Source organism: Odontesthes bonariensis, chromosome 3, assembly GCF_027942865.1.
Source record: "Odontesthes bonariensis isolate fOdoBon6 chromosome 3, fOdoBon6.hap1, whole genome shotgun sequence".
Classification (NCBI taxonomy): domain Eukaryota; kingdom Metazoa; phylum Chordata; class Actinopteri; order Atheriniformes; family Atherinopsidae; genus Odontesthes; species Odontesthes bonariensis.
Genome location: NC_134508.1, coordinates 21,870,726 through 22,131,215, shown reverse-complemented (window position 1 = coordinate 22,131,215; position 260,490 = coordinate 21,870,726). Strand labels below are relative to the sequence as shown.

General features: G+C 40.5%; 11 protein-coding genes and 1 long non-coding RNA gene across 21 annotated transcripts; 6 read left to right on the top strand and 6 right to left on the bottom strand.

Annotated features, from left to right (window-relative positions):
• Positions 1-4,098: 4,098 nt before the first annotated feature.
• Positions 4,099-10,107, bottom strand: irf6 (interferon regulatory factor 6). 5 transcript variants are annotated; one of them, XM_075460988.1, is made up of 9 exons: positions 9,809-10,081; positions 9,623-9,722; positions 9,319-9,497; positions 8,782-8,977; positions 8,605-8,697; positions 8,250-8,477; positions 7,556-7,948; positions 7,071-7,189; positions 4,099-5,220 (listed from the first exon to the last, which is right to left on the bottom strand). In XM_075460988.1, exons 3-9 carry the CDS (start codon positions 9,490-9,492, stop codon positions 4,990-4,992), a joined length of 1,434 nt encoding a protein of 477 aa, XP_075317103.1. In that variant the 5' UTR covers positions 9,493-9,497; positions 9,623-9,722; positions 9,809-10,081; the 3' UTR covers positions 4,099-4,989. The 5 variants fall into 5 exon arrangements, with proteins under 5 accessions (XP_075317103.1, XP_075317100.1, XP_075317102.1 ...); XM_075460985.1 differs by lacking the exon at positions 9,623-9,722 and having other exon boundaries at positions 9,319-9,493; positions 9,989-10,107; XM_075460987.1 differs by lacking the exon at positions 9,623-9,722.
• Positions 10,108-19,053: 8,946 nt separating this feature from the next.
• LOC142377158 (uncharacterized) lies at positions 19,054-29,340 on the top strand. Its single transcript, XM_075460984.1, has 5 exons — positions 19,054-19,319; positions 22,724-22,812; positions 24,931-25,021; positions 26,207-28,310; positions 28,412-29,340. Exons 1-5 carry the CDS (start codon positions 19,241-19,243, stop codon positions 28,506-28,508), a joined length of 2,460 nt encoding a protein of 819 aa, XP_075317099.1. The 5' UTR covers positions 19,054-19,240; the 3' UTR covers positions 28,509-29,340.
• Positions 29,341-31,821: 2,481 nt separating this feature from the next.
• Positions 31,822-37,907, bottom strand: wdr77 (WD repeat domain 77). Its single transcript, XM_075460982.1, has 10 exons — positions 37,509-37,907; positions 36,958-37,143; positions 36,737-36,878; positions 36,212-36,261; positions 35,887-35,957; positions 33,169-33,226; positions 32,740-32,811; positions 32,545-32,653; positions 32,394-32,462; positions 31,822-32,309 (listed from the first exon to the last, which is right to left on the bottom strand). The coding sequence occupies exons 1-10, from the start codon at positions 37,615-37,617 to the stop codon at positions 32,162-32,164; spliced, it is 1,014 nt and encodes a 337-aa protein (XP_075317097.1). The 5' UTR covers positions 37,618-37,907; the 3' UTR covers positions 31,822-32,161.
• A 2,175-nt stretch (positions 37,908-40,082) lies between these two features.
• LOC142377156 (protein polybromo-1-like) lies at positions 40,083-52,652 on the top strand. 2 transcript variants are annotated; one of them, XM_075460981.1, is made up of 30 exons: positions 40,083-40,167; positions 41,744-41,794; positions 42,036-42,133; positions 42,239-42,386; positions 42,481-42,630; positions 43,471-43,587; positions 43,668-43,736; positions 43,824-43,922; positions 44,019-44,104; positions 44,210-44,295; positions 44,426-44,642; positions 45,223-45,364; positions 45,458-45,552; positions 45,659-45,938; positions 46,162-46,267; positions 46,373-47,012; positions 47,099-47,310; positions 47,425-47,604; positions 47,759-47,916; positions 48,020-48,271; positions 48,352-48,497; positions 48,792-48,949; positions 49,098-49,281; positions 49,586-49,787; positions 49,877-50,078; positions 50,212-50,364; positions 50,841-51,002; positions 51,444-51,493; positions 51,786-51,999; positions 52,248-52,652. In XM_075460981.1, the coding sequence occupies exons 2-30, from the start codon at positions 41,753-41,755 to the stop codon at positions 52,409-52,411; spliced, it is 4,812 nt and encodes a 1,603-aa protein (XP_075317096.1). In that variant the 5' UTR covers positions 40,083-40,167; positions 41,744-41,752; the 3' UTR covers positions 52,412-52,652. The 2 variants fall into 2 exon arrangements, with proteins under 2 accessions (XP_075317096.1, XP_075317095.1); XM_075460980.1 differs by having other exon boundaries at positions 45,629-45,938.
• A 222-nt stretch (positions 52,653-52,874) lies between these two features.
• On the top strand, positions 52,875-62,340 carry cse1l (CSE1 chromosome segregation 1-like (yeast)). The gene is made up of 25 exons (XM_075460978.1): positions 52,875-52,973; positions 53,949-54,041; positions 54,173-54,315; positions 54,790-54,891; positions 54,989-55,134; positions 55,219-55,309; positions 55,409-55,516; positions 55,629-55,721; positions 55,841-56,008; positions 56,107-56,236; positions 56,369-56,434; positions 56,811-57,013; positions 57,154-57,238; positions 57,452-57,513; positions 57,602-57,738; positions 58,656-58,759; positions 58,862-58,959; positions 59,068-59,218; positions 59,313-59,521; positions 59,656-59,753; positions 59,864-59,949; positions 60,093-60,174; positions 60,700-60,846; positions 61,327-61,558; positions 61,722-62,340. The coding sequence occupies exons 2-25, from the start codon at positions 53,957-53,959 to the stop codon at positions 61,809-61,811; spliced, it is 2,916 nt and encodes a 971-aa protein (XP_075317093.1). The 5' UTR covers positions 52,875-52,973; positions 53,949-53,956; the 3' UTR covers positions 61,812-62,340.
• LOC142377155 (retinol dehydrogenase 10-B-like) lies at positions 62,081-65,561 on the bottom strand. The gene is made up of 5 exons (XM_075460979.1): positions 65,112-65,561; positions 63,310-63,408; positions 63,044-63,189; positions 62,817-62,948; positions 62,081-62,731 (listed from the first exon to the last, which is right to left on the bottom strand). Exons 1-5 carry the CDS (start codon positions 65,559-65,561, stop codon positions 62,611-62,613), a joined length of 948 nt encoding a protein of 315 aa, XP_075317094.1. The 3' UTR covers positions 62,081-62,610.
• Positions 65,562-70,423: 4,862 nt separating this feature from the next.
• On the bottom strand, positions 70,424-117,302 carry LOC142377153 (potassium voltage-gated channel subfamily B member 1-like). Its single transcript, XM_075460977.1, has 3 exons — positions 117,011-117,302; positions 115,518-116,183; positions 70,424-76,428 (listed from the first exon to the last, which is right to left on the bottom strand). The coding sequence occupies exons 2-3, from the start codon at positions 116,070-116,072 to the stop codon at positions 74,584-74,586; spliced, it is 2,400 nt and encodes a 799-aa protein (XP_075317092.1). The 5' UTR covers positions 116,073-116,183; positions 117,011-117,302; the 3' UTR covers positions 70,424-74,583.
• A 976-nt stretch (positions 117,303-118,278) lies between these two features.
• Positions 118,279-119,025, top strand: LOC142377813 (uncharacterized). Its single transcript, XR_012769553.1, has 3 exons — positions 118,279-118,332; positions 118,454-118,554; positions 118,865-119,025. It is a non-coding gene; the product is annotated as an uncharacterized LOC142377813 (long non-coding RNA).
• A 1,088-nt stretch (positions 119,026-120,113) lies between these two features.
• On the bottom strand, positions 120,114-128,736 carry LOC142377152 (prostacyclin synthase-like). Its single transcript, XM_075460976.1, has 10 exons — positions 128,123-128,736; positions 127,304-127,427; positions 126,412-126,587; positions 125,815-125,958; positions 125,200-125,327; positions 123,709-123,890; positions 121,673-121,826; positions 121,103-121,284; positions 120,533-120,684; positions 120,114-120,412 (listed from the first exon to the last, which is right to left on the bottom strand). Exons 1-10 carry the CDS (start codon positions 128,179-128,181, stop codon positions 120,262-120,264), a joined length of 1,452 nt encoding a protein of 483 aa, XP_075317091.1. The 5' UTR covers positions 128,182-128,736; the 3' UTR covers positions 120,114-120,261.
• Positions 128,737-129,537: 801 nt separating this feature from the next.
• On the bottom strand, positions 129,538-151,392 carry thumpd3 (THUMP domain containing 3). Of its 3 annotated transcripts, none has more exons than XM_075460974.1 (10): positions 151,347-151,392; positions 149,965-150,284; positions 149,713-149,790; positions 146,810-147,226; positions 142,461-142,591; positions 136,230-136,299; positions 135,373-135,488; positions 134,625-134,729; positions 132,947-133,070; positions 129,538-130,034 (listed from the first exon to the last, which is right to left on the bottom strand). In XM_075460974.1, exons 2-10 carry the CDS (start codon positions 150,208-150,210, stop codon positions 129,852-129,854), a joined length of 1,470 nt encoding a protein of 489 aa, XP_075317089.1. In that variant the 5' UTR covers positions 150,211-150,284; positions 151,347-151,392; the 3' UTR covers positions 129,538-129,851. The 3 variants fall into 3 exon arrangements, with proteins under 3 accessions (XP_075317089.1, XP_075317087.1, XP_075317088.1); XM_075460972.1 differs by lacking the exon at positions 151,347-151,392 and adding an exon at positions 150,619-150,694; XM_075460973.1 differs by lacking the exon at positions 151,347-151,392 and adding an exon at positions 150,592-150,668.
• A 4,313-nt stretch (positions 151,393-155,705) lies between these two features.
• srgap3 (SLIT-ROBO Rho GTPase activating protein 3) lies at positions 155,706-218,481 on the top strand. 2 transcript variants are annotated; one of them, XM_075460970.1, is made up of 22 exons: positions 155,706-156,318; positions 170,150-170,345; positions 181,560-181,722; positions 187,008-187,070; positions 195,467-195,652; positions 197,368-197,496; positions 200,655-200,876; positions 201,023-201,124; positions 201,783-201,980; positions 202,233-202,317; positions 204,743-204,770; positions 205,669-205,771; positions 206,508-206,568; positions 207,210-207,287; positions 207,412-207,546; positions 209,716-209,821; positions 210,573-210,800; positions 210,969-211,042; positions 212,425-212,605; positions 212,758-212,907; positions 213,029-213,344; positions 215,057-218,481. In XM_075460970.1, exons 1-22 carry the CDS (start codon positions 156,255-156,257, stop codon positions 215,501-215,503), a joined length of 3,315 nt encoding a protein of 1,104 aa, XP_075317085.1. In that variant the 5' UTR covers positions 155,706-156,254; the 3' UTR covers positions 215,504-218,481. The 2 variants fall into 2 exon arrangements, with proteins under 2 accessions (XP_075317085.1, XP_075317086.1); XM_075460971.1 differs by lacking the exon at positions 205,669-205,771 and adding an exon at positions 206,260-206,290 and having other exon boundaries at positions 155,707-156,318.
• Positions 218,482-229,375: 10,894 nt separating this feature from the next.
• rad18 (RAD18 E3 ubiquitin protein ligase) lies at positions 229,376-260,061 on the top strand. 2 transcript variants are annotated; one of them, XM_075462131.1, is made up of 13 exons: positions 229,376-229,503; positions 231,992-232,070; positions 234,402-234,463; positions 235,273-235,343; positions 239,731-240,143; positions 240,951-241,050; positions 242,748-242,926; positions 243,778-243,848; positions 244,167-244,227; positions 250,395-250,526; positions 250,711-250,837; positions 256,084-256,128; positions 259,505-260,061. In XM_075462131.1, exons 1-13 carry the CDS (start codon positions 229,453-229,455, stop codon positions 259,605-259,607), a joined length of 1,494 nt encoding a protein of 497 aa, XP_075318246.1. In that variant the 5' UTR covers positions 229,376-229,452; the 3' UTR covers positions 259,608-260,061. The 2 variants fall into 2 exon arrangements, with proteins under 2 accessions (XP_075318246.1, XP_075318247.1); XM_075462132.1 differs by lacking the exon at positions 256,084-256,128.
• Positions 260,062-260,490: the final 429 nt, after the last annotated feature.

The following is a 260,490-nucleotide window of genomic DNA, read 5'->3' as shown; positions in this document are numbered from 1 at the left end:
CAGAAAAACAAAGGAATATCCAGTATTGTGTCCCAAACACTCACCTCTGATGTTTAGAAGTTGAATATTGCTGTTACTTCCTCACGTATTATTAGCACTTTAGTAGAAATGATAGTTCAGTTCATGTTTTACTCCTGCACCTCGACAACAGGAACACAAGACTTCCTTATAAACGAGGAGAACAAAGTCCACTGCCAGTAGCAAAATGATCCGAGGGATAGCGAGTCGTCACAGATAAGGGTGTGAGATCTTTATTCTGGCATCCTGCTTGAGCAAAGGTTATGGAGATACAGAGGAAATCACCTCATCTCCTAGTTTCCAGGGCTTTAGATGAGAACCCGTGATATCAGGCTGCATTTTATGATTTTTCCATTTGTGAGTAATGAACCAGAATATCCTCGTTCTTTTTTCCTTTTACTCCACGTCATTATTCATCGTCAAACTGGTTCAGTCTTCCTTTAATTGTTCGGTCATTAACGTTAAGACTTAACATGCTAACTGAGGCCCGTTGAGTCTGAGATGTAGCTCTGGGTTTGTTTGTTTTTTTGTTGCCATTTCTCTGTCTCGAATGTTTTCCACTTGTAAATAATCTTTCTCACTTTAGAATGATGGACTGTGTGAAAATGGCTTTATCACCATTCTCAAACGGATGGGCATCAACCATCGATTTTCAAAGATCATCACTGAGGTCTTTCCTCCCTGACATTGGTTACCACACGCCTTCAGATTCAGAAAAACTTTATTTGTCCCAGAAGGGCAATTTGTGTGTAGCGTACCCAAACGTATGTTCTGACAAACTCAGGCACGTTCATAACATACTGTCATCACCACAGGACCACAGGGTCATATATAAAAAGAGAAAGACAACATAAGGATAAGGATCCTTACAAAGTAACTGGTAAACAAATAGCTAAAAGACGAGAAGTGCTAAACAGAAATGAGTGAGATTGATCCCGATCTGAGCTGAGTTACCTGATAGCTGAGGGAGCAAAAGATTTAGTAGTATTTGTTCTACTCAGGGGCAAAAGAAAACAGCGACCTGAGGGCAAAATCTTGAACTCCGATGCCAGGATGTGATTGTGATTGTTAATCATGTTTTTGGCCTTTTTAATTACCTGATCACCCCAGAGTGAACACAGGTGCCTGATCCCAGTGACTTTACAGCAGATGTTTACAATGCTGATGAGAGCATTCCTATCCTTAAGAGATAAATGCTGAACCAACAAATAAAAGAGAATGTTAAATGACTCTCAATAAATGAGCAATAAAAATGACATGAGATTTGTTTCCTCACGTTAAAAGAGTTCAGCCTCCTTAGCAAGTGTTCTCCGTATAGCAGTGCACTCAGTATTGGCATCAGATTTCAGCTGATGGTCGGATGTTCCAGACGAGCAAACTGCTAAAACTTCTGTCTTTGTAGAGGTGATGCTGATCAGTTCATCAAGTGCATTTGACCTGCAGCAACTGGCTGCTTCTTACTCATTATTTCCAATGGAGGCAGGAAGGGTGTTCCAAGTTTTTTCACACACTGCTTCTGGATTTTAGCTTTCTTTTTTATCTGATGACATGGTGTAATAATTGTTCATTAAGGATTGTATTTACCTAATTAAAGACCTGCTATGGATCAGATGATTTTTGATCATTTCCTGATACGTAAAACCGTAGAATGGAAAGAGCGTGAATTTTCTTTTTGACACAACTGTATTTGACGCCAATACCAACATTTACTTTTAACTTACTTCTCTGTCTATGTTTTCCCACTCGATTCTCAAACATGACTTATTTGGACTCTGTATCTATTCATTTGGCCCTCTGCTTCTATGTTCTCTGAGATGGTATCACACAGCAAATCATTAACCAGGATGAATTCTTCAGTCATGTAATCAGCACAAGGTACAGCATGACACTTTTAGCTCAGAGGATCTCACAAATCAGCCATGAGCTGGGTGAAAATCAACAGGGTTTACATCCAGAATATCAACAGAAACAGTGGGTACGGAACAAAGTGTAAAAGTCACAGCAGTAAATTACTGCTCCAGTGCTTTAAGTACTGCAACACTGTAAGCAAAGCAGTGCTGTAATAACAACCATGACATGGTGGTTGCACTTTGATTAGTGATTATTTCCACATTGCTACATTATTCCCCATTTACACTGCATTTCCTCATTATCTTACATATAGAAGTATTATCTTTAAATCTTACTGTAAAAAAAAGATTTAATAAAAGATGTAACTGACCGAGAGAAAACATGAAAAACAATTAACAAAAATTATTCTTTCATTGATGAACCAAAATTGCAATAACAATTATTTACTTCATCCATTTGTGTGGTTATGAATGAACAGAATTTTTTTAATGAACAGAATTTATCGGTCAAAGTATCAAATAATCGTAGTTCAGATATGGTCATTTAGTCAGTTAGTTTATATACTGTCTCGTGTTCTTTTTGGTAGATATGTTGCATGTATTTTGTGAGTTGGAATAGACACTTGACAACAGAACGGACTCACCGGACTGGAAGTGTTCCTTGTTAGATGACTGGAAACCCAATTAATGAAACCAACTGAACAACCTCACTTTGGAGATGCAGTTTGAAATCAGTCATACAAATAAAACAATAAATGAGCTCATTTAAAAATGTTGAAATTCTGAGAAGAAATATTCTTTTATATATGAATCTTTTAAGTATTTTCCTCATTTTTCTTTTTGCCCCATTACAAACCTTTTCTATTATATATAATATATATTCGTATGTATGTATGTATGTATATATATATATATATATATATATACATACATACATACATGATTTAAAGAGTACTTGAAATTAATACATTAAGAAATGTGCAAACAAATCTGGGTATTTATTTTCATTTCACTTCACATATCTACATTTTTTTATTTACAAAGATGGAGCACTGTGTAAAATATAAATGAAACAGACGGCAATGATTTGCAGCTCTCATAAATCAATATTTTACTCACAATAGAAAATATCAAGCATTGGATGTTGAAAGTGAGACATTTACTAATACATGATGAATATTAGCTCATCTTGAATCTGATGGCAGCAGCAGCACGTCCCAAAAAGGTTGTGACGTGACCGCAAAAGGCTGGAAACATAAGTGGTGCCAGTAAGAAACAGATGGAGAACATGTGGGAAATTATTAGGTTTATTTGGTAAATCAATAACATGATTGGGTATAAAAGAGCAACTCAGAGAGGCAGAGTCTCTCAGGAGTAAAGTTGAGCAGGGGTACAGCATTGTTCTGTGGTCAGACAGATTAAAATTTATTTTTGAAAATCATGGAGTCTTCATCCTCTGGACTAAATAGGAGAGGTACCATCCAGCATGTTATCAGCCATTCTAGGGAAGGCCTTGCTCATTTCACTAAGACAATGCATCTATTATATCAGCCTGGCTTCACAGCAGAAGAATCTGGATGCTGGGCATTTGGCACATTGTGAAACTTGAATCCTACATCAGCCAAAAAAGAAGTAAAAAAAAAGAGGACAACATTCCTCCTCCAAAGGTCAAGAGACTGGTGTCCTCAGTTCTCTGACATTTACGGACTGTTGTTAAAAGGGGTGGGGATGCAACACAGTGGTAAACATGACGCTTATCCCAACTTTTATGAGACATGTTGCGGCCATCAAATTCACACAGAGCAAAAATCTTTCATGAAATATTGAAATGTCTCTCTTTTAACACATGCTTTCTATGTTCTGTTGTGAATAAAATGTTAATTTATGATATTTGCAAATCACTGTATTTTTTTTATTATTATTTATCTTTTTGGAGCTGGGTTTGTATCTTCACACATCTTTGTTTAGTCGCATCTTTTTTTAAAATAGTACTCCCATGACTCAACAGTTCAGAGCCTGTCTTTGCCAACAAATTGAACTACAACAAATTAGATAATTTTGTACTGAAACCAGGCCTGCTGCTGTTCCAATAAACCACTCAAGGTCAACTGTGGTGTATTAGCATATCTGAAAGTCGTAACTTGCAGTCTACCTCCTGCAATGAATGTCTGTCAGCCGCAGAACACGGTTACGTAGTAAGCAAGAAAATATTTAGTACAAAAAACCCCAAAACTTTTCAGCATTTTTATTGATAAAATAGACATGCAGTAAATACATTCAACAAACCATAAAACATATTTCAGCACCCAAAGTGCAGTGGAATTCATTTAAAAGGAAACATGTAGCTGAATGTTGTTTCACTAAAAGGCTACAACTTGTGGCTTAAAAGAAAAAATATGAGAACTCAAATAACCTAAACTGTAAAAGGAAACATTAAATGGCTGAGGACAAACTGTTGGTCAAACTCTGAAAATGAAGAGAAAATCTGTCCATGTGTTAAAAAGTCAATACACTGAATGATATTGGATCACAGCTGGGACAGTGGACATTCCGATCATGTATGAAGTGTAGGGGGGAAAAGAAAAAAATCCATAGCCATTCATACTTCCAATTTACATATGCCAGCATGTTTTCCAATATACAAAACTCATGTTAGAAGTATTGTTTTATAGACAAAAGATAAAAAGGCATTAATGCCCGCTTCATGATCGATATCCCCTTGGACATTCAGGTAATCTCTGACTCACTGTGGATAGAAAAAAAAAAAAAAAAAAAAAAAAAAAAAAAAAAAAAAGGCACAGGTCAACATCTGTAACTCATTAACCATGATAAATGTTCCCTTGCAGCAAGCTGGACTTTGGCCCACGAAGCCACTGCAACCGACTATGGTTTATACATAGATACATAAAGGATTCAAGGCATAACTCAAATATACAGAGGCATAGTCAAAGCACAGTTTTACCTAAAAGAAGTTAAAAAAAAAAAAAAAGTATGAATCCTGGAGTATAGTGTGCACACTTCTAAATATGATTACACATAAGTACTTCTTTGCTAACAGTTGGTAACTCTCAGTAGCAGTGTGAAATACACAGATACACAACAGTTCACAGTGTGGGCAGCTTCACTGAGTCTGCAGAGCCTGGGCGATGTTCAGGCCTGAGCCAGGGGGCAAAGCCCAGCCATCCTGGCCCTGGTGGGTATGCAGTAGACAGTAAAGCTGTTTAAGGTGGGTTACTATGTTGTCTTTGATGTCTGGGACTGAAATCTGAAGGCGAACACTGCCACTGTCAAACGACCGTGTGCCGTCTCCAGAAAACATCTCATTTATCATCCGGGCCACCACAGGAATGACCTGCAAGGAGTAAGAGGGTCAGAACATGAGTCACAGTAACAACATCCTCTACAGTCTTGTGGTTCACACAGAATAAGAATCCTGTCCTTCAAATAATTGGCTGATGTTTAAATAAAAACAGAATTCAACTTGTTTTGTTCTCCTATGATGTAACATATGATTGTACAGCTCACTGGTCAAACACTAGGTCAAAAATGTATTTATTCATTTTAATTTCTTTGTATTTTTGTAATTGCACCAAATACTTTTCTAACATGAGAAACACAAATTCTCTTTACACCACCTAACCTAAAAGATTACACTCAGTTATAGGTCTTCACGCAATTAAAGGCACTATGAAAAAAAAAAAATAAATAAAAATAAAAAAAAAATAAATAAAAAAAAAGATTCAGTAAAAGCATCACCAACGACGGAAGATTTGAAAGAAGAAGAAAAAAAAAACATCATTGAAAAGAAGCTTATGAAAATTAAAAGTCATGTTGCAAAAAAAGTATTTTGAGTTACAGGCAACTTGACCACAGTCCAACAAGAAAACACCAAAATACAGTTAGGACCCTCAAACAATGTGGGCTGCGAATGTCTGTGCTGAAATACAAAGCAGAGAAAAGAGACCACAGCGAGAGCTCTGACTTCTGCCAGCATCTGCATTGTATGACAGAGGGAGTGACACGATGCTGCAGAGACTAGATCACTGAGGTAAAAATAAAATAACCAACAGATTTTTTCTCATTTTAAATTTGGCTGGTTTGAAAAACTTTAAGCTGCTTTGTGCTGCTATGCGTCGTCTGTCCATCTGCAGTCCAACTCTAACACTGTGATGTTACTGACATTCTTTTCTTCCCTTCGTCATCATTCATAATTTCTTTTCCCTGTGTGAGAAAAGCTTGTGTTGCGGCACCAAGGGAAAGGGGTCTGTTCTTAAGTCTCACACTCATTGTATGATGAGCTGATGATAGCTGGCTGCCATCTTAGTGTTCTCATGGAAGACCACGCTGCGTTTGATCAGATGTGTGCCGCACATGGTCGAGGGCAGAAAGCTTCATGCACACTCACTGATGAACACATTTCTGTTATGTGCCGAACCAGAGACTTACAGATTCGCAAAGTATAACCCTCCTGTAAGAGGTGGAAGCCCTGGATGAAGGCAGAAGAAAACTGTACCCGTGTGTTTCTTTGTGCTTTGGCACTAAGATGGAGAGAACAGGCACCAAATTAAAATTGACCGACTTCAGACAATCACAGTTTTATCAGTCAGTCAGTCAGTGACATCTACATATTAAAGACTTAGTGGTTCAAGCTAAGCAATGCCATCTTCTAAAACAAATTAACTTTCATCAACTTAAAAAAAAAAAAAAATCTCTCTCACACTGTAACTGACACAAATACTGAGGGACATGCCAGGTCTGCTTGAGGCAAGTAGAAAGAATGTCAATCATTCCACGATTGCAGCAACGATGAAACACAAATGACCCACTACAGGTTGACCCCAGCCAGGTTAGGCTTGTGTAAATACCCGTTTGTCCACCCGTTAAACAGATTTTAATCAAGCACTGCAAACTGCTCATACAAAAATAACCAAACACCAAAAACAAAGCTGTGACTGTAAGAACAGTGGTTGGTTTTCGCTGTAATCCCGCAACCCACGAGTGTTCTCAGCTTTCTTTATTTTTTACACCAAATATTAGCTATAAAGCAAATACAAATATTGTTTTCTTTGGACAAAATCATGTTGTGCAAAAAGAAACTCCGTTCTGAAATGCTAATGTTTAGGAAATGGTCCAAAATTATTGTTGTAGTGCGTTTTTTTAAATTTTCTTGGGTTTACTTTACAACGTGCCAATATTTCTTACCTGGACCATGATGAGTTTTCTCTCTCTGGGTCTTCCGTCGGGCCACTCCTCTCCGAAACACAGGCTGATTTCAAACTGAGGAGGGATTGGAGTTTGGCCACGCTGGTGAGCTATCACACCTGTACGTTGAGGAAAGAAATTTATATGAATTACTCACCACAAAAACATTTCATTCTCTAGAGAAAGATCTCCTAATCACAATTAAGCTCTAAAGCCAAGGTTACCCGTCCCAAAAGGCGGGAGCGGAGGTGTACAAATGTGCCCTTTCCTAATTTTTTGCAAGAACAGACAGAAACTATGAAGCCAAATTTTAGGAAACTTGGTAAAGTTTGCCTATTTGCTGTTTTATGTTTGTTTGAAGCATTACACAGAAAGTGATGGATATAATATAATTCTTATCTGGGTTTAGAACATCTTATTCAGCCTGGTATTTCTAAGTTAGTACTGATTTATTTTTAAATTAAACAGCAAAAAATATTACTTACCACTGAGAAAAGACTCCAGACAAAAGAGTTTGACCTTCCTCTGCCGCTCTATAAGATTTGGTGCAGCTGGGTTTGGAGCACAGGGGCCGGACCAGTACACCTTACACTGGCAGAGACGTATTGCGTAGATGTCGTGGCCACTGACCTCCAGGATTAGACCTCGGTCCATCACATCCAGCAGGCGGCTGGTGAAGATCCTCTGCTTGTCATTGGTTATGTGCTCTGTGGTTGGGAAGCGTAACTGCTCCAGGTCCACTGGCCCGAACAGCTCTTCCTGGTTAACCATGGGTCCGAGGTCTCCATAGAACAGCCTGCAGCCCTGTGGGTTGCTCACATTCACGGTGGGACACATCTCCTTCCCTCTGTACAGGAACTGCACCTCCAGGTCTGTCACTGGGTCCGAAACAGGGGGGGGGGGGGGGACACGTGTTGAAATCCCTGAACTTCTTAACTGAAGAAATGCCTTCATTTATACCAACAGTCCACCCAAAAACAGTGATTTACATTTTTCTTTGTTTATTAATACAAAATTAAACCATGACCCCCGACTTCACTGTGACAGTTTAGATACGAAAAACATATCACTGTACATTCTCTCTATACTGACTGTAGATATAATTTGAATCAGAAAATGACTTCTTAATTCATCATCTACACAAGATTTAACCTAGTTGCTTGATGTTGACACACTCACTTGGGAGAGAACTGATCCACATTTCTGGAGAGGCAAACAAGGTGTCGGGTAGAGAAGGGGGCTGCAGCAAAGCAGCAGCAGGCATGTCAACCAGAGGTGTAGGTTGCATCTCCACATCTGCAGGCTCCTCTTTAGGCCAGACCTCATTTGACGGAGGACAACTGGGGAGCGGCATGGATGACTCTGAGCCCATTGGAGACCACATTATAAGCGGCGGTGGACTGGTGCCTAAATGAGGAAAAAAAAAAAAGGGAAAATTATTAACTGATAACAGCAATCAATATGTGTATATTTGTCATGCTTGTTGTGTGGGTCATACTGACCCAGTGCTAATGCCTGAGTAAAATTCACTCACCATTGGAGGGGTATGGAGGAGGCGAATCTGGTGTGTGAGGAAAATCATCACCATCATCATCATCTGGAGTCCGAGAACCTGCGTCTGAGGAGGCTGTGGGGTAAAAAGGAGCATTTCAAGATGACAAATCCTAAAATCCATGAAACGGTGAGTCACGCACAAGCAGCTCTTGCTTGCCTTGATTACTGAAGGGCAGCGGGATGTCGCAGACGTCATAGATCTTCAAAGGATTCATGGGGACCTCTTTGGTGCCATCGTAGACGAGCTTGAATTCTCGGCTTTTGTTCAGGGCACATCGAAGCTGGGCCTTCCACTTTGCGGGATCAGGTTCATCAACTCCTTCCTGGAACTTCCCGGTCTCCACAGCCCACGCCTGAAGAAACAATTCCACACAATAGAGGGATCAATTACACAGTGAGTCTTGGGTCTTGTTTTTTTTTTTTTTTTAATGTGTCATCATGTCTCAGGAGTGCATCGTTTGAGAAATGTCCAGAAAGGTTTCTGGTTGCAGTGTACATCGCTTTCAGCATGCAGTCTCATAAAAGACTGAAACAATGCCACAATACAAACAGCAACACAAGTACAGACTAAATCCTGTACCAACAACCTCCATGGCTTAAGCCTAGATTTGTCATTGCTGTAAAACAAAACAAAACAAAAAAAACAATCGTCTTGCATGGACTTCTGAAATCACTGAAGCCAAAGAGACATTGCCTTAAATATGGTGTCCTCATCTTCATGCTGGGGTGTGTGTCGTGTGGCGTGTTTCCATGGGATCTTGAAGCGCATGGCCTCACGGTCAATCCACACCAGACCCGGGTATCTTCCGCTATCCACCTGCGCGACGAGCCACGGCTTGAGGCGGACACGTCGAGGAGTGACAGACATCCTGACTGGCAAAAAAGAAAAAAAAGAAAAGACAAACAGTCGGTTCAGACTGAACTGGTCTGGAAGCGTGCGTCATTTTCCAAACTGACAGTTAGTACAATAAAATAATGCTGCAGCATTGTCTGTTTACCAAAATCCTGCAAGTCCGGATTCTCCACAGATTTCAAAACGGCAAAACGTCACCATGAAACTAATATATCGCATTCATGCCTCTATTTGCAGGTCGAATCCTATAATGAAGTAATTGTCGTTTTTAAGAGAAATAAAACTAAACTGAGAGCAGCCAAACGCGACTATAACGAGGGGGCAAACATACCTGAGCCCAAGCAGGAAGTTGTTGCGCTCTGTCCTTAATAAGCTGTGAGCCAACAGCTGGGAACAAAACCGACAGTTTCCTGTCTGAGTCCAAACTCCCCGCAGATCTACCCTGAACAAAGTTAACCGACGACAACTTCGACGAGGCTGAGCGATTGAAAACACCGAGAGAAAGTATTACCTCCGTGAACTTTGAGGAACCGATGTTTTTACTGTCGGCTCCGTCCTTCCTCCCTTCTCGTCTTCCTCCTCACCGAAACTCAGGTACATGGGTGACGTCACGCCGGTGTCACACCTTTTCTGAGCAACTTTGAGTTTTGCCGTGAAGCATGCACGCGACGCTTCATTTTCCCCACGTACCTTCCTGCATTTCCACTCCGATCCGGACACGAACAGTTATTAAAACATTTATTGTGGTTTTGTTTACATCGAGTCTTCTCAATTTAAATAATTAAATACATTTTTCCCTCTGTTTATAGCTACGTGATTCATTGAGATTCATTGTGAGTCGACACGTCCAGCAGGTAGACTTGGGAGTCTCCATTTAGCAGAACAAAAGCCTGATGCTCTTTAAAGTGGCACAATGCAGGTGGACAGTTGTTGGTGATCCATTGACAGCCATGAGTCACAACAAACCACGCCCTGAAACTTTGCACCCATCACTCATTTTTAGCTAGTATCGGATTAATAAGCATAATGCGCCAGTGTCCGTGTGTGTAGTGCTAATGACTTGTTGTGTGTGTGTGTGTGTGTGTGTGTGTGTGTGTGTTTATTTTTAGGGATGAAGACTGATCGTTGCTTAGGCCTGTAGGTGATGGTTGTGTGGGATTGCCGTGGGTCAAGGCAAGTCATAAAGTCCCAGCTTCCTGCAGCAGCTCAAATGATATTCATGTTGCTTTTGGATTAACTGGGGGGTTCAAGATATCCCAACATACCACAAATCTGACTAAAAGGAGGGGCTACAAAGGGACCACCAGATGATAATGCTTTAATTACACTCATTCGGATTGATTTTTCTTCTCTAGCATCTGTGTTTTGCCTTCAGGCCAGTACATTTAGTCAAACATAGCTACCAAAAACCGCTAGACTTACCTCACTTGTCTATGTGGTATTTCTTCTGTCATTCTACCCTTATCAAATAGATTTGTCTTATTAATGCTTCACTAGGAGGAAAACTTAGTCATATTCAAATGGTCTACTAAGACCTATTACCACTATATCAACCTTAATATTTCCTCTAAGATGAAAGTGTTTTATCCAAGTTAAATAATAGACTTTAAAATACTCCCATTAAATTTATAGACCACCGAACGGCTTTGTACTTAGTATAGTAAAGATTTGTTATCATTCATTATATCAACCGTTCTGTTATTAGCTATATTTTTAAATGCCTCCCCTTAGAGGAAAGTTTATCCATGTTTTGTAGTTTTTGTTAGTTTACTCAAATGACCTGTTATAGTTATACCAATCCTACTATTAGCTAAATTTACTTTTGCTCTGTTATAGTTATACCAATCTTACCGTTAGCTAAATTTTTTTTGATGTTTTTATTTCTGTACTGTGTTGTAAAGCACTTTGGATCGCTTTGTTGCTGAAAAGTGCTATATAAATAAATTTCACTTCACTTCACTATGGTATTGACAAACACCTGTGAGGAGGGCTTCCTTGTATTTGCTGTTTGATTTTACAGGGCCACACAACAAAATGGGCTGCAGAGCTACCAGCTCTCAGACTCCCTCATTTTGCATCCAGCATTCAGCCTTTGTTTGGGAGGCAGACACCCTCCTCACCTTTAAGAAAACCTTCCTTTTTTTTTTTTTTTGATAAAACTTAGAGTTAGGACTGGCTTGGGTAACTCTGAGCCATCTGTTATGACTCCTATGGACTGCTAGGTGACCTCACATGATGAATACACGATACACCTTTCTTCACCTGATTGTCTTTACTCTTTACCCTTCTTGAATCATTTACCGTTGTCAACAACTTTGTGTTTTTCTTTGTCTGTCCCACAGCAGGTATTCCAGCCCAGGTGTTTTTGTGTATGGTTGTGTCTCTGTGGAGGCTTCTTCCTGTTAAAAAGGAGTTCATCCTGTCCACTGTCGCCTTCGACTCTATGCATGTTCAAAATGTGAGATTGAATCAGACAGGTGAACTGGCATTATAGCAATTGAATTGAATTTATTTGGACTTAAATTTAAGTAGAATGTTTTCTCTTTAAAGTGCCCTGAGATTACTTATTTTGAAGCACTTTACATACTTCACATGGTGAAAACTATTCAATCATATTCTCAGCCGGGATGGTTAGAAGAAGGGTTAGAAGATAGTCTAAACAATTGAATATTACACACAGACAAGTTATAATATCACATTCCAACAAGAATCCATAGATTAAAGCTGATGGAGGTCAACTGATGTTTGAAATATAAAACAGAGGTTGGAACTTTCCTGCATTGAATCAGAAGGTTCAATGTGTGCCAAAGATGCCATTCTGACTTAAAGTCGTGAAGGTCCTGAGTTGCTGATGTGATTTGGTAATTGCTATGACTCCCTCAATACCCGTGTGGGGATAAACGCTAAACGGCAAATGTTTTAAAGGTTAATTTTCTGTCGTTGAGTTTGGGCTGATAACAGCTGCCAGTGTTATTATTATTATTATTATTATTATTATTGTTATTATTTTTATGACATACTGTAAAATGATCAAATCGCCGGGTTCATGAACTAGGTAATAGTAATGATTTAGAGGGCATATTTATTAGTCCATGGTTTGTCAAAGAAGCGACAACTCAAGGGCATCTTTAGATTATGATTTTTTTTTCAGTACATAAAGACAACTGGGGACTATTACATACTGACACATAGGTGTATTTGGTATTTTTTTGTTTTGCACTCTACTTTTGTTCTGTTAGACATGCCTTGACTTGGTCCCTGTGGGGTTTCTGGGTTTATTTATTTGTTTTCTCATCATTATATATTTGTCTGTTCTTTTAAATTGACTGTTTAAATTTGATTTGATTACATTTCAATGGAAAAGGGGAAAGAAGAAACAGATGTTTGCTAATTTATTTGCTTAAAGTGATGGGTTGAATTCATGTAACACATCGTATGATGATGAATGAGTTAAACTCATTGGCCCTCATTTATCAAGCCGTCGTAGAAAGCATCGTTGATATGAGCGGAGAACTCGTCGTACGCAGAGGCTCAAGTGAGATTTACAGAACATGCGTACCACACCAATCCCATCGTAAAACCGAGCGGCTGTTGATTAATCCGGCGGCTGAAATCCATCGTAATGATCCTAACCACGCCTTCTACAAAAGGCTGCACCTCTAGAGTTTGCGACATGGATAGACGAAAGGCGGCAAAGAAACGCTGTCAACGCTGTTGACAGCTGGGACGGCTGTCAACAGTGTTGGCGATGTAAATCGCAGACCGGACGAGTTATGTATTTTCCCCTACTGTGATGGTCAATAAAATGTGATAAACTCCAGATTAAATGAAATCTAAAATTGAACGATGTTTTACTTTTTCTCCAATAAGATCAGGAAGAAGTGGTCCGATATGAAATTGGCCAAAAAAAGAAGGGGGGGGGGGGGGGGGGTCCGATCCAGGTTTGGATTTGAGTGCCTTGGAGGAGAGGGTGGCTGGCCTGATCGGAGCTACGTCCTCATCGGGCGTGCCAGGGAAACTTGACACTGATGCGCCCATGTCAGAGCTCGAGAATGGTAAGAATGACTGCACACCCACGACGTTTAAATAACACAGTTGCTTTAATATTCAACACAAATGAGGTTCCTAATCAAACTAATATTTTTCATTCACAGATGAAGCCGAAGTGGCATCCGGGCAACCTGACCCGCGCGACGAATACGCGGCCCCGTCAACATCCGAAGCCTCAGGCTACTGCCCCCCGGTCTGCAGCGTCACACCGGCCAGCCGTGTTGACCACAGGGGTCCTAGAAAGACAAACAGAGATCGTGAAGTGGATGATGGCTTTAACACACACCATGCAATCTATCGACAGTACATTGAAAGACATAAATGAAACACTGAAGTCACAGAATAAATGCTGAAAGAAATCGTTGTTCTCCTTTCTTTTTTCCTTGAATAACAGAATGCTTACCAAAAGTCAGAATCGCTGAATAAGTTCCTCTCTCCTGAGCGCTCTTGGCTGTGCAGGCTGGTGGTAGGGATCTCTGGGTACGGGGTCCTCTGGATGTACATCTGGAAATGGCACTCCATTTTTTTGGGCAATGTATGGAGATCCCCGCATGCAATAATAATATTGCATACCTTTTCGGGCGTATATAGAAGGGTTCCCCCCGCAGCCGAGAGACAGATCCAGCTTTAGGAGCCATACACCTCTCCACAGTGGCACGCGTGCGCGTATGCGCAGTGTTAAAGCGCCTCTCCTGTTCGGTGTGAGCGTGCGCGGTTGAATAATGAACCATCACTCTTCCAATTACGGAGTTGTACTTGTTTAATTTATTTAATTTGCGTTTATGTTTATATTTATGTTGAAGTCAAATAAAACATGGACCTTCTTTGAAGTGATAAGTCTGTAATTTTAACCTAGAGATTTGTTGCGACTCCTGAGGCACGCACTAGTGACGCTGCTGTGTTGCAGTCACCGCAAGTCAAAATGGAAAAGTGCGTACACCGGCCTCAGACCTGTCGTGGCGATTTCATCTTTACTGCGCTCACGTAGCCTGGCTGACGCGTCCACAATCTCGATGAGATGGTGGTCTGGGAACTAGGTGTGCATTTTCTCGTATTTGAGGCGTGGTTTACGAATGCCTAGAGCCGTTTATTGGGCGCTACGAATGTCTATCAAATGACGTCAGGTTCTTCCCATGCTGCTTTGCGCGCGATTCATAGCCAATTGTATCACTTATACCAGATGACGACAGAAATTCGACGAGGAAGAAGAAAAAAATGGAAAATAAAAGTAAACTTGCGCTCTAAGCTACTTAAATTGACAACAAAGTAGGCCTATATGCTATATTCTACATGAATTTTTATGTTGTAGAGTTGTGAATTTATTTTAATAATGGAGAAATTGAGCAGCCTTGCTTTGTTGTCTACAGTAGTAGATCAACCCTCATCTTACTTTGAAGCTCCCGGCTCCCAGAAGTGACGTTAACGAAGCTTTAGCAGCAGAAAAGCTATCAGGCTTGTGTTGATGATAATAATAAACTCCTGGACTATGTACAAACTTCCAAATGCATCGTTTGGTGAGTACAGACCATATTTGTACAACTGTAGAAGTTTGGTGTCATGACATGTGATTTTAGTGTGGTAATTTTGGAGATACGGACCAGGGTCCGTTAGCGCTTGTACTAAGCTATTCGGGATAACTCGGTAACTCAGCTGATGTTCAGCCAATATCGGAAAAACTTCGGGTGGGCTACTTGGCTGGATGTCACGGTTCAAATGACCCTAGGGTGAATCTACTCCGAAACACTTTCTAAGGCTGCATTGAACGGTAACGTTGTGTCCGCTGTCATGTTGGATTAACGCTCTACAAGCTTCGGTGTAGCGCATAGACGTCGTCATCGTCTTGCTGCCCCCCCCCCCCCGTTCTGTGATTGGTTCCCAAACTCTAGCAAAAATAAGGGCGGTGGTTTCCAGGCTGACTTTGCAGTGAGAATGAAATCGAGCGCAAAGCAGCATGGGAATTCCCAGGCTAGCGCTCACGATGGATTTGATAAATGCCAACCTTTGCGCAGAAAAGAACGTACACACGACCTACGCACGTTTTTCGTCTTACGCAAGTTTGATAAATGAGGGCCATTGTATGTCAATCAGCTGAAGAAAAGCAGAAGACTTGTGAAATGTACAGCTAATGAAATGAATGAGTCTGCTTCTGCTTCTAACCCACTTAAAGGTAAACATGTATACAGTTTTTCAGCAACATGTAGAGTTTCATTTCACTGCGTACAAAAAAAAAAAGAGACTGCAGTTGTAAAAATGACAAATATGGATTGACAGATATATTTCCTACCAGCAGATGTCAGTGCTGGGTTTGTGTACAGCACTTCTCTTAGGCTAAGGTGAGGCCTCTGTGTTAACTTTCAACAGGTTCTCAGGACTGCACTAGGGGGTTTTCTAAAGTCAAAAAGCTATATTTTGTCATGAAATGTAGGCTTAAGTACACCTAAATCATCACTAAAAAGCTAAATCAGAATCACTGCAACCACTACATCAATATGCCCAGCAGAGCTTCTGCTACACTTCTCCCAACATGTTTTCAACTACATGTGAAGCTGTGAAGGAAATTTGAAATCTTGACAATTACATGATTAATTTATGTGTACTAATAATAAAGAGCATAACTACTGAAATAAGCTCTTTTGTTTGAATCCCCAAGTGACAAAAAATGTAAACGATACAATCCAATGTAAAAAAATTACAATCCAATTCCTAGTAATCCAATAGAAGCCAAATCATTCCAGTCAATTTCGTCATATTCATTTAGTCAAAATCAAAAGAAAAGAAATAAGCTGCCTAGATACAGAAGCCAAAGTGGGATGATGTTAAGAATAGCTTTTTGTCTATACATTTGATGCAATATTACCGTTGAATCCCTTGCAATAACGCTGTAATTTTACACTTTAGTTGCATTTTCTCTCACGAATAATAGAGTGTCACAGCAAAACGCTACACATGCCAAAGGGTCAGAATGCCAACATTATAAAACAAGCTCTTACTTAGATTCTTAGCTGCACGTGTAGTTTTAGTTTGATTTGCCTTGTTTTGAGTTTACTGCTTCCATTGCGCAAGGAAGAAAAAAAAGGCTTTTTTTAAAAAAAAAAATCTTTATTTAGTAGTTTAACAGTGAGAATGCACATTAGTAAAACTTAATATGAAGTCACAAGAAGTTTGACTTATTTTCATCTTTGTCACTGGGCACATGTTATACTTATAAATAACTAAATATGATAAAATACAAACAACTACAAGACACCAATGTAAGCATTGTCAGGCACTAAATTAAAAATGTCAACACTGAGGTGGACAATGTGCAGAGCGAGCAGAGAATTCATAAACAAACATAAATCCCTGATGAAATTAAAATGACATGAAAACAGGTCCATCGGACGGGCAGCGTACGACAAGTGCAAGCACACAACAATGACAATCTGAAAACAGCATTTATCAGTAATACATCATTGAAAATCTGTCAGCAACTCTTTCCAGAAACAGTGTCCCTGTTTTTTAGTGGAACTACTTTTTACCCACGAAGATGAAGCTGTCTCCAATCTCATTCCTCCACAAAAGAAATTTGTTTCAGATTTCATCTACAGTTTCATTTCCTCTTCCAGCTGAACTTCATCATCATAATGGAATGCAAAACTATTTTCAGTCTTTTTACGTTGCCATCACATGCATGAAAGGAAATGTAATGCAAGCTTAAGATCAGATCTGATTTATTGGTCATGCATACATGCATACACACGAAATTTGTCCTCCGCTTTTAACCCATCCAGGTTGGCACCTGTTGACACACACATGCACAGGGACAGATGCCAACCTGGAGCGGTGGGCAGCCATGAAGCGCCCGGGGAGCATGGGGGGTATGGTGCCTTGCTCAAGGGCACCTCAGCCGTGACAAGGAGGTGGACTGACACCCCTCCAGCTATTAGTTCCATCAATCTTTTTTGAGTGGCGACAGTGGGAATCGCCAACCTTCCGGTTATTGGACGACCGACTCTAACCACTGAGCCACGGCTGTCTTCATACTCGTGTTATATTTAGTCGATGGGCAGCTTGGGATCCGTACGACTTGTTGTTACGTTATTTTAGGAACAAAGAGGAAGAAAGCAGAAGTTGCTGATTCATCAGGACGCTGTTATGTTTAAACAAAACATGATAAAAACTTTTATTAGCCATTTAAATGGCTTTACTAGATCGTGGGAAATTAAATTAAAAGAAAAGGTCCCCACTGAATAACTAAATGTGGAAATAAGTGAGCTCATTGCACGCACGACTATTGCTGCTTGTGTGTACAGTATGTTCAGGACAACAAACAGGTAAAACACTCAAGGATCTTGCTAGCACATTCTTTGCATTTCATTTAAAGCAGTGAGGTGAATTCTCACGACAGACGGAGGAACTGGATGGACCAGTGTGGTTTGTCTCCTGGACAACCAGGTGTAGGTGCAGCAGATACACTTAATAGAAATATTTTAGCCAAAGGGGGGCAAAAACTGCCTGGTTTACTGGACAGCATTAATACTTAAACAACCTTGTTATTAAGTCATTAAAAGCTTGGTATTTAAATAACTACTTGAAATATGTAAATTAAATCCCAAATTTGTAATACCCTCAGGAATAAATATGGCAGTCACTGATTCATTTTGTTGAGGCTTGTTTTAGACCATGAAGGGGGACAGAATAGAACTGTTAAAGTTTTGCTCATTTAAGTGGCATTGACGAAGGTAGTCCGGCTAGTTGGCTGGGGGTCCCGAAAATAAAGCGTTTTGCTTCTCAAAACAATATGCGTTCAAAAGAGTAATACATTTGCATCACAAAATCGTCCATCCAGAAAAAGTCAGACCTCACAATCACTTGGCGCTATTTTTTGTCCCTTCATATCAATGCGTTCAGCCACCTGCCGATAGCTGCACCTGTTACGGTGTTTACTGCTCAGAAGCAGGGGACTGCTCGGTCTGCACTTCGGTCTGCACGGTTCACGCAGCCGCAGTGATACGAAGGGAAAGAAAATAGAGCCAAGCAATTGTGAGGTCTGACTTTTTCTGGATGGACGATTTTGTGATGCGAATGTATTACTCTTTTGAACGCATATTGTTTTGAGAAGCAAAACGCTTTTTTTTCGGGACCCCAGCCAACTAGCGGACTACCGTCAATGCCAAAACTCAGCTGGAACTCGGCTCACAGGACGCAGCGGGGGGTAAGTCAATGTTCATAAATGATATTGCTAATATGGGATGTCATACAGCTTCATGTCAAAAGAGGCGAACTATCCCTTTAAGCAGATGTGTCATGTGTTTGAAGTGCAGATGACAATGACAGTCATTTCACGGCAATTAGAGCTGAGCCGTGAGAGTACGGCGCAGTGAGGCTTTAAAGCCGATCACTCAGACCACAGGTGAGGCTTGTGTTGGAATGTGGCTGAAAAGGAGAGCCGTGGCCTCACCTGCTGCTGCTCGCTGGGAGTGTATAGAAACAGGGAGGCGCAGTGAAAGGGGCAGAGGGCGGAGTTTGCTCCACTTTTCTCAGTGCGCCTTGAAAAGTTTGAACCAAATCACTGGAATCAGGTTTACTTGTGGTCCTGTGGTGCACCTGCCGTGAAAGTCAAGAGCAGCCCTCCCCTCCGCCTGCGCTTTACCTCGGATTTACCTGCCGACCACAATGAGCCAGTGATCCCCGCCCAAGCCAAGAGTATCCCGTGTACACACAAACAATAACAATGAAGAAAGGATCGCTGCATTTTTTGGGTCGAAAGAACAACTCTCTCTTCGACACCAACGTCAAAATGAAGGATATGGGTGAGTACACCGCCGGTTCAGGCAAATACCGCAGTCAGCAGGGGGAAACAGGTGTTTGCACGATCGACTTCCACGACCTTTGGACTTGGTGTTGACAAGAGCAACCGTGTCAAAGCCCATTTCTAGGAAACTCACACATGATTACGTTAAAACTGCTGACAAGCGTGCCTTAAATTCCTCTTTCATTATTCCTCTGCTGGTAGCCTACTTTAAAAAAGATTCCCGTTTAACAAAAAGCGGCAGGTGCCATCGAGGGAACGGCAAAAATAATTCTTAAATGTCAGTGTCCCTCCTCGGATAATCTGGGTGACTTTCCAAATCAGGCTCCACACTCACCCGCTCACTCTGATCTGAATTTCATTCATGGTGGCAAAAATGTTGTATTTTATGATACAGCCAAAACAACAGTTTCTTGAGTTATATGACATGGATGTGTTTTGATACAGTTTGGGTGTGGCTATTATGAGAGAGAGTAGCCTTATCAGATCTTGTGATTCTGGTGTATCCTTTAATGATAAAAGCGATATACTCTATGATGACATATTTACATGCTAAAGTTTCAAAAGGTCTAAATGTGAATGAACCGGGCGAGTAGAAAGCCTTACACTAAAGATGGACACATCTCTGAGATATTTTCAGTAGTATTATTCATTAGTATTTGTCATTTAATACAGTTTTATAACAACAAATGGGCACCCTAAGCAAAAGTTTGGGCAGTTTCCTAGCAACACGCCCTTTGGCAGTTAAACACAATATTTTTTCTTTCCAAACCAGCTCAGTCTTTCACTCTTGATTGGAGGGATTTTTGCCCTCTCTTTCTGCAACAGTCCTCTAGCTCTTAGATATTCTTAAAGTGTCTTGGATGCGCTCCTCTTTTGAGATTTATCCACAGATTAGTCAATGATGACTAGACTGTGAGAGTGTGAGGGTGATGACATAACCTTTAGTTTGCATCCCTTGAGGTCGTGCATTGTGGTCTGGGGCGTATGTTTAGGAACATAGTCGTGTGGTCAGAGGCATTCTCTTTTCATCTTCATCTTTTGTGGTGTTTTTCTTCCAAAATCTGTTGGATTGTTGTCTGTTGTCTGTGTTTAGTTAAACCCATTATTCCCAGTACAAATAAAATGTGCCCTGCGTCACTCTCCAAAGCACGATCCATGCACTCCCGTGCTTGACAGCTGCAGAAGTGTTCTTTTCGTGAAACTGCAGCCTTTTTCCTCCAAACACACCTTTTCCCATTACAGCTTTGCGTTTCAGTTCAATTCCATCAGTCCACAGGATTTGTGTCTAAAACTCAGCAGATTTGTTTGGATTTGCATTTTCAAGCTTCTGATTTTTGGGCACAAGAAGAAGGGTGGAGGATGAGTGGCTTCACATCAGAGCAGTTCACCACCACTTCAGAGTCTGCTGAATCCTCTTTTAGGTCTTTTGCTGTCAAACAAGCAATTTTCTCAGTGAGTTTTCCTGGCCTTTCAGACCTCAGCGCGACCACCAATGTTGCTAGTGACGGCAGTTTCTTTATCACATTACAGAGAAAACGCCTGACTGCCATCTTCTAGCTTGTAGCTGCTAATTGATGGGATGTGTTTCGAGTGTTGGAATTTTTAGGTCACCTGTTTTTAATGATGATTGTTAACTAGAAAAATTCTCTCACAAGCTGCATCGCTACGTTATGTCAGTACATTTCAGTAATCAGTTCTTAGAGAGAGAGAAACATGTAACTCTTTTAGGCCACTGCATACACATTTATTACTCATGACAATGCCATCTATTGAGGAGAAATCATGAAATGCAGTCAGAATGAACTTGCATCACTACAGTCATTGTTTCAGTGGGAGTTTAAATGATTTTAAATTGAACACAAAGATTGTGTCATTTAAAAGCAGACTCCAGGCACAACAACTAAAAAGCTCTTGTAAAATCACAACTAACAGTGGTAACTCAAACCCTGGACAATGTTCACAAATTGCTATCAGTTTACCGAAAGGTTGCACCAGCTCTATGTGACATTAGTTCCAATTCACTGGTGAGAACAGGAAACAAAAGAGTAATTGCTATGCAAAGCCGCAACATGAGAGAGAACATTTGTCTATTTAAATCAGGATCGGACACAATAGGGAAACGAATCATTTGGTTAGACTGGTTGGACACCAAAGCCTTTTCATTCTGCTGTCGTTCCCACATTTTTCTTGAGTGACACCATCCTATTTTTGCTTTAAAGCGCAAGCAAATCATAACGACATCGTGATGATTTTGTCCCGGGACTAAGTTAAATGTAAAGAGAAACGCTTTGCTTTCCTTGTTTGTTAAGTCTTCAGTCGGACTTTGTTTGCAGCCCTGATGACGAATGTTTCTTGAAAGCTGAAAGAACATACCGACTCGTGCCTCCCAGTGACAAATATCTCTCATCAGTCACAAACAGGCAGACACTGGAATGAACAGCGATGATGGTTTTCTTGTTTTTGTCTTTTTACCCACTCAACCCCAGTGACATCTGACAGCGTCAGTTCAAGGAAAGGTTTTCAGCTTCCCAAAACTGTCAGTGTTTGTGCCTCTGCATCTTAAGCTGAGCTGAGATTTTAGTTTCTGTTTCTTTGCCCCACTGCTCTTTGAAGTCACCATTGTCCCATGCATGTGGTTAGGGTTGCTCCTGAATTAAGTAGAGACAAATATTGTTTGACATGGGCGCCTATTGAAAATGGTCTTTTTTCATTCTTGGCTCAAATTTTGAGGATTTTTAGGGTCCAAAGCTTCCAGTATGAGCAGTGGATTTTTAACAATAACAATAATAATAAAAAAAAAAACGATGAAAACAATGTTTAGCTATCATATCATGCAAATACTTTTGATAAGTAACTGAACTTTCACTTTATCGCAGTGAAGACTGTAATTAAACACTGCAATAACTTGTTGAGCTGTGTGTTGCTATTTGGTTGTTAACAACAAATGACCACGCAGCAGATAATCAGGTTTACTAACGGCCACTAAAAAGCCACTTTGGCGCTCACAGTATTCCAGTACCTGCACGTTTAAAATGACTGAGACTTGGGCCCGGTCCAAGTTCCTCTCCCACTTGTAGAGATACGTTGGAGCCTTGTCTTTCTGGGATTAGAGAGTTATGTTGATCTATTGTCATCCAAATGGCCCCCAGATCAACTACTCCTTGATCCCTGAAAGAAATGGGGGACCTTATAGCTGCAAAATGGGGGGGGGTTGAGTCAAGAGTTAGGCAATAGGGATTTGGCCTTACTCCAAGGAATCTGTTTCCACTCTTGGGCCAGATTTTCCATGAGGTTTATGCATAAACAGACCTAGATCTAAAAAAAAAAAAAAAAAAAAAAAAGATCAAAACTTGCTGCACCATCTAGGGGATGATAAATGCTTTTGTTTTTTCCCCCCATCAGACAATGTGGAGTTGGTGCTGGGGTCACCTCCGATCCTTGAGTCAGGGACTGCCAGCGTACGGGCCAGACCCACAGTCAATCATCATGCTGTGAGTATCTCAGTAAAACTTCACCATCCTGTTTAATGTTTGAACATTCTGCTCGTGGTTTGGAGAGTTTGTTTAAGTTTAAAGCTTGTTCTGTTGACATACTTTCCTTATTGATACCTCACGTGGGAGAGATAAGGCTCACACTTATCTTTGAATGAAAAGCAATATTGTTATGAGAGGCATCGCTCCAGGAAAACGTGATATTGCCATAGAGGCAGGCGATAATATAAAAGCTAAATCAAAATCCGTCTTAGATTGGAAGTAAGAGATTGTTACAAGAAATGAGACATTCCACTGTCATGGCAGAAAGTTGAATAATAACAAATTAAGACCTAATGGAAATCTGTAATAAAGCCCTCTAGATATTATACTTGTTATTCCACCACACTCATGTGACAGAATTAATTTAGTACCTTTCTTTAAGTGGAACTCTTAATGCAGGACTTGTATCTGTAATGGAGCGTTTTATGCTGTGGCAAGGATACTTTTACGTACATGTCTTTGCAGGTGTAACTATCTCGTCATGCACTGCAGTGTGGTTGCACTGCTAAAACACAAGTTACGTTTTAGGTAGTTCTGAGAGCGACTCGTCTTAACTTAGCTCCACGTTAGCAGTCCGTATGACTGACAGATGCATGACACCCATTATCTCGTCATGGCGCAAATGAACAGCTCGTCTGCGCTCTGGTTCACACACCTCACCTTGATGTTTGGGAGTGTTCTGTGGCATGTGGACGTGGCACACCCAGCAGCACATGGGCAGGACGCCTCTGACTGCTGCGACAGCTGAAAGTGAGTCATAGTGCAGAGGCAGAGCAGATGAAATCAAACTGGATCATACACTGGATCTCTGTTGACACACCCTTGTATTGTGACGCAGCTACGTAAGCGGGATCATTAGCAAACAGTGTAGTTCAGGGTGTGTTATCAAGAGGATGTCCAACTTTTTCGAGGACTTGGTTTGTTGGCTGAATTTGCACTTACAGTGGATTAGACCAATTTTAATTTATGTGTCAGATCTGTTATCTGTCCAGCACCACTGTGTAATTTGTCAGTCTTTCCAGGTCGCAGTGATCTGATGTGTGTAAATACAAGGCAACTGGACTCCTTTTCTTGGCTGTTTCAGTTCTAACTGACTTGTGAGGAGTTTCAGGCTAACGAGCTGTGCTGGGACAGACACACCTGGTTAGAACTGAAGAAGCCTCCTTGAAGAACAAGTGAGCCAAGAAAAGAAGTCCGGTTGCTTTTTTATTTAAACACTTGTCGATTAGATTTGTAGCATTTAGATTTATTACTGCTAGCAAGCATTAATGTAGCTGAAACACAGCATTTCAAGCTCTCGTGTATTCGGATTTCTTACCAGCTCATTACTAAGACCATTTCACAAAACCATTGAACCTGTTGTGAGGACTGCAGCAGACATGCACCAAGGCGCACGGTGATTAAAAATATTTCAAGCGTTGCTGAAAGGATTTTGTGCCCTTCTGAAGGGCATTTGCTCTGTTAAGTCTCGAGGATCTCTGTTATGTCAACAGTCTGTGTTTATTTTGGTGGTGCTGGTTCTGTGAAGTGAACGGCGCCTCTCTGCCTGTCAGTCTCTCTTTTTTTTCCATCTTACTCACAGACAAACACACAGGTATCTATTTGTCAGCCTGCGATTTTCTGGGCCAGGCCACTGTAGCAACAACAGATGGTGCGACGAATGATAGGTGTATCCTCTGATTCACTAAATTTTCTTCATCACTGAAGAATGTGAAAGTGAGGTGTTCCACCTATAGTTTTATTGTGACAACGCTAAGGTCATGTATTTTTAGTACCGATTTGAGCAGAACACTGAGTATTGTCTTAGTAGTTGTAGTAGTGCATATTCCTCATAATGCTAAGAGCTGAAAATCCATGAAATCTTTTCTTCTGTTGACACTAATAATGCATCGTTTTCTTTTAAGGAGCACGAGTCCTGCACTAGTTGAAAACTGGTTTGTTCACCTCAAGAGTGAAATCTTGCAAGGAAAAATAGAAAAAAAAAATTTCTCTTGAAGAACAGAATGTACGCTTTGTAGTCTCATTGCGACTGCTCAGTAAGAAACCGTCTAATGGTGTTTGATATCTTTTTCGCAGTCTTCATATGACAGTTTTCAAGGGTTTGCCGTTCCAACTCCCACAGTCCCTCTCCTCCCCCCAGCCAATGGTCCAAAGCTCAACGGTTCAGGTGAGCATCTAACCAGTCTAGTCTCTTATTTACTTTTGGTTTAAAGGGGAACTCCGGGGCATTTCAAGCACATTTCCATTGCTAGAGGTTGTCAAATACTGACGGTAGGACACAGACCGGTGCAAATCGGCGCTCCCTGTGCCGCGTTTCCGCAGCCTGTCATGCTAACCAAATACGTGGTGGCTAAGGGGCAAGCGCTAACCCTTCCACGTAAAACAACAACTTGCACACTGCAGAAACGTCACACCACTTTATAAACCATCCGACAATAAAGTCTTAAGCCTTACCATCAAAACCATATGCATGGTTCTCACATTACTGGCATGGGGACGTTACAAAACAACTTTATAAACAGCATGTCACTTACCTCTTGTCGGTAGGCTCGCGCATGTGAAAGCCCAAAAGAGTCAATGGACGATACTCCCATATATGAAACAATTATCTTCTCTAGAAAAACTGCGTTCAAGTATTTAAAACATTACAACAATATTACTGGGCATCAATCGCCGCACAGGGAGCGCCGATTTGCACCTCTCTGTGTCCTACCGTCAGTATTTGACAACCTCTAGCAATGGAAATGCGCTTCAAATGCCCCGGAGTTCCCCTTTAACATGCCTTCAAGGCAAGAATAGTGTTATTTAAACTTTGTAGGGCCGAGGTCAATTTGTAGTGCCTTTACTCAGACTCAGTTGATGGATCACAGCAATCAAAATAGGAGAAATACAGGTCAGGTGAATGTTTGTCAAGGCAGTTGCTCAATAAGCTCTCGGAAAATGTCCAAACAACCGTACCAGATAGAGGGTAGATTTACCTAATGGGAGTGTTTGCATTCATATCATTTTAGTTTTGCGATGATGACTTTCACAAGATTAAGGTTTTCATCTCACTTGGTTTTCAGGCTTAAAAAATCCTTATTTGAGATGATCTCATTCTTTTGTGTCTTTTAGTTTCTTACTTTTAGGATATTCTGCTGAAACTGCTGAATTGATTTCCACACACTGTTGAATAGGGGTTTTCTCAATGTAAAATGGAAGCATGTGATAACATTCAGAATCATTGTGGCGATATCATTGTATCTGAATAGACCAAATCTTTCTCTCTTAATATGCTAAAAACATACTAAGTACTCCTGTTACAACAGTCCTTGACTTTTCACAATTATTCTCTCCTTTCTATCTTGTGTAGTTGCTGGAGATCAGTTTTCCAATGGATCTGTGATATCTCTGCCTGACCTTGCGGGGGGAGACTTGGTTGTTCCTCCTCCTCCTTCAATGGCCCCTCCACCCCTTCCACTGAGTTTTATCCCTCCTCCACCGGACTTCATGGGTGACCTAAACAGCCTAGACCTGGCAGCCCTTCAGCCTCCTTCTATGCCCGCACCAAAACCTGCTTTTCCACCACTGTCAATGGAGGAGGAAGATTTATCCCACCTAAAACCGCCACCAATGGCTCCACCAAAACCCCCGTCTACTTGCTCTTCTGGCTCTGCATCATCTATAGCCATTTCTAGTCCATCACCAACCAAAGTTCCTGAACGTCCAAAATTTGCCCCACCACAGCCCCCTTCTGAAAGGCAGCACAAGACTCATAAGACACCACCTCCAAAGCCCATAAGGTTATCCTCCGTCTCTAACTTTGACCCCCCCCCACACACTCCTGCACCTCCTCCGCCTGTGCACACACCCACATTGTCCACCTTCAATCCCCAAAACACAGCAAAGCTCTATAATGTTCCAAAGACCAAACTTCTCTGTGTAAATGAAGATCATGACGCAAGACCGAAGCAGATGTTACTCCTGGAAGACTCTGGGTCCGTTAACTCTCTTCCCGTGCTTGTCCAGGTGGATGGAGAAGCCCCTAAAGTGGCTACACCACCTAAACCAGCTCCCAAAGATGCACCAGAACTGAAGGAGAACTTAAAAATGATCCAACCCTCTAAATCACCTCTACCTGAGCTTCACAAGGAGGCTAAAACAGAGGCAGTTTCTCCACAGTCAGAAGTAAGCAAACCGCCACAGTCTCAGCAGCCTCAGAAAGTGACAAACACAATTTCTCCACAGTCAGAAATAAGCAAACCGCCACAGTCTCAGCAGCCTCAGAAAGTGACAAACACAGTTTCTCCACAGTCAGAAATAAGCAAACTGCCACAGTCTCAGCAGCCTCAGAAAGGGACTAACGTTCAGGTCAATTCAGAGACGAGCAAGAAACTCGAAGTATCTCCACGTCAAAGCCACAACTTTAGTCCAATGCTTGATCGTAAACTACGCAATCTGAGGGCTAATGAAATTCACGGGGCTCGAGATGGCCATGCAGCATCTCCACTGGCTCTCTTAATGGCAGCCAAGGAAAGAGAAAAACACAGAGCAACTCACTCTTTGTCACGGGAAGGCAGCACCAAGAAGAGTGAAGAGCCCAGAGCAAGCATTCCACCAAGTGACTCAAGTCCCAGTCCGTTAAATGTCATCTCGAGGTCTGGCTCATCTTCTCTAACTCCTACGGTACACAGATTACATGAGAGCACACCGTCTGTTAGGCAGGTAGAACACGCGCAGACAATTCAGTCTCCAGAAAAATCCAGCTGTCCTGATCAGATACAGTCTTCCAATCCAGCTCTTAGTAGAGTCAAAGCTGCTCCATCCCTGACTGTGAACAACCTGGCTGAGAAGAGACAAAGTGCAGAGCAAAGCCCCTCAGTTTCTCAGGCTGTACAGCATAATAATCAGAAAGGGGAGTTGAATATCCCATTGCTCCCTCCACCACCAGAGTTTGATGATTTCAATGAGATAAATGAGCCACCCCCGTCCATCCGTCCTCCTGATCCGCCTCTAAAAAAGGTACCAACACCACCTGTCTTTCAGTCTCCAGCTCCAGCTTCAGCTCCAGCTCCTGCTCCTCTTCCAAACCACACACCCCCTCCGCCTCCAAAACTCCCACCTTCTGACATTGACATCAAACCAAAGCCACAAGTCCAGACAAAGCCCAAGCCAGCCCCCGCTCAGCTACCACCCGCTCTTTCTCCCAGTCAGGCCACTCTTCTGGGCATCTTACAAAAGAAGATGTTGGAAATGGACCACAAAATGGCCCCAGCGACGGAGGCCGAGTCCACCTCTGATGAGTGGGCCACCACTTTGTCCGATGAGGACAATAAGATCCCTGTTGCACCAAAAGCCAAAGCACAGGCCAAAAATTCCCCCGTTGTCAACAAGTCAGCAACTCTGGACATGCGGGAGTTGGAGAGCAAAGTGGCCAGAAAATTTCATGAGAACTCGCAAGTAAAAGCTCCCACCAGGTAGGGCTCTGTCAGCCATCAAATGTTACACGTCCCTTTTCTAAGACAATGTGCCCAGTTTTTGATCACTGTATTTACTCAAAATGTGTGTCTTTTCACAGCAATGGACCCCATTCCAAGTACCAACATGGTAAGACTTTCACCATCCGGCCTGGAACCAAACAGCCCATTACTCTTGTTACCAAAGAGGATTCTTAAAGGTCTGTCCCAAGCAGATGCAGCTCCAATGTATGCAGCAGTGCATACTATACGCTATTGTATACTTTTATTTGCAGGAATTTGTACAACACAGAAAAAATGCCAGCGATATTGAGACACAAATGTGGTTAGATTGTGAATGCTCAGTTAATCATGGAGATCATGCTGTCACAGGGCTTTCTTTAGCCTTTTTGAATAAATATGTACTTTGTTAAAGCGACTGTCAGATGGACCAATTTCAGTTATTTTAAAGTGCTGTTTTGTTTTGTGCGCATTGCATATGTTGCCCATTTAACCACAACCTTAAATCAGTCTTAGTTCCACATGCGTAATTGTCACTTAATAAGTATTTTCTAGAGATAAATTAGATATTACATGTAAGTCTTCCAGGGATCTATCAGTAATCTTTATTGTATAGTACAATACACAACATAATTGTTTGTTGTAATTATGTGCCCTGTAAATGAAATGTTCTCCCATTGTTACATGTCCATTATATAAGCGTATTGGTGCAAAGTCAGCATTTAATTCGGTTCAGTTCCAGCATCTGTCTCTCATATTTATTGATCTAAGAAAATTTGTATCTATTAACGTGTTCTTCACAGGAAGATTTATAGTCATGTAGTTACATTATTGATGTACATAGCAGTTTAAGATTCAAATGGAGATGCAGTTCTGTATTGTACTGTTTTTTTTTTGTTTTTTTTTTAAATCTCCAAACTCAGTTCTTTGTAACATTCATCCCAACACTCATAACTCGAAATAAATTCAACCAGTAATATGTTTAGCTGTATTTGTGTGCTTGTGTAAAATACAAAACTTCTGTACATTACGTTGATGTCTCTTCACATTTTTATTTTTGGCATTTGCTCCAATAATATATCCTTTGCTGTTAGTCTCTGTATTAGAACAGTTATGGCATTAATCACATTCCCACAATGCACCCATTTTCAAACTGTCAGTCATTTCTGCAGTAGCCTCTGACATGAGTTCAGTTACTGTTCAGACTCTACAGGTGTGAATCGGGAGCCCATCGCATGTTAACTGAAGAACTCAAGTAACCGATGATTGATTTAATTCAAAGCAGCACTGCGAAGTGAGAACGCTTCAACGTAAAAAAAGAAGTATTCACAAATAAGCTGCAGATGATGTAGAAGTTTACCAAAACATGTTAAAGCACAAGTAATTCTGCAAACAAAGGGATGTTAAGCTGGACCAGTGCCATCATGTGAAAATAATTAACTTGCGTCTACAGTATTAGGCCGCAGATGAATAAGAACCTAACTGCTTCTCTTTGCATGCGATCTTCATTTCTGGGCAAATTGCCCACACTGATCACATATAAACACCTACAACTCTGTTGGCACATATGGAAGAAGAACATTAATGTGGTGAAAGGGAATATTTGCAGCAATCCTTCCCAAAAACAATACTGATTTCCCCCAATTTATCTATGAACAATTTAGAAAGGAGGAGAAAAAGACCAAGTCAAATAATTGCAAAAATATACATTTGACTGGTAGTACTGTACACCAAAGCACTTTGGTTACATAAGGAACACAAACCTTTATCTTCTGGGTGAAGGTCCTACTCCCTATAAAGCTATGAGGACCACCACCTATTTTAACTCAGTGAGTAGATGTGGTCTCCATTGGCCTCACTGTTATCACGATTATTTGCATGTCTGCCTTGTCCGTCTTAATTGCAAACACAATTCCAGGCATGCAAACTTGCCACCTTTCGGCGAAATTCGCCGTTTTGAAATCAAAATGGGTCATTCTTCTGAATCGCGTAGATCCGAGGAGAAAAAAAAATAGGGGGGGGGGGGGGTGAGCATGTCAACTAGCGAGTGGAACTGTGAACCTCAAAACTACACTAGACCTATGTGACAACAAATGACTGACAAGAGTGGCGTGTGAGAGAACCACTATCACCAATCAGAAGTGAGGAGGGCGAACCCCTATTCACACCCCCACCCCCCCCCCTCCCGGACCACCCCCCTGCTACAATTTGACTGATGTCCTGAAATAGTCTTCATAACGAATTGTGTCGTTAGATCAATTAATGTGCTTTTAATAGTGTCTTTGATACAAGTGTCAGCTAAATGTCTTGATAACAGACTTGAAATAGTCAACAATTCCTCGATATTTCACCGCCTCACAGAACGCTGTTTGTGTTAGTGCTACTCGAGGTAACTGTAGAGTGGCTAACTAGCGCCTTCCACACAAGTTCAGGGCTTTGCTAATACTTTTAGCCAACGTCAATGGAGACCTTAATTGTCGCCGGACTTGGCTTTTTAACGAGGTATGCCCCTTCATAATACCCTCCGATAATCACGGAAAGGGAACATTTTGCCCATTTGAGGAGGTCGTTTCATTCGTCGTGAGTTTATCAATGCAGAGTCCGGAGAGCTCTGCCACAGGTCGTATTTGAGAGTGCGACCCCCATCCCCTCGCTGTTCGCCCACACCCCCGTTGATACCCCCGTTGATGATGACAGCCTACAGGTGCACTCGTGTTCATCCAGTATGATGCACCATCAATCGAAGTTAAAAGGGGGCACAATGTAGGATTACGTAGTGCTCGTGGCATGCATGTCTCAAAACTTACACTGTCATGAAAAAATGCCGTTTAACTAAGCTTGCCGCGAGAATGTTTTTCTGTTAGAGTGCCAGCTGTCGATACAAATTTGTCTCTGGCGGTACGTCAAGTGAATTGCTGATATAAGTTTTTCCCGTGGAGCTCGTTTGGCTCGGCATGCCAAACGTTCACTTTCGTGGTTTAATGACAGCGGACCGTGAAAGTGGTCGGGAGAGTCATCGTTCAGGCTATTACTAAGCATAGGCTGTCTTGGGGCAGTAATTAATTAAACGTTTAATCCTACATACTTGTAGTATCCCTTTAAGGACCATGGGACTAAATTTTTCGTTAAATTTAATGTAATTAAATGTATGATACTACAGTTAAATGCTTTTGAAGACCTGTGATGTTATATATCAAACACATAATAGTACAGTAAATGCAATTGATAGGCCTACTGTACCTATAAATTCATCTTTTATGCTGCACAGCTGTTCTCTACTTAATGCAAATGGGACATACTGTATATTTTATAATATATATTTTGTATAATTTACAACTTAATGCGTCTCATGTTTCCGCTTTTCCGCGCGTGCCGTGTGTCCGTGTACCCTTCTCACCTTTTTCACCCCTGACCAGTTTGCATGCCTGCAATTCTTCCAATACTTTTAAACCATTTACAACAGTTGTTAAGAGTGTCAGTGTCCAGGGACCACAAAGGGAAGCCACATTGCTCTGAGAACATTAAGTTACCTTTAATGTAAAATCATGAAATACAATAAAGTTGCCTCAAATGGAATCACACGTGACAAAGTCATACAGTTTGGCATAAGGTTGATCGAGGCCGATTGTGGCAAAACAAAACAAAAAACCCCCAACACAATAAGACAGAGTGAGAGAGCAGAAATCCAAACGTGGTGCACATATTTCAAAGGTTGAAGTGAAAGACGTGACATTTAAATGCATTTCTCCTAATGACATATCACATTAAACTTTCTAGATACACATGGCCAAACTGCATCATGGGGAGCAAAGTAGTTATTCTAATCCCCCCCAAAGATGATCATATCAAAGCTAAGATGAGGGGCTGGGAGGTCCAGCAGCTGGATCCACTGTGTGGTGAAGCACAAGATGATCCCAGCCCACGGTTGTGAGGGTGGTGGAGCCACCTTGACGCCAACACACACCCTTCACAAAATCCTGGTGTCGCCGATCTCTGAGTCTATAGAAGAAGAATATTTCGTAAGTATCTTCTGTGCTACAGACGACAGAGTTCTTGTTTTAAGCGTTTAGTATAGAGACTCACATTTCTTTCAGTTCAGAGTTCATAACAGCAAGGGAGCAGTCATCACTAATGGAGGCTAGCAAGGAGACACTAGAATGGACAAACAGTGTCAAAATGATGTAGAGGAGCAATGAAAGATCAGTCTGAGCATTTTGACATACAGAATAATTACCTGTCTGTGGAGAAGGCAAGGCCGTTAACTCTGCGGCTGTGGACGCTCTCAATCCGGGCTGGTTCTGTTCCCAGGAAATCCTTCACCGTCACTCTGCCCAGCTCGTCTCCTGAAACACAATGAGCATGTAAGGAGCAATACACAGGGCCTGTGAATCAAAGTTCTGTCCATAGATAGTCTACTGGTGGGCCATACCAAACGCAATGGTGCTTCTGTGGTGGGGGTGCCAAGCTACAGTGGTGGGAGAGCAGCTGGGTGACTCAACATCTGAGACAAAAGACAAAGACAGCAGTGGATGATGCATCAGCCCAGCAATTACATACTGAAATGATATTATGCCAAGACAGACAACAGATTCTGGGCTCAAGAAGATCAACTCTTCTTAAAAATAACAGACAGGTGCGTGGCTAATTATGCACTGACAAAATATGCCATTAAAACCGATTTTTAACTGTTCCTGTTTAGCTAACTTTGGTCCATTAGGCCTGATTAAGCAATTCAATCCATCTGTGCCCATGTTCAAGTGTGCCCCTGAGTTCTGAATGAGTTTTTCCCATTACTGTTGAAACTACAGTACAAATGCCTTCACCTGGTTGTCCAAGCTGGTTAAAACAGGTTGCTTACCTATTCTTGAAGCTGGCTTATTTGGCTTCCTCCTGTCCCACATCAGCACACGGCCGTCCTGACAGATCAGAGACAACAGTGGAAACAGGTTGAGTTCATTTCAAGAATCCAGTTTTGCACTTCTCCCTCTTCTCCCATAAACAAATCAAAGTAAGAATTGCTTGATATACCCAATGTGTCACCTTTCAAATTTGTGTGACTACAAATTCACACTTTTGCCACACTGATGTGTCATGTTCAAACATTGTGGAGCTCAACAAATAGTTTAGTGTAAAGAAAGACACATAAACTCATTCAATGCCTTTGACGGTTGCTTACGTCATTTCGAATAGTGACGCCCCCCGTCTTCGACGGTTGCTTCCGTCAATTGCGTTTTTTAACGGAGCGGGCTGGGGAACAATCTAGCGGAGTTTGTCACTAAATCTTAGGCTTGTAAACACTAAACAGAGAATATACTGGCAAAATTACCCGCAAGGTGGCAGCAGTGCCACTTTGCACAAAAAAAAAGAAGAAGCTTGTTTTCTCAATTTTTTGGTCAAAAAGCTGTTTTTGGTGAAACCAACCTATGTTCTACTGTCTATTACTAAAGGACTGAAAATGGTAGAAACAAACTTTTTTTTCCTGATGAAAGAAGAGAGTCTACTCTTTCTTTTGGTAATTTTGGTGTGTACATAGTCATAAGACACACTTTTCTGTGGGTCTTGGAAAATCTGTCAAAATACTGTAAAACACTTGGCAGTATGGGTGGCTCTGAACTGAAAATGGCTGGCAGCCAATGAGTTAAGAAGCTTTTATTTAGGCTCTGTAGGTTTGGTTTGACCTTTGGAAATGCTGCAAGAACCATAGTACTGTCCCACTACTATACATACAGGTGCTGGTCAACGAATTAGAATAATTTGAAATAGTGCAATCAATAAATTCTTTGAATGCATTTTTCGTGCAGAAAGCAAATCAGGTGTTCACCGCACCTGTCCTACTCGTTAGACTAATCACAGAACTCGTTACCTGTAAAAAATTTGCTCAGCTGATCTTTCCAAAAGGCCCATTTAGGCCATTTAACTGTGACACTGTTGTTTTATTGAATTCGAATAATGGAGAAACCGTTTCATTGAATTAGAATAAATGCTCGAATGTTTGTTTTCTGTGAAGAGTGTTCACTGTGCAGTATAAAGTCAGGGTTGAGTAGAATTTCTAAGTTGTAAAATCAATCATGGGTAAGCAGCGCGACCTCTCAACCGGAATAGTGGCTCAAATTAAAGCCCTTCGCCAACAAGGCTTGACCCAAACTAAAATTGCTGAGCAGCTCGGCATCAGCCAGTCTTCCGTCTGCAAAGCTCTCAAGAAAAACTGCAGCAAGCGCACCAACTGTTCCGGCGTCCGAAAAACTTCTGCTCGCGACAACAAGCAGCTGAGAAAGATCGCAGTCAGCAACCGGTTCAAGTCCACTTCCGAGCTCACCGACTTGTGGAACAAGCAGACCGGCGCTGACGTCTCCAGATCAACCACTTACCGTCGTCTGCGCGAACTCGGCTTCAAATCTCGCGTTCCAGCAGTAAAACCGATGCTGAATAAGAAACAAATGGTGAAACGGCTGAAGTGGGCCAAAGAACACGGCGAGTGGACTGCTGAAGACTGGCAGAAAGTGGTCTTCAGTGACGAATCACGCTTCTGCATCTCCTTCGGTGACCAAGGTCCTCGTGTCTGGCGTCGTGGTGGCGAAACCTACAACCACGAGTGCGTGAAAAGATCCGTCAAGTTTCCCCAGAGCGTTATGGTCTGGGGATGCATGTCCGCTCGAGGTGTAGGGAAACTCTGCTTCCTCAAGAAGACTGTCAATGCTGCCGTATATCAAGATGTTCTGGAAACGTTCCTGATTCCGACTGTTGAGGAACAGTTCGGCGAAGAAGACTTCATATTTCAACAGCATCTTGCACCGGCTCATGCGGCAAAGTCAACCAAAGATTGGTTCACTAAAAAACAGCTTGAAGTTTTGGCATGGCCGGCCAACTCGCCTGACCTCAATGTCATTGAAAACCTTTGGGCCATCGTCAAGCGGAAAATTCGCGACAGAAAGCCTACTACGCTGGACCAACTGAAGCAGAACATCGCCACTGCCTGGGAAGCTGTGAGTGCGGAAACTTGCGACAAGCTGGCCAAATCGATGCCGCGGAGACTTCAGGCAGTCATACAAGCCAAGGGGGCAGCCACAAAATACTGAGAAAGTGATGATTCTAATTATAATAAAAATTATTCTAATTCAATGAAACGGTTTCTCCATTATTCTAATTCAATAAAACAACAGTGTCACAGTTAAATGGCCTAAATGGGCCTTTTGGAAAGATCAGCTGAGCAAATTTTTTACAGGTAACGAGTTCTGTGATTAGTCTAACAAGTAGGACAGGTGCGGTGAACACCTGATTTGCTTTCTGCACGAAAAATGCATTCAAAGAATTTATTGATTGCACTATTTCAAATTATTCTAATTCGTTGACCAGCACCTGTATACATCTAAACACAGCACATTGAAAGTGATCAAATTGGCCATAAACAAAGAGCCATTAGTCAGGCTAAAATAAAAATAAACACCCCGATTTAACCTTAACCTCTGCTGGGAAAAAAAAACAAACAAACAAAGAAAAACCTCCAGGAATTTGACACAATAATGTTGACAGACATGGTTGTAAGGCTGTGAAGAGAAGAATGCAATCAGTGTCATACTTGGCCACAAGAAATGAAGAGCGACTCTTCTGTAGGACTGCAGGCTACACAACTGACTGGCTGTGTGTGGACTGTAGAGAGAAAGAACCAGGAAGGAACAGTTAGTGGCATTTTTAGTCTAGTATGTACGGCTTCACTTAATAAACTGCTGTAATTAATTGCAAATATGTAAAACTTTTAACATGGATTTTTTTTTTAAAAGGCTTTCCACTTACAAAATCAAAACTTGATACATTTTGATTTATTGAGAAAAATGCCCAGTAAAATCATATTTGGCTACAATTGTTAAAAAAATAAAAAGAAGAGTTTCTAGATTTTTCCTTACCACTGTAGCTTGTAACAACTGTTTCCTGGCTGAGATCCCAGACTTTTATTCTGCATTAAAGAAAAGACTTTATATCATTAGACGGTGATCTCACAAACTAATGAAGCTTAAGTCTAAAATAGAAGCAATAAACACTTGTCTTTTCTACAGTGACAATTGCAGCTGTGTATGTGCAGACAAATGACAATTTCGAGGAATAAACCCTGAACCCTTAACCGCTTTGGTGAAAGAATTCAGTGGCTCTTCTATGTGTTTAGCTGGGATGGTTTGGGTTGAATTGTGCCATGACAGTGAAATTGTTCTCAATCATCAGTTTTTACGTAGGATGTTCTGATCTTGGAGGATGGCTGCGTCCCCCATACTAAGAATGAAGGGTCATTGAATGGATGAAGGCATGAAACGTATGACATTGCCTTCACAGACACCAGATCCCATCCTAGTTTAACCCTACAAGTATTTTAGGCAGGGCATGTTAGACATGACGTAAAAATTTTCAACCATTTTGCACGTGTGTAAGAGTCTGACCGGCAGTCCATGCTGCCAGTGACAGCACTGTTTGCTCCAGTAATGGGGCTCACTGTAGTGACGATATGGTCATGGTCATATTTGGTAAAGCGATTCACCAGCAGGTGCTCGTCTTCTGCCAACTCCCAGAGCTCCAAGGCACCTGCACAGTAGAACAAACACGGTTTCATTCAAGCCTCAAGTCTTGAATTTCATACAGCTTCTAAAGAATGATGTTTTACCTGAATCTGATGCTACAACAATTCCTTTATCAGACACCCATTTGACATCTGTGACACCAGCCTCAGTCTGCACACCAGCTTTGCAGAACCCCTCATTGGGGGCCTGTTCAGGGTCACTGTAGATCCACACAGATCCCTGCCAGTTCCTGCCACTGAGGCTGGAGGTGCCCAGCAGCAGGGTGCCATCTATGAAAAGAAACAATTGGAGAAAAAAAAAAAAAAACTATAAAAAAATTCACACTTTCTTCAGGCTTAAAGGCTAACCAAAATTCATAGCACGAGCACTACCCCGTTAGCCCAGAGTTGAACTCACAGGGCAGCACACATTTGTGAAAAAATACTTCTTGTTTCAAATATTTTCCACCAGACTGCTGGACCTCTGCACAGGTCCTGGAAAATTATTTTATTTTACACTTAAAGCACTTGTAGAAATGCCAAATTCAAAACGAAGCGCTTGCACACCAATGAAAACGTAAACAGTAAACAGTGATAACAGAGTAGCGTCACCACGTGTGTAACCCAGCATCCTCCAGCTAGCAGCTTTTTCCTACCTGCTCTGTACTGAGCTGCGCACAGATGTTTCTCCATGCACGCAGGAGCGTTGGGGGGTATGTTCCACCGGTTTTCCTTGATCATACTGGTATCGACTGAACTTTTCATCCAAACAGCACACGTTTAACTACTTAGTTGCTACAGCTGCGATTTTCACATCAACTTTAGCGCAGCTTCGACTTTGGCTAGCTAGCACCTGTGCAAAGACACCGCTGTTATCGTCTTTGTTTTATTTGGGAAACATTAGAAATGATTTTATCCTAAAAGCGAAACGATGTCTGTGTCCCATTAAACATTGGCTACTTATTATTGCCAATTTACGAATGAATGATAAGTGAACAGCAACACATGGAACCGGTGGACATACACTTCCTGCCTCAAGAATCTTCTTCGTTGGTGTTTCTTCTTCCAGGAGGATTTTTTTTTGTAGTAAACAGGTTGGGCGGGCGGTTTGCTGCCATCCGCCAAAAAAAGTTGTCTACTTTTAACTTTTAAAATGCCTCGAACCCTAAAAACTTTTTTTTTTTAAAAGCTCAATTCGGAGGAGGGGAAGCTCTTGTTTCATGGCATAAGTCGTTCACCATTCCAAATAAAGAGTTGTCTCACAGATTGATCTGTGTTAGTTTCCCCATATATAGCCTAAAGCTGTTCATGAAATAGTTTTGAACTTGCTCTAGCTGTCTGTGTGCTCTTGCACAATGATGCTTCATTCTTAAATATCAAATGATGTTTCATCTATATCATTGAGAGAAATCAAATTTTTTTTTTTTGCATTTAGCACTTTTATGTGCATTTTGTTGCCAATACTTGTAATGTAATTTACTAGCAGAACTTTGGCATGTAGTTGAGTATTTAACATCAAAGCACTCAAGAAATTGAGTAAAAACGTTTTCTTCCTCCAGCTCTGGTTTTTCTAAAAGTTTTTTTGTATTCAGTATGTGTAGATGGTCCAAAGTAACAATTTGGTTTGTAAATCAGTCATCAGTCATCAAATGTTGTGATGCAGATTGAATTCCGCTCACCTCTGTGAGGCACTGTGACATCCCAAAGAGCAATTGTACGGCTGTGAATATGTGCACAACAGCTCAGCAGCTCCGGCTGTGCAGAAAGACATTTCAGTTGGCCACATCAGAATGATGATAAAAAAGAGACATCAGAAGATTCAAATAATGACTGAAGCTGTAGAGATGTGCCATATCCTTCGAGACAGTATTAAGAGCACTGCTCCTGCAACTGTTTCATCTGTAAGTCAAAGAAATTAAGTCTATGTGTGTTAAGTGGAAGACAGTGTTTGAAAAGAAGTTCCATAAGTTGTGTTTGAGTAATTGATGCTATAACAAAGAACACAGAGCTGCACTCCATCAATATGCAATGTGGAAACCATTAAACCGAAAGGGACATCATTCTTTGGTCTGATAATGTCTAATAAGACATGGCTCTTTGTATCTAAACATAACAAAACATGGCTACAAAACAGCAGTTACCATCACTGTGATCTGTCCCAAGTAAAAGAAAATGTAGCAAAGAATTACACTGTCAAGCCATTAGCAAACTATAGCATACCTAAAAACTATTTCAGTTGACACGTCTGTAGCAGCGACATATTTTGCCCAAGCTTGTCTCGGTAATAAGAAACTGACATCTTGGGATTTTATTCATTATATATTAGGCTTTCACTGCAAGTTAAGTTTAACAAACGTAAGCCAGATTTGATAAATATTCTGCCAAATCAAACTGTGTTCCTAATGTCATTTTAAAATTTCAGAACTTTTTTTGTAAATTATATGCTTATTGTCTTCCAAAGAGTGTGTCTTTTGAAGAAATAAGCATTTTTTTAAACCTGTAATCCCATCTCATGTTCAATACTACAATATGTTATGGACAAAGGAGATTTTACTTAAATCCCCTTTGTTCAAAAGCTACACGTTAGACTGATGTGTTTGAACGAGCTCTCTGTGTGTTTGTTCCATGTGTGCACATTTTTGTTTGTTGCCACCCATGTCTGTCCTCCCTGCAGATCTTGATGAGGAGGTCATAGGGCTCTGATCTTACACCATCCCTACCTGGAGTTGCATGATGTCCTCCTAGATTTTTTTTTCTCCCACAATCTATGATTTTTACGATTTCTTGTGTCTGTCTTGCTAAGTTTGGTCTTTTCTGTACACCGAGGCCACAGGAATAGTGGGACAGTATAACAAAAAACATAAAACAGGACTCATGTCTGCATATTAAAGTGACCTGGTGTTGCTAGGGTTACATAGAGTTTCAACCCAAATGACAAAGTTAAATGACGACGATAACATAAGTAAAGAGGTATGCAACCCACAGGAAGTCTGTTACGCTCACTGCGCCACCGGCAACATCAAAATCAGCTGCATTTATATTTAAATTGTGACCCAGATAAGGGCTTTGGAAGATAAAACATATACAGCTTTACCTGTATCTTAAATAGATTCCACGCTTTAGGAGGAGGAGAGGGAAATCCTACAACGATAGCAACGTCAAAACTATAAATGCTTTTATTTTGGAAGAAAGTAAACGGAAGTGGTGGTTGAACCGTCGATAACTTCACACTTCTGTCCCTCTGTCCAAAATCGATAAGTGATTGGCTTTCTTGGTGGTTAGGAATTTGTGGGTCTAGTACCGTGCCCACTAAAGGTAAGCTCACAGCTGTGTCAAGTGGTTAAACTAAAATACATATATATATATTTTTTTTTTTTACCAACTGTCGTCGATGCCACCTAACGGTAGCTTTGTGACGTTAATCGTTGTTAGTGATGCCTTTGTCTCAACTATGTCAAATTAAAGGCCAACCGTTGACTGTAGCTAACGTTAGCTGTCCAACGGTCTGTACCTGTCCACGCTGAGTGACAGTCCGTGGACAGCGGCTGCTCTGTATGCTAGCTCGCTGCTGATGTGGGCGCACTGGACTGCGGCCAGCTGCTACGTGACATTTGGGAGAGCTGTTGGTGTCAGACCTCCAGGCATCATTGGCCGTCCGTTGATACTAATGTCATTCGAGGTGAAAGCGGGGAACCGTTGGGGCCCCCTGATTTTCAAAGGTGAAAATAAAGTAGTGTGCGACGATACCAGAGGTTTTTTTGTTAATATGCCTGCATTTGCCCGTTTCTGTTGCCATGTAATGAATGTCAATCGGCCCCGAGATATTTAATTAGTACTCCCAAGTTCAAATGAGGTGACACATGTCCTCTCCAGTGATGACATGTAAGAGGGTATCTTCCTTTAGGACCAGCTCCCCGTGTTCCCCCCCCCCCACACACAACAGCCATTTTAACAAATAAGTGGGGACTCACTCACTAAACACATTAAAACAGGCTTTATTTTTTTTATGATCCGTGCTTCTTTGGGTACAGAGCCTTAATAAAGACATTCAATGCACTCTTGGGAATTTGGATGAACTGCAGATTGTTATACAAAGAAATTGTTAAACATTCAATGTCTAAGCAGAAATATATTTTTTCATTAAATAATAATAAAAAAAAATCTTCCTCACTGTCCACATTGCCGCCACTACTCTGAAACCACTGGACCCTGTCTGTGGTCCTTCAGTTCAATACAAGCCAGCCATCACACTCACTTTGTCTGTCTGAACTGTCTGAAAAGGTTGGGATTAGCAAATGAACGTGCGACCTCTCTTGCATGTGTACCTCTCCTTTCGCCCTTGACTGTCTGACACACTTGTCATCTTACACCATACACATTTCCATTCGAAATTGTTTAAAGTTTCAGTTCTAATAAATCGCATGTTAAACCGGGGGAAAAAAAGCCCTTCTGTTTTCCTTCCTTTAAGGCTCATTGTAACCGATGGATCAGTGCAACAGCTAGGCTGTTTTCCCTCTTGTCCAGGCAGGGAATATTCATCTTCCCATTCACCTGCATCTGTTTTGTTTAAGAGAAAAATGTCAGGAAGAATATAAAACCATATCGTGGTGTCTGTTTAGCTTTGGGAAATCCACTGACCCTGTCAGACGTCACGGCACGACATCACATTTCACCTAATGACAACTATTATTTGGCATGAAGTGGAATCAGTGACAACCTACTTGCTGGAGGTCACTGACTCCAGAGTCCATTGAGCTTTGAAGAGATTGATTTTTCAGTTTTTATTGTATACACTTGACCGACAGTGCAACTTGGTGTGGCTCATTTCATTTCTCACTATTGCATGTGTATTTTCCTTGTAGTCTTACTTGATTAGAGTTTGTCTTCTCAGGGGTTCGTCATGGCCTTGAAAAGGAGACGGGCGACTTCCCCCTCTAGCAGTGTGAGTGGAGGAGATTTTGACGATAGCCAGACTTCAATAGTGTCTTCAATTGGGAGAAAGAGGAGAAGGACCTCAAACATTCCACCTGTGGATCTTGTAATTTTACAAATTTCAGTTACAGTTTGTTGTTTTTTGTAAAACTCCAGTGAACTGTTAAAATTATAGTACCACACAGAGTGATGAAGTGACTGACATGTGGAAGGATGTGGATATTTTTCAGTGTTGGATCCTTGCCTTGCAGATTGCTGTGTGTCATGAGCTGTATAACACAATCAGAGACTACAAGGATGACCAGGGCAGGATGTTGTGCGAGCTGTTCATCAGAGCCCCCAAGCGAAGGTGAGGAGAGCGATGAGTGATCACGAAAACGCGGTGCAAATCCTTTAATATGGATCATGTGAAAACATTAGTAGCAATAAATATAGAAGTCCCTTTTCGTTACAGGAATCAACCGGACTACTACCACGTGGTGTCTCAGCCGATTGACATGATGAAGATCCAGCAGAAATTAAAGATGGAGGAGTATGATGATGTCGATCAGCTGACCAATGACTTTCAGCTTTTATTCAACAATGCAAAAACTTATTATAAGGTAATAAGATGGCATAGACGAAGGAAGTGTGTGTAGATCTCGAGAAGGAAATACAAGTTCAACCATGAAATGAATTTGTCTTGCTTGCATGTAGTCAGACAGTCCTGAATACAAGGCAGCCTGTAAGCTGTGGGACCTCTACCTGCGAACTAAGAATGAGTTTGTACAACGAGGGGAATATGATGAAGATGATGAGGAAGGATATGATGCACAAGATAACCCCGGAGGTTCCACTGAAGATGAGGTGACCTCTCTGAATTAGCTTTTACTCTTATACTACACTATATACTGTTGATTATTGCATTTTTGACAATTCGCAGCTACTGATCAGTAGTGGAAATTTTAGAACTTGAATTCAGATTAAAATTTCTGTGTGTTGTGTGCTCACCTACAGTATCATAACTGTTAGTCATCATAACTGTTGAATGACGATTAGCTGCTTCTGTCATTCAGTATGTTTAATATACATTGTTTATTTGAAGGGGGACATTATACAATCTGATCTTCTCTTTATTTCCAGATAGTTTACACTCAGTAGACATTAGAAAAACATATTAAATCTTCACACCGTGGCATAGTGACTATACAGTATGTATAATCGACACTATGCCACTAAGGCTACGGCTACACGGAAACGAAACGAGTTTTTTTTTTTTAAAACGGGTACGAAAATTCTTGCAACCACACGGCAACGCTGCTGTAAAGACTCAGGTCCAGACGAAAACGGATGAAAACGATGAAACGATGCAGTACACACGCCACTGTGTCACGCCACGCTGTGAGACAATAGAGAAGTCTCACGGCGTCAACGTTTGACTGACGCAAAAACGTTTTCGCTGTAATAATGGAAACGAAACGACCTCGTTTTCAAACTTTCCCACTCTGGAACCCGTTCTCAAAAACTATCGTTTTGGGGTAGTGGGAACGCCGGCTCCGTGTGGCCGCGACAGCCAAACGATAAGAAAAAGTATCGTTTACAGTGAAAAACGTTTTCGTGTAGCCGCAGCCTAAAACTGTGTTGTATATGTTTATGTTTTCATGCTATATTCATTGGGTAATGGATGTTCCTGTTTGTAAATGTCAGAGTGCACCTACCTGTTTAAAAGAGGTTCTTGAGCAGCTCCTTGATGCTGTTGTGACTTATACTGAACCTACTGGCCGCCTGGTCAGCGAGCTGTTCCAGAAGCTTCCCTCCAAAATGGTATGAGCACCTTCGGTATGACTTGAGGAATTACCCATGAAATTAGTGACTCTGAGCTGTAGTTTATCTTTTTCATTCAGCAATATCCAGATTACTATGCCATCATCAAGGAGCCAATAGATCTGAAAATCATCGCTCAGAAGATCCAGGTACTCGACATGAAATTCTTATCTGGTGTTTTGAGATTGTTTTGCCAATGAAAACGCGAGAAGAAAGAAAAACCTTCTTTCTTTTAGCTGGGCCACTACAGAAGCGTCAATGCCATGGCTAAAGACGTAGACTTGCTTGTGAAGAATGCCAAAACCTACAATGAGCCAGGATCACAGGTCTTTAAGGTCAGTGTGTAAAGTGAGATGATGATGCGTGATGTAGCGCGTCGCCCCCAGCGTTTGGCAAACTTACCCACTGTTTGGCACGCTCGTGTGTTTCAGGATGCGAACACCATTAAAAAGGTTTTTGCTCAAAAAAGGTCTGAGATGGAACACGGAGAGCCAATTAAATCCAGCATTCGTATCAGGTACTGAAGTGTACCACTTAGTGTAACACTTGGATTATTGTTGGGTGAATGTATGTTAACGTTTGATTTGACTTCCTTCTGTTCTTCCTTTTCTGTTTCTGTAAGGAATAGAAAGTCCGCCCAGGGAGACCGTCTCTCAGCCATCACTATGGCTCTTCAGTACGAAAGCGACGAGGAGGGCATACTCTCTGGTACATCTTCAACTCCTTGTTGAACATGATTGTTTTGTACCGCGAGGAGGCTCCGTCTGGTATATTCACACCAGATGTTTTAATCGACTGGAGTGGTGCTGTCTGTTCGTTTTGTTCCCACATTTCTCAGCGTCTGTCCACTACGATGAAGGGGAATCTGAGGCGGAGAGTATGACGTCCAACATGGACATGAGCAACCCCATCTTCCAGCTGTACGAAGCTGTGCGAGGTGCCAGGAATAATCAGGGCCAGCTGATTTCCGAGCCTTTCCTGCAGCTGCCGCCCAGGAAAGACTACCCTGACTACTACCATCAGATCAATCAGCCCATCTGCCTTCATCAGATCAAGTATGGCAGAACTGATAGATTTAACTTTTTCTTTTTTCTTTTAATGGTCATAAACATTTTGAAATAATTCACTTTAAACACAGATTCAATACGTTTATGATATTTGATTTATTTCTTAACATAAAAGTCTCTTTTTTATTTGAATTTCTCCTCCTGGGGTGTGCTGCTGATTATTTTCTCATCAGTTACAGTGATGAGTACTGATGGATGCTTTAATTCATTGACGGATGTTAGGTTGACTAGAAAAGTCATGGATGGTTCTATCGGGGAATTAGTTTCGTTACGGATTAGCTGAATTTGTGTAATCATTTGCCTTTTATACAACTTTTCCAAGTCAAAATTCCAAAATGATTTTCAAACACCACATGAATACCCATCCAAACCCATCCTGCTTCTTTTTTTTTTCTTTTTCTTTTAAACTTCTCAATCTTTACAATGTTTTCTTTATTTTCTTTCACCAACATTTTGCCCTTTTTGTATCTTCTATGGGAAAATACGGCATCACACACACTCATTGTGCAGTGCAGTATTTATGTGCCCCCTCCCCTTTCCAAATGTGAGAGCCCGTAATTCCCCACAGGAACAAGATGAAGAGCAACGAGTATGAAAGTGTGGAGCATATTGACGCGGATCTGACGCGGATGTTCGAAAATGCCAAACGCTATAATGTCCCCCACTCCTCCATCTACAAGCGTGCGCTCAAACTTCAGCACATTCAGCAGGTCAGTTCTGAAGGATTTCTTGTTATTTTCATGCGACTTTGTTGGCTCTCTCATCTGCTGAGGAGCTTTATTTGTCACCTGCTACATATCTAGATGAAGAGAAAGGAGCTTTTGCAGAGAGACGATGACGATGGCGACAGCATGCTCTCCTCTGCCACATCTGATACCAGTAGCACAAAAAGAAAAAGGTGCGACTTCACAAACTCGCTCCACTGTCTGAAGTTGGCTGTTTTTGATTTTTGAAATGGGACTTTTCTTGTGAAGGTTATTAGTTGGTTTGCATCTGGTTTCCAGCCACAAGAAGAACACGAAGAAGAATCGGATGAAAGTTCTCTTAGCTTCTGTGACCGAGGCACGTGAAGCTGGCACTGGCCGTAGACTGTGTGACCTCTTCATGGTGAAGCCATCGAAAAAGGATTACCCCGATTACTACAAGGTTATCCTGGAACCAACGGACCTCAAGACCATTGAGTACAACATCCGATCAGACAAGTACATGACTGAAGATTCAATGGTGGAGGCTATGAAGCTGATGTTCCGCAATGCTCGACACTACAATGAAGAAGGTTCCCAGGTATGAATGAGTCTGGTGGTTGTGTCTGCCTTTGAACATTTTGTTCCGCAATGTTTCTCAAACAGCTAAAACACAGAAAAGGAGTTTTGTTTCCTTTTCTTAAAACTGAGTCCACCTGTCAGTCTTTAAGTGGACAGCTTGGCAAAATTCTCAATCTTAATGGCAGGAGGGCGAGAAGAAGAAACATTTTTTCCCTTCACAAATCACTGTGTTGCACCTGTAGGTCTACAATGACGCAGACATCCTTGAAAAGATCATGAACGACAGACGCAGGGATCTTGGGCCAGCAACTGATGATGATGACATGATGTCCCCGAAGTTAAAAATAAGTATGTCGCTTAGTCAGCCAGCCGAACTTCAATCGATATGATGGAATCTAAGCACGGGTGTCTGTCACGAGTCACACTCGAACTTTTTTTAAAATTTTGTTTCAGGAAAGAACAGCATTACTCTGAAGAAGTCTAAGTACCTAACACCCCTACAGCAGAAACTCAATGAGCTTTATGAAGCTGTGAAGAACTACACAGATAAGCGGGGCCGTCGCCTCAGCACCATCTTCCTGCGACTTCCGTCTCGTGCTGAGCTGCCTGATTATTACATCGCCATCAAGAAACCTGTCGACATGGAGAAGATCAAGAGCCACATGCTGGCTAATAAATACCAGGATGTAGATGCACTGGTGGAAGACTTGGTGCTGATGTTCAACAATGCCTGCACTTATAATGAGCCTGAGTCTCTGATTTACCGGGACGCTCTGTTGCTACACAGGGTTCTGTTAGAGACCAGGCGTGACCTGGAGGGAGGAGAGGACGCTCACGTGCCTGACGTGCCCCGCCTCATCCAGGAACTCATCCGCAGTCTCTTTGTTTCTGTGCTCGGTCACCAAGATGACGAGGGGCGTTGCTACAGTGATTCGCTGGCCGAGATCCCTGCTGTGGATCCGGCAAACCCCGAGAAGCCGCCGTTCAATTTTGAGATCATCAGGAAAAATGTGGATCGAGGGCGTTACAAGAGGTTGGACGTGTTTCAGGACCACATGTTTGAAGTTCTGGAAAAGGCCAGACGTTTAAATAGGTGAGGTAATTCTCCAAACCTTATCAGTGATTCTTGTCATTTAAAACAAAACAGAAACCAAGTGTTCCGCCATACATTCGTTACAGGACAGACTCGGAGATCTTTGAAGATGCTGTGGAGCTGCAGCAGTTCTTCATCCGGATCAGAGATGAGCTGTGTAAGAACGGAGAGATCCTGATGTCCCCTGCCCTGAGCTACACTTCCAAACACTTGCATAGCGACGTGGAAAAAGAGAAGAAAGAAAAGCTTCCCAAGGAGTTTGAGGAGGACAAGATCAAGAGAGAAGAGGAGAAAAGGGGTATCGTCTGAAACATTTAGCACCACCAACAGCACATAAACAGTGAAAGGCTGTGTTGCCATGCATTCTCTCAGCATATAGCCGCGTTTAATTGAAAATGTTTTGACTTCTCAGAAGCTGAGAGGAGGGAGGACCCTGTTGGAGGTTCGTGGCAGGTGAAGCGAACATACAGTCAGGACTGCAGCTTCAAGGATAGTATGTACCATGTGGGGGACTATGTCTATGTGGAGCCTGCAGAGCCTAACCTCCAGCCACATATAATCTACATTGAACGTCTCTGGCAAGATGACACTGGTCAGTCAGTCCTGTACTCAAATCGGTTATCAGGATATTTTTGACATGCTGTACATTAAATCATTGTCTGGAGTTATTTGAAACGTATGCATTATCATTTGTAAATGAGAGCAAATATAATCCTGTCAGTTTTTTCCACCTCTAATACTCACAGGGGAGAAATGGCTGTATGGCTGCTGGTTCTACAGGCCGAATGAAACATTTCATTTGGCCACAAGAAAATTTTTGGAGAAGGAAGTTTTTAAGAGCGACTATTACAACAAAGCTCCTGTCAGCAAGATTCTGGGCAAATGTGTGGTTATGTTTGTAAAGGTACAAGATTGCTGTTCCCAATTCTGTTTATTAACCTTTGATGCAGAGAATGACCTCTTTGATGGTGCTTTCGAGTGTTGACTAAATATATTTGGGATTTAAGGAGTACTTCAAGCTTTACCCAGAAGGATTCAGGGCAGACGATGTCTATGTCTGTGAGTCTCGCTACTCTGCCAAGTCTAAGTCCTTCAAGAAGATCAAGATGTGGGCCATGCCCCTGAGCTCGGTTCGGTTTGTTCCCAGAGAGGTACCCCTGCCTGTAGTCCGTGTGGCTTCCATCTTTGCCACCAAACAAGAAGAGAAGCCGCCAGAGAGTATAGATGAAAGCAAAATGACGGATGGCATTATAGACAAGGTAAATGGCCCAGTTGTTTCTGTGAAAAATTACAATGTTCGCATAAATAGCACTGCCAGGACACCAGTTTGTGTCTACAGGAGAGGGAGGATGTCCCATTTGAGATGACCAACGGGGAGCCAGGATGCCAGTACTACGACCAGCTCTGCTACAACAACCTGTGGCTGAAAGTGGGAGACTTTGTTTACATTGGTTCTCATGGACTGGTGCGCCACCGAGTGGGCAGGTAGCGTAAATGTTCATATATTGAATACATTGAATAAGAAAATGGTAGGGTAGCACTTTTACACCTGCATAATTCTTTTATCATTTTAAATTTTTGCTCAATTTTTCATATTTATGACTTGCTTCCTTTTAGTTATAATGACACAAATTCTGTCTGGTTGCTTTATTGGATGATATATTATACAGGGAGCGAGGAGCAATTGTGTAGTTGCGGGTCTCAAAGTATGATTAAAGACGTTTATCTATTTTTTTTTCAATGTTCATGTGGCAGCTTCTTTCATTTTGTATTGAACAGAATTGAGAAAATGTGGATGCGAGATGGAGCGGGCTATTTCTTTGGCCCCATCTTTATCCATCCCGAAGAGACAGAGCACGAACCCACCAAGATGTTCTACAAGAAGGAAGTGTTCCTTAGCAACCTGGAGGAGACTTGTCCCATGACCTGCATCATAGGTGCCAGTCTTAAAGTGTCATGTGTTCAACCTACTGCTCCTATTTGTTGACAGCGTGCAACAAAGTGTGGTGTGACACGGCTATGAGAAAAAAAAACCCACAATTTGTTTAATAGAATACATTCACTGACGTAGCTCTCGTGTCACAGGTAAATGCGTCGTGGCATCTTTCAAAGAATACTTGTCATGTCGGCCCACTGAAGTGCCTGAAGAGAATGTTCTTCTCTGTGAGAGTCGCTACATTGAGAGTGAAAAGCAGATGAAGAAGTTCAAGGGTCTAAAGCGTTTTTCACTCTCTGGGAAGGTGCTGGAGGATGAAATCTACTATTATAGGTGAATGACCTACACTTGAAACACATATGTCAATGTTTGTAGGTAATAAGGAATGATCAGACACTCTGTCTCCTGAAAGATCCTGTATACTCAAACAGTGACACTTTTAGGTCCCAACTGTTATACAGAGTGACCTAGTTTAGTCAGAGATGATCTTACCATGTTGGCAAGGTGTAACGCTTTGTTTATTTCCTCATACATTTAATACTTGTGGGTTTTTTCAGTTCATGGGAAGAGAGCTTATGGTCTGAAACTTCTAACTTCTTCCTAAATTAATTAAATTTTATTTTAATGTTTTATATAGGAAGCTCATTGTTCCCCAGAAAGAACCATCACCTCTGCTAGACAGGAAAATTGAGGAACTGGAGGCTAAGTTTGCTGACATGACAGATGAAGAATTAGAGGATCTTGGGGATGATGATGGTGACCTGGGGGACCAGTCTCTTCCTCAGTTGCAGTCTTCGATGTCCAGTGACATGGATATCATGCCTTACACCCCTCCACAGGTCAGGGTGACGGTATATAGTTATAAAGTAGGTAACTATTGACACTGCTGTCGCATTTTGATCTTTGGCTCTCTTGTGTTTGGATACAGACCACCCCTAAATCCATAAAGGGGCTCTCAAAGAAGGAGGGCTCAAAACGGAAGATCAACATGAGTGGTTACATCCTTTTCAGCAGCGAGATGCGAGCGGTCATCAAAGCCCAGCACCCAGACTTCTCCTTTGGGGAGTTGAGCCGTCTTGTTGGCACAGAGTGGAGGAACCTGGAGAGTTCCAGGAAAGCAGAGTACGAGGGTGTGTCTTCTTCTTTTGATATTAATAATGATTAAGACAAAGATTGATAGATGCAGGTATTGATCCACTTGCTAGTGTATCAGTAACTGTGAACCATAACGTTGATACCTTACACTTCTGTTTACTGTTGCAGAGCGAGCAGCTAAAGTAGCAGAGCAGCAGGAACGTGAGAGGGCCCAGCATCAGACGTCCCCTAGAGCAGGTACCCCTGTAGGGGCACTGATGGGGGTGGTGCCGCCCCCAACCCCCATGGGGATGCTAAATCCCAGCATGACGCCTGTGTCAGGTAACCCCTCATAGGTGCAGATGGATCCCCAGTGTACACTAGAAGGCTGGAATAAGAAGCTGAACTGCTAGATTTACTCACACTTCCAAGTGCCCTAATCCCCCCTCGCCTGTGTTTTTGTGTCGTGATTTAATTTTCCATCAACTCTAACATAAGCCCAAAGGATGAATTATGTCCCAAACCCTCACACCATGCTCGATCACAGTCGACCATGTGGAATGTCCTGCATGTAACTGCAGATCATGAAGGGGGTTGATGCTTCATTGTAGTGCACGTGTGCTAAAATTGAGCACAATTCCAATTCCATTGAGCAGCTTTTCTTTATGTGGGCTTTATTCAGTGTATCTGCATCATTCTGATTTAGTCATTAAATCACTGCATAAACTGCATATTAACATGTTAATGCATGTGTGGTAGAGAGTGCATGTATGACTGACGCATGTTGTTGTCTTGTGTTACTACTGTTCCTTCCTAAGAAGGTATGATGGGTGCATATAGGTCAGCTATGATGCCCCCGCTGGGCCATGTTGAACGCATGGTTAGTTTGACTGGCATACCACAGCGTCACATGGGGTTGCCTGTCTTTCCCCAACATCTCCTGCCTGTTATACCTGGGTTCCTTGGAATGCCACCCTTTGGTAAGAGTGCTGTCATAGCCACCCCACCTGCCACGCAGTTGCTTCCTGTGTACCAATCTGACTTGCTGGAGGGGCTACCTGTACCACTAGGCTAAGATCCTCATGTTGATGACTAGTCATTTGAGAACACATTGTCTCAACTTGGACTTGGGTTTTCATTCAGCTTGTTGCCACTCAGCTCAAAGAAAAATTTCTGCTTCCACTGAAGAAAAGAATTGAACCGTATTTTTATCCACAACCTTAACCGTGTTATAGATAAACTGACATGACAGCGTTTATTGCTCATCAATTGGCATCCTTGTGAGTTTTAACATACGTAAAGGGACAAAGATTTATGTCTATTTTTAAATTTTGAAAGTAGAATTTGAAATATAAACAAAGAGAAAATGGCCGGCTCTACTTTTTAATCATGTTGAATATTGATGTTGAATATTCTCACAGGTGTCAATAGCATTGGAGGTGCAACGTCAGGAAACATTCATGGATCCCAGGTAATCTGTTAGGCTATGTGAGTCATTGGAAATTGTATGAAAGATGAAACGTTAGCTATATGTTGCTGCCCTGATTTAGATATGAATTTCTTAGTGAATATGAGAGTCCTGGTAAACATTGTGAAATTGATGGCATAAAAGGGATATTTAGCAGTTATTGTTTGCAAACACTGCATTCAGACTTGCTTTTGTATTAGTCAATATGTTTTTCAAGGTATATTCTGCCTTTAGGTTTACACCAAATGGGTTCTGGCCAGAATCAGAGATAGATTTCTTTAAATGTTTTAATTAGATGGGTTTGATGGGCCAAGGGCAGCAAGCTCCGCCCCCGTACCCGGGTCAAGGTCAGATTGGACAACCTGCACTCCAACAGCCCTCCACGCCGGTATTTGTGTCCCCACCAGCCAAATCTCAGCGTCTTCTCCATTCTGAGGCATACCTCAGATACATCGAAGGCCTTACTGCAGAATCTTCCACCGTCAGCAAGTGGGATCAAGCTCTCACAGGTGAATATTTATTTTGACGAACAGTGAGTAGATCTACATAAAATGTTCGTGACAGAAGCAACCATACAGTGTCTTCACATGCTTACTTTACATATTTAGAGCTTTAACCTCTGACCCCTGACAGGACGCACAGATTTAATTGTATTTTTCTAATATATTTGACTTTTTTTAGGGGCCAAAACATATGCATTGAAATGCTTATCTTTCATGAGTAAAATAGTTCTCAATTTGTCATTTTTCCACTGCAGCAAAGAAACAAGATGTGCGTCTAACGAAAGAGCAAGAAAGTCGACTACCATCCCATTGGTTGAAAAGTAAAGGAGCCCACAAGACCATGGCAGATGCGCTTTGGCGGCTCCGTGACCTGATGTTGCGAGATACCCTAAACATCCGTCAGATGCACAACCTGTAGTGCACTCATACAGCGAGCCTCTGTTCCCCAAACCTGTGTGACAGAAGAGGTTTAAGCTCACTAAAAATCTTCAATTTGTGTTGTGTTTGAAAAAAAAAGAAAATATTTGTATTCATAACAGGTGCTTTCTGTTTTAAAACTGTTTTTGTTTTACAGTTCAGATATGCTGTTCTCAGTGCATTACTGTTTGTGTCTGTGATGAAGGCCTTCATGATTTCACTATTAAAAATGTGCAGAATTCTTTTTGTTTATATTAATTAACCGCCCTGTTTGTTGATTTTAGAGGGGAATCACTTTCAAGGTAATACAACAGCTACATACAAGAGGCTATGTAGTTTTCGTATACAATCAAAAACCGATGATTATTTATTATCAACAACTGACTTGCGTTGAGGCACCTGAGCGCATGAAAGGGGTGTGTTTCAGGGCCTGGTTTGGTCTGCGCATGCGCGGTGCACTGACCGCGCAGTTCCTTTTGCTCAGACGTTTGAAAACTGACACAGCGAGCACATATGTGCAAGTGTGTAGTGACTCCACATCCCATTCCAACTTAAAAATAACGGTAAGATATCACCTCACTTACAGTTAATATATTTATTTATACGGGATCCAGCGTCTCTGCAGTCGTATCAAAGCCGTTGAGTACGTACGTAATGGTCGGAAATTTGCTAACTTTATGGTTAGCAGCAAACACATTAGCAAGCTAGCGGTAGCATTAGCTGAATGACTTGGGCACCCGGCTGCTGGATCAGTCTATTCACTGGAACTGGAATATTCTTCTACACAACGCTTTTAATTCTAGTGTGTGTTTAATGGTTAGTTGGGATAGTGAAGCTAAAAGTACACACTGTTGTATATCACTTGAATGCGATACAACAACGCCACGTGCATATATTTAAACTTTAAGCCTTTAGCCTGCTAGCTTATATGTTAAACTCTATAAACTGACCTGGAGTCATCGGGGAAACTGAGGCATTACCAGACTGAGGCAATGTAGCCTGTCTGGCTTGGTTAGCTGTTAGCTTGTTTACTCAAGAGTCTGCCTTGTAAACTAAACGGAGTATTTAAACAACATTTCAAACCTTTGAAATGTATATATTTTTGAAAATAGTTGTAAATTAGCGATGCCACAAAAAACGATGGAACCGATTACAACTGATCAGATATCAGAAAAGAGCATCTCATCAGAGTGGCTGACCCCCACCCTTCACATTCCTAGCAGTACACCCCTGTTTTCTCTCCTTGGAGAGCAGAAGTGAAGTCAAGGTGATGGGCATTTAACAAAATCAGACCTCCCTAACTTTGGAACCACCATTTTAAACGGCTATTGATGAAATAGCCCACATCTGTCATGTCATGATTAATGTAGTATTAATTAATGCAGCAAAATTAAATGAACACACCTGAGCATTGTTCCTTAGATCATTGCATGACTTTAGGAACACCATTGTCATTGAACAATGTTTGTCACTTCTTCCATAAATCCACCTGAAAACTTTTCTTTCATCCATTTACTCCCTGTCTTTTTCTCCAATAGTTGCAAGCATGGAACTGAATGATGCCAATCTCCAAACCCTGACAGAGTTCCTAAGGAAAACGCTGGACCCAGACCCAACAGTCAGGCGTCCAGGTAAGTCTCCTGACTTGCGTATCATAATGATGTATATAGAACAATTATTTCCACTGACCTGTATGCGAGAGCTCTGTCATGTTTGTGTGAAAGCTCTGCATTGTAGCACTTTTCTTTTTTCCCCCTCACAGCTGAAAAGTTTCTTGAATCTGTGGAGGGAAACCAGAACTACCCCTTGTTACTCCTCACTTTGCTGGAGAAGTCCCAAGACAACGTGATTCGTGTCTGTGCTGCTGTTACGTTCAAGAACTACATCAAAAGAAACTGGCGAATTGTGAGTCTGACTACTTATCATAGACTCTGCCAGCACCCTGCTGCATCTTTCACAAATACTGCGTGAGGTTAAATTCAGTAGATTATAATTCACCTGAGTTGCCCGTTAATTTGATTTTGAAGTGACAGAAACTTTGCTGATTAGCTCTGCTGTGCATTCAGAAAACAATGTGGTGTCGTTTGATGTGTTTACCTCAGAGGTGTTTGGAATGGGCTCATCAGCTGCACAGTCCAGCGCGGGGTCTGTCAGTGTGGTTAGGAATACCCTCGTGTTCACAGTTACTATGCAGTGCTGTTTAACCACAGTGTGAAACAGTATTTTATTTATTTATTTATTCAAGTTTTTGGTGATTCTGTAAGCAGTAAAAACACTATTATAAAATATAATATTTTTACAGTCGGATGTGCATTTTAAAACACTTTTATTGTGTCATTGTTAATGTTCTAACTTACCGTTGTGGTTTGTTTCTCAAAGATTGAAGATGAGCCAAACAAAATCTCTGATACAGACCGGACGGCAATCAAAGCTAACATTGTAAATCTGATGCTGAGCAGCCCAGAGCAGATTCAAAAGCAGGTACATTGTTGTATGTTTTCATGGCTTAACGGGTCCACTTTGGAGTAGTGCAGCAGTACGCTTGACTACGGTGTCTATTTCTGGTGCATTTCCACAGCTGAGCGATGCCATCAGCATCATAGGCAGAGAAGACTTTCCCCAAAAATGGCCAGACCTTCTAACAGAAATGGTGACCCGCTTCAGAAGTGGAGACTTCCACATCATCAACGGAGTGCTTCGTACCGCACATTCCCTCTTTAAGAGGTAGAGCTCTCTCCCTTAATGATTCCTACTCCAGGCGTATGTTTATAAAGTCGTTTTGAAATATTCTCTGCGCTGCTTTTCAAGGTACCGCCATGAGTTCAAGTCAAATGAGCTTTGGACGGAGATAAAACTCGTGCTGGACACATTTGCCCTTCCTCTGACAGAGCTCTTCAAGGTCTGTACGCTCAATGTTGAGTTGCTACACATTTCAGTTAAAAAAACATTGATATAACTTTGTTGTAGAATCAAGTTGATTTTTCTCTCTTTGTTGCAGGCCACAATTGAGTTGTGTCAGACTCATGCTAATGACGTCAATGCCTTGAAGGTTCTCTTCTCCTCTCTCACGCTCATCTCAAAGCTTTTTTACAGTCTTAACTTTCAGGTCAGTTCATTTTCTTTGCACTGAATATATTCCTGTTTTGGATATTCTTGATGCATCTTTCCAGCTACAGGATTTATGTTTGTGTGTAACTGTACTCTGCTTTATTACACAGGACCTTCCGGAGTTTTTTGAAGACAACATGGAAACCTGGATGACCAACTTTCACGGCTTACTGACTTTGGATAATAAGCTTTTACAGACAGAAGTACGTTGTCTTTTTTTTTTTTTTTTCTTCCTCCTGTGCATGCAACAATTATTAAAACACGAGAGATGAAATTGTTTTTAACAATTGTGGTTTTTTTTTAAATCTCTTATACATCCCAGGACGAGGAGGAGGCCGGTCTTCTGGAGTTGCTGAAGTCTCAGATATGCGACAATGCTGCGCTTTACGCTCAGAAGTACGATGAGGAATTTCAGCCGTACCTGCCCCGCTTTGTTACTGCCATCTGGAACCTTTTAGTCTCCACTGGCCAGGAAGTCAAATATGACCTGGTGAGAGTACTCTGTTTTAATCACGTTTTGAACTGTTTTTAGTTATAGATTTTCGTTGTCCATCTACATACTGACACTGCGCTCTGTCCTTGTTGCAGCTTGTAAGCAATGCTATTCAGTTTTTGGCATCAGTCTGTGAAAGGCCACACTACAAGAATCTCTTTGAGGACCAGAATACGCTCACTAGCATTTGTGAGAAGGTCATTGTGCCCAACATGGAGTTCAGAAGTAAGTGATCAGTTTAAAATCTGTAAATGTTGTCTCTGGCTGGCTCGGATACTGATTTCTACACGTGTGGTTACAAATGTGTGCTTGTGTATTATGTCACACTGACCAGATTACCATCTCATGCCTGAACAGGTGCAGATGAGGAGGCCTTTGAAGATAACTCAGAGGAATACATCAGGAGAGATCTTGAAGGATCTGGTAAAGAATTCTGGCCCAGTCCACACTAGCGCAGATACTTTGCAAATCAAACCTTTTCTTCTGTGTTTGCACCTCTCATCCACATGCACATGGTGTTTTTTTTTGGTTTGTTTGTTTTTTTAAATAAGAACGCTTTCCAAAGTTTTGGCGTCTCGGCCTACTTTGTGTAATGCCCTTGTAATTGAAACCATAACAACAATGCACCTAGATGCTGTTTTCTGACATGTTCCTTGGCTTACATCATATTGTACTGTATCATCACATTGAGCGAGAACTCTACGTAGTCATCTGTCCACATAATCAAATCGCATTTGTTTTAAGTGTTTCTTGTTGTTTTTTATTTTTTTGTTTGTTTGTTCCTTAAATCTTTTATCAGACATCGACACTCGTCGGAGGGCAGCGTGCGACCTGGTGAGAGGCCTCTGTAAATTCTTTGAGGGGCCTGTCACGGCGATCTTCTCTGGCTATGTGAACTCAATGCTGGCAGAGTACGCCAAGAGCCCCAGAGAGAACTGGAAACACAAGGATGCCGCCATCTATCTGGTCACATCACTGGCGTCTAAAGCTCAGACACAGAAGGTGTGGGCGATATGCATTTTCAAATGTTGATGTAATGTAGTATGTAACAGCTAATTCAGTATGGTTAAAAACTACTGTGTTAGAAACAGTTTGTGCATTTTAATTAGTCTCTATTTTTCCTCTTCTGTATTCCCCAACAGCATGGAATAACACAAGCCAATGAGTTGGTGAATCTGACAGAATTCTTAACGAACCACATTCTTCCAGACTTAAAATCCTCTAATAGTAAGAGCGCTTTGGCCGTTTTTGATGTCTCGGATGTTTGAACAGCCATCTCGCGTTAAGAGAGGCTCCATCTTAATGTCTTAGTTCTTGGAGTTTTTTTTTGTTTGTTTGTTTCTGCTGAAATGTATTTTAACAGTATTATCCAATGGTGCGATTTTCCTGCTGCTTAAAAAAAACCTACAACTGTTATTTGTATTTTTTTTTTTGTCTTAGTTAACGAGTTCCCAGTGTTGAAGGCAGATGCCATCAAGTACGTTATGATCTTCAGAAGTCAGGTATGAACTCTCGCTTTCACCATGTTTTGTTACATCTAAAGTAAAAATGAACTCCTTACTGAGGGCTCCTTCTGTCTTTTCCCCTCAGCTCCCGAAAGAACAGCTGCTGCAGGCAGTTCCTCTTCTGATATCTCACCTGCAGGCAGAGAGCACCGTAGAGCACACTTATGCGGCCCATGCTCTGGAGAGGCTGTTCACAATGAGAAGCCCCAACAACGCCACACTGTGAGTATCAAGTAAACGAGTAACGTAAATTAATTTTGCACATCTTTCTGATTTCCAGTGTGTAACAATAAGGGTGAAATGCAATATCGGAATCGTAACTAGGGTTGTGTGTGCGTGTAGAATTGTGTTAGAATATGAACTGTAGTGTTTTCATCACATTAGAAGAAGCACTTAATATCCAGAGACCCTCCAGGTTATCTCCATGGCCACGGTGCGCTGCCATGTCGCCATAGTATCATCAGAAGGCACCAGCTCTACAGCACACCCTGTGTTTATCCTGCCATCGTAGCTCGGGGGCAGCTGGAAGTACTGAGTGGGTTGCACTTTGAGCCACTAGATGTTGCTACACGATACACTCCAGATGCTTCTAAAAACATAAAAAGCAAGATGTCATAAGTGTACGAAATAAGGGGAATTCTTTTCTTTTGGTACCCACGGAAACATTTGAAATGAACTGTAAAGTGGAATCAGATTAGACAAAAGGCTAATTATGAACATGTGTGACATCACACTGCACTTCAGCTCTTAAAAGCACTTGATTTTAGTTGTGTTCAGTACATTTAAAAAAATGAGTTTAAGTAGTTGCTGTTTACTGTGTTTTAACCCTCTCATTCGGTTCATCAGTAAAAAAAAATGAGAGGGATTTGAGCTTTGTTCGGGGTTGTTTTTGTGAGCAGGATGACTCAAAATTACACAAGTTTCACCAGAGTTGGGATGTGACCAAGTTCAGATCAGATGTTGGACCCGGGATTTATTTATTTTTTATTATTTTATTTTTATTTATTTTTTATTATTCGGCTTTACTGGTAATACGCGGTATTGGAGTGTGACAGATACGAGGGCAAAACTGCCAGATTGATGCTACTCGGACCTTTGTATCAATCTGTATAGCTTCTAACCTTTTTATATGTTGTCAGTATCACATCTGCAGAGATGGCTCCTTTTACTGAACAGCTGCTCAACAACCTGTTCAAAGCACTTGCTCTTCCTGGCTCTGCAGAAAATGAATACATCATGAAAGGTAAATCTGACTGCTCTGTTGTCTTAATGCTAATGTCATATCCGCAGTGATTTGGGTGTGCTCATTGTGCTTTTTGTCCCCCTCCTCTTCCGTCTCTTAAAGCCATCATGCGCAGCTTCTCCCTGCTGCAGGAGGTTATTGTTCCCTACATTCCCACTCTGATTGGGCAACTCACTCACAAGCTGCTCTTAGTCAGCAAGGTAACAAACAATTTCTTACCGACAATGGAATCTACAGGTAGATTTAGAAAGCAACTTGTTAGGAGAGTAAATGTGTTGAACGGTCTAAAATACTGTAAATGTTCTCAGAACCCCAGCAAGCCTCACTTTAACCACTACCTGTTCGAGTCCTTGTGCCTGTCTGTGAGGATCACCTGCAAGGCCAACCCCACTACTGTCAGCAGCTTTGAGGAAGCCCTCTTCCCCGTCTTCACGGAGATCCTTCAGAATGATGTCCAGGGTATGTCAGTGCCGTGAAATGAGACTTTCCCCTTCCTTGGATGACGTGTCGATGAGAGAACTCGGCTCATTCTTCGTTTGTGCTTCTTTTGCAGAGTTTCTTCCGTATGTGTTCCAGGTGATGTCCCTCCTCCTCGAGATCCACTCCAACTCTATTCCCGCTTCCTATATGGCTTTATTTCCCCACCTGCTGCAGCCTGTTCTGTGGGAACGGACAGGAAACATCCCCCCTCTTGTGCGCCTCCTTCAGGCTTATCTCGAGAAGGGAGGCGCTACGATTGCTGGTTCTGCTGCGGATAAAGTAGTAAGTAAAGGTCACGTGTAGTGAAGGGAAGACATAAACTATTACACCATTTGGTTGACAAATGGAGGATACCGGCATTTAATTCTTAACTAAGTGGATTATATATATCTTTCTTGCTCATCTTTCCCCCTCAGCCTGGCTTGCTTGGAGTTTTCCAAAAGCTTATTGCTTCCAAAGCCAACGACCACCAGGGTTTTTACCTTCTCAACAGCATTATAGAGCACATGCCAGCGTAAGTCTTATTACAATCATCAGATTAGTGGCTCCGTTGTAAAGTTATTGTACTTGGTGAAATTTTTCACTTCATAATTTATTTATTTTTTTCTTTACTTCATCCTTCAGAGAATCTGTCATCCAGTACAGGAAACAGATCTTCATTTTGCTCTTCCAGAGGCTACAAAGCTCTAAAACCACCAAGTTCATCAAGAGTTAGTAGTCTTTTTCTAACATTCATGTTCGTGTTGCTGAGCTTTTGATATAGTTAACGCATCTTCATTGATGAAGCATTTTAAACTTCATGGATAGCAGCGACGTGCTTAGTTTTTACTGGTGTATTTTCTGTTTCTCAAAGGTTTCTTGGTGTTTATCAACTTATATTGTGTCAAATATGGAGCTATTGCACTTCAGGAGATTTTTGACAGCATCCAGCCAAAGTAAGTATATGTTGTTGTTGTTGTTTTTGTTTTTTAAAGTAAAACCCACAACATTTTGACGAAAGTACAGCCTGTGGCCCCAAGTGGAAAATGGAGCCTGGAGTTGGCTTCAGTTATGTCTGAGAGCACAGAATCTCACTGGTAAAAATCACTTCAGTTGTGATATAGATGTTTCCATTCTGCATACCAAACAATACCTGATCCCACACCGCAGGGAAATGCAGCACAAGTTTTTAGAGTGAGGTCAAATGCTATTGTTGAAACCAAATGTATTTCATATATTTTACTGCTCACACAGAAGGACACGAGAACATACAAATGCAAGAAGAACCCATCTGGTCTTGTCACATTTGCCTTTCGAGCCGGAACTCGTGCGCTTTTGTTGTGTGTCGGGGATGAAAGTGCAGAGGGAGGCATGGAAGGTTGAAGTTGATCCTACTTCCTTTTGCAGGACTGTGTTTTAATGTAAAAGCAGAAGTTCGGTGGACAAATTTCCTTAAAATCTTTCGGCTTTTTGTGTTGCAGAATGTTTGGTATGGTGTTGGAGAAAATAGTTATTCCAGAGGTTCAGAAGGTGTCCGGACCAGTTGAGAAGAAGATCTGTGCTGTTGGCATTACAAAAGTCCTTACAGAGTGTCCTTCAATGATGGACACGGAGTACACGAAACTCTGGTAAGAAATCAGCCTGAAGGACCCCCAACTACCGTTTCTTGCTGTTTTTTATTATTTCTGATCTATTATTTATATCTTTACCAACTCAGTCGTGTTTCTGTTTGTTCAGTCTGGTTCGACCTCTGCTCAGAACTTTGTGACGAAAGAAGTCTGAATTTTTTTGGAGGGATACATAGATGTGGAATTGAGATCTTGCCTGGTGATCACCCATTAATACTAACAGAAACATAGTTTATGGAGGGAAAATATGACTTGTAGTCGGCTGTAACGACGGCTTTTAGTGATCATTTTTAATACATGCAGAGATCAGAAGCGTGTGAGACGGCTTTAATCAGCTGGGCTACATGAAGTTGAAGGGTGCAAGCTCACATTTAGGCCAGTCTGCCGCCTGACTGATTTTGTTACTCCGGTTCATTTGAGGATGGAAATGAACTTTATTACCCTGAGTACCCTAAACTAACTATTAATGTGTGTTGTCAGGACCCCACTGCTCCAGGCTCTCATTGGCCTGTTTGAATTGCCAGAAGATGACAGCATCCCAGATGATGAGCATTTCATTGACATCGAAGACACACCAGGCTATCAAACCGCATTCTCACAGCTGGCCTTTGCTGGGAAGAAGGAGCACGACCCAATCGGAGACGCTGTGGGTAATCCAAAAATCCTGCTGGCCCATTCGCTCCACAAGCTTTCCACAGCCTGTCCCGGAAGGGTACGTTGAGACATCTAGGAATTAGTCCGCATCTTCCTCCGAAAACAGCCTGCATTTTTAATTATTTACAAGATTGCAGTTTAAATGTGTTAGGATTTATTAAATGGAAAGACTAGAAAGAAGCACGATCAAGTAAGTGTTGTCCCTTTTGTCTCTGGTGCAGGTTCCTTCAATGCTGAGCACCAGTCTGAATGCAGAGGCCCTGAAGTTCCTGCAGGGGTACTTGCAGGCGGCCACCGTGCAGCTGGTTTAAAACCCATAAGGTGGCGAGGACTCTGTAGGAGACCACAGTGGCCCCCAGATCACATGACAGACCTGCTTCAGCTGAATTTGAGATTTGACAGTTGTATGATGGAAATAATAGTTTTGCCTGAATTAGGGGTGTGTTCTCTAATGGAAGATTTTTAAGGGTTTTTAAAGACATAACCAAAAGTAGGCATAACTGTATTACATCTCTGTTTGATCCTATTTTGTTTAGGCTTTCAAGGATTTGGATTATGAAGAAGGTATGTACTGGTGCAGTTGTCATTTTATTTCAGCAGCAGCAGAGGTAAAAATGAACTTTATTGTGGAATACAGAACATCTGAATCTAATGAAAGGAATTTCTTTGGTACATTTTTTTGTAGGTTTGAATTCCTTTGATGGTTATGGAGGGTGAAGTCTAGCTCAAACATAATGCTTCATACTTTTCTGTCGCATGTTTCCCTCAGATTTGTCGATGTGTTGTCCTTTTTCTGCACGGTTTGTTAATGTGAATAAAGAGGCACTTGTATAAATCTGTTATCGCTGCAGTCTTAATTTTTTTTTCTTTTTTACTTTGATCCTTCAGATACAGTCACGGCTCCTTTTCACTGTGAATTTCCAAACATTTATGCATGCGTGTTCTGGATAAAGTTGCATGAGGAAAAAATGTTGCAGGGATGTCGGAGGGGGGCAAACTGAGCTAGTGCAGATATTGGGCTCTCCCTTAAGATGTCACGTAATCTAAAATACACACAACGAGCTTTTGGTGTCTGCATCAGTCCTTTTGACAGCGTAAGACAGAACAGTCTTAGGAAGACTTGATAAGGCCGTTGGAGGTCTTCAACTCAGCGTTCTTGATGAAAGGTAGCATGCACTTGTCACCGCCCATAAAGCGATATGTCACAACATTTGCCTCCCAAGGCAACAATCTACAAATAGAAAAATCAAAGACATTAATTTATTGACTTTGTTATTACAAGTGATGATGTCTGATGAACCGTATTGATTACTTACGCTCTTGTAAGGAAGGGAATGTACATTATGCGAGGAATACAGATCATTTGCTGGTCTCCTAAAATGGCTTTCATGGATTGCTGGACGGTGTAAAGAGGCTCCAGTGGTGGAATTAGACTCCGTAATTCTTTTCTGGGAGGTGTCAAACAAAAGGTAGTGACTGAAGTGTTCCATATATCACTGCGACCAATCAAGTAACTTTTGAGTTTTAAATGATGGCATCTTACCTGATTTCACAGCCAGCAAACATCCCTGTGTCTACAATATAAGGGCACACCAAAGTTGTTTTGATGCCATTTTGGTTTTCTGCTTGCAGCTCGTGTGCCAGTGACTCGTGGAAACCAACAGCGCCAAATTTGCTGGCACAGTAATCCTGGAAGGGAGGGAAGATGAAAGCTGAATGAGGTTGAGTTAGGTCAGTTAACACAGTATGCTTTGATAATGGCAGTTCTAAGATGTTTCTGCTCCGTTTGGGGATCTCACCCCATCGTACCTCTACACAAGCTGTGGTGAACAGCCCAAGGGCGCTTGCTACTGTTACGATGTGACCATGGTTCCTTGCTTTCATCTGAGGCAGGAAGGCCTTTGTCATCTGTTGAAGTGAGTTTTAAAAAGGTCATTTTAGTACCAAGAACATGAAACAGAAACACATTTTGGGGAACATACACAGAGGCTGGGCCACCTCTGATCACATTTTCTATTACTGGGACAAATTAAGAGAGAGTAGAAGATCAATAAATCCCCAAATGGCACAGAGATACATCTCAAACATTGTTTTCAACATTCGAAAGAAATATCAAATTTGAATTAGTTTAAATTCACAAAAGCAAAAGTACATCATGTTAAATGAGCCAGCCTTGTTCACAGTCACTGTGAGAAAAAAACAAGACAGTTTAATGCAAATTTTAAAATTAAATATTGACTCTTCAAGTCTTTTCTCAATGATGGCAGCTGTCATGACCTCTGAAGATTAAAATAGTTGATGCCCACTAAGCAGGAAAAGGCTATAAAAAGATGGCAATGTGCTTTCAGGATGCCATTTCCTCAGTTAATGTAATTAAGAATCAACTGTTTACAGGAGCCGTTGGAAGACAAAGAAAACCTTTTGAGAAAAGACCTTCATGGATCACTGGTCTGCGGTAATGGTGCTGTCTTCCTGTGCAGCCACAAATAGGATTTTTATGAAAAAAAATCATCTGAAGAACTCATCTTCACTGAAAAATTCAGAGAAAAAAGGATGTGGTTTCATTTGGAGAGATGAAATATTAGCACATTTTGGAGGCTAACATCCCACTTTTATAAAAAAATAATACATTGAAAAAAACTGATGAAAAGAGGAAAACTTGAGCACATGGATGTCGAGGTTTCTTATTTTGAAACTGTACAGGTTGAGTGCAACTTAGCCTTGTGTTGTTAAAAAGTAAGTAAACAAAAAGAATGTGTCCTCTTTAGCTTTGTGAGTTTCAGAAATAGGTACTTTCTTTAATCCCTGAAACCGTGTGTGTGTGTGTGTGTGTGTGTGTGTGTGTGTGTGTGTGTGTGTGTGTGTGTGTGTGTGTGTGTGTGTGTTTTCAGGCCTTTATTGATTAAACTGAAAATGCTCTTATGAGCCATATTCATAAGAGCAGGGTCCCCCCTATTAATACCAGATGGAGATGCACAGTTAGACGCATCAATGAAATCTTAAAGGGGAACAGCTGCACGTCATATCCTGACTCATCCTGGCTCATCCGCCTTGGGGTGCTTATGAGCATCCAATACGCTTCCACAAAAACAGGGAAAACAACCGCCCTCTGTCTGACTTTTGCTGATAGCTTTTGGAGTGTTTGGTGCTAATAGGCTTGCCCTTTTCATTTGTGAGCCTAAGGCCAAGGCTTAAAGGGGGTAAAAAGAAGAATCACATGCTTTATTCACAAGTCACCTTACGCGCCGTCCTAATATTATTTTAATGAACGACTACCCCGCCCCCCCCCCTTTTTTTTTTTTTTTTTTTACATTTATATAAATTTGCAAATAAATTTGCTCCCTTCTGAACATATACACACAAGGATATCTGGTATGAACACTACTTCATGATTAACTGGACTTTTTAGAGTCGGGACATGCATTGGCTGTGGTACAGGCTGCTCTGATCCCTTCACACACGGGTGCACAAACACTGACCCGAGCCATCAGGGCGGACAGTGAATGGTTGTTACATAATCCATGTCAAGCGGGGTTAGATCAGCTCTGTCTCTACAAAAAAATGACTTCCTTGCTGCTCATAGGTGTGTGCGTAAAAGCGTTGAGTCTCACCCAAAACAGCGCATGGCAGTTCACCAGCAGGGTCCTCTCTAACAGCTCATCGGGACACTCCAACAACCTGCGCCCGGCTACTACGCCTGCGTTGTTGACCAGTATAGAGACATCCCCGACATCCGCTCTCACCCTCTCAGCCGTCTCATAAATGCTCCCGCGTTTAGAGAGGTCCACGGTGAACGTGTGGACCTTGACGCCCAGCTCCCGCGCAAGCTTGGCAGTTTGCTCGTTGGCTGCCGTGTTGCAGTCCCACAGCACCAGGTGCGCTCCCTCTTTGGCGAACTCCAGGGCGAACAGGCGACCCAACGCACCACCGGCTCCTGTGATCAGACAGAGTTCCCCATCGATGCTCTTCAGCCTCGGCCGGAGGACCGTCTGAATGACGGCGCATAGGATGGAGTAAGTTAGGTCGATGAGCATCAGCACCAGGTCAACTATGATAATCATGATGCTCCTGTGGTTCAGAAGGGTCCCTCAGCGCGAGGAGATGTTTACGAGTGCACAGGCAGACTGCCAAGCTTTGCGGAGTTTTCGTTGTTTCTCTGCGTGACGTGGGTTTGGATGCCCAATTTATATAACATGTGTGTGCCGGATTAGAGCGCTGACTGATGAAGGGCTTTTTGTCTGATGGCGGAGGAGCTGAATGGCCAACTCGAGCACGTTCATAACTCGCACATAAACAATGGCTGTAGGCAGGATTAAGATAGGCCAAACACTCAGCTCAGAGCCAAAACCACAGTGTGAGAATATCACACACTGAGCAAACAGGCTCAGTTAGTGAATACATAATGCCTTGAATTGTGTTTTGATTGAACTCAAATAGGCAAAAAGCCTATTGGTCCGTCTTCCATCCCTTTGTGCATTATTACAACTTTACTCGGAGCTATGTCCAACTCGTATTTAACATATATTGCTGTGAAATACAGAAGTTTATCTGTGAAAGGTCACCTATTACACAGACATTCTTTTCATCTTGTACAGAAAGTTATTCCTGATCCATGATGTGAGGCGGATTATCCAACTCTGAGTAAAATGTTAAGGTGATAAACTTCTTAGCACGTGGGTGCAAATCCCTTTGGAAAATCACTTGTTTACTTTTGTAGGTTACACTTAACATTTCACCTAATTGTTTTTTAACAACTGCACTATCCTTGCATTAGACTCTAGAGGTCCAGTGCAAGTCATTGCTGCAGAGCCTCTTGTGGGGGGAAGACTGTTTGTGTCTTGCATGGGAAAAGCCTAAAGTTGTGACTAGCATTGACTGTGATGTAATCCTCCCCAAAGCTCTGGGCTGATGATCACTATAATGTAATCCAGCATGAGAAATGAGAATTGTTGTCTTTAGGGGAGAGTTTAATGATGATTAAGGTGACTGATGAAAAGCTGCCTAGCAAAACTCCAAATAAATTGTGATGTTTAATTTATAAACAAGAATGAAAGGAAGAAAGAAGAGTTTACAAGTCAAACCTATGATGGAAACAGCTGACATAACACATTTTGTTATAATCTCAGTACGCAGTGTACTGAAAAACAGGGAAACTGAATGGTGCTAAAGTGAGTACTCAGTTTTATTAGATTTTTTATTTGCATAAAACTTATTATCAATCAACCATTTGGCTGTTCAATAACATTTTCTGGTCACTGTGGTAACATGTGATTTCTGCTTCTCTTCATTTTAATGTAAACTCACAATCTTGTTGGGCAAAGGGATGTTAGCTGATATCTACACCTTATGATAACTGGGTGTCAGCGTACAGAATATCAGCAAAATCCACAGTTGCTCACTCTTAGTTTAAGACTTGGAGGATCTCACATAAAAATAAATCTTGGTACGGATGATGTAGCTTCACATTGACATAAGCATCCATTGTAAACACGTTGGGTAGCTGTTCAAGGTAACACTTTGTTTCATCAAGGTTAAAAAATCATGCGCTTAAGTGATGCTCTTCAAATGCATGACCTGTGATGATCAAATGAATGCGAGTTGCATCATACAGTAAGCGTGCCTGTTGCACACCATTAACAAATACCAGAGTTGCCATGATTTCATATGATTATGTACTCAGTTCAGGAGTGTCAATTCACTATTTTTCTTTTTTTAAACTTTTGAACCTGGAACCTATCTGTGACCTGATATGAGTTATAAAATTCAATAAATTTGTAACTGTATTTGGTGGGATTTCTGCGCAGGCACACTCCCACTATATGTTGTAAGAATACCTTTATTATTTCTTTTATTATTTTTAGCTTTTTTTCCCCCAGCATAATTAGTTAGCCAACTGTTTGATGTAGAAACATGGTTTAAATGTCAAAATGTCCAGCTCAGTTGCGTGACCACTGCTATGGCTTCTCTTATTTGTACGTCACACTGTTTCAGAAATGATCAGTGGTTGATCTGAGAAAAATCCCCAAAGAAATGAATGGGTATAACATCCATAGCTAGAGTGTAACTGAAAGACAACGGAGTGGGGAAACCTAAAAGATTATAAATAAAAAAAACTTTAACCATCCACAGTTCTCACTCTAGAGACATTCATCAAACCAGAGGAAAATGTGTCTTCTCTCTCACAATGAAACTTTCTAAGCCAATTAATGTTCAGTTTTTCTGCTCCAGGCTAAAAAATGACAGAAAAACACCAATTTTCCCCATAGACGCCAATGCAAAATCAGTGTAAAATTTTAAGAGAAAACCAAAATTCAGCCTGTTTTCAACTCACCCATGCGTTCACATTCATTACATCTGAAAGCCAAATGTTACACTGATGTTTGGGGGAAAGCTCTTCAGTGAACAACGTGTCACACCAATTCAATTCACAACCCACATAGCAAAGGATGTTCGGCCCAAACAAAACCCACATCTGGAGTTTTCTTTGGCCCACATTTGGGATTGAATGATACCATTGACCCAGTGTTATCGAGTTTGCCTAAATTCAGATGAAATCGACCTGACATGGCCCATATCTTCGTATTGTTTGAGCCTTAGGCCCATGCCAGGCACTCACAACACTTGCCGTTACCCAAGTAAAACCCAGCTTTTAGGCCACATCTGATCAATAAAACACATGCTGTAACCCAAATACCATAGCAGACACGAATCCCAAAACTAGTCCAGATTAAAGTGAGATGCGTCTGCTATCTAGGAGCTTATTTAAGGATGAATTTGACTTAAATAAAGGTTTATTTTCTCACGGTTCGTCACAGTGGCAACTTGTGAGAACTGTGCTTTTCACTCCGCAGAAAGAAAATGTGGACCAGCCATATGTGACACAGCCACCAAACTCCTCCAAGCTCTTCCTACTACACGAGTTTACATCTCAAAGGCATTAATTAGTATTGGTAGCTCTGTGTAGTTGTGTGTCATCGCATATACAGAGAGGATGTTGACATCTCCTCATGGTAGAAAAAACAGCAGAACAGATATTACTACCGGACTGTGAGCACAGTAACACATCAAGTGGTCCACCAGTGACATCTGTGTACAAGTACTCTGCTCTGCCACGGTCATATTAGTGCACTCAATGCTGACAAAAACAGAACATGTGAGCACACTGAAATCAACTCACTAAAACTTTGAACTTTGAACTTTTTGTTACGGTGAAATTATTTTGTGATGTTGTTGTAGCGCCTTCTGAGGCCTTCTTGAAAGTGCCTCAGAATTCTGTTGGTATTTTTCTGTGTTTGTGTTGCAGCATCTGCATTTCAACCTATTGACGTTCAACAGGTAAAGAGGCTGTGCGTGGTTCCACTTCAGGTGGAGCATCCGTCCCTTCAGGGGGGTGGGTGGATGGATGGAGGCTTTTCCCCCTCACACACCTGTAGCAACTTCTTCTGTAAAGATGTTCTGGGTTCACTTGGCACGTGCACAGGAGGTCACATTACCAGCCAAAAGTGTGCGCGCAGTAGCCACACACAGTTGTCACTCATGACAATGGGCCTGTTTGTCACTTTTATCACTTACCTGAGGTGTATGAGGTAAGCCCCTCCTGAATGGATCCCGTGTCGTCCTCCGCTGGTGTAAAAACTCCAGCCCAGAAAGAATCATCTACTCAGATGAAAGCAGTTGTCATTAGTGATGGAAAACCTTGAGCATCATCCTCTCTCTACACATCCTCTTCATATTCAGTGCTCACTATGGGGACATCTGTTCAATCAAAAGTAGAATATTATATACTAGATATCTCGTGAAAAATGTCTTCAGTTTGACAGCTAGAGTCAGAATGCCAAAGCTTTGTATTAACTTCAGTTAAACCTCTGAATTCATGTGACAGAGGACAGAATGACTTAAACTGAGCATTGGATATTTAACTTTTAATATTCCTCCTTGATATGTTGTGTGTATCTGTTGTTCTGTATCAGAAAGATTGTACATGCATGTATTAAACTGATGAGACTTAAAGTAGCATGGTTTGTTTAGTTATAGCCTAGATGCCTTTATCTCACTGTTTGCCTACAGATGTCATCAGAATCACAGGAATTTCAGCTTTTCAAACAACTGCTCTGATGCCGCAGACATACAACATTTACACGGGTCTAGTCGTTTTTTATCTGCCATGTCAAGCAGAGAATGGACCGTTGATTATAGTCAGGTTTTCTGACATTCTTAGGTTCAATCATCCGTAGCATTTTTACAGCAGTTATTTTCCTTCACGTCGTCATCCCCTTCAAATGTTATTGTGCGTTTCGTTTACACGCTTACTTTGTCTCGATTGAGAAATTCCATCCTACGCTCAAGCCAATTTCTAATGTGCAACCCAAAAATTAAACTAATCAAATATGAAGTAATGAGTAACTTCTCTATAAACACTCAGGGTGACACACCACTTTATTTCAAGGGATACACAAAAGGTAACGTAATCAGTGTAGAAGTAACTGGTCAACAGTATCATCACAAACCCAGTTACTAACCTTTAAGCAATTAGTGATAAAGGAGTCAGTCCCGCCTCACAGGAAGAGGGTTCCTGGTTCACATCCTGGCTGGGGCCTTCCCTGTGGAGTTTGCATGTTCTCCCAGTGCATGTGTGGGGTCTCTCTGGATACTCTGGCTTCCTCACAGCATCCAGGAACATGCACGTTAAGTTAATTGATGATTATAAAATTACCCTAGTGTGAGCATGTGTGGTTGTTTGTTGAGAAGCCACACAGTTAAAATGTTAAAAGCACCAGAGGGCGCTGTTGTATAAACTACAATGTTCTTCCGGAAACCACAATCCCTGCCGTTTTGCAACTCCAGCAGCATGTGTTCGTGGACTACTTTCCTGCTCTTGTGTATTGACAGAACACTTTTGGTTTAAAATAAAGAGTCTACAGCCTTGGATTATTGTCTTTTATTAAGCATCAGTCGGTAAGAGAAGAAATTTGCTTCAAAACTGCTCATTATAGACATTGTCCTACAGCTTTTCTTTTAAATGGTATTTACAAGTTCTGTGTGTCAAAGTTTTATAGCGCTACATGCGTTGAAAAACAGGAAACCACACACATAATACTCTACAAATTCAACTGTTACAAAGTATGAAACTTTACAAAACAAACATTCCCCCAACACAGTAAGGACAGCGTACAGAGCCGTGTGAGTTAAACAGAGTGATTGTTTCCCTGAAGGAGGGGTATAATTCAGAAAATTTTAATTATAGTTCTGTATTTGGCTTGAACCTCTTGTGTGAAACATTGTACTGAAAAAAAAAATGATTACCTGTCAATGTTCAAAATTTGTGCTTTTGGAAATTGTACTTCAACCAATATGTGCCTTTCTATGTTGACGTTTGAACCGTCAACAAGACAGCAGAGGATTTCAGTCAGAAAAATCAATAAAGTGCAGTTTAGAAAAAAAAAATTAAAATATAAAAAGCAATAAAGACATTGTTAACATTCATCCAACACACAAATAAGGTGTATTTGTTAAAATAGACTATGGCTTGTTTGGAGGAAAGTCGACTTATGATTAGAGGCTCATTTTCAAAAAATGTGTCATTTACTGCATGTCTCAATGTTGTGTGATGAATTCTAATGAACCCTCAATATTCACCGTGTTCCACACCCTCCCTTTTCTATCTATCTAGTCTTTTTCTTCTGCCTCCAACACCTTCAACAGTGAAAGCCATATGACCATTTGTCAGTTTGACATTTTTATGCCATTACCATGCAGTGTTATCCCACGCACCAGTGACTGTAAGTTGCCAATAAGCCTCCTGACCAGACTATCCTCTTACGAAGTTCGTTTCTCAGAACTATGACTATCTTGCAGACATTATAGTAACTGAGCCTTTCCTGCAGGCCCGTACCCTTTGCATGCCCAGGCTGATATTTATAGAATCTGAAAATTGAACACCATCTCAGAAGAATGCCTCAACTCGTCTTTGCATTGTCATGAAGCAAGAAAAAAAAAAAGACTAAAGTACAAGTCATTCTTATGGGAAATTACAGCATAACTTGGCTGCACAACTTTGTCTCTTGATGAAAAAATGTAACGGAAATCATTTTGCCAGAACATTGTGTTTTCCCTCGCGGCCACAAAAGAACAAAAAAGAGCAGACACGTCTCAGTATTCTGGTTAGAATGATCATAGTGTTGTTGTTAAGAAGTTATTTGGGCAGAAGTTGGACATGAGGTTGTGGAGCAGAGCGCTGCAGCCGTCATTCGGGATGTCAGTTCGAATCAAGCAGGTAGCTCTGATGCACAGCTCTCTCTGTCACACAACATTTGTTCCCTTTCCATTCACATCTCGCACTCATTCCCTCCAGGAAGAGGTGTCTGAAGTCCTCGTACACATCACTGCGGTGGCGGCTCAGGTTCAGGTTCACGTGGTCGTGCTCTGCCTGTTCTTTCGTGGTTTTCTGAGTGTTTCTGTGAGAACGGCAGAGTGAAATGAGGCTATGATGGAGCAGTCTGATCGAGAGGCCCGCAATCCCGTTCTCTGTTGACATGTTTTCACCAGGTTAAACAACTCTGAAGACACAAGTGAGCAGGGAACAGCTGAGATGAATGAATGAATGAAGTCTCCAAGTTAGTACTCTACAAATCAGGCTCCTTGCAGGAATCACATGTGAGCCGTCCAGTCATCTCAACCATCACCATGGAAACAGTGGTCGTTCACTCTGCCGAGAGAGTGCCTGCACCTGTTTGTTTTTGCGGACCAGGCTTTTCTCATGTAAATGTTTGGTGCATTTTAAGTGCACAGGAAAGATGTTGGAGGAAAGAGCTGTGCTTTCAAATATATCAGCGCGACAGCATTAGGTCTTAGTTCTGAGTTTGCTTAATTCTCATTTGGACTCCATTCGAGCAGAATCAGTGTGCAGGGTAGGTGTTTGTTCAAAGCAAAGGCACAGAAATATCTAACTCATACCTAATGAATGCAAACAACCATCTACGGGAAATATACATTTTCTTTTTAAGCTTAAAGTTTTAGTGCTAAAAAAAAGATGCTTTGTAATATGCTTGCATGATATGTTAGGAGTTAAAAAGAGAACCTGAAAGCACCGGATGATCAGATTGGGTGTTTGAAATCAGGTGCAGAATATTTTAATATTTTTCTGAACTCAAGAGGCCTACATTGTACCTCCTTTCTGTTCCTGTGCCTGAGTGGCGAGCTGTACATAGCTGCAGGATGTCTTGTGGACTAATTAAGCACAATATTTTTGATTTCTGAAATTGAACCACTTGCCAAGAACCAAAGTGTGAAACAAATTGAATTAACTTTGGAAATGTTGGTAAAATAAAGTGCTGTGTTCCTGCATACTCCCTCTTCCGTTTTCTTCTTTTTTTTCTGTCTTTTTTTGGATCCTCCATCAAAAGCTGTCTTCTTTGGAGCCAAAAGTATTCTCAAGCTTGCATGTTTGTCCCAAATGAACAAGTGTTGTTCCCTGAAACATTTCAGATTCTGCTGTTTAGAAAGGGAATGATCAAAAATCTTGAAATATCACGTCAAAACACAATAGAATCTGTATAAGTTATCAGAAAGAACAGTTCTTTGGTTCTTCACATTACAAAAAAAAAGACAGGGGGACAGGCGTTTACAGGGAGAACAACATAAATATATCTATTACAGAATATCGTCATAAATTGAACTCCTTCAAAGAAACGCAGCACATACAGTGCAGTGAAATGCAAAACTATGAGTTTAGCACAATATATTTGTCCATATAGAGTCCATTATTTTATAAAATATCTTAAAAATATAAATTTATCTCAATTCTTATACAATACATGTGTGTTTTTTGTAGGAGATTCTACTTCTATAGTTAGACATGGTAACACTCCTACAAAACTGGAGATCAACAGAAAATCTGTACGATTTTCATTGCTGTCCTTCCAGCTACAGGGATGCTTTAAAGTCCTTTTATGCAGAGTTCAGTTTATCTGCTACAACAGGAATGACCACTCCTTTGAAAAAGTTTCGAAACAGCACAAGACTTTTTGTTTTGATTGAAAATGAAGTCTACTAACACCGATGTTAGGGACAGACACAGACATTTAAAGACTAAAAAAAAAATTTCAGTCTGTGTTCGTAACAAAAGAAATGATCACGCTGAGGTGCTTTCTCTTGCTAGCAGTCGGGCACAACTGGAACAAGAAGAAAAAAGATGGATGCTATCTTACTGCTGTATTTCTGTGTTGTCTACATGTATTCTGTGCAGTACAAATGTCGATACTAAACTCCTGTTGAACAGAAACAGAATGAAACTCTTGATTCGGCTAAAGGTCACACTGAAGACAAGTGACCACTAATGCTACATTACAATAAATACACCATATCGGAAAGATAAGTATTGCACACACACATATGTATGTACTATCTACCTGTCTGACTCAGGCTTTTTCACTTCCTCATTGAAACATGAAACATGGGAGACAACATGAACAAAGGCCAGTTTTGAAGGAGGGAGTTATAGGAAGCAAACTACACATATTCTCAACCCATCTTCTTTGTAATATACACTGTGTATAATTATGCACTTGCAAAGAGTGAAAAATGCATGTTCCCCTTCCATACTGCAATACAGCTATTTGAATATCTCTCCTGAATGTGCCTTGTTTCAATGCCCTTTGTGGTTTGCTACTGATCTGAGAGCCTTTGCTGCTGTGGCTTTAAAGTGGTATCCAGGGATTTCAGAAAAGTAGGTTTTTGCTTATAAAAATGATACTCAGTACTCCTCCAACTAGAGTGTGATAATTAGTTTGTGATCTAGGCTAAAAGAAATGTATGAATTGTAAAACTCCTCAGACTTTTGAGAGTTCACTGCTTGATAGATTTGATCAGGAGTCACTGCCAGGAAAACGTTTGTGAGCAGAACACAAAATTCTTTCCCATCATCCACAACTTTTGTATTTTCATGAGGAGAAGCATTTTGTATTATTTTCTTCAAATGTTCTCAGTGTTTGTCATATTCTTAGGAAGTCTACTGTGCTTCTGATTTGCTCTCTTTCTCCTCTTTTCATCTCTGTTCTCTCTGCGGTACATTTCTCTTTAGTGACTTTAAGAGTTGGAGTGACTCTTCTCTCCCTGAAGTGGCTGCAGCTCCTGAGCCACATGGTTCTCCTGGCCCTCTAATGGCAGTGTGCTGTTCCCCAGTTTCCACTGGAGGCCCTCCATGTGGTTAGGACCCTGCTGTAAACTGGAGTGATGGCTAAACCTGGGGCTGGCTTTTTCCAAGAGTCTTTGGGTTGTGTTGGTGCCTGAACCATCATGTAGGTGCTCCTCTTCATCTGTGTCAGCATCTATGAACTTATTGATGGTTGCGTCATGGAATGTGAAGTTGCTGGGCAGTAAATTCTCTGGGCCCTTGCTGGGTGTCCTGCTACTGGCAGTTGTGTAGATGGATGGCTCAGGGCTTTGGATTGATGAGCTGTCAGAGAGGACTCCCATCCCTGAGTCCTCACCACCTCTGATGCTGACCTTAAGTGTGTGACTCCTGAGTGGATTGTTAAAGCGCAGGCTTCTGGGGCTGTCAGAATACGGGCTGAGCTTGGCGTCTTCCCCTGCCAGGGATGGAGCTGTGCAATGTGATCCTTCATGCTCATTTTCCAGGGTGGGCTCCAGGCTGGGGTTGGTACTGACCCTCCCAGTCATGTTGCTGCCAGGGCTGTGGGAAAAACGAGAACTCTCAGGAAAGTCAGTGGCACAGCTGATGAAGCTGTCAATGCTGGACATGCTCTTCATGTCTGTCACTGCCTCCCCTGTGCTGGAGATGGCTTTGTGCGGAATGCTTCCCATTTCAAATTCAGCTCTCTGTCTGAAGGCTTTGGAATGGAGCCCCTTTTCCATGTTGATGTTGGCCTGTGACTGAGTCTTGGCAATCTTGTTGTACATCTCCTCCAGTTTTTGTACACTGAGATGCTGAGGGCTGCGAGAGGGCTTAGCCTGCTCTTGGTAGCTTGACTCAATGATCCTAGCGGGGCTGCTGGGATCAACTGGTGACCTGTGTCTGGGGGTCCCTCTTTGTGGAGACACATGATTATCATGCACCTTCTCTATCTTTTCATCAGTTTTTTCCACCATTACATCCACAAGCTCCACATTGCAGCCAAATGCATCTTTCATGTTCATAGAGACAATGCTACCATTTCTTTTAGCCCTCTCCAGAGCCTCTCGTCTTTTGACGGCTTTCTCCTGCCTCTTTTGCTCTTTGTAGAACTCAGAGAAGTTATTCACGATGATGGGGATAGGTAAGGCTATCACCAGTACTCCTGCAATGCAGCATAAACCTCCAACTATCTTTCCCAACAGAGTTTTTGGATAAATATCTCCATAACCTACTGTGGTCATAGTAATAGTTGCCCACCAGAAGGAGGCTGGGATGCTTTTAAATTTGGTGTCTTCTTCATCCTTCTCAGCAAAGAACACTAGACTGGAGAATATCATGATGCCCATGGCCAGGAAGAGGATAAGCAGGCCCAGTTCATTGTAGCTCCTCTTTAGGGTGAAGCCAAGAGACTGAAGACCAGTGGAATGACGAGCCAGCTTCAGAATACGCAAAATTCGCATGATCCGGAAAATCTGAACCACCCGGCGGACATTCTGAAATTGCAGCACACTCTTATTGGATTCTGTCAAAAAGATTGTGACATAGTAGGGCAAGATGGCCAACAGGTCAATGACATTTAAAGGACCCTTGAAGAACTTCCATTTGTCGGGGGAGGAGAGAAAGCGGAGCAGGTACTCCATGGTAAACCAGGCAATACACACAGCTTCAACATGGGCCAATTGTGGGTTGTCTGTGGATTGACCAAACTCATCTGTGTCCTGCAGCTCTGGGAGAGTGTTCAGAGACAAGGCAATGGTGGACAAAACGATAAAGAGGATGGAGACAATTGCCAGGATCTGCAAAACACAGAAAGAAAGAATTTTAAGAAGTTGAGTCGTGTGAAATTTATAGTGCTTTAATGCTATCGTGTGCTTCTTTGGCTTAGACTGAAACTTCTCATCAACTATCGGATGAACAACCAGAATATTTTGAGCAGATACTCATGCTTCCCACAAGATAACTTTTGTGATCTCCTGACTTTGCTTGTAGCAGTTCTGCAAATTTGACATTTTTAGTTTCAATTGGAATAACCCAACAAATAACTGATGGAATGCAATTAAATCTAATACAGAAATGAATGCTCCCTTCAGCAGTAATCACTTTGGTGATCCCCTAAATATCCATGTTTTTCCATTTTCAGTTCTAATTTCAATTTGTCCGTGTTATAACCAAGCTGCTTCAAATTGAAGAAGATACCATCAGCTTCCATTGTGCTTCAGTGCTAATTGGCAAATGTTAGCACACTCACAGATTAAACTAAGATTTAAAACACTGTCATCACTACCCGTTTTGAAAAAAAAAGGCCCCGGCAGAGAGAATATGTTAAAACATTAGTATGTTGACAACATCACTGAAAGCATCAGAGGTTAGCATTATGCTAATTGTGCATTTTGCTAAAAGCACTGTTGTGTAAGTAGGCTCCAGTCTAGCTCCTGAAATAGCTGTTAAAGTGTTCTATTTGTAAAATCTGTTCTTCTTGTTTACTTACTTAAAGGTTTGTCGCTGAGTTTGTCAGCTAACAAATCAAATTACTGCCAGGACATGCATGATAGAAAAATGTGGATGGCTTATTGCTTAATCCAGTCTTGTCTGGAAGAGATGAGAAACAAACTGATGCAAATGAGAAACGGTTGCTTCAATTAAAAAATCTGAAAGGCTTAAAGATTAGAAGAAAGCTCTGAATATGTTTTGTGTTTGTGTGAAGGTCTTTCTACCTTTGATGTAGCTGCCAGCACATTTCCCTCTAAATGTAATTCATCACATTTACACTCACAAGAAAAGTAGATCCAATCATTCATTTGACATTCTGCACCACAGACCACACTATATAATTAAAGGAGAGGTTTTGCTTCTGTTCAGTTTACCATGTTGGCAGAAAAGGCTGCCGCTGAACATGACAGACTATGACCAGTGGGGCTAAAGTTAGCATTGCCCCTGAACTATAGGCTGAAAGTCATAACGCCTCATGGAGGAAAATAGAGCTTTAACAGTGTCAGAGAAAGGTCAGTCCCACCAGAAACTTTGCTTCAAAGTGACAAGGTGACATTAAATTGCTTTTCAGACATGCTAAAATATCCCTTAGAGATAATATTTTTCCTGTTCCTTTAGTTGCCCACAGACCATTAAACCTTTTTCTGACGTTTATGTAAGCATTTCAACGGAAACAGGGTCAGAGAAAATGGGATCTCTGGGACAGATATTTTCTTTTCCTGTGAACGTCTTGCATTTCATTTTTTGAGCAAGTATGCAATTGTACAGTTCTTCACTGCAATCCTTTGATACCCAGATCAACAAGAAACCTACAATTGTTTTACAAAGCGCACCGTGCATGGCCAGTGAGCCCGACTGTAAGACCGATGTAGACCTCTAGAGAATTTAGGGACCTGCTAATGATATAATCTGCTGAGTACAAAAGGGTATGACCATAGTACTGTGGATTAAGAAGGCTGCTCACTGTTGTGGCTATATGGCTGTGCCACACCTATTATTCCTGTCCCATAGTCAGTGCAAAATCCAACACAAGGTCACTATGGAAGCTATGACCCAGGAGCCTAGTGAGTAGGATTATTCCCTGGTACCAGTCAGTCCCCATAAGCTTTAATTGATGTTGAAAGGTGACTGCTTCTAAAGTTACATTAGCCTTTAAAGAGAGGGGAACTAAAAATAAAGAAAAGGTGCAGTGGGGAAGGTAAGAGAAGACACAGGTGAGTAGATTACAGGTTTATCAACTTCGGCAGTGAAACAGTTCCCACGTAAGAGTGAATTTAAGGGCCAGAGAAAAAAATGTTAACTCTATTAGAGTCTTTCCAAAAATAGCCTGCCATGTGATCTGGATCCCAAGAGACACAAAATGATGGATGAAAACTTAAACAAAATCATTGGAGGTTGATTTCTTGCAATTCAATTACCACACTCAAGAGGATAAAAATAAAGTGTAACATTGACTTCACCCTTAACAGTAAATGTGTCACTATTTTCAGTATATTTTGAGCATATGGAGGTCTATAAGCTTATCTGAAAGGCAAAAGTGTGGAGTGGCAGGAGAATGAAATTGTGTGTGCATTGACTGAAAATAAACAGCATCAGAGCCTTACTTCTAAACTGCGTTGTACAGTGGAAAATATACACATCATATCAAGGCTTATCTCTCTTGACACGCTGTCATGGCTGGAGTGCAGTTGATGAATCACGCTAAATACAATAGACAGCACTGAGAATAAAAGGTGTGTGTTTTGTAAAGAAAAAAACGGAAGGATGACTGGCTCCAAACTGCATCAATTTCTCACCTTTTCCTCTCCTAACCTGAAAGTAATCCCACCAGAGTCAGCTAGGAAGTGATCTCACTAAAGACATACATCCAGGCAGAAAGAAAAGTCTACAGAGGAAACTGGGCACAGTGACAAGTCTGTGACAAAGCGAGAATGAAGCAACCCCAGTCATCCTTGCAGCAAAACATTGAAAGTGTATCTGGTTAGGGGCAGTTTTACCCCAATGAGAAAATATATACCAGTATTTTCATTTAGATCATAGAGTTTTGAGAATAACAGACAAAGCATTTATTGTCACTGTGCATCTAAAGGTGCCAAAGCTGGAATGCTGTGTAGTGTGCTGCAGAGGAATTAAGACATAGATCCACTGTTCAAGAGGGTTATGGCTAGTGTTGTGTTACCTCATTAGCTCTTAATGACAAACACTGGGGTCAAGAGAGCAGCCCGTCCCACTTCCTGTTGGCATAAACTAAAGATGAATCCGATCAGGACTACTGCTGCCTCTGCAAAACTTTAACACTTACTCATCTTTTAACAAACATAACCACATGCATCACACATACATTTCAATCCCACCTCAGTAATTAGCTCCAAGCATTCTTTCCCTACAAGCCCAGAGAAGAAGGAAGCTGAATATTTAATATCCTACCGAAGTGCAAGCGATCCTGTCCTGAAAAAGGTGGGCGTAAGAGGATCCTCAGTGGGGCATGAAAGACTGCAGAGCCAGTGTTAGCCTAGTTTTCACACAGCTTTCACCACACAAGGTTAACTGGGCTGCATATGTGACCAAGGTAGGGGTAGATATGAAGATTCATCAGAGAGGTAGTGTCCCATCGGGATTAGGAGTTCATAGTTTAATGGTGTGCAGCTCAGTCATGCTCATTTTCCACGAGTGAAAAACAAAGCATTATATGCGCGTTAGTGGGTTTTCCCCACTGTACATGCTCTCAGGCTCATCTTTTTTTGTAGTACCTCGGTTATTTATTCCACTCTCACTGAATGTAACAAAAGTTTTGTGTCTCTGATCTTCAAGAACATCACAGGCTGAAGAAATAAGATTGAGAGCAGTCAGGGCAAAGAGATGGGAGCCAGATAAAGACCAGACACACAAGACACGACACGATTTGGATCTGAGAAAAGATAACACGATGAACAAAGTGGCGTGGTAGTCACTAGAGAAATCCTCTTGTCTCGTACTTATGGGTTTTCCCTTACGTCATGCTGTGTGAAATGTTGATTCACCTCTTGTCCAATCTCGTTCTAACTGGATTTGCCCTTTTCATCACATGAGCTGAATCAATAGAGGGATTGTGTTACAATGACTCACTTATGTCATTTTCTGTGGGCATGAGTGCAACATGACATCTCTAATCCTCTTATAGTACTACTTCTGTGACTTGCCTTTAAATTTATCTTGGCCTGCGCCCTGACAGCAGACTCTTCTCCCACAGAGACTGTGGAGGCTCTGCAGACACTCCCTCTGCAGGATACTGGGCCATTGTTTTTGTTTTCATTAGAGGCCTCAGTGGAAAAGATAGATGAAATTAAACTCCTAGTAAACAGGAGGAGAATCCTTTCCTCAGCGGGGGAAATGCTAGAAGCCTGATGCAGCTGCAAACGCATTCTCCCAGGTTACAGCCTCCTCTTGGAAAGTTCCACCTGAGGACTGCGGTGCGGTAATCAATCCTCACCAGCCGCTCTCTAAAAATGATTCAACATTCAATTTACACTTCTCAACTTTTACCTTTTTAGTAGTAACTAAATCTATTTCTAAAGCTTCCCATCCTTCCTAACTTGCCTATGGGGCACCAAGACAGAAATCACGAATCTATAGGTTCCTTCAGAAAATTGCTCAGTAATTTCCTAAAACAGTTTGTCACGTTACGTTTTTGCAAGTAATACTTATTCGGAGTCAACTTCATCTGTGTTGGTGCCCTCTTTCAGCTGTAACTTTTGTGCACTGGTGAGCATACAGCTGCTAAGTGTTCATGTCAAAGAAAGACTTTGTCACAGAGTGCAACAAAGTGGCTCCCTAATGTGTTCTTCTTACACAACAGGACAACAGAGAAATAAGCTGGATCAGGCCTTAGCGATTATGACAATGCCGTCTAATAGGATCAATTCATTGCTGGTTTTGGTGTTTTATGGGATGTGTTTACTACAGGACAAATTTGGTAGATCATTAACAGTAGAATCTGTTAACAGTTTCCCACACTGACCGTATCACAAATTTTCTAGTTAAGAAGTGAGATTCACCTCATGCATCGCTTTGTTTTAGTCTCGCAAAGTTCATCATCTGTATCTTTTGTTTGGGATCCACACCTGTTCTTTGGTTTTAAACTAAGTGTGATTCTGCCACATGCTGTTGTTTATTCAAAGGATTAAGGAGGACTTTAACTCCCAGTCAGTTATGATTGACTCAATGCATGAGAGTTAAAAGAAAAGCTGGAGTTATGACTTTATATGGGGACAGAGCAGGTGTATGTAGACTACTAGAAGACCCATTTACTAAACTGTTTTTATTTCACTTTACTTGAAAGTTGTTTTTTTATCATGACTTTTGTAATTGAGAAAATCTTAGAGGGAAGTATTTAACTTTTTCTTTCACTTTCTGCTTTGGTTACTGTAATAAAAGTGCATAAATGGTGATGGCAGTGTTTTTCATTCCCAGTTGTTTTAACATGTTAACATGTATGCATTAAGATTTAAGTCTAAACATGCTTTATTTCATGCCTTATATGAACCAAACGCCACTGAAACTGAAGTATAAAAGTGAAAAGTAGGACAGAAAAAATTTGGCAACATTGGGTGGGACAGCACTCCACCTTGGTTCTCTTGTGTAACAGTTGGCAGTGAAATGTCACCTTTCACCATGACCTACATTCATATATGCGGTTTTGAACGTGTAATGGTTGAGCAATATTACATGCAAGCATGTTACAATTTTACAAAAGGAAAATGTAAGCATTTCAAGTTTTCAGAGCCCTATTTGAGTGATTTTACAGTTTTTGAGCATGTACGACAGTTTAATAAGCAGCAAAGTGTCAGCATATAATGATTTTGTAGCTGAGGAAGTGTAGAAATTTTACAACTTTTACTGTTCATTATGAATATACTTCATAATGTACTGTCGCCTCACAGCAAGAGGGTCCTTGGTTTGAATCCTGGCTGGGGATTTTCTGTGTGGAGTTAGGTTGTGTGGGTTATATAATATTATAAAATATAATATCATGTATTGATGGTCTGTTGTGAAAAAGTTCCAAATCTAATTACTTTACCAAATATAATTGAAAAGCAAACTACAGTGTCATGTTACATAAGTGCTCCAAATGAAGTCTATCTTTACCATCTGTTTCTGAACCACACAAACAATGAGTGCAATTAAGCTTCTCCAAAACTGACAAGACCCCCCCTGTGTCCTGCACAGATGTGCTCACCTCCTCATCTGCCTTGTTTCACCTTGCCTGGCAACCTTCCCTATCCTACCTCTAAGCTCATGGCATGAATCCCGTTCCTGTGGACTGAGGAGAAGACAGAGAGATGGATTACTGAGCTTGTGGCTACTCACAGGATGTGTCCTTTCCAAAGTACGAATATGGTGCTAAAATAATGATGCACATAGGCACAGTGCATTTAGTGAGTGTGCACTGATGTATAGTTTTCTGGCAGTCTATATACAGGTAAGCCCCTGAGTCCAACATGGATTATTCGAAAGCTTAGCCGGTTTACGTTAAAATTAATTTCAAATAATGTATGATTTCAATATTTGTCCAAAGAATTAGGAATTGGGAATAGATGTTTCAATGGAAATCTGTGTAAAGGACAATTCTGTGTGCAATGGTCTTTGTATGCAGCTTCACCTGTCTGTGCTCTCAGGGGACATGGATGTTTCTTCAGGCTTGACAGAGAAAAATTGAGAGGAAGAGAAAAGGCGCAGAGGTGACACTGTGAAAGACGAAGACATAAGTGAGAAAGGGAAATGTGTGTGCTCCTCCTGGATGATAAACAAACCAATACCAGTGCTGTCACCCTGGGAGTGTAAGTCCCCTCCATCAAACATCTGTGCTCTCATCTGGGACAGAAAGCCTTCACTCTGAAACACCTGCATCTGTATGCACTAAAGAACAGATGGTGCCAGATCATTTTATGGTGAGAAATTACTTGAAGAACAAACCTGTTGAGTATGTGTTACATTTGCCAAAATGCCATGTTATTTTGCGAAAGTGACAAATGAGTACCATTTTTCTTCTGCACTGTATCTTAGGCATCAAATTGATTTGGAATTGCTCAACAAGACTCTGAAATACTGTGGTAAACAAGTCATCGGAAATTGGAAAGGCGGCTGTAATATTAAATGTGTTAAAAAGCCTCGTAAACAATGCAAGATAGGCTGACCAGTTAGTAAGGGAGAGTGTTTGTTATCTGCAATATTTCTGATGCAAAATATTTAATAAAAAGCTTGAGCTTTTTTTCTGACTCAGTTTTATTATTTTGCTCATTTATTTCTTTGTTTTAGTTCTGCAACTTATACAATCTTTTCTGTTTCTCCTGTGTATTCTTGCAATTTGATTTAAGGGCAGCCATTTTGTTACCTCTATGATTATCAATTTCATTGTGGACATAAAAGTGGGAACATGGATCTTTGTGATTTGGACTTTAACTGCATAGAAAAACAGTTGAATATGAAATTTGGCCTGTATGAAACTGAAGTGTCTTGTAAAAAAATCCCGTTATTCTGTCTTTACATTTTCAATTTTTGATATTTCAGCAGGTGATGAATAAATGTTGAAGGACAAGTTTACGTGGAGTGTTTCACTCTTATTACTCACAAAAGTGTTTAAAAATGTGTGAAATGATGGGAAATAAGATGAACTATTAATTTGCTTTGTGCTGTCCGAACTCTGCTAAGGCAGAGAAGCAGGCAGATCTTCCAAACATTAGTATGAAACTGGTCTGGTAGCCCTCAGTAAGAAGGCTTTCCTCCAGGTTTGCAAAAAGTCACGCAGTCTGCATGTCTAAGCTCTACTAATGGAATAAGTATGGTTTCCCCTGAGATGTTCGCTCCTGATAGACACTGGATATTTTTGTGTGGGCCTGAAATGCAGCACGCTGGTGAGACTCATGGCTCACAGCACACACTCACATCTCCACTCAGCGAAGACACATCTCGCCCAGCTGAAAATGACACGTACTCAAAATCTGGCTTTGTTCTTGGTACTTTGTTCTGCATGCTGGAGCTCCAGCTGTCTCTTGTTGCTACGGTCTTCGCTCACTATGAAACTGGCGGCAGTGTTGGCAGGCAAATGAAAAGAAAATAATAAAATGAAAAACCCAATAAAAGAACAGAATTCATCACGCTGAATCACTGTCAACCCTGTGAAAACGAACCATTTGGCAGTGCTGCACACAACAAAACCAACGCTGTATATTTTCTTAATCTTTCACGAAGGTTGTCGTGAAGTTAATTACACGAGAGGACAAGTGTCAGTCGAGAAAGTTACCAGGGTGCGCTGTAATTAATATGTCTGTTAGGTAAAGTCAGGTTTAATTGTAATTAGAGAAGGTAATCAACATCTAGAGGAAAGAGAGATGCCCGGAAGAGAAGCAGAATGAGACGAGTCAAGATGTGGTTGGTGATTATTTAGTTGGTTGTGGGCTATAAGCACTGAGGGATTCTACCTTTATATAAACTAATTTGTTGATGTCATAAATTGGTGCAGGCTGTAGTAAACTTGCACTCCAGTGGTAAAATACAACGATATTAACACAAACACTGAAATGCAGGAAGAAAAATTCTCTAACAAAAGAAAAAACTTTTCTGCCAAGAGACACCTGGATGTGTGTCATATGAATGCTAAATATACATCCATTCACTTTGTTTCATTAACATAATGAAATGCTGTCTAAAATTAGTCTCTGCTGAAAAACTACTTCTGGGATAGCAGCAATTTGATTCTGTGATATTATACATAAAAGTGGCAAAGACAGGAGACTGTCCATTACATCGTACTATTCAAGAGACAAAAGTCCTCATCAGGTCCTGCTGTCACAGTCAGGACATTACTCATACAGTTATTTGATGCAACTTCTTCCTTAGGTTATTCAATGTAAAACAACTATGCACGTCATCATTTATGAATTATGCTTGCAAACAATTAGAGCAACCAACACAATGGCGTCCATAGTAGCCGTGATTTGACAGCCATCGTGTTGAAATAATGTATTTTAGCCAAAACCATCATTTTCATTTTTTCTTTTTAATTGCTAAACAAAGATATTGTTGTTGCCTGAAATCAACTGGGAGGTGAATTCAGGCAAGTGTTACTGATGTTGGTTTCAATCTCAGGTCACAAATAGGCTCAGGATTGAAATCACAGAGTCTTATTTCTCTTCTGCCGCTTGAAGGTGTGGTACTTTAGAGGATGTTGTTATGAACCTTTTTTGATCATTTCAGTTGGAGGAGTTATTGTTTTGAGGACAAATAGCTCTTTTCTGCTTTCAAACTCTTGTGTTTACTTACCAACTATCTCCATGGCTACAACATGTGAAGTACCATCACATGTAGGGACGTAAATTGTCGATTAATTCATTAATCATTAGTTGCTTTTTTTCCTGAGAATGTAAATTTCTCATGGTATCAATAGTGTCTTTAACATAAAAAGCAAGATATTGCTTATTTACTGAATACAAATGCATGTTATATTGCACAATTGATGTTTTATTGTACCAGTTAGGATACTGTGCAGACAATGGCATTTATGTAGTTTAACAAAATAAATTATGCACAGAAAATTAAAATACATAAAAAATAATTGTGCACTGGCTCACCTGTTGCATGTGAAACATTAAGCAAAATAAAATAAAATTTAAATAGAAATCTAAACGATATGGGTAGGCATATCCTACACAATATTAAGCCTACACATAATAATCTGGTAAACTACATATGTAAAACTTGAAACATTAGCAGCAGCATTTATAATCCCCTCAGGTCTGAGAAAGGTAACAGTAAGATTAATAGCCCTGGAAACTTCAAATATATTCTGAACACAACTTAAATCATCCCTGAGGAAGGTGACAGTAACATTACAGGGCGTCCCTTAGAACAGTCAAATGAAGATATGGGCTACCTCTCCTAAAACAAAAACATTCCTGTCTCAATGTGTTTTGAATAGGCTCCTGACCTAGACCCCTCTATTTTTGTTCAAGAAAATGAGCATATTAACGTGGTCAGGAGTAAGTCGTGTGTGCAGCCTGTTTACAGTGAGGCCAGCTGCTCAGAAAACACATTCAGATGGGACATTAAGATCTCAAAGTCAAAGTCAAAGTCAGGTTTATTGTCAATTTCTTTATATATACAAGACATACAGAGAGATCGAAATTGCATTCCTAACTATCCCACGGTGAAGACAGGACAAGACATTTACCAACAAGTAACACATAACAACAGTAAATGAGGACATGCTTATCCTCGTCATACTAAAATAAAATAAAATGAAAGTGACGGTGACAATAAAAGTGCAAATGACAAGACGAAAAAACAAAGTGCAAAGACAGACAGCCATAATAGAGGCCGGAGTTCAAAGTGTGAGTGTGTTTGTGTCTATGTGTGTGTGTGTGTGTGTGGGTGCTGGTTGTAGAGAGTTCAGCATTCTAACAGCCTGATGGAAAAAGCTGTTGGTGAGCCTGGTTATGCGGGAGCGGAGGCTCCTGAACCTTCTCCCAGAGGGCAGGAGGCTGAACAGGTTGTGTGCGGGGTGGCTGGCATCGCTCACAATTGTGTTCGCTTTGCGGGTGAGGCGGGTGTTGTAAATGTCTTGTAGGGAGGGGAGTATGGCACCCATGATCTTTCCGGCTGTGTTCACTATGCGCTGCAAGGCTTTCCTGTTGTAGTCAGTGCAGCTCCCGCCCCACCCAGTGATGCAGCTGGAGAAGATGCTTTCGATGGTGCCTCTGTAGAATGTGCACACGATGGGTGGTGGTGCACTCGCTCGCTTCTCAGAGTAAAAATAAAAAAACTACCTCCGATGATCTTTTTCTAAGCATTCTTTCTTGGTCACGAGGTTAAGGGATGGTGATAGGAGAAAACACTACGCTGTAAAACGGGTCTGCAAAAGTGAATCTACACCGATTCAGAAATATTCTACAGAAAGGGAATTAAGTTTAGTACGTTTAGCAGTAAGTTTATTGATCATATAAAATATTACTTCATTACCAGTGAAATTCAGAGAATGAAAAAGCCACAAAGTGAAAGATGTTGTCACAGCCAGCTCATGCTCACCCTTCTGTTCTCATCTATTTACGCCGTATGAAAGTAGTCAGGTGTTGATTTGAATGCTGCAGCCACAAGGAATTGTGGGATGTAACTATATCCCTTCTTTTAATAAAGGATGGTCCAGTGTTTTCCACGTTAAAGAGGATCGGAACGGAAACACTAAAGCGCCTTTCCTTAATATTTAGGGAATTCGTCCAGCTCTTCTCATGGCTGCAACTTAGATATCTCATAATAATTTAGCTTACAAAATAAGTAAGGAACCTTCTAAAAGAAAAAAAAAGGACCATTCAACTGGACCCTTAGACTTGAAGCTTGAAACAAGCAAATTCAAAGTAGTGGTGTCTGCTGACTGTTAATTAGCATTCACTAATTTTCCTGTGTCTGGTGACCTCTCTCTGTGGTGTAGCGATCTAGGTCAAAGTTAACCATGAAGACCAGATGTCAGTCGGTTCCTGTGACACGATTGGGTGTCAGCAGTGAGTGGAGGGAGTTATCTGGACTACTTACCTGAAACAGGAGATGCCTGTTCACATACCGTGCACCTATGTGATGCATCATCAGGTCTACTCTTCAGTTTCAGTGCTGGACATTCAATTACACTGAAGACAAGCAAGTCTGACATCCATCAACTGAAAAGGGGCTGTACAATAATTTAGAGGTACACTTACACTATTTTATGATGTACATCTGCTCCCTCTCCACCTCATTACTGTACATTAAATATATGAGGTTTTATTCTTGCCACAAATTATCTTTAAAAAGAATCCTCTGAAATCTCCATAGATATTTTTTTCATTATGACAAATTGAAATTTGGCCCTTGGAGTTCGAAAAATGTGAAAATAAGGTTTCATTAAATGACCTCATTTAAAAAATCCTTTGTGAGAAAATGAACAGAAGACCTTACAATTTCCTTGGTTGTTGGCTTTGTAATCATCTTTATTTGTATTTTAGCTCTGAAGGTGTATTTAGCAAATAAGCACATTTCTGTATAAAAAAATGTCTACAAATGTTTGAAGTGCATAGACTTTAAACATAATCTAAATTTGCTTTAGAAAACCAGTGAAGTCATCCTGTCTCTATAGACATAATTGTATGGGGGCTAAAAATGTTTTAAAACATTTTATTCTATTCTGATACATTGTCAGTTTTATGATACCCATAGTGGCAACATACTGAAGCTCAGCCATCGCTGACATAGATGCTCGTTCTGCGAGTGGTGAATGTGATGTCGGAAAGCAGACTGTGGATCACACCACTTTGAGGTATAGGAAACAGGATTCAAATTTGTTTTGTGTCCATTGGTAGCACAAACACTTTTCATACATACGATACCATTGAATCTCAGAGGCTTCTGTCCGAGGCTTCATATCTACTATACAGACAAGTGAGTGCTATCCTAACAGGAAAAAAGAAAGTACTTCCTAAGATGCCAGATCATTTATTTATTATAATAGTGGCTCATTACTGTCATTGTGCATTCGATTATTTGTCATTTGACAGCTGAAGCTGGATACCCTGATAAAAGCTGTGCTGCAGCATCAAACAATGTCTTGAACTTATCATGTCTTTTCTTGTAAAGCAGAGAAACAGTGGCGTCACCTTTCTGTATGTACCTGTGAAACTACTAATGCATCAGTTCTAAAATTATCTTAACTGGTCCCATTGTGCCAGGCCCACCTTTCAGTGTAGCCATGACAACAAATTCACCAGGCTGCAATCATATAAAGTGCTGCGCCACTGGATGCCTGTCAGGATCTATTTCCTTCTGTACCATTTCCTTTTCCATTTGATTGTTACTATATACATTTTTCAGGGTATGTGTGCCACGTCTTTCTGTGCACGGGTAAAAAGATATTTCTGTTCAAGCAGTGGATGACGAGCAAATGGCTGGCTGTAAAACCAGGTGGAAAATGCTATGCGCTCCATTCCACCGTCGGGTTTCATATGAAAATATTTGATGATAAAAACACTGCAGAAAAAGCCCAGAGATCCGTTGTGAAATTCAATCATTTCACGTAGCACTAAAAATCCAAATGGATGCAACTATGTAAATTATCCAAAGGTGACATATAAACAAAGAAAAATCCCATAGTACATAGAAAAAATGTGAAGTGCAATATAAAACCACCTATTTTTCACTGCGGACATGAAACAGCAGCTGTATACAAGCCAGTGTCTCCTCTTGAATGATTCAGTAGGAGTGGGTGTGCAGACCGGGGAAGCTCCTGTCTGACCACTGACAGCCACAGCTGCATGTGCCTATCTGTTTCAAAGTCCATTGTCAAAATGTTTCAAAATGTTCCCAGCCCTGCTTATTTCTGTCCAGCTGTCCTGCACTCTGGAGGATACTGCACTCCTGAGTCGCCCACTCATCCTCAGTGGAGGATGTGCAAAGTAAGGTGAGAAATCTTTCAGGAAATCTTTCCTGCCCACAGCCATCAGCATCTATAATAACTCTTTGATTTAATTGAGCTACATCAACATTTAATTTCCCTCTGGGATAAATAAAGTATTTTGAATTGAATTGAATTGAATTGAATTGAAATGCATAATGTAGAAAGAAACTGAGAGTAGAAAATGTTTGAAGTGCAGAGTATGGTGTATAATATATGCAGTTGTGACGTACAGACACGGAGGAACCCTGAGGCAACAGGCAGAGAAGAAACTTTGGAAGTGACCCATTTTTTCAAATATCTAACTGAAATGTTAAGAAGTTGTGTAAGAAAGAAAGAAAGAAAGAAAAGATGGTGAGCAGCATGAAGAGAGTTTGACATTTACAGTTGAGAGAGATCTAACCTTTAAAATGAACATTAATTTTAAAGGCCCAAGATACAAAAAAACTAAAACAATGTTACAACGTTGGCTACGGAGGCTTTCCGGCTAAAAGGGACAGAAAATGAATACATCATACTTACCTTTAGTAAACTTCATATCACATTGTGTGTTTGTAGTTCGTTATGAAAGGTGAGAACGGGAGATTTTCAGTACACGTCAGAGCCAAGTTGTTTTGACTATTAGTGGGTAGAGATTGTAATGGGACAAAGAAGCATGACCAGCTGTCTGTGGCAACATATGGAGAGAGCAAACAATCACAGGCAGCTGCCTGCGAACTGACTGACAGGACCAGGATTTGCACAGGTCTACAAAATGTGGAGGACAAAGAGAATAATGGTGTGTAAGAGGGGGAAGAAGGAACACAGGCTCACCCATGTGTCTCTCACACACATCTTCCTCTACTTTCCTTTTCATATATCATAACATGCACATGACAAACAGCAGCGCAGAGTGTCCACAGATCTCCTCAGGACGAAACTGCTGCATCTTGGCGCACAACTCAGCTGATAGTTTCCATGGAGACATGAGGCTTTTCAGAATTTTGCATAACAGATGCAGCGAGGCATTCACAAAAACAGGACGTACAAAACAAGGGCCAGGGCACACATGGTCATACGCTCTGGAGGATCTACGAATTTTCATCAACAATAGACAGATTGCTGTTAACACAGCAGTGTGCTCAGGGGACTATAAGAGGGTGGCACTCGTGATTCTATAAAGGAAGAAATGTACATGTGAGCAGGATCAGTAAGTTGTTAATTAACAGGCCGCTTGCTACGACATTTCCAAAGACCACATCCAATCCCGACAACATTACCTATTAGATTACACAGAAGTTATGGTGTTTTATTATGTTGTTAACTCCAACATATCTGCACAAATTCTGAGAAAGACTGGGCTGAAAATAATGGAAGATTGAGCAATCTATTTGGTTTGCTAAAGAAATTATTAGTATTTGGTGTAAATAAGTATTATGTTGAAAAGAAAAAATGATGTATGTGTAATTTCTTTTCAATGATTAAATAAATGTACCTGGAGCTCTAAACCACATACAGTTGTGTTTCCAGGAGTGAAACATTATACTGACAGACATCCATTTCCTGAGCAACTCAAACATTAACCATATGTACCTTTTGCCTGACCAACCCTAAGCCTATCCAGAGAGAAAAATGCGCTCACCTTAGATCTTAATTAGCTTAAGATGCTTTTTGCTCAATTCAAAGAACCGCCCCCCCGTCCCTCCACCCCTCCTTGAGGGCCCCAATTCTCTCCATGTTGAAAGAGATTGCGAAGGTGGTGTGTGTGTGTGTGTGTGTGTCACATTCTATTCATGACTTCATTTTTGTTGCCATAACAAAGACACGTTGCCATAATGTGACTGTTTAAAGAGATTGAGTTTCCCAGAACTCCCACATGTCCATCCTGTCTGCCTTTGTGGAGACTCTCCATTCAAACATTGATCTACAAAAATGTATTTCCTTTGTTTTTACCTATAAAAATCATACGTTTAAAAGCTCCTAGCCACTGAGAAAGCTCTTAGTTTTTGGTAATTGAATAAAGTAAAACAAACCCCCACACAGAGACAAATACACACACAAATATGTATTCATAAACCTAAGTACTTGAAGGAAATGATGACGTCAGCAAGAACAATCCTACTTACTACAGTTCTTCAGTGTATATAATCCCTCTTATTACCACTAGACATGGACAAGTGCTTGAAGTTTATTTATGTAGCTCTGAATAGGAGTTCAGTAGCAGTGTCACAGGGCTTCTCTGTGCCGTTATGTAAGCAACAAACGATGAGAACACACATCAAGCTCAGACTCTTAATCGCATTAAGAAAAAGCAAAACAAAAATCTACATGATTTAAATGCTCACGAGTCAAGCTTTTCAGACATACTCTATCTTTAACACAAATATGGAACCAATCCGTGGAAATTGATCAAAATCACAAAGAAATCGTATTGTCTTTAAAACAATTGTTAAGCATATTACCTATTGGTGAAAAATAAATAAACAAACATGAAGATTTTTTGTGGGAATCTTTTGTGTAATTGTTATCTCAATGCATCCAGAATAAAAACTTCCTTCATAGTATTTATCATGCGAATGAGAAATGCCAGTAAGCAGTTGGCACTGAGCCATTATTGACCATAGCAGACACCTGATTTCCACTGCAGCAGATCATGTTCAAACATGCAAGCTGTATAAAGTGGCAATGACACTGACAATGATTTGCAAATGGAACAAACTCTAACTTATGAAAGGATTTGTTTATTACTGTTGCCACCCTCGGGATCTTGTTGCTGAGATGTTAGACAGTAAAGGAGATACAAGTCCTTAAGACACGAGCAGCTATTGTTTAACCATGGCAGACAAAATCATTATAATACAAAAAAAGCAAATTAAAAAGCACACTATCCTCTCACAATTATGAGCCCTCACTTCGGTTTCCCAGACAGAACGCTCAAGACGAGAGCTACACTCACTGAATAAAAGGCTAAACACATGTCAGACTGGTGGATGATGCTCCACACACTGCCTAGATCCATCCAGCCTGCTGTAAACTGGCCGACAGTCAAGCATGCTGGCCCAGCCAATCACTGCCATACATGGAGATTCGGACCCCAGATTAGAACTATGGAGCAAGTCTTCTGCTGCCTGTCCTGGCCCTCACTGCGCACTCCTTAAGACAATATTTTATGTGGAAATAACATGTTTTACCTGCATTTACCTCCCACTGAATTCAGACCCCATGTTTATCTCATCTGACCTTATCTTCAGTTTCTGGCCACACACAGACCCTGTTACTGATCAAACCTTACTGCAGGCTGAGTAAACGGAACTGCATTGCCTGTCCAATGGGCAGACACAGTGCTTTACTTTATGAAAGAAATCAATCAGGGAGCTCTTTTAATTTGCAGCTGTTATCCTTCCCACTGCTAATCTGCTTCTTCTGCTGCTAGCGCAGCTGGTGTCCTGCCTAGCTGCTACTGTAATGTATTAAAGAGAGGCTGCAGGGTGTCCCAACAGTGACCATCCTGTCCCCTGCTTTCTTAGTCTAAAGCATTTTGACCTGCTTCCACCCTGTTGTCTGCAGTCGTGTTGTGACCTCACATTAATCTATATAGCTGAGGGGTACAAATGAAGAATTTGACAGGGTTTAATCTTGGGATACGGATTTGTAGTGAAATCAGATTTCCTCTTAGCTGACTGAATCAATCCAATCAACCAAACCCTATGATGAAAAGAAACAGTGAAAGACTGTGTCTCAGTTTGGATAGTTCCATCAGTACACGTGTTACACATGTAGGCCACACAGATGCATACTTCTCAACGGGACTGTGCTTCTCCCAAATTTTTACAACTCGTTAAGCCTTTGATGACGCATAATGCTACATTGAAGATGAAAAAGAAAAATCCCCAACACATGTAACATCAGGGCCCAATAAAAAATTGCATCCGTTAGCAGGCTAGCTAGCATAAGCATCACCATCAATGCTGATGACGTAACCTCTTTCTACTGACTATTGGTTTTTAGTCCCTTCCACAATATAGCCAAGATGTCAATTTCTAAGGATGTACCCTGTTCAAGGGACTATTTGAGTAATCATAGCATACTGCATGGTAATAGTACTTATCATATGACATCACTTGTACACTTAGAATAGCAAGAGTTGTAGCTGCCTTTCAGCGACATTGGAGAGACACTCCCAACACTTGCAAACAGCATATTTCTCTCTGACCTTTCAATCAGCCCCTTTCTCTGTTTCCTGTTGATGTTTTTAACCAAACATTAATTCATTCATTTTTTTCCATGGTAATGCAAAAGCCATTTTTTTCCCCCAGAAATCATTAAGATTACATTTACTTTTCTTTTCTTCAAAAGGTCATCCCCATGTGTAAAAAAAAAACTAAACAAAACACAGTGCACACACACCACACAGTCATCTTTCTTTATCAGTGTACCTGTACTTCAGATGTCTCACCTCAAAATGGATCAAGTCACCTGCACTATCAACTTTAAACTACTTTAACCTGTGCAGGGGTTTAAGCAAATTTATTTTGCTTAATCAGTGAGTCTTAGTTCTAAGATTGGTTTTCCTGATTTGTAGACCTTGATCCAGATTATATCCTATATAGAAATCTCTCAAACAGCTATTTTGATCTTTGTTCTACCATTGTATAATCTACACTGATCAGCCATAATATTAAAACCACTGACAGGCAAAGTGAGTAACACTTCTCATCTTGTTACAAAGTAATGCTTTCTCTGCGGAAACCTGTATCCTTGTATTCGCATAGATAATCCTTTGACACTTGCCATCTACCTAAACATTTTGGTAAACCAGTTACATCTCCATATGGCAACAGCAGTATTCTAAAGTAGCTGAATCCCCCAGCAGGATAGCAGTAGGCCCCACAAAAACTTTTTGGGAAGGGCTCAGAAAACACGACAGAGTCTGAGATGTTTAAAATTTCCACAGGCACTTTTTGACTCTGCAATCAGAAAGTGCGAGATATCAGTAAGATTAGAAAGCAAATCCTTAGAGATTTGGCATTCCAGTTGTTTGCATTACCCACCACAGCTAAGGATTTCCAGTTTATACTGATTTTGATCTGGGGAGAGGGACTGATTAAGAAGCTCTAATAAGCAACTCTCTCGTCTCATTTTCTCAGTCCTGTCTGGCTACGACTCCTCTGAAATAACCACATAAAAAAAAAAAAAAGTTACATAATGGCATAATAAGAAAAAAATGACTCGGACATGTATCACTACTCTGTTTTAAATTAAAACAACATCAGAGGATTAAATATATCATGGCCTAACATGTATCACAAGGTTGTTTTTAATAGAAGTAGACAAGTTGCAACCATCCAACAATCCTGGCAATCTTTGGATGTTTCCACATGCTGAAGCAGTGTGCATGGAGCTGGGTAAAACTCTGTATTAGAAGAATGTGGAGAGTAATGTGTTTTATTAGCGTTTGGAAAACCAAAAACACGAGAGCAATCACATGTGTGGCACTTCCCATAACTCATGACACTGATCAACCCTCAGTCCACACTTCAAATTATTCATGCCAACCAGTTTTATTTCCCTCAGGCTCTGTGATTTAATCAATGTTGTTTTATATTAGTGCTTCAAGAACTGTGTGGGAACTTTTAGCACACTACACCAAAAACTGCAATGGTTCCACGGCAAATGATAAACTAAGCGTTATTTGAGCAGTGATGTACCATTTAAACATTCACGCAAAGTAGATCTCGTGGCTCAGGGTTGATTGAAGGTTTTAATTGTCAATATGTTGCGTTAGCAATGTTATCTTTTGAACCAACACTCCAAATGAATAAAGTTGAAATGAAACACAGTGAACCTCTGTAGTATCAGAGAGACACTAAAGGTCACTGGTTTACAGTTGATTTCATTCCAGAAACAGAAGAATGTGTGCAGAGAAATATCATAAAACTGGAAAGACAGTTTCCCTCATCTACAGTCAAAAGAGGACCAAACAACCCTAAAACCGTGGACCTCAGAAAGTCTGATTTGATTAGACAAAAAACCTAGAAAGAGAAAACAGCAGAGTTCTAAAAGTCATGTGAACTAATGAGGCAAAAATCTGTCTTTGTCAACATGATTGAAGCAGAAAGGTTTGGATAAAAAAGGAGGCCCGCTCACGGCCCAATGCACCATCTCATTTGTCATTTATAATGACTTGGGCATTTATGGCTGCCAGTGGAAGAGGTACAGTGGCATTTATTGATGATAACTCTGCAAACAGAAGCAGCAGCATGAATGCAAAAGTACACAGGAGCATTTTGAGTTCTCAGTTTCAAACAAATGTTTGAAAAGTCATTCAACCCCATTCAATGCACCCCTTTCAGCAGAATCCTAAATATGCAGCCTAAGCACCCCAACGCTTTTCACGGTGAAGAGGAATATTCTTTAGTGAGCTAAACTGGAATGTTAGAGCGAGGTGCTCTACTTTTGCTTAACAACCTCATCACAAGAAAGACCAGAGAAGGCAAGCACTGGACCAAATTATTCTGAGGCATTGGAGGGGAGAACACATTTTTACAAAACTCAAACATCTTGAGTCATTCAGCAAAAAAAAAAATTAAAGTTCTTTCTAAAGATGTTAGACAAATTGAAATGATGTGTTTAAAGTGAAATATACAGAGGAAAAAGCATATTTTCTTTGAAACAAAAATTGGGGAGCCCAGAGGTCCCTGTCCAAACTCTGATTTCCATCTGCAATTTGAGTTAGGACATAGAGCCATCTAGAGCCTCAGCACATTTTATGAAACATGTTGCAGTCCGAAAAACACATCAAATACATAATTGTTGCTTTTAAATGAGACAGCTGGAAACATGATGTGATTAAAATCATGTCATTTGTCTCAAATTCATGGAAATAATGCTTGTTAGATGAGTTAGCTGATAAAATCCACTTGCATTTACCGTACTACTGCATCCGTCTCCAAATATACATTATTATACTGCCAGTGCACAGAGGGTTCAACTGGTATACCACTGAAGTCTTCAGTACTTGAGGGAGATTGGGCTAAAACTAATTAATCTATTCATCCATCCACCAGCAGGTCACTTCAACAGTTCTCAACGCTCGTCGAGTGAGCTAAATGGGACACTTCCACAGTGAGACAACCAAAACTCTACCAGCTGAGTCTGTGTTTCTGACCTCAGAGAGCTACATCAGGAACCACAAAAGGTCTTAATGTAACAACTCGAGAGTCAAATTCCCCACAGTTCACCAACCCTTTCAATCTAATTCACTCTCCTCAGTTTACACAAGACCCATCGTCTCTCAGCATCGGTTTTTCTTAGGGAGATCAAACTATCTGAGGTAGGTTAACAGTGCAATGTCATTCACAGAATGAGGTGGCCAGTCAGCAAATTTGACAACAATTAGGATTTTATTGATGCAAATTGTATGACTGTGACCATGATATGAAACAGAATACTGTATATAACAACAGATTAAAAGAGTAATGTGTGTACAGCACTATGAAATGATTGTTTATCTTTCATAATTCCCAAACCTTCAATATGTCAACCATATTTCTTTTCTCTTTTTCCTTTCCTTTCTCTATTCCTATTCCTGTTTCCTTCCCTTGGCCCACTTCGTGCTGCATGTATATCTCTGTGGCCTATATCTAACACCAGGCCTAGGAAAGGTGATGTACATGTGACTGGTGTCTGGTAGGTAGAGTTTGGAGTGACAGAAATAGAGCAGCCAGCATAGATTGAGGAAAACAGGGACTCTTGAGACTGGTGACTAGAGATTAGTGGGAAAGTAACTAAAAACTCACACAAGCGTCACAGGCTCTCTGTGAACATTTAAGTGCAAACTGATGCGTGGGATCTTTCTGGAATCATTTTAATGAGAAACACCATCATGTCAGTATTTCATTGTGCTGAGTGGCCATGGGATCTCATGTGGGCTACTTAAAGAGGTATAGAGCTTTCAGCCATTCCCAATGAATTCCCTCTGTTGTGTCATCACCCTGGCAATCTGTCATGTCCCACTAAGGTGATCTGAAGCTCGTATGACTTGTCTTCAATACTTTGCTCCCCACAGTGCTACTCTTGAATGTAATTACAACAAATGAACACCAGTTCCTCTTCAGTCAGCACATCACAGATGTCTCACATAATTACCATCAATATCATCATACTCATACCATAGGGATGTGGCCTTAATCCTCACACATCTCTGAAGTCTAAGTATTCTAAACAGACTTTTGCTCACTAATCAGGGTGGTTTGACTGTCAGACATGGCGGTGCATTTGTTGTCATATTTACCACACTGGATGGAAACTCTACTTTGAGACCTGAAGGGCACATGTGACATACAGGAAAGTCAGTCATTATATATTTTTTAAAGTAGAAGTAAAAGCAGACACATTTTATTCGGGAAATCAATGAGTCGTGGTTAGCCGTACAACTTCAGACGCCATTTGGAAATCCTAATCGCCGCTATGTCTCCTATGTCAAAATAAAAAGGGCCGCCTTATCCAAGCGAAACAAAGTATTCGGGCCAAGGAGAGGGATTAAGATTTGGCCCAAAAGTTGAATTCAAATAAAAAGCCTTATGCTACTTTAAATATTGTGCACACAGAATCATAGCAATAGCTTCAGCATATCACAAAGACAGAAGCCATGTCAAGAGTTTTTGATTTTTTCAAAGTCAAATAGAATCAAAGATAGATGTATATTTTTGTATTCGTTTTGCCTGCAAATACATTTGTGGAGCTTGAGTAGGCAGCAGCAGGGTCTCTATTGGTTTATCACCTCCTCCTACCAATTGCTTTTTGGTACTTTAAAGAGATTTCTTTAGAAAATTGCTCATGGGCTTCAGAGGCCTTGTTGTTTTGTGCCATCAAGTGCAAATGAAACAACCCAGAGGTACCAATTATAGCATCCATTAGGTAACAAGTTCAAACCCTTGTATGTCTGGATGCAGTCTACCATTAGCTAATCTTTATTTAAAGAAATAATTCAGTTTCTTTGAAAATATGCTTTTTCTTTTTCTTGAAAAGAGCCAGGTGAATAAGATAAATATTACTTTAACGTCTTTCTAGCCAGCCGGTGGAGAGAAGTTACTAACCACAGTTAAAAAGCAGTCCCCCATGTAACTGCTATAACTTCAACCTATAGCAGCTTTGTGGATTTTTGGTTGGATCGCACAGAGGTGCAACCATACATATTCACATGCTGCTGACTGAGAGAAAAACTTACTTGACTGGTCAGCCAGCCAAGTTCTGGATTTTCCATTAGCTGCTGCTAATGATGAGACAAGTTAATCTGCTGATAAGTTCTGGAGCAACTTCTCTCGTCTCTGCTCTCTGTCAGAACTGACGGTTTGTGACTGGTGAGACAAATAGGAAAATAAAGCCACAGTGAACAGAATGGAGCTGCACTTTGACTGCTTCCATACAAAATCTGGACAAGTGGCACCTTCTTACAGGATTGTGCAGGGCTTAGCAACAATCGGAAAATGAGGTTTTTGTTTCTCTGATTCACTGCTGTGTCGTTGTGATAACGGCCACTCTCTTCATTCTCTTTTTTTAGCTTGTTCAATCACCACAGCAGTTACTCAAAGACGTTATCAATTCTATTGAAATGGTTGAAGTTTTTTTTTACTTAGAAGTGTTGACAGTAATAGAACTGTTCCCTATACATTATAAAGATTCAACAAAACTGAATCAAACACAGCTGTCGTAATGCCCTCCCACTGTGTGATTTCAGCCTGTAGGCAAACGTACTCACAGAAAATCCTGCTGTCAGTGTCTGGGATTTCTCATAATAGAGAGCTTTGTAAGATATTGCCCACTCTTGCCAAGAGAAAATAAACAGTCCAGCCGTGTACATGGCTTTCATCTGATCTTGGTGTGGATGAAGTTTGGGAAGAGCCAGGTTTGCACTTCCCCCTTGCTTCCAGGTAAAGCAAAGACAACCAGTGTTTTGACATGAGAAAATGTATCACTTTTCTAATCCAATTGTTGATAAGAGTACAAATACATTAATTTTGAAATTATGTCTTTAAGTCTGAAAAAATTACACTGGAAAAAGAAGAACAGCAGATGTGTGTGTTTGTATTTCTTTCTTCAACTTCACCAATCTGTACAATCTAATGAGAGGGAGCTTCCACCTATATGGAGGAGAACCAAGAGTATTGTATTATCACCTCTTGACCACCTTCCAATCTCACTGAACTATCACACCAATCAGTTGAAAGGCAGTCAGTCTTACACCAAATCTGTCTTTCTCATTCACTCCCACACACTTCTTCTTTCCCACTCCCTCTGTATGAGAAATCACCTCTGCTGGACCTTCTGATGATTTAGAAACAAATCACACTTGTGAATCTGGCAGTTTGCAGATGAGAAATTAGAAGACTGTCATACAGCTGGATGTAGTCCAATGAAAAGGTTCCAGCCTGTCACAAACAATCAGCTAAATAACAACATCCATATATCCATTTAAATATATGTGTGTACAATTTGGAGTATGCATGTGTGTTTATGTGTGTGTGTACATACATATGATAGCGTATCCATCTATAAAAGTCCCTTTGGAGTTGGTTACCGTTACTGTGCTAAGGTAGAAAACCTGCAGGGGTGGCTTCATCACACAACACAGGCTGTACCTCATTAAGTTGAGCAGCACTCTGGATCATTTTAACAAAAGCATCTTTATGCCTTGTGAATACCACTGAAAAACAGCACAGATTCTTTAGTGAAAATACATTTCTGTTGAATTACTGCAGGTTTTTCATTCACAGGCAGGTTTTTCGGCCATTATTGACGGCCTGTGTTTGAATGAGTTCTTCTGTTCCAAAAGAGTGAAAGGGAGTGGGAGGACTCATTGATCCAGAAATCGAACTGAATTCTTCACGGCACTTTCTGCCTTAATGGAGCACCTTAGTTCTGGGAACACACACACTCAATCCTAATGCAGCAACTGCTCCTTTGAAGTCCACGCAGCTAAGCAGACAGTTGAGGAGATCAACAAACACACCGAAAAACAAGCAAAGCAAAGACTTACTCTACCCGTCATTAGAAGAGGAACCTCTGGGAAAGCCTCTCACCTCACTCCCACTATAATCCACCTGGTCTACAGTACTGAATTATTCCTACAAACTACACAAATACGTGTCTCAGAAAACGTCAGAGGCCCATCATGGGGGAGTGATGAGCTCGATCTCCTCATCTAGCAGAGGATCCATTGTGCATTATATTTTCAAATCACACAACTGGTTTTAAAGCTTTGGGCTTGATACCTAAGAGGACATGGCTCACTTTGAAAAGTAGCTGTACTACAGGTGCAATAGGTACTTGCACTTTGTTCTCATTGAATTTGTTAAAAATCAGAAACAACTGAGAGAGTCTGGAAAGTATTGAGTATAACATGTGCGGTGCAGTGTTTCTCTTTTCTGCATCTGTGTCATGGAGATAACACCCTGCAGATGAAGCTTTGTTTACTGTACTTTCATGTTTCAGTGTTTGATTAGCAGCTATCACAAGGCGACATCACCACCTCACATCTGTAACTTGACGCTTTAGAAGGGCATCACCTCTACCATGGCAGAGGTGACGCCCCACACTGAGAGCCTGGAGATGATCTTGTGTTAATTGAAGCCACTGTTAACTATTCGTCCCCGGAGCTTCCAGGTGTTGGGTTCTGTATCAAGTTCAGGTAATTACTGTTAGTCTGGAAGCAGTTTGCACCTGCCTTCAGATATGAGGGAACTTAAAGTAGTGCAAAGGCTGTAATGCTCATTAAAGCAGGAAAAAGTTGAGAAAATGTGTTTGTTCTTTTTAAATCTATACTTCTATTGTTTTTTTCCAGTATAGTCTTTACTGTAAAAATAACTACACGCATCGGACACAACAATATTACTCATTTTTTGTCACTTTCTTTTAAGACGACACATCTTGTAATTTATAGGGACACACAACAATAAGCTAATGGACCATTTAAGCATTTTATCTTTGCCGGGGATTTTAACATTCACATAGATAATATGACGGATAGTAATGCCAAAGAATTTTCTTCTGTGCTGGACATGTTTGGTTTGTGGCAACATGTAACAGAACCAACCCACCTTCGAGGTCACATTCTGGACCTGGTTATTTCTAAAGGTGTTGATATTTCTTCTGTTGTGGTTATTGATTTGGCCTTGTCTGACCATTTTTGTATTTTATTTGATTTATTGATCACTCAGAATGTTCAAACAACCAGTTTCTCAGTTAAGAAGAAGTACATTAATGAGAAAATAAGTGCTCAGTTTAGGGAGGCCATAGCTATGTTACCAACAATGAGCGCAGAGTCTGTTGAAGGACTGCTGGATCATTTCAACTTAAAAATTTTGAATGTAATAGAAGCTGTTGCACCGATAAGAATCAAGAGCACCTTGATCAAACAGAAAACCCCATGGAGAAACACCACTACAGTCAAAAACCTGAAAAGAGAATGCAGGAAAGCTGAATGTAAATGGAGGAAAACAAAGCTTCAGATTCACTATGAGCTGTACAAAGAAAGCCTGCGTAGTTATAACAATGAGCTGTGCAAGGCCAGACAGCTGCATTTATCTGAAATGATTAATTAGAATGTCAACAATTCTCGAACTCTGTTTGCTATGGTTGAAAAACTCACAAATCCTCCTAAACAGTAAACCCAGACCTCCTCTCCACTGAGAAATGCAACGAATTTACCAACTTTTTCAGCCAAAAAAATAAAAATCAATTAGAAAAAACATTCACGCAACACAGACAAACAAGAAAACTAATCTATGTCTAAAACCTAGAAATAACTGACGTTATGTCACAATTTAATATTGTTGATTTAAAAATCCTAGAGGAAACAGTTCGGCATCTGAAATCAACAACTCTGGACATAATACCATCCGACTTTTTAAAAACTGTTTTTACCTCAGTAGAAAGTGATCTCCTACGAATAGTTAACAGCTCACTGGCATCAGGCATTTTTCCCAAGTCACTAAAGACAGCTGCCATTAAGCCACTCCTAAAGAAGAGAACTCTAGACGCCTCTATGATGAACAACTACAGACCTGTCTCTAATCTCTCTTTTATATCTAAGATTATTGAGAAAGTTGTATTTAACCAGCTCAACGACTTTCTGAATGAAAGTGGAAGTCTTGATAACTTTCAATCAGGCTTCAGACGTCATTACAGCACTGAAACAGCTCTGGTCAAAGTGTTAAACGACATCAGGTTGAATATTGATTCTGGTAATGCAATTCTGGTAGGTGCAATCTTCAACTTTGACAACTGTTTTCTTTGCTGGACAAAACATCCCCCTTTCCAATACAGTCACAAATCTTGGAGTTAGATTGGATTCCCATCTTACACTTGAAAACCACATTAAGCATCTGTTTAAAATCTGTTTTTTTCATCTTCGCAACATCTCCAAAATTCGTCCGTTTCTTTCCTTTTCTGATGCTGAGACCCTCATCCATGCCTTTGTCTCCTCCAGGCTTGACTATTGCAACTCTCTGTTTGTTGGAATACATAAAAAATATCTCCAGAAGCTCCAATATATCCAAAACAGCGCAGCCAGGATCCTTCTGAGGGCCCGTAAATCAGCCCATATTACACCTATTCTGCATGATCTCCACTGGCTTCCTATCACCTTCAGAATTCAATACAAAATCGCTCTCATCACCCATCAGTGTTTATACGGAACCTCACCGGATTATCTGAAGGACCTTCTCACCCCACACTCACCCTCCAGATCCCTACGATCACATGAACGCAACCTACTCCACCTTCCTCGCTCCAGATTAAGGACCATGGGAGACCGGGCTTTTGCTGTGGCTGCCCCCCGTCTTTGGAACTCCCTCCCGGATTGCCTGAGAGCTCCACAATCACTGACTGATTTTAAAAGAGGCTTGAAGACTTTTTTATTTAAGCAAGCCTACTCTGCCTCCACATGATTTTATGTTTTTATGATGTTGATTTTATTTTTGATTTTAGTCCAACTGTGTAAGCACTTTGAGATTTTGCTATGAAAAGTGCGGTACAAATTAAATTGATTATTATTATTATTATTATTATTAATGTTTCAGTCCTGGTTCTGTTGGACCTCAGCGCTGCGTTTGATACTGTAGATCACAGAATCCTGTTGCACAGGCTGGAAAACTGGGTTGGACTTTCTGGAGCGGTCCTTAACTGGTTCAGGTCCTACTTAGAAGGCCGGAGTTATTTTGTTACAATTGGCAGCTATGAATCTGAGCGAGTGATCATGACTTGTGGAGTCCCCCAGGGGTCAATTCTTTGACCTCTTCTGTTTAACTTGTATATGCTCCCTTTGGGTCAAATATTACAGAACTTTAACATCAATTTTCACAGTTATGCAGACGATACACAACTTTATGTGTCTCTGTCACCGGACGACTGCAGCCCAGCAGACGCATTGTGTCAGAGTCTGGAGGAAGTAAACACCTGGATGAGAGAGAATTTTCTACAATTAAATGAAGACAAAACTGAGATCATTCTGTTTGGTAGCAAAGAGAAGAGGGTCAGCGTTGGTAAATATCTTGAGACTCGGGACCTTACAATCACTGACCAAGTTCGTAACCTCGGAGTGTTGATAGACTCAGATCTGACTTTCAGCAGCCACATCAAAGCTGTCACCAAGGCAGCTTTTTACCACCTCAGAAACATCAACAGAACGAAAGGTTTCCTCTCCCAAAAAGACCAGGAGAAACTCATCCATGCATTCATCTCCAGTAGACTCGATTACTGTAATGCTCTTTTAACTGGACTTCCCAAAAAGAGCATTAAACATCTGCAGCTCATCCAGAACGCTGCTGCTAGAGTTTTAACCCGGACTAAAAGATCTGAACACATCACAGCAGTTTTAAAATCTTTACTCTGGCTTCCAGTCAGTCACAGAATAGATTTTAAAAGCCTGCTGATGGTTTACAATCCCAGAACGGTTCAGGCCCAAAATACATCTGTGATATGTTCAGAGAATATAAACCCAGCAGAGCTCTTAGATCCAAGGACTCAGGTCAGCTGGTCCAGTCCAGAGTCCAGACTAAACATGGAGAAGCAGCATTTAGCTGTTATGCTGTAAACAAGTGGAACAAACTGCCAGTGGAGATTAAACTTTCACCAAATGTAGACATTTTTAAATCCAGGTTAAAAACATTTCTTTTCTCATGTGTCGATGCATGAAATCTGCACGATATCTTTTAATTTATCTGGACTGTTGCTTGTTTTTAAACTCATTTAAATTATTTTATTTGTTTCTCTTTATATTCCTTTATGTATTTTTAATGCTTCTTCCACTCCCTGCTGCAATGCTTTTATTTTATGTAAACCACTTTGAATTGTTTTGTACATGAAATGTGCTATACAAATAAATTTGATTTAATTTTGATTTTAAAGGGAAGAAGTTCATTGAATATTTACGCTGAACCATGTCTACCTTTGGTATCATGTGACCAGCCCCATTTCAAATTGGAGGAGACACGGAGACAACCATTACTGCACACTGCTCATCAGTGAACCATTACAGTGGTAAAAATTATTACAACATTTTTTGTGTTTATTGTCTTTCCTCTAGATTAAACCATGCTCAGTCACACGGAAGCAGCTTTTTGTTCAATCAACAGACAATTGAGAGATCAAATAATAGAGAGCTGCTCTGCTTTCACAAATTATGACACTGAAGTCCATCTCTCAGACTTAGCAACCTCTAAAAATAATTTCCCCCTCAACCATTTCAAATAAACAGAAGCTACCTGCTTATAGAAACAATGACTTTTGTAGGAGTTTAAAGTACAATGCCTTGCCAAACAGAGAGCTGAACTTCTCAGCTTATAATGTAGCATTTTTCCACTATGGGCCAAACTACTGAGTCACCAAGGTCGAGGTACACATGAACAAGATGACTATAGCTAAGAATACATGAGCAATCTTTTTGTTGTGTTGCCTGCTGATGACAAGTAGGCTAAAGTATGAGTAGCACTTAAAAGTCTAAAAAGTTTGAAGATGGACTCCATCCACAGAAAATATACCCGCTGTCAACTAAATTCAAATCCATCATTCGGTCATGCAGCTGAAAACTGGCCTTTTCAATCTCAGTCTGCTTAGTGAGCAGTGAAAACCTCGGCATGACTTGCAGCTTTACCTCAAGAGCATGCAGTGGTTTTGGTTTATTAAGTCTCACTCTCTGGAAAGTTCCGCTTTACTCTGTGGGTGACCACTAAGCCCCAGACCACTCTATATCCTCCTGAGTGATGTTCTCTCATTGACAAGCTCGTCTGAATGATAAATGAAGCTTTGCAGCAAAGTAGTCATGCCTCTGTCTTCTTGCTATTGACCTCTTACCTTCTAACTGTCTGTGTCACTGAAGACCTCTGATGAATGAGGAATGAGTGAGGAATATAGGCAAAGACGGATAAGAAAACTACAGCATGGATTTTGTAGGTCTGTCAAACAGAGATACCACGTAGTAGGAATGTGCAGTGTGCGTGTTGCCTCAGCTGGCTTGTATGATAAGCTAATGTAGCATATACATTACCTCTCAGAGGAAAACGAACAATGAAAGGTTTCAGGAGGAAACCTTATTCATCCATAAGGAATGTTCTACAGTTAACTCTAAACAGTATTCGGTAGTAGTCAACGTAATCTGGGACTTTTGAGAGAACATCATTATTTCCAGGAATGTACTCAAATCTTTACCGTCAACAGCTGAGCATCTTGGGGAAACTGAGAATTACTTTTGGCAAAAGTTTCATTTTCAGTTCCATTTTATTTTTGCTTATACAACACGTGGCAGGATTCTATTTGGAGCATGTTTGTTCTGTGTGGGTTCCCTGCAGTCACTCTGACTTCCTCCTGCAGTCCAAAGACATTCAAGTTTTGTTGGTTAACTGACTAAATGGAGATGTGAGTGTGAGTCTGTGCAATCTCTGTGAGACAGGTGACCTATCCAGAGTGTACTCTCCCTTTCACCCAATGTCAACTGATGAAGCCTATCAGCAGGATAAAGCAGTTACACCATAAGTAATGGATTAATAATTATTAGGTTCATCATTCTGGCAGTAGCTGATGTAGTACTAGCAGCATCAAAGGGATTTTAATCAATGATAATTACTAGATATAGATTATGAATCCAACTAAAGATCACTAAATTGAGATAAAAACATAAATTGCTGACAAAACTATGATCAGAAATCTACAGGAATGCAGTAATTAACTGTACATTTATATTTGGGAATATTCTGCAATTCTGATATCCTATAAAAAGCTGTGATAACTACAATATAATACAATTCCAGGTGAAATGAACATATGATAAATTAACAATGAGAAGTTTCACCATGTACACTGCCATGCAGGCCATGAGAGGAAACCATCTCCATTATTCAGCCATATGCAACATTTGTATATATCCATCGTACCATTACAATAATGTTTAAAGCAGTGCGCTGGGTGGCTCAATGGATTGAGTGGGCCCCCCAACGTACAAAGGCCATAAATGCACATCGCAGTAGGCCCAGGTTAGAGTCTCAGGTTCAAGTCCTGGGCCTGGGGCCCTTTGCTGCATGTCTTCCCCCTCTCTCTGCCCACTTTCCTGTCTTCTCTCCACTGTCAGTAAAGTTTAAATAATGTTTAAAGCAAAAACCTAAACTTTCATAACAGAATTCATTTTTAAATAAGGGGTGCTGGAGTGCTTCTTAAGTTTCCAAGGCAAACAGTTATGCAGACACCCATTAAAACAGAAAACAACATGCTTCTGTTGACCTAATGCATAGTTTTCTGGTAATTCTCCTTTTAGCTCTGCATTTGCTCTCCACCGACTCTTTAGGGAAATGCTTTGGCTTTTAGCAGCTAAATGCTCATCTGTGATTGTTTGTGTGTGTTTCTCAGTTGTTTAAAACAAATCTTCTACCATAAAAATAGCTTTTTAGAGCCTTTCCAAAGAAGACAGCAGGATGTGGCTTTGAACCCTGATGAGCAATAAGAGTGAAGCACTTATCAAACTCTCACACAAACATACTGATCTGACGCATTGTTAATACAGTGCAAGACACTGAGTGTATGACAGTGACGAAGGAGCTTTGAATTGAATGCAGAATCTTCTCACTTCTGTCACCCCAGAGCTCTAGTTCTCCCATGTCATTACTTCAAATGGAGAATGTCAATCTCTTACGCAGCTCTTAATCATGTATAACCCTCCCATAATTCATAATGGTTCAACTCAGGATGGTTAAACAGGCATGAAAATATTTTGTTATTTTCATTGTTTAACATTTGTATATGTCTGCTGGGAGCTAAATCTGTAAACCAATGCACCACCACACTGGGGAAATTAAATAATGTATAGCCAGTCTGTGCATTGGATCATTTGTGTAGACACATAATCAGTCAAACATGAACGAGATCGAGAGGTGGGAGAAAATTGCTGGCAGGCAAATTGAGCATGCTGTCCACATTAGTAACACTGCAAGTCCATCAATAGGAAAAGTTATTCAGAGACCACAAGAATTGAGTCATGCTCTTTCAAACCATCTTCATGGGTAATAGGAAAACACATGGACTTCTCATGAACAGCACATTTTTCCAAGTTCTTAACTCTGTCACAGCAGAAACCAGTAATAGTTTCCAGAGGGAAATAAACTTTAGCATTAATGCACTGTGGAAGTTGCAATATGAGTCTTTGAAGTCCATGAGAGATAATTTAGGCTTAGCAGATAAGAAGCATATGAAGCACCGTCTGACCACAACAAACAATTTAATCCTTATGTCTGCCGCACAGATTTTCTCTATAGATTAACAGCCACTCTGATGGGATGCCATTCTTTCTGCATGCTGATCAAAGGAGTGTTTCAAATCGATAATGCTAATTTTTCTCTTTGTTTAGAGCTCAGCTTCATTAGTGTCTGTCTGGTTGCCATTGCACAAAAGTGATTTCTTTCACGCAAGAAGAAGAAGAAGAAGAAGAAGAAGAAGAAGGAGGATGAGAGGCTTTAGTGTCCCAACTTTCCCCTGTGTGTCTAAAACTAGTATTGAAGTATTGAAAAAGTCATCAAAGGAATTTTCAATAAGCTTTCTGCAAGCATGAATTCAGCTATTACCTCAACGCATTTAGATTAATCAAACAAATGTATTTGTGTACTTCTTTCTTTCTTTAATTAGATTTTGTCCAACAATGTGCGCCTGCAGGCTGAGGACTGCTCGTCATGGACTGGAAAAATGAAAGGAAGGAGTAAAACAGAGGAGAGTAGAAAGAGGCAGAGGGGATGATGTGAGAGAAAGGATGGGAAAAGAAACAGGGAGACTCTAAATCTCTCTGTCATTGTACCAAACCCTACTTGTGACTCTGTGTTAGCCCACATGGTGATATATGGCACTGTAATCATTATGGCAGCTGGGAACTGTGTGCCATAAATTTATGGCTATTCAAAGCTCACCTAAGCAGAGAAAATGCTGTAACCTGGCAACAAATCTTGAAAACAACTGCTAAAATGATTCCAAGCACGTTGGTCCACACAGAGAAACAGTAACAGAGAGGTAGAGACAGAAAGAAACACACCAAGAAACTATCTGCTCCCTCGCACAGGGTCAATGCTGAAAATATCTATAAAATCATAGTAACTGTATAGTCACATCTCCTCTGATATCCCTGCACTCTTTGTGAGGCTCTACTGGAGGTCAACATGCCTGTTCACACCACCATCAGCATGCAGTAGTCCCCTGGAAGTCACACGTCCTTGACCCTCTCAAATGTCAGCCCACAAAACATCACCACATTTAACGTTTTTCCAATAGATTTTCTTCCTTTTTCACAAAAACACATCTGCCAAGACAGATGGGGAGAATGTGTGGCAGGTAACAGAACTCATTGGATCACTCCACTCTGACACCGCACCGAGGCATGGCTGGGCACACACAGTGACCTCAGAATTCACAAACAACAAAGCAAATTGTTTACGGGGAAGCCAGCTGGGCATAACTGATGTGTGGTAAGAAGTGCTGTTAAGGGCCTCCAGTCATGATCAGCGTACCATGGCTCACTGGGACGAGAAGTTTCCATGCAATTACTGGGTTTTTGTTGCCAAGTATGCACTTCTGGTCAAAAGTGTGAGGGTTAAGACAATATCGTAAGGCTTTTAAGCGACAGGAATTTATACTCCCAGAGTGGGTAAGTGTTAAAAAAAAATAATAATAAAAGTGTTAAGGGAAAACTCAGTCAGAATGACTGTTTTACATCTTAATAAAACCTCAGCACTCAGAACCAGCTCTTATTCTGTTTGCATATTAAATCAACATAAACTTATCTGTATTTTGTAGTTACCCTGGGAATCATACCTCAGTCCCTCTGAGACAGTACTGAAGCAGAGAAACAGAGGCGTGCTGGGACATGCCGTGTCATGTGATCTGGTTTCATTCAGTATCACTCACCCTTTCACAACCCTGGCCCATGCTAATGTAAAAATTTCACATTTGACATTCATTCAGTACAAACTGTTCTGCCTCAACTGCAGCATAACTTGTATTGATAAAACGATTACGGTACCTACAAGTCCCCCCCTTGTTCATGGTAATATGGAGATTCAAGAGAGTGTGAAACTATTCAGAAACACTCCCACACATGGGGCTCTTTGCTGCTGCTTTGTTATGAAAAATGACTTGTCTGGGAGAGAGTGCTGGAGCCTGTGTGTATTTTGGGAAGGAGGTTATAACCTCCACTGTTCCCTGTCTCATAAGAAAAAAACACCCGTTTCCCTCCACCCTTCTCTCACGTAGAAGTTTCTGAACCTCCTAAATGAACACACGGTGCACCATGTACAGCTCCTGTGTGCTCATCTGAGGATAAGAATGTGCATGCAAGTACTGCAAGAGCACAATAAGGAGAACACAAATATTTGTTTCCAGTTCTGTAAAAGTGTGTAAATAAATTCAAGCTGAGTGGCACAACCACAGCAGACGTGAGCCAATGTTCAAATTTAAAGTAACAAAATAGCTGAAAGTGACTAAATGAAAGGGAAATTATGCTTGCTATGATGTAAATTGCACAAATGTAAAAAAGAGCAAACTTGAAGTGTCAGTGAGCCTATTATGAATTTGCACCATAAATATAGTTATATAAGAATATTATTGATGTTTATTTATAATCCTAATCTCTCCTTTGTAGTTCCAAGTCATTTGAGCTTAATGAGCATCACTAGAGCTGAGCAAATATTCACATTCAAACACAAATATTTGCTCATGCAGTCACTGCAGTCATGTTGATTTTTAATAGTAGGGAACGGCAAATTAAGGTTGATGTTAAAATATGGATTACAGTGGTAGTAATTTAAAAATGGGAATAATCCCAAAGGATATAATATGGCATATAAAAAAACCAAACTATATGCAAAGCTGAGGTTCACCAGAGGCTGTAAACTGACGCAGCACCCACTAAATACTTTGACAAATAATTAAGCTGGTTTGTTCATTAGTTAGTTAAAATCAAACATTTGTCAAATTTTTTAATTAGCTCACTATATCACATTTCTATTTCAGGTACTTTGGCTCTTTATTAGTTTAAGTGAAATCAACTTAACCCATTTGAAATGTTTGGATAGAAAGAAAAGAAAAAGACGTGAACTAAAAACTGTTTTTGGTAATGACCAATAGGAGAGAAATCAGGAATATATCAATGTATATGTCAATGCTCAAAACATGCTTCTTTAAAGACAAGTTAACCTGAATGATCAAATCATTTCTATTTGAAGAGAGCTGATTCAGCACAATCAGCAACCAACCCATAGTTATCAATAAAACTCACCTGATACAAAACAATCTAATCTACTGAATATGGAGAGAACAGTGTTTTGAATTCTTCTCTTATCTTAAAAAGGGTGACAGTGATAACATGCCATTGGATAACTAAAGACATTACAAATGACATTATCCAAACTGGTAGTGTTCACAAAAATATTATTGTGTGGAGACTGTGATTATTCCAGGGCTCTGATACTCCCACACTCGGAGAATACCTCTAAATCACTAATCAAACAATATTTGGCACTCATCAAAAGCAATGCATTAGCTGAAGTTATTTCAGTCTTTTTACAAGATTTTATGTGTGCCCTAAAATACATGAAATCATACATGGAAGATAAAAGCAGTTTACAGATTGCCTGTAGAGGCTGCATTGCCATGTCTAGAAAATGTCAATGTCACAATGTCACAGAGTGTGCTTACATGCGTATTAGCGTCACAATTTATATCAGTATATATACCAGATGAACCCAATAGGTTGGTCAGACTACAAGCATGTCTTAAAGACATAAAGACCTGGATGACTCAGAACTGTCTGCTTCTAAATTCAGACAAAACTGAAGTCGTTATCTTTGGACCTGAGCGTTTCAGGGAGAAATTGTCTAGCTATATAGTTACTCTAGATGGTATTTCCTTGGCTTCTAGTTCTACAGTGAGGAACCTTGGAGTTATTTTTGACCAGAACTTATCATTTGACTCACATATAAAACAGGTTTCTAGGACTGCCTTCTTTCATCTTCGTAATATTGTTAAAATCAGGAACATCTTGTCTCAGAGTGATGCAGAAAAACTAGTCCATGCATTTGTTACTTCAAGATTGGACAACTGTAATTCTTTATTATTGGGCTGTCCCACATATTCTCTGAAAAGCCTTCAGTTGATCCAAAATGCTGCAGCCAGAGTTTTGATGAGAACTAACAGGGGAGATCATATTTCTCCAGTTTTAGCTTCTCTTCATTGGCTCCCTGTTAAATTCAGAATAGAATTTAAGATTCTTCTCCTAACATATAAAGCTCTTAATGACCGAGCTCCATCATATCTTAAAGATCTCATTATAAGATATTTTCCTAACAGAGCACTTCGTTCCCAAACTGCAGGTTTACTTGAGGTTCCCAGAGTTTCTAAAAGTAGAATGGGAGGCAGAGCCTTCAGTTATCAGGCCCCTCTATTGTGGAATAAGCTGCCAGTAAATGTCCGGGAAGCAGACACCCTTTCCACTTTTAAGACCAGGCTTAAAACTTTCCTTTTTTATAAAGCTTATAGTTAGGTCTGTTGAATCTGATAGTGTGTCTGCTAGTGTGTCTTGTTCTGCCTCCACCTCTGGCACCCTCTATACTTTCATTACCCCCTACCCGAACCAGGGTTTGCATCCCCACCCCGCTGTGACTGGTGTGCAGTTAGTGAGAGTGAGTTGTATGGCTTTGTTTTTGCTGGTATTTTTAGTGAATATAGGACTGTTTAGGTGAATTTGTCTGCTGTATCTGCTAGTGTGTCTTGTCCTGCCTCCACCTCTGGCACCCTCTATACTTTCATTACCCCCTACCCGAACCAGGGTTTGAATCCCATTCCCGCTTATCTTACCTCTTTTATTTCTCCCCCTACCCGAACCAGGGTTTGCATCCCCACCCCGCTGTGACTGGTGTGCAGTTGGTGAGAGGCTGAGGTAGCTTGTGGCTGTAAAAAGATGGTTGTTGTGGTGTGAGGAGCAGATCTATATAGGGAGTATAGGGAATTACTCACTGAGTCTGGTCCTTTATTTATTTATTTTTTTGTTAGCACAAGTTTCTTGTGTTTACCTTGAATAGGGATGGCTCAGGTGATCCTGAAACATCCCATAGTTAAGCTGCTATAGGCCCAGACTGCTGGGGGGTCTCATCTGTCACACCTTTCCTCACTTTACTCTCTTTATGTATATGTGACATTATTGTGGTCATTAACTCGTGTTTCCCTGTTCCAACAGGTATCCTTTGAATGGTGTTACAGGGTTTGTTGTCCCCCCTTTCTGTCTTCTCAAACCCCAGCTGGTCGAGGCGGATGGCCACCCTTCCTGAGTCTGGTTCTGCCAGAGGTTTCTTCCTGTTTAAAGGGAGTCGTTTCTCTCCACAGTCGCCTCAGGCCCGCTCAGGACGGGAGATTGGACCGAAAAACAAAAAGTTTTCAGTGTATTCTGTTGGTTTTCTTAGCTGGAAATTGTTTTTGAATTGGCTCTATATGAACGAATTGGATTATTTTATGAATTATGATTATTATTAATTAATTGAATTCCAATTGGCTTGAATTGGACTTACTATCTAAGTGCCTTGAGATGACATTTGTTGTATTTGGCGCTATATAAATAAAGATGAATTGAATTGAACATTTACAGTAATATTGAGCTTTTATATTCTTGGTATGGTGTTTACGTGGAACTTGAGAAAGGTGGTTTTAATGGTCATTAAAGTAACAAGGTTTGTGACTGTAAGTGTACAATTGAGTCCATCTTTAATAAAAAAAATAATAATAAAATAAAAAATAATAATAATCAAAATCTTGTATTTACCAGCAGAAAAGCACAACAACTTTGACGAGGCGTTTACATGCCGGAGTATGCTGGTTTCTACCAGAGCATAGCCAGGCCGCTCAAAAGCAAAATTAAAATTAAAAGGAATTAAACACATAATCACAACCAGTATGCATGTACACACAGTCATAATGAAAGAGTAAAAGTCAGTTTTTACTTTGCATGTTTATCGAATATTCTTGTTTCCTTGCTGGCAGGCATTGTGCCTTGACAGCACTAAAACGGAGTTCAAGGTATCTGCCGTAATGATGCATTTCTTAAAGCAAAGTTTGTGGATATTCAAGAAAAATAATTAAAAGCTTCAGTACCTCAGGGTCAGATATAGAGCAGGGTCTTTAAATAGATGGGTTTCATAAATTATGCAGGAACTCCTGTTCAAAGAGGTGTTTGAATTTTCTTTGAGTAATGATTTGACCATCACGACCTATGTTCCTGGAGCACTTAGCATGCTGTTCCACACTGGAGGTGTTTTCAGACTCCATCCTCATTACCGGGTTATGCAAAGCTAAAGTATATCACTGAAATGTAATAAGCTATAACTGTAAACAAAACAAACAAAAAAGTGACATTGTTTCATATTTCACACATCCCAATAGTTTTTAAACATTTTGAGTGAATATTGACCCAGTTCCATCTTTAATTAGTTAGCTCTCCTAAAAGTTAGTTTGACATGACAGCACTTATTGGTCCAGCAAAGCAAAGTTATCTTGTTCCTGGATTGCGAGCTATGAGCCTGTTAACGAGCTGGATGATTGAATACTTGATTGGTAATGAGGCAGAGGTGGCAAATGAAGCCAAGAGCCCTGCCTGAGGAGAGGGGCGGGGAGGGGGGGAGGGTGTTATGTGAAGGTCTAAAAATAAATAATTTGCACAGGAAGGTTTCCCACAATGTTGACAACTCAAACAGCAAGTGATCAGACTCATTCCACCCTCATTGTTTCAACAGAAAACAAAAGTTCATTAATTACTTCCACATCTTGGCAAGCTGACGGAAACTAATAAAGCAAAACAATAAGAGTTGTCATGTTTTTGACCTAAAAAAAGCTCCTGGAACAGAAGGTTTTAATTGACACAAGAAAAACAGCAGAGCTTTTTCTCTTCCCCTTTGGAAATTACACCAAGTTAATTTCATATGATCGATTAGAGAAGATGAGCCAAAGTAGTTTTGAATGTCATGCTGTTCATTGCTGACTGGCGAACAAGTCACACTTTTCAGACCGCTTTGCTCATCTCTGAGTACATCAGCAGCTTTCTCTCATGATTTTTCCCCCTCTCCAGCCGTTGGAAGTGTTAGATTAAAAGCACCTGTTCAGGTTAAAAGAGACAGCAGATCAAGCCAACCTCCAAGAGAGTTTTATGCTGGCCTCTGGGTGTTAAATTGGATTTATCATGCTCTCTCTGTAGGTTGTTGTTGCTTTTATTTCTCAAGCCATTTTCTAATTCTAAACACTCTTAGTCTGGATCCAAAAATGGAGAAGTCATTATTTAAAACTTCAGTTATAGAGGCCTCCTGGCTGCATGCCCATGTTGCCATTTATTAGATTACCCTCCACCTTCACTTGATCTGCCTTGGCAATGTGACACAAGTGAAAGGCCGATTAAGACATTACCTTAGCAGCAAATGATGAGCTTGGCTTCTCCAAGAGGTCCCAGAGTTTCTTCCTCTTTTCGGAGCAGCATGTGGTTGTAAACTCCTCTCCTTCCCTGTCCCTCATGTTCTCCGCCTCTCTTTTGAGCTCTTCGTTCATCTGCTCCTTCTTCTGGTGATACCTGGCCTGACAGCAAGACTCCAAATAGATCTCGTCAATGCCCCAGAAGTCCAGCTCTTGGCTGAACGAGAGGGCGCACATTTCCTCCATCATGTGCAACTTGCCTGTGCGGTAAAAGTTCAGAATGGAGGTGAAGGCGCCGGGGTGTCTGTCGAAAAAGTACTCGTTGTTATCCAAGCTGTAATCGTCGCATATCTCCAGTATAGAATCGTGGGTGTTGCAGTCCTTCAGTTTGCCCAGTCTTGTACGGGGCAGCCTGTCCAGCGTCCTCCAAAGGACCTCGTGGAGAAGCCCTCCAACGTTCAGTCTCACTCGGTGGGAATGGGCTTTGCACCGGATGATGTCTATGGTTTCCGGTGGCAGCGTGGTGGTCAAGGGAGGCCCAATTTTGATCATCTTCGCTCCAGTCAGTCAAACACTTGAAAAGACCTGAAGACGTAGTCCAGTAGATTAAGAAGACATGGTCCTGAAGATGACCGCATCAGGGCCCATCGTCGTTTCTTGTTTCTAAAACAAAATAAAGAAGAGGGAAATGATTCGGGGGCTGCTGAGCGGCACCGCCGATGTCCTACAGTAGCAATGTCAGGTGGTTTATCCACTCATCAGAGAACCAAATAAATATTTTAATCAGCTTTAAGAGGCACAGACGCTATTCTTGCTGACAAGGGTTGGGTGGGGGTGGGGTTGACAGCCGGGCCAATGATAAACTGGACTCTCCTTGTAAACGCTGTCCGGTGCTGAAACGCCCGATCTATCACTCCGCCGGCGTGTCGCTGTCCACGGTGCTGAAAGGAGTTAGTTCGGGTGGGACGGCGATCAATTTCTCCCCAAAGTTGTCGTGTTCTGGGCTGTTATGTGAATGCGTCGCTGAGCTGTTCTCTAGAGTGGTATTAAGCTGGACTAATACTGACACCGATTATAAACTTTGATTAACAGCCCTCTCCCCTGAGAGCAGTCTTAGGACATAACACAGCCCTAGACAGTCTTTATAAGTTAATTGTAATGTCACGCCCCATACCAACGCTTACATGATCTTTTTTTTTATCTTCAAAATAGTAATAAGTGTACGGAAAAGCTTTATGAAGTTTATTTTTGTTGCGTCTAACATGCGCATTTCTGAGTCACGCAACAGAAATTCATTGGGGGGGGGGGGGGGGTTGACATTGGAATTGATATGCGGTCTCATTTTCGTGGACGCCAGCTACGCCAAATACACACTAGACTCAACATCTCCAACTGAAAGCAAATGGGCTACAGAGCCATGGCGCTTACAATAATAAGACCTGAAGATGAAATATGCTTAAATACAGTACAAGAACAAACACAATACATACGTGTCTTCCTTATATTCCGATTCACCTCATGGGTCAACATCAGCAACATTTCAAGTAAGTGCGCTACAACTTGTTAAGCCTGTCAATGTTTCCGACGCTCTGCTGGGAGCTGATGGAGGCATCCTGAGCTACACAGAGACATGGTGAAATTGTCTGGGTGAGACATGTAGTAAAATGTCCAGTCTGCTCGCTCCATCCCTCCTGGTGAGAATCAACAAGTAAATTCCTGATTTTAAACGGGAATACTCTCGGTGTTTCGCCTCTACCTGCTCGCAGTGTCACTGCCGGCGCCTGTGACTGTGGCCGGGATTCATCCGGGGCTGATTTCACTCAGGCTCCTCCAGCGGCGCAGCCTGTGTGAAAGTTAACCCTTACAGAACCGGCGAGTCACATCTCACTGCGTCTAAACTGCATTCCTGCTTTTTTCAGCAGGATTCCCACTCATCTTGGTTATAGACAGGCCAGACATTGCCTCTGTTGTTGCAGATTAAATCAAACACACGTGTCCATTGAAATGATCCACTGATGACTATAATGTATTAATAGCAGACGTGTTTGTAAGCACTTTGGGAATCTTTTATAGTGATCCTAAAAATCCCTGAGAGCTCTCCACGTATTGAAATACATTATCCTAAAGGGAGTGAGCTCAAGGTAAACTTTATTCTTCTCAGTGTAGCCTGGCTGGCTTTGTTCCATAGTGGTCAGAAGTATAGAAAAAAAAGTAACAGTTAATAAACTGCCCAAAAGTACTGAACACCTATACATTGAGGTCAAACATGTAGAGGCCATTGAGGTATAATTTCTTGCATAAAAGCCCATTATATATCCTATTAAGTGACTGAAGTCAAAACATCTGCGTTGTTGTCCTTTGTCCGTGGTCTGTTATAGATGTTCTCTCCTGCAAGTAATAATTCAACTGCTTTCTTAACAACAAGTGAACACAAGCTTTCCGCTCCAACTCACTCTCCAAAGAGTGAGCATCCCAGATAGGAGTGGACTCCGGGGCGGATCAGCCCTCAAGCCGGGCAGGTCCGCCGTCCTGATCAACCGCTCACCCCGCCTCCACACAGCGTTATATCTTATCAGCGGACCCGTTGCGGACTCAAGGCGGATCCGCACATTGTACGCGCTCTTTTCAAACTCGGCTTCAGCTGCATTCGGAGTTGGGCAGTGACACGCCCCGCCTCCAATAGCAGGAGGCGGGCTTCCAAACAATGTACTCTGAAACAGCTGCACACTAGGCGGATCCGCACCATTCTTTGTTACAGCGTCATTCAAAGTTGGAAAGCAACAGCGAAACGTCTCCTTCGGCAGATCGCACTGTAAGTAAACTGTTAATATGTGCTTGTTTATGCAGATGGAAAGCTGTCTCTATGATTTAACTTTGTAATATAGCATAGCGATATAGCATACGAAATTATCCTCCGCTTTTAACCCATCCAGGTTGGCACCTGTTGACACAAATGTACATGCACAGGGTCACACACTCAGAGAGAGATGCCAACCTGGGGCGGTGGGCAGACATTCAGCAGGGGTGCATGGAGGTACAGTACTTGCTCAAGGGCACCTCGGCTGTGGAGGTGGACTAACACCCCTCCAGCTGTCAGTTCCACCAATCTTTTTTGAGTGGTCACTATATCATTCACTCATCACTCATTCATCTAAGTTGACTATACACAGGTTATTTTTGTTACTCTTAAACTGCATTCCTATATTTAGAAATTCTATATCTGAAGTATGTGACAGATTGTCCATTTTGGAGTGCATCACTATGTGTATCCTGTCACATTACAAATTGTGATTATGATGGTGGATGATGAGAACTTAATTGAAAATCTCCTTTTGTGATTACAGATTCTGTCAGAAAAAATCCTGTCGCTCGTGCTTCCACTGAACATGATGTCTGCAGGCATGCCATCCGGTGGTTCCATCTTAGCAGCAGATAGGTGAACCTCAAGGAGACGCAGTACACACGAGGTTCACCCTGCTGACCATGTCTAAGCACATCACATGTTATGTCAGTTCTTGCTCTTTTTTTATTGTTCATTTAAATGAGTGCATGACCATTCATAAATAAATGTAAGAATTTCCATCATGTGTGTCCATTATCTTATTAGCCACTTGTAGTGATGTGTTGGTCAATCTGGTGTTTGTGCCAGCTCTTTTAAGTGAACTCAATTCCACTTAATTGGTTGTATCCAACCAATCATATGATCACAAGGATCATACTCTAATGTCCCATATATCTCCAGGGAGGTTGGTGGAGGTTACTGTCCCGGTATAGAGGATGAGGGAGGCAGGGAGAGCAGTACAGCACAATGGATAGCAGATGAGATGAAGTACCCAGAGAGGACCCATGCATGTACAGGGAGAACATGCAAATCACATACAGAAAGACCCCTGGCTGGATTCTAACACCTGCAACAGTGCTACCTACTTTACTCATAATAATAACCCAATTTTAGGTCTTTTGCAGCTTAACAATAAATCATTTTCAGGTGTATAAGGCTAAACTGGTGGGATTTTTATGGAGTCACTTCTAATTGGTAAGCAAGTTTTTATCTGTATCTACTTTTGTTAATAAATTCATAATAAATAAAGGTTCTGGACCAAATGAGTCCACCTTAGTTATAAGTATCATAAACGGATCCGGGCCGGATGATGTGTTCTATGACCGGATCCAAAACGGATCCGGGCCAGATGTGGCACTTAATGAGTGGATCCGGGATCTGGATCTGTTCCGGATCCGTTCTGGTGTGCAAGTGGACTCTGATCCGGGTCCGTTTTGCGGATCCGTTCCTGAGCCTTCCCTAATACCGTAACGGATCCAGTCCGGAGTCCGTTTGCTATCTGGAATGTGTCAGCGTAACAGATGTGTGATTGGCTTTGTTTACGGTACAGGCAGTCCTCTTACACTCACCCGCCGTTTTTGACATAAAGAACCCTTAGCTTCTTACAGCTAAAATTGTGAGCACTAGCTCAATTCCTTTGTCTCATGTCAGTAATATCTACAAAATAATGTTGTTGAAGTTGAAATGAGTATGTTACGGAAGTACTTGATGAAATCATAACCACAAACAATGGAGAAGTGACAACACATGACTGTAAAACAACTTGATACTCACATTTATTGATAAATATTAAAAAGAATTCATATATATTTTATAAATAAAGAATACAAAAGTACAAAGAGCATATTGACAATATTTACAATGTTGAAATGTGCAAAAGCAAGTATAGTTTTTCATTTCCTAGAGTATATTTTCTGGTTTATATCGGACAAGCAAGTCTCCCTCAGGCTGCAGCATCCCAAATCCATAACGACTGGTATTTATCTCTGGCATCTGAGCTTTTGAGTCACAGAGCTCCAAATCGTAGTTGGTCAACAACGTATAAACGAACCTGAGGTGTAAACACAGATTAAACACAAAATTAACACAATCAAGTAGAAATGTAGTCACAAATATTTTCATGTCCTCAGCAATCTGAAAACTATCGTTGAAATATGTCAGGGACACTCACTGTCTGATGGTACTGATGGCAAATGGCTTTCCCACACAGCCATTGTTCCCTGCGCCCCATGGCATGGTGTAATACTTCAGCTGCTTCCCTCCTTTGTAGAAATCCTTCTTCGCTGATCCGTCCTCATTCAGGAAACGGTCATACTTGAATTTCTGCAGAGGAAGCATAATTTTGGACAGCAGATATTAAATGCAAGCAATCTCATAATCATGAAATTCACTGCTCATTTGGTTGTCCAATTACAAGGGACTCTGTCTCTTTTCTTTTTTCCAAAGCAGACTGTTGCTGTCCTTCCCACGCCCATTAGCTCTGTTTCTGTTCCTGTGCTCAAGAAATCCCTTAATGGCCCTCAGCTCCTAGTTTGACCTCTCACCACGTTGTACAGGGTCAGCTTTTTTTTCACAGGCGCTGATTCATCCCTTACATAAACAAATACTGATGCTAATTGCACTTAAGTCGGCCTCCAAAGAGTTTCTAAGACAATTACTACAATTCATGTTGGCAGCACAGAAGGGTTTTGAGAGGTTGGAAGCAAGAAAGCAGCTGCTCCAACAAGACAGAATGACAAACCTGTGGCTGATGGTAAATCTCAGGGTCCATTTGAGGGCTGATGAAGGGGAACAAACACACCCTGTCTCCTTTTCTTAGCAGGTATTCTTGGCCATCAGCCATGTAGAGGATCTTTTCTTGCACTACTTCTCTTGTGATGAAGGAGGCAGCGGTGAGCCTCAGTGTCTCTTCCAAGGCACTATCTGAGAAAGAGCAGACAGAAATGGTTACTATTTGTAAAAAAAACAAGAGCAACAGCATCATTTTTGTGGAAACAAATGTCTGCAGTATTTCACTATTTCTAATACATTTCTGTGACTAATCTGGAGGATTTTTGTTTTTTAATCAGTTTGTTAATTGTACAGCAAAATTTTGTATTAATCTGTCTTTGTGTGCATTACCCATGTACCTATTATTGATAAATAAAGAAACATTTAATTGATTTTCTTTTGTCTATTATTCCAGATTTCACTCTAGAAACTACAATGTCTTTGACAATATACAGTAAAAAGGACTTTAATTTGTAGTAATCTGACAAAAGAAAATCAATTAAATGTTTTTTGTTTACAAAAGTTGGGATAAAGCCCTCACCAAACACCGGTGTGTTCACGGATCTGTCCATGAGGGATGTCTGGGAGGTCTCCATCTGTGAGATCTGGCTAAACTCCCTCTTTACTGCCATCAGAGCTTCAGGATTTGTCAACAAGAAACCCAACAGCCAAAATGCAGCAGGACCAACATTACCCTGGAAACACACAAAGACACAAGAGGTTGGTGATAAGGTCTCTCACTCTGGTGTTGCATAGTGACAGCGCAGGTGGCTATTTGGTAACAGCAAATAAAGCAACACATGACATCCACAGTTCTTAAATCTACCTTCTGTTTAGAGTTGTAACAAAACACAGATTTCACTCAAACGTAAGCTACATTAATTCCAAAAGCCTAATGATTTTATAATGCAGGAAGAGTGGCTTCCTCTCATGTGTCTGGAATGAGACTATGCTCTGGAGTGTCTCACTGCTGGCAAAGCCCAGCGCAGTAATGGTTTACTTAAAAAGGAAAGCCGCTGGAAGCCTGAGGTCCCCTGCCATCTGCCTGCAACCAAGGGCAGCACATCGAAGCTATTCAGTTTTATGGAAAAGCAGGAAGAGTCCTCTTTGCTAAGAGTACAAACATAGAATACTTAGGAAAATGGGAGAAAAAGGGACTTGTCACAAAATAACTGGAAAATTATTAATCACTAACAAACATTCCTCATGAGATAATTTGTGTGTTGATCCAACGATGTTTCACTAATACATGAAATTAAATCAGCTTTTAGCACATTCAGTATATTAAAGATCTATAGGAAGGACAGTTTTCCTCAGACACGCACATATTTCACAGTTTAAACTTAATAGGTTATTGTCTGATAGCAGTACTGTTTTTCATCATGGTTTTACAGCCTGATAAATCTCCAGCACAGCATGCAAATATGCATCAATTCCTCCCACTGATGTTTTACGATCATTTGAAGATGTGACAGCTAAAGACGTGACTATAAAACTCCTGATTAAATTCAAATAAACCAAGAGGACAAGGGTGAGTATATAACCTGAAGGCTAGATGAAGAAAACATTTGATTAAAATCCCTCCAGCTGGATTGCAGGCAACACTGCACGAGTCAGAATCAAGTCCATTTACATGTGAGTAAGGCTTAACTAGATGGCTAAAGTTTAACAGCTAGAACCCCAAAACACTAAAACTATAAAAACAACTACTTCTTGATGCTGTGTAAATGACCATTAATTTGTTGGAGATGAAAAGAGACGCAGGTATGTATGTATGTATGTAGACTCTGCTCCATGATGTGACCTAAAACAAACGTGACAAAAACTGAAGTATTTTGACAGATTATTAAAATTATTCTTCGACATAGATACTTTAGAAGCACACTTTAAACTAAAGACTATTGTGACAGAACATTTTAAATAAAGTATCCATTAGTTTTATTTTGAGAGAAAATTGTAAGGGAGGATCTTGAAGCCCAACGCTACTAAAACAAATGTTCTAAACCCTGACTTAGATGCTCTCATGTATTCCTGAATCAGAAACCAACAGCGCCCCCATGTGCTAAATAAGAGAACCGCACGCCTGCATCTGCTCTTAGTTATTCATTCATTTTCCATGCTGGCTTTAGTATAGGGCCCTTCCCACCTACCATCAGTCAAGTGGGAGGTAGGCTACACCTTGGACAGATCTCCCACACAGAGACAATAACTAAGCACTCTCACCTGTATGAACAGTTTAGAATAATCAGTTAACCTGACATGCATCTTTTTGGACTGGGACAGGTACACGCAGAGTGCTCGAGGAGATCACGTAACACAGAAAGATCTCAGCTGAGATTTAAACTGCTCTTGCTGTGAGGCAACAGTACTACCCACCACCCCACCATGCTGCCCGCATTTCCCCATATCGAAGTCAAATCTCCTTGGAGACATGTGTGACAGAAACAACCCTTCAAAGACACAAAGTTATCAAGTTCATCTAAGTGAGTGAGCAGCTTATCTAACCTTTATACATGATCAACAAGAGTAGTCCTCTTTTGTGAATACAAAATGCCGCTCCTTCATGGTCTGACTCACCTGTGTGGCCCAGAGCTGCATGAGCACAGCCTTTCTCTGAGTCTCCTCATCGACCCCGTCCTCCTGCAGGAGCTGCCTGTAGGCGTGGAGCCAGGGGCTTGACCCCGAGTCCTCATTCAGACCCGCTGGAGCCAAAAGGTCCCAGAGTCTTTTACGAACGCTCTGTGCTGTTCTCTTCTCCTCTGTTGCACGCAGATAAACATCACAAAGTGAGTGAGTGAGTCACAGACACAAACATAAACATCTCAACTAAAAGTAGATAGTTGAATAGTTACCACTAGGGCTGGGCAACGATTCAAATTTTTAATCTAGTTAATCACATGATTTCCCTGATTACTCGCGATTAATCGCATTTGTACGCAGAATCCAAAAATTAATTCAAAAGTAGTGTATAGCTTTTAGCATTTAGTTTTATTTTAATTTTACTACCATATGAATGAAAGTGCCATAACATTTGTTGTGCAAACACACTTTTAACATCAGCATTTCTATGTAGTTTTTATGCAGAAGCTGTCTGTTTTGTTGAATGACTTGTTGGTATCAGTTGTGTGTTTTGCCTTTAAGTGATATTTTAGACTGGAACTACTACGGTGAGAAGACAATTCAACTTGGCTGTGTTTACAGATGACTTTGGTTCTGTCGACTCCGCCGTCTGGAAGAACTTTAAAATGAAAATGGCCGAGTAAAAGTTCCGTACCCTTCTCCATGTTTGGTGGATCCGCCGATTACTTTCTTTTACGGTTCCACAGCAGACAGCAACAGACTTTTACAAAATAAAAGCCTGTGAGCAACAGACTTTTACAATAATAATGTCTCTCTGAACTTTCCTATCCATTAAAGGCACAAAAGTCCCCCCCAAAAAATGTAATTTTTTTTTTTTTAAATAAAAAAAATAATTAAAAAATAAAATCTGCATTAATGCGCGATAAAAAATGTATCGGCGTTAAGTAATTGACGAGTTAACGCGATAATAACGAGTTAACTCGCCCAGCCCTAGTTACCACTGAGTTCAAGCAGTGGGGCAGAAATAATATTCCAGTTATGACACGCATAACAAGAGGAGGTACGTAATGACACTCTAATGACTGTATTCTTTATGGTATGCGCGGAACAGATGGAACTACGTACAATGAATCTGAGAAATAACATTGCATGATGTGACGACATGCAAGTTAGGTCACAGTCTGTGGAGGTGAATCTGTCAAGTCGTAAAAAAAACACTAACTCCCAGACACTCTGTAAGCAACTGAGTGAGTGCACTTTGCTATGGCAACCAGAAAAACAAATCAAAGAGAACTCATCGATGATGTAAACCTCCATTAACTGGTGACAAATGTAAACAGTTAAAAATATTTCAAATCACTTAACACATTACTCTCTTGAGTCATGACTTGCACTGCCTTTGCCTTTCTTATATGCCTTTCATGCTGGATCACGGAGGAGTTTAGGAAATAAGAGGGAATTCTGAAGAGTTGTGGTCAGTGTATCTACCTGTTTTTAGCGTGCCTCTTGCCAGATTGGTTAAAAAACCATCAAACTTCTTGTACTCCTCGTAGACGCTCGAGGGATCTGCTCCATTGTTGTTCTGTTCTCCTCCAAACAGCGTCATGTACCCCGCCCTGCAGAGAGAGAAGGGTGAGAAAGTGCAGCATTCCACGGTCAATGAATGCCGAAAGTTTTTCTTGTGATGGACAGATAACTAACCCACACAGATTTTTTTCTTCTTCTGTTTGAAAGCCCACCCACGAAATTTACATTTTTTCCCACTGGCACACCCAAAGTTAATGGAACATCTCCACATGCAAGACATCAACAAATCACGAAAAACTGTCAGAGACTGCTTAGGACTCTTATCTCGAAAAGAACCTTTTGAACTTTTTGACTCACATGCACTCCGCTAAAAACCTTTCGGCCGGAAAGGTGACCTTGGGCTCTTAAGCGACAGAGTGTCGCCACCATACATTTTTCTAACTGCGTTTACAAACAGGAGATTACAAGAGGGACTTGTGTGTAAACTGTTTAGCTGTGGGGATTTTTTTTCTAGCATGCCTCCTTTGACAGTTAAAGGGATTGGTGTGTGTGTGGGAGGATAGGACTTTTTCATACTTAAAGAGTAAGCCGTAACAGAGGTTAAACAGTCCTTCTTCTTTCCAGTCTCTCTGGTTCTGAGGCATCTCAGCTTTCAGCAATGCCTGCAGGTGCCTGCTCATGGAGCTTTTGAGCGCAGCCAAATTCATTCCCAAAAAGTGCCTGCAAACACAAATAATTACAGGAGGTGAGGGGAGAAAAAGTTACCTGCTTAAGCCTTGTAGGAAATGTGGTAAATGATGTGCCACTTATCGATGGTTTTGTTAAAATGCACAACTATTGTGTGGCTACTGAGTTAAAACCACCGAAGACTAGAGAGCTGGTAACAAGAAAGTGGAGAGAAACTACTTAACTCTGATCAGTTTTGGCAGAATGCATGAAACACATGTAGATAAAAATAAAAGACAAGCAATTACAAAACAAGAGCTACTGAATTAAAACGAGCAAAAATGGGAAGGGAGCATCCACAGTGACACTTTCCATGAGACGTGAGAGGACGGGTTCTAACAAACTGTTTCACTTCCACGTGAACTCAAAATGAAAATGAAAAAAAAAAAATTAAATTAATTAATTAAAATTAAAACAAAGCGTAACGTTTACACAGTATAGAATTACCTTTTCATCATGGCTTTGGCTTTTGCTGGCTGGTCAAGTGGGAGCTGCAGGTTGAAGATCCTCTCCATGAGCACCTGCGCGTAGCGTGTAAAGTCCAGTGAATCCGAGTCGCTGATGACCGCGTCGTACGAGTGTGGATCCATCAGTAGCGTCACGTAGCGACCGGCAACACGCACCTGTGCATCGGCAGTGGAGAAATGGAAATGAATGAGAAACATTTAGCGGGTGCAGAGCAAATCATCTTCATTTTTTTGTTTTCTGCTGTTTTGTAAAATGAATTGAACAGTGATATCATGTAAATACAATATATTACCCCGCAAAACTTTGTTGTAACCAATTCTCTTTCATCAATGTTTAAAAATCAAGATAAATTATGAATAAGCACACAGCGATTACCATCTACTTCTTTTGTTTCAGGATAAAAAGAAACCATCGCACATTATTACAAAATATATGTTGTGCGACTGCTCTCACTACATGCTGTTCTTAAATCTTCAACAGAATCGCTCAGAATGTACTTCATGAGCTGATGGAGAGTCCGTGGTGGTGTGAACCTCTTCATATTAGAAACAGAAACAGAAAGCAGCGTATTCCTCAGTAAGTGTGGTTCAAAATTCCCTTCTCTTTGCTTCACTGACAGGGAATCTCCTCTCTTGTGATGCGTTAAACCCTCCAATCTGAAAACTGAAAGCTTTCAGTGTCATCTTCTGCCAAAATGCACTGTGCCACAACTTTTAAGGAGGGAAAAAAAGGGTTCCTTGTATCCACATTACATTGGTAACAGGTTGTCAATCAACGTTAAGCTCAAGTGGGAGGCAAGGTGATTCAAAGTTCTGAAAACAAAGAAAAAAACAACGCAGATGTAGATCATCTGAGATTGTGTTCCACTCACAGTGAAAATGTTTCCATGTTTCAACTTCATTCGATTTATGAACTTGGAGGCATCTTTTCCAAATTCGAGGGCATGGCCCAACCATGGAATAACTCCTTTATCAAGAGGCGGTTCACTCTTGGATCTAAAAGAAAGAAAAAAGAACAATATAAATGGAAACTTTGTGGTTGTACACCATTATTCTGCAGACAGCCGATTCTTGTTCTTCTGGTTGTTACTTTAACCTCGTGACATGACAAGTTGGAACAATGAAGTGCTTTAACGTCAGGTTCACACAGTGATTGCGCGTGGTTTACCCTGACAGCTCAATAACTTTTGTTTGAAGTGTTTCCACTACTGTGTTGTCTGCACAGAGAAGTCAAAGTATAAGGCAATCTCTAGTCTTTTTTTTAATTAGAGGATGACCAGAGGACATTAATTAGTTTTAAGGGATGTTATATAATTTCAAACTTGCCACGCATTAATAAAAACAAAGCCCCGCTGGGTGTACAGCGTAAGCAACAGTTTAAATTTAACTGCGCGGTTAAACAGCATTCCTTTAACCCGAGCCAAGGATTAAAAGGATCGGGTGCGGGAATTAAAGGAAACGCGCGGGGTTTCCCTTTTATTGTCACCAGTTGTGATTAACTCATTAAAAGTAGAATCGCACACGCTTTCATGCTGAAATTCACATTGCAACACAGTTAACTTAGAACGATATCATCAGTGTAATAAAAACGTTTTTTTGTTTTTTTTTTTAATTCTGAGATTGTTACACTTAAGTGCTGCAGTCTCAAACTATTTACAGCTTTTAAAATATAATAGATGGGAACCACTTACCTCCGCCTGCTTGTGATGAGAAAATAAAGCAAGACGAGCAGAAGAACGGTACAGATCATCTCGTGTGTTCAAACTTCACCGCTCGGCATAGACCTCAGCGTCCTATCGGCTGTCACTTTGGCTTTTATACATCCTCTTCGCCTCGTTGCGTCACACCTCTCGTCATCAGTCATAATATTATAAAGCTTATTGTGTCTGTGAGACACTGAACTCACTGACGTAAACGGGACGTCCTGCTGACTAGCCTATGTCTAAGTCAATAATAGCAACTAAACGTCATTCCTTCGTAATTCCTGAAACAGCCCGTTTGATACATAATTCAGGATTTTATGGCAGACAATAGGAGTGAAAATCAACTGTTTATATATGCCTAAAATAGTCATTTGTAATTGTTAAAGAACCCGCAAATAATTCCGTCCAGCTCGGTTTAAATTTATACAATGGATCATCCAGAGTACATTTATGAGAAGGACCGCTCTTAAATACGATCATGACCTTAAGCCAACTTAGACTGACCGAAGCAGCGTTTGTGGCCACGGTGCTTTTATTTCCTGCTCATATCTTCTCATGAGAAAGTGATAACAAGAACTGGTAAATAAATCTTTTCCTGCTATTGAATAACTCTGGGATTGAATAACGCTGTTTTGGCAAGGCATTCCGTCATTGAGAGACTAAAGGGAGAATAGTGCTGCCTGACACGTGCACTGCAGTATCATCATCATCACCCACCCCAGGTTACTCACAACAAAACTCCCTTCTTTGGCTTCTCCGTTCCCTGTACGTTCAGGACAGCACGTCTGACACGCAGCGCTAAAGGAAAATGAAGCCTTCATTTATCAGGCGACATAGCTGAAAAACTATTGGCCGCCAAATGTAGTGACTGATTTAAGTTGCAGCTTACAAATCTTAAATATTAAACTCGATTTCCTCATATTTAGCACATTTTCCTCACATTTGATATGGAAATTCACCTAAAACAACACTTTAAACGTACTTGTAAACATGTATAGGGCTCAAATGTCTAAATCTATATCTAAACATTAAAATGAGGTTTAACATTAGATTTAACATTTATGCTTAGATATATTTAGATTCAGATATAATATTTAGATTTACATATATACATGTTTATAAGTATGTTTACAGTGTTATTTGAGGTTAATTTTCATCTCAAAAGTGAGAAAACTGTGCTAAATATGAGGAAATTTAGATAAATATGAAAACATTTCAAAGCCATAACACCATTACTTAATTTGTACATTTGTCGCCCCATAAAGAACCCCCCAAAAAACAGGGCTGCACACTGACAACTCTGCAACTTTTCTCTCCAACCCCTTGAATTTTCACACACATTTTGAGCGCAGCTTCCCATCTTGCTCAGCAAAATATGTGACAAGACGACTGGTGACACCAGCTGACAACTGAGATCGAGCCTTTATTTGTGAAACTAGGATCTCTGATTCCTGTACAACGAACACAGAAAATCTGAGGGTTGTCGTGAAGCAACTTCCAGTATTATGTAATGCAGCTAAATGAATCATTTACTTCATAAACAGTGTGAGAACCATTTAACTAGCTGAACATGAGGACTTCCGCCCAACGTGACAAATTAAAACCACTTGACCACAGAATCTCAGTCAAAGCGGGAAAAAAAGTAAAAGAAAATTGGTTAAGACAGTATAAATAAAGTAAATCAAACCCCAGGACTTAAACACATGCAGGATGTAAATTAAGAGAGTTCCTTGTCTTCCTTATGTATATCAACCATTCTTTGTGATTCATAGACATCCTCCGGAGTTTGCCCAAACACGGCGGCGGTCCGTTTGATGAGGTAGACTCCAGCGTGTAAACCCCCGACATTGACCCAAACAGTGTGCAGCTTCCTCCACAGACCTCCCATCCTTGATATAGCCTGGAAGCAACATAAATCTTGTGAAAGCAAACTAACAAGTGAGACATTTGTTTTATGTAAAACAAGTTCTCTGCTTAGACGAATACATCTGTTCAAACGTGGTTTTTCCTTTTTTCCATGATGAAGACACTGGGGTTCAACACGAATTACTCATACCATTTTGCGGTTTCTGAGACATTATTTCAGCACCAACTGATGAGTTTGTTTAAACCCAAAGGAGAGCAACACAAATAGATACGAGCTTTAGTTAAATAAAAACCGAAATCATTGAGTAATCGCACAGTAAAGACGTCTTATGAGTTTCAGCACTTTAGGAGATAAACTCCACCCACTTTGTCACCCATGACATCATTTTTAAACACGTTCATCTTTTTCTAAAATTAATGTGTGATACTTTTGTAAAGCACATGGATTTAGATGCAAATAAAAGCACACTGCAAACAACTTTATCACATCAACATTACTATCACAGCATCACGTAAATAAACTGTCAAATATCTTAAACATCAATATCATGCGACAAATGTCCAATGTATCAATCAATTTCTCTGGATCAGTGCTTATAGTTTATTAATGAGTTTTAAAAAGTATTTACATGTATCACCATCACTTTCTCATCTTCACAAATCTTTCACACATCATAACTCTCGTCAGGTCCCATCCATCTAGTGGATCGTAAGAGTCATTGTGGGTTGTTTACCCGCCCAGCCATTGATGTGAGACTTTAGGGTCGGGGTGTGAGAGGTTGTGAAACTGCCTGCGGAGGTTGTCAAAGTTGCTTTGTTTGCAGCCGACACGTGACAGACCCCTCCTCCGTCTAGAGTGGACTTTTTTTCCAGTTTAACTTCAACTCCCCTCTATGGTATGGTGTTGCCTTGAGGCAACATGGACTTTTTGACCTTGTAAGAAAAAAAGGAGGCATTTTTGGGGGTGGTCTATACCACTCCTAACCCTTGAGACACCAATGAAAATGCAGATTGGTGGTCACATGCTCTACAGGAAGAGATTTTGAATCCTTACAGCCCATGCGGCCACATTTCAGATCACCACATTTCCTCTCTCTGAAAGTGTGTTTTTCACCATTTTTCGTCATTCAAATCCCCTCCAAAAAATCTGAACTTCATTCACTGGTGAGTAGAGAAGTATTTTCAATCATTTCAGGAAAACTATAAACATACATTATTTAGTAAATAACAAAAAAGTGTATGTTGCCCTGAGGCAACACTGTACCGTTACGAAATCATTTTTGACCCTGGTGGCCATAATGGTTCAAGTAAAAAGTGCATGAAATCTGTAAGAAAGAATGAAAGATGATTTAAATTAATTATATTAAATAACCCATGTATATATTAATTCAAAATGCATTTGTGTAATATTTGATTCACTTAAAATAAATGTTTTAATACAGGGAATGAATATAAATGTCTTTTGTGGGAAGGAAAAGACATACAAGGCACGGGTTGCTATGCCACCAGATGACAGTGAGGATGAGGATGGTGAGATAAATAGTGATGCTGAGGAAGAGGTGGTGGTGGAATCCCTGCAGGGAGAGAGTGAGGATGAGAATGAGGATGAGGTTGAAGGTGAAGATGAGGAGACTTCAGGAGTAGACAGTCCTCAGGAAGGCCAGCACAGGGATGGAGGTAGCATAGTAGATTGGTTCAGAGTAGGATAAATATATATATTTGTACTAATCAGTTTTTAATGTGTAGCACATTGTACATGATACAATTAAAAGTTTTGTAATGTTAAACATGGCTTAACCAGTTAGTTTCTGCCAGTTTTGATCAACACATATCTTACTGTTCCGTAATGGTAGAATGTTGCCTGAGGGCAACGGCTCATATTTGTAAATGATTTCTAAGGAAGAATGAAATTCATTTTATGTCGGGCACCACAAAAATATCTTTGTTTAAGTGTTTTGTTGAATTGGAAATTGTTTTTAGGAGATTTGATGTATCTTATATGTTATTAGATGAAATATTGTTTTTTGTTCCACGATGGTACAGTGTTGCCTTGAGGCAACAAATTTATAAAACTTTAATAGAATTTTTTTTTTTTTTAAAAACTTTGTTGATTTTGTTATAATAGTCCATTTTAAGCTAGAAAAACCGTACAAACATTTTTTTTGCCATTGGGATCATAATGCGTACCATAGAGGGCTCTTTAGAGGCTGTTCGCATTTGGCGTCAACATCCACCTAGCATACCGAGGCCTTAAGGTGGATGTTGACACCGAATGCGAACAGGGTCGGGCTGTGAGAGGCAGCATGTAGAAATTACGACACAAGCTGATAGTATCAGATCAGACTCGTCGTTGTTTTGATAACAACAGCAGAGTGGCATGTATCTATGTGTATCCAAAACACCGATGAGAGAATGGAAAGCTTGGGAGTCGCATTGGGAGAAACTCAGACATAACCACACACATTCACCCACACACAAGCAGTAAATGCTCTGGTAAATTTCCTGACGAGTTTCCTGTCGTCTTCCCCCGCTGGTGTTCCAGAGATTTTACCCAAAGTGTTGGATGAAATATCTCCGAGAAAGGTCCGGATTGAATGACACGGACATTTGTGTTCTCAAATGTCATCATTCTGGAACGTCTGTAGACTATTTCAGGACTCTGGTACGCGTTTGAAAATGGCTCATTTGTTTGTGGATAAAACATTGAGCGTTACCTTTGGGCTTGGTGCTGATCTCCGTCTCATTTGTTTAGTAATGCGTTTGACTGTAAATCAGCTTGGATCGATATTAAAGAAACCATAGCAAGGATGACTTGTTTTCAAGAAAAACCGACAGTACAGAACTTGCACTGTGATTCACTTTTTAGAGTAATTAACTGACACCTCCTTGAGATTTTTGTTTCATGTTACATGGAAATACTCAAATATCTGCATGAGCAATAGATACCTTGGCAAAGCATTTCTTGTCTTGGGTCAAGATGACAGCCTTCCCTGAGCCTGGTCTGCACACACGAGCCATTTCTCTTAGACAAGAGGGGTACAGCTCCCAGTTTTTCTTCCTAGAGCCCATTCTTTGAAGAAACAGAAAAAGAAAGCAACAAAATAGTCATTGTTCTTCCGTGGTTCTCTTGGCTTTATAGTATGTCTGGTGTTTTTGATCAGAGGTTGGATAAATGCAACAATTTCCTCTTCATGGACATGAATTTTTGTTATATTGCAGCTTTAGCTCATTACTATTCAAACCTAATTTTAAAGGCCTACAGAAAGCTGACACTACACCCAATACATAATGATAATACATACACAGAGGAACAATAATGATCATTGGACTCTACACCAAAACATTTCATAAACGCATGAAATTTGCGATTTTGAATTTGCCGCTAGGAAACCTCCTAGAAAATCCGTGTGACGTCACAAGTGCACTGTTTTTCCTGCCTGCCGTGTTGCCAATTTAGCGACTTTGTCAGAAGACAGAAGCACTGCAGGACGGCGGCAACCCGGCATACCGTCATTTCCTGTCAAAACGGCAGTTTCAAGCTAGCTACAACGAGGGTAGGTTCACTTCCTGTTTTCCCTATGATAAAAGGCAACGGGTATTTTATTTTGTCAAAATAACCGGAAGTGCGTTGCTCACTGCGGCTAGCTTTAGCAGCGCTGAATTCGTCGGAACAAAATGGTAAACAGCCGGTATTTTGTCAGGTTTTCAACACGTTGGGGATCTAAACGACTACTTTCTCTCCTGAAAAGTTGCAAATGTTGCGGGGACAGAGGAAGCAGAGAGAACTGCGGTCGGAACTTGTGTCTGTGTCTCCCTGTCCGCCTGCCTCCTCTCTGGTGAAATCAGCCGGAGCCATCCCGCCGTGTTCAGCTCCCTGCGGTGTGGACACTCAGGGGGAATCCACCTGGCGGAGAGCGGACACACCGCGGGATGGTTCCCTGAAATCAGCCGGGAGAGCGATCATCAAGAGCCCCGACGATCGCTGATTTCAGGGCAACGTGTGTCCGCTCTCCGCCAGGGAGACACAGACACAAGACTGCAGGTCTCTCTGCTTCCTCTGTCCCCGGTGGTGTGAGCTGCTGAGGGCAACACACGCACTTCCTATATCTACTCGCAATAAAAACTGCACTGAACCCAACGTTTTATATTTCCAAGCGACGTCCCGCGGCACACATCGAAATTTGCCGTGAAGAAGCTGTCCAGGTCTGGCAAACTGCTGGCTTCGCTACTGGAACTACTGGTGATTGTTCCAGCATCTGGCACTCGTGATGTCACGCACCTGTCGTTCCAGTTTGCCAAATTCGAGTCAAATGTGGTGATAGTTTATTGGGCCTAATCAGGACTATCCAGGGGCCTAAAATTATTTTAAAATCATAAAACAATTCCATGCTATATAAGGAATCGATCTGCCATTTCAGTTTTGTGCAAAAAAAAAAAAATCACCTTTCTGTAGGCCTTTAAGCATTCAATAATAAATCCACCATATAGTTAGCTGCTGTTTCAAATTCGATCAAAGCAACTAATAAAACACTGGTTATATTACAGCCAGCTTGTACCTACATTTAAGATACAAGATGCTGTACACATTGTTAAATCAACCCTATAGTTACTGTTCTGGTGGTACCTCTTCCCAAAGGGCATGTCAGTGATGATGATGTCAACAGAGCTGGTCCTCATGGGTAACTTGCACAGATCCCACTGCACAGTGTCAATAGGCAATCCAGATGTGCTGTTTAAAGCCAAAGAATGTACGTCATTACAGCGAGCATTAATTAAATGTTAAAGTGCAAGTGATAACGCCCCAGTGCAATATCACCCAAATGTCAAATGATTACAAATTTCCCTTGGAAATAGCCTTATCTCCAATGTAATATTTCCCCACATTGATAAGAAGAGAAAAAAAATACGTATGGGAAGAAAAGGACAAAATGGCTGACACACAAGGATGAAGATCCATGATGATTAAAACATCTGTGATATCTATTTGGCCTAGTGGCAGGACATGGTCACAGCAGCCAGGTGAATGTTTGGATGTCATCGATGTCATCAGTGGAGCACAGAGATGGAGTTTGACAGAGCACCTTTGGGGTTCAGTGAGTAGAAAGGCAGAGCAGAGCAACCCCTGATGCTCTCCATGCTGAGGAGGATCAATTCTGTTATCAATTATCCACAACAGTCCCGGAACTCCTTTAAGAAATATGTGATTTCCTGTAATCTAAGGTTCAAACTTAAGGTAAAAATAGAAATACTATAAGTATTGTACGGCAATACGTTTACAGTTAACATGACAATTAAATGATATTGCACGGGAGTGTACTTGACTCATGTGCATTCCCACATGTTCCTAGTGAGATGTCCAGCTGTTCACTCACCTGCCCTTCTCTGCCCTCCTTTTCTGGATGTGACAAACGTTATTTACAGTGCGGTTGACCGCCATGTCATTGTTGTCGCCAGCGATGTAGAATGAACTGTTAAATTCTATGGCACCCTTTAGAAGATAAAAAAAAAAAAAAGACACTGTTAGTAGCCAGCCAGTCTCCTTGTAGGAAACAACTTATATTTCTTAATATCCACCAAGAGCTATTTTTGGCAGAGTGTGGAATCCATTATTTCGACATAATTTCTGCTGTATTCATTCCCGTTGCTTTCCTCAAATCACTCATCACGGGTGTTGTCCTCTCTGTATTCATTTTCCTTAAAGGACACAGCTTCCATTTAATTCACAGTTATATTACAGTTCATTTCCACCAAGAGCTACGGTTTAATAATGTCCACTGTTGATCGGTTCATCAGTAATAAATTCCAGGCTGCCGATTCAGAATGGTGGGACTCTCTTCTTTTTAGCTTTAGGTAGCACCATAAAACTGATGACAGATGTTTATTCTTTTGGTGCCATCTCAGCAGAGGTCCCAAGCAATCCAAGCCGACACTATGCAGTGGCATGAAGACCCTGAAGACTACCTCAAAAGGAAATCCCCTGTGGAGAACAATATCTCCACGACAGCCCATGCATACCAACGCACTTTACGAATTATCTATTCTCTCTGCTGATCGGACTTAAGCTGTTCAGTTGTTGTGATGATTCCCAAAAGATTTTCAAAAAACTTTGGTGCTTCACACTGTGCCATAACTGTTGCTGCCGCCCAAAATCTTCAGCGGAAAGCAAAACAAAGAAAAATTAAGCTGAGCCGCACCATGCAACGAGCAAAAGACAGAAGTTATGCCTCACCTCCAGCGGTATTGCTCCGGTCCCACACATAGGATCAAGTATTATATCAGAGGCCTGAGGTTCACACAGCCTGTAAACAGACAACAGAGAAAGAATATTACACTGGTGTAATGAGCTTTATCTATTTTAAGAATTTAATCTCATTCATTTCTGGCAGAATATGACATCCATCATTTTCGCTGGGGGGGCTTACTTTTGTGAGAGTCTGAACATTCTACCTGTGCTTGTGTGGGTGGTCTAAAGGCACTCCAGCTTCCACAGTCCAAAGACCAATAAATTTAGTAAAATGGGGATATGAAATTGGCAAGAGGTATCAGACAGGCACTGGGTGTATCAACCGAGAAAAACACGAGACGCTTACTGCTAATCTTTGGATTGTAGCTTTTCATTTTTTATTCTAACTTTGGAACCAGCAGAAATCGTTTTGGCTTCCTAGAACACCGAGCCTGACTGTAAACACAAAATGGTTTAGCTACTGATAAATAAAGCCAACAGCAATTCAGTTTACACACAGCGTCGTCTCTAACTGATTTACAGCATCACTTTATCTGAAGCATCTGTCACTTTAACTCGTTTCGGTTGTCACCGTCACTTTGATAAAAGCCAAATGAAACAACAAGTCGTCTTGCTGAATGCTAAATACCTGAATCCTATCCAAGACAGTGTTAAAGTTGGCACTGCCTTACATTTTTATTTGATGTTTGTTCACGCTGCTCTCCCACTTTCAGAATGTTTTTTTTTCATTACGTGTTATAACCAATTCGGCAAGTTTGGATCCCACACTCAGAAAAATCTAACCGCAGCAAACACAGAGAGAAGAGGTGTGTGTTGGAAAGGTTCAGCTCAATTGACGTTAGGCCTTAAAGGTGGGGTCTGTGATGTTTTCTGGAGCATTTTTTATCATATTGTCTGAAAACCTCCTCACGACCCCATTGCACCCACTAAAATAGAATGTTTGGAAAAAAAAAAAAAACCTTTTAGTCCATTGTAGAGGGTGTAGCAAGAGGAAATGTCTGACCAATAGAAGTAATGATGAGAGTTACTTCTATTGGATTCTGACATGCCAATCAACCGTCAGCCCCCCTCCCCCTCCCCCCTCCCCCCTGCGCGTTCACAGACTCGTGACTCGTTCATGTGTTTTGAAGGCATGGTTTTGAGGGGTGGGCTGAAGGGAGAAGCAAGTGTAGCAGTCACAGTGCCGTGTGGATTAAGAGGCTTTGATACCTCTGACGATACCAACATTCCTATCGGGGGATGTTTACGTATGTGGATAAAACCCAGATCTGCAATTCTTCTCCACCAAGGAAAAAGAGACAGAAACTGCCTAATTTACAACAACCTTCGGCCCTTTAAAAGCTTTTGGGAGTGGAAATAAGCAACAGACACTTGCCATAAAATTGGAATAAGCTCAAAAGAACAAATAATCTTTCTGTTGGAAAGTACTATCTTATCTTGACCATAAATCAAAGTTGACACTTTAACACCCTTTTCCACCAGAGAATCGACCAGATGGCTACACACGAACTGAAAAGACTGCACTAATACTTACTTTTAGTCAAATCTTAAAACTGTATTAACTGTGTTTGATAACCTTATACAAGTTCTTTCAGGTTTCCAGCTTGATCACAAGACGCATATAGAGACAATTTGTACGATTCTGGCTTAAATATTGACTGAGAAATAATCTTGTTGGGAAAAGACAAACTCGCCGACGGAACAACATTGCCCCCTAGTGGTCTGTAGTGTTGAACATTTAAATCCCCACAGACCCAGTCAACCGGACAAGATAGATGCAACAATTTAACTTTTAACGATGTCCCTTCAGTATCTATTTGGTATTTGTTTGGTATCCCCATTGTTAACACAGAAAATTAACATTGTGTGGTTCGCTATTCATTTGTCACGACTTTATAGATATCCATCTGAATTTTGAAACTCATAATCGTCTGTATTATGTTGTGTGTTATTTTGATGTCTTTATATTGCAAGTCTATGTTATATCTTTAATCTGCATATCTTAACAAGTTGTGGTGTTTTCAGAATCACCGAGACAAATGTTCTATGAGACGGAGTAATGGAGAAATAAGAGTCTCTTTGTTATCCAGAAATCCCCATATAAATGCTGATCGCCTTACACAGACACCCAGGCAGACGTTCACCACAGTTCAGGCATATCATTGGCTGAAAGAGTAGTGTAAGCTTACGTCAAGCCCCGCCTCCGAGAGTTCAAACCACGGACCCCGCGAATCCAAACGCAGAAGAGAGAAGAGAAGAGAAGAAGGAGTTTTCACAGATTTGACACAGAGAGCAGAGCAGAGAACGGGATCAGATCACAGTTGCTCAGAGAGATTTGGAGATGACTTGAGAAGAAAACAAGAGCTCACCAGAGTTTTGGGAGTTTCCCATAATCTCAGGAGAGAGCGGAAAGACGACAGGAGGGACGAAGAAGATGGCAGAAGGACCCAAGGAAAGACGAGAAAGAAAGACCCTAACAAGGAAACAGATTGAAATACTCTGAAGATGCACGTTTTACGTGTTTTTGTTCGTCCATCGTCATCCCCGTCCTTTTACGTCGCACGTCCTAACCTCCGCCGTTACACGCCACCATAACCTTTTCCTACCAAGAAGCCAACTCCAAGCAACCTTTTATTAATCTTCTGTGAACTTAAGTTCGCTTCATCAGAGAAAGCAGCAACGGACCAACTCTGACACTCGGAGGATTTGATCATCCCACGGTAAAGCCCTCGGCACCATCGTTCCCGTTTCCCGGTGAAAAGAAGCAACTGAGAAGTCCGCTAAAGTCAGCCACCACAACCAGGAAGGCCCAGAGAGCGGAAGAGAAATCCCCTCGGACCCCGCGTGGCCGCTGCCGTGTTCCGAGCTGACTAAGCAGAACTTCAGCACAGTAAGACCGACCCGTTTTCACCTTAAAGTGGGTTTGATGGATGTCTCGAGGCTTTCACAGAATGATAAATTAATCCAAAATGTCAGTGTTTAGCGTCAAATAGTCAGCCAACCTGAACTATTTGAATGAATCCAGTATCTCTCCATTCCCATATTTTATTTTCCATTCACTAAGTGTTTTATATAATCACCCATATTCAATGCATCTCCTGTTTGTTTAAGGTTCATGTCTTTGATCATATCATTTTAATAAATAGTTCATATATCTATATATATGTTATAATCACAGATTGTGTCGTATGCTTTCTTTACGTAATGTCTGTCCAACCAAACGAGAACTTTCACGAAAGTAGCGAGATATTAGACTGATTATTAATTGATTATTAATTTAACATACCGTGATCGCAAGATTTTAACAGTTGTCCTCCCTGGACTGTAACTTAAAAACAAGTTAAAATACAGGAAGGTGGTGCCCTTTATTCGAGGTTTAAGGTTTATTGAGACTGTGAGAACATCTTATATATCCTTATATTTAATACATATATAAATGCCCAATAACGCTACACAAGGTTGTGTATTTTCAAAAATATAGCTTGCAGGAACCGTTTTTCCAAGATCTCAGACCCCACCTCCCACCTTTAACCGTTGGACACGTAAGACTGCATTTATTTTCACTCAAACTAAATGTTCTAAAAAAAAAAAAAAAAAAAGACGTATAAGTACAACGTATAAGTATCCGAGCTAATTTCCTGAATTAGAGATGGATTTGGTTTCCCTGCCTTTCACTGCCCTCAAACTCAGTGACACTATCAACTGAAGTGTGGACTTGACTTGCATGTGCACCACCAGCCTCATTTCATTTGTGGTGCAACAACAACACTTTATCCACGCATTGGGCATGCACGGTCGCTAATATGCCTATGGTTCCCAAACAAAACAAATGAATTTATCCAAAAATACATCCAATTCAAGACATAAGCGAGGTACATTTTAATCTGCTGATATAAACACAGTCTGGTAGTCAAGCGACCCGTGTTCTGAATGAAGTGTGAAGGTCATAATCTTTGTTTGAAAGGATAGAACAGATGCACTGATACGTTGTCACAATCTTAAATTACGTACTAATCTTTATGGAAAATCTGAGTTTGCAGAGCTGTCACTTGCCTCTTTTGTTACGGTACCTAAAATAAATACAAAGGCATGACGCGCACGTGCATCACAACAGAGCAGCATTCTTCTTTAGTGCGATGTACTGGATATACCTGTATTCACTCTAAGAAATTTTGCCTATCTCACAGTCAACCTACTTCGCTATCTTTCATCTTATAACACGCGATTAGCGTCAATAACGTGTCAGCACAAAATGCCTCACGTTTCGAACCGGGAATCCTCACAGAAATACAATTCTTTATTCAATTTGACTTAAAAACTATAACTGCTGACCCCCAAAAGAATGAGGAGCTCAAGTATAACCTGATAGATTCCTTGTAGAGTTCAAAAGAGGAAAAAAAGAGGAAATTTGCGCACCATTCAAAAGACAACAAGTGCTTGCACATTCTTCGCTGCAGCTCTTCCTAATTTTCAAACGAGCTGAGAGCACAGAGCGTGCCGGGTTCCAAAAATCGAAAGGCGCACCACCGACCGGAAGGCTTACTGGCTCCTCTTTCAGTCTACTTCACCTGCTGTGCTCACTCTGCATTAACTGCAACTCACGTAAGTCTACAGATAGCTGCAGGGTCAGAGAGCAGCTAGCAGACAGCACAGTAATGGCAGAGAAAGAGCAGCAGCTTAAACCGGTCACATCAAGCACAGATAGCTGGCAAGAAAAGGAGGACTGTATCAGAAAAGGTGACAACTAAAGCGTTTTCTGCTGGACTAGCGCTGCTTTGGTTTGTTTTGATGGGAAGTTTTCATTAGCATACTGCTCGCACAGCTATCTACATACATCGTGTGTTAGCAAATGACTATTTTTACCACCACTTCTGACATTAGCCCAAGGCCATCTCTCTGCTCTTCCAGTGGACTGGGGTGGTGCGTCTGCACTAGGGATGTCAAAATTTAAAAAAAGTCTTGACCGACCACTGAGCCTCATTAGTCGATTAAAGTCGGTCACCAAAAATTCTATAAGTGCCATTTATGATATCTGTGTCCTGTCGCGCGTCTTTCTCTGCCTCGTGGAACAAGTTATGCCCCCATTTTAGACTGGTTAGGCTCCCATCACACAACCAATGTTAGTTCGTGCCCTTGGTATTATACATTTTCCCCAATCATTGACCACTGGTTCTAGCCGTACTTGTGGAGGAATAAGGGTTTTGGGTAGAAAAATAATTGCTGTGCCTGCGCAGACACGCACAGCCACACATTAAGCACAACGGCGCCCTTCCACTAACAAGCTGGCAGTGAAGGTTGTCACAATATTGCCGTCAGGATACAATTTGCATTAGCCTACATGTGCTACGTGAGCTCTGCTGCGGTTGTTCTTCCATCGTGGGATGGCTCATGCTCACATAACATTTCTAAAGATATAGTGAGGTTTTTTTTTTTTTAAACCGACGGCAGAAAAATTCTAATCGGACGACGTTGATTCGGTCAACCATCGGTCATACGGTCATCGGTTAACATCCCTAGTCTGCACACGTCGTAGTGTTGTGGCTATGGCGAGAGCTCCCAGGGAAGGAAGTGGAAGTTTATTGGCTGCGTTTTCAAAGTCCAGCAAAATTTGAGAAATATCGGTTCATAAAATCCTTTATTAATTGCTATTAATCCTTTTTATTCCATGTCATTTTCGGCATAATCTGTGTCTTGTTGCGCATCACTAGTTTCACAAGACTAGTCTCGAGACATTGAGCAACGTTTGTCCTCCACTTTCCGTGAATCACTTTTCACAGCGATTACTGACCAATAACTGTTCAGCATTCTTCAAACTGCTAAATAAATTTCTCATGTCTGGATCAATTTACTCAGGCTCAGTTGGAGGCTAAGCGGACAAGTAGCACGTCAGCTGGCAGATGTAAATGAGACGTAAATACTGACTCTCTGTCCCTTCTTTTTTTAAATCAAGGCACAATTGGTAGAGTGACTAAATGAATCATTAATAACTGGTGAATCAGAATTCAATTTACTGGGAAATTAGTGCAGTTAGTGCAATTAGTGCATTAGTGGTCATGTCCACATCATTAAAAAAAAAAGGTGGCTATGGTTGCCGTGGATCTTTGCAGACATGGACAGGTGAGAAAATTTAAGTGAGATCGATATTTGTGCCAGAAAAACAGCCCAAAATAATTGGGATCAAATGTTTTATCCAAGAAAAAACCTTAAAAGAGTTACCTGAGCATGCCGTAGCACAAGGTGGAACGCAGAGTAGTGGGTCCAAAGTGACTGATGTTTCTTCTATGAAGACTCTCTTCGGTGAGTGCAATACCAATGAAAACCTCTTCATTGTGTATGTTGAGTAAGACCTGCCATGGAGGATGCATTATGAGAAATCTACAATGAACGCGAGCACATTTTCATATTCTATCATGCTGGAATGAATAGGTGGGGTTTAAAATCATTTCAAACTGCTCTTTTGACTTGGATCAACCGTCTAGGCTGATTTCAACTTCTCGGTTTTTCTCGGCCGTCGATAAGGACCTGAAAATCTAAAATCTTTGGGGAGTGCCACTTGAACAAAACCAGCAGTTCAAGCAAATCACATTCAGCTAAGAAAAAATGTCCCATTTTTGTTACTTTGTTACGTTTACTTTGTTAATCAATCAGCTGGTTAACAAACAACAGTCAGTTGAGCTTGCGATATCTCTGTTTATTATTCATAGAAGAAGTCAATTTTAGAGTATATTAGGCACGGGTGGCATCTCGTACCACATACTTCTAACTAGGGCTGGGCGGTATGGCCTAAAATGTATACCCCGGTAAAATTTGAGCCACTGACGGTATACGGTATATATCGCGGTATGGTACTTTTGTATATAAATTACAACAGAACAGTTTCTCAGTGGTTACCATAGCACAGGGGTCAGCAACCTGCGGCTCTGGAGCCGCATGCGGCTCTTCAGCCTCCCTTTGGCCTTGACAAAAAAAACCGAACATAGTAAAGAGTATTTCTTAATTCATTTGTATTTACATATTATTATTAGTTTATTTTGTTGTGCAGTTATCTTGGAGTTTGAGTTGATACGATCCAATTTTTAAAAAGCTAGACCCATTTCTAATTCATAATTTGTCAACAAAATATAGGCTACGTCACATCAACATCCCGCGCCTTTACCTGCTGGCAGCTTTTAGAACGTGTGAACCTGTGTGCGAAGTTGTGAACCCTGAATAGCCATTAAAAAAAAACAAAAAAGGAAAGTTTCGGAAGAAAATAGAGAGTTAAATTCAGCGTGGACATATTTATTTGCATTCACCGCCAACGACGCTGGCTTACCTGTATGCTTGATATGTGGAGAGAAAATATCGAACAACAAAAAATGTAACATTGAAAGACATTTTCAAAACAAACACTTAGCATTCGGTGAAAAATACTCAACCGAAGATGAGCGAAAGAGAGCAATTTCGGAACTGCTACGAAAAGCTGAAGACCGCAAACTATCTTTCAAGAAGTGGATCAGTTCTCCACAGTCAACTAGCACTGCTAGCTTTGTGGCAGCTCTGGAGATCGCAAAGAGGGGGAAGCCGTTCACAGACGGAGAGTATATGAAAGAGTCGTTCATGAAAATATCAGAGCATCTATTCTCCGACTTTAAAAACAAACGGGAAATTATTCAGAAAATTAGAGAAATGCCTCTCTCCGCAAAGACCGTCAGAGACAGGACCATTAAAATGGCAGAAAACATCAGCAGTAGGCAAATTGATGACATCAATTCAGCTCAAGCATTTTCAATTGCCTGTGATGAGTCAAGTGATGTAAACGATGTTGAGCAGACAGCACTGTTATGCAGATATGTAAACTCTGATGGGCCGCAGGAAGAACTGATTGAACTCATGCCGCTAAAGGGCCAAACACGTGGACAGGACATTTGTGATGCTGTTTTGAGTTGTCTAGAAGCGAAAGGAATAAACACCAATCACCTGGTGTCAATGTCTACTGATGGGGCACCCAGCATGAGAGGAGCACATAAGAGCTTTGTGAATTTGCTTCAAAAGTCACTGGATCGAGAGCTCATGACGTTTCACTGCATCCTCCACCAAGAAGCGCTGTGCGCACAAACTTTCCCCCCTGACTGTGTGGAAGGGATGAACCTCGTTATCAAGATAGTGAACAAAATAATTGCGAACGGGTTAAGCCACCGACAGTTTTGTTCATTGTTAGAAGAAGTCGACAATGCATATTCGGATCTTCTGCTGCACAACAAAGTCCGGTGGCTGTCCAGGGGAGAGGTGCTAAAACGCTTCGCTACCTGTCTGGAGAATGTGAAAACCTTCTTGGAAAGCAAAGGCCTCAGCTATCCTGAACTGGAAGACCTCGATTGGCTGAGTAAGTTCTACTTCATGGTGGATATGACAAGTCACTTGAACACGCTGAATAAAAATCTCCAAGGAAAGGGAAGCACAGCCCTGCAGATGCTGGAAGATGTTTTGGCATTTGAGCGCAAGATGACAGTGTTCGCAAGAGATGCACAAAAAGGTACGCTCTCTCACTTTCCTTCCCTAAGAGAGCTCAAAGAAGCGAACAATCAAATAAATTGTGATTATTTCCACCGTACCATCATTACAATGCAAGCTGCATTTGGAGAAAGATTCAGTGATTTCAGAAAGGAGAAGCCTACCCTCTTTTCCCCTGTCACACCGCTGGACATCGACCCATCCCTGCTGAACACAGTTGCATTCACCGGAGCAAGTAAGCCTGATCTAGAAATTGAACTGGCCGACATAACGGATAAAGATTTATGGGTAAATAAGTTCAAATCACTGACGGCGGATATTGAAGAAGTCGCCCGTCAGAAGGCTACACTCGTTAAAGAGCACAAATGGAGTGATATGGAGAAATTCCCCCACCCCGACAAACTTGTTTTTGAAACATGGAGTGCCATTCCTGACATGTATATTAACATGAAAAAGTATGCATTTGGAGTCTTGTCCATCTTTGGCTCAACATACTTATGCGAGTAATTGTTCTCAAGCATGAACTTCATAAAGAACAAACATCGTTCCCGCCTTGTAGATGAGAGCCTACAGGCCTGTATGAAGATCAAAGTCACATCTTACAGCCGTGACATAGGGAAGATCTGCAGCGAAGTTCAGACACAGAAGTCACATTAAACAGGTAAGAATAATATAATTTAATAAGCTATTATTTTTCCTGGAGAAAAAAAAAATTCAGACTCCAAGCTGATGTAGATTTTTTTTGTATGTTCAGGTGCTTCAGTTTATTGCTGGCTGAGCAAAAAACCCAAAGAGGACGAGAGAACACTGACATGGACTTGTCAAAAACGGTCCTAATTTTATGTTTCTTTTTAAAGCTCAGCTAAATGTTTTATTTTAAAGTGGGCTACTTTTTGTTGTATTCAGTGGTTATAACAGCTAAAATAAAATAAAAACGAGAACTTTTAAAAGTTTACAAGCTCTGTTATTTTGTGCGGCTCCCTACACATTTTTTTCGGCAGAAGAGGGGGCAAAATGGCTCTTTTGATAATAAAAGTTGAAGACCCCTGCCATAGCACCAAATAAACACTTTCAATCAGGATGTTTGCAGCAATATTAAATTAAATGTATTGTGCAAAACAGAAAACACAGGAAATATAAAAAATATATACGTTATATTTATATTTAAAAAATAAGAAAAGGTAAATTTCCTCGAATAAACTCTGTGAGAGAAAAGCCGCTGCCTCTTGGATAACGTAACTTTCATAGGCGCCTTCCACTTATTCAACATGCTCCAATATGCGTCATGTTTCAGACACCCCATTTGTGCATGTTAAGCTAACTGCTTGTTAATACGATAAGTGTTTTATTACTTTGCATGTCTTCCAAAAGAGAAAATAATCAGGATTTTGAGGATGTTACCGTTACACACCAGCTGAGACGCAGGGTAGCAAAACATTATGGGCGTGAAAACGAAACTTAGAAAATCGGTTGGGCGCATGCGCAAAACCACAAAGTAGCAAATCTCGACAAGTAGGAGAAATCGACAGAACACCGGCTTTGACTCGTTTCATATTCCGGAGCATGGTTAGCCCGCAGGTGGTAAAACAAATTACTCGTGTTACCTTGTCTTGCGATTACTGTCGCCCGGCATATCCAAGCGGATGTTCAAAACTTTGCATTACTGCCATCTACAGGACAAGGTATGGCAAAATAATCTCTACCGTTGGTGAAAAATACCGCGTAAGGTATGATACCGTGCATACCGCCCGACCCTACTTCTAACCTCGGTCATCACAGAGTGAGAACCTTGTTTACATTCATTTAAGACAGATACACGTCATCTGTCCATTGGTGAATCTCCAACATTCACCAAGTCAAACTTCTCAACGCAGCTATGCTTTTCTTCTCATCAACAAATGGGACCAGCTTATCTAAACGGAAAATGTTACAAAAAAACCATTGTTCATTTGATACGCCCCAAACTAAATATTGCCTCATATGAAAAATGTTTATCTCTTCTAGCAGAGTTGCTTTTGGCTACCGCACTGGAATTCAATATGTATCCACCCTGCCTAAACAAGCATGCCTACCTCTATGTCAAACTTGGTCATGTCTGCTTTCCACTGGAAGAATTCTTGCACAGCCCCACCAAAGTCTCTGGCTGCCTCATTAGAGGAAAAGCTGTGTTTGTCACCGGCCCTGTTGCACGTCACACGAAACTTGATGAGTTTGGTCTTGGGCACAGCCTCCTCCGCGTCTCTCTGGCAGGTCTCTGAGTCAGGCGTGCTTTCGGCCTTCGTGTCGCCCTCAGCTGCAGACGACTCCTGAGTTTGCTCTGGCTGCTTCACATCAGCAACGGCCTCGCCGCAGGCTTTTTCTTTGGTGGCGTTTCCTCCTTTCCGGTAGCCTTTCTTCTTCTTCAAGGTTCGATTTAGTTTCCAGACCTCAAGGGCATTACTCCAGGGAAGTGTGGAGGCAAGCTGCTGCAAGTCCAACAATGTCTCCTCCTGTACACAGTTAGCACAGTTACATGTCGACCGTGTAGTTTCACAGGACAGCCATCCTAGTCCCAGTATACAAGCACAAGAGCAGAATTCAGTTATTGACTGAGGTATGTTTGATGCAATGACGCTGTGGGCAGTTTTGAGTGAAGGTTCAAGGCATTCTGCCGCTTCTGACTTTGTCTGTGGGAGATCATCGTAGATCATGTAAGCAGAGGTGGGTAGTAACGAGTTACATTTATTCGAGTAAGTTTTTGAAAAAATTGTACTTCTAGGAGTAGTTTTAAATCCCTATACTTTTTACTTTTACTTGAGTAGATTTGTGCAGAAGAAACTGTACTCTTACTCCGCTACATTAGGCTACAATGAGCTGGTTACTTTTCTTTTTACCTCTTTGGTATTCTTCGTGTCATTATTTTTATACCCCCGCATACGCCTCATTTTAATGTTTTATTTTGACAGAGAGAGAGACTTCGGCTAAAGGATCTGCCACGTGACCATACTCAATCTCAGCGGCGGGACGGGTTAGCTTTACAGTTTACAGTTGTAGCAAACAAAAAAAGAAATAGATGAAAAATGTCAGAATCAACGGTCGGAAATGAAGACACAGACGAGGCCTCATACTGAAAGCACCTTACAAAGAGTGCAAAACAGCAGATACATTATGTGTCTTCTGTGTTAACCAAAACAAACGGACATTTCAGCATTTAGAAACTCAACATCTAACTTGATCAAAGAGGTAGCGGTAAGTTTCCTAAATTCGTTTTTTTCCCCCGTGGATAGGTAAATGTTTGTTTGTTAAACATATGTTTACATATGTTTTAAACATTCCCTAAGTCTATTAGCCTATTTTTTTTTTATTGAAGTTCTTGAATTTACCTGGATAATTATAATTTAAGCTATTTTGTAATTAATTAATTTATTTTATCATTGGATGAACTCTAATTTGCCTAAAGATGATTATTTTGTATTTTTGTCTGTCTGATTGAATGCTTGTGTTAACAAATAAATCAGACGTTACTCAACATTTACTCAGTACTTGAGCACTTTTTTACTCTTACTCAAGTAATTATTCGGATGACTACTTTCACTTTTACTTGAGTCATATTATTCTGAAGTAACGATACTTTTACTTGAGTACAACTTTTGGCTACTCTACTGTAAGGATAATTATTATTGTGTGCTTATAAAACAAGCTTAATTACTCTGTTTATTTGCTGACTCTGCTCAAACTAGTTGAGCAGGAAATCAAGCATATTTACTCTGTGTGAATTTCTTCATTGGTTTCTGCTTTGCCTATTTACAATGTGCATTATTCCTTGTCTTAAATCAATGACTAACAATATGATGGCAGGGCTGTTTTCGAACTAAACAACATTTTATAGACAGACTTGTAGTGTGTGAACTTTGCTTAGTGTGATACAAAGTAATTCAAGGGAACTGTGGGAAACAGGGTGCTCTGGTCTTCCCATGCCCAGCAGTGTTTCCCGCAGGAAATTGCTTAGTCAAGGTGGTGAGTCGTCGGCCGGGACCAGGGGTCGCAATTCAATGTTATCAATGCTGTCTTTTAATGTCTGAGCCTGGCAAAGCATTATTACTTCGGTTTAAAAAAAAAAAATAAAATAAAATCTTTTTTTTTTTTTTTTTTTTGGGGAACGTTGGCAAGGCGGCAGTGCGAGTTTGCTAAGGCGGCCGCCTTAACTATAATGCGCTGCGGGAAACACTGCCCAGTGAAACATTTTGTTGCATCTTGTCGCATAACCGCTGAATAACTATGCAATAAAGAAGGCTAGAGCGGGGAGGGAAGGCAGAGAGAGTCCGTGAGTGGAGCTGACAACAGGGCACACTCTCTGCTTTCTCCCTTTTGCAAAAGCACATTAATACCAACTTCTGGTTTCTGTCTGTTTATTCTGGTGTTTTGCTATTATAGCTGTTGTGTGAATCTAACATCTACCCACCTCTGCATGTAAGTAGAGCTGAATTCACGGTACGGACTTTGACTTTAAGTTACTTGACTGGTGATTTTGTCCAGCGCTTTGGTAACGCTGCTGTAATAAATTCAGAATTGTTTTAAAAGCTAAGCGGCAGCCTGGAAGTTCTTTAACCGACCACATGTCATCCTAACAGGTTGATTTTCAATCCCAATTTCTGATACGAGTAGCCGCCTGATAAAAGTTAAAGGAAAAATCTGTGAATGACAGCAGCTCAAGAGGCAATTCAGTTATACCAATATACACTTTAATGTTTTCAAGAAAAAACGTAAAATGCTCGAATTTTGGAGCCTGTGCAGATTGCCTTGGCTCATTTGAATCAAGTTGAGCACATTTATACAAGACTGATTCCTTCTCCAACCGCATTATATGGGTGTGATGGTCCAGTTGAAAGAAGCTCGACTTTGCTGCGATTTCGGTCAGACTGACATGTTTGGATGCATTTCAAAAGTCCACTGGTTGGGCTTTTCATGTAAACATAATACAGCTGCTCAAACTTACCTTTGACTCTTTGAACTGGTAATGATCATATTCCTCAACAACAACAAACAGATTGTCAACAGATCGCAGAAGATGGACCTACAAGATGGACAAAAACATAGTAAGACACGTAACTTTAAAATGCATGCTTTCTGTTTACTGGCATGCTCTGGTCATTAAAGCCATCATCACTAGACTCCACAATAACAGCTAGTAGTGCAATGCAACATGATGGGACATTTTGGAAAGAGCATGGGCAAGACAGATTTATACCAGGAAAAGTTTGTCAGTGGTGATTGGAAAATATATGCGGCCACGATCTTTGCTGATCCGTGCATCAACTCCAATCTTCTCTTTGACCTCCTCTGCAGCAGTGAGCTCAAACCCTGTGGGCACAGTTGCTCCGATGGTGACAGTAATGACGGCACCACTAGTGGCATCAGTATCAAAGGAGGAGGAAGTGGATGGATCCCCAGTGTCGGGGGTCTGCTCTGCAGCCCCATCTTCATAAGAGGACATGCTGTGGAAGAATCCGTGTACTGCCCCTGACGACACGCAGGTATAACTAAATAATAACTGTGACCACAGCTCACCTGCAGAAAGATTGAAGACCATACCGTCAGTGTTGTCTATTTCATATTTAGACATGTTGAGAAAAATTTACAAGGGACCAACTTAACGCTATAAAAAGCTATTATGGAACAATCAACATCTGACATCTTAGAATAAACACTCGTGTTAGTGCTGAGGAAGTAACCCTGTCATTAACTTAGCAGGCTAGCGTTAGCTGTAAAGAACGTATAAGTTGGTGGAATATAAAACAAGCTAGGAAATGTTAGCCATAGATACGTCTTTCACATTAAACCTCTGCCACACGTTTATGCGGACTCTTGAACCCACTGTTTGAACTGTAAAGCTGATAACAACCTGTAAGCCTCAGAGGGACCGGGATTGCTAACAGAAGTCGGACCAACTGACACACACGAGGCAACGACACGCTGTTTCCGCCTGACGGCAATAAACGACATTTCCGGTGTAAAATCTTCAGAGTAAAAGCAGCATTTTCCAAACTATGTTGTGACGGTGAGGAGTTCAACAACTCACCCATTGCACACTGACCTGTATTTCTCAATAATACACAGAAATAACATACGTGACAAGTGTCCGCTTGACGCGCGACACTACAGGCAAAAAAAAATGTTTTCCTCTACTGGTCAAGTTTGAAATCTACTTGACTCCTTATGTTGAACTTTATTGGGCTTTTTTTTTTATTGGCAATTTTCAAAAACGTATACTACATTGAATGGTTATTTTTTTTCTGAATAATAAACTCAAAAAAATACTAAAAATAAAAATAAATAATTAAATTTTTTGACAACAGATAATTTAGAGAATTTTTTTTGTCTAAAATAACTTTTTCTAACTATTTCAGTTCACATCTTTACGGACAATTTCTCAAAAGTAATTTTTCCTCTAACTCACAATTTTGTACTTCAGCACATGTGACACAAATCAGACTTTACACGTTACCATTTTTTATTAAAATTTATAGCATGATTTAGAAATAACTTTCTGCAAACATGGCGAAAGTTGTATGTTGGTGTTATACAAATGATCTAATTTACAAAGATTAGTAAATGTTTATATCAGAATACCTGATTGTTGCTAACTCACTGCATCTTGGTCGAAAATAGTTTCCTCTTCGGTTCGTGCCTGATTGGTGGACAGGGTCTGTCGCACAGCTGATCACCCGTTTCCTAATCCTAGGCTGAAACTTCCGGGTACAGCTCTGGTAGGCCTAATCGATCGACAGAGGGCGTCATTGTATAATACTCTGAGATGAGAACAAGAACGACGAACGAAAACCTTCCAACAAGATAAATACAAAGAACATAAGCACAAAAAATAAACCGTGTTGGCTGTCAAACTTCAAACCTCATTCCTGTTTCTCTGAGCATCAATTCAGGAACCTAAGGAAAATTTAGAGTGTAAGAATGGAGAAATGACTGAGATATATTGACAGTGCCCTCCCTTCTTATTCCTCCCTTTCATGCCGATAATTCTAGATAATCATTCACATTTAACTGGGAGGGTTGTCAGAGTGGCATTTTTTGAAAAAAAACATTTGTATTAGAATATAACGATTAACTTCAAGCAGCAAGATAAATAAAACCAATACTTGGATCATTCTAAAAAAGAAAAAGAAAAACATCAAACCATTGACTCCATGTGCAGCCACGTTTTGGTTGTTAAAGTGGCCTACAGTTGCATAGCAAACACCCTGCCATTGATTTTTTTCTTCTTCATAGAAACACTGTGTCTCATGGGTAATGCAGGGACCTCAGACAAGACTTGTGCCATCACTTTAATCTCCTTTGCCTTTTCATCACGCATGATTAATGAAGTTTATGTAGACAGCGATGATAAGAGAAACTGTCTTTTCCTCTGTGTCACATTTCCTCCTGTAATTAATTGCACCTCTGGGCTGTGGAAAGTTAAAGATATCTCTACCTGTCAGCAAATATAAGTGGAAGAAAAATGGAGAGGAGTTCTGTTTATTTTCTCAGTATGTCAGTGAATTATAACTTGGAACTATATATGTAGCTTTTTATCTTTTTTGCTTCCAAACAGAAAAATATGTCTGTGTCATTGCTTGCTTCGTGCCTTGCAACATCAGACGCAGTGCTTGTTGAAATATATCTTGTTGTTTTCTAACTTTCCGTTGCAAGGCAACTGATTTCTAAGTGTGAAGCCTGGCAGACAAGTGGGTGTTTGTTCATGATGGTGAACGATGGATTCCGCACAACAGATGGCTAGTGTTGCACAGTGTACAGTGATACATGGCAGAAAACTTTTGACAACTTAAAAAGTCAGACTTTTCTGATCTTAGTAGCAAATCTTAAGGTTCGCTACTTTGACAAAACATCTAAGCGAAAAAAAAAACACTGTTGACCTGTGTGAAATTCAGGTGTTAGTCATACAATACAAGCAAACCTGTGGGTCTCATCCGGAGTTGTAGTAAAATACATCATTTCATGACAAATAATGCATAGATATCTAGCTAAACTAAGACAAAGATCATACACGGCATAATGAGTCTTTCTCATAGCATGAATGCTTGATAGCTGACCAATGATAGTGCAAATGTGCATTAAAGTATAAATATACCCTTCTGCAACAGAAGTTGTCAGTGGTTTGGAACTTGGTCTTGCACTGTTGTAAATATAATAAGTTTAAGTAAGTAAAACCAGGTCAGAAGACCACAGAGGCTTCAGAGCCTTTGTGGTCTGATGGGAGGGGAAACACACAGAGTCATACGCTGAAATCAACCTTAAAAAACAATCTATATTTGTCCAGAAATAAAATGTGTCAGATGTGAACAGAAGATAGACACGAGGCCATCTTATGATGCCGAGAACACATAGAGAACATCAGCCTATCAGCAGAGTACACCTTGACTGCTCAGCCACAAAAATTGCTCATTTATGGCATATCAGTTGTCATACATGTAGATACTAATGCAATCTAAACTTTTCTGCACAGAATAAATAAATAGTGCTGTAACTGACCCCTACATGCATCAAACGATGCTTGAAACATGCTTCTGAGTCAGTGTGCGTGTGTTTTAGATCATCATCTCAACTCTCAGTGATGGATTTGTGTGAGTGATTGTTCAGATTGGGTTCGACCGATGCAAGTGCAAATTACTTTTAAATCTCTGTAAAGATTATATTAAGAGGGCCCATACAGCAAGTTAAATTGTTTGGATTTTCATTCAATATCTGGTGACTATAACCTAAGTGATTTAAAAACATGGTATTAGTGTCTGAAATCTCTGTAACCATGACAACACCCATCAAGGTTAAAAAGGATGTAACTTTCTTTTCTGACACTGTAAAAGGGTGTAGAATTGAAAAAACAAAAAGATCTCTTTAATTTGCTGTGCAAGATATTAGGGGCAGACTTTTTAGCTGCTCTCATCGATTCTGTGAGGAACAAGAAGGGATTAAACGGATAAAAAGAACAGCAGAAAAATAACTTTGCAGGCCTCTCTGTGGTGGACACAAACAAAAGGAGAATGCAGCCACTCGGGCCTCTGTCACAGCTGGTGACTCACAACTGATGTGTCCTCACTCTCATGGCTTCTCTCCTCAGACGTGTAGGTGACAGGAAGTCGAACAAACAATTTAGACTCACCACCAGAATCACAAACACACACACACACAATGTAACAGGTTGCAGTGTGACACTCATACGCAAACACATAAACACAAAAGGATGCTCGCCCTTTCTCTGTCTCGTATCCAGTCTCACTGATAACACTCTCATGCACACTTCCAGAGGCCATTTAAAATTCCTCTGGAGCTTCTACGCCTGTGATGAGATTTGTGCACACTGTGTTCACCAGCCTGAAAAAGTATGTCAACATCACAAGACCAGGAAAAATTCAAACCTGATTTTTTTTAAGTTAGCACAAGTGACAAAGCAGCATGCAGGATGGAAATGTGTTAGACTCCATGGAAACGATTAGGGTGGACTGTTATTATCAAATTAGCTGCTTAAAGAGGGAGCTAATTGATCCTAATCATTTGTGCAGTGCAATGTCCTCTAATTTCATTGTCTTTTAAGTTAGTGTTGCTGGCTGCATGTTAATATGATGCTTTAGCTTACAAAGTGTGTAATGAAATGCAAATAATAGATATTTATTTGGGTTTTTTACGTACTAATAGGTAAATAAGCCCAGTTAGGATTGTAAATTAGACCAAATGTATTGTGCATATGTAAGCATTTTCTAATCTGTAAATCTAACTCTTTGTTTGTTTGTTTTCTTTCCTTCTTTCCAATATATCTTCTTCTGTAAGCTGCAGATTAATCTTCTACAAAGTGTCAGTATGCCGGTTTGCACCAGTGCATTGTGAAGTGACAACCTAGTCTCCTTTTGAGCTGAGAATAGCTGAGGTGACAGATAACAAACAGAGTACCCCAGATGACAGTATCTGCCATGAAACATACTCGGTGCCTGTCACTATGCTGCAAAGGTTTCCTTTGTTCATTATACAAATTACAATTCTCTCGATTTACTTTCATGTGGTCTGGCTACATCTCTGTCATTGCACAAGCATTTGTATTAAAATCATTTCAGCTTTCCTTTCCTGTAATATATCCCAACATTGGGATACATCATACATGTGTACTTGGGTCTGCTCAGCCAAAATGCTTCTCCTCTTTCTCACATACAAAATACTTTAAAGACCGTGCTGTGATTGATGCCACTCCACTTGTCAAAGTCCTCTTTAATTGCCAGCATCGGTTCTGTCAGCAAGAGGAGGCGCAGGAAGCAAAGACTGGCAACGCTGGGAAGACAATTCCCATGTTTGCAACAAAGTAGGGTGGTGAAAAGGACAAATTTCCTTTAAAAAGGTGATACCTTGTGTACAGAAGCAGGAAGCCAATCTAGCAGTAACAACACGATTAAAGCCTAAAGCATCTGTGGATGGTGGAGGTGCTGGTGTGTCATCAGAACTGAGACATTTAACCACCAGGCTTCTCACTTTTTCTGTGATAATCCCTCTGCTGAGATGTGCCACCCCTCTTTAACAGTAGCTATGGTGAAAATAATGCAGGGTAAAAGATGTGAGGTATCCATGGCAATGGAGCGTACAGAGGCGACATTGTGGGTTTAGACTGTTAGATCAATAAGCTTTGCAATAATTCATACGACTGTAATTGGAACAGGAGCATGGCAGTGGAAGGAGACATTTTATAATGCTCATACAAGGAAGATTGGTAATCATAATGTGATGAAATCGTACAAATCACATGTGCATGTTTGCTGTAGGGATATAATATTGCTGTCATGTTTAGGGTAAGGCTAGGGTAACGGCTCGGCAAGTGGTGCTCATGATCAGGGTAAGTCTCCATGAAATGAATGATAAGTCAGTGCACTGTGCTCTGAAGTGTTGGAAACAGGGACTGCGTGGGTGCGCGCGCGCCTGAGAGAGGGCAGGGAGGAGGGGAAGGAGTGATGGTTGACAGAACTGGAAGGCTCACGTGACGATCTTTTAAATTCCTGTCTCCCCGCAGCGCAGTTTGTCGGCGTGAATTGTGTGTGGCTGCCTCGCTGCTCGTACGCATGTCTGTCGGTTTTTGACACAGAGGGGCTTGTACTGTTCGAGACTTCCGAGCGTCGCTCTGCCCTCTTCATCATGTTGTTGTTGTAGTTCTGAGCTCGTTTTTTTTTTTTTTTTGTCTTGTGTTTTTTCCTGCCGAAGCCTTTGAGTGAAAGGTGGACTCCTGCAAGAGAAAGCAGCGCAAGGGGGGAAATGCAGCATTGGACCGATGCTCAAGCGTTTTATCTGCACTGACTTCGTACTGCCTCCCCGGGCTGCAGGAATACAATAGCATTAAACCATCGCTGCCGCCAAGAGGCCACTAGAAGAGAGGAGAAAAAGAAGAAGAAGAAGAAAAAAACGGAGGATCGCGCTACAACGCTGCAAATCGGGGACCGACAGCAAAGAGAGTCCTCGACTAACAGGATCTCACCCTAAAAAGCCCGAGGAGCCATGTCATCTACGAAATTCAAGAAGGATAAGGAGATCATAGCGGAGTATGAGACCCAAGTGAAAGGTGCGGTGTGAGTCTGATGTTTGTGTGCATTGTCTGTGCAGACCGAGCCTCTGGCTCAACAAGAGCCAGAGTCCGTCATGCATTTTTATAATAAGCCAAAGTGCATTCACCCATCAGCGGTACGCCTAATAAAAAGCACTGTCAGACTTCGTCGGTCAGGTGACAAGTAATACGTGACAGCCAATGCAACGAGAAGAGCATCAGGGTGTGAAGAGCCGATTTCATTTGCCCGTTTCCCTCTTTCAGCCGGTGGGATTTCTGAGTGTTGGATGTTAATATGTCTGAATGTGTGTAGGATCGTGGCTCTGTACCTTTGTTGCTCGGTGAAATGATCCCTGTGAGGAAATCATAGCAGGATGTGGGTCTGCCTGCAATCTTTAATGTTGTGGGTTTGTCCTGTTATGGTTAGTGTGGTTGGAGACGATGGACAGACATTTAGGAATACCTTTATTGCACAGGGTGTATATCAATTACACATGTGATTCTAATATTCTCTGTCTGAGGATTATGAACGACAAGGTGGGTTCACATTTATTCCACAGACCCAAAGGCTCTAATTTAATATTTGCTGTGATACATGCAGAGTTCTTGCAGTGTTGATCTCAGAATACCTTGATCCCTGGGATCAGGTGGAATAAAGCAGTCTCAAACAGGATCAGCTTGCTTTGTGCAGACATTTCCCAAAGTGGGGCTGGGGTCCAGTTTCAGGCCTTGGACCCATTATTGGCATTCTTACTCTCTGTGGTTTAACGTTTAATGTTACACCAGCAGATCATCTTGTGCCTCCTGAACCTCCTGATGCTCTGAGTGTGTGGAGTTGTCGGACTGATTTACAGGAAGACTCTCCTTTGTGTGGAAAGTGTACAGCTGATTTACGTTGGTTAGGTGCCAGGGTTCTCTGCCTCTTGTCTTGCTTTTGTCTCCTGGCTCTTACGAGTCATTGAGAAAAATGCATCTAAACATGTCAATGCCCATCTCTTTCTCATTTCTATCTTACTTCAGGTGATTTTGTCTGATTGAGACATACTTTTTTTTGGATTAAGATCCAACTATAAAATGGTTGAACTGCTCTTGTGTCATAGATCCAGGCCTGCTGCTCTTTGCATGAGACAGCACCCTTCAGCTGCGTGAGAAGGAGGGACGTTAATTCACGGAGAATGCTGCTTGTTTCTCATTCACAGCTGGTGTGTTTCGTAGCCTACGGACACAGAGGACTCTCCTCTTGACAGCCACCACCTCACAACAATGGCTATGTTATGAGCTGGAGCAGGCAGTGAGCAAACGATAATGATATTCAGATTGGAAATTACACCTGTCCCATTCTGAGTTATTGCTTTGTAGTTAATGTGTCATCTACATGGCAGAAGGGACCATGTCATCAGCCTGTCGTTGATTGGGTCATAGCACGATGACAGATTTGCTTTATTATGTGTGGAGTAAATAAATGAGTGACAAAAAAAATGGCTGGTTTCATCAACACAACAAAAGAGAAACCCTCTTACTGCTTTTGTCATGGCTCAGTTAAGGGTTTTTATTAGAATGCAGTGACTGCAGATGAGGCAGCAGACAGCATCAGTCATAATCCCGCTTTTACACTGACAAAAGCTACCTTTCTAAAACTCTATTGATGAATTCCAGATGACCCCGGTGGCTGTCTGCCAAAAAGGGGGTCTCTGAAGCACCCTGAGAGATGGTGTTCACTTTATTCAAGCTCTTCAGCTGGCCAATCTCGCATTAGCATGTCAATAGAGACAGGCGCTGAACAGAGAGAGAGACTCGCTGGAGAGCCTGCACTCCGTTTTTTGCAGCGAACCGCCGTGTGGTTGCTGGACTGCAGCTCTGCCTCCTCCTGTCTGCCAGTTTTACAGGCAGCTTGTGAAGTGGGCTCAACCATCAGCAGCTGCTTGACATTTACAATAGAAGCTTTGGGGATAAGCCTATACTTCCTCATTATTTTTATACGCATGTGAGCTTTAAAAGCCTCACAATCACAAGAGCGGGTGACGGCTCTTAATAGAGGTGATGGTGATATATCACAAAGCTTCCAAACTCAAACTTGAACAATCAAACACCTGAACATTGCCATCAGCACACATCATCTTTTTTTTTTTAACTGAACTGGTCTTGTGTTCACATATTTTTGCTGTACTTTACTTGACTTAAGTGACTGCAGGTTCTGTTGGCTGTGTTCCCTGAACTCTGCGATAATTCACCGATTCCAATCACTGCATGGAGTGCAGTACGGCTCTGCCTCACTGCCTTTACTGGGCTTACATGGCCCATGGTTATGGCTGTTTGAGGTATTTTTCAGACAGAAATCCGCATGATTAATTTTTTTAACCTCATGTTTTAGGTTGAAAGCTTAAGTCCAAAGACACATGATGGTACTTTTGTTTTATTTAAGTAATTTTATTTAAGTCACTTGCATTTACATAAAACACATGGTAGTCATTTTTGATGATGCTGGTCAGACCTGACCACCCTAAGCACTAAACCAATGCACCCTCACACAAAAGTGATGTTTAAACTCACACTTTTATATGTATTTAAGTGTTGATTAGAAGAACAGTGTTGGTAGGATACAAATGACTAAATAATTGAAGTGGTTTCATGTGAGTCTCCTTGTTTTTTCTAATCTGCTGCTCTGATTGGGTAAATGAATGAAGGAAACAGCCCATGGAAAATTGTCAGTGTCCTCCAGATGTACACGTTGATAACCACACACACACAACACCAACCGCACAGACACTTGAGGTGATGCTGAAGGAGGAAGTCGTTTTAACACCTCTGTCTTCAGCTTTGTGTTCGTATTTTGCCACATGTCTCTGCTGGTTACTTTCTGGCTGAATGCAAATAAGGGGAAATTTGCAAGCAGAGCTTTGTAAAGAAATTAAAAATGTATGTCACGGGAGTTCACGAGGTACTAATTCAAAGTTCTGCAGACCTCAAAACTTTTAATCACATCTCATAGTTGCGTACAAATAAAACATCCATATGTCATGGGTATTAATGACTCTTCAAAGACAAAGTGTGTGTCTCTATGGTGCTTCCATGTGCCACAGACAACTTCTGTGCTCAGAAAGAGGTCCACTCTCGTGTTGTTTGTCATAAAAAAAGTAATGATTGCTGATTTTGCTCTCTAAATGCCTCAGACTTGTGAAGTGCACCAAGGTGACATTTCTTGAAACATTTGTACATTGTGTTACTGTTAGCAATAATTTTCCTCAGTTGATGCTAGAGATGTGGCTTTGTTGACATGAGGGTGGGGATTTGGTTTGCTGGCTGTGCAGAACCTCACATGTAGGGAGCTGAAGGAGAGATGGTCACACCGAGTCCCTCGCTGAGGATCCTCCAGCGGCCCGTTTATTTGGCAAACCTGCTGCACACTGAGCGAACATTGCCAAAGGGAAACCATCCATTTGCTGTTAAGGCAATAATCTTGAGTGGGACAGTTTGTTTATTGTTTGGTCCAATAAATTTTGGACCTCATTCAGGTTTGATTCATTTGTGGAGTGGCAGCGACTAATCAAACGAGTCAAAGCTCAGCTTTCTCTGATTCGATTCATTTAATTTTTATTTATTGAATTTTTCAAGGAGAAGTTAAACATTTCAGTAAATACACGTACTTGCCATTTTTGGTGAACATTAGTTACGATGCTAGTTTAGGTTAGCATTAAGCCTGGAAACAACTGGCTTGTCTTTGTGCAAAGGTAATGAACTATGCCTACTAACACCTCTCACTAATTAGCATATTATATTCAAGACTATTTGTGAGATGTCTTAAACCGTTTAACACATGTGCTGCAGCCTGAAATTTTTCTGACAGTTTCTGGATGGACTGCATATTAGAATGCAAATGTCTCTGTGCAACTGTTCAAACTTTTTGTTGAGTTAATGCAGCCAGCTCCTTTTTTTTAAGCCCAGAAACTGTCAAAGGGAACCCATGTGTGAATGAAGCACGAAAGTCTAACACAAATGTGCATGCTAATGATAATTGCTGCTTCACACTTTTCTTTTTCTGCTTGCCTATACAGTATAATGCTTGCAACTTATTTGTGGATATGTGTGCATGTAGTTTAGAGATGCACAAAAATAGCAATCATGTCAGACACGTAGGAAGCCTCAAACACCATCCCAGATGTGATCCCAAAACACTGAATCATGTCTCCTGTGTGCTCTACATAGCGTAGCTGCCACTCCAGAGTAATTTCAGTAGCAGCTCACACAGAGCCTAGTGCATGTGCGAGTGGGCAAATTCTGGACCTAATGCTCTGCATGTACTCCAGTGTTTATGACTTAAAACGTCTTGAATTAGCCAGCTGCTCATGGTAGCTCAGCACTTGAAGTACAGTTTTATTGTTGAAGTGTTCCCTCAACTCATTGCTTTTAGACCATCGAAACCGTTGAAGGAGCCTGTTTTACAGAATGTGTACATCTCATGGAAATGAGATAGTGAATTTGTGTACTACAACACATATCTCAATGTCTACTCTTTAGCTACATTTAATTAGTGAGAAAAAAAGCAAGTGTAAAGCAATGGAAAAGTTGCGTGTTACGCAATAAATTTCTGTCATCCTGAAGTATCACCCTGCACTCTGTCACCATAGAGTTTGGCTTGAGCGTTTTGTGCAACTTTCTTGATTCCTTTCTGGTCTCTCCAAACTCTGTGATGAATGCAGCTGCCACTTGATTAAGAGAGACATTGTTCTGTCCGATTCACAAGTATTTGAGATATAATCAGCCTTTCATGAGGCTGCAGATCTGCCAGGCGTGGATTATCATTTAACACAGCCTCTGAATAGTTCTTCAGTTCATGTGTTGGTATTAATCAAGTAAACAAAGGTCCATTTAAGCATGAAAATAGTTTAATTTCCATGGTTATTTAGTGCCAGTCAGTGGATGTGGTCATTTCTCATTTGTCTCATTTCTTTATGTTGAAAGAATTTTAATCGGCAGCATTTTCTGTCGAAGTGTAGGCTTCAACACCATGACTGCTGTTTACTAGGAGAATTAAACCAACTACAAGCAGTTGCACATCAGTCCTATTCAAAAGTGAGTTTGATCTGCAATAGCAATTATATACAAGCACCAAAAATTCTGATTTCCAGAAATACTTCTTTCTGAGAGGCGGTAACCTCAGAAAAAGAGGAAACAGGGCAGTTGTGCAGTAATAACTTCACATGAAGAGTTTGAAAAAAGAACCAATTAGTCAAGTTCGTGTGTTAGTGAAGCACGTGTCCCGCAGAAGACTTTAGATAATTAAACAGGGTACCTATTTAGAGCTTACAGATCCCCCCTGTCCACCACGGATCGCAGATATAGAACCATAAGTGGCACAATTTAACTTTTGGCCTTTTGCTGTTCAGGCGCTAAAGAATCGTTTTTGCTGTTGGGCTTTAACTTCTTTATTGATTGTTCTGACATTTGTTTCTCAACTAACTGCATTTAGAAATTTGTTTAACCAGCAGCTCCAAACCCAAACAGACTTGTCACTCCAGACTAAGAAAAGCAACAAATCCTCACCAAAGTAAAACTGTTACAAAAAACAGTGTTGCTTTTTCCACAGTTTTCCGTGTCTCTACAATGTGTTCCAGAATAGGGGACTCATTTGGATGTGACTCATCAGAGGGCTTCACTAAGGGCCAAATAGAGGCAACGGGTCTCTTTTCTGGTCAGTGAAGCCCCACACATTCTAGTTGAAAAGAAGCGTTGTTGGAAAAATTGAATCTTGTAACACGTTTAATTTATCTAATTATTATATGCAAAAAGAAGTATTTTATTTGAATTCGATACCATCAGTGCTCGCAGCACAATGGGGAAATTAATTTAACTGCTTTGATCAGATGCTGCTGCTCTGTGATTAACCTAAATCGGCTTCATTTTTAGATTCGCTCCATCTGTCAGTGTGTACAACCAGCACATGCCTCCTCACTCAATGTGTCACCTATCCACATCCATCAGATTTCACTCCTTCTTCCAATAAGCTTTTCCCCTGGGACTGGTTCACGCCCATGTTGCCATGGAGACACCTCTCAGCCTGGTCCTGCAAAGCTTGATCTTGGATGCAGCAAATGACAGACGACAGGGTGTGTTTCTGAAGCGTGCGCCTGGGTAACCTGATAATATTTTTTGTTACTGTGAGGCAGAACCTCTTTCAACTCATTTGTGTGTAGAGGAGTTATTACAGTTTTGGAGCAGTAAATGAGCTGTCAGCTTGTTATTATCAAGTTTATTATCTGTTGTTATTGTTTCAGGCAATAACAGTGGCCTAGATAGCATTCAGTATTATTTAGAAGGGAGTTAAATCTACACTTGAAGCTGATCTGAGGATTTTTTTTTTTCAGTCTGGATTGATTTTTAGTTTAGCAGACAGAACATCCGCTGGAAAATCCAATAAACCAGCTGATAATTAGGAGGAGTGACACAGGAACTGACAGCTGACATCTTGCTGTAAGATGCTCCATCAGTTCATCTCTTTCCAGTCATTGATTGGTCTCAACTAATGTTGTCTTATCTCCTGGTGCATGTGCTACAGCAGCCTAGGCAAAAGAGCGACCAGATGAGGCGGAGACAGAGTAGAACCTGCAGTGACATCGGGAGCATGCCCTCATGAATCCAAAATTGTGTTAATCATTAGAGGATTAAAAGAGAACAGAGAAGTGCAGGATTAGTTCAGCAACAGGGCTTGTATTATAAGACTGAGTATGAGGGACGGAGAGAATGAACTGAGGTCTGGATAAGGGTTGCATTCGTCTGTGCATCTTTTTTCACATTAATTTGGCTCTGCAGTGTAGAGCAGAGATACTGCAGAGCTGGAGTTGGGGATTAGGTTGGAGGCATTTGGCTCAGAGTGTCTTTTGTCTGGTGAATGTGTGCATCTTACTGCCTGGTGATATGAACCTGAAAGAACATGACTTTTCTGGAGGTATTTATTGATTTACAAGGCATGTTATGATTTAAAATTCATCCCAGTTAAATTTAGGAGACTCGTAGTTTTTTGCAGCAGCCCTAGTACCAGTATCTAGTGTCACCATCTTCTTGAGTCATTCAGACACTTTTTTCTAGTAGAACATGTTTCCCATCAAGCTCCACTTTAATAAAGATCTTTTTTTTTTTTTTTTAACTCTTGATCAGACAGCAAAATGATCCTTGTCTTCTGATCCTCCTCAGTCAGCCTGCTGCCCTGTGCAGCCCGGCTTTCCCTGCTGCCCTCAGGATGCTCTGCAGAAAATCCCTCTCATTCACCGCACTCCAATTCTATCTCTACCTCATTGCGACAAGGTGTCACATGACCCTCCCACACAGCAGACTTGCAGCAAAATGCTGCACCAGTGCATCACCCCTGGTGTCCTGACTTTGGGAAAGAAGTGCATCTTTTATTTTTCACAAGATGATAAGTTAAGACTTCACAGCTGAGTTTCAGCTCACAAATCTGCCCTTGTTGATCAATTTAGAGTTATAGCTCATGAGCTGAAGAAATGTCAGAAGTCCAATTTAACATGGGTCAGTTTAACCTTTTTTTCTGTTGTTTTGAATTTTTGAAAATTGTTTTGGGCTTAACTGTATTTTACCTTGGCAGAAAAGTAATACAAGAACTTCTTTCTCTATTCAAAAAGGGCAGCTGTAGATTGGGAAGAGGCTGCGTCTTTAAATCAGACAATGACTCGATCCTCAACTCCCCAGTCTACATATTGAATGTGTCCTTGGGCTGAAACACCCATGTCCTCAAATGTTTTCCTCACTTGCAAGTTGCTCTGGATAAAAGCGTCTTTCAAGATTTTGAGTAGAAACTCGAAGGTAAATGAGGTGAAGTAAAGTAAAGTTGAAAGGCAGGGACCAAGAATAACACTTAACACAAAAACAAACTTATTCACAACCTGGGACGGAAACTGTTGAACTCCCTTATTGCTCATGACAACTGTAGGGACTTAAAGTTATGCATTACTGAACTTGGGGCCTCTTTGAGTGATGGGTGAGTGCTGTGGCTGCTACACAATGGATGTGCATGGTGCCCACTGGTTCTCATGCAGACCCATTCGTTGCATGCCACCACAAGCGACAAAAACCAAAGATGGTAAAGGTCACCATATAGGATGACAAATGTGACTTGTTTACAATGAGTGTGTTATGGAATTTTTGTCTTAACTCCCTATTAAGTTTTTGCTTACCTTCCTATTACATCTGATGAGAAGTGAAATATAGACTTTCAATGTTTGTGCCGGCCGGCCACGTGTTTATTTTCTTCTGCAAAAGAGGTCAATCCTCACCAGTCAGCGTTGTGGTGAGAAGAGACCTAGAACAAAGGAAATCAGAAGCATTTATACAGAAAGAGGAGGGTTTGGACTTTCAGGTGACACCTGAAAGAACACACCGTGTGTATTCTCCAACTGTCTCCTTGCCACACCCCCTGGGGGAAAGTCTCGCACTTTGGGGAGATGCAGAATCCGGAGACAATGGTCATTTGAATGATTATTGTCAATGTGTTAATCAACAGACACATGGTCTGCAGACATTGGGTCTACAACAAGGTGTCTTTTAAGAGACAAAAGGTTAGCAGACATCGAATTTACCATAACAGTGTGAAAGTATTTTTTGCCGATAACTTCCTCTTCTTGCCATTTTGAGCTTAAACTGTGGTTGCTTGTTCCTTTTCAATTTGCCATCGAGATGAATCTGACCTCTTTTCTTTGACTCTTCATCTCCTAAGCAGTTACACTTTAAACTTGGTTGCCTTTTCTTGAAAATACTTAATAATACACATAATGTTTAACAGACCTAGAACTTGGATGTTTGCGAAAAGGCTGTTGTCAGCATTAGGCCGATTTCAGACCAGAGCGTGGCGTGGCGGCAGCGAAACGACGGCAGTCTTACGCCGGTTATCAGGCGGTGTGTTCAACTTGGCTTTTCACACCGGACAGTCCGCGGCCGCGGTAGTTCCGCTCCAGCCCTGTCTGCATTCCCCATTCATTTCAACCCAGGCATTGAATACTAATGGTAGCTGGAAACTAAGATTTTAATAGCATCACAAACTTCCTGAAAGCCAGTCTATGATGCCCCAGCAGGGTTAAGTGCCATGATCAAGGGCCCAGAAATGGCAGCTCAATGATGCTGGGACTTGAGTCCCTGACCCTCAGTAACTCAGAACCTTAACCGCCACTGCTGTCAAAGCTGGTCCAGTAAAACTTGAAGTATTGAGGCACTGCATCTGTAAATAATTTTCTTGCCATTCTCCTGGTGGGGAGCCAACAGGAAGTCAGGCGGATCAGCCAGAGGAAGTCTCTAATGCAGATGCTCTCAACCAGAGGACTCTGCTATTCTGTGAGGGAATAAAATGTCCAATGCACATTTGAAAGCCTAAAAACAAACATTTTGGAGACGTGTTCAATTAATACAATCACAATGCAAGCCAGTGCACACATCTGCTAACAAGCTTGACAGAGGCTGGCACTGAGAATTGTAGCTGCAATAAGATACACATTTCATGCTATGTGAACATAACTTTTTGCCTACACTTCACAGGAAGTTAGATCAGCCTAAATCTCTTTCCACAGAATTTACTAGAAATATCATGAAAGTGTGTAGCACCACAGCTGCCAGAGCAGGATTCTGTCTGCGAGGGTCAAAGTTCAGAGATCTCTAACATCCTACTATTGTATTTAGAGGTTTTCCTCTTCCTGTCCTATGAGGATACAAGTGTCCAGGGTGCTTTCAATTCCTGCCCATAAACGCTGCAGGAAAAATCCCATTCTGGAGCAGGTGTACATTTTGAAGGAGCAGGGCTCTTATAATGAAGATGAAAAGACTCGGGTGACGAATATAAAGTGTCTGCCATATATATGTCTCAATAAAGCTGCCAGTACAGAACATTAGCAAATGACTGTTGAGTGGTGAAGATAATTGGACATCTAAATCTTAAGTTCTTTTTGGTCACACTGTACATACACCATGCATGAATATACACTTACAAAACACTTTATTAGAAAGACCAGTGAGCTTTATTTCAGTGCAATACACCACCTCTATCCTAGATTCTTCTTTTAATTCAATTTCTTTGCATAGAAGTTTTTTATGTTTTACCTTCTCCCGCATGTAGGTTAATAGCACAAAATATTAATATCGCCTTTTAAATATAATGCATCTTCACAGGCTATGACCTCAATAACAAACCTAAAGTAAAATGATCAAATTATTCATAATGTGATTTAAAAAAAAAGAAAAAGAAAAGAGAAACAAAAGTAAACAAGGAGTAGAATTTATATCTGAGCAGACATCTGTATTGAATTGTATTTGATTTTGTTGGTGCGCCTAATAAAATGACCAGTGAACGTTTACACATAGACACATATATCTGTTCCAAAATACCTAATAGTATAGTATTACCCGTAAAATAACAGATTCCTGCATTGTTTCTTTAGTGTAACATTATTGGAGTAATGTAGCTTATTGGAGTTTTTCTTTTGTTATTTTTTCAAAAACATTATTTGGAGGTTTAAAAGGAAATGTAGAGGGCTTCATTTTAATATTTGAAAGATCTAACAGATCAGAGAATTTATTTAAGGAGCATTACGTGCAAATTTACGAGTCAATTGTCTGACTGTAAAAATGAAGTTATATTGGCCTTAACTGATCTAACATTAAGTCAAACAAGGTTTTTGTCTTCCTCCTGGATGCACTGGAGTGCCTGTATTAACTATATAAATGTAGATTTTATGGTATGTGAAACTGTGCTCTTCTTTTTTTATGTGGGTTTTTATTGTTGTTCTTATTTTGTTTATAAGAACCTTTGTGTCTGAAATGAAGGTCGATGGATTTTTTTGTAATGGGAAACGACAAGAAAACAGGTACATGCACAATGAGGAATGGTTATTATTGTCATCATTACTTTTTTTTCTATAGTATAGTACCAGACTATTGTGAAAAGCTCCAAATTAGGTTTGTCTACACAAGAAAAAAATTGATTTTCAGATCATGCTGCCCATTAGACTGTTCAGCCGGTATAGAAAATGGGTGGCTGAATAACGCTTAAAAGGACAAATTTGTACCTTAAACAAAGAACCATAGCCACTATTTCTGTGATACTAGAGTCTGACCATATTTCTGCTGTTCCATTTATCACCCACATCCCCCAGCTGTTTTTTTTTTTTTGTCTTTATGGAGATGTAGGCTGCATCTCCACATGTAGAAAACACACTCAAGACCAACAAAGCATAAACATTTAAAGGTTTAAATTTGAATCAGAAGAAATGTGTTATTTATTAGATGTCTGATAATTTCATCTGAAGTCTTGGCTATGTGTTTACTCTGCCTGTCACTTGCCAGCCACAGTTATCACGAACACTGTTTGAAATGCTAATCTTCCCTTCACGTGACACGAACAGCTTAGCCTGTCCTTTAACAGTTTGAATGATTTGAATAGCGGGTAATCCTAACAGTGAGATGCTTAACTGGCTGGCAGAAGTCCCTTTTCATGCCACAAATCATCAGTGTTTATTCATTTCAAGAACATGGCGTGTGTCATTTTATTTAGAGACCCATGCTATACAGATAAAGTTTTATAAAAACAGTGTTAGACAAAAATCACAGCTGTAGGCACATTAGATCTTTTAAAAGTCGTGTTTTATGAGTGTCCTTTCTGCAATTAAGATTATGATCCTGTTTTTTCTTCACTTGGTATCAAATCATGCAGAGACAATTATGGAAATCAGAAATGTCTTTATGTTAGTAGGCAATAATGATGCACAGAATGTGTTTTGGCAGTGTTCAGAGAGATAAACAGTCATAATCAGTGTTTCTGCTGGCATATATTCACAACATGTACTCCTCCTCAGAGATTAAAAAGAACCATTGAGGGGTCCCTCTCTTTGAATAAACCACAGCGAATGAAGCTTCTAACAGAGCTGCGAATATTTGGAGAATAATTCTCCAATTGCTCACGGTTTCTCAGAGGGAAGGGCACACTTCTGGTGTGTGTGTGACCTATTTTTCCAATCGCATTCGTCAAAAGTGTGACTGCAGCTGGGGGTTCAGAGTTCCCTTTTTGTAAAAGAATGTTTTCAAAAGTCTGCCCTGTCACTCATGCACATCGGTGTCACATTTTCCTCAGGCATTTTTCTTGGCTCACCTCCTTTAACATTCCCTAAGAAGGGGGGGGGGGGGACACTTTGCAAATAGGGGACCTAACTGCATGTCTGGCAGCACAAGACATTCCTGACAGGACTGAAGCAGTAAAGGGGTGTCTGCTTCAGAGCTTTTAGCTTTTACTTAAAACCGAGCTTAACGCTGGTAGAGAGAATGGGAGGCCCCTGGATAAAGAGGAGGGCTGGGACAATGGTTAACCACAGAGTGAAGCATGCCGTTTAGGGCTGAGAACAGGCGGCACGACGACATCACAAAGGCTCCCCTGCACAACAGTACTGCTTCCCCGGCAGTCAGAGCCAGCATATATCCATGATGAGGGCTTGGCTGACCAAATTACACCCTTGAAGGCATGAAAATACAGTCTGTGTGGTTTTACCATTCAGTTAGCAGTTCATCTGCCTGTAGCGTGTCAATGCCAAAATTCATCCTGTTCTTGTTTTTGGAGGTTATTACTAGCAGTGACTCATATGGTAACAGAGGGATGTTGCAACATGCTGCGACTTTCGTTCGGAAGTTCATGTTTATGTTTCAGTCTGCTTCCATGCAGACCTTTTGAAGTCTGAAATAGACAGAAAAGTACAAGAAAGTTGTATTTTGTGTAGAGAGCATAATTGCCAAGTCTATTCAGTGCACAGCAAACATTAGGCTATGACATGTAAAGTGCATGCATGTTCCTGTTTAGATTTGTTGTCAAAAATGAACACCAAACGCTCTTATTTGTCTTGGCATCACCCAGGTTAATTTGAAGAATAATCTTTTATTCTTGATATTTGATTCTGCTTCAGCAGTTGAATCAGGAGCTGCACTGAGGGATGTCTGCAATCCGAGCTCATCGGGAAACATTTTAGCTTTTCATAAAGAATCCAGATTAATTCTGGGGGTTTTCTGCCTCTTGTGAAGTGACACTACTCATCCTGTTCATAATAGCTCCTTCCGTAATGTTCTGTTTTTGCTCGGCAGGATAGGCCTTTCTCTGTTCAGAGTTGAGGCATCGGTGGTGCTGATGACAGCACTGCAAAGAGGAATCAAGTTTCGCTTGGGGCTCCCACAGCCATGAAGGATCTGTAGTCTGACTGGTAGTGTCAGGTTCCTCTTAAGGAGAAATTTTACTCTGCTTTGTTCAAGTGGGGGAGTGCATTACCTTCCCATTAAACCAGTTTGATCTCACTGTAAATCAACCGTGTAGACATTTATGAGAGGTCCCACGGACAGGTCATCTTACTGGCTTGGCATAGAGCCTCAGTGTTTGTCTTCATCCTCAGTAACTCTCTTTTTGTTTTTAAGTAACTCCTGGTCTGATGTTGCACAGGGAAATTTATTGTAGACTAAAATTGTGTTGTGAATTGAAAAGGTAACATGCTGAGGGATTAAGTCTTTTTATATAATCAAGTAATCACCAGACACAGTTTACATGTACAGCTCCAGGGGGGTCATAGAAAAAGCAGAAATTGATGTTACTGTGTTGACATTTAATTTATTTGTTTGAGGTAAAGCAGATACAAGTACTTACCAGCTTTCTATTTTACTTTTCTCTCTACAAATGTTTCTGTCTTCATAAACCGTTGCCTACATGCACATATCCAATCATTAACACTATACAGCCTGTGAAACTTTGTAGGAAATGCTTTAAGATAAAAATTTTGTGTGTAAATGGTTTGCTCATGCCATTTTTGTTTGGTGTTTTGATGGACAGAGATCCGTAACCAGCTGGTGGAGCAGTTCAAATGTTTGGAGCAGCAGTCTGAGTCTCGCATCCAGCTGCTGCAGGACCTGCAGGAATTCTTCCGCCGCAAAGCCGAGATTGAACTGGAATACTCCCGCAGCTTGGAGAAACTGGCTGAGAGGTTCTCCTCCAAGATCCGCAGCTCCAGAGAACACCAACAGTTTAAGTAAGTTTCCCGGCATGCTGACACTGTTTCGTGTACATGTGTTTGTGCATTTGATAGAATGCAGCAGCATTGTCACGTTTGCTTTCCTTAATGTTTGTTTACTTAAACAGCTTCTTGTCAGTGCTCACTCTAAATCTATTTTTAGAGTCTAATGACCCTTTTCCTTTCAGTGAGAAACCAAACTCGCATGGAAGCTTTGCACATTGACTTAAAGGGATAGTTCGCCTCTTTTGACATGAAGCTGTATGACATCCCATATTAGCAATATCGTTTATGAACATTTTCTTACCCCCGCTGCGTCCTGTGAGCTGAGTTCCAGCCTCGTTTTGGCATTAACGAAGGTAGTCCGGCTAGTTGGCTGGGGTTACAAAAATAAAGCATTTTGCTACTCAAAACAATATGTGCTCAAAAGTGATACATTTGCATCATTTGCATGTGCAGGAAAAAGTCAGACCTCACAATCACTTGGCGCTTTTTTCTCTCCCTTCGTATCACTGCGCGCTGCCGCCTGCCGACAGCCGCGCCTGTATCAAGGTGTAGACCGTGCAGACCGAAGTGCAGGCCGAGCAGTAAACACCGTGTAATAGGCGCGGCTGTCGGCAGGCGGCAGCGACGCAGTGATATGAAGGACGTATCACAATATGAGGATATTGTTTTGAGAAGCAAAACGCTTTATTTTTGTAACCTCAGCCAACTAGCCGGACTACCTTCGTCAACACCAAAACGAGTCGGGAACTCGGCTCAGAGGACGCAGCAGGGGGTTAGGGTACCCTTTCGGTAAACACTTATGTGTTTATATCCTGACTGTTAGATCCATCTTTTCTGATTCTTACTATTATTTTTTTCAAAGTACAGAGAGGAAGTAATTCTAATTACAGACATCATCTTTAAGACATCATACTTGAATTCAGTTTAGTCTTAGTCTTATCTTATAATTTAAGGTTTTAGGATAGGAACCTTCGAAATACTATACATTTAATTTGCATAAATAAAAAAACTGTATTTATCATATTTATACAATATAAAAACTAGAAACTAATGTAATTTTTTTTTCTTCTTTTACATCACAGGATGTTCTAATGTTATTAACCTTTTTAATATGGCCACAAGACCGCAAGATGTATTTTTATGCGTTAAAAGACTAATGATGAGCAAAATCAGCCATCAGTGCAATGGCAGAGGATTTCTGTTTTGAATCAGCGGAGCACAACTGAAAGGCACGGTTATGATACTTTCACATACATACAATCTTATGATTCCTTCTGTTTGAAATAGCTCTCAGGTTCAAAGATTTCTTTCTTATTCTTTGCTTTCCTGAGCTTTATTGAACGTACAGTGATAACGCAGTCGATATATAAATGTGTACCCGAATTACACCAATATTAGAATTGGTCATTGCTTAGCTAAGAAATGGAAGGTCTGTGCTGGCGGGTGGAGATGTAGGTGGGACCACATTAGCACATTCACAGATCCCAATTTACTGAATGAGGAAAAATGTTAAGGGAATGGATTTTTTTTGTCTGGCAAAAAAAAAAGCATGTACAATTTGAAGACAGGTTTTACTGGTGGGACTTTTAAGATTTTACATCTACTGTTTTGTCTTTAGAAAATGATGAGAATAAGTAGTTTCAGTTGGCAAATACAAATACCAAGGCAAAGATGATAAACTGTTCAAAAGAGTGAAGTAACCTGTGGCTTAAGTGTAATGTAATGTAATGTAATGTAATGTAATGTAATATAATGTAATGTAATGTAAGATCTGCTGCAGTATGAGGAGTGCCACGGGCAGCCGTGGCCTAGTGGTTAGGGAGGCGGACTTAAGATCAGAGGGTTGCAAGTTCAAGTCCCGCCATTACCTCTCCCTATACCTCTATTCATGGCTGAAGTGCCCTTGAGCAAGGCACCTAACCCCACATTGCTCCAGGGCCTGTAACCAATACCCTGTATCTAAATAGATGTAAGTCGCTTTGGATAAAAAGCGTCAGCTAAGTGTAATGTAATGTAATGTAATGCTTAGGAAGGCCATTGAACATGAAACATCAAACATCAAATTGAAATGAGATCACCCATAGCCTTCACCCATTTAGATTTGCATCACTGAAAATTCTGAAATGTATGCTACTGAAGAAATGTGGCATCTTCTGCTCAGAAATCACCAGTAACACATTGGTACATGGCTCACGCAGGGCATGAAATTGAGCTCTGTTGCTAAATAAAGTACCTACGGCGAACAGGAAAGCTTAGTTCAGACTGGTAATGGGAGCACCAATCCAACTGTGATCTGGCAGCATATCTCAAGCAGGAATCTGCGCCGACAGACGTGTTTGATTCAGGAAAATTGCATTTCTTTTTTTTTTTTCCTTTCTTTTTAATCATGATTATGGGTTGAAAATTGTAAAATGAAAAAGCCACCTTCTTTTTCAAATGCATACTAATCTGGTGGAAAGCAATTACTCCTTTTTCTAAATCAATTATACTAAATATTATGTGTGTAAAATAAGAACAAAACACAGATTTACTGCTCAGGTTTGAGATGTGATTTTTCTTACTGTTGCAAATATGCAAAAACAAGTAGCTATTCTTCCAACGCCTGTATGATAAATATTCCTCCAGCTGCAAAATAGGACACGCAAAACAATTTACATTTATCATCAAAGCAAAGTTCAGCTGATATTCTTCTGAGTGTGGCATTAAAAAAGACAATACAATTTAGGAAAAACAGATACAAATGTGTTTTCAAACTAACCATTCGAGAAGTAAACACATAATATAAATACTACAATAAGATTAAAAAATCGCAAAACAGAAAATCATAGAAAAGTATAAAGCAGAAAATTTCCTAAAGTATAATAAGTTGACATGTGTTATTGGAACAGTTTCCGTAGTTAAAGCATTCTTTGCAAATACAGAACAATTTTTGTTGTTTTTCATTGTATTAACTTCTAATGCATTAGAGTATAGCATAGCTGCCCTTAGTACCTTAGTAACTTAGGAACTAGATAAGTTTGAATCCATAGTTAACAGAAAACCACAAAATGTTTTACAACTACAAGTTATTTCATTATTCTTTGCACTGCAAGGACAAATTGCATGCAGAAGAGCACTGTCTGTGTGAAGTGCACATAGATTTAATTTAATCCAGCTGTGTTTGAAGACTCAAGGCTTGGCTGATAGTAGACAGAACTGTGCTGCAGCTGCTGCAGCTCTGTGGGTTAACCTTTGAATTGTTCAGTTGATCTTATTGACTAAGCAACGGACACTCGTCAGAAAAGTGCACCTATGATCCAGAGACACACGTTCTAACAATACTTTCCACTGCCAAGATCATTGCAATGAGGGGAATTACAAAAAAGGTGAGATTATGGCTGCCTGAACTTATAACGCTAACCACTTTGTACTGTACCTTTTTTGCTCTTTACATAAAGGAAGTGTGGGAGGATCCAATTACCCATGACACTATACAGAAGATAACGTAAATTTCAGCTAGACTCAGAATCTTTGTTGCCTGACGTTCATATGACACACCTTTCTACATGTTACAGTGAAATCAGCTGTAATTTTCCCTCTGTAGATATGAAATATATCCAACAAGTTAATTTCAAACTAACCAATACGTTTTCAGATTGACTTTATGGACTTTTAAGAAATTATTGCACCTTGTGTCATGAACTCCTGGCCTACAGGCATGCAACCACAAATCCTGATAATCAGCTCCGACGCAGCCTTTGCTGTGCCTTTCCTACCCATGGGGTGTAGTGAAGTTAATGGCGAGCCACCAAAACACTGAAAGTGCCTGAGCAAGAAAAACACTTGCTTGTCCAATAAAAACACTTTTTTGGCATAAAACCCAACCATGCAGTATGCACCGTCGACAACGCAGGGATGAGAAAAGCAAGTACTGCTTTTAATACTGACAGAGTTCTGATTTTAGCGTAGTGAATGAATTTATTTTGAATTTTACTTCATGTTTGATGTACCATGCATGAGTAAAAAAATACAATCCTTTTCTCTACAGCCTTCCATGTACGCAAACTTTCATTGAAGTCCTTGCAGCTTAATCATTTTTGTTGAGGACAATGTTCTCTGTAACATCTGTATAATCATACTGTTGTTTTTTTTAAAATATTAATTTATTCATCATTTTTGAGAAACATCAAAACACAACAGCATATTCAGACCAGAATGGACTTGCGTATGTCCTGGATGCCAGCTGACAGAATGCTGGCTGAACCTTTGCACTGCTGATTCATTAGCAAGCTGAAGGCGTCTGTGATATACAGCTACTGCAGCTACAGCCGCACCGTAGCGATCCAAGGATCATTTTTGCACTTCCTATTGACCTCATTTGCAACAGTGAAAAGGAATACTAAAGGGTAACTTAGCCATACTTCAGTTGCATTCACAGCCTTCTCTGTATGTCTCAAGGTTCTGTACTGACTTCACCAGACTTAAAGGCCTACAGAAAGGTGATTTTTTGCACAAAACTGAAATAGCAGATCGATTCCTTATATACCATGGAATTTTTTTATGATTTTAAAATAATTTTAGGCCCCTGGATAGTCCTGATTAGGCCCAATAAACTATCACCACATTTGACTCGAATTTGGCAAACTGGAACGACAGGTGCGTGACGTCACGAGTGCCAGATGCTGGAACAATCACCAGTAGTTCTAGTAGCGAAGCCAGCAGTTTGCCAGACCTGGACAGCTTCTTCACGGCAAATTTTGATGTGTGCCGCGGGACGTCGCTTGGAAATATAAAACGTTGGGTTCAGTGCAGTTTTTATTGCGAGTAGATGTACGAAGTGCGTGTGTTGTCCTCAGCAGCAGCAGCTCACACCACCGGGGGCAGAGGAAGCAGAGAGACCCGCGGTCGGACAGGAATCCACCTGGCGGAGAGCGAACACACTCTCCGCCAGGTGGAGAGTGGAAATCAGCCGGCAGAGCGATCATGTCCACGTCGGGGCTCTTGATGATCGCTCTGCCGGCTGATTTCAGGGCAACCATCCCGCGGTGTGTCCGCTCTCCGCCAGGTGGATTCCCCCTGAGTGTCCGCACCGCAGGGAGCTGAACACGGCGGGATGGCTCCGGCTGATTTCACCAGAGAGGAGGCAGGCGGACAGGGAGGCACAGACACAAGTTCCGACCGCAGGTCTCTCTGCTTCCTCTGTCCCCGCAACATTTGAAACTTTTCAGGTGAGAAAGTAGTCGTTTAGATCCCCAACGTGTTGAAAACCTGACAAAATACCGGCTGTTTACCATTTTGTTCCGACGAATTCGGCGCTGCTAAAGCTAGCCGCAGTGAGCAACGCACTTCCGGTTATTTTGACAAAATAAAATACCCGTTGCCTTTTATCATAGGGAAAGCCATTACGTGCTGTTGTTTTGAAAACAGGAAGTGAGCCTACCCTCGTTGTAGCTAGCTTGAAACTGCGGTTTTGACAGGAAATGCCGGGTTGCCACCGTCCTGCAGTGCTTCTGTCTCGGCTTGTATGGTGTCGTGGGGCAACTGATTTGTCACTCACAAAACAAGTTGAATTGTTGCTAGATTCAGCCAGATTGAGCCCGAAAGTCGCTAGATTATTTTTTTTTGTCGCCAGAGATGGCCAAAAGTCGCTAAATCTAGCTAAATTGGCAACACTGAGGCAGCCAGGAAAAACCATGGCACTTGTGACGTCACACGGAAGCCCCGCCCCCAGTCTGGAATTCCAGGAAGGTTTCCTAGCGGCAAATTCAAAATCGCAAATTTCATGCGTTTATGAAATGTTTAGGTGTAGAGTCCAATGATCATTATTGTTCTTCTGTGTATGTATTATCATTATGTATTGGGTGTAGTGTCAGCTTTCTGTAGGCCTTTAATTTTAAATATGTAACTGGCATTTCATGGTACATCTTGTTAGGTTTGCATCACACGCTATGGCAATTTAAAATGGACTGGTATTGTCCATCTGTCAACTATACTTATCACCATTTCAAAGGCAAGTTGTGTGATATTAGCATGAAGGATAATAACATGTCTGACAGGTCAGACAAGCGCTGTTGAATTTTTGTGGAGCAGAAGGAGATTCACTGTTTAGTTGTAACATTCTGACCAAATATTGAGTAGGTCAATAGTTTTGATTACTTAGTCTATCTGTAAAAATTCTTAGGAAGGTGGCACTGTTTTTTTTCCCAGTAGAACATTATGCTATGAAAAGAGAAGCAGTGCTACTCGCTTTACTTGTCAATGGGTTTGATGTTGTGGCTGCTTGCTAGTGTCAGCTCTGTTGTTATGTGCGCGTTATCTTTATTCTCAGTCATCTCTGCATCACTTCTCTGCTGAAGTGATGCCACTATGCACCTCAGGATCAGCAGGACACAAATAAGAAAAGTCAGGCATATTCCAGCATTACATTTTTGGATGCAGCCTGTTTCTACAGCATAGTTTGCTTTAAAGAGCCTCTAAATCCCCATTTCTACCCCCTCCCCTCTTCTTTCCTCTATTCCCTAGCCCCATCTCCTTTTTGTAAAGCGACCTTGGGTTACTTGAAAGGCGCTATATAAAACCAAGTCATTATTATTATTATTATTAAAGATTTACTATGCACTTTACTTGAGATAATGTGTGCCCCTGTATGATAGTACAAAATGATTTAATGGTGCTTTAAACATAGGCAAGATGTCTCATTCATTGTAACTATGATGTTGAAGTATGGCTCCTCTCTTCTGCTTTGAGGGGCAAAGGGTAAAAGGTTGAACTCTATCTCACTAGGCTTGGTTTGTTTGAACAGAGCAGTCAGTACTGTGCTCTTGTCAGGTTGACAAGCCCAGCTGGTACAAGTCAGGTCACAACCATGAACAGAAAAGCTGTTTCACAGTTTAGTTGTGTTTTTTTTAGATCTTTTTAAGCCATTTCTCCACTTCACTGATGCTGCGCCATACTCTGCCTTTCTTTGGTCTGTTTGTCTGTGCAGCTGTGCATTATCGAATGTTGGCATTCTGTCTCTTCACAAGAAGGGGAGGAGAGCTAAATGATGTGCAAATCAGCAATGCAGCATATTGAAGCCCTGCATAAAAATGGGGGCAAAGCGAATTTAAATGGCAAAGCTAGCGGCAAGAACCCACGTGCCCCATGTCTTTTGAAACTGTTTGTCTCGTCCTCCTTTTTCCTTGGCTGTTTCATTGATAAGTGGCAGGCAGGCGGTGTGAAGGGGATTAAAGGCCCTCACAGAACCGAGTCCTGGTTTGATAAATACAGACTTCCTTCTGGAAATCCTGGCTCAGACGCATCAGCAGCTCTGGGTGATTAGATGGTGGCATTCAGTGCCACCATAACTAAAGCACCCACACTGTTCCATACAATGCCGACTTGTTCAGGGTATGTGCATTATGGAACTGGCTCGCTATCTGTTTATCCATGAATCAAGGGATTATTGTAGTATTCTCCAACCATGCCCTCCTTCTTTGTTTCCCCATTCACATCCACTGTCTCCATGTCGCATCTTCATCATGGTCCTCCAAGTACTCACAGATTATACCGTATGACTGTATTCTCACAGGGTTATTACGGGAGAGGCAAAACTGTAAAACAAAAATAAAACATGTAAACAGCTAGTCATTGCTTTGCTGGATGAGATGGATGTAAAAGGATGCTCTCTCTTCTCCCCCTCCTCTTGTACGTGTATAAAAACTGAAGGCATGGTGCCATCCAACTCTTTCTGAAGCTCTGGAGATCGATTGATCTGCTCGTTCTCAATTGATGGCAAGGAGAACTGGAAACAAAGCAGAAATGGTGAAATTAATCTCGCAGTGTGTCTGTCTTTTGAGATAAATAGTCCTCCAGATAGAGAAAAGGTAGCGTCTCAGTGCTGTAAAACAAGCTTAAGAGCTACATTTAGTACAATGTTAACAGACTTGGCTCTTGGATGCTGCTGGTACAGTGCTCAAGCCTAATTAACGACCTTCTGCTCCTAATTCCTGTGAAATGAGGGCAGCAGTGAAAGAACAAGAGATCCTGTGTCCTTTGTCCTCTTTCTCTTTCTTCTCTCCAAGGATTTTGTCCTGAAAATCCTGAAGAATCTGTACCCCTCCATTTTCAAACCCTCCCATTCCTTGATTTGAGTCTCCTCTCTAATTGGACATCACTTGCTGTTAGAGTGAGTGATGCCTCTGAAGTCATCTGTTGTTAAGATACCAGCAGTTAAAACAATGCTGAAATATCTAAAAGACTAAAAGGTATTAGACTAGTTCTTTGGTTAAGGACTGTATACATACAAACCTATGAACAGTCACAGCAAGTGCGCTAACAAATTAATGGTAACCAAATAAAAAAAAAAAACTTTATACTTGCTAAACGCTTATTATGGTGGAATTGTTACTGTATTGGCATATTTGACATTATAAAGAACAGTTAATGATTTCTGGGTGTACAGATGAAATATTCCGAAGGCATATAAAGCAAATCTAAAAATCTCAAATGACTTTCTAATAATTTCAGTGTGGCATGAATCTTGAATTCTACTCAAGTTAAACACTCATTAATCTGCAGGAAAAAGTGGCTTGAGTGTTAAAAGTTGGGACCACAGGTCCGCAAACACTTTAAATCTTCTGCGGAGGGCCAAGGATTTATGTTTGTGGGAAGTGCACAGTGCCTGATTGGAAAGCTGTGGAGGATAAAAAAAAGAAGACGGGTTGTGGTTGTGCTTAGGGATGAGATGAGGGATTTCTGACCACTCATTGGGATTAGATGCGAGTAGAGGTGCTTGTTCTGTAAAACCCTCAACCATGAACAGTAATTATGTGCTAAAGAGTTGTATTTCTTACAGATAGATTGGTTAATCAAGCAGAACTGGTGCAAAGTTATGGATGGTTAGACTGTGGAAATAGGCCATCCCAGACGAGTGCGGGATGTGTGTCTACAGTCCTTCTTGTACATCAGTTGTGCGTTATCAGCAAGAAAAGATGCTTGTGTTAACCCACCACTCTTTTATCACATGACACTGCTATGCAACAATGATCAGTACCAGCTTTAAAGTCTTATGTTCGGCCTAAAACGCAAGACCTGCTTTGCAGTTTGAGTTCCTAAGACTTTATATTGTTAGGATACAGCATATTATTGTCCATCCTAATTACATTCTTTATAATTACATTCTTGATTATAATATTGAAGTGTATCTTTAGTTATTTTCACACAAGTCTATGTCATTCAGTTGAATCCGTGACACTGGCATGCTGTTTAATACCACAGAGCTAAGGTGCTAGACCGCCTCTGTATTGTATGAATGACCAAAGGGGAGCAGGGACGGCTTGATGATGGCATCTTTTGTGTGGCTATGATTGATTGCTGGCTTATCCCCACTATTTCAAATTACAATTAAATGAGTCACCGCTATGGCGAATTGTATCTCAGGTCACCATACGTCAAAGAAGTAAATGAACGTAGTTTATTTTTATCCTATTTTTAATCCTATCTCACATTGATCTTAGGATGGTGTGCTGGTGTTTGTATCCTCTTAGCCTGATATAAGTGCGTTTAGGGGCAGCATTAAATAAGAAATAATGGTGAAAGCACTCTGGAGTCGCTGCATATCAGCTTCATTAGATGTAATTAACATTATGGAAGCTCTCTGAAGGGGATGTCTTTGATGTTGATGCTGCTTATCCCTTCTTCTTCTTCTTCACTGTGAAACTCAATCCCCGGCCCTGCTCTGGCTCTCTTCCTTCCTTGCTCTCATATCCCCCTCGCCCTCTTTGTCTCCCCCCCCCCAGGTTGGTTGATTGATTAATACTTAGATAGGATCCAGACAAGGTTGTGTATGTGTGTGGTTCAATGTCTATGTGCTTTGGTCCTACCATTTGAAAGCACCCAAGGCAGAAAGAATCTAAACTGATTATGCTGCAGTCATAGCTCAGGACCTTTTGGATCATTATGGTCAACAGCATTATGAATATATTCCCTCGTAGCCATAGCATTGTTTGGAGTGAAATGGAGGGAAGAAAGGAACTAATTGATTAGGGGGGAAGACACACACTGGGGAGAAAGAGACATTGTCTCTGGTATTTTATGTTAAAACAATTTGTCTCCTTTTAGCTGTTCTGTGCAATTTATAGTAACTTGTGTAGCTATCAAAGACCTTATTGTGTCATCTTTAGTTGAAAACTAATATTAATTCCTCTAAACACTACTGTGCAGCATTTGGCTCACATTCTCATCAGCCTATAGCTGGATTCCATGTTCACTGCTAATTAGAAGATGTTTGCAGATAAGCGTCTTAAACTAAGATGACAGACATGATAGAAAGGGTACTTGCTATATTGTCATTCTGAGCATGTTACCATGTTGATGAAAGCATGCACCACTGTCTAAGTTCATTCCCATGTGATTTTGGGGAAGGGGGTGATTTGTCAGAATTAGTTTTTTCTTCAAGAATATATATTTTTTAACCACTGTCCTGCATATTTTCACAGTTATATCAAAGGCAGATGTTCAAGTGTGGAAAATGTAAATGTAGTTTGTCTCATCGTAGGCTAAATCTTATTATTTTTGTGGAATTCTGTGGAAGCTCACATTGTTTAGTATGCATATTATTGTTACATTAAATTAGTCTTTTTCTATTTTTTTGCACATTTGCACAGTTAATGTCTATTTTCATATGCAAAGACATTTAGTCCTGTTTAAACGGTGATTATATCACACAAAGCAAAAAAATTAAAGGACCCATATCATAGAAGGTGAGACTTTAAAATCTTTTTTATATTATAAAGCCTATCTAGATGCTATATAAATTCATAGAAAGAATAAAATGTTTATTTAACAGAGAAGTGCAGACAACCGGTTTTCAGAAGATTCGCCTTAAAATGAGGCACCGGGATAATAAAGTTGAGACGTCACCAATGTACAGTCACTGCCCTCAGCCATGCCTGAAATATGTGCAACGTGCCTCTTTATCTTTCTTCATATTGGCCAGGGTATCCATGGTGACAGCAGGAAAGGCATAGCGGTCCTCCTGTGAAGGGCACGAGCATCAGCCAGTCAATTAATGTTAAGACACTGAAACAGCTGGTTAGGAAAAGGGGATGTACAGAGAATGTACTGCGGTGTATTATGAGCAGAAACTCGAAAGGCACATGTAACACTTACATTAACTTATTCAAAATGGGTATCATATGGAATCTTTATTACCTGCACCAGTTTTAATTATAGGAGATGTCATAACAGTTTGTCTTATTATTCCAGGAAAGACCAGCACCTGCTGTCCTCTGTAAACTGCTGGTATCTGGTGCTGAATCAGACGAGACGTGAGAGTCGAGACCATGCCACCCTCGGTGAAATCTACACCAACAATGTTATTGTGCGTTTGGCCCAGATCAGCGAGGATGTTATCCGTCTCTTCAAGAAGGTTAGTGTAACAGTCATCCCTCCCTGTTCGCCGCTGCTTTTCTTATCACTGGTGCACTAAATGTTGGAATCCGGAGACTACCCACACAATATGCAATAGGCCTCGTTATCAAGCTGTGGTTTTTGGCTTAAAAGTGTATCTCAACAGTAGCAAAAAGCCTGACAATTGTTATAGTTTTTCCACTGGCTTTTTTAAAAATGGTCTGGCATGACCTCTCCGAGCATGCATTTGAAGAGTAACTATCTCTGGAGCCCCGTTTCTACCTCGTTGACCAGATGAATAGTGGTCTTTGGTTACTTATAAACCAAATATCTCCCACCAGGTTGTACTGTCATATCAGCATGTTTATTTGTGCTTCAACAGCTGTGGATCAGTAAAAAATAATTGCTTATTTCTCTAATTATTGGATCTTGCTTTACAATCAGGGTCTCTCTCTCATTCAGGCTTTAGCTAATACGATCATTTTTAAACTTTTACTTTTACCTGAAATTTAATTCTGAAATTCAGTATCAGAGCAGTCTGAGCCTGGATTTTGTGATTTAGGAGCTGAAGCTGAATGCTTTTTCACCTATAGCCTAAGGTTGTGTTCAAATTGTGCACCGGCTCTGGTTTTGGTTGAGAGCCTATTGTAATTAACATCTGTCTTCACCACACTGACATAAAACTTTATCACTCAAATATATGTGCAGTTGTATTTCATATGTATTATTCTGTATCTCCCTACACATGCATTGACTGTAACTGTACCTACATAATAATCTCCAACATACTTATAAATGTATTATCATTGCAAAGAAAAGGCAATGTCAAAAAATAACAACTGTTGGTAAACAACTACTGTAGAACAATGGTGCACTCATCATTGTGACTTACATGGAAATATTAAAAAAAAAAAGTGAGATCCTTACAACAAATCTGAAAAAACAAAACCAAAGATGCTGCAAAAGTAGGGAGTCCAAAAATAGACGATCCTAAACAAACCCGAAGCATGGGAAAGTCCTAAACAAAAATCCTAAGACACTCTGAAAATATTGAGCAACAAAAGGATCTGGAAGAGGGATGGTAACACTGATAAGGATCTTGCCATGAGGAACCGAAATGACCGAAATCACGGGGAATAAATACTGAGGGAGGTTGCAGGCGTGTGGCAATCCGTAAACTAAGAACAGATGAGTAACAAAGACAGAAGTTAAAATTAAACCGAGTCATAAGGGAACAAGCTCTTTCAAAATAAAACAGGTAGTAGATTCAATACACAGAAGCAGGAGCTTTACTAAATCAAGTGAGACAACAAAATCAAGACGAACCGAACAAGATCTTAACAAAAGCTAACTAAGGAGCAACCTCTCACATGGAGTTAGTAAACCTTTCTGACTCTAGCAAGATCTACAGATCATTAAAAAATAGCTTGGGGAGAAACAACCAGAGGCTTTCCTCTTGGCCAAAGGCTCTACAGCCCCTTCTGGTGTGAGCAACATCTGGCTCACAGTCAGCACATAGCAGGGATAACTGAGGCCTTATCCAAACATTAGAGCCCTGTTTTCACCTTGCAGGCTTTCCTGTAGGTGAACTCTGCTTGCTAGACTTCATTCAAATTCTGTGTTTGTATGTGTCTACGTGCACTTGTCTGGATGCCTTTGCCAGAGCTGAATAGGGAGAAACTCTTGAGCTAGGTGCCCTCAGGTAGTTGGTTTCATATTTGAGAAGAATGAAAGAATGGCCCTGCTCACTTTAGCTTGCAGATGTATTGGAATGCAGTGAATTATTTATTTACAATATTTTCATGAAGCTCTGGTGAAAATGTTCAACAGAAATGAAATATTTGGAAAAACTGGAAACACTACCCAGATCCGCCCTCTTTGGACATCACCTGTTTCGTCCTAGCTCCTTACGCACTTATTTGTTTCCTAAATTGTCTTCCCATTTGTCTCGGTACCTAACTTACCGCACTTACTCTAGCATTAGTTATGCTCTTAGCTGTTTGGTTTTGGAAGGAAATGCACATGATTTCTTGTGACCTGAAGTTCTTTTGCCTACCGATGTGGAACTGTAAGTCACCCTCAGTAAGTCGCTTTGGATAAAAGCATCTGCAAAATAATATAATGTAAATATTTAGTGAAACTGTATCATATTAATCATATACCTCATTTATTATAATGGTATGGTCAGTATGTTAGGATACAAAGTGCATTGCTAAACCCATGGTTATGGTGAGTCCCAATTCTCAGCTGGATATTTTGTAGTATTGCCTATAAAGTCCCAACATTTTCCACATGTTTTTTTTAATTTTTATGTCCTGCCTCTATTGAGAGGCTGATCAGAGTTGAAAGGCTGTGCTCAGAATAACAGGAGGGAAAATTGTCTTTAATGGTATAATTATATTAGACATAGCAAGTATAAATGAGGTGAAGGTGTTATTTCTTGGCAGAATGCACCTTCAATCTTGCTAATGCTTAATTTAAAAGAAAATACATTAACAAACCACGATGGGTCTAAATGTTTTAATTTGTGCCTTTTGAAGAAGGAAGAGTTTTAATCTAACAACTATTATAATACAACCTGCCACAGCTCTTACAATGTGTTGCATCACAATTGTTCTCTTGCTGGATGAACCCTCCCTGCTCCCCCATAAGCCTCTGCAGTGCATGCTGCAGTCTGTCTCACCTCGGAGCCGCTGATGCATACAGATGCCGTTCGCCAGCTGGAGCTGTCTGAGGATGTATCTCATTTATCGCATTCTGTCAAAGGCTCATTTTAGCAGGACTTAAGACTCGCACTCCAGGTACAAAAACTGCAGAAACAAGAAATCCCTTCTGTGCTATCGACATAACGCTATTTTTCTTCTTCTGAGCACATTTCATAACTCAGTTAAAGAAGAGCAGTTGAAGCACGTTTTTTATGAGTTTGTCCTGCTTTGATGATTAGGTTAGTTTTTGACTCAGCGGTTGCACATTTCATCAAACACAGTTATTAGAGTCGAGCAGGGTGTGGACAAGAAGGCTAACTTTCATCTATTGAGGAATCTCTCTAAGCTGTGGGTGGATGTAGTTTGAGATGGTGTGTGTGTACGCTCGTGTTAATTTATTACTCATGATAGGAGGACATATCTGTTGACACAGGCTCATTGTGGGGTCCTGCCTCCCGTGTAGAGAGAAGAGCAAATCTTCATAACGAATTGTTATCCTATTTTCAGATAAAGATTTGGTTGGATTTAGTTTACTTTAAAGTTATCCAATTTAAATCAGGTACAGGATCAAATATAGTCTCCAAAAAATGATTATAGGCTAATGGAAACACAAATGTGTCCCTACTTGTTTTGTTCAGTTAGTCACAACTCCTCCCCACTGAATTGCTCTGCCACAACACAATACTTCTTTCATTTGGGAGATCACATTAAGTGTGAGTCATGATCAAAGTGGTAAAAGACATGTCTTAAAAAACATTGTGTATAGAGGTGGGGTTACAGAAATTTTTCTACTGTTTTAAATGTACCTACCAGCAGCAATCACAGTATTTGCTATTTTCAGCCAAGTGCCAACAACCCTCTCATCCAACCTGTGCTAGCTGTACGCCTCAGTCTCTCATGGACCCGAGTGTCAATGAGTCACACCAAAGTGCCATTGATTCATGTGCGAAATATGTCATAAAATGTAAATATACGTTTGCTTCATGTGTACAGTATTTTCTGTCATTTCTGGTTTAAACTGTTCCCACTACTTATAGCTTTGCATGGTGAAACCCTCAGACTAACAGGGGGACACAAAAGAAAAAAAACTGAGGACTCCTCTCATTTCACTGTTTTATGTCAATCCTCTTCTTTTTGACATGTTCCTCCCTGATTTAAAAGTGGATCGAAGCACATCATCCTGAAATGTGTCTATGGAATGTATATACATGTATGAACACATCCACATCCGACTAGTCAGACAAAATTATGTTTACATAAAAAGTCTGTATTCGACAGGGATACATTTGAACATTAGATAGTAGACAGATGATTGATGCCATTTAACTGACTGTACATATAACAAGACCTGATCTGCACTCACAACCCTCTGCTCTGAAGGCAGCAAAAATCAAAATGATGGACTAATAAGAATGAGCCCTTCTCTAGGTGCACTCTTCTGTGTATGTAGGAATGACGATGTACGGTTACCACTAAAGGAAGAGGTCATATTGATGTAAAAAATGTGTTTTCTATGATTACAGTATGAGGGAATTCATTTTCAGCCTACGGTGTTGCTGACATGTACATAAACAATACTAATGTTAGCAGGAAGTTGGCAGGAAATGACTAAACTAGCCTACATTTTTTTGCCACTCTGTAATAATATCAAATTCAACTGTTTAAATTGAGGTTGCCAGTGAGCTTAATGTAATAACATTATAAGAAAATAAAAATGTATCCATGTAAACTGAAACACAGACCCCAAAAGAGTTTTATTTCAGTCAGAAAGGAGGTACAGACAGGACTTGTTGGATTTCGTATTACAAGGTACAGCAGCTCAGTTAAGATAGCAGAGGTAACACTTCTGTTTGTTAAATGTGTGAGACTGACATATTGTTTCTGCATTTTCACACCTTTACTTGAAGACACCTGTTTTTTTAAATAAAGCCTTTACTGCCTCTCCCACAGACAAACAGAAGTCATTACATTTAGTCTATCAGTTATTTCTCCTTCTGGGCAAGGTGTGTCCCTTGTTTTTGAACACAAGGCATGCTGACAACTTGAGCTGTATGTTTTTTAAAAGCTGTAAAAAAAAAAGTTTTTTAAATTTCTTTTTTTGTATCACTCAATGATTCATCAGTGAGAGTTCAAACAAATATTAACCCATCTATCCATCCATCATCTTCCGCTTCTCCGGGATCAGGTCGCGGGGGCAGCAGCTTAAGCAGAGAAACCCAGACGTCCCTGTCCCAGGCCACTTCCTCCAGCTCTTCTGGGGGGGACGCCGAGGCGGAACACCTCACCAGGGAGGCATCCTAACCAGATGCCCAAATATTAACCCCCCCCCCCACAAAAATGAAAAATGAAAAGAACAACCTGCTGTCACTATGAAATACCACATTAAAGATGAATGTGTAGATCTGAACCGACACATTGGTGAAGTTGAAACTCTTTGTACCGCCTTTGGTGGTTATCAGAGCAGTAGCTTTTGAGATATTTCCATACGACTCAGCACAGTCATAGCATCGACATGACTGAGTTTGTTCCATAAGGTCACAGCTGACGACCATCTGACTGATTTAGTCACACCTGTTTTTTCCTTCTCGCTATTTTTCAGAGCAAGGACATTGGGATCCAGATGCACGAGGAGCTGGTGAAGGTGACAAATGAACTCTACACTGTAAGTAACAGACTGCATCTCCTGCAGTTTGATCTCACTGAGCTCACCTAATTCTTTTCTTTCCTCACTCCGTTAGTTCATGATTTTCTTTTGCTTTTTTTCTTATCTTTCAGCATTGAGGTGTAGTACTTTTAAGGCTGTCAGAGAGTTCAGGGGAAATTGTTTAAGCCCATACATGTAAATATCTTTGCTTTTAATAATTAGCAAATACACCGCAGAGGGTATATTGACCTGACCATCTTAATCCTCTGACGTTATACCAACACATTATGAAAATAAATGCGACAGTTTCTGGAGTTGAATCAATTCCACATTTAACTCTGATCTTGTTCAGGGGTCAGGGCCGCAAAAAATTCTTGTTGCTTGACATATCTCAGTCGTCCTTAAAAAGGTTTGCTTGATTAAGGAGAGAGAGTAGAGCTTTTAAGGAGACATACGAAGCGTCATGGACATCTTGCTTCCACAATGGATTTACTTATTCATTTCAGGTGACCTCTTCCAGCTCAGTAACTTTGTCCTATTTGATGGCACCACTTAGCTATGTTGTTGATAGGTAGTCAGAATAATGAGCAGTGTCCGCTGATGCTACATGCTCTGTTTCTCTCTTTCATTGAAGCATTATTCGTCTGCTTCACTTTCATGTCAGCTGAGAATGTTTTTGTTATCCTACCGCTGCTTTCCGTGTGTTTTCATATATATATTTAAAACAATGATTAGATTTTTTTCCTGTCTTGCTTTGTTGCTTACATGTGATGGCTTTATCGCCAAAAGATCCCATTTAATAAATATTCAATTATCTTTTTGAATATTAGAGTTGAAATTTCAACAAAATCGGAAAATCAACATGGCATAATTTGAGGGCTGTTTTAGTAAAGGCAGCATGTGTCCCAAACCCACATTTTCTCAGTTCTATTTTCAAAATGGGGGTTTGGCACATGCTATGATGATATGACACCATCACATAACAAGTAATAACGGTATTATGTTATAGTAAATGCTTGTGCTGTATTTATTCAACTATAATTGGTAATAGCTTAACTACTAGATTGTGAATAATGGGATTTCCTGCAGGAGACCGCACAGGCAGATGAACGTATGTCAGGCATGAGAATGCAGTGAGCTGTTGCTGCACTGATACACAAGGTCTTACTGAGGGAGGCTTAATGCCCCAAACTGAATGAGATCCAAGCAACTTCAGCAATTTTCTGCCCCCTGAGGTGAAACAGAAAAGATGGCAGAGCTGCCTTATGTGACTTTTTCATCTGTGCGGTGCGATTAGAGTCAACCTTGCCTGGTCGAGCCATCTGTTTACTTGAACCCTGCATCAGACAGTGTTACGGATAGCATGTGTGTATAACAAGTGCATATATGTGTTAATGCCTTTAAAAATGGAACAAAGTTGCTGTGTTTTATACTCTTAGCCACCTTTCTGTCAAAAATGATCATCCTTTTTATGGAGGTTACTTTCCATCCATTCCCAGTCTGGTTTCTAATGCGTATCTTCAGATTTTGTCCATTCTGCCCTCTCTGGCTGCATGAACAAACTCATATGGTCCCTTTTCTCATGCTCCACTTGGCCCATACTTCCGTCTGGCTGAGAATATTAAGAATCCAAACGTTGACTTAAAGCCTCATTCCTTCTAAATGTGACACAGACTGAAGGAGTTTCCTTGCAGCTAAGGTGGTAGATGAAATACTTTATCAACACAAATATGTTTCCCCATAAGATGAATAATTCCACGCTAAAGCCAAAACATGTTCCAATGAAATATTTAATAATAACTATTCTCTCACTTCATTGAACCATTTCGAGTTTAAATAAATAAATCAAATCAAATCAAATCAAAACCATTGCATAATTACCCATTGCAACGTCTTTGAGTCCAACTGTAATTAAGAGCTGAAAAATTATGTGTTGGAGGGGTTTCCCCCAGTTACAAACATAACATGTAATACATTGACAGTACACATACAGGCTTAAAGGTTTTTTTTACCTCATATAACTGACCAATGTCTTGAAAGGTAGAGCTAATGGCTTATTTTGGAGGGTATGGTGTATTGTATTTTTTCTGGACCCTTGTTAGTATTTAAGTGTCCAGAAATGGTTAAATCAATAGTGTGATCGTGTGATGATTGCCTGGTGGTATTTTCTCACACGTCTCACTGCCTGCCAAAAATAATGTAACGTCGCTGTGGGCTGCAGCTATTGCTCATATATTGTTTAAAGTGCAATATTGCAGAGGGAGTATTAAGTGAGGATCATTTTGTCTGTGCTTTGACATTTACACCACCTCTGAAATGACAGACAGAAGGAAAGGTATGAGACAGTCGCTTCCTGACGGTGCTTTCAGCAACATGTCGTAGGGAAATTCTGTTTTCTTGGATTCAACTTGTGCTTTACAGACTTGATATTGCCTCAGGATTAATAAATATTCATCTTATCTTATCTTTCTGATCTACTGCCTTGTGTCTGATGTCTGCTCTTCAGTGTCTTCTTTTGGTAATAGCTCCGAAGCTCGGTCTCGGGTGAGGTGTGTTGATCACTTTCATCACGTTTTTTGTAGTTCTTTTTTTTTTTTTTCCAAAAAACGTAGACCTCACAACTACATGGATTTTAATTTAAGACACCTGAGTTGGGGGATTGGTTGACTCTGTTCCGCAGTGAGTTTTTGCGCTGTACTTCCATGATTTATTGCCACTTGTCTTCTTTGACAGCTGTCTTCACCACCACCGGTGTAAGGGGTTACTCTTAGAAGAATGACATTCCATCCGTCCAGTGCTTCTCCAGAAACTTATAGAATCAATGCCAAGGTGTATTAAATCTTTTTTTTGGTGGCAGATGGCAGCTCAACACCTTTCCTAAACATTTTATATAAATTTCTTCATGCTACACATTTGCTACACAACCACAATTGCATTGTGGCAACTAACTTAACAGAAAAATGTTTCATACATTTCCCTGTGATGTGTTGACATTTGGGATATAAGACAAGGAGAAACAGAGGTGTGGATGAGTGTTGGGTTTGGTATGGCACCCTTTACTCTTTGCTTCGTTATGAAGAGAAACTGTTGGGAAAGATTGTTCATTATACAAAAAAACTTACCAACTAACTAAAACTGGGATAAACCTAATTTTGGTGAGACCAAGAGTGATGATAGAATATTTTAAAGGGATATGCCACCCCCAGGCCAAATTAAGTTTATCCCCGCATTCCCGAGACATAAATAAGTGTGTGAGAGCGTTTTCCTGGTGACCCAGGCATTGTCCGAATCTCACAGCACTGACCACTGCTTGGTTGCGCGTAACCCCCCCCTGGCTGCTTCACGCTGGTTTGTTTGAGGAAGTCGGGGGTGGGGATTCCCAAAGACGTAGCGGGGAGTGTGTTTCGGCTGTGTTTTCCGCACTGGAAACTAGTTCCCAAACCGACATGAGCAAACCAAGCCTTCTGTGTAGATTTACACAGTCATTTGCACTCGATGTGAAAGTACACCACTCACACAGTAATTAGAAGGTAAATCAAGTAAATTAATTCACGTTGGGCGAAATATTTCGATTGGCGACGCTAGCATGTATGTATTACACGCAACCAAGCAGTGGTCAGTGCTGTGAGATTCGGACAATGCCTGGGTCGCCAGGAAAACGCTCCCACACACTTATTTATGTCTCGGGAATGCGGGAATACACTTAATTTGGCCTGGGGGTGGCATTTCCCTTTAAGGCAGAAGCTAAACGTACAAAGCTTAGTGCTGGAGCTCTAAAATCAATAAGTTGAGGCAAATGTGTAGAAAACGTATTCTTCTTAACAACGTACATCTTCAGCAGTATTTGTATGCACAAAAAAATCTACAGACATGTTAAAAAAGTGCATACATCCTTTTTCAAATCTAAGGTTTTACATAAGAGGAAACCACAAAAAAAAATCATCTAGTCTTTACCAGGTCTTAGAATTGGGTAAATCACCAGGAGTTTTGGCAGATTTTTTTGCTTTGGAACAGATGACTTCACATTTAACTCTAGTATACAAAGAGTTCATGGTAGAGTCAATGACTACAAGATGTCCTGGGGTCCGTTTCACGTAGCAGGTTCAACCAACTCTGAGTCTATTCCTGATCTCTGAGTTGATCTACTCTGAGATAGAAAACCCTGAGTTTTCGGTTCCACAAACGCTGATTTGAGTGAGGTTAATCAACTCTGAGTAAGTTCACCTTGAGTTTAGCGCGTGCACCACAACTTTAAAAAGCCAGCATCAATGGAGCCCCGATTCGACGAGTCACCTTGGCAACGGGGAAGAGGAGGGGCTACGTTTTTCACCAACCTCGAATTGGAAATCTTAATGCGCTCATACGGCGAGTTTCAATACGTTTTTAGAAATAAGTGCAACACCGCTGCAGCAGTAAAAGTGTAAGTTTAAATGTAGTCCTTTGCAATCACAATAATATTACAGGGGAAACTGCTTGAATGGTAGCCCATTCATTTATTTCATTTAGGTGCAATCCCACAGGGGAGAAGCGCACTTGGCAGCAGTTTAAGATGAAATATAAAAACATTGTTCAAACAGGTGAGACCTCGGCATGGAGGTACCTCATTTTGATCATGTTTTACACTGTAAAATAAATATTAAGTGGCTATTTGACTGTGCAGTTATTTTATTCCCAACATAATGCTGTTTTCACACACATAAACTATGTCTTCTCATCTATACCATCCATCCATCCATCATCTATACACCGCTGAATCCGTCAGTCGGGTCGCGGGGGGGCTGGAGCCTATCCCAGCGGTCAATGGGCAAGGGGCGGGGTACACCCTGGACAGGCCGCCAGTCCATCACAGGGCCACATGAGACAAACGAAACAAACAACCATGCACACTCACTGTCACTCCGAAGGACAATTTAGAGTCATCATCTATATCATGTTCTGTTAAATAATTAAGCCTATTTAAACTAACACAGACTTCTACTGAGCCAACAGAAAGAAGGCAGATGCCCGTAAAACGGGTGGTGGCCAGCACCGCCACCTCTAACGGGAGGGCAGTGGCTGAGGGAATCCACCCCCAAGACACGAGTGCCTTTATAAAATATAATAGGCCTATATATGTCTTTTTTAAGCATATTCATACAAATATTTATTTGTCTTTTATGTCTTTTTTTTCTTTTGTCCCAACACATTCTGATGGTGCCGCTCAAAAAGATAATTGTCTGTAAATGCAAAAATCTATGCGCGGTGTGATAACCATCTCCGACGAATATTTATTTCTCTGCGCAATAATGCTGCACCTTCATCCATGGGATCATTGTCAAAAGGACATGTTCGTGAAAAAAGTTGCCTCCTACTGTGCCTAATGGACTTCTAGAAGTAGAAGAACTCGCTCTGCTGACTGAATGAACGAGGAAATCAAATGGCGTGTGTGGCTGAAAGAGGGCAGAGACAGAAAGAAACTCGAGGTTTCTTGAATAAAACCTGGTCCCGACCAGGTTAGGTTCAGAGAGTCTGTTACTCCGGTAACTGACCGTGAAGTTAAGTTACCTCTCTTTGTGAAACAGGCTAGAGTTACCCCTCTTTCTCGGGGTTGAGTTACCTCCCTTTGTGAAACGGAAAACTCAGAGTTTCCCTCATTTCAGGGTTAACCAACTCAGAGTTTTCACTAAACCTGCTACGTGAAACGGACCTCTGGTGTTGTGGCTACAAAACAAGCCCAAATCATCAGTCCTCCACCACCGTGCTGACGGTTGGTATAAGGTGATATGCTGTGATTGGTTTTCACCAATCATGCTGCATTATGACCAAACATCTTCACTAAGCTGTGCTGTCATGTTCTTTTTTGAGAGAAGAGGCTTTCTCCTGTAACCCTTCCAAACAAGCCATACTTGTTCAGTCTTTTACTCATTCTGCTGTCATGAACTTTAACATTTAACATGCTAACTGAGTCCTGTAGAGTCTTAGATGTAGCTCTGAGTTTTTTTTTTCATTTTGCAGTTTTAGTTTGACCTTGGGGCGAACCTATTTGATTGTCCATTCCTGGCAAGATTGGTAACTGTCCTGTATGTTTTCCACTGGTAAAAAAATCTTTTTCACTCAAGAATGAATTCCAAATTAAAAAAAGGCCATATTACCCTTCCCAGATTGATTGGCAGTATCAATTGTTTCTCTAAGATCATCGCTGATGTCTTTTCTTGTTGGGATTGTGTAAACACCCACCTGAATGCCCCAGACCAGAAAAATTAGCAGCATCTGGCTGCTACTCAATCTCTTATTTTCTTAATCTTAAGACCTGATAAGGACCTGATGAGTTCTTTATAATGTCCCGTTACATAAATCCTAAGAATTGTAAGTACATTCTTTTTGACATGACTGCATTTTTGTTATTATATCAACCTTACACTTAAATCCACATTCCGTTCTCTATTCCTTCTTTACCCTGTCGCAGCCGTTGTTGTGTCTGAGGCAGGGTCCTCTGGGGACGGGTCATCATTACTTCACAGCCTTACACAATTTATCATGCAGAAATAATAGTTTTGGTGCAGTAGATATCATCAAAAGATAAAGTGCCGTTGAAAAACATTTGTCTTTTCAATCAGACAGTGAATCTTTACGGTCATTATTAAACAGGTTATAAATTGAGATGTCCTTTGCCTCACCATTTAATATGATATATAGCTGGATGCTATACAAGTTAAAACATGCCACAGCCCTTACTTCCTTTTTTTTTCATCTCTAACCCTTTGCATATCCAGTGTTATGATAAAGGTTTTATTAAGCTGAGGCATCATAATTTCTTCAGGGGTTTCCCCCCATATTTATTGTCCTCTCTCGTACTATTACTCTATGACACAGTATATACAGATTATTTGTTAGGGAAAAGGTTTTTCTTTTTTTATCAAATCTTACTGTGTCTTTTAACAGCACAGAGACTCTGCTTAGCAGCTAAGCAGCCCTGGGCTGTTATCCGAGGACTCAACTATACACACACCTCTTAAAGACACAGCTGATGCTCAGTCTTCCTGCAAATTACTTTGTGTCTTAGCTGCAGGATCTGTGGTCAGATGGTTCAAAGGAACTCTGAAGTTTAGCACTTTTTTTAGAGTAGTGACTGCCTGGGGAGAGAGTGTTAGTCTAGTCTCTGTTGTCCAGGAGAGGCACTTGTTTATTGATGTCTCACTCTGAAAACACACTGTTTTTCTTTATTTCCTCCTTAGAGTTACTGTGATGTCTAGAGATAACTCTTTCAGAGCACAGGAGTTACTAAATAGGGCCTCTTCAAGCCGCATGACTGAAAAAAAAATTACTATCACAGGGTCAGAGGTCAGTAGAAAATTATAGCCGTGAGTGACCCAACAGCAAATTTTGATGTGCAGGATTCACTTAAAAGGAACACTACTGTGAAGTACAGTGCAAGTGAGCATAACTTGTTTGATCACAGGAAACAAATAAATTACTGCTCAGGTTGACTGTCGAATATCCTTAGGTGTTCATTGAAGATCAAATACACTTTGGCGTTGGAAAATGGAGCTCACATCTGGGCCAGGGTGCAATGGGCCTCAAACAAGGGAGCCTCTCAACGAGCATCTGGGATGGGTTAAGACAGATTAAGGGTGATTCTGCCTCGTCCAACAAGTTTTTTTTTGTCACTTTAGTCTTGTCATCATCATGTTGGACAACGAAAAAGGGCGGGGGCAGGGCAGTCAGATTTTGAGTGTCTTAAGTAGAGATTACAGGGGAGAAGTAATTGCAGAGAGCATAGAAAACATGTCGACATCCTTTCCAAAAAGGCTGAATATGAGGTAGATATTTCATTGAGGCAAGGAAAGCTAGAGCTAGGAGGGGATGAAGGGGCAAGTTGGAGATTTGACAACCAAGACTAAAACACACACAGCCCATGGCTCCAGGATCCACTTAAGTAATCCACGTGTAGTGACATCTGTGTTTCTGTTGTATTGGCACCCAAAACTGACCCTTCAAGCTGCCATCAAAAGGTTAAATCAAACCAGCCAGTGGAAAGACAAGACAAGGACGCTGTGGGGCAATGTACATGTGTGAGATATATTTTAGGATCATACCGATAAAGACAGATGTTTACGTAAACCTTCCATTAAATGAATATAAGTAATACCAGTCATTTGTCAAGTTGATATATCGTTGAACAAAGTCTGAGTCAGGGCTTGTTTATGCAGTAGTGGTTTTTGAAAATTTTACATGAAGCACTAAGCTCTTCATCCCCTTCAGTGTGTGCAACTGTCTGAGCAATGTTATATTCTGCTGATAATACCGCTGTACCCTCAGAATGGTTATTTCTCACATAGTTTGGCAACATCCTTGAGTCAATAAATTTTAATACAAAATACTACAAAATGTGGTTATGGTAAACGTAAAAGGTCTATCTGTCTTTTATCTTGCAGGTGATGAAAACATACCACATGTACCACACTGAGAGCATCAGCGCTGAGAGCAAGCTGAAAGATGCTGAGAAGCAGGAGGAGAAGCAATTTAGCAAGTCTGGAGACCTCAACGTCAACCTTCTCCGCCACGAGGACCGCCAGCCAAGACGCAGCTCAGTCAGGAAAATTGAGAAGATGAAAGAGAAGGTAAGTATGCGTCAGCTGAGGGACAGATTTGTTACATTAACGCTGGATTTATGTGTGCTATATAAACCCTTAACCATCAGTTCAGCATGTAGGCTTAGAAAACCTTTAAGGAGTTTCTCATCAAGCCTAGATATTGATGGGGTTTGGGTTTACTTGGAAAGAGTGACAGATGAGCAGAAAGACATCAGTGTAATGTCAGAAACTCTCAGGAGGGCACTGTAGGTCTGCAGCCAGATGCACACAGAGCAATAAGCCAACTCCCATCTTCATCTAATCCAGATTTCTAGTTTCTCTGCCAGCAGTGTAGGGCTCTTTGTCTCTGGAGCGTTCTGTACCTCAGATGCTACCATATGTTTCCTTTTCAGTAGCTTACTCTTGACTTCTTCATGCAAATGAAGAGACTCCCATTATCTCGTAGGTGCAGAAAATCAAAACACTGCCAGTGCAACGGAGTTTCTGCCTCCACGAGCTGGTAACTTCAGTGATGCTGCCTGCATTTGGGAGCTGCAAACTATTTATTACACAGCATGGCGATGAATATTCCTCCTTTTCCCTCTGCCTTGATCCTAAGCTTTTGTCCCATTTGTCTGCCTGCAAACAGGTTGGGGGAAAAGGCAGGAAAGAAAAAAAAAAAATCTTTTCCTTCATTTTTTTTTGCCTTATAGCTTTGTGAAGTTGGAAATAGAATGCCTATGTATAGCAAAATGTATAAAACTATCCATTGCTACGCCAGACAGGAGTCTCTGCAGTTTGGTCTGAGTTGCATCTGAATCACTGTGGTATTAAAGTGGGTAATGCTACTATACAAATTATGTTAAGAAGTAACAAAGTAAGTTTAAATGATCATTGAGTTAGGTCTGTGCAGCACAATATGCCACATTATATAATTTCTTGTACTTCAAAGTTATAATGGTATGTATTTATCTGTATTGGCCAACGGAAAGCTAACAATTGTTAGTTAAACTTTAAATTGACCTCTTTTTTAACATCAGTTAGATGAGATGATAAGATTTTGAAAAATGTGAACACGATACCTACATCTGGAGTTAGAAATTGTTTGTGAGTATAAGACAGTCTATCTGATTGTCATTTTGACTGCGTAAATTGGTGAGCTTAAAGTTTCAGCTATGGGGTTTTTGGGTATTTTAGCTGTTTCTAGGTTTTTATCATGGGCAAAAGTAACACGCTGCTGTTCTGAGCTGCTGTACAGACATCTCATCTAACTTAAGGCAAGAAAGCAAATGAGAGCATTCCCAAAATGTCAGCCTTTTTATTTAATGCCATCATTCATTAGTTCTTAGAGTCTTACAAGAACTTTATTGTCCAGCCAGCCTGGAAATTTGTCTTTGGTCTCGCCAGTAAAATAAGATACATAAATACATGAATACAAAAAAGATACAGAGGGTCAGCAGCAGAGCTGTGCCCCAGAAGTCTTATCTTTATTTGTAAGTGATACCTGTATCTGGTACTTAACCATTAAGAGGCAGAATATTACCAATAAGCAAGCCTGCCTGTGCCTCTTAATACTTTACCATCTAGAGCCGGCTTCCTCCTGAGCCTGTTTCTCCCAACTTTCCCAGCTGTCTCTACCTGTCTCACGATCCAGAGGCTGCAGCTGCCTGAGCACACGCTTAAATTCCCTTGCTGCTTGATTTTCCTGCACTGATTGTTTTTTTTTCTTCTTCACCTGCTCTTGTCTTTTCTCTCCTCCTCAGAGACAAGCCAAGTATTCAGAGAATAAGCTGAAATGCACAAAAGCCCGGAATGACTATTTGTTGAACCTGGCAGCAACCAATGCAGTGGTGGCAAAATATTACATCCATGACGTCTCTGATATGATTGATGTAAGTATTTGCCAGGAACATGTGTTTGTTTATATCTCTCAGCTGGGACCTCTGATGTTGATTTAACTCTGCAGCACTGTCCCTTCTCTCACCATCTGTTCTCATGTTCCCTCTCAGCCTGTTAGCTGTTTGTTTTCAAGCTGCTCTGTGGGCCAAAGTAACTGTAGTTGCCACCATTTTTTTAGTGTTAATTGCAGCATTACAAAGCCTAATGCTGACATGATGGTGACTGACTGCTGTTGACATGAAAATTAGCAGAGTGGTGCTCTGTACTTCTAAACAGTTACAGAAGCATAATTCTTATTGATGTTTTCAAGGAGCTTCATCGGTGTTGACAGAATAACTTCTGCTCTGTCTTTTTCTTCTTCTTCCCATCTGTCTTTTCCTCATTCTTTTGCTTCTGCTTTTGGGAGCTTTGCTGGGAAAAAAAACACTGCATGTCCTTGTAACTATCTGCCTCTAGCTGTCATCGAGAAAAATATGACCCAGAACACACACACACACTTGCTCTGTTGTCTCTCCTTCTGTAGTCTCTTCTTTCATGGATCTGATTAGAGGACAGTGACTCAAGGAGCCGTTGGTGTTTTGTTACAAAGTGACCCTTTTGTTCTGACTCAAGTGTTGCACAAGGAATTTAATTTCAGTTCTTGTTTCTTTAACATGATATTTAAACTCATAGAAAGATTCAATCTAAGCGGCAGATATGAAACAATGTCATTTGAACTGTGAACCAGCAGCACGACTGCAAATTCTCATTACCAATCTTTAAAAGGATTTTTTCAGCAAAACCATTAAGGGCCGGAGATTGGTTGAAATCTTTCAGAGTTGTTTTTCATAGGCCTGAATATTATTAATGTTGTTGGCACTGGTTCAGCATCAAGTCACCTGACACTCGTCTCCCCGATTAAAATCAAATGTATTGAAAAGAGGAAGTTTTTTGACTAATTCTGAAAACCCCTTCTTTTTGTATATATTTATTTCACACATAGATGCATACACCTCCCTCTTCAGGGAGGTAGGGCTTTGTGTGGCTTTGCTTGCATTCTAATCAATGTTCTCCATTAATTACCGTGAGTGTGGCAGGTCGCCGCGGTCTCCTTTGTCCTGCCACCATTTAAAAATGTTCCTCTACTAAACAGTACTGACACAGACAAAGAAAGACCCTCTTTGAACTGTTATATTTTTTTGCCTTCAATTTAAAAAAAAAAAAATCAACTTTTTGCTTTTTTCTGATCTTCATTGAACGCTTCAGCGTTCGAGTGCTGTAGTTTCACATTATATTCATTGGGTCAGGAAATGTTCTTCCATTCATGTGTCTTTCTTCTTCCCCTCAAATCGTTGTGCAAATGGCCTGGTTGTCTCATTTTTGCTTGAGATAAGACCATCACACAGCATTACATTAGCCACAATGACAGGTGCACATTCTGCAGGTCAGTCATGATAAGACATTAATTCAATGTGATTTCTATAAACCAGTGAACATGAGTCGTAGTTAAACTTGTTTGCCAAGTATGATGGACATAGGTGGACAGTCAGTGGAGCATGATTCCTGGCTTTTTTCTAGGAAGCCTTTATGGATTCAATGTCTGTAAACTCAGTGGTCCATGTCATCCTAAATCCTGCTGAGCTGCAGGGATTTGGACTGTTAACTTGACTGTTCTGTCTCCCACAAGATGGCAAGAGGCAGGAAAGGCTTTGTTTGCCATGTTAGATTGACAAGTGCCAGCACATACTGAACAAGAGACCATCTTGCACTGAATCAAACCAATTACTTTTCTGCCCTAATCCGTTGTGGAGAATATTACATATTAGAACACCGAAATATATATACCTTATGTATGCAGAGTTACAAATACTTTGCAAAAGTGGGAAGGGGCCATTTCCATTTTTCGCATCCTTCCAGACAGACAAAAAAAAAACTGCCAGGAAATCAGATACACAAACAGACACCTGCCAAAGTACTCAAGACCCCCATGTGGTAGTTCAAGTACACCAGGATCACCTTTAACATGATCGCACGCACACAGCACACTAAGAACAACACCAACCTCTTTAACTCAGCTGACAACCAGATGCTTAAGCAGCAAGAAAAAAGCTTGGTCAGGCAGTCTCAGTGCTGATGTGTAGTTCAGAAGAACATGTTGAGTGTATTTACCGCTCTGCTGATAAATCTTGAGTTTTGTGCTACCTGAGCTTCTCGGATGTGACTATGATTGGAAAGTAGGGCTCCCTTATACCATATATATGACTTACATCCTTGAAGACATTTTTAAGATTAATTTTCTATCTTTGATTTTGTTGTGGTACATGCCAAATTTGATGTAGTAAGTGTAATTGTTTGGAAATACTTGCAAATGAATAAATATTTAAAGATTCAAATATGATACGGATGCAGTATATGACATATACAGTATGCAGCTGTAATGAGAAAGATGAAAACTTAAGAATTAAAGACCTCAACAGTGCCTGAATTTAAGCTTCCCCTGTCGCCTGCTCCTGCAGGCTGCTTCTGCAGATGTATGAATGTGCTCTCACTCTGTTTGCTTGTTTTGAAAAAAAGAAGCTAATTTACTCCCTGTAGATGTGGGTCTGCTGAGCCAATTTGACTGAGTGGTGCAATGAGGTTTGTGCGCAAAGCTTTAGTGACTACTTCCTCGGTGCTAAAGAGTTTTAAAGAGCGTTTACTTAGTGATTTACTGTGCTGTCATTTGCCCCGAGCTTCCTCTAAACCCTCCTCACTGCTATCCACTGCTTAATTAGGTTACTTCATACAGCTCAGCGTGATAAGGCTCTGTAATTATCCCTGGTGTCCTACTGTGTCAGCTCCTGTAATTCTATAAACTCTACTTCTATTTTCGAACGGTAACGTGAAGCAGAACATAATTTGGTCTCTAGTCAATTAGATAGGCCTGAATTTGAAGAAGCTTGCTCAAACTAATATACTGTACAACAAAAAATTTGTTTAGTTACAGAATAACTTAACACACTGAAGCCCCAGTTGTAAACAGTGAGAGAGTACTGCGGGGTGTGCTCACTACACTAACTGTAATATCACCTTGTGTTAAGTAACTCTTAATTACATAATACCTACAGTTTATTTTTCTAATCTTTGTGTAGAGTGTTTTTCAGGTTGTTTATCTGTTATTTTATCTCCACAGTGCTGCGACCTGGGCTACCATGCCAGCTTGGCACGCACCTTCAGGACCTACTTGTCTGCAGAGTACAACCTCGAGACATCGCGCCACGAGGGACTGGATATAATCGAGAATGCAGTGGACAACCTGGACTCCCGCAGTGACAAGCACAAGATCATGGATATGCATAACCAGGTGTTCTGTCCTCCAATGCGCTTTGAATACCTGCCACACATGGGAGACGAGGTAAGATGATCTGAATGCTTCAGCTTTTTTTTTTTTAAACATTTCTTTTTGTTATCACTGATTTTGATCAATATATTCTTTTAAATAGATAAACTGTTACTGCTTAAAATCGAGCTGTTCTGTCCATTTTCCTTCCTTCCCCTCAGGTGTGCCAGGTCAGCGCCCAGCAGCCGGTCCAGACTGAACTCCTGATGCGCTACCACCAACTGCAATCTCGCTTAGCAACACTAAAGATTGAGAATGAGGAGGTTAGTACATATGAAAATAAGAGACAAACGTCTGTCTCATTTTCCCCAGAACCATCAGGCCATCAAAGGGCAAAACACCAAGCAGAAGGGCCACATCACCATCTGCTCTCTTTGCAGTTTCTCTCCAATCACCCTGGCTCTGAGGGAGATGAGATGTTATTATATATAAAATTGTCTGTTTTGTCATGAAGGCAGACGTTTCTTAGAAGGGGAAGACACAAAAGGTGCAAATGGAGGTGGAAATAGCGCTGTCTCTTCTCTGTCACTCTGTGTATTGTGTTCAGGAGGATAATGGAGGAGCCATGTCATTACTGGAAATTACATTTATTAATCAAAAAGCCTCCTCAGTACTTACATATCTTTCCAAGACACTTTTTCATGTCATAGTCCAATGCAGACCTGAGCTGCCTACTGCCCGCAATTTATATTCTGATTCTATTCTGATTCTGTCATTTTCAGTGCAGTTTAAGGTAATTTATTGTCCGGCAATCAGATATGTTGTACTGCGAATGTCCTAGTCCCATAAATAACTCCCTGTTGCCTTTGAGTGTCGCCAGATATTTCAAATGTTCTCGAAACAAATCAATGACGCGCATTAAACAGATAATATGGACATGTGTCATCTTCGCTCTCCTTTTCCCCTCTGAAATCTATCCAGGTGAGGAAGACTTTGGATGCCACCATGCAAACACTGCACGACATGCTGACAGTGGAAGACTTTGACGTGTCAGATGCCTTTCAGCACAGTCGGTCCACTGAATCCATCAAATCTGTGGCGTCCGAGTCATACATGAGCAAGCTCAATGTAGCCAAGAGGAGGGCGAACCAACAGGAGACTGAGATGTTCTACTTTTCGGTAAGTTTATTTCGTTCTGTCTGTTGGTCCAAACCGTTAACGGGTATCAGCCGGTTGTGAGCGCCGGCTTTATGCCGCTTTTCGAAACGAAGGCCTCAGTCATTCTCGCTGCATGTTCCGAAAACAGACATCAAATTAAAACTGCAACGAATTAAATTTTCGCTGATTTAGTAACACTAAATTCTTTAACGGCGCTCATGTGATCGATTTGTGCCGGTCTTGACTCATTTATGCCTTCATCTCTCCATCTAGAAATTCAAGGAGTTCCTGAATGGCAGTAACCTCATCATTAAACTACAAGCCAAGCATGACTTACTTAAGCAGACACTGGGGGAAGGTAAAGAGACATTTTTCTTCCGTTTGTCTGAAGTCTTTTTCTTTTTTTTTTTAATGCTGTGCACAAGAGCTAGGTTGTTGTGCTGATGACCCGTAAAATCTTCTCATAACTTTGCGAAAACTCTTGCATTCAGGGTTGCAGTGGTGGATCTGATAAGAAGGGAATGATATATTGGCGTCTACAAAGACGTGGGGCATCTGAAAAGGCAGCAGAAAAAAAGAGGAATTGAAAGCTGATTTTAAAAAGCAGTGCTATCACTCCCAAAACAGGTCACACTGACATCAAGGTGTTCATTTCTCTTTGTGCTTATCTCCACTGGTTAGAGCATTATCTAATTAGTCGCTATATGGTGTAGCTGTTGGGAGGGTTTCCATTTCCATCCTGCAGGAGAGAGGATTTCCTTGGCTCCACCTCTTCCCCCGGGATCCCCTTGTCACCTCAGCCATGAATAGTTTACGCCCAATCAATCAGTTCAACCAAACCAGGGCCCATTTCTGCAGCTGCTCCTGCGTCAGGGCTTCACCAAATTTGAAAGGGCATAAAGTGTAGCAAGCTGAGGCCTTGAGAACCTGAATAAAAATCTGCATTCCACACTTAAAGGAGAATTCCGGCATTTTTACAAACATATCTCATCTGTTAGAGACCAAGAAAAGTTGGCCAAAGAGAAAAATGCGAGAAATTTTCATGCCCGCTGCGCAAAGTTGTCCGATTGCGCTGATTTCCATGAAAGCGGGCTCTATCGGGCAAGCGTTTAACCTTTCCTGAGGCTCTTAACGTGTATCAAAATACTTTTTACCGAATTGGCCGTGGTGTCAGTAGCAATACAATTCAACCCAGGGGCTAACCATACCATTAGCTAGCACAGACATTATACATTTTGAGATTTCAAAAACAGCGCACTTACCTTTCTCAGCTTCCGTGTTCCACAGGCGTGCGCACAAATGAATCGATCGCCGAAGACTCAGGAAAGGTTAAACGCTTGCTCGATAGAGCCCGCTTTCATGGAAATCAGCGCAATCGGACAACTTTGCGCAGCGGGCATGAACATTTCTCGCGTTTTTCCCTTTGGCAAACTTTCCTTGGTCTCCAACAGATGGGATATGTTTGTAAAAATGCCGGAATTCTCCTTTAAGTTATATTCATTTCCTAATGTTGAGTTTCATTCTCAGGACTTCAGATTGTCCTAATGATGAAAGTTTGCAACCAATCAGCTGCTTGCTGCTCCTGTCATAAACAGTCACATTATACTGTGGTCAAGTGTCCCCAGTAGAGCAGCTGAGAGAACGTAAGAGCAGAGCATATGGCGTCTCCAGGAACCGCCCATGTTTAATTATTTAGTTGATCAATCACGGATGAGTCGTGCTCATTAGCTCATTGCCACATACTGAAAATAGCTTGTTTGTGTATATGCGTGGGTGGGTGTGAGCACGGCAGAGGGAACAAGACGAGACTGGTGAGTGCCACGTGGCATTTACATCTTGACGCATGTATTGATAAAAAAACATGAGATCAAGTTCTGGCTCTCGGAAAGATGGAAGTAAGATATCTATCAGCCCACCAATTATTTTGTTCAGAGAAATCTTATTCATTCTTTTTGCTTTTTATGTTTATAGAAGATACATCTTTGGATGTGAAATGAGAGGAAATTTTAAGCGGAGTGTTTTTCTTTTGCTTTAAAATTTTGAGTGATGCTGGTCAAAGATAGAAAAGCAGTCACTCAGTGGAATGATGTGAGGCGAAACATGCTGTTGTTTTTTCACATGAAGGCTCCAGAGACCTGGTCCCATCTGCTTGAAAGATTTGTTGAGAAACGGGTTTGCATTCACTCTTTCTACTTATCATTGGATGCAATAAAGAGAATCTTTTGGTGGCATTGTTTTTTTTTTTTATATGGGAGCTATAACTTAGTCTCTGCTGGACAAAGTCTCTGACTCTCTCTTCCTAAAGACATTTTGGGCTATCTTTGAATTTGCTTAGCATTTTTCTTTCTTTTCATTCTGTTTGATAATGTTCCCGCATCTTTTAGGTCAGCCAAAATATAAGAATACATGTATTATGTGCATGCGTTGTTGGGAAAAAACAACAACAAAAGGCTCAGTGAACCAGCACAGACAATGGTCAGTGTCACCACTGATGGGCCCCTCCCTCCCCAACCTGCAGCTGCCACCCACCCCTGTTTCTTTGCTCTGGAGGAGGCCCGTGACCTTTCGGGGTCCTCTGCGTCCCCTGAGGCTTCAGCGACGACTGCTCAGTGGCTTTGTCCACTGAGTAGTGTTGGCACAGCTCTATTCATCTCTCTCTCTCTCAATAGTGATGTTGTGTGTCATGCAACCCTTCAGTGAGGCAAGAGACTGGCTGGAGTCTGTGTAATGTGTACTATAACGACACAAGTATATAACATGTCCCTCTTTTGTTTTTTTCTCAGGGGAAAGAGCTGAATGTGGAACTACAAGGTGAGATCCCATCTGAGAAGTGCGCCATTTGTAATCCCTGCTTTACTACCATGGAACACCTGCTTATTTCATTCGTCTCCGACCTTTTGACCATTAAAGTCCACTCCAACGAGGAAAAGGCAAAAGTTGAACAGAGGTTGTTTAAACAACCAAGCAGAGAAAAATATTTTTTTTTTTTAAAAAAGAAGTGTTTTTTAATAAATATGGCCAAATGAATAGTGTGTTTATTTAGTAGGTTTATGTAGTTGTAAAATGATACACAACATAAATCAGTATGTACACATTGGGGAGGGTTTCTGTCTTTAAAAAGAACATGTTGTCTTGAGCATGCTTTAATTAAATTGGGATTTTTATATTGAAGGTTTTTAGACATTGTAATTAGGTTTTTTTACTGCAACTGGATGAAGCTGTCAAACAAAATTACGTTATCTCTGCATTCGTTTGGACAAGCAGGGTTAAAGCATTCATATCAATGGATTAAACGGAACCTATTGCAAATGCATTGATATCATTGATAAGATGGTTTTGCAAACATGATGTGTTTTCAGAGTGGAAATGTTACATTTTTTCAGCATTATTCACATGCAGATCACGTAACTTATAAATCTATGACTGTAATTTTAGTAGTGTATGTTATATTAACAATCAAGTGCTTCATTTCTGCTCCTTCCAACACATTTGTAGTATTGAGGGGGGGTCAACTTGATCAAAGTAACCTTTTCTTATTATTTTTTGTTTGCTTTTTCAGATTAAAACTATATATATTTTTTTTTATTACTGTTTTTAATTTTTTCAAAGCTCCAAATTAGAAATCATATTTTTGTAACTATTTTTGAGTCACATTTGGTTCTTTAGTTTCACAAGATATATTTTTGTCCCCCTTGTCCATCACTCCCAGGCCTCCCACCCTTCCCCCTAAACCACAGAAAATGCGGAAACCCAGACCACGCTCCATGTATAACCATAAGCTGTTTAACGGCAATATGGAGACCTTCATCAAGGTACCCCCTGGTGGTGGTGTGTGACTGAGAAGCCCCTGTGGTGCAGGAGGGGATGGCAACTAGAGCCTTTGTACTCATTCTTCTTCTCACTTTAGCCATCCATTCCTTCTTCTTCCAGCTGCCTTTGGCCGTGATATAACGCCTCTGTTTAATCTATAATCCTCCTCTTTCCTTCCATGGTTCTGCTGATGCACACAGACAGAGTGACAGTCAGCTGTCTCTTTTTTATTCCCTCCAGAACAATATAGCATCTCTGGCCTTCTCCTTAAATCCAACCACCATGACTGAGGCAGGAGAGAGCAGTGCATCTGCTTTGTCCCTCAATGCACCCACTCCTGACTGCCATTCTGTAGCTTTCCTAATGCCAGTCCCTGTTCTTAGCCTTCTTAACCTCCATAGGGGTCATTTGTTCCTTGAGCTTTTCTAATGCTGTGCTTCTCTGCCCCCTCTTACTCTGCTTCTCTGTGCTTTGCTGCTTTCTTTCCCAGAGGAAGAAGGAATGCTCGTACTCGTATTCAGGTACCACTGTTAACAAATATAAAGCAGGGAAAAAATGTAACTAATAATATGGCACCATTACTACTAACTAACTTGCTTCTGTTGTGCTACACTATTTACTCTTTGGATGTTTTAGTTATTTGATGTTTTTACGAATAGTAATGTCACTAAGTATGTATTGCTTCATGTTGAAATTAGACTTGTGTTTGTATTTTCATTTTATTTCATTTAATTTTAGGATTCAGGTCAACCGATTCCCCTTGTTGTTGAAAGCTGTATCAGATACATCAATCTGTACGGTAAGTTTCACATCTTGCTGTTTTGAGTGTTATTTCTGAGCTATAGGGCAGAAAAAGGAAGAAAACGATGAAATATTTTGAAATCTCCTTTAGCTTCATAAGAAGTGACGCAGCTGCTGGATAAGGCAATCTACTGCCACAAATAGGCACAGATGCAGAGGCTGACCTGCTCTGCTCTTCACCTCAGTCTCTGAGGTGCTCAGCTGCCTGCCAAAGATTTGACAAGCTCATAACAATAGATCACACATAGTTTTGAAAGTCGAATTGGTCTTTGTTCGTCACCCCACCCCTCCCCCACGCACATATGCTCGCACACACACAGACACACGCAGCTCTCCGCCCTGTCTACCATCACATCTGTCTTCAGCTCATTGCTGTAGCCTGCAGGCCTTTGCTCTGGATCTGGACCTAATGAAACTACAGAAAACTGATTAGAAGCCTCTAACTGGAAGCACATGCTGCAGGCTCACTAAGAGGCCCTCTCCTGGAAAAATACGCATCTCCCCTTTGTGACTAGATTACATTTCCGGCTATGTGTTATATGTTTCCAATAGGGTTTCATGAAGCTGGTAATGTGGTTTGGGGGAAATGGTAGTTGGCAGAGCTTTAAATCGTAAAATTCTGGTTTGCATTTCTCTCAGGGTTGCAGCAACAAGGAATATTCCGTGTTCCAGGGTCGCAGGTGGAGGTCAATGATATTAAGAACTCTTTTGAGAGAGGTGAGTCCACACATTCCTTCTTGTCATGTCGCAAACACTCAGAATAAACCCATTTAGTCAGTTTGTTCAACAAATGCAACCACTCAAAAAAATTCACTTTTTTATTTATTTATTTTTTTGTCAGGTGAAGATCCCTTGATTGATGACCAGAATGATCATGATATTAATTCAGTCGCAGGGGTATTGAAACTGTACTTTAGAGGATTGGAGAACCCTCTTTTCCCAAAGGAGCGTTTTTTGGACTTCATCTCTACCATCAGTGAGTCAACTGAAAATACTCAATGGGCTTTTGAGTGGACTTGATCAAATGGAGAAAATGCACCTTACATGAACACTTTGCAGCACATGGAAGTAATATCCACCCCAGCATTTGCGCCTGCTGTCTATCAGAGAGCCAGTAGGAAGAGGAGGGTGTAAGCCACATCAGTGTCCTGCGCCATGTGCAGTTCACCACATAATAGGTTTCCTGCTGTTTCTAATAGGCTGATCATTCAGTTCGCTTTAGGGGATGTGGTGAAAAGCGTGAGGGGGCATGTCTGAGACTCAAAGTTTTTAAAATCTTTTCTGCCTTTTGCTTTGCTTCTATATTCTTTTTTTTTCTATTTTCAAACCTACTGTCATATAAAAAGATAAAGTACACTGTTTACAATTGTACATATGTGGACATAATAAAAAATCATCATCTGACCAGATTCATCTGAGTAGGCAAGGCAAGGCAATTTTATTTATAGAGCACAATTCGTACATAAGGTAATTCGAAGTGCTTTACAGCTACATAAAATCACAAGAAGGCAATAAAATCATTAAAAAAATAATAAATTAAAAAAAATTAAAAAAAACATAAAAAATAATCATTAATTAATTAATTTAAAAGTGAAGAGTGCAGATAAAATACTTTCAGGTGTCATATGCACAGCTAAATAGAACTGCTTTCAGCCTGGATTTAAACATTGTCAGAGTTGAGGCCTGTCTCACATCTTCTGGAAGACTGTTCCAGATTTTAGGAGCAAGATCAGGAGACCCCTCCCTGAGGTTCTCAGAGCCTGAGTTGGTTCATATGGCTCTAACATGTCAGAGATGTACTTTGGCGCTTGACCATGAAGAGACTTGTACACAAGCAGAGCTGTTTTAAAGTCTATTCTCTGAGCGACAGGAAGCCAGTGCAGAGACCTGAGCACTGGACTAATATGGTCGTATTTCCTGGTTCTAGTCAGGACTCGAGCAGCAGCGTTCTGGATGTACTGCAGCTGTCTGATAGCCCGTTTAGAGAGCCCAGTGAGCAGGCCGTTACAGTAGTCTAACCTGCTGGAGACAAACGCATGGATTAGTCTTTCTAAGTCTGGTTTAGACACTATTCCTTTGATTCTGGCAATGTTTTTTAGATGGTAAAAAGCTGCTGATGTTACTGATTTAATGTGGCTGTTAAAGTTCAGGTCTGAGTCCAATATTACCCCGAGATTTCTAACTTGATTATTAGGTTTAAGAGAGAGAGTCTCGAGGTGACTGACAACACTTTCTCTTTGTTTCTGTGGGCCACAGACAATGATTTCAGTTTTGTCTGAGTTTAGCTGGAGAAAATTGTTTTGCATCCACACACTGATCTGTTCGATGCAGTGACACAATGTATCTAGACTGGATTTCCAACCAGTCTTCTAACCTTTAGAAGAGGCTTAATGACAGCGGTTTTTAAGGCCTTTGGAAATGTTCCAGTCTGGAGTGAGATACAGCCTCGGATGAATACATGATATATTACCCTATGTCATTACTTGATAAAAAAACTAAGCCAAAATGCAGAAACAGTGTATGAAAAACTATGTTCACACTATCCAGTCGCTTGTGGAACCAACTTTAGCACCAATAACTTGAAGTAATAATTTTCTTGTTAGAAGTTAAAGTTAATGACAGTACAAAAAACCCCAGATGCTCAGGCCTCAGTAAGCATGTTAAATGTATAAGTCCATGACAGTAAAATAGGAAAAACAATGAGCAAACAGACAGAAAAAAACCCAGCATAATAATACATTATGCTGTGGGTTTTAATGCACAGCACTATGTTTGGTAAAAACCATGACCCCCCCCCTGTATACCAAAATATTCTAGTCAAATATGAGGCCATCTGTCTGACTACTAAATCTTGGCTGAAATGCTGTAATAAGAAAGAACAATGATCCCAAACACAGCAACAAATCTACAACAGAATGTCTGAAAAAGAAAATAGTTTGTAACAATAAACAAGACAAAGTCCAGACCTCAACTTGATTGAAATCCTTTGGTGGGTTGCGCATAAATGGATTACGAGTGTCTGTAAAACTCAATGAATTGATTATTTTAAGTTATTGCTGCAAAGGGTGAATGTATTCATATATTCTCTTATTACATTGTGAAGCAGTTTTGTTACACTTCTTTATCTCTGTCTTCTGTATTTCAGAGCTGGACTCCGGAGCTGAGAGAGCACATCATCTCCAGCAGATCATTGTGACTCTTTCTCGGACAGTCATTATCGTCATGAGATACCTTTTTGCCTTTCTCAATCAGTGAGTCACACTAGACTCCTCAAGACACAGCCAATAAAGTGCAAAAGATGCTGTGCAAAGATCCTTTTCTGTTTGCATAGCCATCATAGAGGATATGACATTAGAAACGGCACCTTACCTTACATGCAAATGTTATTCTGCTCCACAATGAGCAGTACAGAAGACAAACACTTGATAGATATACAAGTGAAAACGTCAGACAACTTGCTATCTATTACTGCATCTTGTTAGTAACTCATTTACTCTGTTATTTACATGCCTTGTTGTAGTGATTGGTCTTTTAATAGGTTTGCCAACAGGGCAATATCCTTTCTATGTTGGAGCCATTCCACCGGGGATGTTTCTGCTCAGTCTTGGCATGTTATTAATGTGGCTTCTTATTATTTCTTCCTGCTGTGCTGATGATTTAGTTTCCAAGAATGGATTGTGGAGTATGCTTGATAAGTTGATACGTTAAAAGGTTAATTGATCACAATGGGTTTTGAGCAGATGTCTAACTCCCCTGTGCGTTGATGCATTTAAGATTATATGTAAAAACAGAACTCATTCGACATTAAAGACTCTGAAAGATGTGTCTGCACCGTGCACAGCTGTTCTCATCAGATTACGGCCGTTTGTTTCCTGAAACAAAAATCACCAATAATTTAATTCTAGCACTGGACCACTTGATTACTTTTATGTGACAGCTTATTCTCAGTTTACAGATATTTAATAGATTAAAAGCTCTCTGCTCTCCTGTGCTGTTTCTTAGTCTTTCCCAGTACAGCGATGAAAACATGATGGATCCGTACAATTTGGCTATCTGCTTTGGTCCGACGCTGATGCCCATCCCAGACAGTCAGGATCCTGTGACGTGTCAGGCACATGTAAACGAGGTCATCAAGACCATCATTATCCACAATGAGGTCATCTTTCCGAATCAACGGGAGCTGGATGGACCAGTATATGAGAAGTGCATGACTGGGGGGGAAGAGTACTGGTAGGTACTGAATTGCTCTGACAATGAACTCATGCAAATTGCAATAATTATATAGTTCTCTGCTTTGTATTCAGTCTCATCAGCTAATTCTCCGCTTAAATATGCTCCCTGTTCATAAAAATTAATCATGACAGAGGGTGTCTTTTCACTTTGCATTTGCTCTTATAGTGACAGCCCTCACAGTGAACCAGGAACCATTGACGAGGCTGATAATGGAACAGAGCCACACACCAGTGATGAAGGTTAGCACAGCAGTCACATAGAGTTTTTCCTGAAGAGGCTTTTTTATTATGATGGTATGTTTTTAGCTGAGATTGGAGTGTGCCCATGCAGCCTCACAAAGCCTCCACTATGGCTGTAGAGTTGTCCTATTTGTACTCTTCAGCAATTATTTTTCCCATTGTGCCTATTGTTAGGAGTTTTTCGAGCTTCTTTGCGAAATAGTACAACACTGAGTTCATATAAGAGAACATGATGTTTTTTGAAAAATCTTTGAGGCTGGGGAAGCCTAAAGTGCAGACGGACATTTTTTGTTACGCACTCTTCACTGAAAAGTGAAGGAGGTTTTAGCTGCAGCAGCTTCTGAATGCAAAGACTTATGTGACGTTTGAAGCTGATGGCAAGTTGGGTAAACAGTACTGGCATGCACCACAGCCTCTTTGATCCATGTTTCTGTGTGTATGTGAGCATGTGCCTCCCCCCCTCCCGCTCGCTCTTTGTTCAGTGTTCGTCAGCATTTCTCCTGGGACTTTCTCCTATAGTATTTCCCCTGTCGTCCTCTGAGCTTTGAATACATAACTGGGCCAGACATAAAAGCCAAAATACTGGTTATACATGGAATCATATCTCCTTTAAGGTTGTAAAGAGTACCAGGGTGAACCTGTCTTTGAGCTTCATCTTTGTAGCTGGCTTTGTTGGTAACAAGTGCTGACCCCATCTCGGCTTTCTCGCTGTCTCCTGGAGAAGAAAACAAAGGCTTCTTGTTGGGCCTCGATACAAAACAAAATCTTGTTTGACATGGCAGGCTTTGGGGTTGCAGTTTATGTCCACTAGTAAAAGTCATATTTTTCATGAAAGAAAAGAAGATGAATTTGAAATTAGAGCTTATCCCCTGCTGTGATGATCATGGACTTTCACTTTTAATTTGAGTATTACTAAAATCAAATTTGAACGAGGCTCATTTTCAAATGTGTCTCACTCTGCTGCTATAGCATCCAGACAAAGCTCAGGTGGGTTTTTAATAATAAAACCTTCTGGACGTTCTCTTTAAACGAGAGGACGCTTGCTCAGAGATGACTGCTGTTAAACTGTTAAGTTTGACTGACCCCTGCTGGCCTGTAGACTTACATTGCAAACATGTGTATATCATTTAAACCCTACACTGAATGAGAAATAGCACAAAGGTAATATAATAAATACTGGAACTTCAAATGTTTGTTTTGTTCATTTTGACTTAAATGTTAGTACCATGTTCTAAGATAAGGTTAGTTTAGGCCCTAACTGAGGAGAACAGTCAGTGTCATTTTACAGGAAAAAATGGTTCTCATTCTTGCTTTATTGATTCTAAGATTTAAGCAACATGCAACATTTTATAACAGTTTTCTTTGCTGTTTGTGTGTTTCAGAGGTCGAGCAGATTGAGGCCATTGCTAGGTTTGACTATGTGGGACGTAGCCCGAGGGAGCTGTCATTCAAGAAGGGGGCCTCTCTGCTTCTGTATCACAGAGCATCAGAGGACTGGTGGGAGGGCCGTCATAATGGCGTGGATGGCCTCATCCCCCATCAATATATTGTTGTACAAGACCTGTACGTAACACCAAAGACCACTTCAGCTTTCGTGTATCTTGTGAAAAGTGATGGTCTTTATGATTCTGCTCTGTTTAAATCGTTAAGTCATGACATGTATTGTAGTTTTTATTCACATGTTGAGCTCAACACTGCTGATTGTGCTCTTCCAGGGATGATGCATTCTCAGATAACCTCAGCCAGAAAGCAGATAGTGAAGCTAGCAGTGGACCACTGCTGGAAGAAAAAGGTTCATCCAAAAATGACATGCCATCGCCATGCGACCAATCACCAGATTATACCTTTGGAGGAGTCATGGGAAGGTGGATACAATTAAGAACAATCTTTCATCATCATGTTTAATCAACTGTTATCTTTCACCTTTTAAATATTTGTAATATTGAGAAGATTTCCTGATGGGTTGGATCTGATTGCCCTTCACAGGGTCAGGTTACGATCCGATGGAGCTGCAATCCCGCGTCGTCGGAGCGGTACAGAGACCCACAGCCCAACCAGAGTGGCTGATACTCCACCGCGGGCTGCGGCCTGTCCCAGCAGCCCTCACAAGATATCCATCAGCAAAGGTCGTACGGAGAGTCCAGAAAAACGGCGCCTAGGTACATTTGGTAGTGCTGGCAGTATTAACTACCCAGACAGGAAGGCCTTTCCCGAGGGCCACCCACTGAGACCAGTACCAGGCACCACTCGTCACAGCAGCCTCGGGGACCACAAAACACTGGAGACTGAGGCCCTGGCTGAGGTAAGAGCACTTCATGAACCTTTTACTGTTTTTACTCATGGAAGAGCTTTTTATTTGCTGAGTGTGTGTGTTGCTGTCTTCTTCCTTTTGTACTATAAATCACGTAAATATGCCCTCCTCTCCAAACCCATCCACACTCAACTTAACTTCAATTCTGTGTGTGAGTGGTTGAAAATATGAAATACCTATTGACAAAATGTTCAGTAAATGCCTTTTAAGATGTGAAGTTTTGATAGAGGCAAAAGAAACGGGCAAGTGGTTATTAAAGGTAGGGTAGGAGATCCTGGATTTTGAGTCCAGCGAAGCTGCATTTTGAAAATACACAGGTAAGAAGTCCCAACCCTTTTCTTCACTTTCCCCCCGAAGGCACGCCTCTAGAGTACATGAACGCGCACGAGCACGAAGGTGCACGAGCGCTGTTCTGACAGCAAGCATCGATCGTTGCCGTATTTAGTATTTAGTATTTAGTTTATGCTAACTATACGTTTAATAATGCTAGGTGCTAGCCAAGCTGGCTCTAGTTTGGCTTCCTGCCAAGCTTCTGGACGTTCACGGAGCAGGGTACGCGCACAGGGGGAAGGAGGGGGGGGGGAGGAGCAGATTGCAGTTTGATAGACGGCATCAGAATCCAATCATTGTGAACGGTCCGTTCACAATGATTGGATACTGTTTTTCCTAGATTGTACGTTCTAGAGGCCACTAAAACTTTTCATATTTGTGTCAAAACTTTTAATTAATTGGTTGCAATGGGGGTGTGAAGAGTATTTCAAGCAATATGTAAAAAAATGTTCCAGAAAAAGATCCCCTACCCTGCCTTTAAATTACATTTAATTTCCCTCTGGGATAAATAAAGTATTTTTGAATTTGAATTGAATTGAATTGAATTGAAAAAAGGGATAACAAGACTGCCAGACAATTATAGTACAGAGGCAAATTGGGTAGGATTGTATGAACAGAGCTGGGCCCCCTGCTGTAGCTGTCAGTCTGAGAGGAGCCTTTGAGACTTTTTATAAATGTCAGAACTTGACTGGAGCTGGGCAACAGGCACACCTCTAAGAAACACTGGTGTGAATGACAAGCTAAAAAAAACACTGCAGGTCCTTCTCAAAATGATCCTCATCAGTTAGCGACTGTAGCTGTTACAGTTTACCTCAAACATACTCAAAGAGTAATTGAAGTGAAATGGAATGAAAAGTAACACTTTAACGGCTTCAAAGAGGTCTCAGTTTTCCTCGTGATTTGGGCTGGTGTTACAGCAAGTGTTATTGATTGCTTTTTACTGTGAGGAAAGAACTGACTAAATTAAATGCCAGCAAAATCTGGAAAAAAAAGCCTCACAGTCTGTTAAAAAAAGAATAACATGGCCTCTACAACAGGATACCGACCCTTAACCCATATCAAAATCAACAAGCTAAAGGTTTTCTCATTGTCTTCATAGTCTCCCAACAAAAATATCCCTGAAAGTCTGTGGACAAACCTTAGTTAAAAACAGAGGTATTTATCAGGAAAGCTGGGTGAAAATACCCCAAACTTAGTTCAACGGACTATAGTATGAAAAATAGTCGTTATTTTGGTAAGCAATGTTGACTTTAATGTTGAGCTGTTAATAAAGTAAAGCATACAAACAGATGGTCCTTCAGTTCCTTTAATCCTCTGTAGCAAACTCTAACACTGACCTGGTGGATTTGTTCCCCTTATCCTCATCTCTTCAGGATATAGAAAAGACTATGACTACAGCACTCCATGAGCTGCGTGAGCTGGAGCGTCAGAATACTGTTAAACAGGCTCCTGACGTGGTCCTTGACACCCTAGAGCCAATGAAGAATCCGGTTAGCTCAGAACCCGGCAGCCCACTTCACACCATCATGATCCGTGACCCGGAAGCAGCCATGCGCCGCAGCAGCAGCTCAACCTCTGAGATGATGACCACCTTCAAACCCGCGCTCTCTGCCCGGCTGGCTGGGGCTCAACTACGCCCCCCGCCCATGAGACCGGTTCGCCCTCCTCCAACGCAGCACCGCTCAAGCAGCTCCAGCTCCTCTGGGGTCGGCAGCCCAGCTGTGACTCCCACTGAAAAGATGTTTCCAAGTAACAACACAGCTTCTGGTTCTAATGTGAACATTTCTGGTGATGGCGGGGATAAGACTGGGACCATGTAGCAAAAGTGTAATCTGCTTGCTTGGTGAGAATGCTGCAGAGCTTTCTAAAGCGGAAAAAAGTATTGATTTGTGGAAAGCAGGAACAAATGCTCTTCTCTGTACAGGAATCTCCATGTTACCATGGTGATACAGCAGCAGACAAAGCTGTAAAGGTGTAATGGTGTAAACCTCAGCTCTCTGTGAAACTTGACCTAACAGTAAGTGTGTATAAGAAAATGTGTATTTCAGTTTTACCTCAGTTTCAACAGAAATCTTTGGCCATGTTCTTGTTTATGAGATGCATTTGATGCAAGTAAAGCAACACTTGTGTGAAATTCAGTTCATCATATTCAGTCCGGCGGATGTTTTAGTTTTAATCGCTTCTGCTGACATGTGAAAACTCCTCAACTGGACTGGGTTGGGCATTCAGACTAAAATACCACCTCTGTTGATCATTTAGGGCACAGGCCTTAAGGCTGTACATACAAACTTACTTGAAGTCACCATGCATTCTGTTTGCATTATAGTCCATAGGCTGTTCAGTAAAGTAACAAAATAGTCACATTTATTCCTGCATGCAAGGACTGGAGAACATAAGGAAACAACTTGCAACGATTTGTAATGACATGGTCCGTGTACATGTTTGTTAATCACTGTAAGAATGAGATGTTGGTTTAAGACCTTACTCGCAATGTTGAAAAAGAAAACTTAAGTTTCAGGTGTTTCAAAAAGAAATAATTTTTATCCTACAGTGCTAGATTTGAAAATTGGCATGTGTGTGGCATCACTGCAAAACGATGAAGCATCTTGGCATGAAGAGGACCTCTGAAGTTACTTTACTAATCAGTGGCGCAGTACTTTGAAACAAGTTTTCATCCACCATCATGCATGGTTGGACTGTGGACAGACTTAACATGCCTGTTTCCATGTTTTCTTTTTATGTGCTGTGTATAAGATATAGAAAACTTGTGTGCCAGCTAATGTAGGATTTCTGTGGTAAACTTGTACATAATATATAGCTAGTAATTTGTAAGTGTTAAACATGTACAGGTTGATACAAAAAAAAGGGGCAAAGGGTTGGTGTGAACTGCACTTGTAAATTTAATTAACCACCTTTTTATCATTTCAAGTAAAATGTAAACATATAATTTGACTTTGATATACAGTTCAGGTCATTTGCCATGTACTGTGTGTTTAGAAAGCGTTTGATAAAAGTACTGTAGAACATAGGATGAATAAAATGTCTCCATCGTGTTTCTCAAACCATTTATCAGTTCCACACAGTTCTCAGTTGTAGTGTCTCCTTTTCAAATCAGATTTTTTTATTTTTTTATAGTAAAAGCAGTAGTGAACCCTCCTTAAGTTCTCTTTCAAATTTTAAATTTGAAAGAAGACCAAATTTCATCCAATGGAGCCTCCTTACTTTCTGCCTTTTGCTAATCTTTGCTGATAGACACAGAGTGCACAAGCTTCCTTTCTTGCTGGATGAAAACTAAATAAGAACATTCAAGTGTTTGTACCTATTCAAACAATGTTCTTCTTTCAAATTAGTTTTAGAAATCTTGTAATCTGCATATTAAAGAGCCTTCTCTGTTCTGCATGCTTTGCGCTGTAATATGGGACTGGTGCCAGACTCAATGGCTGTATGTGGTGCTTTGCCATGGTGAAACGCAACGATCGATTCAATACCAGGCTGAGAAACTGACTTTAATATTCACAGGGTTGAGAATGAGGAGTTAAGATACTTGTAGCCTTTGCTGTAATGTTGTAAGTGAATGGGAACTAACAGGTTGATTTATTGGGAAATTAATGCTTAAACTTCTTAAAAACGACTAACTCAATTATTAGCTCTTAAAACAGGCATTGATTGCGCTGTCGACAACAGATACATGTTGTAAACTGAAAATATTTGCTTGTTGTCAGTGGTTTGTTTACTTTTTGATTATCACAGTTGGATGTAACAGTGTCGCTGCAGGAGGGTTATTAAAAACAAGGCTTGTGCACCCAAGATAAAAGGCAATATATCATTTGATGTTCTGCAGTGCATTCCCATCCTCTGCTGGTTCCTGCTGGTATTGCTGCATCTTACGACGAACCAGCAGATGAGTCACCTTTCATGGACATTGTTCTTATTGTCTTTTTGTCCTGGTTACAGTTTTGCGCCAGGTGAAGCCCATGATAATAATGTAACAGAAAGCACACAATTTTATGAAGTGAAATATTCATATTTAACTGGATTTCTTTTTAATTTATGGACACCTGTGGAAGTGGAGCGAAACATTTAAGTGCCTTTTGTGCACGACATCAATTCTTATTGGACTTTTGCTTTTTTTTTTACTTTTTTTAACGGTATTATTTGTCTATTAGTTGTCATGTTCATCATGAACTGATGTTGCCTTTTTTTGTCCTAAACTCTGTTGCTACTCAGTTATCAAACCACCACATGGAAGACATTATGTAAAGATATTACTTTTGTGATGAATCATCAAAAACTGCTCATGTGGGAGAAATAAAAACTACTGTATACATTATCTACTGCTAAAGTTCACTAGAATCATCTCAGAATATTTGTCATCTTTTTTTTTGTTTCCCCTGTGATCTACCTGTGCTGTGGTGGAGCCTTCAGCTCTTGTCATTTCAAAGAAAAGTTGTTGTGGTGTTGTTGGCAACAACTGATACAAGCCTCTGTCATGTATGCTTACAAGGAACTTGGTGTACCCACTTTCTCTCTCTCTACATGTGGTATTACAGTGACATTTTCTTTCATGGAACATATGCTGAAATGAGGAGAGAACTGTACACTGATTCATCACAGTGAAAGAGCAGAGTGAGGCTGTATTAGGGAGTGTGAGTTACCGTCACACTGTTTACCTTCTCTTTAATTGTTCGTCTAGTGATGCCGTGTCTGGCTGGTTGAAACCTGTGATGTAATGTACATCATCCCACTGACTGGAAGTTGAAAACTCATGCGTCAAAATAAAAACATTATTGCTCTGTGATGGGACTTTTTTTCTGACTGAATTGTTTTGTGGATCAAGGCCAACCCGAAATTGAAGTTGACACTCAGAAAACCCCAACAAGATTTTTCTTTTTCTTTAGTTGAAGAACAATCATTGTCATTCTAGGAGTGCTTTTGAAAGCAAAACCCTAGTTTGAGACACAAAAATGACACTTGACATTGTACCAAAAAAGGCTGTATGTGCTTTAAAAGTGTAAAAATGAAAGAAGGGCGGAAAAAGCTGCATTGAGAGAATTTTTGGAATAAGTGAGTTCAATTTATTGCACTTACATAAAAACCGTCTGGGGTGTACCCTGCCTCTCGCCCCATTGGCAGTTTGGATAGGCTCATTCTTCTGTGCAATCCTCCTGAGGCTGGTGTCAAAAATGGATTGATGGATGGATGCATGGAAGGATGAATAATTCCATAATGGAGAGCAAGATTTGAGGGATTTAACACAAATTTAACATTCTTTTGTCTTAAAAGATTTCAACCTTTATCTAAAATTAGATGCCAATTTAGTGTTTTTTTTAATATATATATACATATAATACACAAACATTAAATTGATGACGCTTATAAACCAGATTCTGTAATTCATTCAGTGGCCACATGATGGAGAAACTGCAGCAGAGAAAGCGTTAGATGGACATCAGCTTTACATGTTTAGCATGTAGTCATCATTCTGTAGACTATTCTTTGACGATTTGCAACAAGCACTGCTATAAATACTACCCGTGAGTACTGATACTGAGTTTAGCATAAATTAGATGATTACATCTCCTTTTGAAATTGGTTTTCTTGCCGTTTGGACAGAGAGTATTACACCAGCGGTGCACACTGACAGAGCATAAACAAAATTCAATTTGTTCCACCTGAGAAACCCCTGTTCAACAGTGACATGTCAAACAAGAAACTGTGTTCAAATATTTCATTAGACTGTAAGGTATGTGTTGGGGGGAAAAAAAATAAAAAAAGACACTGGAGAGAGTCCAAAATGTTTATTCAGTGAAAAGGAATAAACCCAAATCCTTTCCAGAAAAAGACTGATTTTACAGTCGCATCGTACAGCTTTTATACACTCAATTCCTGGTTAAGTTCTGCCTTTTCCTAAAAAGAAAAGAAAAAAACTCTCCTCTGCCTGGCAACAATTCGATCAGACCCAATACTTTTCCTCTATTGGTTTGGCAACATCTCAAATTCCTTCCGTCTGACGTAATGGTGTCACGTCACGTGTGTCCTGGACCGGACCAAACCGGTTTCAACCTGTACTAGGCAGGTTTAAACCGTTCTCAAAATTGTTTTTCACCATTGTTTTGGGACAAAACCGACTGCAACTTTACTTCTTGTGTGTTGATAAATATTTTTATAATCTACTCAGTGTAGTACATTTTCACAATATGTGCGAGTTAGGTAAATGCAGTGCTTCATAATAACAATAAAGTCTATTTTTAAAGAGTTCTGTGGTTGGGCTGATGTGTAAAATTGGGAAATAAGTCTAAATTGTGTTAAAGACACGAGGCCACACTGTTTAAATTATTTTGGAGTGATTCTAATTAATTGTTAATCAAACACTGCCTTTATGATGGAAGTAGAATATATCAACATGACACACATAAAACGTGTCAGCATACCTTAACTAAGCACAGTACATTTTAAATTCTCCTTTTACCACCTAAGCACTTGTCACTGCCAACCTTATAGACCAAGTATACAAAGGAGGGTAATAGCGCTGTGTTTGACAAATAAAAATATGAGTTTTGTCAGAGATAAAACGTGAAATGATCTAACAAATTATTTAGATCACTTGGTTAAAAGGAAAAAAATAAAAATCAACCAGACCAACAACCCCAAGAAAATCGCTGTGTGCCTCTGCAGAATGAGGCGTGCCATCATCAAAAACAGATGCTACAGCTGGGTTGAAAAATAAGTTGCATAAGCTATCTCTGTTGATCTAATTTGGCTTATAATTAATTTTGATTAATGCTCAAATGAGAGCAAATGCTTTAATAAAGCATAATCTCTATCTCAGAGTCAGAGTAGAACAATATTATCATAACTTCTTGTTTGAACCTCCAGAGCCTATTTCCCCCATCTTATCCATATCAAAATAATTAACACTGGAGCAGTCTTCAGATAAAACCCCTGGAGGAGAAGTGATGAGCCGTAGAGGACTTTTTTGTACTCCACTCCCATATAATTTACAATATTTGAAAGCAAAACTGATTGACACTGTGGAGCAACTATTCGTAATAATGTCCGATCTAATACTAAATTGAATAAATTCAACTAGATTGAAATCAATTACAGAGTTGACACAGTGGAGTGGTTAAACTTATGCTACATTTGGCCGTTTCAGCCTTCCAAAAGAATACATTGGCACAACTCGTGACTGTTGGTGAGATCAAACCATGAACTCCAGAGACCAGAGAAAGATTAGACCAGAGAAAGATGTCAGAAGCAAGATAGAGAGAAAAGTTCTTCTCTGAAAAATGATTTTAAAAAACAGGCTTATTTGGTTTCTAATATTTTGCAGTCCTCTGTGTATTAGAGATCTGAGTTCCAAAGATATTAGGTATTCCATACTGCATGCAGATCAGTAAATTAAACTTTGATGTGAAGCAGTTTCATCAAAATTCTTTGACCTTACCACAAATCTTTTTTAAAAAGTTGTCTGTTTCTGGGGATTTATAAAGCAAATGACTCTGACCGGCTTCCTTATGCATAAATAGAATGGAAGTCAATCGATGGACTGTCTGGACTGTCAAGGTTACAGCAGATGGCAACACCTCTAAATCCGGTGACATTTCCAGCTATGCTTACATCTTTGAAGTGCATGAGTGAAGAAGGGTAGTGCACATACTGCATGCATAATAAATTAAGCTTGAGGACACAGACGAATCAGGCTTGTAGCTGTTATTGTCCACGCACATCTTCTCTTAAGTCACACCAAAGTGTACATGACATGTCACACAGGCCACACAAGATCAATGCACATTACTTTTGGTGTCATTCCCAGACAACAAGCAAGAGCACATGAATTGCATGTCGAAACTCTGAAATCTCATCATTGCATAGCTGGGGCAGAGGGGATCACTCTTTAATAGCAAATGTGATTATGTAAAAACAAACGATCCCATAATAACGTGATTGGAAGCGAGTTAGGTTCCGCTTGTTTTGTATACACCAAGGATGTACCTATGCTCATTCTTTGTTTGTCAAACTAGCCGTTCCTCAGGCATGACACAAATGTGTTTCATGTGATATCGTCTCATCAGGAAGAAAAGCCTGGACTACAAATGAGCTTGTTTCAGGCAGTTCATTAGCAGTGTTTACTGTGGGAGAGAATTCCTCCCTTTGGTGTGCAATAAGGTTAAGGTCCTTTATAACCTTGCATACCTTGAAAGAGTTAATATCCGACTTTAGAAAACTACTGGCGCTTGAGCAGCAGCTACTCTGACTAAAATGCACAAGCAGCCACACCAGTTTCATTACAGGAGCAAGAAGTACCATAAACACATTGGGACAGCGTGAGCATCGCCATCAAACTGCTATTTCCTAACATAGCAAAACATTGTTTGTTGCCATACTAATATTTGAAAGGTCATATATTTAGTTTTAGCATTAAAATATATAGCACAGTTAAGAAAAGAAAAAAAAGCTAATTAATGATAACTCACCTTAACAAGTGTTCAGTTAAGCATGTCAGTGTGTATTATTGAAAAGGCTGCTGCATGTCATGTCTGTAACTGAGTCATTCTGCGTTCCATTTGAAGTTGGATCTCAAAGCTGGAAATGATGTCACCCTGTACATGTTGCAAATCAGAAAGCCAGTATGATTTGCTCACCGCAATGCGCAATGACTAAGCTATCAATACAGTTTGATAACAACACTTGATGCTGTATTACGTGCATACAAACTCCACAGCAATATGTTCACTGACAAAGGCTGGACAGTACTATGTGTGCCACTCATTTATTGAGGCACAGACAGACAAAACTGCTAACAAACCATTTATTACTGGAGCTATTACAACTTATTTTGCATGGGGCAGAAATGTTGTTTTTTCAAGCCAGAGATGCTGAAGTTCCTGACACCAAGATTGGAATTTAACTTTCGACTGATTTCTCCTACGGGAGCGTCAGAAATTCTGACTTCCAAGTTCATGTGGAATGCACCCTAAGTGTTTAAGTGGGATGGTCATGTAGCCTGTACAATTAAAAAAAAAAAAAAAAGATCTGTCTCTTAGAATCACTTAATACCAGGGTTTAAAGTTTATTTAGGTCTACGTTAAAGTCTCTGTCTGGCTCTGAGACTATACAGGCAGACTGAGACTGCAGATCAAGTGCTAAAAGCAAAGGAGGAGGGATTGCAGTGCTTGTTGACAACAGATGGTGTAATCCCTGACACATAATGAGAAGGAGTGTCTCTGCACCCCAGATATTCAACTGTTCGTTCTGAGTTTCTGTCCATGCTGTTTACTGTGGGAGTTCCCCTGTGTTACCTGCCCAGGGTGCACGTGACATCATCAGCACATGTGTTACCAAGCTAAAAAACAAAACAAACCAATGTATTCATGGTGATCTCTGGATATTTCAACCACACCTTTCTTTTTTGGGAACTGATTTTTATTTTATTTGGGATTTATTTATTATGCTACTCTCCTTCGCCACAAATTATACTACAACAACAGAATTTCCCCACAGGGATTAATAAAGTATCATTCAGTTTTCAATTCCACTGTACAGAGGACAGGAATGTGTGGTCTATATAAAATAATTATAATCAACTATGCGTTTGGAGGTAACGAGTGAAACAATATCTTCCCACAAATTTCTGAAACAAGCACTGAAGGTATTAAAAGTCAAACTGCATGAACAAGGAAAGAACAGCCCTTTAATGCGAGTCTTGACCAGTATTTTGCACCTGCATCAGAAGACATGGAAGTCCCAAAGGGTTATTGTTGCCACCTGGCTCCTTCTAAATGACACAGCTGTACAATTAATATTAAAGCAAAGACCATTAACAAAAAAAGATTGTAGAGTTAAACATGTAACATAAAAATAAACAGTAAAAAAAGAGCTCTTTCATCAGCATGTTTAAAGACAAGGCTGTGAGGCCACTGTTTCACACACGTATCTTTCTTCATCTGTTTCCACTAATTTCCCTCAGCTCCATCCATTGTTAAAATGCCAGACAGGTCTGGCCTTGTGCACTGGGCAACACAGGACTAGATGACTCATGGCTAAGGGTCTCATTAGATATACATACACCAGTGGAGAATAGATAACAGTGTAACACTGATAAAGCACAGTGCAGCTCTTTGACATCGTGTCAAGTGAACTGTGGATTTAGCTCTTCCTAAGTACAGAATGTTAAGTTCTGGAAAGTCACAAGTTTTATTGTCATATGAAGCTATTTTGTATCAATGAAATACGTCACATAAGGGTACCTAGATGTAACTTGTCATAAAGCACCTGTTTTTCCAATAAGAAAATCAATGATGCAGTGATCCACGGTGTGTTTTTTGTTCTACAGAAGCTGCATATTCGAGGAAAAAACGCAGTGCAGAACATCTCACAGTGTGCTGCGGCACACTCCACTATTTTGAACCATTTGCCAAAGAAAATGAGCATCCGGTCATGACAAAGCAGCATGATCTCACGCTGTTTTGTGGTGGCAGAAATGTGTACCTTATGTTTGATGAATGGCTGGATTTACACCTAAATTTTAGAAATGCTTCCCTGGAGTTTAGAGGTGCCGAAAAAGATTTCCCTCGTCTTTGTACAGATGCTACTCTGGCACAAAGGTAAAATGTCTTAGTGTGATGGAATCAGTTGAAAAGAAGTCACTATAAATTAAGAAGAGAAAATTCCTTGAACTCAACACTTTAAAATATTCCTATTTAAATAAGAGTGTGTGAACGAGGCACAGCAGCAAATGTACCCTCGCCAATGCAATGTGGTTTTCTTTTTTTCATTTAAATTCCTCACCTTCTCTAATTGTCTCTTCTCTGTTTGAACAGTGTTTAAAAGTAGCATGCTGCTTTAACTTTTTATCTTTAATAATAGGAACATACGAGGTGATTCATCAAAAGATTCCATCGCAAATCCACTGATACTGCACTTTTCATAACGTGGAAACTTATCTTCTGTTCTGCAGACATAGGAGAAATCAAAGTCCCTGGAATTTCAGATAAAGGTTTAAGCAAAGTTATAAGAATTCCTTTAAAGAGATATTTTTGTGTTTGTGCTAAACAACCCATCAAACGCAGTTTTCATTATTTTTGAATGTCTAAAAACTTTGCCGAAGCAGGATTTCATTGAAGTCCCTAAATGGCTAAAGCTGGCTGCTTTTAATTGATCTTTCAAAGAAATTGTAAACCGAGGCAAATAAAGTTTATTTATAATAGATGAATGGAAAGAGAATTTAGGAATAATCCATACCCTATTAAATACTGAGACAAGTTTCCTTTACTTTGGTTTGAGGAATAGCCTCCAAATACACCAACAGCATTTTGCTGATGTGCATCATGATAATGTCTCCTCCATATGAGAAGAAAGTAGCCTAAAGATCAAAACAGAAAATCAATCATGCGTCCAATCCAACAAAATATCAAAATACATTTAATGAGCCAAAGATAACTGTTAACCACGGAGGATCGATTATACAACCCTGTGCTGAAGAGATTATTCTGAAATTCTAGACTTAATAAATTCAAGGAGAAATACCTATGCATTTAATTTGTAACACAACTCCAGTATATGTGAAACCGAGAATCTCAGGGAATCACAGGCTTTCAGCGCATCATGTGATTCTGCTAATAGCAGCATATACTTCTGCTTGGCTGAGTATCCAATGATTAAACACTCCTGCTGTCCAAACACATCAGAATGTCTCTGCAGAGTGCTGAGGTTATTCAAACTCCTGCAAAAAAACCTGATACAAAGAAGACTTGATTTGATTTGAGCTGATAACAGAACCATCTGCCTATGTGTCGCTGTTATTACCATTTTGCCCGAGCTTCTCTCATCCAGTTGTTCATAATTTGTGGCATTTGAGAACATGAATTCATGCCTTTTGTGATCATGAATTTAAATTAAACTGTGGCATGTCAGAGGCAAATGCACACACAGAAACTCACAAAGGGATCGTTTTAGAAGAAAGACTCCAGGCAGGAAAAGGCGGTGTAGAACTGCATGATGTTATCTTTACCTGAATGAGACCTATGATAACAAATTGGAGCAGGGAAGCTTGATTGGCCTTGACATTTACAATTTCACAGATACCCGTATCACTTTGGGTTTCTTGAATTCTAACAGGTGGGACACTACTTGTAGAAAAAATGTAATGCATGGCGAGGCAAGAATGAATAAAATTGCTTTTCTGTCACGTGTCCTCTGGCAAATGCCAAACAAATGCACAAATGGTCAGTGAATATTTCATGCAGTGCATCCTTGTGAAGGCTAAATATTTAGTTCAATGTGTCAGGTTTGGTGGATGAGGGTGAAGGTGAAAGGTAGGACACGGATGCGGACTTCAAAAAAGAAAGCTTGGTTTATTAAAGTAAAAACAAAGTACAAAAGGCGTGGCTGAGCCGGAATCAAAAACGTAGCTGGAACAAACAAAAGGACTTGGCATGGGAATAAATAAATAAATACTTCGCTTAGGCAAACAAGGAACATGGAACAAACAGGTATCATGGAATGTAGGCATGTAGGGCAAAGATCCGGCAAACTGAGAGGGGAGACTAGAAACTAAATAAGGACTGAGTGATTAGTGACTGGGTGCAGCTGGAGGGGAATGAACAGGTACAGTGAATGAACTAATGAACAGAGTGCAGGGAAACTAAGACATGACAAAACTAAAAACTAAACATGGACTGAAAACCAAAACGTGACCTAAAACATAAATCATGAAACATAACTTCCCTGGCGTGACACAATATTATTGTGAATGCATTCTTAAGTGCTAGCCCAGAGCTGTGGAGATATTATAGGTCTGACTATGTAAGACCACTGCAAGGAGGTAGAATACTTGACTCTGAATGTGCTGCAGACATGTGTTGGGGTGAGGATTTTCATGTTTCTCTGTATATATATTCCTTTTTCTAATGTTAAGTTAGACATTTTTATGAACCTTTCAATGTCTTGTTTACATTAGCAAAATTAATATTCAAACACAGATAATGTTTTTCAGTAAACACTGTTTTGATACAAGCATATATTTATTTTTCCTTAATACTTTCCCCCTTTAAAGAGAATACATAGTCCGAATCCTTGTGTGTTTTTTTTAAATTTGCATCTAAATGACTTTGCCGGTGCAAGCAGCACTCATCTCAGACATGGAACCATGCAGTCATTAAAATATATGTAAGCACACAACAAGGACTGCAAAATATTTTATAGATGCTTGGAGTATCTTTGTATCTGTTTCTCATAAAGCAACCTAAAATGATCCATGCAAATACAAAAAAAAATAATTCCTTTTCCTTTTCTGCGAAAAGTGCTATATAAATAAACTTTACTTACTTACTTACTTACAGAAGGAGCTGCAGAATTAGATACACCAAGGGTACAACCTAGTACTGTATATATACATGCCCAGGAACAATCGAGTCCAGAATGCAGGGATTCGATGGTGTAAGTGCCTTGTTAAGGATAAATGATCAATGATATTGACGACTATAATTGCTGTACAAGGTACAAGCTATAAGCAAGCAGTTGAACTACATCAGCTCTTTTTGCCACTGATTTAATTGGAGAAGTCACTTTACCAATACAGTGACTTCACTGTCACGGTCAGCATTTAGTCCGATGGCTTACAACCTAAAAGCATTCAATTTTGTCTTTCTTGTGTGTTCTGCAAACTCCAATTATTGTTTTTTGAAACTGAGGATGTTTGATGGAAATCATTTTGTTATGTCTGTTGGTACAGTACATCACTCAAGTGAAACGCAATTTTGGAATGAAATTTCAGGAACTGGAAGAAGAAGTTTAAACTTCAACCATTATGCCAGGGAAATGTCAAACAAACATCATTTAGCCTACCTTCTCTAAAACTGCATTAAGTCCAGTGCATAATGTTGTGATCCACTGGCCTCGGAAATCAGAGCTCGCAGTTGGGAGGTTGACTGCATTCCAATTTCAAGTCATAAAACTAGTAGGATTTGCTCATTATTGTGTTCATTGACCAGGCTTGCTAGCATTAGCAATTCAAGTTGATACACCATATTTTGTGCATACAAATGCCATAGCAATATGTTCACTGACAGAGGTTGGACATTACTGAGTGTTTGACTGATTAATTGTGACACTACGTGACCGAAGCTCCAATAAACAGTTATTTAATGTAGCAATCAGTAATTATTAAAGCATGGGCAGACATGTTGGATTTTGAGATTGGAGCTGATAAGTTTCTCAGGAACTTAACTTTGGCGGACACTCCAATATATTTTTATGACTGGGAACTTTAAAGTTAATAAAGAACAAATCATAGTGCTATCATTAAAAACCATTAAGGAAGTAATCTAAAGTCATTTCTAGAAGTTACAAAACCATGTTAAAATGTGTAATGTGGGCCTCAGGTAGAAGCTTTTTTGGTCAACTCTGCTAGGAGGATTTCTAAAGGTGGGGATGTAGAGCTTCAGGTTAAGATGAACTAATCTCAATTCGACCAATTTATTCTGACCATGTCAACAAACATGCTCACATATTGGCCCAGTAGCAGTGTGATGCCTATCTACCTTTTGATATTCAGTGGTGTAATTCTTTCATTTTGGTTGAGTACCACAAACATCTTGATCCTGCATTATCTAAGGGCTTCTACGCCCTTGTCTATCTAAAGCCACAAAAAAAACTTCACAACATTTATCTCATGTCTTTAGCAGTGATGAATATGAGTATCTGAAAACAACCGTTAAAGACATGCAAAAGTAGAATAACATGTTTACAATTCTAAAACCTGTTTGTCATTATTTTTATAGTGTCATTTGTCATCCAGGATCAGTTGTATCCACATCAACTGAAAAAGGTGCAGTCACCAGTAGTAAGTCAGCTGCTCTGGAATACTCATTTTCCCCTTTTCGTTTTTTTTTTTTTGTTGTGGTCAGTGGTGGCTATCTTCCCCTTTTCAACCTCCTCCGCTGCTTTGATTTAGATTAATAGCGCATTTTTGACGGCAGATATTTGAAACACAAACAAAAATGGAAGTTGGAATTGACTAGAGATTTAACTAATTTGTGAATCATGTTGTTATTACAGTGGCAAAAGTTGACTTTTAAAAAAATACTTTTATGTTGCCGTTTATGCTGTAATTCAACGTGTAGTTATATTTTTCATTCTAATCAAATATTTATTAAAAAAAAAAAAATCTGAAACCTGATGTTAACTGATATTTAAAGAGCTGTGATGTCTCTAAATGATGCCATAAGCAGCATTCCTTTACTTTATATCTTATTTGTACCTTGAAATAATGACCGATAGCTCAGCTTCACAGGAATTTCTACACATACTTACCCATAATGGCCAATAATCGTATTCATTCCACTAAAGAAACACAAAATGGGCAAAAAGGTGCAAGAGCTAAGACGTTATCAAATATTCTATTAGAGCAAAAAATTAGGACAGCTTTTATTGTTTTTGTAAGTCATTGCTTGACGGTCGGTCCTCAACAATGTTACCATAAGTAGCGTGCTTTCTGGAATTTTCACTTAACCAATTTCACTTAATGATAGAATTATATAATAAAAACTTCAAAAATGACTTAATACGAGCAAACTGGAGTTGAAAGCTGTTCCCCGTGAGGATATGTTGGTGGCGTCCCAGCTGCACAGTGCAGCACAGATATTTGTGCTTCGGCGGAAGTTGATAGGTGACGTCAGTTTGCAACCTTTCGAGCGGGATACTACAGTTCACTGACATAAAGGCAGAGCTGCTAACTTTCCAAACTCTGCACTTCAGTGTCCTTATCATGGCCCGTCAGATTGTAGCGGATTTACCGCCTAGTCTTGCCTGTCTGAAAGTAAGTCATCGTCGTATTTATGTTATAGTATGTACCTGTTTGACTGAAACTCTGGTTACTAGCCCATAGCTAGGAAAAAGAAAACACGAGCTAGCATTAAAGTATGAAACATGAAAGCTTAGCCCATAAAGCAGTTCATAAAACATATCTCTGTCCAGATCTTCGTTTTATAATTTACCGAACGCAGTACCTTTGTTAATGTGACCTAAGCTAATTTACTAGCTACAAACACATAGTATATTACTTACAGAAAGCTCGATCTCTTACTATTGTTGAATGTAAATATTGATCATAGCTTATGTACGGAGTTGGAATCCTGCTTAACGGTTCCCAACGTAGACGTAACGACAACCTAAAACGTGATCCAAACGTGTTAAAAATCACTTCAGGGAGTACACGAAGTCATGTAAGACGATGCAAACATCCTTAGGAATGCTGCAGGACTATCCGGAGAGTAAATCAGCTGCTGTTTACAGCATGTATACAACATTAATTGCCAGACAAACCGTGACTACAAAAAAATGAATAAATAATGGAATTACTGCCGTTGGAACATGTTTATTCAGCGTTTTTATATTGACAATGAATAATTACACGAATAAGTGAAAAAGCAAACAAAAAAACTGGGTCATATTTTTCAGTTTGTACCATAAATTTTCAATGAGATTAAGAGCCGGACTGTTTGCTGGCCGGGTCATTGAGTTAATGTGTCTTCCATGAAGAAAAGTTTGAACACACTTTGCTTTGTAGGGAATTACATTATCATCCTAAATAATACCTCAGCATCACTAAACCTCCTTTTGATTGATGCAATGAGAATAATGTCCAAATTTCCAATGTCCACCTGTGTATTTACTGCAGAGTTAGTTAGATAGAAAGATAGATAGATACTTTATTGATCCCGAAGGAAATTGTTGATGCCAGAAGCTAATGCCACTTCCCCTGGTCCTTTAGCTGACAACCCCACATCCTCAATGACTGTGAAATTTAGCTTGCTTTCTTCAGGCAGTCATCTTCATGTGTTTCATTGGGCCCACACTAAACAAAAGCTCCAGCACCATCTTCTTGTCTAATGCAGATTGAAGGTTTATCGCTGAATATCACTTTCATCCCGTCATCGACAGACCATGAATGTTTTCTTTAGCCCCCCCCGTAACCTCGTTTCATTCTGTTTGATTAAAAAAAAAAACAGAATAATGTTTAGGCACATTTTTCAAAGCCACAATCTTCAGCAATTAAATTAAATAGTTTTGTGTCATATATGGTTTTCTTAATTGTATTTCCCAAAACTCAAAGAACATCCTTTAAGTGTCGTGATTGCCAATTATTTTTTACTGTCTTTTCCACCAGAGCATGCACAAATGATAGTAGGTTAAACAAGTTTGCTGTTGGTTTAAAATGGTACTGTGAAATTGTGACAAGGCAAGGCAAGGCAAGGCATCTTTATTTATATAGCGCATTTCACACCACAGGCAACTCAATGTGCTTTACATAAAGACAAGGCACTTAAAAGAACAGCATAAAGCAGCATAAAAACAAGCAATTTAAAGAGAAAAAAAATTGAATAAAAATTAAAACACACAATTAAAAGCAATCAAAGAAGAGGGGAAAAAGAAAAATATAAAACAATTAAGAGGATTTATAGCATTATGCTTTAAAATTATTTAAAGGAACTCAACCATAAGCACACCGAAAGAGAAAAGTTTTTAACCTGGATTTAAGTTTCAGTTCTGCTGGTAGTTTGTTCCAGTTGTGTGCAGCATAACAGCTAAAAGCTGCTTCACCGTGTCCAGTTTGAACTCTGGGCTCCACTATTTGACCTGAGTCAGTAGATCTCAGAGCTCTGCTGGGTTTATACTCTGCTAGCATGTCATTCATGTATTCTGGACCTAAACCATTCCGTGATTTGTAGACAAGTAGCAGAACTTTTGTTGCCCCCTTAAAAACAGTTCTTTGATTTGAGCTATACATATCTCAAATGGCATACAACAATCAATGGTTAGTCTTTGTCTGGTAATTTTAGTGTTAGATTAGTAATAGATATATCGTTGGCCACCTTTTTACAGCAAATCCAACAATTCCCTTCCTGCAAATGCATTCTCTTGAGATGCAGTAGGCTCACAATTAGAAGTTAAGTGCATTAAGATGAAGAATACTTTCTGTGAAACATTTGCAGAAGAAGGAGGTGCAAATGGTTGAAATGAAAAAATAGATTTGTACACGTTTCATCTGTTCAGCTGTTTTTATATAAGCAATTGGAAATGGATGTTAAACAATAAGCAAAAGGATTGCTATCAGCTCAAATATTTGTATTATAAATATGAGCTGAGGCAGATGTAGCATGCAATGTTTAACATAACCATTGTCATTATCTGTAGTTTTTATCTTTTATATGTGTATGTTGTCAAAGTCGGGTTGTTCTATTTTTCCATTCTGTGGAATATGTTCTGGGGACGTTTATGTAACTCTGTGTTCTGCTCATCCACAGAATGTTGACACGCTGCTGCGATGTCCTATTTGCTTTGACTTCCTCAGCATTTCAATGATGACTAAATGCTCACACAACTGTAAGTAAGAAGCAGACCAGCTTTTAGATTATTCCGATTCATACGACTCTTACAAGTTTAACAGAGCTCTCTGGGTATAATGGAAAGACCACTTAGTGGCTTGTATAATAGCATAAAATTGAGCTGAATTGTTTGGAAAACTGTAGGAAGGCATTTTAGAGTGGTAACAAAATGAGCTACCCACCTGTGTGTTCCTGCCTGTATGGAGTTATGCTAAACTGTCTGACAGGAAAAAGTATTTTCAAAGAGGCAGAAGAACTTCTGACGGGTAACAAAGGAGCTGATTCAAGTCAAAGTTTGGCTTCCACCAGGATTTTTGACACGAGATGGGCTGTTGCGTATGTTGGCCGTAGCGTCATACTTGCCTTGTGGCATAGGTGTCATCGGGTGATTTCACCATGCTGCTGTCTCTGGGTTCCTATTTTAGTTTTCTGCTTACGTTTCTGAATTACCTCGAATCGTCTTTCCTCCACTGCAGCAGGACTGTGCAAAACTGAACATTTTGAAAAATTTTTATGTCAGATGACTTGAGTACCTCTTATTTATATTTGGAGGAAAATGCAGCTGCTTTAGAAAGGATTTGACATGATTTTATCACGTCAAACATGATTTTATCATGTCAAACTTGATCAAGTGCATTTTAAAAAACCTAAATGAATTAAAAGGCTTTAACCCATTCAGACCTATGATGTTTTGTAAAAAAGCATCCCATGGCCCATGAATCCACACCCTCGCACGTAACTGATTGGATTTCTGCTGGCACACACACTCACGGGCCTACTTATTCTACCTTTTGGCTAAGCTGCGTCAATGCTTCACACGTGTGGGTTGCAGCCATTCTCCTTCAGACTTTCCCCTCAACAAGCATCCATATTTTTTTCCTGCTCCTTGTCTTCTTTATCTGGTGTAATGTTTTTCTGACTGTAGTTTAATTCGGGCACGTGTGTAGTCGGCACGCTCAGTCCAAGCTGCTACAAGTATTCCGGCTGCGTGGGATCAGGCAGAGAGGAACCCGTCTTGTAATTTTCCCACCTCTGAAGAAACCATGAACCATTGGCCTTATGTTCATCCATCCATCCATGTTCTATACCCGCTTGATCTAATTCAGCATGTTTGGGGGGCCTGGAGCCTATCCCAGCTGTCATTGGGTGAGAGGCGGGGGGGGCAAATGAGAAAAAACAACCATGCAAACTTACTCCTGGGGTCGATTTATGTTTATCCATGTTTTACAAATGTAAAAAAATCCCTGTTGTCCGTCTTGAACAAGATAAGATTGAAAGGTAACATCCCTCAAACATCGCTCCGGGTCTGAAAGAAAGATACTCGTGTGCTGTACATCTGGTCTGAATAGATTAATGCAGTACACATGGTTTCAAAGCACCAAATGTGGAGAGGAAGCCGCTCCATGTTAACTTTAATAATTTCTTGACCTCTTGTCTAACAAGGCAGGAAGAAGGCTGCAGATAGACTGGCACAGGGAGACAGGAAGGGCCCCCCATTCCTCTCACTGCTGGGACAGAGAGATGGGGGTGGTGGGGGGCCCTCAGCAAAAAAGCAAGGTGGCCACCCTGTGTGCTGAGTTGCCTACCTCCTCATCAGGAGTGGAAAACAACTGAGTCAGATCTGCTGGGAGGCTTTGTTGCCAATTGTATTGAGTAACTAAATTGACTCACTTTTCTAGTTGTTTGTATGTTTTTTTTCTTTTCTTTTTTCCTTAAGTGTTTTTCTCTCCTGCCTCACTCTGTTCTGTGTGCACATGCAGACTCTGCACGTAACGATGGCAACAAACTGTTGCTTTTAGCTTAAATACATGTGAATACCTACTGAATCCACGCATCTGAATGCATTCTGTTTTATCGCAGACATCCCTCGTAGATCAGCGTTGGGTAATGGGAGCTGCCTGAGGTTTCTTTTGTTGTTTGCTCTTGGGTTAGTTTACAAGTCCTTTGATGTGACCAGCGCACCAGAGCACAATGCTGTGTCGATGCTGAAATGATGCATTGTGCTTCTCTGCACTTCAGATAAGTAGCAATATGAAAGAGCTGCATTGTTGACAAACAAAACATACGTGTAAAAATGAGGAAGGAAGCATATGTATTCCCAGAGGACAGACGGGAAGATTTGTCACGCATTGTTTAGCTTTGTGGACATGTAGACTTTACACACTATACCTGCTGCTGTATAAACTGCAAACAGTGATGCTGTGATGGATTAATATTTCTCCTATCTAATCGGCTCTAAATCAAAAAGCTTGATGGGATTGAGAGGAAGTGGTGAAGTTATCTGCTAACCGATTACGAATAACAAATTCTGTTTTGTTTCATTTTGCAGTTTGCTCGTTGTGCATCAGAAAATTTCTGTCCTATAAGCTGCAGTGTCCAGTTTGCAATTCGGTAAGTATGGACGTGACTGGAATGCGTAGTCACACCTGCATAATCATGAAAAATCATTATCTCGGTAGGAATGACGCGTTTGGGAAATTAATCAGCCTCTATTCAGATGATCAGTTACTCATTCAAGAGCCCAGTCGAGCAAAAAAATGCCCCAAAAAAGTTTTGCATCACTGTAAACGGCTGAATATTATTGATCTCAACTTGCATTTTAGTTGTCAACGATAAATAGGGAAAATAAGCCAGGGTGATATATATTAGGGATGAGCCGATTGGGAGATTGTGGAACGGTACCAATTGTTTTTGTCTTTTTTTTTTTTCTTCCTTTAAAATCAGTGAATTGGTGAAATGTGCGTTATGAAATAAAACAAGAATAGAAAAACCAAACGGTATTTCAGTCCCTCGTCATACTTTCTACGAATGAGCACAAATTCTTCCTCACAGATGTATTAACAAACCTTTATTATGCGCTCTCACACGAAACTGATGATAATTTGTGTGGGGAAAAAAAGGTTTCAAAGGCCCTTTCGACCTGTTAACCTATGGCCTACTTAATGATGTTTCAGTACTTGGCTGGACAAATAAAACGCTCTTGTGAGAAATAAACTGCCTGTTTTGAAAGTAGGCTGCCACCTGTTAGATATTTGCTGAATCTGCAGCTGCAGACGAATCCTGTCAGTTTCAGGGCAAAGTCCAGTGTTAGGCAAACCTACAGTAACTGTGCATCCCTGATTACCGTACATATTGGACAATGTTGTAATTTGTAACCCTAGAGGCATGCTTTCTTTATAACTCGCCTCTTTCTCTTCTAGCCAATGACAGAACAAGACCTGAGAAACAACCGCTTATTGGACGAGTTGGTCGCAAACTTTCAAGCTGCAAGGTAACACGAGTCAATTGCCCCAATACTATTAGAATAATATATATATTGTGGTCCATGATGAGGATTCTTTTTTTTTTTTAATTGTATTTTTCTGGCAAATTGCAAAGCAGCCCAGTTGTGAAATAAGGATCAAATAAGTTCATATTGCTTCAGCCATTCACAGTAAACACTTAGAATTCTACTTCCTTTATATCACTGGAGCCCAGCTTGTGTGGCATTGATCTGCTGCACGTGGTGCACGGATAAGATGGGGGAGATAAATGCAGAGCTAAACTTAAGTAAGTTTTTTTTTTAATTACCGAAAGTTTGTAAGTAAAGGAAGGAAGAATCCCTGCTTTCTGGGTCGACTTAAGAGAACTAACAATGACTGATCTGACATAGGGCTGCGTTCACCATGAGCACGGACGCATTGCAGGATTATCTGTCCCGTTTGAATCTTCATGCCCTTGACATGTCATGACCCCAGGAGAAGAATGATAAGCATGGTGATTTCATGGGATCACATCGTTATTGACGGGACATCAATAGGTCCTCAAGGAAACCCATTTACCAGTCCTTTAAAAAAGAAACCCAGAAAAACAACTATATGCTTGTCCTTCAGTAATCTACCTGTGTTTCCTCTAAATCAAATGGGGATTTGTTTTCATGAGCTGTTCTGTAGCTTTAGGGGCTGATGTTTTGATTACAGCAGAATGTAATATACACATGCAGTGGTGTCCAGAGGATTTACCCGACTACTTTTTTCCTCTTGTGACACTCTTACGATGAAGCAGAACAAAAACCGCCTCAGACCGGATTTACTTGTTATTTGTAACTCTTGCGCCGTGGGTGCAGCTGCTCACCTGCTTTCACTCGCTGGATGTCTCGGACGGATTGGGGCACTTTAGGCTGTTGACATGCAGCATGATAACTGTGTTGTAAAGAGAAAGAAAAGCTAAAATGAAGTCCAGTACCGAGTAAAAGTAGGTTGACCTCCTCAGCCTCTGGCGCGATGGTTTTCTTCAGATTTACAGTCGCAAACACTTGCTCATCATATAACCTCAAATTTTAAATGGATAACAGTACAATACTACAGTGGAACTGGCATTTCCCCTTCCCCTAATGGCTTGTTGAGATGTTTTAAGGTGCCTCGAAGCACTGGCTTTTTAAAAAATAGCATCGTCATCAGCTGAATACTTTTAACAGTGGGCTGTAATATTTGTCTCCTCCATTAATCACGTCAACATCCTCAACACACTGAAAGATCTCCCTACCGTCCCCCCGATCGTCATCACTGTTATGAATGAGTGGATTACTTGGGTGCGCTCTCCTTCACCTTTTAATTTCCTGTTGTCTCGCATTGAGTGTCTGGGAAGAGATATTTCTTGCCAGTGACCCTGCTAAGTACTGTTTTAACGTAGAAATGTGTTCTACAAGTTTTTGCTGTGGATCATTCTCATTGCTCAGAATTAAATATACAAACTCAAGTCCATAAAAGATGGGCCAAAGTGTAAAATGTGAATTAAAAGTTGGTTTGCAATTATTTGCAAATCTCATTAACCAATATTTATTTAACAAAATAACAGGAAACATTCTGTGTCGAAAGTGAGGCATTTACCATATGGTGATGGGTATTATAGCAATAGTATAGCTCATGTTGAGTTTTAATGGCAGCAAAACACCTCTCAACAAAAGGTTGGGACCTGGCCACGTTTACCACAGTGTAGCAACTCTTCCTCTTTTAGCAACAGTCTGCAGACGTCTCGGAACTGAGGTCATATTTTGTGCCTGATGTTTAAAATTAGTTAAAAAGCCTAAACTGCAGACAGACCAGTCTTAACACCCAGAACCATGTTGTTGTAGTGGAGGCAGTATGGAGTTAAGCAGTGTCTCTTGCTGAAACAAACAGGGCCTTCCCTGAAATAAATCACCTGGATTGAGGCATATGTCACTCCAAAATCATTTTCTATCTTTTAGCATTAATGGTGACTTTCCATATGTGCAAGTTGTCAGTTCCATAGGCATGAATTTATCTCCATGCCACCAGAGGTGCAGGCTTTTGAAAACAAACCGGATGGTCCGCCTCCCTTTTTGGTCCTCTTTGGATGCAGCATTCATTATTTCCAAACAGAATTTCAGATTTACCCTCTTCTGAGCATAGAATAGTTTTTCACTTCATTCCAGTTCATATTATCTACTGCGGCTGATGGAATAATCAATGTAAGCACGGTTTTATTTTGAGGAAGATATCAGTTTATGAGATTTGCACATTGTTGCATTCTGTTTTTATTAACATTTCACACACGAGTCCCAACATTTTTAAATTTTGACTGTGCTAGATTATTATGCCCATTTTTTTCTTTCTATCGATCTCAGTTTTAAACCGAGGTTAAAAACGGCTACATTTTTTTCGGGAGACTGTTTCACACCCGCCCATTTGCTTGGTACATTTTCTGCCTCGGCACGTGTTTGGGGATTACTTCTGTCTGTGGGTCACTCGGTGTGGAAACACTGCATTATGTACTTTTTAGATGATAGTCCTAATTTACTGCCATTAAAGTAGAGGCCTATTTCTCTCGCAGACCATTAGCTGTTTTCATAATGCTCCATGTCTCTATTGCTGCAGCAGTTGCCACTTAGGGTGTAGTCTCCCCTCTGATTAGTTTGCACTTGTACCAAAGTGTCACACTTTGCTCCTCCATTTCTTTTTGTTCTTTGCAGTTTATGCTTACTTAAAACTACATTCTCTTTTTTTTTGTTTTGGTTTATATGTATTTTAGCTTAAACAATATTGAAAAAAAAGTTAGTTAGTCCAAGCTTGCCGAGCTTGCATAACTTATACCGGCTACTTTAATAGTTTGTTCAGGTATACTAACACTAATCAGTCATTAAAACATTCACATATTTTTTGTATGTCTCTTATCTCTCTCAAAGACTAAAGTTTAGTTTGTGGGCTTTGCTTTGGTCTCGTGTCTTTTTTTTTTTTTTTTTTTTTTTTTTTTTTTTTTGTCGTAGGCTCATAAACCTTCTTGAAATGTTTTTAGCATAAACATGATCCATTTCTGTTTATTTTTTAAGATATTCTAAATAATGTACCCAAAGTTGAATCCAACAATGCTGATTAGGACTGCAGCTCAGTTCTAAACCTGGGAAATTAGTAAGATTATAAATAAAATAACAAAATTCACTTTCACATATAAAGTGCCCCACATTAATGATGAATTTTTGTAATGAGCTATGTGATTTCTGCCCCATTTAGAGATAAATGCGTAGTTTCGCACCCGCTTACAAGCACTGAGAACACTTCATATCTACTTCAATCTAAACTCTAAGCGAGGATGAGGGGTCTCCTTCCTGCTGCTGACTAATGAATTATGGATGCAATCATATTGAAATTGTAATCTATCTTTACATCAGCCCCGACTGATTAATTTCCACCTAGAAATTACAACATTTTAAGTGGAATTGTTGCATTTTTCTTTCTGATATTTTTCATTGTCTGCTCAGTCTTCCTGTTTCACAGGCTGAAAAAAAAACGAATAGATGGTTATACGGCAGTCTGAGTCATTATAGCGAACTAAACAACTGTCATGAAGCACGATGCTGGAATCTGATCTGCGCTTTCAGCTGGCATCTTCTTTATGGCAGCAGCCTGTAAACCGCTTGGGTACCAAAGTGTTGAGAATAATTTCACATACCAAAGTGATGGGGGGAAAAAACTCTTCTCACACCCCTCGCATCTAATGACTGAGATAATGTTATCCAGACTGTGGCAGAAGCAGTGAATTGGTCTTTCAAAACTAAATCGGTGAAAATTTACTGCAGGGATAATATTAAAGGATGTATAGTTCGACCAACTTTGCACTCATTGTGATTCAGGTATTTTTCACTGTTTCTGTCTTTGGTGTAGGTGTAGATAGTCATAACTGAATGTATGCAGATTTATGAATGCTACCTGGAGAGCATATCTTTGTCAGGAGAAAGCTGTGCAAAGCTGCTTTGGCATGTGTGTGCATCTGTGTGCCTACACGTGCATGTGCATGAACCTGTTCTAATGGGAACAGTAAGCACAAGGAAGTTTTAAATATGGAAAGCAGAACATCACACACCTCATTGGTTCCATTTTATTGCCAAGCGATGGCCCAGCAGCACATTGTTTGCTTTCCACTTTTCCAAGACGGTCGCCAGGCTTCCTTCTTTTTCTAGCTCAGGAGAGAAGCAAAATGGTAACTAAGCAGGTGCAGTTTGACATCAAAGGGCTGTTTTTTTTTTTTCTTTATGTCACAAACCTTTATAAGCACATTTAGCTTTCTTTTTGTTTTTACTTTGGTGGGACTCTGTTGAAATATGTACCAAACTCATGGTTCATTTTAAATTCACAAACACTTTTCCTTTGCTATTTTTCCAGGCAGGAGTTGTCTAAAGCACATTTTGAATCTCCTCCAATATCACCTAAGACCCCAGCTTCAGCTGTCAAATGCAAAACTCCCAGTGAGAGGGGCCAGAAGTCTAGCGGCTCCATTTTGAGTCACTTTTTCCAGAAGAAGCAGAGAACACCTCCCAGTAAAGAAACCCATCAAAATGTTCAGTGGGGCGAAATGGAAACTGCACAAACCCACAATGCAAATGACCCTTACCAGCATTCGAGAAAAGCTCGAGCCTCAGTGGTCGTGAAGGAAGAACCGATGGATGTGGAGGACACGTCTGCCCTGGGTTTTATGCCAGTTAAACAAGAGGACACAGCCTCGCACAGTTTAGGTGCCGCGTTTGAGCCGGCACATTCCTCATCACCATCAAAAGATGTAAAGCCCATGATCAAAGGTGAAGCCATTTTCCCTGCAGCTTAAAGAGTGATGCATCACCCAGATGTTTATTGATTTTTTTTTTTTTTTTTTTTTTTTTTCATGGTTACTATCAGATCAGTTTAATGCTGCAGCTGTAGGAACTGTTAATGTTAACAATTGACTGTAATAATCACATGACCCGAGGACAGAAAAGGAGGTCATTATATGTAGATATTTTTTTTATCTATCAGACCTTTCTCTAGAATTGACTGATAGTTTCAAGCTTTTTTGGCTATTCAGCTCAAGTTCACTGAGTGTACATTATCTGGAAATTGAACAAGTCTCTTAAAGATAAGAGTCCTACATCTGCATTACCAGTTAAACAGCGTCAAAGTTATTCATGAAAATTCTGCACCATTAAGCACACATTAGCCTCGTCATTGCTCAGTCCTTTGTAGTGATGAGGGGAAATTAAGTTGTAAGTCAGTAAGGTTCATATTGTTTTTATGATTTAAAGTAGTTTTTGGTTTTTTAAGACTTAGTTTTATCATATATGTAAGTTTTGATGGTATAATCTGACTGCCAAGAGTGGTGATGTGAATGGATGTTTAGGATGTTCCTTTTATAAAAGAAAAAAAAGGACTGTTTCCAGTGGTCAGTAGGTGTTTCCAGATTGTCGTAGATGTATCAGATTACATTTCATGTTAATCATAAATAAATGATCAACTGTTTCTTTGGCATTGCAATTCATAGAGTCAAAGCAAGGGTGAGGCTGATTAGAGTGTTGAGTATTGAACTATTGATTTTAGATGCTAATGACATTGTCATGTGTATCTTTTTCCAGTGGAGTGCCCCGTGTGTTCTGTAAGTGTGGCTCAGCAGTTTATCAACAAGCATCTGGACACGTGTCTTTCCAGTGAAGAGAAGAAGGAAAGCTTGAGGAGGTAAAATGCCTGTTAAATGCCTGCGTTTGTCATTGGTTGACGTTAACACGATGTCGTTCTCTCCCGCAGCATCGTTTACTGTATTCTGGTGCGTGAAGCTCGCTGAACTAGCTGCAGTCTTCACACTAAACAGGAGGCGTCACTACTGAGAAAATGACTCATTTACCCTGCATTAATCACGCTAGAAGATGTCGCACAGGAAGTACAGTATGCATCCACGAACCACGGTTGCCTGTCGGGACCGCCCTGCCAGCGCTCTCCTTCACACTACCTGGCGCGGGACACATATGCTTAAGCATTGTGGGATAACATGCGTCAGGAAAACGGAGACACTGATTATTACAAACTGTTATTTAATTTGATTACTAACTGTTTGCAGAAACATTTTATTAAATTATCGCGCTAAACAATGTTTTTGTTTGTGTAGTCACATCTATCTATCCTGCAGAAATCGGCTTATTAAATGTGATCGGTGGTAAATAACAGCGTAATCGGCTGTGAAATGTGAGCACTAAATTTAGTCAATCTATGGAATATGTGATTCTTTGTTTGATTCATTCAAATACCCCCCCCCCCCCCCCCCGAATTTTGTACTCTGAAAGGAAAACGCCCATTAATACATATGCAGCAGGGCCAGATGCAATGATTGCTGTCTTACTCACTGTGCCTCCATAATGAATACCAACATTAACAAAATGATGCCAAAACACTGCAACAGGAGCAAAGCCAAAATAATCTGTCCCTTTGTTACTCAACTAAAAGATAATGTGTGCATCCATGAGTTTTACCAAATATGTTGATGCGTGTTCGGCCTCATCGTTGGCATTATTTATCATAATTACGTGTGTGGTTTGAACACGGTGATGTTTTATAAGGTGATGATATGCTTGGCCACAACGCCTGGCTTCGCAGTGCGCTGTGCTCCCTTGGCATGTGGATATGTTGACTTTAAACTGTACACCTATTAATATAGCCTATCTGGTTTTGGCAACGAATTAATAGAAATGTCATTAAACTACAAATCTTCGCTGTGTTCATAGTTGGATTTTCCACCAGCTGACTCACTTTTTCTGTCATCAATTTCTTCACTGAGTAAAACAAAAAAGACTGAAGATGTCTGTGTTTAATTCTTGGTGAAGTATGGGGGTAAAGTTATGATTTGTTTGATCATTACAGGTCTATTACCTGCCCTCCAAAGCCATTCACCTAATGTTAATTAGCCCTGGTTTGCTCATAGTGGCAGAATTGCTTCGTTTATACAATTTGGTTATCATCAGCTTGGCTGCACATTTAGTCAATGACGGGGTCTGTGATGATATTAGAGAGACTTATCTTTTTTTAATTGCCTCTTGTTTTTCCAGGGTGATTGATGACTTGGGCAGCAATTATGCCTGTTATAAAAACGTCACATTTGTGTAGTAGTGAAAAACACTTAATCTGTAGACCGATTATTTCATAATGATGGATTGAAGAAGTTTTAATACTCTTGCATTGCATTGCATGATATGATTTGTCATGTGATTTGATGTAGTTAACTTCACGTTTCCATCATTGTCTTCTGCTTATGACGTCCACGACATTTATTACAGTCTTAAGATTGACACTGGAGCCAAGCGCAGAAATCCACCCAAGGAATTTCTGTGTATTATCTGACTAACAAACTTAAACTGTCAATCTGTTTGGTTGGGCTCTTTCAGAAAGAAGAGGGATCCGATGGCAAAGTTGGTGTACAACCTACTTTCAGTGCAGGACCTGAAGAGGAGGCTGAAGGAAAACCACCTGTCAATGCAGGGTTCTCGGGACCAGCTGGTCAGAAGACTCCAGGATTTTGTCCACTTATACAATGCACAATGCGACTCCCTGAATCCAAAATCAGGTGGGTGTGTTTGGTGCGCGTTTCAGTAGGATAAACAAAAGCAAATTGTAACTATAAAACCTTTTAAGTATGTGCTGTGACAAGCACAGAGTTCCAGTGTCAGTAGTTGCTGTCTATATGACACAAAGGTGTTTGTCTCCCTCTTAAAATAGCTACAACTAAAGGTGTAGTAGAACGAGGCCAAACATGCATAAAGGTACATTTAACAGCTAGACATTTATGGATTTGCACCGTCTGCACACTTAAAATGTGTTCCTATTTCCTGTATAGGAAATAAAGAAAGGTAATAGGTTAAAATCTATAATATCCTCCCACCTCCACCCAGCTGTATGATCACAGCATGAAGTATGGCTGAATGTCAAATAATCAGAGACATGAGGTTGGGGTGTCCACAACTGTACGACAACGAGCTCCACAAACGAATACTGACAGTTTAATGTGTACTTCAACTTATTTTTATTAAACACGTCGTCACCTAGCGAAATCTGCACGTCTTAAAGCAAAGTGCTTTAAAAGAGTTGTAAGTACGTCAACAAATGTGCACACGGACGCCAAAGCTGAACAAGCCGGCAGCAAAATGAGATTAAACCGGCTTGTGTTTAGTAAACATCCTGGTAGGAATGAAGTTTTTACATCCACATAAAAGTTATTGACTTTAATGTGATAATATGCATCCTGTTTGAAACAAGAACTTGCACACAGACACATTTGGTCTCGCTTGTGGTTTTCTACGCTCTCCTGAAATGCCTCAATTAGGACCGACAGCATCATGGATCAGAACCACATGATGCAGTGGTCGGTATTTGTGGGATCTGGCATAATAAAGATTTTTCTTTTTTCCCCATCAACAGTTGAAGAGATCGCTAAAGAGGTGGAGGCCACTGAGAAGATCAGAAATCAACTGCAGGGAAAAACCAAACCCGTACGTACTCACTGTTTGATGAGAGCTGTAAAATAGTTTGAAGTGAAGCGAGTCCATCATATTTAATGAGTTGGGGGCGACAATAAGAGGCTGAAGGCACCTCAGTCTTTTTAAGGAAAAGTTGCATTTTGTTGCGAAATTCTAAACGTCAGAAATTATTGTAATGAAAAGTCCACCGTTGTCCTGGTTGCTGAGTATTTAACTTTTGCTAAACAATTGCCTTGTTAAACCAAACAGCGATTGGGTAATTTTGCCTTTAAAAACCCTGTTTTTTTTCGTTGACTGTTTCTGTTCTTTTGTTCATTGATACTCTTGCAGGTCATGGTTTTTTCAAAGAATCAGTCTGAAAAGGAAATCGAGGAGATGCATTCAAATTATAGTAAGTTTTTCTTCTGCTTCTTCTCCTCTGCCTCAGACTTTTTATTGTGCCGACAGCTTAGTGACCAGGACAGCCCACAAAGGTCCCTTCTGTTGCAGGATTATTGCTATCTTCAGACAGCCTGGGTCTGCTTTAGAGAAACACTGTTAGAATTTTGTATTTGTTATTGGTTTGAAAGGAAAAAAAAAAAAGAAAAAAAGGGGGGGAGGTTTAGAAGAACCATAAACAAAACAAACTATGCTTAACTCCCAGTGTTCGATGATCTGAGGCAAATGCGTCTTATTACCTTATTGCTTTGCACTAGTACAATTCCTTTACCATCTGTACAAATCTGGAAGTGCACTATATTATAAATAAAATCCATTTTTGCCTTTCGAGCCTCATATTTTTCCAAAGAAGTTTCTTTGTTCCTCTTCATCTGCTCTCTTCCCCGTCGGCGGAGTGGTGGAATGTTTCTGCTTCTTCACATCTGATAGCTCAGGTTGCTTTTTCTTGTGTCTGTCAATTTCCATTGTAAACGACTTAAATGATGCAATCCGAGAAAATATCAGTGGAGAAACTGAACGTGTTCACACTTTTTATGTCAACATCGCACCAAGCAGAGTTCAAAGGGGCCCACTCGCTTGTCAGTAAGCAAACACATGAAGACTGACTGCTTTTGAAGTCATTGTTATTCAGTTTTGCATATTTGCCTGCCACATTGGTGACTGGGATTGCCAGTGCTAGTGTTTTGAAGACTTGACTTTTTCTCCCAAGAAAGTAATCTCGTGTCAGTAAGGCTCTCTAAACGCGCCATTTTTCAGTTCTGCAAGCAGCTTCTTCTGTGGAGGAAGTAGTCTGGTGGCACGTGCTCCCTTCGCATCCATCTGTAGTTGTCACACACACTCTCCAGGACCCCGGGCAGTCGATTTCTATAGCACTGTCAGTATCCAGATAGCGAGATGTGTTGAGATCAACAGTGATGCCCAAACGAGCCTAAACGAAATCTAATTAACGACGTACAGTGAGGTCTACGGTGGTTTAGGTGTCGCTGAGTATTACATGACACTGTCGTGCTTTGGTTTGCGCGACGTGTCTCAGATCATGGTAATTTCTTTATTATAAAAGTTCACCTTCACCAGTTCACAGGAGGCTTCTGTTCAAGAAACTCTCAGGAATGAGTTGTCAGAAGTGCTTTTTCGTTCTCGCTTTGGGAATAAGCCCAGGAGTGGCTTCTATTTCCCCCTCTCCATCTTTAAGACTCATCTCCTCTGAGAACACCCTCTCTCCTTAAAGTCGAACAGGTGTAACCTCCTCATACTAGGCACTTCTGTAGCTGTTGCACTTGTGCTCTGTCATTTAATTAGAGTTATTACTTGGTGTATTTGCCAGGGTTTATTGTACTGAAACCTGAATACTGTTTAAAAGCACCTGGTAAATGACTAAAATGTAAATGCTTAGTTATGTCACTCAAACAATTCAAAGTAATCTCAGGAAAATACAGATGTTTTTTTTTTTTATTATTGGTATAAGCTTGCTTTTATTACATCTTTCTTTCAAATATGAAATCTGGATATCATAATTCATCTGGATTTGAAAGCAATATGCTACAAGCACAATATCCTGTACTCTGAAAATAAATGAGAAAAATTCTCCGCATGCTTGAAGATGATGTGACATTTCTCTTCTTCCAGTGTGTAGCGGGGATACCGACCACCATGCATGTTTGTCCTTCAGATGTATTTAGGAGGCTGACATATTTATTTATTGATGGATAAAAACATTGATGCAGTGTAGCTTTCTCTCTCTCTCTCTCTCTTTTTCTTTATTTTTTTACTATCCTCCACAGTCCTAGCACTCAAAAATTAGCTTTTCAAGACAAGCTGCTCAAAACGGCCTCTGTGTCAGTGCTGTCCTGCATAGCTGGAGATCAGCAAAACTGTTCACTTGTGCCACACGGTGCAGCTGAATGTTTAAGCCGGCCTCTGTGAACTATTCTCAGACATTAAAGGGGAACTGCGGTATTTTCAACATTAAGCTTCTTTTCTGAGTCTTCTGCAATGTTATAGAAACCCCCTCACCGCTTTTTTGATGTTTACTGCTGTCTCCGGTATTTGCCTAATTTTGATTCTTCTCAACCTGCTTCAGAATGGCAAGTCATGTGCATGTCTAGAAAGGTCCGTAAAAGCACCATAAACGTCCGTTTTCAAAATCATCAACTCACCGGAGTGGTTACTGGTGTGCACTGGTAATCCATATCAAATTTTGTTGCGAAAAGTTGCTTCTGTTGTGTTTTATTTGGCAGCTCGTTCATGCTCGCACTATTTTCTTAGCGGTGGCGGAGTAATATCAACGAACATCCAGTACAAAATGTCAAATAAAACACGACAGAAGCAACTTTTCGCCATGAAATTTGATATGGATTACCATATTACCAAAATTAGGCAAATACCGGAGACAGCAGTAAACATCAAAAAAGCGGTGAGGGGGGTTCTAAAACATTGCAGACGACTCAGAAAAGAGGCTTAATGTTGAAAATACCGCAGTTCCCCTTTAATATTTTCCACAGAGGTATGTTTGACTAAGCATCCTTTTTATGATCATCAGATAAATGCAGAATAACATCAATCTAAATCTATTACCTACTGCGTTTCTTTGTCTTTTTCTACCTGTAACTTTTGGATCTTATTTGCTTGTGTTAGACTTTCCTTTTCGTTCTCTTTTTACTTCATGATGTGCCTTTGGCAGTCAGAGGTCCTCTTTTAATACTGTTTCTTTCCCTACGCTTATATACTCAAGTGACAGGGCCAGGAACTGAAGACGTCTCCTCACATTTAATCAGGGTTTCCCACAGGAGAATGTAACAGAGGCGTTAAGTAATCATATGCTACCTCGATATTTCTTTCTTTCTTTCTTTTTTTCTATCATGATAGTTTTTATTTTTTTATTATTATTATTCTTAAAAGTGTATAAATTTCATCTGACGTTAGTGGAGGTGGTTTCTATTTCAGTTGAAAAGGCTCACCTCTTCTTTGAAATACGGTAGGAAACCCTCAATTTAAATCCACTTTAATCATAAAATATCAACCCCTTTCAAGTGTTGCAGGACACATTTGGGCCACAAAGGTTTTAGAAGTTAATATTTCTCAGTTTTCTAAAGCACAGCCTTTTTGGGCTGATTATTGTTTATATTCTGCACTCGCAGGCAGATGGTTGAACAGGGAAATCCATAAGTAAAGACCTCGTTATGCTTCGGAGCTTCTTGGAAGCTGCACAGTGTTTTATGTTGAGTAATTGCTGCATGTTAAAGCAGTGGAGAAGCGCAGAGTGTCCTTTTGAAAACCTGCACAGACAGTATTCATAATATTAAATTGTTTCACGTCTCAGTTTGGGCCATTGCGTTTTACATATTTACCGCAGCCATACCCAGCCATAACCCTCACTTTTATTCAGATGGAGGCTCTCAATTTGGAGCCACATAGCTTCATCAAAACAATGAAAGAAATGGGAATATGCAGAATGACTGTCTGCAGTGAGTAATTTGGCATTCAGGGGCGAGATGAAAATATCAGCCTAATGAAGTGACTCAGGTTTTTACCTCTGAGTAAATAACAACTAAGTTTTAACTTCTTAATAGTTTGTATTTGGATCACTTGTCTATCTAATGGTCTCAAACTTGAGCTTGGAGGTCATTGATAATTACTGAGACTTGCAGATCCACACAGATCCAGAGTGGACAAAGCTTAAGCAAAAACAGCAGCATTAGAGGACATCATTCAACGTCATATTGACATAGCTACACTAGGTAAAAGCTTGTTGGAAATGACTCTGTAGAGCCAACTTTCAAAGTGTTTGAGAAATGGATGTGACTCACAGGAGGTAGGTTCTATAAATAACTGGTGTGCTGTGATAACCTCTTGATTTATCAGAGGAGGATGTGGATGACTCACTCTGCCAGCATGAAGAATGGTGACTGAGCAAATAGGAATGTGAAAGCGGCATATACACATGTACACACAGAAGCCACAGGGACTTGCAGCCTTTTCTGATTGTGACCAAGGAACACTGTTCGTTTTAGATGAATTAGAACACCAAATGATGCCACTTAGACACATTTTGAGTTATTAGCCAAAAGACATGGGGCTTGGTATCCCAGCTGGGGAGTGATCAGCCTTCAAATTGTGTCCAAGTTGCATGCTGCACCATTTTATAGCTTCTCTTGATCATCAGCCACCTGAAATCTCTTGATGTTAGTTCAGTGATTTATTTATTTATTTTTTTCAATTTATATATTTTATTTTTTTGGCGGCTTTTCCTCCCTGCACCCTAATGCCAAGGAGACAGAGTGTTTGATGTTTGGTCTGCCCTGTTTCGGTCTAACTCACTTCAGTCGGCCTGCCGAGGGCCTTCCACCTGTTCTTTCTGCAGTCCTCAACCAGCTCCAGATTTCTGGTCTTTACTGCAGTCATTCCCCCCTTATGATTGGTCTTCTTAAGGGAGAGTTAGTTTCACTGAAACCGATTTTACTCATTCTGCTAGTGTCATCAGCACGGCAGAGTTTCTTGTTGGATGTAGTATTTGCAGTCATGATTTTTTTTTTTTTTTTTTTGCAAAGGATTTAGTTTTCAGTCATTCAATGACACATTTATAAAACTGATCTGTCTGGTGCCCCTGCCCATCTTTAATGTCAGCCAATTGTCACTTGCTCGTCTGAGCTGTCCACATACAACTCCATCTTGAGTCGGGAACAGGTCATGAACTTTCAGCGGTTGCTCTTCAGATGTTCTGTCTGATCAGAAGTCTGTGGGTTGATGGAAGTTTCAAATGGCCACATGGTAAGGTCATGGAAAGAGGGAGATGCAGTGGATGCTTGTTGATGATGATGAATGGTCCTTGAAAGCACAAGTGATGCAGACGGCTGAAGAATTTTCTCTTTTTATTTGGCTGTCACATTTTGCTATGTCAATGGAAGTTGGCATTAAAATTGTGTGTGCCAGTGCTGCTTCATCTCTTGTCTCGTCCCATGTCAACATAACGTAAACCAAAAATGTATAGTTTTTTCTTTTTTTCTTTTTGACTGAAATATAGAATTGACTAAAATGTTGAAACACCACCTGAGCTGAACTATAACTACTCTAACAGCTCACAAGTAATAAACAGGGTATTCAATGAAGTTGAAGCCTTATTTTTTAACATGTTATTTGGCCTTAGCTAATTTAAGCATCATAACAATGAGTCTTTAGTTGTAGTAATATGTGCAAAACATCCTCGTCTTGGCTGGCCTCAAAGGCAGCAGTCCGAACAGAACTACCCGGCACTCCATCTCCTCTGCCACTCATTTCAAACTCCTCCAGGCGGGGACGACGGAAGCAGGTCTGCTCCAGGGTCTCTTCTCAGTAAAACATGGCCGAAATAATTCACCTGGAAAATGTCTGGGAGGCATCTTTGACAGATGCCTGAACCATACAAACAGAAAAACACTTAATTTCAAAGCACTCTCAGTCTCAACAGTCCTGGACTTGTTTACCTCTCATCTGCTTATTTTCATAGGCTAATTCCCCCTTACTCGTAGCTCTGCCTGTTTAGGGGTAAAAAAAAAAAAAGAAAAACTAACTGAAGATCCTCTATTTATTTATTTTTTTGGTGCCAAACTGAGCTCTTGTTCTTTTGGATGTTTACCTCGAGACATGGATGTATTTGCAGTGATTGTTTGGCTTCCACAGACAAAGTAAAATGAGAGAAAAGATAAATAGAAAGAAAGTAAGAGAAAGATGCAGTTTTCCCCTCTTGTCAACCATTCAAAAGTGAAAACATTGAAAGTCAATATCATTGTTATTGGACAGATATGTGTCAGACAAAGTTGTCTGAAAATGAATTAAGAGTCCATGTTGGATATATTGTAAATATTCATTAAAATGCATGCTGTATTTTGTTCAATGAGTGGGCTTTGTTTGCCATCTCTTTGCTAATCACATCATTAAAAGCACCCAAACAACTTCTCATTCTTAGCAACGGCCTTACTTTAGCTTGCAAGATCCCATTTTTCTATTTGGATTATAGCACAAAGGTCAAAGACAAGCCATGCGTAGGTCAGTTGCTGTTGCATATTAATGTGCCATTAAAGATTCCTGTTCTTTCTTTCTTTCTTTGTTTCACATATTCTACCATATATGCTGTTGTACTCACAGGGAAGCAGCACAGCAGTGACTTCACCCGGCTAATTTCGCAGGTCCGAGGTCGTCTAGAGGCCACCGAACAACCTCGTACTAAACAGGAAGTCATCGTGGAGAAAGAGAATGCTAAAGAACTGTGCTCCTCAGGTATCTGAACACCTTTTTTTTTTTTAAGGAATGAAATAGAATTTGGCCTCAGGATGCTTCAGGCTAAGGGTACCATCAACAAAATAATATGCTGCCGATATCGAACTATGTTGTAAGGGGCATTTGTTTTTGTTTACTTTACCCCATGTCTGGCTTAACAATGTTTATTTTTTGTCCTCTTCAGATCAACTCACAGAAGCTAAGAGCCCCTTAGTGGTGAAGGTAGAAGACGAAGAGGCCGACGAGGGTCAAGTTGCAAGAGGGATCGTGTTGTCCTGCAGTCCCACGTTTAGTGATGTGTCCATCAGCAGGTAAGACGGAACCTAATGAGTACATAAATAAAACATGCTGATTAACTGACCTGGAGTAGTACCATCTGACCTCAATTATAGCTGTGGCTGTAATTAAAGAGATCCAAGATAAGTGTCTCAAGAAAAAGCCAAACGGAATACAGACCAGACGAGCTCCTCCACCACGCCGTTAGAACTATGCTAACTGCCTCTGAGTACGTTCATGCAATGTTAACACGAGTAAGATTTGGGATTAATAATGATAATGATGATAGTAAAAAAGGCTTTTCTTGCAAACGTCGGTGTGAAGTACAGTCAATTAAACCATCCGGACAGTCTGCAAAGTCTGCGTCCAGTAATTTCTCTGAGAAAATTTGCACTTAATTCTCAAAATGCACTTTCCCTCTTTAAAATCGACACAATCGCAACGCATTCAGATTTCCTCCTCCCCACACCTTTCATTGGCTCGTTCACACTCAACACATACCCACAACTCTCACCTAGACTCAGAAGCCACACCTCAACAGGTATAAATCACCACATTTTTCCCGCATTTTTTTTTGGGGGGGGGGGGTTTATTTCAGAGCTTTGATGCGACATTGTGTTAGAAGATCCTGTTTTGATGCTGCTGTGAAACCCCCTTCGGTTGTCAGTTTGCTGGGACTCGTTTGGTTTTGGTAATAAAGGGAAACTATTCGCCAGCCGACTTCCTTCGAGTTCTTTACCTGAGTTTCCATCAGAAAGAAGAAAAGACAAGAACCATCCGAAGCTTTCAGCAGGCTATTTAACCTTTCCTGTCCTATATTTATGCTATTTTGTCATCAGTGACATCACCCGGTTATACAAACAGGCTCTGAGCAGACCATTAGCTATTTTTATTTTCATTTTTGTTTCTTCCAATCAAGTATGCAAAGTGTTTGCAGGAAGTCATGTAATTGTTCCATCTGAGCTCAATTATAGCTCTGAGTGTAATCACAAAGATCAGAGCTTGGTGGAGCCCCAGACTACAGACCCGATAGCTCCTTCAGCACACTTTCAGAAATGCTATTGATTACTTCTTGTCTGCTTTCAAGCGAGTGCTACAGTCATCAAACAACACCTGTCATTTAAATTTTCCACGTCACTGATGACGATTTGACCTTTACACTCCTTTGACCTTTACACTCTCTGTATTTTGTCCATATTGAAAGAGTTTACCGTAGAGCAAACAGTGATTTAACTAAAATGTACAAAGGCCACCGAAGCTTTTTGGAATCCAGCTTTTTTTTTTTTTTTTTTTCTCAGTTCCAGCTTCAGCTGTAACTCCAAACCTTTCATCCACACTATTATGTGAGGTTTAAGCTGATGAAGGGATACTATGCTGTTCCAGCGCTCCCTGTTAGCGTCTCCTCAAGTATCACAAGTTAATTAGAAAAATGGTTGCCCTTGATACACAGTGGGCTGAAGCTAAAAAGCGTGTCCGTAACAGCGGCTGCACTATTTATCTCTTATTCTACATTCTACATTTTTGACTTGGCATGTGGATGTCGGTCCTCAGAGAAGCTGCAGTCTCTAATCTCATGGCTCCTTATAGTTTTTTTTTTTTTTTTTTTCCCCCTCTATGCTCTGGAGTTTCAAGCCTCACTTGGAGCGTGTCCAGTCATGTTCAGAGAAACTTGATATTTCTTATGCACAAACTTGATTGTGATTCTCAGGCATTTTAATAGTGTGTGTCATTAGTGCCTGATTTTTATTTATTTATTTTTTTTTTAAAAGGAAGAAAACTTGTGGGATTAATTCAGGTTTGAAGTGGTGATGCTGAAGCTGATTCCTCACTGTGGAGGAAGGAAACTAGATGTCTTTGTTTTTTACCTCTAGACATGGCATACTTGATGTATTCTGTGTGCGCTCTGCAGAACTACAGTTCAGATGTAGTTTTGATTTATTTATTTATTTTTAGACATTTTTGCTTTGTGAGAAATATCTGCCCAAAGCCTCCTGGTTCAAATCTCAGCTGGGCCTGAGTTTGCATGTCCTTCTTTTGTATGTGTGGGTTCACTCTGGCCCTCATTTATCAAGCCGTCGTAGAAAGCATCGTTGATATGAGCGGAGAACTCGTCGTACGCAGAGGCTCAAGTGAGATTTACAGAACACGCGTACCACACCAATCCCATCGTAAGACCGAGCGGCTGTTGATAAATCCGGCGGCCGAAATCCATCGTAATGATCCTAACCACGCCTTCTACAAAAGGCTGCACCGCTAGAGTTTGCGACATGGATAGACGAAAGGCGGCAAAGAAACGCTGTCAACGCTGTTGACAGCTGGGACGGCTGTCAACAGCGTTGGCGATGTAAATCGCAGACCGGACGAGTTATGTATTTTCCCCTACTGTGATGGTCAATAAAATGTGATAAACTCCAGATTAAATGAAATCTAAAATTGAACGATGTTTTACTTTTTCTCCAATAAGATCAGGAAGAAGTGGTCCGATATGAAATTTGCAGCTCTCCGACGCAGCATGTCACAAACAGGTGGGGGGGGGAGAGAGCTCCGATCCAGGTTTGGATTTGAGTGCCTTGGAGGAGTGGATCGGAGCTACGTCTTTGCGTATGCGCAGTGTTAAAGCGCCTCTCCTGTACGGCTCATAAGCCACTCATCATTTTCCCGAAAGAAATCCTGCCGGTCCCGGAACACTCTCGCGCCTGATGCGCGCGTTCAGGTCCTCTAACAAAGCCCGATCTGCCATCGTTTCGCCATTACCGCGCCGCTAGAATAATGAGCCATCACTCTTCCAATTACGGAGTTGTTTAATTTTTTTATTTATTTAATTTGCGTTTATGTTTATATTTATGTTGAAGTCAAATAAAACATGGGCCTTCTTTGAAGTGATAAGTCTGTAATTTTAACCTAGAGATTTGTTGCGACTCATGAGGCACGCACTAGTGACGCTGCTGTTTATGTATGCTATTGCAGTCACCGCAAGTCAAAATGGAAAAGTGCGTACACTGCTTCAGACCTGTCGTGGCGATTTCATCTTTCCTGCGCTCACGATGTATTTGATAAATGCCAACCTTTGCACAGAAAAGAACGTACACACGACCTACGAATGTTTTTCGTCTTACGCAAGTTTGATAAATGAGGTCCTCTGTGTTTCTCCCGCAATCTTAAAACATGTCGGGGTAATTGGCGATTCTAAATGAACCTTCAGAGCGAGTGTGCATGGTTGTTTGTCTCGCTGGTCACTGCGCGATCACCCCTGAGCTGGGCTGATGACCTGTCCGGGTCTCACCTTGCTTCTCGCACGATGGCAGCTGGGATTGGCTCCAGCATCCAAACAAACCTCAATAGAATAAAGCGGGCTTAGGGGAAAACAATGGATGCATGAATGAAAACCATTCCAGCAGCAAATATCATAAAAAATATAATGACTTTAAGTGGCTTCTGGGAATTTCCAAAATCTTTTGTTATAGGTGCGATAATTCCCAGAACTCAGTGGTTACCTTGAAACCATGTATCTGCAGTTCGCTCCTCGATTCATTGGTTTATGCTTGGATTTGAGCCATTTCAGTTTGCAGTTTTAGTTCCAGTTCCTGTTATTTTATTTGATCATTTTGTCAAGGACGGCCTGTTTAGCTATTTAACTATCTTCTATATTTTATTTGTTCAAAATGGTGTATTTTGTTGTGTAGGATGGCATTTCTTTCCTGAACTCCACCAGTGACTCTGAGCCACATATGCATGGAGGCTACTTTATTTTCTGTGAAGTCACCAGACATGTCGAGGAATAATATTTTTCGCTTATCTTACTTTGTCTGAACTGAAGGTCTTTTTCGACGTTACGCTACTGTAAAAAAAAAACAAACAAAACAAAACTCAATGGTTCAAACAGCTTTCAGAACATCACACAGACACAAACTTGCCATAAAGTTTGCTACCACAGCCATCAACCTTCATACATAAGGTGAAGCAGAAGACCTCATTGGATCAACTGTTATGTTTGTGCCAAAAAGTGGTTTAACAACCAAATTAGCCACCTGATAAAGTGAGGAAAAGCTGCAGCGGTGTTGTTTTCAAGTCATAATAGGTTATTGATTGTAGCTTCAGCACACAAAGAGCATGAATGCAAGTGAGAGATTAAACCTGTCTTATAATAGATGTGCCAAATCAACTTTTGTGAATGTGCACAAGATGCAGAGAGTCGGAGAAGGACAGAGAGAGAGCTGCCAGCCTGTCATAATAAGTTCCTTCTCAGCTTATCAAACAACACTATTGCTGCGACATACACAAGACGCAGGAATTGACTTATTGTGCGACATTCCTCAGTGATGCCGCTTAAATTCACATGTTTGTTTTCATCAAGATGTCACCAACTTTTCACCGACGTGATAGATAAACGGCAGAGTTTTTGCAACCAGTGTCGATGGGCACCTAAACTGAATGAAGACAAATACAAAGAGACACATTTTATTGTCAGTCGTGGTCAGGCTGCTTTTGCTTTTTTTGTCTGCACTTTGTCAGTTTTTCAACATGGGTGGAGCTCATGCAGCTCTCTCACACACACCCACCCACACATGCACACACAGGCAGTGATAATGATGTGAACAAAATGTAATTTATTTCTTCGTGTTATCTTGTTTGTTTGGTTTTTTTTCTATGCTATATATCTCTGTTGCAGATGGTTGAAATTTAAGTAAAGTCCTTTTTTTCCTTTTTTTTCCTAAATTGAAAAATTAAATCATTCAGAAGTTCTGTATAGCCTGACTTCTCTGGTCTGCCCCAGAGATGAATTCAATAACAAGCATTGCACTGAAGCTAGTATGTGAACAATTACACCTCAGGACAGAGCTGGTTACCTTCACAGGCGTGTTTACAGTGTACAGTTCCGCTCTGCTTAGCTTTAGTGTCTGGCTTCTGCAGGAAAACACACGGTTCTTTACAGAAAACAAGAGGTAGTTATGCTAAAGGTTAATGTATTCATTTTCCCACATTATTATCTTGTTACCATTTAAAAACAAGTGGTGTACTTAAAAGTAACATTTTGGTGGACAGTGTAAGCAGAGATTTGGTGTTTATATTAAGTGTGAGTAACGTTTTGACAGTTTATCACCTTCTGTTCCCTTTGACTTCTCGGGTCATAACACTTTTTTTTACGTCTTGTTGATCCTGTGTACATCTTTTTGTCATGCATTTAAAAACCTACTGAGTCTATAAGCAATTAGGTCGGGTACAAACCGGCTCAATAACTTTTCCTTCTCACTCTCTCCTTTTCGTCCTTCTCCTCTTTCAGTTCTGTTTCAGACATTTTTGGTCCAGAGTCTTCCACAAAGACAGAGTAAGTGATGCTCTAGTGTTTTTTTGTTACCTTTTTATTTTCTTTGGAAAATGATGCAACTTTTTGTTCTCTCTGTTTACCACTACATGCTTGCTGCACCACTCTCATTAAAGTGTGAATTTATTTGCCATCAGCAGATAACATAGCAATGAACGGACTGGTTGTCTGCATACTGTTGCTGATTTTGATCCGCCCGATTGGCTCTCTGCCACCCTGATTGTGGTCTTTAGGTGGGTTTGTAGAGAAAGCAAGTTATAGAATTAAATCTATTCTCTTTTCAACATGATCCACAGCCAAACTTCAGTACTCAGTTTTATGCATGTTTGCTGACACTAATTCAGGAAATGGGAAAAAAAATAGGGGGGGGGTCAGTACATATGATGCACATTTAGGAGAGTAGAGGTCTGGAGTTGGTTTTTGCTGATTATTTATTTATTTAAAAAAAAAAAAAAGATGTTATGCTATTGAATCCTGAATAAGTAATTACTTTTGGCCCAGTCCATGTTCATTGTGCAGCACAAATGATAAAAAGGGTCTGCTTTGATGTTTTTCGTTCACAAGTGAGTTCAAAAGGTATTGAGTGTTTTTTATTTTTTTTTATTTTTTTTTTTCCATGAAATTTGCATGACTCCTCATCTCACAACTTTAAGGTTGTCCTGGTTTCTTCTGTGGACATTAGATTAACTAGCTTATCAGAGGCAAGGTGCTGGTTGCATCCATATGGCACGATGAACCATCAGGAGGTAAAAAGGTGTTTTATGGCTTTCAACATCAGGCCGGCCTGCATAGGTAACCCAGTCGGGGTTTATCAAGTCCCGGCTTGCAGTCCGACAGCAACAAACGGTGAATCCACCATCATTATCCAGAGCCACCTTGTAGCTCTCTGAGTTGCTTCGGTAGGAATGTATGTTCCTTCTGTTTGCGGCCTCAGTGATCTCCCTGTAAATCCACATCATCCATCTTCAGCTGCCTCGCACAGAGCACTCCAGCCTTTGTCTCTGCATTACAATATGACAAGTCACTCATGTTAACAAGTTTTTTTTGGGGGGGGGTGGAGGAATGGAGAGTTTTTCTTGTAGTTTATGTCTTATGGTTGTTTTGACAAGTAATCATTTCTGAGCTGTGTCATCGATAAATCCAATTATTCAGAGGTCGTGGTGGTCAAATTACAGCAGAGACAAGTTAGCTGAGTAGTCTGTGTTAATATATCATGTTTTTCTTTCTTTTTTTTTTAAAGGAGTGCTTTTTGTATTCTTTTCATTTTTTCTTTCTCATTTATATTGTCGGCGAACTGCGGTCATCTCAATCAAATGACTTTGACAGTGCAATAAGACAGCCACACACATTTCCTCACCCCCAAAGGACACAAATGAATAACTGCACTGGCTTGGAGCTCATTCACTTGCAAACCACGGACTAGGACACTGAATCATAGCCCCACATCACGGGGTGGTGTTTCCGCCACACACCGTTGCGTCAGATCCCTCTATGTGTTGGCTGTGCTGCCGTTTGCAGCTAAACTAAATTGTTCCGGACTAGGTGATGTGCAAATAACAAACAAATAGCGTACATCTTAATGCGTTGTATACTCTGTAATGGTCCAAATGACACTCCCTGTGGCATATTAAATGGACGTTATTCCCTGTCACTGTTAAGATTGCAAAAAATGACAATCTGAATTTCACTTTGTTGAGCTGTCATGTTTCACTCTCGCGTAACGCTTCGCAATCTGCAGTCACAAGACATCAGTAGAGCTAGACTCTGAAATGTCTCACCAATTTATTAGATTGGAGACTGTGTTTGGAACGTGCATTAAAGGAAATTTTCTCATGTGGAATGCTGGAATTTAGTTTTTCCCATCCACACTTTCAAGATAAATAGACAGTCCGATATCTCGGACTGGAGGGTGATATATATTTATTTATATATATATATATATATATATATATATATATATATATACACACACATATCTACAGTGGAATAGGCTGAAGAGAGCCCTTCAGCTGTAAGCGATTCCACATGTAATACAGCAGTTTTAGGGCTCCCTTTTGGTTTCTTGGCCGCGTTATTTGAATATTTCTTTTTAGAGTAAATCTGAGTGATTGTCGGTTAAAGTCTAGGATGGTTCAGTAATGGAGCTGTAACTGAGCACTGCATGCTGAGCTGCGGAGCTCACCTGGGGCCTCATGGTAGAAAGAAATGTCAATGTGTTAAAGAGTAACAGGCTAACGGGAAAGCGGCTTACTGCTCAGTCCACGTGTGTCCTCTGACAGCAGTGAATAGTAACTGAACAAGTAAACCGACGAATTCAGTTTAAGTAAAAGAAAACAACTAAGCAAGAAAAGATATGTTCAAGAGCTTTAAATGGTTTGCTTTTTGTGAGTTGGTCAAGTGCATTAGCTTAGCAGCCGACCTGTTCTGTGGAGAAAAGAGGAGTTCAAGCAGCATGTCACTGTTCAAATGTGACTTCACAGACTTCATATTCCGGCTCATTTAGTATGATGTGTGAACACAACCTTATACAGCAGCCCACTGTAATGAACATAAACCAGTCTGTATGACAGTCGCATGTAAATGCACTATCTGCGTCTTGACCCCTTTTCCATTTGTTGCATTTGTAGTTTGCACCTTTGTGTCGTGCGTTTGGTCGGCGCAAATAGGCTTTTAAAGCTAATTGACTCTACAAACTCCTGGTTACTTAGAGGCAGCTGCAGGCAAATAAGAGCCTATTTTTATTTTCCATTTGCCATGTGCATCATAATTACATCGGAGGGCTTGTTAAACTTAATCCATTGAGATGGTAATGGTTAGAGTAATCGTGTGCAGATGCCTGATCAGAAAAAAACTACATTTCAGATGTAATTAAACTGATTTATTTTTTTCCTCCTCACTCAGAATGGTTGTAATATGGTAGATAGGAAAGAAGAAAAGCAGGTTGAAGAAGTCTTTGTTTCTGTCTCTTCAGTATTTTTAGTTGTAGGCTAACATAAATCACAGTCTTTATGGTTTTAAGACACTGCTCGGGGGCCCCAGAGCTGATATTCATGGTTGGAAGGTAATTTATTGCTGTAAGCTTTTTGTGGTATTGATTGTGTGCATTAGCCAAGAAGCGGGTTTACAGTAAATGTTGCGTGATTAGTGCACACCAGTGCTGCAAAAAGGAAGGATGTCTCACCATAAAAGAGAGCAAATTGCACTTGTTCAGGGTGTCCAGTATTTGTTTGCCACTTTGTTTTATATCAATAAAATGCTCTGGCTCAGGAACATTTTATTGTTGCTACAACCGGAAAACCTTTTATGATGCGCTGCATTTGCCATTGTCTTCAGTTCACAAATGAATTAACACGTCAACTCTGGAAATGTTCATTCACAGAGACGCAGAGAGGACCTCAAAAGCCCAAAAGCGACCATCCAGCTCCAGAGACGGCGATGCGGCCTCACCGCCTGTGATGGGAAAGCGACGGCGGAAGACATGATAAAGAAACGAGTGACGAGCAAATGAGAGAAGATCTCTTACATTTAGTACTAGTAAAGTTTGGACTGATTTTGAAGCATACGCACACACGTGTCAAAACATTTCTTTCTGATTTTCAAGAAGTTGCACGTTTTATATTTCATTAGAAATCAATTTTTATTTTTTATTTTATTTTTACCCCATTTAAATTTGTGGATGAAGAGCTTACCGCAGCATTTCACCATTCTATTTTGGGAGAAGTGGGGCTGCTACATCAGTGCTTTCTTCAGCTCAATGTAAAAACAAGCGTTGTTAAAAAGTGCACATCAGCAGATTTTCTACCAGTCGGTCTTCAGTTTCTATTTGTCTTGTACTTTTAATCTGCATATTTTTTCCTCTTTTTTTTCCCCCCTTGAATGCTTTTTTTCATGTACCAACATTCAGTATTAAATTCACTTTAAACTGAAATAAACTTTTAGGATCACTCTGTATTTTTTGCCAAAGACACTTTTTTTTTGTTCCCCCCCCCCTCATCAAATAGCTGGATGTCTGTCTTGTACGCTAACCCATCACCTCCATCTTCAGAATTCACCTCATGTTTTCCAAACTCCACTTAGGAGCTCTGCTGCATGCAGTTTAGCTGTCGTAAGCAATATGAACATTTGCAAAAAATCCGTAGCTTTCAAACTGATTGTTTTCATTGAAGGAGAAGTAACCGGGGTCAGTTTCATTCAATAAACGCAATAATTGCGGAAACCCCAGGTCAAGGCAAGGAAGAGCGTAAACGCTTAAGGAGAGGAGGTAGGTTTGTGTGTACATACATAGGGGGGTTTGGGAGCCGCCCCTGAATGAAAACAGCTTGCGTGGAGCCTGCAGCGAGACGCACGGTGCTTCTGACCGGGCTG

What these genes read in the sequence shown, in the direction of transcription:
- irf6 (XM_075460985.1), bottom strand. Translation starts at nt 10,077, where the DNA reads ATGTACCTGAGTTTCGGTGAGGAGGAAGACGAGAAGGGAGGAAGGACG. An exon ending in GCTGCCCTTCAGTAATCAAG is followed by an intron (nt 8,698 to 8,781) that starts GCAAGCAAGAGC and finishes TTTACCCCACAG; the next exon opens with CCTCCTCAGACGCAGGTTCT. An exon ending in GAAAACTCATCATGGTCCAG is followed by an intron (nt 5,221 to 7,070) that starts GTAAGAAATATT and finishes TACTCCTTGCAG; the next exon opens with GTCATTCCTGTGGTGGCCCG.
- LOC142377158 (XM_075460984.1), top strand. Translation starts at nt 19,241, where the DNA reads ATGAAGAAAGGATCGCTGCATTTTTTGGGTCGAAAGAACAACTCTCTC. An exon ending in CCACAGTCAATCATCATGCT is followed by an intron (nt 22,813 to 24,930) that starts GTGAGTATCTCA and finishes TCTTTTTCGCAG; the next exon opens with TCTTCATATGACAGTTTTCA. An exon ending in CAAGTAAAAGCTCCCACCAG is followed by an intron (nt 28,311 to 28,411) that starts GTAGGGCTCTGT and finishes GTCTTTTCACAG; the next exon opens with CAATGGACCCCATTCCAAGT.
- wdr77 (XM_075460982.1), bottom strand. Translation starts at nt 37,617, where the DNA reads ATGAAAAGTTCAGTCGATACCAGTATGATCAAGGAAAACCGGTGGAAC. An exon ending in TGTTGTAGCATCAGATTCAG is followed by an intron (nt 36,879 to 36,957) that starts GTAAAACATCAT and finishes TCTACTGTGCAG; the next exon opens with GTGCCTTGGAGCTCTGGGAG. An exon ending in CAGAAGCACCATTGCGTTTG is followed by an intron (nt 32,654 to 32,739) that starts GTATGGCCCACC and finishes ATTGTGTTTCAG; the next exon opens with GAGACGAGCTGGGCAGAGTG.
- LOC142377156 (XM_075460980.1), top strand. Translation starts at nt 41,753, where the DNA reads ATGGCCTTGAAAAGGAGACGGGCGACTTCCCCCTCTAGCAGT. An exon ending in GTCCCCGAAGTTAAAAATAA is followed by an intron (nt 46,268 to 46,372) that starts GTATGTCGCTTA and finishes ATTTTGTTTCAG; the next exon opens with GAAAGAACAGCATTACTCTG. An exon ending in TCCCATGACCTGCATCATAG is followed by an intron (nt 48,950 to 49,097) that starts GTGCCAGTCTTA and finishes CTCGTGTCACAG; the next exon opens with GTAAATGCGTCGTGGCATCT.
- cse1l (XM_075460978.1), top strand. Translation starts at nt 53,957, where the DNA reads ATGGAACTGAATGATGCCAATCTCCAAACCCTGACAGAGTTCCTAAGG. An exon ending in AGCCCCAACAACGCCACACT is followed by an intron (nt 57,739 to 58,655) that starts GTGAGTATCAAG and finishes ATATGTTGTCAG; the next exon opens with TATCACATCTGCAGAGATGG. An exon ending in ATTATAGAGCACATGCCAGC is followed by an intron (nt 59,754 to 59,863) that starts GTAAGTCTTATT and finishes TTCATCCTTCAG; the next exon opens with AGAATCTGTCATCCAGTACA.
- LOC142377155 (XM_075460979.1), bottom strand. Translation starts at nt 65,561, where the DNA reads ATGATTATCATAGTTGACCTGGTGCTGATGCTCATCGACCTAACTTAC. An exon ending in ACTGCCATGCGCTGTTTTGG is followed by an intron (nt 63,409 to 65,111) that starts GTGAGACTCAAC and finishes TCACTTCAACAG; the next exon opens with ATGACAAAGGCCTTCCTGCC. An exon ending in TCACCACAGCTTGTGTAGAG is followed by an intron (nt 63,190 to 63,309) that starts GTACGATGGGGT and finishes CCTCCCTTCCAG; the next exon opens with GATTACTGTGCCAGCAAATT.
- LOC142377153 (XM_075460977.1), bottom strand. Translation starts at nt 116,072, where the DNA reads ATGATCAAAATTGGGCCTCCCTTGACCACCACGCTGCCACCGGAAACC. An exon ending in GCTCATCATTTGCTGCTAAG is followed by an intron (nt 76,429 to 115,517) that starts GTAATGTCTTAA and finishes TGTGTTTTGCAG; the next exon opens with ATCCTGGCAATTGTCTCCAT.
- LOC142377152 (XM_075460976.1), bottom strand. Translation starts at nt 128,181, where the DNA reads ATGATCTGTACCGTTCTTCTGCTCGTCTTGCTTTATTTTCTCATCACA. An exon ending in AACATGGAAACATTTTCACT is followed by an intron (nt 126,588 to 127,303) that starts GTGAGTGGAACA and finishes GCCGATGCACAG; the next exon opens with GTGCGTGTTGCCGGTCGCTA. An exon ending in AGATTTACCATCAGCCACAG is followed by an intron (nt 120,685 to 121,102) that starts GTTTGTCATTCT and finishes CTTCCTCTGCAG; the next exon opens with AAATTCAAGTATGACCGTTT.
- thumpd3 (XM_075460974.1), bottom strand. Translation starts at nt 150,210, where the DNA reads ATGTCCTCTTATGAAGATGGGGCTGCAGAGCAGACCCCCGACACTGGG. An exon ending in AGGAGGGCAGAGAAGGGCAG is followed by an intron (nt 134,730 to 135,372) that starts GTGAGTGAACAG and finishes GGCTTTAAACAG; the next exon opens with CACATCTGGATTGCCTATTG. An exon ending in ACAAGAAATGCTTTGCCAAG is followed by an intron (nt 130,035 to 132,946) that starts GTATCTATTGCT and finishes TGTTGCTTCCAG; the next exon opens with GCTATATCAAGGATGGGAGG.
- srgap3 (XM_075460970.1), top strand. Translation starts at nt 156,255, where the DNA reads ATGTCATCTACGAAATTCAAGAAGGATAAGGAGATCATAGCGGAGTAT. An exon ending in CTGAGATGTTCTACTTTTCG is followed by an intron (nt 201,981 to 202,232) that starts GTAAGTTTATTT and finishes CTCTCCATCTAG; the next exon opens with AAATTCAAGGAGTTCCTGAA. An exon ending in TTTGGAGGAGTCATGGGAAG is followed by an intron (nt 212,908 to 213,028) that starts GTGGATACAATT and finishes TGCCCTTCACAG; the next exon opens with GGTCAGGTTACGATCCGATG.
- rad18 (XM_075462131.1), top strand. Translation starts at nt 229,453, where the DNA reads ATGGCCCGTCAGATTGTAGCGGATTTACCGCCTAGTCTTGCCTGTCTG. An exon ending in AAGAAGGAAAGCTTGAGGAG is followed by an intron (nt 241,051 to 242,747) that starts GTAAAATGCCTG and finishes GGGCTCTTTCAG; the next exon opens with AAAGAAGAGGGATCCGATGG. An exon ending in GAGTCTTCCACAAAGACAGA is followed by an intron (nt 256,129 to 259,504) that starts GTAAGTGATGCT and finishes GTTCATTCACAG; the next exon opens with AGACGCAGAGAGGACCTCAA.